This window comes from Cupressus sempervirens, chromosome 7 (assembly GCF_028749045.1).
Source record: "Cupressus sempervirens isolate cs-2001-9-10 chromosome 7, ASM2874904v1, whole genome shotgun sequence".
NCBI lineage: Eukaryota > Viridiplantae > Streptophyta > Pinopsida > Cupressales > Cupressaceae > Cupressus > Cupressus sempervirens.
Genome location: NC_143124.1, coordinates 232,515,343 through 232,803,700, shown reverse-complemented (window position 1 = coordinate 232,803,700; position 288,358 = coordinate 232,515,343). Strand labels below are relative to the sequence as shown.

Sequence of the window (288,358 nt, the reverse complement as noted above, 5' to 3'; positions counted from 1 at the left end):
GCAACATATTAGAATCATTTATATGAGTCAAAAGGGGCCATTGGATAACCTATGACCCCTTTCAACATATTCTACGATGACATTTATCTCTAGGGGTCCTAGGACCACTAGGGACATATTATAATCATTTATGTGGGTTGAAAGGGTCTAAAGGATGACCTATGACCCCTTTTGACACATTCCATGATGACATATGTCTCTAGGGGTCCTAGAATCCCTAGCGACATATTAGAATTGTTTATATGGGTTAAAAGGGGCCATAGGATAACCTATGTCTCCTTTCAACACACTCTATGATGACATATATTTTTAGGGGTCCTAGGACCCCTAGGAACATCTTAGAGTCACTTATATGGGTGAAAAGGTGCCATAGGATGACCTATGACCCCTTTTAACATATTTTATTACAACATATGGCTCTAGGGGTGTTAGGACCCCTAGAGACATATTATAATTGTTTATATTGGTCAAAAGGGGTCATAGGAGGACTTATGACCCCTTTTGACACATTTTATTAAAACATGTGTCTCTAGGGACCCTAGGATCCATAGGGACATTACAATCATTTATATGGGTCATAAGGGGCCATAGGATGACCTATGACCCTTTTCAACACATTCCATGACAACATATGTGTCTAGGCATCCTAGGACCCCTAGGGACATATTACAATTGTTTATATTGGTCAAAATGGGCCATAAGATGACCTATGACCCCTTTCGACACATTCCATGATGACATATGTCTCTAGGGTTCCTACAACCCATTGGGACATATTAGAATAATTTATATGGGTCAAAAGGGGCCATAGAATGACCTATGACCCATTTTGACACATTTTGTGATGACATATGTCTCCAGGGGTCCTAGGACCCCTAGGAACATATTATAATCATTTATATGGGTCAAAAGGTTTCATAGGATGACCTATGACCTCATTCAATACATTTTATTACAATTTATGTCTCTAGGGGTCCTAGGACCCCTAGCTGAGACATTATAATTTTTTATATGGGTCAAAAGGGGTCATAGGATGATGTATGACCCCTTTCAAAAAACATTATTACAACATATGTTTGTAGGGGCCATAGTTGTTGTTTTAGAATGATTTTGACATTTAAGTGTCAACATAGTTAACCAACTCCACCATATATGTCAACTACACTATGTATGTTGAGTAAGTGATAGTAGCTATTGAGTCAGAATCTTAATAGGTGCCAAGTGACTTCAAGTGCCAAGCAAGTAATGGATGTTGAGTAATTTAGGAATACTCGTGCTGAGCAACACAAAGCGTAACAAGTGCCAAGAAAACAAAAGATGTAATATGTGCTGAGCAATATAGGAACATTGATGTGCTGAGCATCAAAAACATAATATGTGCTAAGTAACATAGAATCAGCATAATAGTTTTTTCTTTCACAAACTAAGATATAAACCATTTTTTGAGCTGACTTAGAGAGATTTCAAAGGAGAAAAAGCATAAAGGTGAATGATTTACATTCCCTTTCTGATCTGCATGCAACCAATCAAAAAAATGGGGAAGGCATGCAACCAATGAGAAAAATGCAAGGTATGAGTGGGAATTTGAGATTCAATATGGATCCTAGATCCATACCTAACCCTAAGTCTTCACATTATTCATAAGGAAGTTAAGTGCACCATTGCATATGTGAATGAGAATAGTGTATGAGGAGATTATAAAAAGAAATTAGTAAGGATAGGGAAAGACTTAGAGAAAAAAAGCAATAATTTTGTATTTAGTTGATTAGAGTAGCACAAGGGGCAAGGAACACATACAAAGATTTAATCAAGCAAGGATTAGAATATGAAGAGTAGGTCTAGTACCTGAACCTACCAATTGAAGGTTGCACTCTATTAGGTCAAATGTTCTAATACTTTCTCACCATTATATTAGATGCTAAAATCCTATATTGGTAGGTTAGCTTAATCACTAGGTAGGAGAACCTTTGGGGAAGGTGATAAAAATCCTATGTATTAGATGGGTTTAACAATCTATTGTAAATCCTTTAGCAGGGTGACACTTCATGTAAAGTGTTTGTAAAATCCTCTAACCAACTCACTATTGACACAGTGTAAATCCTTTACTAGGGTAGGCCTTTCATAGGGAAAACTATCAGAAGTGGTTGAACATATTTCTATAGTAATGTTTGTGGGTGTCATCCCCACCCCAGTTTTTACCTTCTCATTTCTGGAGGGTTTGTAGGTTACAAAATCTCTTGTGTTATGTGTTGATGCATGCTTTCATTTCATGTTAGCTTATATTGTTACATGGATCTACATTACTTTCAATTATGTGTTAATGAGGGTTTAAAAGGATGGAAACTAGCTACTTCTTATTCAACCCCCCCTCCCCTTCAGAAGTACTCTTCTCATTTGAATATTCCAACAATTGGTATCAAAGCACTAGTTCTCACAAGGATAGGCCTAATAGCTTGGAGGAAAAGGTCAAAAGGTGGAAGTCTTCAAACTTTGCAAAATCATTGACAATCAAGTGATTGATGTGAATCGAGCTCTACACAAAGTAGAGGAGGCTAGGGAGGAACTGAGAAAATCCTTGAAAAGAAGAAAGGAGATAGCCATGGCTAAAAATGACATACACTACAAGGAGATTGATACCACACAAGTATTTTTCAATGTAGATTCCAAGGAATTTGATGTAGCAATAGCAAAATTGATGGAGAAAAATAGAGCACAAATTGAAGAAATTAGATTACTCAAGCTTGAACAAGAATCACAAGCCATAATACTTTGTGAAGTGACTAAACAAAAGAAAAGAGCAATTAAAGACAAGGCCATGATAGAAGATGACAAGAGAAATATTACCAATAGGCTGGAAGAGAAGAGAATTGAGTTTGAAAAGATCTCAAACTTGCAACTAGACTCCTTAAGCCAAATGATGAATGCTCATCATAAGCTAAACATGAAGGATATTGAGATCTCCACCTTGAAGATATAGAATGAAAAATTGCAAAATGAAGTGAAGAGAGAAAAGGAGATAGCAGAAAGCTACAACAAACCCAATGAGGCTATCAAGTACTTTGAACAATTACTGAAATCACCAAGGGCTAGTAATGATACTTCAAGACTTGGTTACACCAGTACTGAACAAGGAGAATCATCCAAGGCTGCAACAAAAAGGATCAACAAAGGTAAGAACATCAAACCCACTTGTGATTTCTATAATAAAAAGGGGCACATTGCTAATGTTTGTAGGAATAAAAAAACCAATCATCAATACAAATCCAAAAACAAAGGTTATTGTCACAAGTGTAACATGAAAGGATAATCAACACAAGACTATAGAACCAAGACCATGAGGACACCAAGATTTGAAGGTTACTGCTACAATTAAAAAAAGTATGGACATAGAGATTTTGATAGCAGATCAAAGCCTATGTGGACACTTAATCAGTCTGTAAGGAGAAACAATATTGTACACCACTACAATTTGGATTACAATATCAAGTAAAGTTGTCACTATTGTTAGGAATATGGGCATGTTCCTCAAAACTACATAAGAACACACTTCAAGGGAAACTATAGTAGGTGGTTAAGCCAAATCACATGTTTTAGTTGCTTGAACATAGGACATGTCAGCAGGAATTGCCCAACAAAGGCCAAGGTAACCAAGCTAGAAGTCAACAAGGGTAAAGAAAAAGTTAAGTGGAACACATCAGGGTAGAAATGAAAAAGATATGGCAAAGAAGAGATGGATCAGGTTCATCCAATGGAGAGATCACTTCATCCAAGAGGTCAAGTGATCACACTTCATCTAATTAAAAACAAGACAAGTACATGGGGCCGATATTCATAAAGATGTATCATACATCAGCCCAAAAGAGCAAAGAAGTGTTGTCAAGAAGAAATATGCATGAGAAAAGATGTGAAGTTAAAAATTAAAATTTTGTAAAAGATATCAAGCTTCAATGGATGCTGATTTTTCAATAGTTATTGAGCTAATAGTTGAAGCCGAGCAAAGCAGAAGTCTAGTGGAGGCCGAGTAAAAGAATTACAAAGGGAGCCGAGTTATATTGAAACTTTAAAGTGTCAAGTGTATAGCTATAAGCACTATGCAATAAATGATAGGTTTTGAACCTAATAAAGTTAAAAATCACTCATTTTCAATCCATTCAAACACAGAGAAAAAATGATAAGAGCAAAAAGGTGACCAAATAGCAATTTCGTAGCGATTTGCACCGATCTCTTTGATTTAAAGGTATTTCATCAAGTGCCAAGCTATGCAGTATTTGAAAGTTTATTTAAATATTAAACCCTAGTTTAGTCGATGGCATCTAGGTCAAAGAACAAAAGGGGAAAGGATGATCATGAGATTTAACTTGTTAGAAATGAGGTTAAATAGCCCAAATTTAGGTCCATACTTGAGGTTGCCTATAAAAATGACCCAGCTAGTGCTTTGTCAATTATTTTGAACAAAGTAGTAATGGTCCAAGACATCAGGAAATGCTATAATTGTAAGACTGGAGCCATAGGTGACCTAGAAATTTTTAATGCCTTTGATAAGCTATATGACAAAGGTATATTGAAGGACAAGTTTCAAATTGTTGAAAAGAAGGGTTTAACTAAAGCCCTAGTTTTCCCCATTGTATTTAAGACTGAATGGATCCATATAGTATTGAGCCAAATTCATGATGGATCATTTTGGTTAGAAATAGGGCCAGTGAAGATCACAAAGAAAATTGTTCGTATGGTCATTGGATTCCAAAACCTAGATCGGCCCAAGACCCTGAGAAGTGACAATTTAAAGAAGGCCATAGAGAAAAACATTGGTGCCAAATGGAACAATAGGGGAATGACTATTGATGCCATCACTGATCCCCTACTTTATTTTGCTGTCAGAATCATATCTCATAAATTTTATCAATCAAGTAGATTGAATAGCATGCCATGCATAGCGATAGATGTTCCATACAAACTTGTAAAGAAGGACCACAGTTATGATCTAGCAGAGCTCATGCTACAACAAATTAATGAAAATTTGGGAGCCATCGAAAATCAAAAGGAGCTCAATCCAAATTGGGATCAGTGTTGGTCTACATATATTTCTATGTCATGAAGGAATTTTCATCAGTTGGAAAGGTAAGATGGGATCTAAACAAGATAATTGTTACACGAGTCAATGAGTTTATTGAGCAATGGGAGATCATTTTGATGCTCAGATGACAAGATACTTTGAGGGCTTTAAGAAGTCCATGAAACAAAGGATGAGGATACTAGTATACTTGGTTGAAATGATATTTTTTTCTTGGTTGACATAGATTACACCTACATCTAAGCAGTGATACCTATAGTAAGATGGCTTAGGCCACTTGAATATGAGCTTGATGTAGACCAAGCTTTAGTTGCAATCACTACTCTACTTGTAGAAGAAATTGATAAGGATGCTCCTCATTTTGGTACTTATGATATTGTCGAATCTAGGGTGGTAACTAATTTGAAGATAGCCTCTGTAGTAAAGAAGAAGGAGAAAATGATATGAAAAATCAAGAAAACATTTGGAGCTGATATAGAAGTAGAAGGTACTACAACAAAGGAAGAAGAACTAGAAGGAGGAAATGAGGAAGAAGGTGAGCAAGGGCAGGAGCCATTGGAACTAACATAGGGCCTAGGAGAGGACAAAGAAGAAGGTGCTAAGGAAGAAGAAGCTAAGGAAGCACCCACTAAATCCAAAGCCACCGAAAGGAAAGCCAAAACTCAACCTACATCCCAGCCCAAGGCAAAGAAGGGGACAAATCCCATTGAGGTCAAAGAAAAGAAGCCTAATACAAGGGCTACCATTAGGGTTGCAACTCAAAAGGAGAAAGATGAAGCCAAAGAAAAGAAGAAAGCCAAAATGTAGATTGGTGAAGAACCAAGGAAGAGACAGAGATATGTTGCCTAGCCTAACTCAGATGAAGAAAGAATAGAGTTAGATGACAATAGCCAGTTTAGAGTGGTAAGTCATCCCTCCAAGTCTACCATTGATAAGTTATCTGTAAATATTAGAAAAGAAAACTTGAATGGTTTAAAGACTATAGAATTTATTAAGCTCAATAAATAAGAGAAAAATAAAATAGAGGAATCAGTTTATCCAATGATAGCTGAATACAAACATACACCTCTAGAGTTATATAGTGCAATGCCCAAGGAGCTATACAAGATAGTTGTAGATAAGGGGCATTTTTGTTTACAAATAGAAAAGGAGATAAGAGAGTCAAACTTAGCTACACTACTACCATACCTAATTAAAGGTCAAATAGCAAAGGACAATAAAAGGCATAATAGAAAAATTTCTCATAAAAATAGAGCATTTTGCATTCTCCAAAATAAGATAGAGGATGTTGTAAATGAATCCACAAAATTGTGGAATTCAATATACAAGTGAATTGATGATGTATTTGATGAGGAACAGAAGGCTAAATCTAGCTCAAAGAGAAAAGAAATAAAAGAGACAAGAGAGAAAGTGGAGGAGAAGAAAGATAAAGAAGAGAAGAAAGATGAAGAAAAGAAGAAAGGTGAGGAAGGAAGAGTAGAAAAGGAAGCAAATAAGGAGGAAGAAGAAGAAAATACAGCTAAAGGAGAGGAAAAGGTATTAGATGAATAGGAAGAAAAAAGTGTACAAGATGCACAAATGCCACCTTGTAGCCTTCCTAATGCCACCATCACACCTATAGAGACCATAAAAATAAAGGATGTTATTGATGCTTCATGTCAAAACATCAATCCTTTAACTGTACAGGATCTCTCAAAGATCCTTCACCAATCTACTCTATAGGGATAGTTGTGTTCAAGCCCTATATTGGTGAGTGTAGATAAATTACAAAGAGCAGTAGCAGCACCTCATAGAGAAAATGTGAAGCCAAAGAAACAACCTTTTACATACACTGCTACTAAAATCCTACTACTTCCACCACCATCTCCACCAAAAATAGTAAGTGATTCACTTCAAATGTTGAGTGCAGCAATAAGGGAAGACATAAGAAAACAAGAATAGTCAAAAGGTTCACCCTCAACAATTGTCAATAATAAAGAGAAATCAGAAGAAAAGGAGGAAACAAGAGATGAGGAGCAAGCTACAATATAGACATTGGTTGAATTACCAAAAAATTGTACTCCCACTTAGACTCTTCAAATGCCAAGCACTAAAATGATATCAATGCAAGTTCAAAGACCAGCCTTGAGCTCTAGAAAGGTAGCTAGGATACTTCACTATGGAGATCCTAAAATTGACGAAGAGATCACCATTCCTTCCTATGAATCCAACACTCTCACCATAGAAAAGATAAATGAAATACAATGTGCACTGGATAGGAGAAAGAGACAAGAAGTATTGAGAAGAGAATACAAGTATAGGCAAGAATTGAATGAGAAAAAGGACATCTTCATGGATGCCTGTAGCTTGCAGTCACTAGATGAAGGAAAGCTAATAATTGAGCAACTATCAGATATAGTTGATTAGGTGACTAATGAAGACCATGATACAAATGTAAAATTAATGGAATGGTCAGAAAGAAAGTTTTAAGAAAAAGCTAATGAAAAGATATCAAGTAGCATTGCACTTGAACAAGTAGAGTTGGCCAAGACAATAGATAAGGCCAAAATTGTTCTTGAAAACATTCTTTCATTGTATAGGAAGTTGTGTGACTTTTCATATTTCACAAAAGAATCTAATCAATGAATAATGAGCTTGGAAAGAAATTTGAAAATCTCTAGCATGCAATTACCTAGAGATCCAACTCAGAGTGAGAAGCATTTTGCAGAGATGCTTCACACACAAAGGGAACTAGCTGTATTACTAGCAAAGGAGACAAACACAAAGGAAAAATTGATGAAAATATAGTCCTCCATAACCCCACACTTAGAGGTCCTCCACAAGGAGTAAGCATACGCAAAAATAGTCCTAAAGAAAAATCCAAATCTTTCTACCCTTGATGGAGTTGTACACCTTGCTACAGAGAGTACCATGCATCACAAGTCATGGAACATTGCTTTGGACAATTGGGTTGTAGCTCTAAAAACAATAATGGAGGTAAACAATATATTTTTGGCTAAGTATGGTATTACTCCTCAAAACCCTTTGATATCAATGTCAAAAAAGTGGGATGTATATAAAAAGGGGAGATATATGAAGAATACCAAATTTTGATAGTTTTGATTACATTCCTTTATTTAGATATGAAGATATATGGAGAAAACCAAATTTTGATAGTTTTGATTACATTCTTTCATTTTTGAAAAATAAAGTGGAAATTTTGTAACTAGCCAGAAAGGGGGAGACAAATCATAAGACAAAAGTGAGGGGGAGATGCAAAATTTTGATACAGATTAGATACAGTATATAGGAAATAAGAACATGACAAAGGATAAAGAGAATCAGGCCATCAGCATAGAATTTCACTAAAGAAAAATGGACTAGGCATAATAAACTCATGAGGAGTCATGTGATCAGTTCATTAATGCATAGTTAAGTGTTTTTTACACTCATGTCAAAGGGGTAGATTGTTGGTTTTAGAATGATCTTGATATTTGAGTGTCAACACACTTAACCAACTCCACCATATATGCCAAGTGCACTATGTATGCTAAGTAAGTGATAGTAGCTACCGAGTCAAAATATTAATAGGTGTCAAGTGACTTTAGGTGCTAAGAAATTAATAGATGCTGAGTGATTCAAGAATAATCATGTGCTGAGAAAACTAGAGATGTAATATGTGCCAAGAAATATAGGAACATTCATGTGCTGAGCATTAGCAATTTAATATATGTCAAGTAACACAAAATTAGAATAATAGTTTGTGCTCTCACAAACTAAGATATAAACCACTTTTGGAGCTAACTTAGAGATATTTCAAAGGAGAAAAAGGATAAGAGTGAATCATTTGCATTCCCTATGCAATCTACATGCAGCCAATCAAAAAAATGGAGAAGGCATGCAACCAACAAGAAAAATAAGAAGGTATGAGCAAGAATTTGAGATTCAATATGGATTGTAGATCCATATATAACCCTAACTCTTTGGATTCTTCATAAGGAGGTCAAATGCACCATTGCATATGTGAATGAGAATAGTGTATGTGGAGATTATATAGAAATTTTAGTAAGGAGAAGGAAAGACACAGAGGAACAGAGCAGCAATTTCATATTTAGTTGATTAGAGTAGCACAAGGGATAAGGAACACATATAGAGATCAAATCAAGAAAGGATCAAAACAGGAAGAGAAAATCTAGTACTTGAACCCTGCACTTGAAGGTTGCACTATATTAGGTCAAATGTTCTAATGATTTCTCACCATTGTCTTAGATGTCAAAATCCTATGTTGATAAGTTAGATTAATAGCTAGGTAGGAGAACCTTTGGAGAAGGTGATAAAAATCCTATGTATTAGGTGGATTTAACAACCTATTGTAAATCCTTTAATAGGGTTACACTTCATGTAAAGTTTTTATAAAATCCTCTAACCAGGTCACTATTGACATAGTGTGAAGCCTTTAATAGGGCAAGCCTTTCGTAGGGAAGACCATTAGAAGTGGTTGAACATATTGTTGCAGTATTTTTTGTGGGTGTCATCCCCACCCTAGTTTTACCTTCTTATTCTTGGAGGGTTTCTGGGTTACGAAATCTCTTGTGTTATGTGTTGATGCATGCTTTCATTTCATGTTAGCTTATATGTTTACATGCATGCACATTACTTTAAATTATGTGTTAATAAGGGTTTAAAAGGATGGAAACTAGCTACTTTTGATTCACACCCCCCTCCCCCCCCACCCCTAGAAATACTCCTCTCATTTGAATATTCCAACACCTAGGACACCTAGAGATATATTATAATTGTTTATATGGGTCGAAAGGGGTCATAGAATGACCTATGACCCCTTTCAACACATTCCATGATGACATATGTCTCTAGGGGTTCTGGGACCCCTAAGTACATATTATAATCATTTATATGGGTTGAAAGGGGCCATAGGATGACCTATGACCCCTCTCCATGCATTTCATCACCTCTTATGTCCATAGGGTCCTGGGACCCTTGGAGATGCATTTGGTTTTTTCCAATGTGTTGAGAGGGGTCATAGGTTAACCTATGACCCCTCTCAATGCATTTCATGATAATGTATATCCCTAGGACCCCTAGGACCCTTAGAGACCCATTGGGAATGCATCAAAAGGGGTCACTAGGGGCCCTAGGAGCATATGTTATCATGAAATGTGTCAAAAGTGGTCATAGGTTAACCTATGACCCCTTTTGATGCATTTTATGACAATATTATATGTTATTAATAATATAATATTATGTATTTTAATACAATAATAATATATTATTAGATTATATAACAATAATAATCATATATGTTACTAGATTATAGATTCAATATTAATATTTAGATAATATTGCTATATATATTTAAAAATAATAATATTTATCATATATATTACTGTATTATATTTAGTTATAATTATTATTATTATATTTATAACTATACTATATTTAATAATAATAATCATACATATTACTATAATATAATAATAATTATAATCATATATATTAATAATAATAGTTAATAATAATAATATCAATGTCCACACTTCCACCAAATAAATTTCCCTCTAAAACACTCTAAAGTTTCCCTCTTAAATTTATTTCCTCTCAAATTTCCCTCCCTCCAAATTTGACATTGGAAAATCTCTCCTCTCAAATTTCTCTCCAAATTTCAATTGAAAATTTTTAGACTTGATCAGATACCTGATTTGAATTTGGGTATCCAATTAGCCTTGTTATTTACCAAGCCTATTCAATCAACACAAAAAAATGTATTTGAGAATGGTTTCACTGACACTCAGACTTCAAGTAGCCATCTAACAATGTTATTTTCATCAAAATTGAATGAAACAAAAAAGGTTTTTTTATAACACTCTCAAGATTCAATGGATATAATTGCTATCAAATTCTAAGTTGGATAAGTATTTATTACTTAATTTTCAATGAAGATGATTGTAAAGTGTTGATTGACATACTGATTGAAAAATAGCTATAATTTTCAAATGATATAATATTTTTTAAATCCAAAAGTTGTGTCACATTCTATGCTTGACCTAGTATAAGAAAAATAAAATAAAAAATTAAATTTGGTAAAGTTTTCTATTAGTTAAGGTCGCTAGACATGGGATTTTTTTTTCTTGAAAAAGTCTTAGTAGAAAATCCATATTTAATTGTTTATTTGGAATAAAAATACTCAAAAATATGTATCACATCTGGGCATGAGTCTACTTTTTATATCTATAATTATATTAAAAAATATTATCATTTGATTTTGATTAAGGTGGTCAGACATACACCTACTTTTTATTTTAGCCCTGAAATTTTTGTAGTACTGCATTAAAATCCAAACTTTTGACCAACCAATTATTATTTTTTCCAGATAAGGCCTAGTAGTTTAGAAACTACATTCAATTGACTACAGATTATTTTCTTACAAATTTTTGATATAAAGTTCATAACCACTTTAAAATTATGTGTCAAGTTGATATAACCCTGATTTGCTCATTTTTCACTACCACTTAAGGCCATAGTTTGGTTGACCTTGATCTTGCACATACCTTTTGATAGAAATGATTATTTTACTCATGACAAAATGTTTTTCCCATTAATTTCAAAGGGGCATTTTTTAATCTCTAAGCCTATGTTTTTTATTAGTGTCCAAACACTTTGTTATTTACTAGGTAAGATTACAAGGTCATCATTGCAATCAAGTTATCTAGTAAAGACCAAGCATATGCTTCTTATACTAAGTAGGATAGTGATTGCCAAGCATTCAATAGCAATCGAGAATATGAACAAGCTAAGCAATATCTCTTGAGACCAAGCATGGTGACAAGTTACTAAGTTCCAATCAAACAAGATTATGGAAGCACAACATGAAGAAGTTTACATGACCAAGTGTCAGAGAATTCAAGTACCGAGTAGTTCAATTTTGACATGTATATTTATAATGGCACAAACACATATGTCAATGGTTTTGGCCAACTTTTCTATGATATTTATTATTTGAAGAGACAGCTAAGGAGTTGATTATGCTTCATTAGAAAGGTAATGATCCCAAGGTGTGAAATTCAACCAATCATAAAATGGGATTGAAATGGAAAAAGATGATTAATTGTAAGTCATCAATCAAGATGTAGAGCCTTCACATGACATCTATCTAAGGATGATTCTAAATGTAGAATTGTAAGTGTGTGTGTGTGTGTGTGTATGAAAAAGAATGAGGAGAAAAAGATAATTATCCTTATGCTTATGTGAAGGAGTAGAGATGAAGTTCAATGATAGACCCAACAAGGAACAATAATAGCAGTGAAGGACCGAGAAAATTTATTAGATCAAAATATCAAATTAGAGACACGATAAAGAAGAGACCCAAGATTATCTTGTAGAGAAAACAAAAGGCCAAGTATTGAATTAGATAATGTTAATTGAGATAGTGTAAATCTCTTAATAGATTGGTCTTAACAAATAATTGCAAACCTCCTAATAGAGTCCTTACTTCATTGTGAGTGTAAAATCCTTTAACAAGATGAGACCTAATAATCGCTAAATATTTTAATAGGGAAGAACCCTCACTGAGTAGATCGTATTATATGATCAAACATTGTAACCCTAACATGCTAACTTTATTGTTACAACAATGAAGATTTGTGGGTTTCATCCCCATCCTTATTTTACCTTCATCTTGAAGTATTTCTAGGTAATCAAATCATTGTGTTATGTGTTAAAATCTTCATGAATGTGATGTATTTCATTCATGTTTTAACATTTTAGTTTTAATGGTAGATATGTGATATGAATTTGGTGCAAATTTATGTTATTGGTTTTGAAAATAATAGTTTAAGATCTTGATTCACACCCCCCCAACCCCTCTTAGTATCTTGTTTCCCATGTAATTATTCTAACAATTCAATACCAACTTCCAAGAATCCTTAATGACTCTTCTCATAATAGATACTCCCATACAAGAAGCATCAACTTTTAGTTTAGATAAACAATAGAGCTATGTACCACTAGACTAATGCATTCTCTTAATTATTTACTCTAAAGTAGATAGGGGCATATCTCCAATAATACCTTGAAAATATTGAAATGTATCTTTAGGAAAAGGTTTTTTTAAAGATATGTGTAATCTTCTCATTTGTACTCACATAATCTAATATGATCTCTTTCTCTGCAACCTTTTTCTCTCAAAACATGATACTTAATATATAAATGATTTTTCTTACAAGGTAACACATTATTCCTAGATATAATTATTATACTTGAGTTATCACAATGTATGAAAATAGGTCCTGAAAATTCCATCCCAATATCCTTCAGTATTTATTTCAGCCATATGATTTGATTACAATTTTTTTCCAGCTACTACATACTCGACTTTTGTTGTACTTTGTGAAATACAGTCATGCTTCTTTCTTAGCCAAGAAACCATTTCTTCTCCAAGAAAAAATGCTCTACCATTTTTTTGCATCCATACTGACTACCCAATCTACACTAGTATAAGCACATAGAGAAAAATCATTTGATCTATCATACCATATTCCAAAATCAAATGTACCCTTCAAATATCTTAATATTATCTTTACTGCTACATAATATGATTCCTTAGGACCATCTTGAAATCTTTCTACTATTCCAACATTTTCTATATTTAGTCTGGTGTGAGTATTAAATTATGAACCTCCAATCATAGATCAATACTTCTTTTTCTCAATGATAGGTGTCTCATTTTTTCTACATAACTTGTGACTATCTATCATAGGTCTACTAATAGGCTACAAATTTTCAAGACAAATATTTTTAGAAAGTATTTCAAATAATTATCTTGTAATAATAAAATACCATCACTATTTTTTAGAATCTTTAGAGCCAAGAAAAATTTCATCTCACCAATCATACTCATCTCAAATTAATTCTTCATTTCATCAACAAGTTTGTTGCTTTCTTCATCATTACCTTCAAAAATTATGTCATTCAAAAATATTACAACAATGAACAATCCATTCTCAATTTCTTTCAAATATAAATTTCTATATGTTGTACCTTTAGAAAATCCTAACTTTTTCAAATATTTGGCCAACCTTGCATACCAAGTTCTAGGCACTTTCTTTAGACTGTATCATACGCTCTTTAATTTTCTTACCATGTATTTTTATTCTATCAAAGGAAATCCTTTAGGATGATCAATTTAGACTTCTTCTTCAAGTTCTCCATTCAAAAATACCAACTTCACATCTATCTAATATACTTTAAACTTCTTAGTTGTTGCATAAGTGAAGAACATTCTTACTTCTTTAATTCACACAATATACGGAAATATTTCTTCAAAATCTATGCCTTCTTACTATGAATATCACTTACATACCAATCTTAATTTATTCCTCACAACCTCACCTTTTTCAGTCATCTTATTTTTTAATACCCATTTAGTTCCTATAAGATTCATTTATAAAGGTCTAGTAACCAATTCCATTGTCTCATTCTTAAAAATCTAATCTAGTTATTCCTTCATTTCTTGAACTGGAAAAGAATAAAGACATGTAATCTAATCTAGGTTCAAATCTTTGTTCAACAAATTGAACATCATTCTACAAATCAGAGTTATAATCTAGCATTATATATTTAACTCCAAAAATTTTATCCACTTTCACATTTGTGCATTTAGTAATAGTCTTAGTTATTTGATTAAAACATCTATAAGCTTTTATTTTCAATGGATAACCAAGGAACATACCTTCATCACTTCTTGTATAAAATTTACCAATATCAGCAACTCTCTTTATGTAACATTTACTTCAAAAAACTTTGAAATATCTTACTAAAGGTGCATGTCCAAATCATAATTCATGTGGAGTCTTGTTCATACTTTTTTGGATCTACACTCTATTCATGGTGTATACTATTCTGTTGACTGGTTCTCTTCAAAATGTCATGGATAAATCATTATCAAACATCATGATTCTTGATGCTTCTATTATAGACCTAGATTTCTTCTTTAATAAATTCCATTTTGCTTTGAAATCTCTTGAAGTAAACTCTCCACGTCTAGATATGTATTAAAATCTCTTGAAGTAAACTCTCCATGTCTATCCAATTTGAAACATTTTATCTTTACTTGAGATTCATTCTCAACTCTATTCTTGAACAAGTTAAAATATTGAAATGCCTCACAATTTTTGTTAAGAAATCCTACCCTTCATTCTAGTGAAATCATCAAAAAAATCATATAGTATCTTTAACCATAGAGTCCTCTTCTTCTAGTAGGACCACTCAAATCTATATGAACAATCTCTAATTTTTATGTAGTAGTGAACTTCATGCTAGGAAAAGAAACTTTCTTTTGCTTAGCCATAACACATCCTTTACAAATAACATTAATAAATTTTTTAGTTTTAGGTAGAGCTCTAACAAAAAATTTACTACTAGCCTTCACAACATTATCAAATTTTATATGACTGAATATTCTATACCATAACCAAATGTTATCCCCTTTTTCAACCAAACAAGTCATCTTTGTAGAGTTCAATTGAAAAACATTACTTTTGGATCCTGTACTAGTGTTGATAAACTTACCATCTATGTCCTTTATATTTTTTGTCTTTTTTATGTATTGTAACTAATAAACCTTATCAACTAGTTGTCCAAAACTTAATTGGTTATGCTTTAATCCACCAACAAAATAAAAATTATCACTATTAGTGTTTCCATCAAGAGTAATGGATGACATTCCCTTCAAATGACAAGCTACATTGTTACCAAATCAGAAAATACCTCCATCATGATTACTAAACTTAACAAAATTATTCATATCTCTGGTCATATGATGCAAATATCAACTATCTATAATCAAATCTAATTTTTTCTCAACTTGCAAAACTAGGGCTTTATCTTCTCTAACTTTTTTTTTCTAAGATTCTATTATTTTATAGCTAAAACTACTAATTCATCATCACTTCCACTATGAACTCTTTCTTGAGGCTCATCACCTTCATTTGCAAAAAAACAATCTCTAGACCATCTAGACTTGAAATTCTTCTCATAATTTTTTCTCTTTGGGACACTTAGAAGCATAATGGCCAAATTTAGTGCAAGTCCAACTTTTAAAAATTCTCTTACCATCTGGTTCTCTTCTTACAAGCAGGGAGATTCCTTCTTCAATTCTTTTATCCTCCTTAGATCTAGATATGCTACTATTATCATAGTCTCCACTAGTTCTTGCAATTCTTTATAAGGATAAACTAATGTTTTATGTGCTAAAAGTAATTTTCATTGTGGGAGACTATCTAGATTTCTTTAAGCTCACTTTTGCTACTTCCTCTTTTTTAAGTAGTCTCTATGGTAAACTTCTTAGCACAAGGTATCGCTTGGTCAATCATTTGCACTATCTGTCTAAATGGTAGTGCCAAAGTTTTATAGATCATACATATAATCTCATCTTCTTCTCTAGATCCTTGACAAGACTTAATTCATGCAAAATTTTATGATATTCTACCAATATTTCTTCTTGCAAATTCATCTTCCGTCATTTTAGCATCTTGGAAAAAACATATCCAATTTTGTAATTTAATTCTTTTAACATGCCTATCACCTTCAAAAGTAGATTCTAAGGTTTTCCAAATTTCATGAGATGTCTATAAGGAATTTAGCGGGCTATATTTTTTTTCATGAAGAGCTAAAAATAATGCTTCTATGGAAAGCATATTATACATAAATAGATCTTTTTTAGGTTCACTGCAATCCTCAATTTTAATTTCTTCTACACTCTTCTTTTCATTCCTTAAAATCAACCAATATCCTAGACCCATACATTAAAAATGGGTCTTCATCTTCTCTTTGTATTTGTCATAGTTAACTCTATCATACTTAGGACTTTCTTTTCTAAAGTGGCTTGCCATTGATCTACTAAAGTTGTTAAGCTTTTTCTTTAAGGATCTGATACGTTGATACGAGTTGTTAGGAAGTAAAGTCCACCAAGATAATTGAGAAGGGGGCAAGGGTGAATCATTTATATAACTATGAAAAAAATATTAGCCTTATTAATCCTTAATCATGAGAATAAAATAATCAACAACGATAAGAAGATACACACACAAAATAATACCAAATATGTTAACTAGGTAAACACTTGATCAAAGGGAAAATTATGCTAGGGATGGTACCTACAAAATGATGTACTAATATAAAAGTTCCCTATAAGAGGATGCAATCTCTTAGGAGCCAATAAAATACATTCAATACATATCAGTCCATGTTATGAGACTTTGAATCCCTTTTTAGGGATTCCAAACCTGAGAGGAGTTGTAGAAGGAAGATGGAGTCACTATCCCAATAGATTTAGGGGAAAGATCACCAAACCCACTCTCCAACTATTCTCTATATTTTCCCTTCTAGAATAGTAGAAATTAAGTAACCCTAACTCCTTTTCTATACTCTTGACCAAACCAAACTTCTTTTGATCTTGAAACATTATCACCAACTTCACATCCAATAATCACTTGGATTGCTTTCTCACATTTACCAAATATAAATATCATGTCACACCTACTCTCATATCACATTTCTCCACAAGAAAAAAAAAAAATCTTCCTTTACATGATATCCTTAAAATAATTCCTTCATTCAACCTTCAAGCTTTCCCAATTAATTATAATAGGACCTAATTAAGATATTACAAAATATTAATTATTTTCATAATTGCAAGTTACTGTCATCTCATAGGGCCTTTACAACTTCTCACATATGCATCCTCTAACCTTACATAGTTTCTGACATGATCATTAGATTTTCTTTTATCATTTTGCATAATGATGCTCGCCACGATTCTATCCATGTTAAGAGATAAAAATTAATCATCATAAACTACTTATTAGGTACTCTACTTAGTTATTGTCTTGTATAAATCTTGAATAACTTTTGACTATCTTTGATTGTCTATAAGTGTGCTTGTCCATTTCATCAAGACATAATGAAGAATAGATCCTTTTTACTACACTTGATTTGATAATCAATGGACAGTCTATATGACCCCTCTGTTTGTCTTCTACTTTGCCAATCTTAATGGAAATAATATTATTCTAACCCCAATGAAAAACACAATCATGAATGGAACACATCAATCACATACTCTCTCTGATCCTTATGATACTCCCTCAACAAAATACCATCAACATTCATGCTAATAAGATGTTGATCTAAGATGGTCACATCTTCGAATAAAGACTAAAGTGCTCCTCTACTTTTTGTTACGCCTAATCATAATACACGTATAATACACAAAGCTCATGTCAACACTCATAATCACACAATAATGCAAAGAAAATATAGACATATTTGTTACTCTTATTGGGTTGCCATGATAAGGTACTCATAGGATATGATACGCATCTGCAAGTGTGATATTGGTCTCTCTAGTGGACAGATGGAAGGTGTTATACTTACTATGCCACCTCTCTACTAGTGTGGTAAGAAAGCCACGATTTGCCTATATATGGGGCAAACACAACAACCACCAAAAACCCATGGTCCTGAGTGTCATCCTTTGATCCTCATCAAGATGATGGAATAACCTCAATCCCACTACCTCAGGGGACCTAATAGACAAAATTAGAAACACCAACTAAAAAGAAGAGCTTATATGTTAGTACATATTATAAATGAAAACTAAAACATCACTAAGAAAATCCATACATTTCTATCCATGTGTGAAAAGTGATATTCAAACTAAGTAACAACAAAAATCTACCTCACAAATACAAAGTTGGTTGACTAAGTATCATACGATACCTTTTCCAATTGATTTATCATGTTATCTATTTGTAGAACACTTTTCATGATATCATACGACTATTGGGTTGGTCTCATACAATACCTAGTTCAATACTTGTGCCATACCTTTCAAAAAAAGAAATATTGTACAATACTTTATAAATTATCATATGAAATTTTAGGGAAAACATATGAAACATTAAAATGACTAAAATTCTCAAAAAAATGACCTCAAAAACTCAAAAACTCAAAAACTTATTGAGTTTCCATACTTTGGAGGCTAGTAATGCAACCAGATGCACTTGAAATAGTGTGATGTGATCAGAACACCTCCCCATGCCATCATCTCTCTCTCTCTCAAAAGACAAAAAGATCTCAAAATCACAAGACAAATGAATTGAAAATGACCTCTTGAGCCCCTTTTATACCTTTTTTCCTCCTTTTAACCCAATTTTTGAACTCCTTGAAATTGAATGAAAATTTCACCCTCGGCTAATTTCCATGTCCTAGATCCATTTTCAAGATCGAAATCAAAATCTAAGTTCCTCTTGATGGTCAAAATTGTATTTTAAAATTATTTTGTATTTTATGCAGTTGACTAACCCTTTTAGGTTCAATTTTCAAATCTCACTTGGGCTTCATCATTTCTTAATCATTTCTACTCTCTTCCACACTTCCTACTCATTTCATCACATTCCTTTTCATTTCATTTCATCTTTCTAGGTACAAGCAAGAAGTTGGGTCTCGATTTTGTAGAAGTCTGTGGATTAAGATAAAACTCTTTTAGAAATGGGTACTCATTTCTAAAATGTCTACACCCATACTAGGGTCACGTGCCTGATCCTAAATTTAAACATTGGGCAGCTACTTTTTTAAAAATTGGGTGGCCATTTTTGAAAACAAAAATAGTAATTTTTTTAGAAATGGGTGCCCATTTTTTAAAAGTAAAAAACATGTACCCCTTTTTCAAAAATTGGATACCCATTTTTTACTTTTAAAAAATGGGTACTCATTTCTAAAATATTTAAGTTTTCAAAAAATTTTGGGGATTTTAGATGCATTTTAAATGTTGATTTTAATTTTTAAAAATAGACACCCATTTTTTGAATTCAAAATAACATGTGCCCATTTCTTACAACATGGGGCAAGCTTTTTTTCTTGCCTCAAATTTTTATTCAAGATAGGCATGGTTAGACCAAGCCCATGCCTTGACCTCTCAAGATTTGGCCAAGGCATTGAACTGACAATTTCATGCCTTGCCATAATTTTTAGAGGGTCTTCCTGATCAGATTTTTTTATGAAACAAAAATCCATTAGAGCTCTCACTATCCTGATTTCAAAAATATAAATTTTAGTGTAATGCCCCGCCAAGGGATCCAAATAATTACACTAAGTTTACCTAACAATTTTTTTTTTAAACATGAAAGATAAACCATTCACAACACTTGCAGAAGCAATAGAAATAATTCGAATAAAAGTACACATAACATAACATAACAGATTACATTCTTTAAAGATCCCTTAACATTGTATCACATCTAATCATAACTTATTCATCTAACATCACATCTTTATGAAATTACAATGATACATCCAATGTACTTAAACAATATTACAAGTGTCCTTTTTGTAACTACATTTCATATTGCTCAATCATCCACCATACATATCACAGGGTATGAAAAAGCTTAAAGAAATAAAGCATCCACATAGATAAAGTACATCATCATCCAATATTAATCCATGATGCAATTAAAGTAAATGAAACCACATATCATACATGATACATCATCATCATAAAGATAAAAATATCCATTATAAGAGATAGCCATATATCACAAACATAAATAACTAAGTACACGATTCCTCCCAACCGTAAATAGAATCATTAGACCATCGTGGATCCTAGCCATCCCTCCGTGCATAACATTCCAAAGCATCGAAGAGATCATCAGTATTAACATAGTAGGAATGTCACTCCTAAAACATCCTACTAACATGCAAAGTAAAGCATAGGATACCATCATCTAACATATGCAAATCATCAATATAGGAAACATACCAGCAAATACATCCATCATAAGATATATCATCTATCATAATGCTCCAAGAACATAATGAAGATAAATACCAACCAAGAATGCTCCAGCCATGGTGTCTCCGATAGATCTCAAATGATAAGAGTGAAAAACAAACTACCACCCGATCGTGTGGAACCTAAGTGGTCCACTCCCACCATGTTGAGGAGATAATCTCAAGTCCCAAACAGGCTATCAATCCACAAATCATAAATCTCTATAAGTCTAGGAATTTTAAAAGTATACTAACTCAAAGGTTTCCATCACACACAAAATCGACATCTAATTCTCAAAGGCACACAATGACATGTAGAAAACCTACTATGCAAGTGGGAAAGTGTCATCGCAATGATCACGTACAATTTACCCTAGTAGTTAGCTAAACTCCATGGGTCCATACTGATCTCATGCAGCGACTAGTATCCTCTCATACTGATGAGGCATACTACGAAATGCAAGGTCGCAACCATGCATTCTCACTACTCCCATCCTAGCCTGTACAAGCACTCAAGGCATGGGCGAGAACCAAAAAAATTATCTTTTTAAGTTCATTTAATCCCCATTTAGTGTGTAAATGTTATCATTTATTAACCAAACTTACAATGAGTTACCCTAGCAGCCACTTAGGGCCCCGACCCCCATTGCAAGCCACTTCTCGACACTACAAGTAGATTACCTACCCTAAGCTCATGGAATCATAAATTTCAAAATCACAAAAGATAATCCATAATAAAATCATCAAATATGCATAAAAGCATCAAATATCCATAATAAAAATCATCAAATCTCCAAGATAAGAATCATCAAATCTCCATGAGCATCCGAAAAGCATCCATAGAAAATCATGACCACAATAGTTCTCTATACGCAACTGAAGGCATCATTGATAATCATAAGTATCCATTGGTTCTCAATAACCAAAATATATCTCAAAATAAATCACAATATCCATTGGTTCTCAATAAGCAACCAAGAATATCTCAAAATCATACTGATCGAAGACTCCAAAATGGTTGAGTCAAACATGTCACAACATGACATCATCAAGAAATAAATCCACATTTCAGTCCCATCATGGCGACTAGAAAATAATCCAAGGATGACTGATCAATGACTCAAAAATGATTAGCTCAAGTGTCTCATACACATACATCTCAGCTTCACACATGAAGACTAATGAACAAATACAAACATTTCATAGAGCATACGATCACATTACCATGGTTGGGCTTAAAAGATCGAGACCAAATAAGATCAACATGCCATCACATCTCATAACTCTTGAGCCTCTAGTAACAACCTAAGACTGGTCAACACTAGTCAACCCAAAACCCAAAACAAGAAGCATATAGAATACACGATGCAAACACATGTTTTGGTTTACTAAATTCACATAGTTGAATAATGTATAGGGGTTTCCAGTTTTCTGTTTGTAAGTTTACTTTCAAGTGTCTTAAGTTTCATCATTTGACCTACAAGTCAACCCATTTGTTCCCCGATAGCATTATCCTTCTATTGTTAAGAATTACATTCTAAGAATAACTTAAAGATAAATATTTACTAAACTGATCATCATTGACCTTTAATTAAATTGTCCTCTATAATTAACCATGATCCATATTCTAATTGATTAACCTTTCAACTTTTCTAAGATTATTATTCGTTATATTATAAGAAAGCCAATTATCAATTTTTGAATAAGAATATTATAACTTTATTTATCTCAATCCATTAACATAGGTACACCATCCATGACCTATTAAATCTTATTAGTTTTCAATTAGAAACTTAATTAAGTATTACTAAAATTTGAGTCTTTTAATTTAATCGTCATCATCGTTGACAATCATATAATATCTAAAATCATAATTCAAGTCATAAGAATAATACCTATCAACTTGATATCAATATTTCTACAATCTTATTAAAAGAATTAAATCTCCATTACATAACTTAAATATTAATTAAATCTAATTAACTTTAGTTAATTGATTTAATTAATAATTTCTCAACCAAACCATCAACCCAATGAATATTAATTGACTAATAACTAAAAGTCAGCCATACACAAATATTCATGTTCATAGTTCAATAATAATAACTTGCTAATATTCAATGACAAGCTATATTGGAAATCTTATTAATAGATCATATTCATCATTCTTTATGAATACTAATGTTTCCTTAATTTATATTAATGATAGTCATCTCAAGATAAATCTCAATCACATAATTATATTGACAACTCAATGAATATTGATTAAAAATCAATCATACTAAAAACTAATATCTTTTTACAAAACTTTAATCATTAAATAATCTCCACTAGATTAACTCTAATCAAATTTGTTGATATCTAGTTAAACCATTATTTATTAATAGTTTGCTAGTCCTTACAAACATTAATAAATAATAAACCCCTTCCATAAACTCATTAGTTAATATATAGCTAACTCTTAACTTCATTAAAGTATTCAAACGTATTAAGCAATAACATAATAATTCAGTCTTAATCTAATATCATTCAAAGTTTCTAAATTTAAATCAACATAATATAAATTATCATCTTATAATTATTTAATCAATATTAAAATCAACCATTAGACTTCATTTTCTAATTGTTCTAATAATATTTTGTCTATATAAATGTTGTTTGAAAAATATCCAAACCAATAAGACTCACAGTAGATTTTAACATGAATAATCTCCAAATTCTTAACATTATCATCTTCATTAAACAACTCTAAAATTGTTTAATATATATTAAATAATATTCAATATACATTATAAAAAGTCTACTATATAAACTATATTAAAATCTCTTTTCTTTTAATTTTCTCTCATTTAACAATCCATTTACTTAAATTGACTAATAATTAATTACGCATCTTCTACTATTAACTAATCTTAATTAAATTTGATTTAATTAGATTAGATAATAAACCATATAAAACTAATACATATTAATAAGATTTTAATAAGGGAAGATTGCAATAATATCTTTAATTCATTCCATGTTTTGATATATTATTTTTGTGAAGTTTAAGCATAAAGAACTCTTGGTTATGGAAAATGGAGAAATATTTGTCCTTGAATAAAACAGTCCTAGTATGACGGCCATATCTCCCTAACAAACCATTGGATCGGGCTGAAATTTAAATATGTTGGAGAGGGCCAAGTTGTGCCACTTCTGACTAGAGCGATCGAATAAATTTGATTACTCAACTTAGATACTTGTCCTAATTTTTCAATTAGAACAAATGGCTTAAAGGGTTGGGATTTGGACTTGAGAATTTATCTCCCCTCTCTTATCATTGAGTTAATGTGATAGGGTATGCTCATCTTGGCAATTCAGAGAAGTCGATACCCAGTACCTACAACCTATATAAAAATTATGCATGTACAAGCACAATATATACTAAACTAAACAAGCAATTGTAGGAAGTGGTGCATCATGTAGATCCCGACTAGCAGGTGACTACGACTCCCTTCCTTAACCACATCAAACACACCATACAAAAGAAAACATGCACACCATACAAATACAACTATGGGGTAAGTATCCATAAGAAAACACATATGATAATAAATCATCTTACTAATCATCATTAATAACTGCAAATACTGAAAATAATCATCATACATACATGAAATGTAGAGTCTAAGTAATCTCATCACATATCAACTAAATCTATAGCACAATATCTGAGAATCTCATAATAATGTTACTAATCATCAACATGAAACTAGCTCTAAAAGAGTTCAGCAATGATAACAAAATGTGAACCAGGGGCAGGCACTACATTTACAGTGTTATAGTTTTATTTAATAGTTTTCCATTATTTTTTAATCAAATGTGGTACCTAAATGTAAAATAGTAAGGTCCACTAAAACTTTAATAACTTTTTCATTTTATGATTTCTCTCATATTATTTTATATGTCATCGATCTCCATAGGATTCTTTTGAAGTTAAAAAATAAATATTGAGAAAATGTAAAATTTTGATCAAATTATGGTGTTTGTACATGAAAGGTTTTAAAAGTTACCTTTACAAAAAATTTAAAATTAGGAATAAAAAAATTATTCAATGAAAAATTAAGGAAAAGATTATCATCAATTTTTGACTTGTTAGGTAACTTTCTCTAAAAGGATTTACAAAATTTTATTTATTTGCATAAAATTATGGTTTTGGATACACAAGTATGGTATGGTCCTAAAACATGCATTTTGAAAAAGTGGTTTTAAGGATCCATACCAAAAAAACATTCTATCATATGGGTACACAAATAAATTACATATTCAAAAGGTAGATATCAAAATACTACAATTTTTATTTCTGAAGTTTCTTTTATATTCAATCTCTAAATGCATCAAATTTGACATCAATTGATAAAAAAATTCAAAAATAGGTAAGAAACTTCCACTCTTTTTTCCCTAAAGTGAGACCCAACTTCTTGCACTTACCCTTCTCCTTGATTTGACCACATTCTAATGTTTTATCTTCCTCAATCATATTCAATGAAACTTGGGCATTCTATTACTTCTTAGTGGTAAATCTTGGGTCTTAATCACTTATTTTTCATCATGAACCTTGTTTTATCTCAATTTGATCATATTCTACTCATTTTTTCATCCCCTCTACCTCATTTCTATTTGAATCCTGAGGGGGCAGGAATATTCCATCATCATTAGAAATTGTTGTTTACCATGGCTATCTAATTCTCAAGAGCATATGCTTGACCTTTCCATTTTCTCTAGATCTATCTACTTTGACTTAATGTGTTAGTACTCTTCTTGATTTTTGATATCATGTACCTCTCCTAATGTTCAATATTGTCACTACTAGGCTATGCATTTAGGATTTGATCTTGGGAATTAGATCTCTTTATCTGCTATTTCCTACTTGGCTTCTTCATTCTTTGACATAATGTGTTCCTACATTGATCACATATTAGTCAAAGAGTGGAAAATGTAATCACCCAAAAATAGTCACCTATAGTATTAGCCCCCTTCTTAGCATTTTAAAAAAATTATTAAATCATTTACCTAGATCAAATGTTTAAAAAAGTAATTTATTTGATTTTAACTTGTAGTTTGATTGCTTTATCCTAAGTTTATATTTAATTAAAAGGAACATTTCCCCCTTTTAATTACATAAAAGACCCATTTGACCTCTTACCCTAAGTTGCACACATAAATTATTTTCCCCAATTTAAAAAACAAAAATAGAAGACATTTTGTTTCACATAGAGAGGCAAAAGTCAACTCTTTAGATTATTGGTGGAAATGATCTTGTACATAGATAGTGTAAAAGTCAACTACCTACCCTTGATTACATCTCCTTGTCTCATGATCTCCACCATCCATAGTTTTTTAAAACGAAGATCTCTCTCATCATCTAGCATCCATCTTCTTTGTATTAGTGTTATGTTGCAAGTTTTTCAATATGTACTATTTGAGCTTGTGTAGAATTTTGTGGTTTGACATCCATTCTTGTATAGAATTCAAGCTTATTCGTGTTTGGAATTAGCATAGCTTCCTTTATAAATTAGAAAAAAAAAATTAGTTTAATGATAAGAATTGTAATACTTTCATATTGTTAGCTTAGTTTGTATTTTCTTTGCATTTCCATAGTTTAGTTGTATTTGCATAACATCCTATGGTAGTTCTTGGACACTATAATCCTTTCTTTTATCTTTGAATCTCCCATTTCATGGTGTACTTACAAGGTGCTGAATTTCTTAGGCTTAGCTAAGAGCACTTCTATTTTTTTTTTTTGAAGGTGAAAGTGGGAGACCCACCATAATTATATTAATATAACTAGTTTAATGAATCATTTGTGTAAGAGCTAGAAAGAAATTCCAGAGTCATAACCAAATACATGCTTAAAAGTAGTGATAATTACATTTGGTTTTATGCATGAAGACAACATAGCCATATTTAATGGATGCAAAATAAACAATCCCCCTAAAGGGGAAGATACAAAGTAGTTTAACATTTCAAACCAAAAACTCATTCACTACCATGAACCAAAATTTAATGGTCATCAATTGGAGATGAAGGACGAGGCAAAAAATTCCAAGACTATTCCCAGCTTATAAGAAGCTCTAAGGTAGATATAGCATCACACCCATCCACTAAAGGTTGAGCAGCTAGAGGAATAGTAGAAGAATGCACTAGAGATAAGACACATTTAGCTCAAGCATTATGCTTGAGGAGCCCAGAAGTCTCTTCAAAGTAGGGAACATAGATGGAGGTTGAACCAAAGCAAGTGGAAAGAGGAGTAGTTGAAGAACAATATGTGCTATTCACTAAATTTTATTTGTGATGTCTTTACCAATAACTGGCGTTACCATCTATAGGTTGTTACTAAGAATATGATAACTCCTCTACTCCATTGCCCATTTAAAGCTATCATATGCCATGAAGTGCTTATGATTAACCATGATATCATCGTAAGAGAACAAGTGATTTGCTTGACCACAAACCATAATTGTAAAGGGAAACCATGAGATGAGCATATGAAATGAACTAGTTGTAGATGACTTTATTGGCAATGAGCAACATGAGGTCAGCTGATTGAAGAAGAATGACTAAGTTAGATAGGAAGATTGAGATGAGTTGCAAAGGGAAGACCAGAAATTGTGTCCTTGGTAGAAGCACTTGCTCACAATTACCCATTGAATATCCCTATAGAGGAGCATGGAGTTACAAATGAACACTTGCTCAATTTGAGAACCATCAATTCTAGGTAGTAGTTCTACATGTAGAATACCAAATGTATCATGGCAAGGAATCAGATACATGACAAGGCAAGAACATGTTAGTTTGGCCACATATACTTTTAATGAAAATTATGTAAATAATAATAGGCCAATGATGTTTGAATTGATATGTGTGTAAATGCTAATGGAAAATGGTTGTACAGAGATGCTAGCAAGCATACTCCTCTGATAGCACATTTACTAGTGCATCATCCCACAACACAAGCATACTAATGCAACACTAAAATCATATGTACAACCAATGTGGTGTCCTAAAGGCTTGAGATAACAAATTCAAATGCCAAGGAAAATATTGGAAGCAGTCACATCTTCACAAATGGTCACAAATCAATAATTAGTGGTTCTCCTTGCTGAGGATGCCATTAATTCTAGCATCATATTTGAACATGTCATCCAGGTTGAAGGACATAATATTTTTTCCATCACACCCTTTATTAGCTAGGTGATCAACCAATCCATTTCTTTTTTGTAGCATGTGTGAAATGTAGACAATTTGGAATGAATCTAGTAATTTTCTAAATCTATTAAAATATAATTAAGTCTCCAATTATGTGATACCCAGCTAATACATGCTTTGGTGATTACCAATGAGTCACCTTCAATGTGAAATTGCTAGAAATTTCCAATTTTAGCCAAAACCAAACTTTCAGAGAGTGCTTAGGCTTCTTCTATATTATTTGTTCCAAGGGGAGAGAGAAAATTTTTAAAGCTTATAAGGATCCCAAATGATCATGAATACAAATACCTTGCACTTAAAATTAGTTGGTTTCTTCTTGAAAAGCCATCAAAGTTAATTTTAATTAACTCTTTAGCTAGTGGCATCCATTTAACTGATGTCTAATTGTTTACCTTAGCATCTATTGGATGATGACACAAACCAAAAGGTACATGTATACTTTTCCATTTAAGCAAAATAAAGGAATCCCAAGGTGCCATGCAAAGGTTGAACTTGAGCTTATTGTGCCTAGCATTTACTACTTCTGAGGTTGATCTTTCTAATCCTATTGTGATTTCTTGGATTGGTGAAGAAATACTATTAAAGATTCTTTTGTTTCTCTCCCACCATATTTCCCATACAACAAGTATAGGAATACACTTCCAAATAGTAGAGAACAATGATGAAGGATATAGATCTAGCCAAGATTCAAATAGATCCCATAATTTGCATGGAGGTAGTGTAGTAATAGAGTTTATTGATGACAAAAAGCCAACAATCTTGTGCAAATTGGAAATTAAGAAATAAATGATCTAAATCTTCCTATTGCTTATCACAAAATAAGCAATTAAAGGGTTGAGATATGTTGAGTTTATGAAGTTGATCACTAATCAGTTCCCTGTTCTTCAATGCTATCTAGGAAAAACATCTAGCTTTAGGAAGAGTAAGGTGATTCCAACAAAATGAGGAAGCACATGAAGGAGTCATGATAGAGTCACTCTGTTGGATAAGCTTATATCCTTCTTTGATGGAGAAATTCCCTTCTTTCCTAGGAGCCCAAATCAATTTATCCTCCAATATTGAAAAGTAGACCATTTTTTCTAAGAAAATGCTTTCTAACAACTGAGCTCCTTGGGGGGATAATAATAGATTGTAAGGATCTTTCCATATCACTATTCTTGAAAATATAGATATAGCTGATACATAGTCACAAAGCTAAAGGCCCCATACATTTTTTGAAGTAGTAATGATGCCATCTATATAATTTGTCTAGATAATATCATGAAATTCCAAATGACTAAACCTTTTGTGTGGTCTAAAACTGTGAGAATTCTAGCTTGATTGGGCTCATCCAAATACACTTTTTGCATAATTTTGCACCAAGTGTTATGCAATTTGGTATACATCTGCTAGATTATTCCCCCCACAAGAAATTTTGGTTTCATTTTTTAAGGTCATGTATCTTAGCTCCACCTAGCTGCTTAATCTATGACATATTTTTGAGCGATATCAAAGGGATTTCCTTCACATCATTCATGTTTCCTAACCAAAGAAACTCTCTAATCAAAATTTATATGATCTAAATTATCGATGTAGGTACTTTTAGAACTAATAGATAATAGTGTGGAATTTCTAAAAGAACTATTTTGATTAATAAAATTCTTCTTGAAAGAGATAACCATTGAGCTTTACATGTCACTACTCTAGCTTTAATCATTTTAATAATGGGTGTCTAAGAACTAGCTTTGTTTGCCCCCATGAAAAAAGGAATACCAAGGTAAATAGATGGTAGGAAGCCAATTAAAAAACCAAGTAGTTCACACTCATTTTCACTCCTATTGTAGGTAAAGAGAGCACTTCTATTGTTATTTGAACTCCTTTGCACTCCATGACTAGGGAGCTCTAGGTTGCCATTCGGTACTCTCAATCTATGAGATCTCTCAAATAGAATTACTTAGAGAAGTGCACATTCTCATGTGTATGGGAAAAAATTAATCTCTGATTATGAGTAATCTTCACATAACAACTCTCTCTCTCTCTCTCTCTCTCTCTCTCTCTCTGTCTCTCTAAAGATCAAACTAATAACAATACAATTTTCTTAACATGGTCACACAAGAGGTCTATCAAATAATAATAAAATAAACAAATGATATAAATATAGCTAGTGTGGATCTAGGGATCCCAAAATAAGTTCCTTATTTCCTATAAAATGAATATAAATGTTTTTCACTTGTCAACTCATCATTTATATGTACCTATTAACCATTTCAATAGTGTGAGTACACGATTCCCTACACAAGATCCTTATTTGTATAAGAAAACAATCTATGTATATTATAATAAGTACATTTTATTAATATATTTTATGGAATGCTATGATGGTCCTATTCCACTAATTTATTTATTGTTATATCTTGAAAGATTTTTTTTTTTTTTTTCTTGTTATTTTTTCTTAATTCTATTGTATTTATATCTAGTTATTGTTATGTTGGCATCTCTCGAAGCTATTCATGATTATTTTTCTTATATGTAAATGGTTGGATCTCCCCATCACTTTCATCATAAGAATTGGAAATATTAGTTTTCCTTTCTCCATATAAGTCTCCTCTTTCCTTTTCAAATTATACATTTCTATTATTAGTTGATAACAAAGGATATGCCTCCCAATTTTAAACAATTTAATTTAGCATAAAATTATCTTTCCAAAAACCAATACTATAATTAGGAGATCAAAGAATTATTATATATTTTGTAAATTTCAAGAAATAAAAAATAAGAATTAAATTCACTCAATTGGACATAAATAAGAGTATAATTTGTGAGAATCTAGATTCATAGAAGATTTGGATATGGTTTTGTGAGTTTTAACAATACAATTACTCATATTGTAAGGTAACTAGTAATATGCACTCAATATTTTCCATAAGAATTATGTAAAAATAAACAAATCTCACAGAAATAAATGATACATGTATCTACCCTTTATATAGCAATTGTATAAACAATAATAATGAACTTATGTACTATAACCAACATATAATATACTTATTTTAGATGAAAAAATCTAAACATAGTAGATCTATTCATCCAATTAGAATCTAAACTTGATGAATGAAAAAAATTTAACACAACAATATGTATCCTCTTATTAATCCAATAAATCATATATACATTAAAGTAAAAAATAAAAAATAAATTATCAAAATTATTATTATTGATAAATATAAACAATTTATCCTGATTTAAATAGAAAATATCATATACTATAATTGAACTTTATAATTGTTGACCTATTGTTATAATGTATTAGATGACTAAAACTAATACTCACTATCTCCCCCAATAAAACATAATTGTTGGCTTTATTTTCAACAACCTGTCAAAATAATAATAATAACAACAATATATTATTTATCCCAACTATCTATAACTACATACTATAGTTTTCAAGTTTCTTTTAATCAATAGTCCATGCTTTGGAAATTGTACAAATGGAAAAATTGTTCATTAATCTATAGTTCGTGATAATTTCTCTATTAAGTTAAATTTTAAATTTTAAAATTTCTTTTTCTCATTGGCTAGCCTTATTTTTCCCAGTGGTATTTTTAATTTCTTGGAAAATTTAAGTGAAAATTAGAATAGGTCATTTAAAGTTGGGTAAGTGCCACTTTTCAAATTGTTCAATAAACAAGTGGCAATTTTCATATAGCAATTTCTTCCATATGATGACATCTCACCATATAACATGTCTCCTCCTGCATGTAAATAGTAACATGTGACATCACGTGACCATAAATTAAATTATGAACTAAAAACTTGTTGTCTTCTTCTACTATTTTCATACACTAAATATGACCCATTTCACTCTATTGGTGAGATTTACTCTAGGTCCATTTATTCTCTATGTTAATTCCAATATAAATTCTTTAGACAATTCTAGCCAGCTAGTAGGGTGAATAAGATCATCTAGGAAGGTTTTCATGAAGATAGTCTAGAGTGTGTGAGCTCCTTAATCCAGCTCCTAAGAGGATTAAGATCTATTCCAGCCATAACTTTATAATTTAAAATGGAAATATGTGTTCTATTATGATTTTTTCCTACCTTTTAGAGTTGTAATTGTGTTATGGTATGTAGTTCTAAATATCTAAAGCTGCATTGCAAAAAATAAAGAATTTTGAACCTTCAATTTAACTGAGTTTAAAATCTGGTGGGGATATATTATGGGATACATATTTAGCCTCTCTTAGTTTTCATTCCTATATACCCAACATGTTAATAGATGCACTAAAGTTTTTTCATTTCAAATTTAAATTTTCTAGAATTAACGCTACTACAACAATAAGAGAGGTAAATGGTAGCATGTGAGGCTCTAGGAATTTGTGGTCTTTGTATTTTTGTTTTCATAAACATCCAGATAATCCATGGTGCTCTTTCTACTTTTTAGTTCATCTATGTTACACATTAATTTGTGATTGTGGAAAGAAATACTAATATGGGTAGTCAAATAATGTGTCTTTGCTTTGAAAAAATCAAGTCAATAAATCAAATGGAAAGTTCATTTTTCACTTCCTTCTTTTTCCTTTTTTTGCTTTGACCGATGTGCCTTAATGTTGCAGTGAATAGGGTTAACATTATTTTTCCATCCCTTTCTCATTTTTATCTTCTTGAGCTTTCAATTGTAATTCTACTATTAAATCAAACAATCTGAATATTGATTTAAAAAAAAATCTATGCACAATTTAACCTAGAAATAACTGTATTGGTTACTATAAATTGTAAGACCTAATATTACTATTGGTTAATTTCTTGTGTTACTTTATGGGTGATAAAATCCTATAAGTTTCTCCTTGAGTGTATTACTTGTTAAATTGTAGCTTCTATTGGATTGAACTATCTTACAATTAATCCTTTCTATGGTTATTGTTAATCATTAATTATACATAATCTAATAGATCTAAATATATATATTATATGCTATATATATTATATATAATATATTGTATGCTATATATTATATATAATATATTTCTATATAATATAGATATGTTATAATTAATAATATTTTAATTAATGATTAATTAACATATATAACCATAGAGACATGTCTCTTCACAAAACATGCCTCTTGAAGATATATTTATATATCTTGGAAATCTACAATTGAAACACATAGAATTACAACAATGTTATTACATTTGTAGAGATCCTAAATTTAACATGGTATCAGAGCTAGACTGCAAGTGTAAGAAAGAACAATAAATAGATAGAGGGGCACATATTGAATCGGACGATTGTATTAAGAGATAGCATGATTGCTTGCCTCAAATACAAATCATTTTGAGTACAAACTAAATAATGAGGGATGTCAAGCAGTAACTCTTCATATTGAGCAGTAACATGGAAAATAGTATAAATAGTCAACGAGCCTTAAACTAGGAATAAATGAAGATGTAGAGGACAAGTGATCCAAGGTAGAAATTTTACAATCAATTAATTGGTGAGAAATGAAGAATCAATATCAGAATACATATGGACAACCATCATAGTACCACTATACTCCATTTCTCGTAGACCCAGATGACTATACTTCTATGAGGGATACATTCAGGTTCATATCGAGAGAAGATTGCCTTGGTCCTCAAAAACACATCAAGTGGGTTTACATAAGATTAGTAATAATCTTAGCTAGTGTAATGTTTTGAATAATATTCTGGGTCATATAACAAGCAATGTAAACACAAAGAGCGATATAAAAAATCATTGGTCGGAGACTAAGAAGACAAATATGCTAAGCCGGTATTATTTTTTGTGGATGTTATAATGATAGGTGATTTTCTTGAGCCGTATAGGCTGCATATGTAATATTTCCTCTGTCAAAGATTTTTTACAAACACTAGTCAGTCTACCAAAACTAGAGCATTCAACCTGAGCATTAAGTCAAATCATACACGTGGAAATAAGATAGAGTGATATTTTCTAGATTCATTATTTCACAGAAAATGGTCCTTCGGCATAATGAGCTATATAATGAGAAAATAAAACAATGATAACTTCCTACAAAAATTGAATATAGGATTAGCCAACATGGAAAAAACATTTTCGGTTAATAAAATAACATACGTGGAAGTGTGTGGGTTCTTCGTTACATCACAGAGTGTAGGCATCATCTATGAACCATGCTAGACATGAAAACCCTTTGTAAACAAATAGGGAGATGTGATAGGAAATAGAACGTGTCAGTCAAATCATTCATAGTGCTAATGTGTACGCTATGACTGGTGGTCATTCATCCCCATGTCTAATCAAGGGGGTTTCTATATGCCTATACATACCTAATGGAAGAATGTGAACTAATATGCCCAATCAGGTTGAAGACATTGATATTAGTGCTCAATGTTTTTGACTCCTATTTTAGGAATATATTAAGATATAAAAACATTTTTCAAATTACTATATGATATGGAAAAAGATATACAAGAGTCAATTGGGTTTTGGGTGTTGATTCCATTAAGGAAATAGAGGTAAAGGTGGAATCACATGATCATAGCGGGTCATGTGTATTGAATAAGGTATGAAATGCTTCTCTTTATTTTATTTTATTTTATAATATCATGTCTAGGGTGTTGTTTGTATATATATATATATATATTTATTTATTTATTTATATTTATATTTATATTTATATTTATAGAAAGAGGAAATTTAAAAATAACATATGATTTATGAAAGACAATTAACGTATTATATAAAAGATAAAATAGTTCTTTATGAGAAGAAATTGGTTTTAACATTATTGTGTCAATATGTGACACTGACTCTATGGAGATTAATGGAACCTTTATCATTTTGGTATTTGGCCAACATGATTGGGAATAACGGAATCTCCATGTGCCAGAATAATTTGATGATGTTTAATGTATTAGAAATTCATTCATTGAAATTATCCTAAATTTAACATGGTAAATTTAATATTATGAAGAATTATTTTTGAGTATTAGATTAATCTCTCTCTTTTTATACTATAAGAGTCATTTTGCCTTGATCTTTTCCTTCGAGAATGTTCTTACAGGAAAAGAAAGATAGATATCACATTAAGAGGGAGTTTGACATTTCATTTGAGGCTATTGTAAAGCAAGGAGAAATTGTGAAGGGGAGTAGTGTGATAGAACTTAGTAAATGAGCTTCATTAAGTTCTGAAAGAATTGGTCATCACACATGCTACAAAACATGGTGAAGGGTCTTCTTCTGAAACACCCACATATGGAGAAATATAATTAGTTCCATTTACGTCATCATGGATGGAGAAAGGTAAAATCAAGTATCGTTATACTTGTTTGGTATATATCATCATATCTAATTTAATTTAATTTAGAAACATAGCATTATCGTATTCCTTTATGAATATATATGATGAAGAATTATATATATGTAATTACTTAAAGGGACATATAATTGTTATTAGAATAATAACATTAATTTTGATTATTATCATTATGATCATTCATTTTAATTTGTATAGTATGGTGAGATAATATAAACCTAAATATGTGATCTCTAGTAATGGATATATATGTCTTTTGATTTCATATTTATTTTGATAAGGAAATATGTATATATGGAAATAAAGAAAATGTATGAAAGTGAATCAAGTATTGTCTCTAAGATATTATTCCTTAATTACAAAAGAAAATTAGTTTCAATTAAATTATTATATACTAAGAAATATCTTTCTTACCTATATCTCTATACATATAAGCTATGTCCCTTGATTTTTTTTTTCCTTCGAGAATGTTATTTCAGAAAAAAAAAAAAGGGAGGTTGATATTTTAGGCAACCTTGAAAGAGAGGGAGCAGATAGATGATATGATTTAGTAAATATTTGGTGATCTCGATCATATTGATTCAGAGGGAGTAAATCATGTTGTGATAGAATCTTCAATGATCAATAGATTGTAATAGTCAAGAGGATTGTAATTTCATACAAGTATGTGATTTAATGGGTCTACCCTTGTGGATAGGTTTGTGTTCACTTATACTACTAAGCTTAAGGTTTGGAGCATCTATGGATGAAAAGATCAAGTTGTAAATTAGAAAGAAGTATTCAAATTTGATGTGATGTGAAAGTTCCAAAGACCCTAATGATCAAGTTGGATAAAGTGAGAATCTTGAAACAAATATCCCTGATGATTGAGATTGTGAATATCCTTCTTTATTAAGAGAGAGTTTTACACTTCTTCTAAAGGAAATGTTGGAGCTTGGAAGATTTATAATCAGAGGGAGTCGAGAAATACATGGATGCGACTTCGTGATTTTAATGGGCCACACCTTGTGAAGATCACTAGAAAATGAAAAGATCCTTAAATAACTTGCATAATCTTACTCTAGGTACCGAGTACGTAAAATTTCTTGATGATATAAAGTTGGAATTTCACATTTTGGGGGGTAAACTTAATAAAAAATGTTCAAATTCCCATTTGAAACCATCTTTAGAGAGGAGATTTAATGATTTGACATTTATGGATTGTCACAGAAAGATAAGTAATTCTTACTCTTGAGTATTACAATTATCTACTTACTATAGTCACTTTCTCAATTATAAACTTATATGTACTATAAGAGTTAAATTGCATTAATCTTTTCCTTTATATCTAAAGATGTTCTTGCAGAAAAAGGAAGTTGGAACATTTGTCAACAAGATTATTGTGTAGGCTCTGGAAGTGAACATCCTTTATGATTAAGATTATGAAGCAGAAATTTCACATTGCTTCAGATCAAGAGGGAGCAAATAAGAACATGATTCTATCAAATTTTTATTTAGAGGGAGTAGATCATATCACTTCAGAGGTAAACTTGACATGACTAATGATTATTGTTTCTTATGCACTTGTTGACTAACATCATATGGTTGATGATTATATGCATACAGTGATAAATCTACTTTTGTAGAAAATGCTCCATGTCATGTGACCTTGTGATACTAGTGCATTTGTCACAAGCATGAGTTATATTACTATAGATGAGCAAAGTGCTGATATTTTTACCAAGCCTCTTGCAAAGTTGAAATTGTGTACTTCAGAGGTAAAATTGATATGACTTTGTTGTAAATGTATTTATTAAAATATATATTCATGAATATAAAATTATTTTTTCTTGAAAGCTTGTATTGTGAAAAGTGATGACTTGTCTTGTGATAGGTGATGACCTTTCGTGTGTCTTGCTCCTATTATAAAGTGATGACTTTATTTTAGTTGATCTGTTTTCAAAAAATGGTTGAATTTGGTGTTATCTTTCAGGCTGGATTTTGCCGGACACATTGATAACCTTCATGGGTCTTTTTGGGTGATAGTCGGACACCATGAAAACCCATTGTTTTGAAAGTTTGGGTTATCTTTGTTCTTTGGGCCAGATTTTGCCGGAAACATTGATAACCTTCATGGGTCTTTTGGGCAATAGCCAGACACCATGAAAATCCATTATGTTTTTCTTTCTCTCTCTTAGTTTAAAACATAATGATTATTACACCTTATTGTGTAAGTTAAACTTATTTCAATTTCCCTTTTTCTTTAGAGGGAGTATTGAGGATTCTAGCCTCTTAGTGCGTTGAAGTAAATTCCATATGTTAATTTTACATATGTGTGTTGATGAATTCATATTGTTATGCCATTTTAGGGATATCATAGTGAGATGATATCTCCTTATACTCAAGAACATAGTATGGTATATATCAATCTTCCCAAATGAAGAGGGAGTGTTGAGATAGCTTTGATTGTAGCTATGTCATAGCTATGGCAGAAAATAATTGATATACATATCATTGTTAGAATTAGATATTGTTGGCATGTTTGTTCTGACACATTTTTTGAAGCAATGCCTACTATCAAAATATCTCACCTTTGATATAGACTTGTTATTGAGACTTATATTATCAAAGGATAATGTATCTAGTATGATATATATATTAAGGTCTTTAATATGACATTCTAAGATTATTGTGATAATGTATTCTATTACAATCCTCCTAAGCTAAGAGGGAGTGTTAAATTGTAGCTTTTGTTGGATTGAACTATCTTAGAGTTAATCATTTCTATGGTTATTGTTAATCATTAATTATACATACTCTAATAGATCTAAATATATATATATTATATGCTATATATATTATATATAATATATTGTATGCTATATATTATATATTATATATTTCTATATAATATAGATATGTTATAATTAATAATATTTTAATTAATGATTAATTAACATATATAACCATAGAGACATGTCTCTTCACAACACATGCCTCTTGAAGATATATTTATATATCTTGGAAATCTGCAATTGAAACACATAGAATTACAACAATGTTATTACATTTGCAGAGATCCTAAATTTAACATTACTATCCATTTTATGTACTATTCATTTAATTTAGGCATGTAGGTTTTCTAAATTATATTCACCATTTACTAGGAGCTTGGTTTTGGAATTTTTTTTTTTAAACCAGAAAGAATGTAATGTTGCTTACTAGATATACTTAAACATTTTGAACATTCACTCCAGTACCTCACACTTACTCAATAAAAACTTGCAATTCAAATATTAAATGTAGAATATGAACCATATCAATATGACACAATCATTGGCAATGATGTGCTGCAATGTTTGATATTGCAAGATATATATATATATATATATGCAATCAATAGTATATTTCTTTTAACAAGGTGTATAACTTTCTTTGACAAGGAAATATGGATATGTAGAGATATTATATTTGCTTATATGCTTGCAGTTGTAGTACTATTTGTGATCTCTATCTCTATATACTTGTGTAAATAAAATATTATTGATTACCTTTAGAAGATAAGTAAATTTTTATTCATCTTTGCCTGAGAGGAAGATGATTCATTGATGATCCTTGCACAAGTAAATACGAACTTCACTCGTGATATTATCGTCACACACAACCAATAATGAAATGTTGTAGGTGATTAGAATTGGCTTGGTTGTATTACTATTTAGTCCTTTCAATATATTGGCTTTATCATTGATTTAGATTCCTTAATCCTCTAATTGTACATTTCCTTGATGACATGGTTATACTTCTAATAAAGAAAGCTAGGAATTCCTCAAGCCAATGTTACATTTATATTTACAGATTGTTCTGCATTCTTTTGTGACTAATATACTCTATTTCCAAATTTATAGTTGAACTCTTAACATATATGTGATTATGATTATATGTATTGAAGTAATATTTAAGTGTTGAATACTTCTATATCAATCAAGATAACTCTTATCACCTACTATTGCCAATCTATATCTGGTCATTGAATGCGATGTCTTTAATGGCTATTAGCTTGTCATAGATTGTTTGTTTGGTCTTCTATGTTTTTTATGTATTTCCCTGGATAGTGATGAAATCTATCTTTATTATATTATGATTAAGTAATAGTAGAGGTGTGTGTGGAAGCCTCTCTATATTTTTCACCACCAATTATATGTTGTTGTGTTAGATACAATCAAATCTTCACTTGTTGAATGTTCATACTACTCATTTCTCCTCCTCATTTCTAACTTTCCAACTCCTTATTTTCCAATATATCATTCTATGTTTGTTTCTTGCTACAAATCTTGTTACTAACTTGGGTATGTATGAATTTATCTTCAGATAGACCAATGACCTCCTTTGTAATTTTTGTTGAGATCTTATTGAAAAGATCATACTGAAAAAAGGATATTGTTGAAGTAGAAGATATGTTTCAATCATTTTTTTTGTCACTGATGTCAAACCTACTATTTTTTGATAAGAAAATTGCTTATAAGATTAAAGTACTATTAATTAGTTTATAGATGAAGAGGATTTAATCAATAAGATGTAACAATAGCACCTAGAGGAAAGGTTGAGTTATGTTTATGTAATGAAGTAAAAAGATTAATTAAGTAGTGAAGTAATGTATTGATAATCTACTTGAACTTACAAAGGCTAGCTACACTTAGAAATTTTAAAAGAGAAAATTGTACTAAGACTATTTGCAAAGCTTTACAAAAGACAATAGTAGGTGTCGAGCAAAGTTAGTTCAAGCCAAGCAAAAAATTAATAGGAGCTAAGTAAAAGAAAAATCTAGTGTGTGTGAAGTAACACAATTGGTGTGGAACAAATACAATAGGTGTCAAGCATCGATAAAATGTAGCTGATGCCAAGTGAACCTACAATTGATGTCAAGCAATGTAGTATGTGTCAAACATTAGAATATTAATAATGTTGTGCTACTATATTATTAGAAAAGTCCAAATCTGAGATGACAAGTTTATTTTCTTGAAGTCTACAAACTAGGTGGAAGATAAGGATGATGACATGGTGGTACAGAATTTGAGGTGAACCATTTTTAGAAAAAATCAAAAGGATTCTAGGAGAATTTTCTAGAAGAAACAAGATATGGGTAGATACATTGTATCCTATCGAATCCATCAAAAACCATAATATGTGAAATGGAGAAGAAAGTGGAAAATTACTCTAATTTCCTTTTTAAGGAGTGTTTGATCATGAAGCAAAGTGTGTGTAGAAGAGGAATATATTGAGAAGGTTAGAAAAGAACCAAGGAAGAACATAGATAGAGAGTCAAGGACTCTACTTTGTCAAGTGATCACAAAAGTGATTACTTCAGCATACCAAGAAAGAAGGCTTAAGGAGATATATGCTTGAGGGGTGAACAAGTTGTCAGAGCTGAAAAGAATGAAAGCCAAGCAAGATTGAGGGCTGAATTGTGATCTAAAATTTGCAAGAGAATTTGTAAGTTGTATTAGATCAAAGCTCTATTGTTACTCTCTAACAATTATATTAGTTAGGGTAAAATCCTTTGGACTAAGGTTGACTTAACAGTCATTAGAAAATCCTTTAATAAGGTGGCATTCCAATTGAATGACCAAAAGTGCTTTAACCAAGCTTACTTCTAACACGGTGATTGGAATCCCTTAACATGGTCACATTTAACAATGTGTGTTATAACCTTTTACAGGGTTGGCCTTTTATAGGGCATCACTTTAGAAGAGTGAAAAGGAGTAGCATCTTACTGGTGGTGTTTTCCAAATTGGGTTTCCATGTTAGATCATTATATCAAGTGTATGGATGAATTTTCATGTTTCATTTTTTTTGGCTCCATGCTAATTTAGCAGTAACCTACAAGTTTTAGTGACAAGATTGGATACATACATAGATATGGATTTCTAATGGGTTCACTAAATGAAAAGTTTTATTGCTTCATTTGGACCTTGAATAATTGATTCACTCCCCCTCTCAATTATTCTGAAGAATTCTAACAATTAGTATCAGAGCCATCTGGTGACAGAACTAGTTTGAAGGTACTAGAAGCACAATGATCAAGATGTTCAAGAGAGAAGTACCCAAGCTTAAGAGAGGCAACTTCTTTGCATGAAAAAGTCTAATTCGGCTACATCTTAGAGGAATAGGAGATCATGCACAATCCTTCATTTTAGTAGAACATGTTGATCCTACTAGAGTTCCTATTATTGAAGATATGAAGAAGAAGAAAGAATACAATCATGCAATGTTGGATATTGCCTCTACCCTCAGCTATACAAATTTAATGACGTTGAAGGATCCAACACTTGAAAAAAAAGTGGGATGCATTGCACACCACCTATGGAGAAGATAAAAATGTTCAAAGAGCCAAATCAGAGAGCCTTAGAGGTAAATTTGATTACACGAGAATGGAAGAAGGTGAGAAAATTTCTCAATATGTTGCTAGAATAAAAGAAGTAGGTAGCAAAATAAAATGGTGCTACTAATCATATAGATGATGGTAGTGTCTAAAGAAAACTCTTAAGGACATTACTGCATGTTTATGCTATTAGATTTTTAGCAATCCAAGAATTGAGATGAATTCCAGGAAACAATCTAACTCTTGATGGTCAAGTATATAGACTAATTGTATTTGAGCTATCTAACTTTGACAATTACAAGCTAGAGAGTCTTGAATCTACCTTCAAGGCTAAGTTGCTATTGCAAGATTCTAATTAGAAGAAGTAGAAGAAGAAAAGAAATATAAAGCATGTGTCTAGTGATAGTGATACTAATAAAGAAGATGTTGATCAACTAGAAGCACTACTAGCAAGAAGATTCCACAAAGGAAAAGGAAAGTTCAAAGGTAAGATATCCATCATTTTTTTTAAGTGTAATGAGACTGGCCATATTGCTGCTAGGTTGTCCATAAAATAAATACTATAGAGGAAATGACAAATACAAAGGTAGAAGAAATGAAGACAACAAAGATTATGAAGACAAAGGCAAGAAGTTCTACATTGTTGAATAAGATGATTCTAATGAACATGATGATGAAGTATTTTATGTTGCAATGAAGGATGAGTTTGATGAAGATGAAGCAACTACACTTGTGACATGTGTAAACAAAAATGATAGATGGATCATTGATAGTGGATGCCCACATCACATGATAGGAGATAAAAGTAAGTTCATTACCTTAAACCATTATGATGGAAATAGTCTTAGATTTGGTAATGATGCTCCATGTCTAATAAAAGAAAAAGGTTCCATTAAACTCACAGAAAAGATCTCATGTGACAATGCTTAATATGTTGAAGGATTGAATACTAATCTATTGAGTGTGTCACAACTAAGAAATGTGGGATGAAAAGTTGAATTTGGAAACAAGACTACAAAGATATATGACACAAATGCAAAATTGATAGGAAAAGGAGATCAAACTAGAAGAAAATCTATTTTACCTTGATATAGAGGATGGTACTTGTCTTATTGTGAAATTTGATGATGTGTGGTTATGGCATAAAAGGTTATGTCATGATAACTTTGATAACTTGATTAGTTTAGTAACATGAAGAAAGATAGAGATTTCCCCAAGCTAAAAAAGTATGATAATGTAAATATAAAATGATGTCAACTAAGTAAAATGACTAACTTAAGTTTCAAAAGTAAAACTTATACCTCTAGAGATACTAGAGATTGTTCATACTGACTTGTGTGGACCTATAGCAGTACAAAAGTAGAAGGTAGACAAGTACATAATGTTATGTGTGGGTATGTGCAGGATCATGGTGTGCCAAAAAGTGGCAATCTAAAAAATCTATAGTTTTGAAATATCTCAAACCATTACAAAATCTATTCCAACTCTTTTTTAACCCATCCTGATACTAAATGAAAACAATTAATATCTTTATAAGGCCTAGTATATCTTTTGATACCAAAACTATATGGTCAACTTTGAAAACATCCTAAAAATGTGCTTTTGGCCTATTTTTATGTTATTTTTACTTCAAACATGTAGCTAATGACTTTTTTTTCACCAAAATTTGATGAAATGAAAAGGGTTTCTTAAGAATGTCCTTATATTTTCATTAATGTAAGGTTTTCCAAATTATGAGTTTAGTAAGTAATTATTACTTATTTTCTCATCGAGTTACTTATAAAGTGTTGACCAACACACTACTTGAAAAATAACTATAACTTTCGAATGGTACAATATTTTTTAAATCCAAAAGATGCATCACATTCTATGTTTCTTCTACTATAAGTAAAAAAAATAAAAAAATGAATTTTGTAGAGTTTTGAATTAGTTAAGGTGGTCAGACATGAGAGATTTTCTATTCCGAAAATACTAAAGTCAAAAATTAATTATTTATTATTTATTTAGAATAAAAATACCCAAAAATATGTGTCACATCTAGGCATGAGTCTACTACTTATATCTAGAATATTATTAAAAATAATTATCATTTTATTTTGATTAAGGTGGTCAGACATATGTCTACTTCTTATTTTTGTAATATTGGATTTAAATTCAAAATTTTGACCAATCAATTTTTATTTTTTTGAGATAAATCCTAGTAGTTTAGAAACTAGATTCAATTTGCTAGAGATTCTTTTGTCTCAACTTTTTGATATAAAGTTAATAAAAAGTAGAAAATTGTATGTCAAGTTGACATAACCCTTATTTTCTAATTTTTCATTGCCACTTAAGAGCATAGTTTGGTTGACCATGATCCTGCACATACTTGTGTAGATGATTATTCTAGAGTAATGATAGTCATGTTTCTAAAGTAGAAGTCTAATCCCTTTCAAATGTTTAAGTGGTTCTTGGAAAGAGTTGAAAAAGAAACAGGTAAAAGTCTGAAATGTTTGAGATTAGATAGAGGAGGACAATTCAAATAAAAAAGGTTTGAGATGTTCTATAATGATAAAGAAATCAGAAGATAGACTTCTACACCTAGGACACCTCCATAGAATAGAATTTTTGTAAGAAGAGATAGGTCAATAATGGACTATTCCAAGACGCTCATGATAGAGAAGAATGTTGCTATAAAATACTGGAGAGAAGTTGTAAGTACAGTTGTCTATACCTTGAACTGGGTGCAAATCAAGAAAGGTTCTAATTCAACATCTTTTGAATTATGGTATGTTTACTCAACCAATGTAAAATAATTTAAGACATTTAGGAGAAAATGTTACATTATTAAAGATGTAAGGAATCATAAGTTTGATGCAAAAAGTGATGAGGGTATATTCCTTGGCTACTCCACAAGAAGTAAAGACTTTAAGTTTTTAAATACTAACACTAACAAAATTGGGGAAAGTGCAAATGCAAACTTTGATGAATACATAGAAATCCATGATGTTGAACCCATAAAAAGTCTAGAAGAATAAAAATCATTTATATACTTCTTTGATAGAATGCCTGCTGAAGAAGAAGATACCAATCAAGTGGGAAACCAACAACAAGTTCTAGTGACTACTGAGTAATAGCTAGTGAATGTCGAATTGAATTCAAAAACTGAGCTACAGTCAAATGCCAAGTTATAAAATGAAGAAATTGCATATTCTAATTCTAAAGTTAGTGTACATGAAAGAGATGATGAGATACCTAACAAAAACATACATAGTGACTTTGAAGCTTAAAGACAAAATGAAGAAACAAGAGCTGAGCCAAGACTATCCAAATATGTTAGAAGGCATCATCCTACTGATAAAATCATTGGAAATAAAGATACTAGACCAATGACAAGGAATAGACTGAGGAATGAATCATGCTTTCTAAATAAGAAAGAACCCAAAATAGTAAAAGATGCACTAGAAGATGATGATTGGTGCAAAGCAATGGAAGAAGAGATTGAGTAGATAGAGAAAAAAAAAACCTAGATTTTAATTCCAATACTAGATGACAAAAATGTGATTGGTACAAAGTGGATATTTAGGAATAAGTTAGATGAAAATGGTGAAATCACAAGGAACAAAGAAAGACTAGTTTACAAAGAATATGCACAAGAGGAAGGAATAGACTATGAGGAGACATTTGAAGAAGTCTACATAGAATAGTTAGAAGGATTTGTTGATGACAACAACAAGGATATGGTATGTAAACTGTACAAAGATCTTTATGGTTTGAAACAAGCACCAAGAACATGGTATGAAAGACTTCATAAGTATCTTGTAAACATTGGATTTAAAAGAACTGATGATAATGGCAATCTATACATAGGATAGAGAAAGAGACAGGGTGGAAGAGGAATTGGTTATAGAAATAACTTTCAGCAGCCTAGATCGAGAACCTTAGAAGAATTAGAAGTAGATTGCTGAGGAGATGTACAAAGTCTATGAAGTAGCTCAGATAATGTAGGAGCTCAAGTGAAAGATAGAAGAGTAATCATGGTTTATTTTTTCCTGTCTTTTGTTGTTAGTGTACTTTTGTTTTTTGTCAAGTTGGCTTTTTCTTGTTTTGGTTTTTGAATGTAATTTGAACTGGCCTTTTCATTGCCCTTTGTGTTTGGTTGGGCTTTCATGCTTATTATTAGCCTTTTGACTTGTCTATTTTTGGTTGGGCTTTAACTACTTATTATCAGCCTTGGTTTTTGTTACAACTATTGGGTTTCAAGGTCCCTATAAAACTTGTTTTTCTTATCAAAAACAATCTATACATAGGATAGAAAAAGGTAAAGATATTTTTTTATCAAAATCTTTGTTGAAGATATAATATTTGGAGGACAAGATGCTTTATGTAGGGATTTTACTAATAAGATGGAACTTGAATTTGAAATGTCAATGTTTGGTGAGATTAAATTCTTTGTGGGACTTCAAATATATCAACTAAAGTATGGCATATTTGTCACCCAATCAAAGTACATAAAGGAAATATTAAGAACATTTGGACTAGAAGATTCAAAACCAAGAAGCACATCCATGATAACAAGACACAAACTATCAAAGAATGCTAATTCTACTAAAGTGAATCAAACACTATACATGTCAATGATTGGTAAACTACAATATATTATACATAGTAGTCTTGATATTGCATTATCTATTGGGATAGTTGCAATGTTCTCTACAAATCCTAGAGAAATCATTTAATGGCAGTGAAAAGAATAATGAGATACTTGAAAGGAACAAAAGAGCTTGGCCTATACTATAGAAAGAATGCAAATTTTCATTTAATAGCCTACATTGATGCTAACTGGGGAGGAAATATAGATGATAGAAAGAACACCAGTGGAGGAGCACTTTTCTTAGGCAAGAGACTAGTTACATGGACTAGTAAGAAATAAAGTCATACCTCAGAATCCATAGATGAAGTTGAATATGTTGTTGCTACTATAAACTACACAAACATTGTATAGATCAAGCATCTACTTAAAGGAATGCAGGAAGAAATAATAGAATGTGTGATACTTTATTGTGATAACACTAGTGCTATAAATATATCAAAGAATATAGTGATGTGTGCCAAGAAAAAGCACATTGCAATCAAGTATCATTACTCAAGAGAACTAGTTGAAGATAAAGAGGTAAATATGGAGTATGTTAATTCAAAGGAACAAATTGCAGGCATCTTCAAAAAACCATTACCTAAGGATGCATATGAATATCTCAGAGGTAAGCTAAGGGTGATTCCCCTAACAAAGGTTGTATAAGTAACATGAGGACTGTCCTACATCAAATGGGTTGATTGCCAAATGTCACAAATTGATACAGATGATCTTACTTTAGGTACTACCTAAAGCAAAAAAAAATGTTGAAATTTCAAATTAGTCACAAGCAAGGTGACAGAGGGAGAAACTTGAGATATTGCAAATTTTATATTTGCAATTTAAGATGTAAAGATAATATGTCTTTAATATTTTAGTCAAAGAGGGAGAAATAGTAGAAACTGATTAAAAGCTAAGAGGGAGAAATAACATAGCAGAAACATAGCAGAAACTATTTAGGGTGATAGATTCAAAAATGTGTATCATAGAGGAAGATAATTACTGATGTTTCTAATTAGAGGTAAAAATATGAGGGAGACATCCTAATCTACCTTGTAAGAGGGAGCTATAAGAAAAGAAATTCAAAGGGAGTCATAAGAAAGAGTTTTGTAACCTAACTAGAAGTTGTAAGTCGTTGATAGAAGAAAGATTTTTCTTTTTGGCATAGTCTTACTATTTTGACCTAGTCATTTTGGTCAAACCAAATGTTTTACCATTTAGGTGACTTGATTGATTGGTTTGGTTTGCCATCAATGCTAAAGAGGGAGATTGTTCAGATCTGATTGAAAGGATCACTGCTAAAAAGGGGAGATTGTTGAAGCAGAACATATGTTTCAATCATTATTTTCTCACTAATGTCAAACTTGTTATTTGTTGGTAAGGAAATTGCTTATAAGATCTAAGTACTATCACTCAATTGATCGATGAAGAGGATTTAATCAATAAGATGTAACAATAGCACCTAGATGAAAGATTAAGTTATGGTTATGTAATGAAGTACAAGGATCAGTTAAGAAAATGGTGAAATAATGTATTGATAATCTACTTCAAGTTACAAAGGCTGGCTACACTTGGAAATTATAGAAGAACAAATTGTACTAAGATTATTTGCAAATTTTGACCAAATTTGATAGTAGGTGTTGAGCAAAGTTAGTTCAAGCCAAGAATAAAATTAATGGGAGCTAAGTAGAAGAAAAATCTAGTGTGTGCCAAGTAACACGGTTGGTGCCAAGAAAATACAATAGGTCTTGAGCATTAGTAAAACATAGTTAATGCTGAGTGAACTTACAATTGATGTCAAGCAATGCAATATGTGTTGATCATCAAAAGATTAATAATGTTGAGCTACTACATTATTAGAAAATTCAAAGATTTGCCAAATCTAAGTCAACAATTTTTTTTCCTTGAAGTGTGTGAACTAGGTGGAAGATAAGGTTAATGAGTTAGTGGTACAAAATTTGAGGTAAACCATTTTTTGTTGAATTCAAAATGATTCCAGGAGAATTTTTGAGAAGAGACAAGATATGAAGCAGATACATTGTATCCTACCTAATCCATCGAAAACCCTAAAATGGATGATAGAGAACAAAGCAAAAAATTATTCTAATTTTCTATTTAACGAATTTTTGGTCATAAAGCAAAGTGTATGTAGAAATGGAAGATATTGAGAAGGTCAGAGAAGATCAAGGAAGAATAGAGATAGAGAATCAAGGACTTTGCTTCATCAAGTGACCACATAAGTGACTACATTGGCATACCAAGCAAGAAGGCTTAAGGAGATATATTCTTGAAGGGTGAACAAGTTGTCAGAGCTGAAAAGAATGAAAGCTAATCAAGATTCAGGACTGAATTATGATCTTAAAAAATGCAAGAGAACTTATAAGTTGTATCAAATCAATGCTCTAGTGTTACTCTCTAACAATTGTATTAGTTAGGGTAAAATCCTTTGGACTAATGTTGACTTAACAGTCATTAGAAAATACTTTAATAGGGTGGCATTCCAAGTGAATGACCTAAAGTCCTTTAAACAAGCTCACTTCTAACAAGGTGATTGAAATCCCTTAATTGGATTATATTTAACAATGTATGTTGTAATCTTTAATAGGGTTGGCCTTTCACAAGGCATCACTTTAGAAGAGTGAAAAAAGAGTAGCATGTTAGTGGTGGCTTTTCCCAAATTGGGTTTCCACATTAAATCACTATGTCAAGTGTATGAATGAATTTTGATGTTTCATATTTTTATTGTTGCATGTTGATTTAATAGTAACCTACAAGTTTTAGTGACAAGCTTGGATGCATACCTAGATACAGATGTTTAATGGGTTCACTATGTGAAAAGTATTATTGGTACATCTGGACCTTGAATAACTAATTCACCCCCCCCCCCCCCCCCCCCCCCTCTTAGTTATTCTAATGAATTCTAACAATTTCCATAATGCTCCCCATTTTATATGCCATGAGGAAAAGATTGCATGTCTTTGCTAGTACTATAACATTGAATTATCATGCCCACACTCATGTTAGTATCAGTGCATATACCAATTAGTTTCTATCCAACATATAACACCAACATCATTTTGTACAATCTATCACTCTCTCTTTCTTTGATAGAGCCACTATCCACATTTTTACCATGGAGGAATACTTGGCACTTTACTAAAATCCTTATAGGTTTTAGCGGCATTCACTCTTATGGTTATAATGACTCCATTTCTAGTGTTGTGGATATTCCAAATTTAGAATATTATTTCTTTCATTTAATAGTTCTATATTGCTATTTAATTTAATAATACTTATTTACATTTATTAATAGATTATCTAATTGTATTATTAGTCAATTATACAGTTATTATTATTGTATATTTAATAGCTTAATATTATGAGATATTTAGTAGACTTCTTGAGAATAAGGGTTATTACAAAGAACTTGAGCCTAAATATGCTCATTAACATTATGGTGGCAGATGGTGTTTTACCATAAAGATACTAGGTCCTTTGTAGTCTTAAATAGGAATTTGTGTAGCCTCTTAGGGGCTAAGTTTTTATAATTTTCCTATAAATTGTTATTATTGTTAGTAAATTCAATTTGCTAGTTATGATTTGTACTACTCATTAGAGCTATATTTGTAATATTTCTACAATATTTAATACATAACAATAAATAATGGTACAAATATTTTCTTATCTATTGCACTTTCTTTATTTGTTACAAATATATTACAAAATCATTTTAGATTACACCAAAAACTTTTAGTGAAGCATGAAGAAATGCCAAGAACAATGTGGTGATTTTGTAAAAAATAAGATGTCAAGTCTATATATTTAATGATACTATTTGTAATGTAAAGAAATAATAGTCCTCCTTGTTTTTTTACTTGCAAAAAGCTAACAAAGAATCATCCCCTTTTGGTATCAACTACCTTTTGTTTACGGTAACTTATTTCATGACTTTCATTTTAATTATCACTAATCCTTTTATTTTATCTCTAACAACTTCTCATTTTTTTCTTCCATTGAATTTTTCTTTTTGTTAAGACTATAAAATGATGTTTTCTTTTATCCTAATTTTGTTTTCGGCCTCATTAAAAGTATTTTTTCTTAATTTGGAACAAAATCTAACACAACCAACTACACTATGCTCCGTAGAATTCATTCCAAATATACATAGATCTAATCATGTGTTACTAATTATTTCTTAAATGTTCTCATCAGCTTCAACATGATGAATTTAGAATTTGTAGTTATGCTTTGCAATTAAACATTATATACTACATTTATAAGGACCTTCTACCAAAATGATCAAAGAATGGTATGTTCATCTATTCCTAGTATATGGTTGTGTATTTTTTTTTCATTTTAATTTTTGCAAGAAGAGATGCACTTCATTTTCTCAATTTCTCTTATACGAGAAAGATCATAGTATTATGTCACACTTACCTACAACTAATTTTACATTGACATTCTCTTCAACTCTATTCTAGAAGAGTAATATTTTAATTATGTTAGTCATGCATGTTTAATTTTGCAACTTCTCTTAAATATAATGTTAAAGATTACTTACACAATGGAAAAAGGGTACAATTTCACTGCAATGTAATGTTGTTAGACTAATAAGCTTATATGTACAAAACTTTTATTTTTCTCTTGTTTAATGGTATTTAAAATTTATAAAATATTTAATTTAATGAAGGTCTTCACAAATCATATCTAATGTTGTCAAAATAATAAGCTTATATGTATGAAACTTTTATTTTTCTCTTGTTTTATGGTATTTAAAATTTATAAAATATTTAATTTAATGAAGGTCTTCACAAATCATATCTAATGTTGTCAAACTAATAAGCTTATATGTATGAAACTTTTATTTTTTTCTTGTTTTTATGATATTTAAATTTATAAAATATTTAATTTAATGAAGGTCTTCACAAATCATAATTAACGATAAGCAGAAATGAATGTTGAATTTTACTAACAAAACAGTTAAATTCATTGATATGGACATCATAAATTATAGACTTAAAATGTTATTGTTCTATGTGAATTCTAATTAATACAGAGAATGCAACTCATTTTAAAATAAATGCTAGTTGAATAGGTTTTCTGGTCTTTGGCTTAATGAAGGTCTCCACAAATCATATCTAATGCTGTCAAACTAATAAGCTTATATGTATGAAACTTTTATTTTTCTCTTGTTTTTATGATATTTAAATTTATAAAATATTTAATTTAATGAAAGTCTTCACAAATCATAATTAACGATAAGCAGATATGAATGTTGAATTTTACTAACAGAACAGTTAAATTCATTGATATGGACATCATAAATTATAGACTTAAAAAGTTATCGTTCTATGTGAATTCTAATTAATAAAGAGAATACAACGCATTTTAAAATAAATGCTAGTTCAATAGGTTTTCTCGTCTTTGGCCATCCAAATATAGATAGAATGGCACGGCTTATTTCTGTCTGTGGAGATGAGGAATATTTTAACAGACAATTGTCAAACCATTGGTTGCACCCTAATTTTCAGACCATTCCATGGCAGGTTTTATTCGGGACTCAAAGCATCCTTGGCAAATTTGAAAAAAGCGACATTTTTTACACCGATAGATAGATCTTCGCCAATAGCAAATGGAGCAAAACGGAGTATCTGGTATTTCCTGTTCAAGGTGCGAGTATGGATGTGCCGTCAGGCATAGTGTATCTTTGAACTTTGACCCTACTTCATTTAAACCCTTTTCCGTTTTATGAATCACATCTATGGATAGCTCTTGATTATCCTCAATTTTTATCTCTCCGTGTTGATCCATGTACAGAATCTGAAGATCAGGTGGCACTGCATGTTTCACTTTGTCTTCGACTTTTTGTGAGAACACTTCCAGATCTACCATCTCCTCTTCTAGAAGTATCCTTGAACTTAAATTTTGAGAAATATTGGTATATAGCAAGTCCACGAGCTCTTTACCTCTTCCAGAGAAAACTTCTACATTTTCATTAATTACCATCATCCACACTGTACCATTCCTTGTGGCTAGGCAATCAAGAGACAGAAGAGCTAGGAGTAGCCTATCGCAAGATCTGAGACACGCTCGCAGATAGACCAGATAATGGACGTGGTTCCAGAACTGTTTCACCTCCTCAAATATCGGCGGTAAAGGAAAATCAGCGACCTTTACATACAGCCCGTCTTTTTCCTCTTTGCTATTGCCGACGTAGATGATCTCTATGCCTTTCGCTACTTTTGAGATCGAAGTTAACTTTTTGTTGAACTCTGGAATCATGTCGTGATCCCCGCCATACAACCAGATCATTTTCGAAGTCGATGACTTGGAAAATTTCTGCAAAAAGGAAAAGCATAAATTCATATTCTCATCTGAACGTGTCATAAACGATACATAGAACTTCCATGGATATTAAAAACTTACAGGGAAATTCTTAAGGAGAATGCTGGGATCCACATTTCTGCCGATCTCAAGATCAATTCTTGAGTACGAAGAATCAATTAGAAAGCAAAATGCTTTCAACCCAAACGCATCCAGACTGGGAATCATATTTGGGAGAAATTTACGATAGCCCTCAAGCAAACTCACAAGCATAGGTGTTTGATTGAATCCTATTTTCTCTCTTAAAAATTCATTCAGAAATAAGAGCTCTTCAGAAAATGGGTTTGGAATGACCTTCCAGGGCATCATGTTTAGCAGCACCTGATATGTTTGCCGCGTATCTTTACCAGGATTTACCACGGGAACCCAAACCCATGTTAATTCAAAGGAATCACTACGATTATTTTTCTCCTTCTCAATTGCCTTGTAGATTTCCTGAAGGACACATGTTTGCCTTGGGGTAATCTCCAGTGTGGAAATAAGCAGGAAAACATTTTCTCCTCGCAGTTCATCACATCTCACCTGAAATTTTCAGCCATAATGCATAAACAGGTGCAATATAAATATGAAACTGACTAACTCAAAGTAAAAATTTGAGAGTTTTTGAGTACCTTCTTTTCTTCTGGCACTTCCCCTGAAGATTCATATTTTTCAATGTTCCTGCACAGAATCTTCAAAAACAATTCATTTAATTTTCTCGTATTGAAACTTTCCACTGCTTGAATTTCTCTTGTAAGATTGCTCTTGTCTTCAACAGTGGAAATCCGTCCGAACAGCTGCCCTGAAATAACTTTCCAATTACTGAAATGGTTCTCACCGTTGTCTTCTTTTACAACTTCTGTTTGAATTATGCAAGTGCTGAAAGCCCAAAAGTCTCCTTCTGCTTTTATGGATAGTAATATATCAAACATGGTGAGAGCCAGGGAATTTTCTGGGGTGTACGCCGAAACCGTTTGAGCCAGCCTGGCAGGGATTGAATTGAAAGACGTGCCAACATAAATAGTTATCTTACCAGATAATTTATTTATGATCCCATCAACGTTCTTCTCCACCTTTTCCCAGTCCCACCGTGAAATATTACAATCAAAAATGAATGCCAGGCTAGCATTCTTGTGGTTTGTTGAGAGAGTGAATGGCATTCCGTATCGGTCAATAAGACCCATTTCTCCTTTGAGCAACATCGACGCTGCTCTGTTTGAAATGCTTTCCTCACGGTTCCTTTCTTCATAACACTTTGACGATACATCCTCCAAAATTTTACACATTCGGTCCTTGAGATTCATCTGTAAGGGGAGAATTAACAGGTTTTTTAATGAAACCTCTACTAAACTCTGTCTTATTGTTAAACCTAGTGTTAATCAATGTGATTATGAGTATAATAATTTTATAGCCAAAAATGTCACTTGGATATTCATTCTATATTGTATACGTGTGTGTGTGTGTATAGAAGAGAAAACATGAAAGGAGATACATCTATGATAACCAGGGTAATTCGTAATATTACATAGATTGGCGTACCTTAGGATTTTTGGCATCTCCTTCTTTGTCATTTTCATACTGTGACTGTGGAGCATTAGTTGATGGGGCAGCTATGTTTTCGCCTAGAACATTACTTTGACGACTTGATTGAGTGGCTTCCTGACTTTGTTGGGCATTTATTTCAGAGGTTTCTGTAGATACTGATGCAGAGTACGCAACATTTGAGATTTCTCCAGGACCAGATGCAAAATGAGCGGTGTTCGAAGTTTCTGCAGCACCACTCTGTTGATGACGAAGTAAATGAACTGCAATGTTAGTATCTTCAAATATGTAGGTTTGTTCGACGCCTCCAATCCTTTGACCAGTTTTTATTCTTAGTGCACATCTCTATATTTAAGACATTCATACAAGAAAATAATTATTGGTAACAGTTGGCTCGTTGATTCTCTATTTTCGTTTGCCATCCTCTAACTATAAACGCGATTTAGTAAAATAATGATTATTAAATACAATCTTACAATTTGCTATTTCGTTTTATTTTCTAGTAAATTCTAGAGTGTGATTTATTTAAAAATAATACTTCACCAGTTTCTCAAAAATTATATAAAGGAGGTTCTCTCTTAATATATTTCAACTTCTTTTATACCTTTGAGCATCTTGGTATTTATTAGGTCTCTTATGTTTCCATCTAGTCTTTGTGGAGGAGGAAATAGTTAAATAGGAACTTAGAATGAGACAAGTATCAAAGTAGCCTAAAATACATTTTATGTTTTATGTTTTGTGCATGTTTATTGGAGATATTAAAATAAAAAAGATTTTCTTAAATTTTATTTATTTCATTTTGTAATAATTTGGACCAAACTCTTATACCATGTAAAAATTTACCTCAAGCTCTATGCAAGATTTGCTGAGGAAATGGAAGAATATTTATAGATTTATAATCTCAATAAATGGAGGGAGAGAGGGAGGGAGTGAGAGAGAGAGTGGGAGAGATATTTACTAGATTCAATAATGATCAAGACCACATAGCATCTAATAAATACATAACTAGGAGACAATCAATTGATAGGTTATTACCCACACTAGGTAGACACAAAATATAGACAATGCTCCATTCTACAATATTGGAGTATGTTCAAATATGTCCAACAATAAGAGGGTGATAACATAATAAGAGGACTTAAGGTGGATATCACACATAAAGTAGAATGGGATAATAATTATTACCACCTAATGTGGGACTCTCCTACACCATGTGCTAAAATAAGATGTGAGCTCGTAGGTGTCCACAATGCAAACTACTATGTAATGTATTATCCTAGGAGATGGAGGAGGAGGAGGAAGAGGAGTTGTGGTTGTTGAGCCATATGCAATCAAAGAAAAAAAATTGTTTCCAAGCTTGAGGTAAGGAAGAGTGTAAAGAAGAGTGTTACAGATTTGACACCCATTGCACCAAGTATGATAATGAAAAGGACCATGGAAACTAGGGCTATAATTACCGCACCTTACAAGAAGGGAGTTATGAAGATAACAAAGCTAGCTCAAGTCAACAGCTCTACAAAGATGAAGGAAATCTTTGAGGAAGTTGAGAAGAGTAAACCAAATAAGTAACCAAGGAGAAGGGTTTTCCTCGAAAGGGATGAGAAAGAAGAGGAAGAAAAGTGGACCGCGTCAAATGGCTTGAGTCAATTTTAGGATAGCTTGACAAAAGAAGCCACAAAATCTATATGAGTTATGTGAGAACATAATAAATAGTGTAGGGGTATCTAGATTTTATTATATTAAGTATGATACATCAAGAAATGCAAGTAAAAGTAAAATAGAAGAAGTAATTTTAGGTATGATGGTGAATTTGAAGTATATATCCATAGAATTAGGTAAGGTGATTATAAAGGAGATATATAATAAAATTGAAGCAAACTGGAAATGGTCACTAGTGACTACTAAAAGGAAAAGAAAAGAAGCCTCATTAGATCAAACTACATCTAAACTAACAAAGCAAAACAATATTCTTAGCAATTAGAAACCATACAAGTAAACTTTTACCCAGAAGAAGAGAATACCTATTACTGAAGCATGGAGTGGAATAAGTAGTTAAAGAGAGCGAGATGACATGGAAAAAATCTGTCTTGATGTATGATGATGAAGTAAGAAACTATGAGGAAGAGAAGGAGGCAACTGAAGTAGAACTAAATAAAAAGGAGGACATCTATGATGATGTAGAGAAACTAGCTGATATAATTCATAGGATGGCTCAAGAGAGTGAGATGAAAACTTAAAAATCACCATAGAGGATGAAGCTATAGAAGATCAACATTAAGAAGGGAGTGATCCACAGGAAGAGCCAGATATTACTACACTGGCTGACCTAGCATAGAAGGAGCAAGCTCCTACAAAAGTCATAAAAAGAGGTCTTGATGAGCACCAACACTATACTAGTACAAGTGAAAGAATATCCTACAATTGATCCAAAAATAACTCCTCAATTGGTTAAACAATCACCTTCTATTATTAGTTTGAATTCTATTGATAGTAAAGTACATGGAAATCTAAGTATTTTCAAGAAATAGATCATGTTGACTAGTGAAGGTGTAAAAAATACAAGGATTTTTTGAATAGATCAGTGGTAACAATAAGGTTAGTAAATGTAGCAATGTAGAAGGAGGGAGCTTACATGATAAAGTAGACAAGTCTACTATAGATATAATAACAAATGCATTCAGAGCTAAGATTGAGGGAACAAAGGAGGCTGTGTAATTGAGTAAGGTAAATGAACTTGAGTAGAAAATAATAATTACTAGCAAGAGACAAACTATAATGAGATAAGGACAAAAGGTACAAGGAGTCTTCGAGAGGAGTGTAGACATTACCACTAAAAGTCTATAACTACCTGTGCCAAGCACTAGTACACTAGATTCAAAAGGGAGGAAATTGAAGAAACGAAATTTGGAACCTCATGGAATCACACAAGGTAAACTAGTTACACTTGATTAAGTGATTGTGATTCCAAATTAGAACACAAACAACTTAACATATGATCAAATAAAGACACTTCAAGAGTTACTAGCTAGGAAAATAACTCAACAATTGATGAGAAGAGAACAACAACATAAATATGTTCTTTATGAAATTAAGGATATATTCCTTGACATAGTTATTGTGGATAATTTGAGTGAGAAAGATTTAATCATTAAACAATTCATTCAAATACAAGAGAGGTAGACTGATATAGACATTGACAAATGAAAAATGTATGCAATTCTTTAAGAGGAAATATGAGAAAAAGGTCACAGAGAATATTGTAGGAGAGATTTCTATTATACAAGTAGAACTTTCCAAATTTGTAAATTTTTTGGAGAAATTCATCCAAAATGTACATATATTATTTAGGAAGTTATGTGATATATCTATCTTAAAAAATTAAACAAAAGCTCAAATGGAAAAGAATGAAGTCGTTTTGAGGTATAATGCAGATTCACTAAACATGGATACAATTTTTAGTTCAATACATTTTCACAAGTTGAGACTTTTATAATGGGAAAAAATGAGTTGCTAATAGAAGGAAGAGGAATAAGATAAAGTCTCATTTAGTTCAAGCTATGTTGAGACCTCACTTAGAAGTTACAAAAATTTATTTACAACATGCAAAAGAGTTAATAAAGAGAGATACTAATTTGTCCATAGAAGATAGTATGGTAGATCTCATGACTAAATTGGAAATTTAAATTCAAGCAATAGATTCTTTAAGGGCTGCTTGGGATAGCACATTAAGAATAATTTCATAGATTCATAAACTTTTTTGAATAATTATCATTTAAGCCCTACTCATATCCCACAACAATCATAATAAAAATAAGGGGAAACTAATATTGTATGATTGATCTCAAGAGGAACTAAAGATAGAAAAAGAGCATCTATATAAATGTTGAGCCAAGTCAAGGTATGGAATACATCTTAAGGGGGAGTTTTTGTAGATTTTGGCATTTTGAAAATTTGAAGTTCTGTTAAGCATGAAATGTTGATCATTATAAATTTTTTTCCACAAATTCCAAAGGCGGATATTGTTGACCCTATAGGAAATCATAATATATTCTATTACTGCAAAACACCTAGTCATTTTGTAGGCCGTGTTGGTTGATAAGGATTGTGACCGAGACAATATATATGTCTAGCCAATATGATGTAAAGTGTACATATTCAGTTCATACAGAGTGCTAGCTAGTGTCGAGTACATGTAAGAGTCATTGAATGGTTTACTGAATGCCAAGTGAATCAAGATAAAATGAATGCCAAGCAAGATAGATATACCTTCAATATAAGTCCAGTAGAATTAAGGCTAAGGGAGAACATGAAGAAAAAAATGCACTGAGCATCAAAAGAGGGTAAGTGCTAACTAAAATAGTTGTTGTATATGAGTTTTTAATGACCCAACAAATTATGTAAAAAAAAAAAAATTTCAAGAAGGAATTGTATTTTATTGATTGAAGAGCTAATCAAGGGTTTGATTACGTGTGTTGATGAAGATCATTAATCCCTATAAAAGTCAATTCATGAATTAGAAATTAGAAGGACAAGGAAGAAAAAGGGATGAATATAGATCATTGATTTATGATATAGAAGCTTTAACAAAAAATATATATGGAGGGTTTTAGACCTAATTCATGAGTATGTAATTGAGAGGAGCTTGGATGCAAAGTTTTGAGGTGAACTAGATGTAAAATACAAAGATGACTGAGAAAGTGTAGTGAGGATTCATTGAAGATCAATCATAGAGTTGTGATAGCAAGTTGATGGAGGATATGTGTTATCATCTTTAAAGTTCATATCAAAGGATCAGGCACTGATACATTCTAACATGTGTTTTAGGTTTAAATCTCTTAATAGTGTGGTTTTAATAGACCTTTGTAAATCTGCTAATAGAGTACTCTCTCAGTTGTGATGGGAAATCCTTTTATCAATGTAGACCAAATAATCTTGTAAGCCTTTAATGAGGGAGATCCCTCATAAGGTAGATCATCATAAGTGATCAAACATAGTAGCCTTAATAGAGACACTTTATTGCTGCAGTAGTGAAGATTTTGATACTATAATCCTAGTCAAAGTTTAACCTTGACCTTGGAAAATTTGTGTGTTACCAAATCTTTCAGTCAAGTTTTTCACGTGTCTGTCAGTTTAGTTCATGCAACAAGATTTTATATCCCATGTTACATTGAAGTACATGATTGCATTGTTATAAGGTTAAGGTTTAAAGAGGGCTTTATATGATGCTAATATCAAATATGGTTTATATTTAATGTGATAGATTTTGTAGATCCTAGTTCACTGCCCCACCCTCCCTCTAAGTATCTTACTTTCCCTATATTTTTTCCAATAAGGCTAACAATCACTAATAGGAAAATTTTGAGAAAATATTGTTGAGAGTTCTCTAGCTAATATTATCTAGATTTCTATCTCATATCCCTTCTAGCGAGATTGCAATTTCTCTAAAAGAAATCAACATTAGTCATTTTTTGAACCATGAGGGAGAAAAGAGATGGGGAGAACAAGGAGGAAGATAAATAAAGGAGGGATGAAGCATAGGATGGTCATTGAAAAGGAAAAGCTATCTAAGGAATTGGGGGAGTACTACAAGGAGAACTAGGGAAAAGGGAGAGTGAGGGTTAAGTGTGGTGGAGGGGGGGGAGAGGAAAGGGGAGAAATGTGTATAAAGGGATCTAGCTGGGGAATATGGAATAACCAAAATGGAGGCAGTTAGGCAGAAGCTTTGGCATAGGCACAAGAGAGGGTACATGCTTGAGGGAAAACATGGAGGTCACAAAAATAAGGGAGAGGGAGGCTAAGACAAATGAGAGGTCAAGACCAACTTCTAGGGAGGCAATAGGAGTAGGAGAAATAGTAGTTGAAACCAAAGCACCTTTCCCACCCAAAACAACAACAAGGGGATAAGGTTTGGCACTTTTTGGACACTCCAGAAAAAGTACCCCAATGAAGAGAAATTCTAAGAGTAAACTATATAGTTCTCATATTCTAAAGGTTGAGCCATAGACCCTAGGATTTAGTCACCACCAAAATAGGAAGAATTATGCTTGGGATAATAAACACAAAATCTAGCATAAACAAAGCAATTACAATTGTGAGTGATGCCATCAACTCCAAGAAACTCACCAAAGTAGTTGGCTATTCTTTCCAGAATGTCTTCATCGCAAAATTCAAGAGACAACACAAGTACTAAGACCCAAGTGGAAACAACTCTTGAATGCTAAGAAATAGGATCAAATCTTAGTATCCATCTCCATAACAAAAGCAAAATATTTCCAAATAGCCAAGGACCAAAGGTTGGGATTTTCAAGAAATCCTCCTTAAGAGAAAATGAGAAACAAAAATTAGACCTTAAACATGGCCAAGACCACAACTAAACATTTAAGGGAACTAGTGGAGAGAATCTACCTATGAACCAAATCAATGTCTGGCTTCTTGGCCCCAAATCTAGTAGCCAAAGAAGAGCAGACCATCTTAGGTAGATGTTTTTCTAGTGAACTATTCTTGATTTGCATACACGTACCCTCTTAAGATTTTATTACTAAAATAATAGTTTTCTCCCCCTTAGTGGTGTCTCCCAATCAACCTTTCCAGTTCAACTTGGGAAAAGAAGGGCCAACCTTGGGTGGGCTAGGCACCTTTTGAATAGGTAAATGGGGAACCACAAAATTCCCCCATCCTACAAACATGGGGAAAAAGAGGGTAGAAAATCAATTAGCTAATGAAAAATACAAATCACCTGAATAATCTCCCTTGACATCCTTCTAGATGTGATCCTTTGTTGTCTCCTTTCTTCCAACACCAAGCTCTTGTGATCCGATCCATGCCAATGGTTTAAAGCCTCAATTTTTTCTCTTGACCTTTGCAAAGCACAACTCAAAGTTCTTTTTGGATACCTCATATAGTGCTTATGTTGGTCTATGATATAATATATAACTTATATAATTAGTTTTAATAAATTGACAGTTTTCTTTTATGTTCATTTTGAGTTTATTTGCATAAGCATATGATGGAAAATCATGAACGAACCTTTCTATTTGTGTGCATTAATGGTGATATATTCTTATTAAATAGAATCATCCACTTGTCAAGTTGATTCCTTTGAAATGGTATTTGGTTCTAATCTCATTTGATCTTAATAGACAAATGAATTTGAGGATTCATTTCCTTATTTTTTTGCAATGCATACAAGAGTTCATTGCACATCGCTTGAGATGTTATAGGAAAGATTGCTCAATAAAGAGTTATGTATTCTAATTAAACACTTGCAATACTAATAGCATCTCTTACATTATATGAGTTCATTTATTGAAACTTTTTTCAAATAAAAAACTTTGAAAAAGTTAAGACCTTTTGTAATGTTATTTCCTTATTAAATTTCTTGTCAATAATCAATGTATAAATTAATTAATTTTAAACTAGCCAATGAATGATATCTAAAACTTAGCACCTATTCCAATTTTCAAAATTAATTCGCGTGCTTTAAAAAATACATAGGCATATTATATATATAATTCTTTTACATTCTATAATTATCTCTGGGTTCTGCGACAGATTATGAAAAGTAGTGTTCAAGTCTTCTCAATGCAATCAGAGTCCTCCGAAGTCATTTTCGATCAATGTTAATTTTAGTTCATTAAAAAAGCACATTCAAAAGCAATACACTAAATCCTCTCCTTTTAGCTCATTGATTAATAAAAAATATATTTAAAACGGCAACGTACCTTGTCACTCGGTTGATTTTGTTTATTCAGTACAATAATATCGCAGCATATCTTCCGGTACAGCATCTTTAAACTGCTCCATTGATGCTTAAGATGCTGGCTTTCACTAATGTCCACAAGTATCAAGTTCTGTAGTTTTATGACGATCGACATCCACTTGCCTTCCAAATTAGAGCAGTTCGAGAGGTTCAGGTATTTTAAAGCTTTAAGCCATTTGAATTCATTGCACAAGGCCGTCAACCTTGTACAGCACATCAAATTTAAAACTTCAAGGCATGAAAGAGCACTGAATGTTTTTGGAAGCTCAACCAGATTTTCACATTTAGACAAATTCAGTTTTCTCAGGCGCCTCAACTGACCAATTTCCGCGGGAAGCTTCTCTAACTTGTTACAGTCTGCTAGTGATAGGCCTTCAATCTGGTTATTCTCACAGAATGCGTCTGGTACTTCTGCCAAACTTGAACATCCACAAAGCTTCAAGGCTACGCATTCTGAGCTTAGTAGGCTTTCTGGAAAAGTATCGGACAGTTTTACCAGCTTGCTGCATCCTTCCATGTTGAGAACTTTCAACGATGAAAGCTGGTGAAAATTAGTTGGAAGCGATTCCAATATCTCGCAAAATGAAATATCAACTTCTTCAAGGGAAGCCAACTGTTGAAACATAGGAGGAAGCTTTTGCAAAGCATGGCAATGTGAAAATGCAACCTTCTTCAAACAACCCAACCAGATAAAACTTGCCGGTAGTTCCTTTAGTGCTACACAATAAGTCAAGATCAACTCTTCTAAACATTGGAGCTCACCAAATGTTTCCGGAAGTCGGATTAATGAGCAGCAATAACGTAGATCCAGCTTTCTCAAACAACGAAGGTTAGTAAATGAATCAGTCAAGTCTTGAAGGTTATTGCTGTCGCGCAGATCCAACTTTTGCAGAAAATACATCTGACACAAACTTTGTGGGAATTCAATTTCATTCCATATATTTATTGACAACTCTCTTAGATTTTTCAAAGGGTCTGGGAGATGGCGTCTTGACATGCCCGGGACAAAAAAAGATTCTAACTTCAATATTCTAATATCCAATCTCGACTTTCTCCCTCGCATTGTTAAATCCTTGAGCTCTTCTTCAATTGAATAATTCAACTCCTGTGCAGTTAAATCACAACGTTTGAGGCACTTATCTCAACTAAAATTTATCTCTTTTAATCGTATTAATAGTAGCAACAGCGGTACATTATCCCTAAATATTGAATCTCTTGAAACATAAGTGCAAGGATAATGATATAAAACAAAAGTTTTTAACCTTTTTTTTTGTTGCTAAAAGCATCATATAACCTCGACGACTTCAATAAGTCTCAAGGACATTGTTGTTCTGAAATACCGCTTGATTTTACATACCTGTTGATTATCCACTAGTTTCTGAAACCCATCCTGTGATGTTTCTGTTAGAGCACCAGCTGCATTTGAGGATTCTGCAGAACCAGATGTATCCGGTGCAATATCTGACACTTGTGTTGTACTATTAGATGCATCGGATATGTACGGGGCAACATTCTTATCCACATGCTGCTGCATTCGGAATAACGAAATCTATTATAGTTACACCTCTTAAAAGAATATAGAGTCAATAAAAACGAGAGAAACAATCAAACTATAAAACCATAAAAGTATCATCGATTCTCCAACTAGAAGAGTTTGACCTATGAAAGGATAAGGCATAAGCAATGCCAAGTAGGAGGGCACAGAAATATCAAGAAATTCACGAGATTTGTAATAATTGTAAAATTGTGTATGTAAAATTGTTCAATATGTTTACATCAATAAATTTATAGTAGAACTTTTTATCGAAGATTTAACCAATCCACCAACACCAATTCAAAAATAGTTTTATCATTATTAGATTTGTTTTTTAAGCTTGTAATGAAGAGGGAGATAACAAGTGATTGGTTTTTGAAGATATCAAATTTCTACTCAGGTAGAAAATGGTAGGTTTTAATTAAATGTTACTATATTAACGAAGCCCTTGTTGAAGCCAAGTGCATGCTGGAGGACTAGACTAAATGGAAGAGGGATGAGGTCCTATTGAAAGAGACTTTGGCGAGAAGTTGCATAGCTAGGAGATGATGGAGGAATAGAATTTAGAGCTTTGAGTCCTTGTGCCTTCAGAGGAAGAAAAGAATGAGATTTCATTTCCCTTGCATCCATGAAAGAGTCCTAGGTTCAACTAGGAGACCAAATTAAGGACTTGTAGGCTACATAATAGAGAAAAGGCCAAGACAAAGTGGAAAAGGCTATTGGAGGGGTGAATGGTGAGATGGAAAAAAGTAAAAAGAAAAGGAAATGGCAGGAGGAAAGTCATGGTAGAAGAGAAGGTCTAAAGCTAGTTACCGAGCATGTAATGGGCACCCCTGGATGTCCAAAAAACTAAACCAAATTGCTGAAAGGAATTATGTCAAACAGTTTGCATTCAACTTCTTATTTCTCCGTTTAATGTTTTAAACCCCTTATATCTCCAAAAATCAAACGTTTATTTGTTTGTTGTGTTTCATGCATGGAATTGGTATCATACAACATAAGAAAGAAAGAAACTACAATGATATGCAAAGTGGAAATGAACTACTGCTAATAAAATGTTATTTTTAGAATTCATAAAACCAAATACATGGCAGATTTATCAACTCACTAATTACTTCAACAGTATTGACATAATACTCTAGCCCATGCTTTCGAACTTGCTGCTACAATACTTTGTCCTTCAATCAGTCCACTACCTTCATAATACCATTCCCTCAAAGCGGCATAAGCGTCGGATAAGTAGTGAAGAAGATATGAGAAAAATACCAAATCTGCTTGTAGCCGAAAATGCAACTAAACTGCCTGATAATGAAGCCAATAACAAAGAATTCCAAAGGCCAAACCCCAAGGGAATGACGTCTAGAATGTTACAAGACAGGATAGACATCCTCAAATGCCAAGAATGGAGCTGCAACTCACACACCAATTTCTTCTCATATTCAACCTGCCTAATGAAGCCACAAATGCTTCCTTTTATTCTATTTCCAAGGATCCGCTCAACTCATATGGACAATGTGGGCTAAAAGATGTGTAATATATAAAACATATATTAAAATACCCCTTATGTCTCCCTTGGGTACACATCACCATAAAATAAATATTAAAGTAACACTTTAATATTTTACAATTAAATTAGACGTTACTTTAATAAAACTTTAGGTATTAAAATGTATTAGCAATCGGACTCTGAATAATGCGAGTGATAGCTCATCGGAAAGCTCTCACCGAGGAGTATCGAATCCAATCACCAAAATTGACCTGCACTGTGTCCTGTTGACTTACTAAAAATAGTAAGTATGCCTGAAACTGAGTAAATCAACTTCGTTTTGGCCCAAACTGGAAATGACTAGGCCAAAACATTCCAGGATCCCATTAAATCCTTTGTTAGCCCTCGGGACCATGTAGAACAAGGCTAACACACACACGCTTGGTCAACTGCTAAAATTGGGACATTACAGTCCACCCCCCTTGAAATTGCTTGTCCTCAAGCAATCTCAATCCAGCCTGCTGAATAACCTGCTCACTCTCCCATGTAGAATCTTCCTCCGGCAAGTCTTTCCATTTGACCAAATACTCCTTCACTATCCTGTTTCTAAGCTTCCTCTATCTGGTGTCCAGAATAGCCTCGGGTACTAACACAAGCTTCCCCTCCTCATCCAAAGGGGGTAAATCTGCAGAAGACACTACACTCTGACCGATGGCTTTCTTAAGCCTAGACACATGAAACACATTGTGCACTCGATTACCCTCTGGATGCTCAAGCTCATAGGCGACTTTTCCCACTTTGCGAATCACCCTGTAGGGACCATAAAATCTAGGTTTCAACTTTTCAGCTCCGCTCTTCTTGAGCAATGACTGTCTATATGGTTGTAGCCTCAAGTAAACCATATCCCCTACCTCGAAGCTACGCTCTATTGCTAATCAGCATACAATTTCTGTTGATTCTGGGCCTGTTGTCTATTCTCTTTGAGCACTTTCAGGATGTCTTGACTATCCTGCAATAAGTTCTTGGCTTTGGGCACTCTACTGTCCCCCAAAACTAAATCCATGAAGCTAGGTGCTTCATAACCATAGAGTGCCATAAAAGGAGTCATCTTGATGGACATATGATAAGTGGTGTTATAATACTACTCTCCCATATGCAACCATCCGATCCAAGCCTTTTGTTGTGTAGTTACATAGTTCCTCAAATATCCTTCTGCCCATTTATTCACAATCTCTGTTTGCCCATCTGTTTGCAGATGATAACTAGTGCTAGGTGTAAGATCTGTACCACACAACCTAAACAACTCTTGCCAAAAAACACTCATAAACTTACTATCCCGGTCACTGACAATGAATCTGGGCAACCCATGTAACCTGAATATCTCTCTAAAGAAAAGATCTGCCACCTATGCTGCTGTGTAAGTGGATGGAATAGCAAAGAAGTGAGAAAACTTTGTCAAGTGGTCCACCACCACATAGATGCAATCCCTTCCCTATACTCGTGGTAAACCAATGATGAAGTCCATCGAAATACTTTCCCATTTCCTATCAGGAATGGGCAAGGGCTGTAATAAACCTGCAGGAAATGTGTGCTCTCCCTTATTCTTTTGACAAACCACACACTCCCTGACATACCTCTGAACATCATCCTTGAGCCCTTTCCATGAGAACCGCTCTCGGATCTGCTTATAGGTCTTGAAGACCCTCGAATGTCTAGCTGTGGGTGCATCATGAAATGCCTTCAGTATCGCCTCTCTTAAATGTGATGATGGAATCAAATAAACCCTGTCCTAAACTCTGATCAATCCATCTATCACCTCATAGCAATCATCCTGTATGGTACCTGAAATCAATCCAAAAGCCCAAGCATCTCCGACATACTCTGCTATAATCCGATCTCTCCAATCTCCTGAAATCTCTACCAAAGCACATAAGTGAGGTCTCCAAGATAAGGCATCAGCCACCACATTTTTCTTACCTTTGACAAACTCTATGTCAAAGTCATAAGCCTGCAATTTAGTCACCCATTTTTGTTTCTGGTCATTAAGATCACGCTGGCTCATGAAGTATTTAATACTGTTGTGATCAGTCTTGATCACAAAATGTCCACCTACCAAATATGATTGAAATTTGGCCAATGCATGCATTATGGCCAACATCTCTCGGTCATAGATAGAATAACTTTTCTCAACTCCTTGGAGTTTCCTACTCTTGAATGCAATGGTATGCTTCTCCTGCATCAATACTGCTCCAATCCCATCACCTGATGCATCACAATGAAGCTCAAAAGGCTTCATGAAATCTGGTTGAGCTAGAACTGGACATGAAGACATTACCTGCTTGAAATGCTCAAAACATCTCTGTGCTGCCCCTGTCCACACAAAGGCTCCTTTCCGGGTAAGATCTGTCAAGGGTGTAGCAATCTGTGAGAATCCCTTAACAAACCTCCTATAAAAACCACATAAACCAAAGAATCCCTTAAGTTGTGTAAGGTTTGTGGGAGTAGACCACTCTACAATAGCTTTAATCTTTTCGAGATCAACCCGAACGCCATCTGCACTAATGATATGCTCAAGCTAAAGGAGCTGAGTCATGCCAAACTTACATTTAGATTCCTTGGCATACAATGACTCTCTCTCCAGAATAGATAACACCTCCTCTAGATGATGTAAGTGCTCCTCCCAGGTCTTACTAAAGACCAAGATGTCATCAAAGAAGATCAAGACAAATCTCCTCAACTACTTCCTGAATACCTTGTTCATACAACTTTAAAATGTAGTAGGTGCATTGGTTAGACCAAATGGCATAACCATGAACTCAAAGTGGCCATAGTGACATCGGAAAGCTATTTTCTCAATGTCCTTTGCTCTCATCCCGATCTGATGGTATCTAGATCGCAAATCAATTTTGGTGAAGAAGCATGCCCCATGCAACTCATCAATCAGCTCATCATTCCTAGGAATGAGATACCTATTTTTAATTGTTTTCTTATTCAGTGCCCTGTAATCGATGCACATGCACATCGTCCCATCCTTCTTCTTTACCAATACTACTGCTGAAGCAAAGGGGCTCTTACTAGGCTTGATATGCCCCATCTCCAACAAATCCTTAATCGCCTTCTCTATCTCATCCTTGTGTTTCTTAGGATGACGATAGGGAGTAATCATAACTGGTTTGGCTCCCTCCTCAAGCTCAATAACATGTTCCATTCCTCTGTCAGGAGGAACCCCATGAGGAATATCGCTAAATACTTTAGTGTGTCTACCAAGTATCTTCTAGATATTTGGTGGATGAATATTTTCTTGTGGCTCTGGTGAAGTTGGCATAATGTAGCATTCTGCCACCCACTCTATGTCATCATGACGAAAAAGTCTTTGCATTCTCCTCAAGGACACTACTCTGCAACCTCCATCTAAAAGTCCTCTAAGTACCACAGTTCTGCCCTCATGCTGGAATCTCATCTCCAATTTTGCTAGATTGAGTGTGAACTCAACTAGTGAAGCCATCCATGTCATGCCGAGGATGACATCATAATCTCCCATGTCCACAACATAGAACTCATCCTCCAACTCGTAGCCATCTCCAAACCTGATGCGAAGATTAAATATCTTTCGAGTGCATAGTAACTTATCACCATTAGCCACCATGACTCTAAACCCATCATGCTCCTTTGTCTGTAACCCTCTCTTGGCTACCAACTGTGCATCTATGAAGTTATGTGTAGCCCTAGTATCGATAAGAGATATCACTTTCTGCCCCTGGATAGTACCCCTGACCTTAAATGTGATTGCCTTTTGGGCCCCTGTCAAGTGTGCCAACGATCTATCATCCTTAGGAATGTTGCTCTCCTCTATAGTGTTACCCTCATCTGAATCAGAGTGCTAATCGTCGCCTTCTGATTCTGACTCTTCTGCTGAAAAATACTCCATTTGATTTTCCTTAGCCTTGAGAGAACATTTATGAGATAAGTCCCAAGGCTCTCTACAATGGAAGCACAGCTTCTTCTTTCGAAGTTCATTCAAGGTTTCATTGTCTAGTCCTTTTGATCCTTCTTTGGGTTTGCTATACTCTTTCTAAAATGGTTTTTTGTCTTTGTCCTTGCGGTAGGAAGAATCTGTTGAATGGTTTTGACCTTTGTATACCGAAGGGGCTAAATCTCGTGCCTTTTTAGTTGCTTCAGCTAAGGTGAGTGGATCATGTCCCTTCACCCAACCTCGTAATGGATCAGCAAGACCATCACAAAATAACACCACCAATCTCCTAGGAGAGATATCAGTAACAAGTACAGACAAGCATTGAAACTCGGCAATGTAAGCATCCACAGAACCTAACTGTTTTAACTGTGCTAGCTCCTTGAAATGTAACTCGGGATCCTTAGTGTCAAATCTCCCAATCAATGTTTCGGTGAATTCCTCATAGGATGTAATCTGATTATGCCCCAAAGTCACCATGCCATGATGCCACCATTCATGTGCAACGCCATCCAAGTGCATAGCCGCATACTTGATAGCCTCCTCCTCAGGCATAGGATTTAGCTGCAAGTACGTATCTACCTTCTGCACCCAAGCTCGTGCAGTCGTCTTCCCTGATGCATCATAATAAGGTAAAGAAAGTTTTCCAACTTTCTTCCTCAGCTCAAAGTTTTGATTCCTCCCTCCTGCTTTAGGCATGTGTCTCATCCTCAAGTCCATATAATCTCTAAGAGAAATATCCGCCTGAAACTCTAGTCCACTAGCCTCCCAGTCCCTCCTAAACTGATCCTGTAACTCGATAATTTGCGGTTCGTTTACTGGTTGAACCGGATCTCTGGGTGGGAAAGTGGGTAGAAGAGGTATCAAGATCGCAGTTTGCACTGGGTGTGCAACGTGTCTAAAGTTATCAGCCTCATTCCCATTGTTTCCGTGTCCATTATTACCATTAATGTTATTCTCAGGACCATTGTTGTTGCCTTGGCCTCCACAGTTGTTGTTTCCCCCGTTGTTATTGTTTCCCTCGTTGTTATTGTTTCTGTTGTTAGCATCACCTGGATTAATATTGACACCCATCTGTCTAGCCATGAGCTGCAACGCCATGTCCATTCGCCTATTCTGCTCTTGTTGCATATGCTGCCCCTACTCTAATGTATCCAGTAACTATCTGAATAGTACCTTCCCCTGATCTGGACCAGCATTTTTGCCTCTGCCTAATCCTGTATTCCTGTCATCTCGATCACCCATATTATTGTCCTGATCAAAAAATATCTCCTCTGTGTCTGTATGGTTGGATTCAATGTCCACCTGTACGGATGTACTAGACTGTTTGCTTTGCAAGTCTAAAATCCTATTTTGTCTTGCTCTGGTATCGCGAAAATTATAAGACCCCTGTCGCATGCTCAAACATAAATGCTTAGCTTGTGTTTTTTACTTACTTTTTCCCTCTATCCGGCTGTTCCAAATTCCCTATAAGACCTCCACAGGATGGCAGGACTTATAGCTTTGATACCACTATAATGGGCACCCCTGGATGTCCCAAAAACTAAACCAAATTGCTGAAAGGAATTATGTCAAACAGTTTGCATTCAACTTCTTATTTCTCCGTTTAATGTTTTAAACCCCTTATAACTCTGGAAATCAAACGTTTATTTTTTTACTGTGTTTCATGCATGGAATTGGTATCATACAACATAAGCAAGAAAGAAAATACAATGATATGCAAAGTGGAAATGAACTACTACTAATAAAATGTTATTTTCAGAATTCATAAAACCAAATACATGGCAGATTTATCAACTCACTAATTACTTTAGCAGTATTGACATAATACTCCAGCCCATGCTTTCGAACTTACTACTACAATACTTTGTCCTTCAATCAGTCCACTACCTTCATAATACCATTCCCTCAAAGCGGCATAAGCGTCGGACAAGTAGTGAAGAAGATATGAGCAAAATACAAAATCTGCCTATAGTCGAAAATGCAACTAAACTGCCTGATAATGAAGCCAATAACAAAGAATTCCAAAGGCCAAACCCCAAGGGAATGACATCTAGAATGTTACAAGAGAGGATAGACATCCTCAAATGCCAAGAATGAAGCTGCAACTCACACACCAATTTTCTCTCATATTCAACCTGCCTAATGAAGCCACAAATGCTTCCTTTTATTCTATTTCCAAGGGTCCGCTCAACTCATATGGAAAATGTGGGATAAAAGATGTGTAATATATAAAACATATATTAAAATACCCCTTATGTCTCCCTTGGGTACACATCACCATAAAATAAATATTAAAGTAACACTTTAATATTTTACAATTAAATTAGACGTTACTTTAATAAAACTTTAGGCATTAAAATGTATTAGCAATCAGACTCCGAATAATGCGAGTGATAGCTCATCGAAAAGCTCTCATCGAGGAGTATCGAATCCAATCACCAAAATTGACCTGCACTATGTCTTGTCGACTTACTAAAAATAGTAAGTATGCCTGAAACTGAGTAAATCAACTTCATTTTGGCCCAAACTGGAAATGACTAGGCCAAAACATTCCAGGATCCCATTAAACCCTTCGTTAGCCCTCGGGACCATGTAGAACAAGGCTAACACACACACACTTGGTCAACTGCTAAAATGGGGACATTACAGAGCAAGAGGCAATCCTTGATGATGCAACTACATCTAGACCTTGTAATAAGCCCTCATTCCTGGATAAGCTCAAGGAGTTGAGCAAGTAGCAATTTGGTGTTGTGATGTCTATGCTCATGGTTCATGGTTCATTTTGGTTCTATTTCTGGTTGAGTGGCTCTTGTTCATTTTTGGTTCTATTCCTGCTAGATTTTTTCATTGGTTTGGTTTCTAGTCTTAGTAGCCTAGATTTTTTTTGTTTGGTAGGCTCTCACTTTTTTGACCCTTGTCTCTTTGTCTATTGGAATTGATATTTATTTTTGTTTAAGGGTTGAGGCCCTCTCATGTTTTATCTAATCAAAACTATATTAAGGGATTACTCATTTACTCTGATGTTTTTTTTAGTTGATAATTCTTTGTAAAATTGTTTCTTGTTATTGTGGAAGTATGTTGATTGGTATCAAATGAATAAACATAAGAGAGATAAGTAGATTAAATTCAGAACAATTCCATATTGTAGGTGACTTGTTATTTAAGGATCATTTCTATTCTAGAAACCTCAAACCTTACTTACTATATAGAATAGATGAAACTTAGTAAGAAAACTTTAATCTCTAAGCATATTCAAATTAATTTTAATTAAATTCTAACATGATTAAAAATATTTTGTCTTTCTTTAGAGTGACGTAAAGGGAAATATTATTTCTAATTTTTGTGGTAGATTTATTATAAAAAATTTAAAGGTTTTTTTTTTTTCTCTGAACATTAGGTGCAAGCTTTTCATATTATTAAATTTGATGATGTAATATTTCTACAACATAAGTATTTTCATTTTTTTTTTAAAATTCATATAAATAAAAATATATATCATTTCTAATTGTATATAATATTGCTTTTCTATGACATATGGTTTGTGTCCTAAAGGCTTGAGAAATTTTTTTTGGCTTTAACCCTGTGGTGCTTGAGAATTGATTTGTTCATTATTCTACACTTTATGGTAGGCTTTCCTTTTTTTCTTGTTCTTTGATCAGTAACCAATAGCTATTATGTTTCAAAATACTATACAAATTCAAACCTCCAAGGTCAATGGCACAACTTAGGCACAAATCCTATGAGAAAAAAGTCCCAATAGGATATTGACCTTGGTAAAAATCTCAACAATAGTGTTTCAACTATTTTTCAAAATGTGTTAGCACAAATTTTGAAATCTGGTAAACTAATAAGTAGTTTCTTTTAATTTTTGAGTAAAGGAGGCATGGATTTGTGCCTATATGGAGTCGAAAACATCATGATTCCCGAGATGAAAAATATCTTATCCATTCATATAGTTTTGATACTATCTTTGGAGATAATTGTATCAATGTTGTTCATCCTATTCATCTTTTAGGTGGGTTTATGTGTCTCCAGAATATTTTGACTGATAAGTTAAGATCATATGTAGCTACATATGTGAACTAACTTAATGAGTTAGCAAGTTTTACTCTTCAATACGTGAGAATTTATGAGTATAAAAGAAAATTGGGTGTTCTAATTTGCAATTTTATAGTGAAAGTGATGATGAATATTTTTCTTACATGTTTCATTTAGAGTATGAATTTTATATTTATTATTCTTGTAATCAAATAAAATTTATTTTGATAATGATTTTCCATTTCAAATATCTAATTCCCCATATTGGTCTCTAATTTCATTTTTCATATTGGTGGACTTATTCTGTCAATACATGTATCATGCAAAGTAGACAAATTTTGAGCTCCTATCTTATAGGATTCTCCAGTCAAAATTCCTATTTGAATTCAAATAAAATTTTAAATATTTTATACATGTTGTATTTTTAATTCATTTTTACATGTTTGGGTTTTCATCCTATCCAAAGATGTTAATTTTCAGCACTACAACACTTGACCAAACACACAAGCATCACTAGAAACACTATCTCACCAGTATACAAAATGTAACATTATGAGATCTTTGAAATTGTTTACATAGGCCTTTCTAAACTAGAAAATATAAAATACATCATAAATAATGGCATTTAATGGTAGCTATAGTCACTCAACATCTTGTTGTCATAAAATACTAAAAATAGGTAAATAATTGATAATATTAAAGATCATCTAACCTTCTAATAAAACAAAGTCGATATGACATGTTGTTACTGGATTGGTCTTTCATGTCCTAAAAGAACTTGCATTGCAACTATGTTGTAACCTCATGTGTTGAAGAGAATACATTGTGCAAGTTTTCGAGGGGTGGGGTTGTTTTACCGAAAGGTTTTTCCCCATTGGTATATCTTTGTATTTATGTGTTTTTCTTTTTCTATCTATTTTATGTATTCATCATTGACTAAAATATTATTGTTTACATAATATCGAAATGAAATTGTAAGGATTTAATAGTAATTTGCACAATACTTTCCTTAAGGGATTAGTGTAGGAAGTTGTTTCTGCACCTCATTTTTCATACATGAACAAGGCCAAGGAAGTGGTAAAGGAGAATAATCAATAATTGAACACAAAGGATGTTTTAGAGGAGAGTAAATATTTAGATATACTAGAGAATTTTCTCCAAGATTATATATAATAATGAAGTGGGATATACATCCCTAATTGTCCTTTGAATGTACAACAAAATAAGAATCTAGAGAGAAGTGTGGAAATGGTTTGAGAGGAAAAGAAAGAAGAATAAGATAAAGGATGTCTATAAGATGGTCCAATACCTAATGGAGAGTTGTTAATGTTCACAAAATGATAGAGGTTGCAACCATGAATACCAAAGGTATCCCAATTTTGTTGATGCAAAAGCATCGTATGGTAGTTAGAAATCTTGCATGGTGAAGTGATTGGGCCTTGGAGCCAGAGAAATTGGTTGTTAAAGTATTGGCGTTCAGTCATTATTGCACAATTCTTGGGTGTAGTGTTGGTTGAGCATCTTGGTCACTGAATGAGATTGGTTTATGAAGGATTTTTCAACATCTAAACTATTTCTCATGTTATGCTATGGTGCTTGGCAGTCACTTCAATGCTCTTCATGTGTTGGTTGTTCAACACATATGGAACTCAATAATACTTATGGAAGCTCGGCGATGCTTGTGCATTTTGTTGATGATTGACAATGTGGCTTGCAGGATAGATTTCTTGTGGATTTGGATCAGTTGACTTGGTGCATATAATGTATGTTGCATAAGATCATGATATGGAGAAATCATGGGATTTTATATGGACCTATTGGGGTCCTGGGTATTTGTCTTAGGTGTATTGAATGGAGGTTGTAAGACTTCTAAGGCATTTGGTATTGAATATCTATTATTGGATAACTTATGGCTAAGCATGTATTTAATGTGAGGGTTTACTTAATTTGTGACTTGCTAGGCTAACTTATGGCTTATTTGGGTATAAATAGAGGGGTCTTGTGGAGTCTTGAGTCATTTTAATTCAAGTACCTAAGTGTAGGTTTTGAAAATAAGAAGGTGGCTTGGTGTCTTGTCAACATAAGTTTAGAGTTTTCTTGGATTTTCTACTAGATTTTGGTTCTGGTATAGCTAGAGTCTATAATAGTATCTAGAGGGATCTGGTAGAACTATTACTTTCTTATATATTTGGCCATAATTGGGAATGTCTTACAACTTGACATATTGCATGTAATTAGTTTTTTTATGAATAAAAAACCAACTTAGTATCAGATCTTGAGTATTGTATTGTGTTTCAACTATGTAGTAATTTGTTGGGGGCTAGGATATACCTTTGGTAGATTCTCCTACCTTGCAATGTGTTAGATGGTATGAGATCTTAAGTTTCCTAAGCATGTAGATAGATTACTAGAGTTGGGGAAGTTTTCACCAAGACACAAAGTGATGATTATCAAAATGAAGGTTGGATTTGGTAGATCTTGGAGATTTTTTGCATACGATTTGCAAAAATATTTGAAGATGCCTATGAGAAGATTGGTCGCTAGGGTGATTGAAGACCTATATGAGGCCATGGATGCCAAGATACCATAGAATCTCAAATAGATTTTAGATCTAAGATGGAATTGATGAAGAATGAGATCATGAGGGCTATATCTACTCTACCTCTAAATGTGGGTACTGAAGAAGGTTATGAGGAAATCATTGTTCAAGACTTTGAGGTTACTTGATCAAGTAGTGACGATAGAACTAATCATGTGGAGAGATCTATATAAGACAAAGTTGTTCAACTAGATAAATCTAACACTCAGTTGATGTTAAAGCATAAGATGAATGTTTCTAATTCATCAGGCACTTTGAATCCTAAAAACCTACTTTGAGTTAGAGGATATTGGAGATCCTCTCAGAGTGAGGTTGGCATAGACAAGTCTGAAAGAGAATGCTACTTTATGGTGTAAAGAATCACAAAGCGATAGAGAAGAGGAAGATGAAATGAAGATCAGTTCTTGGAGAGTGATAGTGAAAACATTGAAGCCCAAGTACATACCTACTAATTATAAAATTAACTCGCTTAGCTTGGTGCCAAGGGTGTGTGAGTTGAAGACTTGGAGGATATGTATGTTAAGAACTAGTTTGGGATTTATTTGTTTAATTCCAAACAATTTTCTTTGAGCTACTAAGAATACAATTTTTCATCTAGATTGTCTGATGCAAGAGCATCCTAAAATAGATAGAAATTTTTCATAGTAAAGTGGTAGGAACTTGGAGTTGGAGAACTTGGTCGTAGAAGGACTAGTGCTTGGTCATTATTGGGTAGTGATTACTAAAAAAATTGAAAAGAAAGTAAGATAGATGGGTCATCACAAAGAATATAATTATTTTACCTTCAGAAAAGGCCTTGAATGTATGGCTATAGAATTTAATATGAATAACTCCCTGAAAAAGGGAACCATTTTTTATTACATATTATTTCTAAATGTCCTATAAATAGTGTGGGAACTTTTTGGGGGTATGGAAGTGCTACCAGACTGGATTTTGAGGATACCCTAGTTTTTTTGGTCATTTAGTTAGGATTTGTTAAATAACCTATTTAATGCAGGTGTTTATTTAAATTAATTTAGAAATCTTAGTTTGGAAACAACTTGAGACATAACAGAAATATAGAGGTCTTGGTTGTGAAATTTGAAGGTACTTTCTTTTTAATTTGGATTGATTGGGCCTTGAACAACACTAAATTACTCTATTTAATACAATTGGTCAAAAGGAATTATATGTGATTTTTAAATCTATTATTAAAATTCTAAAAGGGTACACACACACACAGACACACACAGACACACACACACACACACACACACACAGAGGTATATATATACATGTATATATGTGTATATATATATATATGTATATATGTACATGTATATAAATATATACATGTATATATATGTATATATATGTATATATACATGTACATATATACATATATACACATACATACATACATACATGTATATATATATATATGTATGTATGTATGGATGTGTACATATGTATATATGTATGTATATGTATATATATGTATATATACATATATATACATATACATATACATGTGTGTGTGTGAACGCACACGTGCGCCTGTGCGCACATGTGCATGTGCATGTGTGTGTTTCCAAGTGTTTAGGGATAATTTTATGAACAATGTAGAAAATATGGTGTGAAGGACTATAAGGGAAATAACCTAGATTGTGACAACTTTGACTCTTGTTTGTTGTCAATTTAATTGTGGGTACTTGTAAATGCTTAAAAATAGTGTAACGATTTATAATAAAAACTAGGTCTTTGAATAGCCTTGGGATGTTGAGAATAGATTTGATCACTTTTATGTGAAGAAGCCTATTTGGAAAGTTTGTAACATTTGCATGTTGTTTTCCATTGATAAAATATTTTTGCATATTGATTGGGGAAATAAAAATAGCTCTTAATTTCTTTTATTCAAGATAAATCTTGAAGAATGGAAACTCAGAATTGATTAAAATTAGAAATCTTCCCCATTCTATTTGGAACTTGGTTCCACAATTTCTTGAGGCTTTTGGAATAGTCATTAAAATTGATTGATACAATACCCTTATCCCCAATGCTGATATCAAGGTCGTCATTTCAGTCCTCCATGGTGTTGATGCTCCTGATAATATGTTCCTTGATGATGGCTCTTCTCCCACTTTTTGCTCCATAATTTATGTGAGAGGGCTTAATGCCTATTATTTATGTAGAAGGGAAGGGCATAGGGGAAATAATTGCCAACTTCTCACTCGTAGGAAACACCCTTATCCTTCCCTTGTTCCTCCCCACCTCCTCCAAAACTCAAGTATATCATCTCCTCAACCCAAAAAGATTCCATGCAAATATTTGTTGACCCCTAGGTTTCTCTTTGGTCAAAAGACCCTGACAGGATCAAAGCCTCCCTAGATATGTTGAAGGAACAATTTATTAAGATCCCAACTATTCATAAAATACCATATATGCAAGCCTCTCTAGATGTTCTTGCCACCCTGCTAGATGTTCATTCTTTAGACTTTGGTCTTGACACCAATCCTTCTACCACAAATGTTCTCCCTTTAAATGCTCAAAAACTGGCTTGAGATCTCTGAAAGAGAAGGTTAAATTAGTTGGCAAAGGTTCATCCTCATAATTATTGAAGCCCTCCCCTAGTCCAAGATGGATGAGTAAAGAGGAGACCTCTCCTCCATCATCTATCCCTAGGGGTGAAGCTGACGTAGAGAACTTAGAAAGTATAGATTCAACTTTCCCTTTGCCTCCTAGGGTAGACTATTTGAATAATGAGGAAAGGTTCTATGACTACTCTCTCATTTCCATCCTTGCTACTTCTTATTCACCAATTAATAATATTATATATGGGGATCGTCTCACTCTTGTTAGTGGTGAATCCAATGTCACTCGAACTCCCTTAAAGGATGATTTCCAAGAGAGGGAGGTGCAACCTATTATTCATGTCTAAGAGTTGGAGTGGGAGAGGGCTCTAGAAATAATAGTAGTGTAGAGGAGGAAACCTTTTAGTGCTGCAAAATGAAAAGATAAAAGGAGACATAAGAAAATAATTCCCCTTGTAATTGATGAAAATAGAGAATATTTTAGGAGGAAAAGGGGAAGGTCTCCTTAGATGAGTGCTAATAAAAAACCCTTCAAGATGGTCAGAACCAAAATGCCAGATTGCTTCACAGAATTTCAAACACCTATGAATATAGATAAATAATCATTTTCATGGACATGTTAAAACTAGCTTCGTGGAATGTCAGTGGTCTGGCAACCTCAGATCAAAGTTTTATTGTTAAGAGATTCCTAAAGTGGACAAAAAAATATTGATATGATTTTGATTGAAGGGATCAAAGCAGTTGGATTTGCACTTGAAATAGATCTCAAATGCATATGGAAGGATGTTGTTTCTATCTCAACTAATCACGCTAAAGGGAAGGGAGGGGCTGGCACTCTGGTAGGCCCTAAATGTAGGAAGAAAATCAATTACTGTAGGAATTCTTCCTATAATAGAGCCTCATGGGTGAGTTTTAAGAGTGATAACTTTGAATTTAGCATCTGCTCATTTTATGCCCCTAATGACCACTATGAGTAGATTAGGTTATGGAAATGGTTAACCTCTCTATTGAATATCCCATGGATATTAGTAGGAGACTTTAATATGGTGGAGAGGCCTAAAGAAATGTCTAAAGGCCTTTTAAGTTTGATTGGAAAGGTAATGGACAATACTTTTGGGTTATAATGATAAAGAAAATCAATCTCATTGACCCCCTTTCTGATTTGAGACATGATTCCTTGGGCATTTGGTTTACGTATTCCAACTACTAGAGAAGAGACAAGAGGATATACTCTAGACTTGGTAGAGTTTATTTTGACAAGAAATTTTTTAGTTGCACCAAGCCCTAAAGTAAGAACCCTGTCTATGTCCTCCCTTACTCTCTATGATCAACACCCTATTTTAGTTTAATTTTTCAAATTTGGAGCCCCATAGTCTTGTTTCAAAATCCCATACTCATTTTATCTTAATGCCTCATTACTTGAAGACCAAGCTATGCTAGTTGCCACCTAAATCATACAATGGTACAATTCAAGCATTTGTAGGCATGCAAACCCCATATCAAATGGAATCAAATTGTTAACACCTAGTACAAACTATTTTAAACCATGTGGAAAAAATGTCAAGGATGGTAGAGGTTTGGAACTCTCTTTGATCAACTCACTACAAGAGGATGAATCCTCTCTTCAAAGCCATCCTTCCAACCCTTAAATTCTTGATGACGTTACTAAAACTAAGCATGACCTTAGGATACTCTAGACTAAGAAGATTTAGGGAGGTAGAGTTTGTTCCAGGGTTAATTAGTTAAAGATGGGGGATAAAGAGTGAAATTTTTTCTTCAAATATTGAAATTTAAGGAAGAAAAAGACAAAATTGAGTGTGTATGTGAGAATGGTTCTACGTTCACATATCTAAAGAAAATCCTTTGTGCCTTCACCAAATTTTATAAAACATTGTTCTCATTGGAAAATATTGGTGATAATATGGCTAGAGCTAGGAGTAAGATCCAATCTATTAACCCCAAAAAATTGGCTAAGCCAGACTACTCTCAACTAGAAGCACCAATCCCCCTTGTGGAGATCAAAGATGTCTTTTGTACCCTGGACAAAGAGAAAGCACTAGGACCAGATGAGCTTCCTGTGGAGTTCTTTAAGACCAACATAGATTGGATTAATCACACCCTTCAAGAATTATATTTTTTCTCTCTAGAAGATGGCTCTTTGGGTCAAGACATCAATGTAGGGCTCATCGAATTAATTCATAAGGGAGGTTATAAAAGTCTTAACCAAAAAGTGGATACCAATTATTGTTATGAATGTATCTTAAAAAATCCCTACAAAGATCTTGGCTTCTAGGTTAATGCACATCCTCCCTTAAATTATTAATTAGATTTAGACAAGATTTTTCAAAGGAAGATATATTTTATAGAATCTCCTCACTTGCTAGGAAACCATGGACTGGGGCAGATGTTTAGAACAATGTATTGATATGCCACTGATTGACTATGAGAAGGCATATGATAGAATTGAGAGGAACTTCATTTTCTTAATGCTAAGGGCTCTTGGGTTTCCAAATACTTTTATTCACATGGTAGGTACACTCCTAAAGGATGTTAATACTATAGTTGAGGTGAATGGAATTAGAGAAAAACATTTTGCACTCTCAAGATCTATTAGGTCAGGTTGTCCCCTGGCTTTAGCATTATTTTTGATAGCTGTAGAATTCTTGCATTACATTGTTAGAGATAGTTCTCTATCCTTGAAAGTATCAAGTCTCTTTTTACCAAATGGGAATGAAATTTCTAATATTCAATTTGCAGATGACACTACCATTTTGTTTAACCTAGAAAAGAAAAATATGGAGCATCTGATGGATAAATTAGATCTCTTTTTGTTGCTTTAGGGAGAAAAATCCCCATCTCTTGGGATGGGACACCAAACCTCCTCTTTGGTGTAGCAATTTTGGTATCAATTGGGGTGGATCAAATCTTGTTGTTAAGTATCTTGGCATTCCCTTTACCATCTATCAAAACATTAATGATATAAGGATTTGGGTAATAGAGAAAATTAGTGGTAAACTTAGCAAATGGAACACTATGTACTTATCAATAATACAGAGAATCTAGGTCTATTAGAAAATACTTTCTTCATTCTCAATATACTTCTCCTCTGCATGGTTCTTTAATGTTAACCAATGAAACAAATCATTCTAGACTTCCTTTTGTTTGATGGGAAGGGTACATATAAGTATCAATTGGGGTGGACAAGATCTTGTTGTTAAGTATATTGGCATTCCCTTTACCATCTATCCAAACATGAATGATATAATTATTTGGGTCAGAGAGAAAATCAGTGGTAAACTCAGCAAATGGAAAACTATGTACTTATCAATAGTACAGAGAATCTAGGTCTATTAGAAAATCCTTTCTTCATTCTCAATATACTTCTCCTCTGCATGGCTCTTTAATGTTAACCAATGAAAAAAATCATTCTAGACTTCCTTTTGTTTGATGGGAAGGGTACATGTAAAACCCATGCTGTAAGATGGGAGTGGTTTACCAAAAGCAAAGAAGTAGGTGGGTTGGGTTTGAAAGATTTGAGAACCCAAGGCATTGCCCTTACAATTAAATGGATTACAAAAGATACAAAAGGGGATAAACCTTGGAAAATAGCCATCAGACATAACTTAAGCATAGGAGACCTATGTGGAGCTAAAAGCTGGAATAATTGGAATATTGTAGATTTCCTGGCCTTGTCATGTAAAATAGTGGTGGAAGGCTGTAATGTATTTAAATCTCTATGGAAGACTTGGGAAAATGTGAGACCCTTGATTGGTACTATTTAGAGATTATAGACTAGTAATATCTAGTGTGGCTCCAGTTCTATTCGATGGAACTTAAAAAGTAATTCTAAGCCTCAAGCACTGGTGGAAGGATGCTCAATGAAGGAATGGGCTAAGGTTGGTATTAAGATTTCCAATGATATTCTTAGTAATGGGAGTCTAGTGGATTGGCATATGTTAAAAGATGGATCCTCATTACAAGATTCTGATAAGAGAACATTTGGAATGATTAGGAATGCTATTGAATCATCTAGGCCTCGATTTGAATGATGCTCTATTGATTCTTGTTCCATATAGTTGAGGTGGCCTAACTCCTCCCTCTTTTACCTTGTTAAATCTAATTAGATATACTCCAACCTCTCATCTAGCTATGTAATCCTTGACAATCTCAATACCTACTCGAATCTTTCCCTCCCCCATACCAACTAGTAGAAGCTCCTTACCCAGCTTTGAACTAGACCTATTGAACCAAAGCTCATCTATTTTCTTCGTAGATTTCTCCTACATAAGTTGCCCTTCAAAAAACTTGGAGGAGACCCCAAATGTTTTCTCTTCCACTATCAGTTAAAATCTATGCTCCATGTGTTCTTTCATTGCCCATTTTTTTCTAGGATATTTCGTAGTTATTTGGGCTTTCTTTGGGCTATAATATTTTTATTGAAAATATTATATTTGGAAAAATATGTCCTAACAACAAAGAAATTAGTTTGTTCTAGTCTATTTGGAAGTTAAGGAATAATAATGTTTTTTAGGGTAAATATTGAATCCTTACTAAGTATCTAAGCATATTTGTAGCTATTGATATTGTTGTGCAAGTTACTGCTATATTAAGAGCTAAAGGGGTGACAATTTAGGAATTTTATGCAAGAAGGGAAAGGATTGTTGTCTGAGAAAGATCTGCGCTATGGACTTCACTCAATGAAGAAAAACATGGATGCAACTCATCAAATGATTTTAATGTTCCCCTCTCATGGCTCATCAAAAAGATTAGAGAGGAAGGCACTTGGCAAACTGGAAAAACATCTAAAAAGGAAGATCCCTCCCATGTCCTTTATGCCTTCCCCTCTGCATTTTACCACTTTAGACTCTAGTGGGGTAGAGGATATGGATTAACTTATATGTTGATCCATGACTTTGTATTTACTGTGTACTAGCATTATTGTATAAGTTCTCTTCATCTCAGCTGGGTGGCTATGGTTTGCTTTGTTCTTGTGAAGTTCCAATAGGGTTGTTGGCTTCTTTTGTAATGTCTTCATTTACTATGATGATATGGTCCTTGTAAAACTCTTTTAAGGCTTGATATTCAATAGAAATAATATATCAAATGATATTTGTTTAATCAAAAACTCTATTCATTATCTATCATAACTTTTTCATGGCATATATATTATTATTTTAATTTTTATTTAGTATAAGTCTGTATGATATATTTGATTTGTTTATTATAAGATTATTATTTTATTATTGATATTTATGTATAATTATATTTTCCTAATCTGTATTTCACATCTAATTTGTAATTATATTATTATCTTTTTATTTAATTATATATATTAATATTATATTTGTTATTATATATTTGTTTATTAAATTCCGCCTTTTAGATAGTAGACATCATAGAAAACAACCAAAGGAGTAAGTAGCACTAACAATGAGAATATTCTTATGTGTTTTCTAAGTAAACTTAAGAAACATGTGTTTTTAGATCCTACTAGAATGACTTACAAGGTGATAAAATTTAAAACACCAACAAAGATCTTAATGTTTGTCCATTTTAAGATGATCCTACTAAAGATTGTCTCTTTCCATTTGATGACATTGACAATATTCTGTTTCATGATGATACCTTAAAAGAGTTTAAATACGATCCCATAATTAAATGTTATGACAATCTTGTCTCAAACTATTATTCTGAGATTCAAATCACAAATTAATCATTTTTCTTACTCTTATTTATTAAAAATATTGTATTTTCTATTTAATTTTACAAGTACTTGTATCTGAAACTTTAATATTTAATTTATAATATGACCTTGGATTTATCCACACCATATGTTTAATTTTAACTATATCATATCTTATTTTTAGGTCCTCCTAAGACCTTCCAAATAGTTTAACTCTTCTATGTTAAACTACACTATGTTGCAACTTAACAATCATATACGAGGCCTTCTTCTTGACTAAATTTGAAGTCTAATATATTCAAAGCCTCTTCACAATAAAAATGTAGATCTCAAGTCCACTCGAAACCAAGTCTAATATTTTTTGACTTGGTATAGGAGTTGGCATTTTTCTTGTTAGAAATACATTCAACAGACAATAAAATGAAATACAATATACTAACTATACAACAATTTACAAGGACAATAGATTATGAGCTTCTTGTTTGAGAGATCTCAGATTATGTTCTACTGAAATGTAACAAATAATAATAATGAATCTTGACTTCAACCCGTTATCCATAAAAAAGAGGAAAAAAAACAAAGGTTTCATCTCATTGCCATAAAAACAGCAAAGATAAAGACATATATAATTTGCTTGCTAAAATGTTACATTTGCACGGTAAAAGGTACTAGACTGCACACCAATAAAAAATGTGGCAATATGTAATTTTATGGAACGCATTACAACACATTTGCAGATTGTTCCCGGTTCTCCAACAGATTAACTGTCTAAGATATTTTATCAATGGTATACAGAGCTAGTAATGTTTAAACGAAGTTTAACATGTCATAAAATACATAAACAAAATATTAAAGATATATATTATTAATGAGACAAAAGCATAGGTTAGGACGACTTGCCTTACGGAGAATGTATTCATTCCCACAGCGCAAGTAATTCAGATTGCAAAGTTGGTTTAGGTGGAAGGGAAGTGCACAACCATCCACATGTACGAATCTTAGTTTTGGGAACAACTCCGCATCTCTCACCTGCTCAACTGTGACACCATCCAAAAACATAACTCGAAGAGAGCCGCTCATGTGCTCTAGAGTTGTCGCAGGAATTGGAACTGCCGTTTGATCCTTTGCACTCAACCGAAGTCGTTTTATTTCCTTTACTGTCCCCTGACATAGCAAACCCCCAAAACAATATTAGTACTAATAATTTAACCGTGACAAGGGCAAGAAATAACCAAGGTAACAATCTCTACCTTACTTTCCGCTTCCTCGGGGTTATCTCCTTCCGTTGACTTGCTGAATTCGACAAGCGTATTTGTTACCGTTATCTGATTGAATGTATTCTTTTTCACCCACATATTTGCTTCTAGTACTTGAAGCTCATCCTCCCCGACGATAACTGAAACTTCATTCCAATCCCATTTCACAAAAAAATTACAAATATCAAGAAATGCATCCTGAGCAGGAAGTGGAAGATTCTGAAATGCTTTTTTAAAGGCGAAACTAAAAGCTATTTTCAGCTCTTTGGCGATGTCTTCCTCAACTAGTGTTGTCTCGACGTGGAACCTAATATACTCGTCAAGGAGTGAACTTACGTCCTCATTCGGTGACCTCACAAGCAACCTGAGCTTTTTAGGGTGCCTTAATTTCGAACTGAAGAGCCTTCTGAGGTCCTGCGTACTTAGAAGGTTGTCAATGTATATGAAGATGGCCTGCTTTTCTATAGCCTTTCGAAGCAAATCTGCCTGATTTTCTATGTATATTTCATTTTCTTTTAAGCCTCTTAAAAGCTGAGCCCGTAGCTTATCTATATCAGGACGAAATTCTTCACTCTCCGGGACTTCAATTTTCGCGTATTTGAAACCATGCTGAAAGAGACTCCGTTTCAAATGGCGATATATGGCATCGCCCACATTCCTGCTGCATTGACCACCCAGGTTAACAGCTGCCGACCGCTCAGGTCCTTGTAGATGCAGGTCATCTTCCACTTTTAGAATTGTTTTCATATCTGCAAATTCATCATCTACTAAAGCTGTTTTCTTGCTTGCAGGAACAAATTCCTCTGCCTGAACTGCTTATGCAGCATTTGCAGGACAACATGCACTTCCATTATTATGCTATCAAAACAGAGAGATATAACATTTATGATTATAATATTGCTGTCATTGCTACTTTGAAGAATGCTGTGTACCTTTTTCTGCCATTTCGCGCCGTTCCTCGGAACGTAAAATGCATACACGCATTTGGGTCACCAGGTCTTTGCACGCCTCCAATACTAGGTTAGCTTGCTTTCCAATTTCGCTTTTGTATGTTGACAGATTCAGCGCAACCCTGTGTAACGGACGTGAAAATTTAAGCGGAAACGAAAGCTCGCAGTTTTATTAAAGAAAGAAAGCCCTGATTATAATTTTTTTTTCAGTACCGTTAATTCTTATCATAGGACGCATTTATATTGTGCTTCACATGAGCAGCTTTTCGTACGAATCAACTTAAACATGAAATGGTAACATATGATTTCGTTTGTTTATAATCGGTCTGATTCTCGTACTTCTATTGTTTATTATTTATTATCGCTGAGGCTATTCTGATTCTGTGATGATTGTTTTCAAGAAATAATAACTTCATGTGTACGCAGCCATTTGATTGGTTAACTTAGATAAATTTTAGACAGAACAACGTTGGGAATCGATATTAGAAAATCACTATTTCCATTACTGGGAGTCGTATTGAATCAGTTTTATGGTCTAGTATTACTAATTATATGTGCTTTCAATTAAAATGCTATGATATCTCATACGATCAAAACCTGACAGACGCATGACGTTGAATTGAATAATATAGAAATTTCCAAGTAATACCACCAGAGACCATGACTCTTAACTTGACCATGCGCTTGGGCTTTGATTTACCTATCGACCTGTTCTTTAACTGTTCTGTCACAACTCCAAAATGCTTTAGCTTAGACCAAAGGAATCACATACTTTCATGTATGTTGCTCTTGTTCAATGCCATGGATTGTCTGGTGCTCTCTCTCTTCCTAAGTGTTAGATGCAAATTTTCTAATGTTTCCACTCACTTTTTCTAAGTGAAAGCTTCTCAAGTAAAAGCCCTTTGATAGCATATAAAATGGCTGAAAGACTATATATATTTCTTCCTTGCTCACTGGCTGTTACTCAACTATGCCCACTTGGGTGGATAGATTAGGGTCACATGTAAGGTTGTGGATGGACTCTGACTAAACTGAGAAAGAGTGCTCCTTTTTCTCTTCAGGTACCAGGCCAGCAGTGCATAGTAGTATTTAGTCTTTGTTGGATTAGTGGTTGTTGCAGCTGTAATCTTTGTATTCAATGCTGTAGAAGATGAGTGGTTGTGTTAAATCTCTGTATTTAACATTGCTAGATTAGTGTTGTTGTAGTTGTAATCTCTGTATTCCTTGTTATTCAGGATACACTTTTGCTGATTTATAATACAAAACAAGATTTTGTATACAATGTTTTTACTATATTAGGGACATCACTGAATCTTAATATATGTTGGAACTTTATATTTATTGATAAACTAAAGTAGTACATCCATTATCCTATTAATTGTGTTGAGTATCAATTCTAAAATTGATTATCTTTATTGCAATCTTTGAAATATTGTAGCTATGTTGTTCCTAGGAGATTCTATTTATTGTTAAAAAAGAAAGCAAGGTGAAATTGGATAAAATTGGAAAACAATATTTTAGTATTGTGTTGAACTGATTGAGTGATGTCCTCAGTGTTAATGTTTAACTCCTTTATGAGATGGTACTATGTGACAAAAAGGGAAGGTTAGACATGGATTCAAGACGGTTTGATTCTCTCTACCTGCTAGTACTAAAGGATGGATACTTTATGTGTAGTTTATCTTTTCAGTTAATTCTTACATCCCATATGGTTGACATCTATTTCAGAGTGGATTTTTTGGAAAGTTAGAACTTTTCCTATAAATGAAACTTAAATGATCTCTCATTGAAAGGATACATTGATATATCAATGAACTTGCAACAAAATGTGAATTCTCTTTTTACAAGATGTCTATGGCTATATTGAAGTATAATCATTGTGTTTCAATAATGTATAGTGGATCGAATTCTTGTATCCTTTTTTCCCCTAAGATATAACATTATCTATCATTTATTAAGAAGAGAGTGGTAGCACATTAAAAGAATTGTTAATGTTTAAATTATCATGCTATGTAACCATTAAAAAATGTCATTGTAGGATGCCTTGGATAGTTAATAGTAGTAGAAAAGGTATATTGCATTGTTGTATTTTAGTGTTACATAAGTTTGGGAAGAGAATATGCTCTCAAGATGTGGAAATGAATGGAAAACAATGGTGTTGTACTTTGATATGCACCCTATATATCTATTTTTTATGTGGATAATCCAAGATATGATTACATTCTTGGAATATTGCTCAATGGAGAGTGAGTTTCAATGTAGTAGAGAGAAGATATATATTACATGTGTTATACACAATTTAATTACCACTCTTGGTTTTACCAACTTAGACTTCCTTGTTGTCAGATTGGATATCATTCAAGCCAGGAAATATTTTAGGGAAGCTCGATAACTTCATGGTAGGGTGGTAAAGCACTCCTACAATATTCTTTCCCTTGTATTCTTAGATAGGTTTTTGAGCTACTATCAAAAGGGTCAAAAAATGGGTACATCTTGGCATTCTAGTAACAAAATTATGGTTTCTTTTATATTTGAGGATATATGTATACATATCATTTTTGTTAAAGTTAATGATAGTTAATCAAGTAATGTTGATTGGTCAATATTCAAATCACCTTGACTCTCATTGAATTTTTTGCATTTTATGGAGATTGCTGATGTGGCATTGGTTTTACAGGGGCAATCCTTATATAAACTTTTCCTAGTATCTTTGTAGAAATATTGTAGCATAATTGTGTAAGGTTGTGAAACAAAAGCTCTTGGATTTCATGGGTGGCTACATTGTTAATGTTTTAGCAATTGGTTAGCATGGTGATTTGATTATAGAAATTAAGAGGAAATTTACAACTACTATGAATGAATTATTTCTTGTTATGGATCAAACTCAAACTTGTGCTAAACATATTACTCATGTTTGTTGGTATTGTCTCAAGAACTTGAGAGGTCAATGTGAAAATATTGAGATTGAGGTCAAAGAGATTGAAAATTTATATGATATATATATAGTGCTAATGATGGCATGTAGCAAAGAGTAGAGATAGAGCTCCAGGATGAGTTGGTGTCTTAGTAAAGGTAGAGAGAAGACTAAATCATGACCTTTCAAAGTTTTTAGAATATTTTTGAAGTTAAAATGGATCATATTTCAGCATAATTACTAATTAGACATGATCATTTGACAAGTTAATGGAATATAACAAGTTGTGCACTTGCATTGAGGCAGTTGTTGCCAAATGAAAGAATGAACTTCCAATGTCAAGACAAGTACAAAAATATATTTATGGTTAAAAATATTGGTTTACTATACAAATATTTTTTTGTCTTTTTGGCCCTTTTCTATTATGAAAAAGGGGAATTTGAGTTTTTGGTTTACAAAAATAGCAATCAATTGAGGGGGAGTGTTGTTACTCTTATTTGGCAAGACAAGATTCTCTTTAATTTTTTCTTTTCATTTCTATTTCTTGAGTTTTTCTATCAATGTCAAAGTGACAAATTGATAGATTTGGAATGATGATGCTAGAATTTATCTTAAACAATGTCGAAATATCCATACCAACACTTTGGTTGTATCAATTGGTTGTTGACATGAATTAGAGGTTTTGATATACCATGTAGACTAGTAGTATTGATAGTATGGTAAACATTTTTGTTTATATGAAGGAATGATTATATATGTCATACTTCTTGGTCCATTTGGATCCATTTACTCAAATCTAATCATGGTTCACTTATTTGCACATTTACGATGCATTATTGTTGGTTGTGGTTATGAAGTATGCTTTCAGATATAATGAACATTTGATATTGTACAAATCATCATATCATTTTTGGTTAATTAGCAACAAAACATGGTGGTTTATGGGTTCATCACTTAGGTTATACCTGTCATGCTTGTCCCCACACTTTTTCCAGCAAAATGTTTGGTTGCTCTTTGCTTTGGCCCTTGTTCCTATAAGGGACTATTGACATTAAGGTCAATTTGTCTATGAGTGACTTAACACTTAGTCAACATGCTTCTCATTCATCCAGCAATGCTAACGAAGTGTCTTAGTTGCTATTGAATTAAACAAACAGTTTGTAGTTCATGTCGAGCTACACAACATTCACCGAGCATCAGAGAGAGTTTCTAGTATTGCCCAAGCTTAGTAGTGTCTACAGAGCTATCTAATAGAAGTGATGAAGACTCTAGTGTTAACTGAGCTCTATAGTGTTAACCAAACTGTACAATGTGTACCAAGTTCACATCACTAACTCAACAAATCTAGTGTTGATAAATCCATGCAGTGTTAATTAAGTGATTCAACAGCTACTAAGTTTCTCAAAGTTCATCGAGTCACACAGTATTGACCAAGTTTGAGCTGCTTGAGAGCGATCAGTATGGACTGAGCTTCAACTTCAACCGAGTGCCAAAGTTTGTCAAGCATTGATAGTGTTTTCTAAAGATCAAAGCATCATCAAGGTTTTCTTGAGAACCTGAGTTACAATAGTCGGGCTAACTTTGTGAATTATGATGAATTTGGTATTATATCTAACTCTAGAAGGTAATGAATTGGATTGGTATATATGTAATGCATTATATCATATCCAAAGAAGTATGAGCGAAAGAATAAGAAGTGGATGAGTGTGAATTGAAGAAGGCTACAAGAAGCATAAGGGACAATATTGACTTATCTATCAGAGCCAAGTGATTATTTTAATACAAGGGATCTCATTCAAAAAATCAGAGTCGAAGACCAGAGACCAACCACTGATTCATCCTAACAAGTGCATCAGTAAAATCCTTTAATGGGGTAGACTTAATAGTCTTTTCCTAAATCTCCTAACATAGTGCATACATTAGTGTATGTTTGTAAATCCTTTACCAAGGTGGACCTAATAGTTCTTATTGCTCCTAATAGGGTAGATCACTACAAGTGGTCAATTGTAAGCCTTAATAGGTTAACTTTAAACTTTAGTAAGTTCAATCTTGTAGGTTTTACTTTCTAATTGGAAGGTTTTCAAAGGTCACCAGATCTTGTGTCAAAGTGTTCTAAATGTTTAATTACTTTCATTCCTTTGTGCATGCAATTAGATTAGAATAATATATGAAGGGTTAATTGGTGAAATAAGATAAAGTTTTATTGGTTCCTAGTTCACCCCTCCCCTCTTAGTATCCTAGCCTACCTTATTTTTCCAACAATTTTTATTAGAGATTTTGATTCTCACAAAAGAAGTTTAACAGTTTTAGATAAGATCAGAAGCAACAAAGGTATATAGGCTACATAAGGCTATTAAGAATGAAAAGTTGAATCTGGAATTGGCCATTGGACAACTCAAGAGAGAAAATGAGTAACTCTCCCAATCATTGAATAAAAGGAAAGATCTTGTACTACAAATGGATGACAATCTCTACATTGAAATAAAAATTGAATACTTATGTCCAAAAAGAAATTCAAATGAAGCTGATGCAGCAATCAAAGACCTATTGGAGAAGAAATCCAATCTTCAAAAAGAATTCAAAAAGTTGAAAAGAGAATAATAAATACAATTAGTTGTAATGTGTAAGGCCATGGAATAGAAGGGAAAAGCCAAAGAAGAGATAGAAGAAAAAGATAATGAAATAAAATACTACCCCTTCAATGAGAAAAAATTATTAATCAACTCAATAATGCAAATCAAGAGCTTATCAATCTAAGGATAGAGAATGAAAGACTACAAAATGATCTTCGCATTGAAAAGGAAACTAATGAAACAATGATAAAATCTCAGGAAACCATAAATCAATTAAATGATCAAAATTAGTATAGACACAAAGACAAGGATGGGGTTAGGATATATAGAAGAAGGAAAATCATCTCAGTAAGGAGCTCAAAAGAAAAAAGGTCCTACTTATAATCATTGTGGTAAGTTAGATCATACGTAAAGAAAATGTTGGAGAAATGGTAAAGCCAAATTTAGTGGAAAGTGTTATAGTTGCAAAAAACATGGACATAAAGCAAGTGAATGCACAAAGAAACCTAAGTTTGAAGGAAATTGTAACAAATGCAAGAAACAAGGACACAAATCTTCAAAGTGAAAAAACAAGAAGTGGAACCCAACAAAATAAATTGTGAAATCAATATTTGGATGCAATGACAACACATGGTGTAGATGTCAATACTATGGTGAGTTTGGATAAATTGGAGAAAATTGTGTGAAACATTAAATGAGGAAAAGAGATACCACAAAAGAATGTTTTATTTGTACAAAAAATTAGACATCTTGCAAAGAACTATATGAACAAAGGAAGAATTGAAGATGGAAAGAAAGTTAAAGTTGACAATATCAAAAAACAAATGAGGCAGCAATGGGTAATGAAATATCTAGAGAATGCAAACCAAAGTCATGAAATTGTCGACACACAAGTCACTAAGTTGGGTGATGTAACCATTTCATCTTAGTTCCCTATGGAGACCATTGGAACTATGATTTAGAAAAAGTCATCTACCATTGGTTCAAGATTGAAAGTAGAAAGATCCATATCAGCATTGAAGATGCACAAGGATCATTGAGTGATAAGAGAAGTTCAAGACCTTACCGAGCATGGTCAGGTTACATATCATTTCATAATGTAGATGTTGAATTGGTGACTCCACTGAGTACCAAGGTCAGATTGAATGGTGGTAATGTTATTGATTTTTGAAGTTCTTTGAGTTGGTAGTTCCTACTAAATCAAGAGACCTCACTGAGTTGAAGGTGTCTTCCAAGCATTAAAGACCAAATTGAGTGGAGGATAGTTTGCTATTAAGTGAGTATACATATGAAGCATTACTGGTGATTGAAGAGAGGAAATTTGTTAAAAGGAAGAAATCAAATGCATTATCTCACTGCAAATTTGTAGAGCACAAAGTGAAGAGAGAATTCAGAGTTTCCAAGTGATTTGAGAAATTTTTGTTGAAGATTTTTCTATTTTTGAAACCCTACCAAGCAATGGCATCTTCGAGCAGAAAAGTGAAGAAAGGATTAAAAATGTTGGTTCAAGGAGTGGATTGCAAGGCTCCTACATTCAAGCCGAGTCCAAAAATTATGGAAGCATTAGACCCCACTAGAGCACAATCATAATTTCCACCGAAGGTACTTCTTGTCCACAATATTCATTTGTTCTATCATTGTTCTATCTAAGAACTTTGAACATTGGAAATTAATGAAGTCTTCAATAAGTTATGTGTGGATTAAATTCTCAAACCTAAGCATAATCATTTGGAAATAAAGGGCTTAACACATATTCTACATATGTGAAGGAATTTTAAGTCAGGTGGATCAGATTTATTCTGAGTCAAGTACATAGTGGATAGATATGGTTAGATCACCCTATCTTCATAAAAAAGAACGTGATACACAAAATCATAGGATTTTCCATGTTCAATAAAGCTAAGACCACTAAAAACCTAGGTTGAGCAGAAATGGAAAAGTGTACTCTTGCTAAGTGAGATGAATGAGGCATGAAGCTAAGTGGTGTGACAAACATGGAAATTAGGTTTGGAATCCATGTTATTTCTCACAAGATATATACCTCAAGTTTGGTGAACAACGTGTCATCTGAAGCTATTGATCTAGCATACAAGATGGTGAAGAATAACTTGTCTTTTGACCTTGCCAAGATGTTGCTAATACAATTCAACAAGAATACAGAAAGCATCAGAGTGTCAAAGAGAAACTCGTTTAAGTTCAATTCACTTTTGTCATTTCTATTTTTACTTGTTTGAAATTTTTTCCCTTCTAATAGATCTATAGTATGGATAAAGGATGTTCCAGTATTATACCAAATTAAGGAATACATAGCAAAAATGGGTGAAAATTTTAGCAGCATTACACATAATTACTTTGGGTCATTCAAAGAAAAGATGGAAAGTAGATTTAGGATACCTAGGAAGCTTGTCGAAGGCTATGAGAAAGATATTTTTTCAATGGTTGACTATGAAAAATTTTATATTCAAGAAGTTAGACCTAGAGTGGCATGGGTTAAGCCTCTAGAATATGAGGTTAACATTGATGACACTAAGATATTATTAAAGATTTACTGAATGAGCTTGTGTATCTTAAACCCACTTATTTTATAACATATGATGAGGCTAAGGCGAGAATTGAGCTTGAGATAAAGCTATCTAAAGCAATAAGAAGAGGAAGGAAGAGGATAGAGAAAATAATAAAGAATACAAAGTCATCAAGCTCTCCTCTAATGCTTACCAAGGGTAAAGGAGATGATGTAGAAAATGAAGATGAAGAGGATGAAGCAGAGGAAACTAAATCTCAAAAAGAGGATCATCCTAAGAGGAAGGGGAATGTTAATATAAACAAGCCTACTAAGTCCTCCCCTGTAGTTTTAGAAGAAGATAAGCCAAGTCTAGAAAGAAGTTGAAGTTGGGTGAAGATGAAGTAGAACATATAATCTTTAAAAGGTTTGCACCTACACTTCAATAAAAATTAAAGAATATGGAAGGAGTAAGCATGACATATTTTAAGTCTCTTAAGTATGAGACTAGAAGTGGTGAAGAGAAAAACCAGATTGAGGGTACACTTATGGAAAAATTGGGCAAGTGAAAATACTCACCTTATGAGCTTTCACAACAAATTTCTGATAAACATTTTAAATTAGTTAATCCTAGATGGGATAGTGCAATGAATACTTCTAAGGACATCTGTGAATAAAATTTGAGATGTCATATGCGGAGTCTTAGTGGAAAGGAGGTGAAGGAATCCTTGAAGTAGAATGAGAAGAAACTCAGTCTCAAATTCAACACATGTTTGATACTTCTTAAAGATATTAAATCTTTGGTGTAGTATACTACTACCACATGGAAGACCATCTACAGGTTGCACAAACCTCGTGACTTTGTGGTGCATGTTGGTGAAAAGGATGGTGAAGATGAGGATGCATAAGAAGACGTAGAAATAAAGGATCATGAGATTGATTATGTTGATCTTTATGATGAGGAAAGATAGGAAGCCACTTAGGAAAGACTTCTAGAATTATAGAGGATTGAAGAAACTAATGTAGAGAAGATTGCAACATTATTTTTGACTTCATTTCCTCATTCTTTGAGCAAAGCCTTAATACAACGAGGCTTAGAGAAGGCTTCTACCAAGTTGTTTGTGGTTACCACTCAAGTCTTTGAGGTCATAAAGAGCATATTTGTTGATGCTCTGAGTATTAAGGTTGATAGAAAACAACCTATTTTGGATCAGTAAGCTGAAATTGTCCACAAGTATAATGAAGATTTGAATGGATAACTAAAATTATTGCAAAGAGCTGAAAGAAAAATTGAGAAAAAAGTGTTGGAGCAAGTTGCACTTAAGATTGCAATAGATCAAGTAGAACTATCTAACATTCTTGCTAAACTTGAAACATCTATAAATAATGTTGTTTCATTGCTTTTCAAACTAAGCGACACATCTATCTTCACAAAGGAGATCAAGGATAAATTGTCCAACAAAGATGATGATATGAAGGCAAGTGCACACTGGCTGTCACTTAATCCAAGTTATACTTCTACACATTTCATAAAGATCAAATATCTAAAAAATCTTCATGTATAATTATTGATGGAAGAAGCCATAATTAGGGACACATTTGTAGAAATGTAGGGCATTATTCTTTGAAACATGGATGTAGTGCAAATTCACATTGCACATGCAAAGAATCTCATCCATGATAATAACTTCTCCATAGTTACCCACATGATGCAACTATTAACATAAGTATAGATAGCCTTCAATGCAAGTAAGACATTGCAAGAGAATTTGGACAAGACTATGGTACTAATTCTGAAAGTTCACTTTGATTTCTTCTCACATTTTGGTATTAACTTGTAAATATTATACACCTTTGAAATTTCTATCAAAAAGAGGGAAAATGCTACTAAAAAAGGAGGAGAAGTGAATATATATGTATAGAGAATATTAGCTATATATAATGTTAGTCATAGAGGAGGAGAAGATCACTATACTCTAGATGTATGTATAGAGGAGAGATATATGTTTGGGGCAGTAGTATAGTAATATGAAGATACATGTATAGATAATAAAAAAATGAGTATTTTACCAAGCTACAACAACAAGAAGTCAAAACTAAGTTAAAGACATAGTATGCTGATAAATAATTTATTTTTTACTTGTAATTTTGAGTATTGAAATTTTTGGTTTGATAAATGTTTTTGTCACTAATGCCAAAGGGGGAGATTGTTGACATTTAGGTCAATTTTTCTATCAGTGACTCAAAACTTAGTCAAATGGTTATAGTTGCTACCAAGCTTATCATCAATCCAATAGTGTTAATCAAGTTTCTCAGTTGCTACTAAGTTAAACTAACAGTTTCTAGTTCATGTTGAGCTACACAATATTTGCTGAGCATTAGAGATAGTTTGTAGTATAGCTCGAGTGTAGTAGCGTCTACTAAGCTATCTAGTAGAAGTGGTGAAGACTCTAGTGTTAACCGAGATCTATAGTGTTAACCAAAATATATAATGTCTATTGAGTTCTTAGTGTTAACTTAGTGAATCTAGTGTTAACTGAGTCATGCAGTGTCAACCAAATGATTCAATAGCTACCAAGTTTCTCAGAGTTTATTCAGTCACATAGTGATGATCATCTTTGAGGTACTTGAAAATTATTAGTTTGGATTGGGATTCGACTTCAACCAAGTGCTAGATTTTTTTAAGTGTTGATAGTGTTTTCCAAGTATTAGAACATCACCAAGTTTGTCTTCAGATCTATAGTTACAATAGTTGGGCCAACTTTGTGAATTATGATGAATTTGGTATTGTAGCTGACTCTAGAAGGTAATGAATTGGATTGGTATATATGTAATGCATTGTATCATATCCAAAGACTTATGAGAAAAAGAATAAGGAGTGTTTGAGTGTGAATTGGAGAAGGATACAAGAAGTTTAAGGGACAACAAAGATTTATCTATCACATCGAGGTGATCTTTTTAATTCAAGGAATCTCATTCAACAAATTAGAGTTGTAGATTAAAGATCAAGGATTGATTCATCCTAACAGGTGCATTAGTAAAATCCTTTGATAGGGTAGACTTATCAATCTTTTTCTATATCTCCTAATAGACTACATACTTCAATGTATGCTTGTAAATTCTTTAATAGAGTCAACCTAACACTCCTTATTGCTTTTAATAGGGCAGATTTCTAGAATTAGTCAATTACAATCCTTAATAGGTTAACATTATATTGTAGTACTAAGGCTTGGGGGTACCATCCCCACCTCATTTTACTTTCTTATTGGAAGGTTTATGGTTATTATATCTTGTGTCAAAGTGTTATGATTATTTTATTGCTTTCATTTTTTCGTGCATGCAAATAGATCAAAATAATATATGAATGATTAATAGGTGAAATAAGATAAAGTTTTATTAGTTCCTAATTCACCACTCTCCTCTCATTAACCTAGCCTACCTTATATTTCCACTAGGGACAAGGTTTCCTTTAATTTGTTCCCTTTCTGGTTAGGACTACAAAGTCTGTTATCACTTGCTGGGCCCTTTTGTTTTCCTCTGTTTGTTTCATTTCTTCCAACTGTGCTTCAAGTTCCTAGATTCTAGAGTCTCCATTGCTTTAGTGCCAAGTCACTTCAAATTTTAAGCATTTTGGGAGTAAATATCTTTCATTTATCAGGGAATTGGAGATAATTCTCCTTATGAAGCTTAGAATTTGGAATATTTATTACCATCAAAAGTTGTATTAGTAATTATTTTTCTATAGAGTTTTATATAAATATTTTACCATCTCATTTTAAACTTACAAATTGGAAAATTTCCCAATACAATAATTTAGATCAAATTATGTTCTTGAAGCTTATTACTATGAATTATCCTACAAATTGTGGTCATGCATTCTCTATAAGAATTATGAATCTCATTTTTTTGTTGGGTTCTTTCCAAGGATTTCTTTGATCAACAAATTACCAACACAAATCTAGGTTCGAATGGTTCTAGTTTTTTTTAGTCATTTTAATGATAGTTGTTTGGTTGGATTCCTTCATTTTCTTTTCTTTTTCCTTTTTTCTTTTGGGTTGGTCCACCTTCTATTTTATTATTTTATTTTCACCTTTTTTGGTTTCTTCTTGTTCTTTGATATGCTTTCTCACATAGTTTTTGAGAAATGTTTTCATATAGATTTTTTTGGATTAGATGCTAGTTTAGGCACCCTTCTTGATAAAAAGGGAAGATATTCAAATTTCATAAAGTTCTAGCTTGTTTTGAGATCTCTCCTTTTTCTAGAGAGAGCTTAATTTGTCTCCTTAGTTTTTACAACATAGTTGGCTATGCATTTTGTTGATTTATACACAAGGTTTAGCCCTCAAGTTATTTTGGTTGTGCATTCCATGTTTGATCCTACATAAAGGTTATTAATTATAATTTAGGTTGGTTTCAATACTACATTCTAGTGTTGATTTGAGATTTTTTCCTAACCACCACAAATTGGATTAGTTTCAAGTTACATTGTTTATGGTAGCAAGAAAGCTACTGAGTTTTCTTTTGCTAATTTTGTGTACCTCACAATTTTTTAAAACATTATCTAATCAAATGGCTAGATAAACAATTTGATATTAATCAACATAGGTTTTAGAAACCAAAGAATGAGTTAGTATTTATGAAACTATATCAAACTAAATTCTGGTAGTTAGAGTCACTAAAACTTTAGTAACTCACATGTACATCTCTTTCAGGTGACTAGTTTAAAAACTTCTAGATTATTACCATTGGAATAAAAGTAGAGATTCTTAATTGGCGAAGTATCAATATTTACCTTGAGTTACATTTTAGCATGTGATTATTTGGTTTGTCTCTAGACACTAGGAGGTCCTCATCTTTTCTTCTTATGAAGGTAAGGAGTTTCAATTAAAATGAATAAATTTATTATTTTATTTGTTAAATGATATTTTTAACATAATATTTTGGAATTTTGGTTTTCTATATCCTATAAAGGTTGTAAATTTGTTAGAATGTATTGCTAACCCTAGACTCTAAAGGCCATAATTCTTTTTAAAATGCTTAGTAATGTTTTAACTGTATCTCCTACACATATCCAAAAGTTGGAAGCTTTTTTCCTTCTAGGGAAAAGGCTATGACTAAATGAAAGCTAGAGAAACTACCACTAGTTGTCATGTACCACAAGAACCTATTTCTTTGGGGCACAAAAATTGAGTTGAAATTGAAGAATTTGATGCAAACTAAATTGGAAAATGATAAAATACTTTGGGAAATAAGGTAAGATATCACATCCCATTAGGACAAAATAGATGAAATCACTTTATGCTTCTCATCATTTGGACCCATCAAGGTGCATTAATTGATGAACTACTTTTGATGGCTACATATGATGATATACTATATGCAAAGTATTATAATCAGATTGTTTTGATGGTGGTGTTACTAACATGTAATCTTTTTCCTATTCCAAAGTCAATTGTTGACTGACAAAATCATTGATTGGCTATTGAAGATGATTTTGGAACATTTTTATTATTTTTAGGAAATTTTGAATAGATACAAATCAATATTGAGAATATCTAGCACAATAGGTAAACAAGGAAAGACAAAAGGTGTAAATATATATACTATCAATGAATAGAAGCAAATAGCTAGACTATGCATTATAGGTAAAGTAAATAGACAAAGTGCTATTGATAAACTATAAAGAGACAAGTTTTATCAATATATGACAAAATTGATATAATGGCTAAATAATAAATAGAACTAATAGGTAAAGAGAGTAATATTTTGATAAGTTATAAGATCATTCATAAAGGAGAAAGATACATTGAATCTATACAAAAGTCAAAATTATTGGAAATGGAAAGGAGTAACTTAGAGTGGAGGGGTGAAGAAATTACTACAAAAATAAATCCATGTCCCTTTTAAGATGTCAACACAACATAAAACCAAATCCTATTGTAAATCAGCTAACATTAAATATTCTTTGAAAAATTAGTTAAAACTGAATATAGATCTTAATATATTAATGTGATTATCATTTATTAAGTCAGTTCCAAAAACATAAAGGAAATATCATGAACACAAGAGACACCAAGATCTAATGTTGAAACCCAATTTTGGAAAACCACCAATTACAACTAGTTACTAATTTTCACTCTTCTGAAGTAAGCCATCTTAGGAGCCAACCCTTTTAAAGTTTACAAAACACATTGTTAGGTGTGACCCTATTAGAGAATTTAATTTAGCCTATTAGGAATATCCTTGTTAAAGGTCTTCAGAAACTTCAATCTAGAAATTCCACCTTGATAGAGGATTTTCTAAACAATTGTTAGGCTAACTCTATTAGAAGAATTCATTCACTACTAAATTTGTTAGATAGTAACAATGACTTGACTTGATTGGTACTATAATTGACTTTTTTGATTTAGATCTTAGTTCTAGCTTAATTACTTGATATTCCCTGATTATAATTTTTTTTACAGCTTGGTCTAGTCAAATGCTCTTCCATTTATATATATATCCTTCAAATTTGCTTTGTTATTTCATCTTCTTCAATTCCATATTTCAATTCTCGACTTGAACTTTCATATATATGATTCAGCTTGTCAAGTTGGCTTGAATGCTATTTTAATCAAATAATTTTCATCCCTTAAATTGGCTTGTATTAACCAATAAATTTATCAAAATTAATATGCTAAAATCAGCTAATATAAAATTGAGTACTCAATCGACATAGAGGATCCCTACATTAACCAAACTAACTTGGTTAGAAAAAGAGCTCTAATGTTAATTGACCTAACTCAGTCAATACCAACTTCACTTCATTAATCGACTAAGCTCAATCAATACACAAAACTATCTTCTACTAAAAATAATTTTTCAATTGTATATTGTCTTTGATATTATACAAAATGTCAAGTCTTTATTTGTGAGTGTGTACTAAGGTCACTCAGTTGATGAAGATAGTTTCCAATGTTTGCACAATATTCCAGAGATAATCAAATTCAAAGTTAGTGTCTGCTAAGTTCACTTAGGCACCAAGGAACTTTGTAGGATGACAATGTCAGGTGAGTTCACTCAAGCACCACAGAGAAGTTGGTAAGGAAGTAGTGTTAACTGAGCTCACTTGGTTACCAAAGGAAATTTAGTTCAGGATGAAATATTAATCGAGTTCACTTAGTTACCAAAAGATGTTTAAAGAAAGTCTTTTTAGAGTTGGTGTTCACCGAGCTGGGTTAGCTAAGGAAGAATTTTCTTGAGTCAATCCATTTGTCAATCCTAAGGAGATGAACTATTTTATCCCATTTTGTAATGGTCATCTTAGAATGCTATATGTACTAAAATGCAATATTAATAAAAGGTCAAAGAATTTTTGGTGTGAAATACTTGAGGTTGTAGAGACACATTGATGGTATTTTTTATCAATCATTTTCTATTCCATTTATTTTTATATTAGTTTTATGTTTCTCTTTTGGTATGAATTGAGTCAAGGAATGAACAAAGTTTTATTCCCCTATTTTAAAATGGCAAGCCAAAGATAATAGTATTGTTATTTGAAGTTCAAGACAGATTTTTTTTTGCACTTTTCTTTCAAATTATTCTTTTCCATTTGTAGAACTAGAATCTCACTAATATCTATTTATTTATAAATAGCATTCATTGCTGAATTGTTAAACTTTATAGGTTTATAAGATTTGCAAATCCACAAATTTGACTAATCCTAAGACTGATATCTTCACCGAAGTTAGTTCCTGTTTAGGCCTAACTTCATTCACCTTTCCAATTCTAAGGTTAAGAACATACCCCAATTAGAGTTAGGGAAAAACATAATTCATTGAAAATTATAATTACAAAAGCGGGCTATACCTAAGAATTCATGGGGAAGTTAGTCACTTACTAACAACTTCCCAATTATTGTAATCTATTGTTGTTCACAAATATTGGGCATCCGAACAGTAAAAGAAAAGAAAAATCTATTTACCAAAACATAACATTATTATGATTGATATTGCCTTGAATCTCAACTACTTTGAATTTGATGAAGTCAAAGCCTGTGGTACATCTTATGAGATGTGGATCAAGCTAAAAGCCATCTATGGAGGAGATGAAAATGCAATAAGAGCTAAGGAAGAAAGTCTTTGAGGTAAATTTGATCAAATGAAGATGAGTGAAGATGAAAATATTTCAAAATATAGTGAAGAGATCAAAGCCAATGTATGTGAAATTAGAGCCTTAGGAGGAAAGATAGATGATTAGATAGTGGTAAGCAAGGTTCTCATAACACTTCTTCCTATCTATGCAATGTGAGTTTTATCAATTCAAAATATGATATACAATTCCAAGAATGATAAACATTTGATGCACTAGTGGAAAGGTTGTATACATTTGAGTTAGATAACTATGATAACTATGTTTCTAACTCTAGCTACTTTGAGTCTATATTTCAAGCTAAGCTATCACTCAAGAAGAAAGATGAAAAATATAAAAGGAAATCTGATAGTGAAGAGGAAGATGGTTATTATGAAGATCTTGAAGTCATTGAAGTGTTACTTGCAAGAAGACTTCCCAAGAGAAAAGGGAAGTATAGAAGAAAAATTCCCTTGATCTTCTTTTCTTGTGAGGAAGTTTGTCACATTGCTGCAAGGTGTCCAAATAGAGAAGGTAGAGAAGGAAAGAAGCATGACAACTACAAGGAAAAGAAGGAATTCAAAAGCTACAAGGATTACAATGACAAAGGAAAGAAATCTTTTCACATTGCTAAAGTTTCCGATAGTAGTGAAGAAGATGAAATGGTCAACATTTTTTTTTATAAAGGTCAGTTAGATGATCAGAATGATAAGATGGCACTTATTTCACATATTAATAAGAATGATACATGGATTATTGATAATGGTTTTTTTCACCATATGACTCGTGAGAAATCTAAAGTTAAGAACTTGGTACACTATGATAGTGGAAGTGTCAAAGGGAAAGGTTGTATTGCACTGACCAATGATCTCAAATGTGATAATTCTTATTGGGTTCAAGGAATGAAGCATAATATACTTAGTGTGGCTCAATTGAATAACATCTGATTCTAACCAAAATTCATAAATGGAAAGGCCAATTTGTTGGATGGGAAATAAAATATGGTTGGGACTAGCAAGAAAACTAAAGGTAATCTATTCTACCTATATCTAAATGAAAGTTCATATTTTATTACTCAAGTAGAAGAAAGTGGGTTACGGCATAAGAGGTTATGTCATGTGAATTTTAATAACCTTGTCAACATAAGAAAAAATAGAAGAGTGAGAGGCATTTCAAGCCTCAAGAAACTTGACATGGGCATGTGTAAGAATTGTCAAATTTGTAAGATAGGAGAGACAAGTTTTAAAAGAAAACAACTATCATTCTAAAGAAGTGCTCGAGCATGTCCATGCAAACCTTTATGGACCTATTGGAAAAAAAAAAGCTACTGTGGAGATAAGTAATTTATTTTATTTGTTGATGATTATTGTAGAATGATGAAAGTAATGTATGTGAAGGATAAATTAGAATCTTTTCAAAATTTCAAATGGCATCTGGCTAGAGTGGAGAAAGGAACAAGAAGGAAACTGAAACATTTAAGATTATACAGAGAAGAAGAATTCATTTCTAATGAATTCAATAAATTTTGCAATGAAAGAGGAATTTAAAGATAGGTATCTACACCTAGTACACATCAGTAGAATAGTATTGTTATAAAAAGGAATAGATTAATCATGGATTATGTAGGGACCCTAATGATAAAGAAGAACATTTCTATAAAATGCTAGAAGGAAGCAACCAACATTGTAGTTCATACCTTGAACCGAGTTCAATTGATGAATGATTCAAATAAAACACCTTTTGAATTATGTTATAGCTATAAACCTAATCTATGTAACTTCAAAGTATTTTGCAGTAAATGTTATATTTTGAAGGAGCCAAGAAAATGAAAATTTGATGTGATAAGTGATGAAGGTATATTCTTGGAATAGTCCAATTAGAGTAAAGCATACAAATGTTTGAATATATCTTCTCACAAATTTATAGAAAGTGCACATGTGAAGATTGATGAGCTTGTGGAAAAGAGTGAAGAAAAATGTAGTAAGGAACTTGAAGACTACAAAATCTTTGTTTATTAAGAGCCTGATATCATACCTAAAGTTCAAGAAAGTGGAAATGAATAGTCTTCACCACTCCAGTCTCTAAAATACCTAATTCAATTTGAGTTGTAGCCAGTGCAACCCAAGTCATCACAAGGACCCAAGTTTTAGCTAATAGAAACCACGTCATAGTCTAATTGACTGATCACAGTGAATGGGACATAAGCATGATTCAAAAGATCATGGTGAATCTAGTGATTTCATAAAGAAGGAGCCTAACCTTGCTGGATATGTCTAAAGGAATAATCCACCTAAGAAAATCATTGGAGATCAGTCCATTGGTACAATGACAAGGAAAAAATAAAAGGTACATATTTTCTTATTGAATTTGAACCTAGATCTATAAGAGATGCATTAGAAAATGAAAGCTGGATTGAAGCAATGAATGAAGATATTGATCATATTGAAAGGAACAAAACTTGGACTTTTTTTTATAGACCCAAGGATAAGAATGTAATGGGCACAAAGTGGGTATTCAAAAATAAGTTAAGTTAAAATGGAGAAGTTTCAAGAAACAAGGCAAGTCTAGTTTGCAAGGGTTATGCTGAAGAGGAAGGTATTTACTATGGAGAAATATTTTCTCCTATTTCTATACTAGAAGGTGTTAGAATAATCCTTGCATATGCAACACATAAAGGATTCAAAGTATATTAGATGGATGTGAAATCAACATCCTTGAATGGAGTCTTAGAAGAGAAAGAGTACATTAAGAAAATAGAGGGTTTCATTGATTCTAGAAAAAGGGACATGGTTTCTAGACTACAAAAAGTGTTGTATGGTCTCCAAAAATCCCTTAGAGGATGGTATGAAAGGTTACATAGTTATCTCATAAAGATTGGTTTTCAAAGAACTCATGATAACAATAGCCTATACATCAAAGAAGGACCATATAAGAAGATTGTATTGGCATAAATCTTTGTGGATGATACATTATTTACTGGAAATGATAATTTGTGTAAATATTTTTTTGTGAAAATGAGTAAGGAATTTTAAATGCCATTGTTTGGAGAGATCAAATTCTTTGTTTTCTTGTAAATTCAATAGATGAAGGATGTTATCTATATTACTCAATTAAAATATGTAAAGGAAATACATAAGAAATTTGGATTGAAGGATTGTAGACCACTTGGACCACCTATGTCTACTAGAGATAATTTTTCCAAAGATTATGATTCCAAGGAGGTAGATCAGACTACATACAGATCAATGATTGGAAAACTTTAGTATCTAGTGCATACAAGACTTGATATAGCATTAGTAGTTGGTATGGTGGTTAGATTATCTACTAATCATAAACAAAATCATATGATGGAATCAAAAATAATCATGAGGTATCTAAAGGGTAAAGAAGATTATGGTTTGTGGTATAAGAAAGGAAGAAACTTTGAATTGAAAACATTCACTGATGTAGACTGGGAAGGAAATATTGATGATAGAAAAAACACTAGTGGTGGATCTTTCTTTCTTGGAAAGATGCTAGTATCTTGGAAAAGAAAGAAGAAAAAATGTATTTCTCACTCAACAATAGAAGCAAAATATATTGGTGCAACAATCAATTGTTCAAATACTATTTGGTTTAGACAACTATGAACAAGTATGAAGGAAGAAATCGAGGATATGGTTGTTTTCTTATGTGATAACAACAATAAAAATTAGCATTTCCAAGAATCATGTGATGCATACCAAAACCAAGCCTCCCCTCTCAGTTACTTATTTTGCATTTCCAAAACCTTTGATGCCCAAGTGTGCTTGACTATCATAGACTACTTGGTAAACGCTTGACATTTTGCATAACATCAAAGACAACATACAATTAAATAAGTATTTTCAACAATCTCCCTCTTTGGCATTGATGGAATACCAACATGTCATAACATAAAGAAATTTAAGAGAAAAATAGAAGTAAGGATAATGTCCTTAGTTTCATTCAGATTCTTGTCCATGAGAACTCCCTCTATTAGTGAGAAATCCTTCTAACATCAACTCTCCCTCATGAATGATTTTCTTTGACTAAAATCTCTCACTCTGACTTACTAGTCTCTTCTTATGCAAAATGAACTTTCTGATGCAAAATTTATCTGATGTGACTAAAAACTCTCCAAAGACAATAATTGATGTATTTTCCATGTACTTGATCTACTTATTCGTATATAATCTATTCCAACAATATTGCATCAACTAGAGTTATCTTCAAAATGAGTGGTTGATGCATCACTAAACATTGTCTAGTGAGCTTCAAATAGCAGAATAAACCTTAGCTTGCCTCTTAGATACAAAAATTAGTCCTTAGGTAATGTCTTGGTGAATAAGTGTGCAATTTATTCTTTCATATTCACATATTCCAATCTAACATTTTTGTCTTGCACTAGTTCTCACAAAAATGATACTTTATTGCAATGTTCGTTCTCTTGGTATACATCAACGGATTCTTGGATATGTTAATTGCATTGGTGTTATCACTAAATATAACTATTGGTTCCTTGATCTCTTCCTTTATACATGAACATAGTTGTTTGAACAAAATTATGTTGGAACAATTGATTGCTACTGCAACATGTTCTACTTTTGCTATAGAATAAGAGATGCAATTTTGTTTCTTTCTTGTCCAAGACACTAGCCTCTTTCCAATAAAGAATTTTCCACCATTAGTTCTTTTCATGTCATCAATACATCCTTCCAAATAATCATCAGTGAAGGATTTCAATTCAAAGTTTCCTCCTTTCTTATACAACAAACCATAATCTTTAGTACCATTTAGATACCTCATAATTATTTTTATTGTCATCATATCATTTTTCTTTGGATTAGAAAAAAATATTTCCACCATACCAACAGCTAATGAAATATCAGGTCTTGTGTATACTACATACTAAATTTTTCCAATCATTAATCTATAGGTAGTCTAGCCTACCTCTTTGGAATCATCATTGTTGGAAATATTATGTCTAGTTGACATAGGTGTTCCAACTAGTCTAGAATCCTCCATTCCAAATTTCTTCAATATCTCCTCTATCTACAACTCTACTTCTTTTGACTAAGATTTGGTTAAAATTGTTTCTAACCCAGGTTGCACTAACTACAATTTGGATTACATTGGCTGCAACTCAATCTCCTCTATTTGAGACTTGGCTCCTTAAGACTGTGGCTTGGGTTCCTATGTCTGAGCTAGAGAACATGTGTTTTCTATGAAGTCTAGATAAAAAAATTATGTTTTTTTTTTATTGCTAGTCCCAACTAGATTTCCCTTGCCATCCAGTAGCTTGACCTTTCCATTCATGAATTTTACCTTGAATCCAATGTTTTTCAACTATGCCACACTAAGTAGATTGAGTTTAAGTCTATCAACCTAGTAACAATTGTCACATTTAAGTTCCTCAGTCAATGTAATGTAACCTTTTCCTTTTACATAATAAGGTTCATCATTTTTAAATTTGACACTCCCACAATCTTAGTGTTCCAAATGCTCAAATTTTGATTGTGGTGAGAAGAACACTCTCAATAATTCATGTGTCATTCTTGCTAATATGAGAAATGAGGACCATCTTATCATTTTCATCATTTGATTCATATTTAATAGCAATGTCAACCATTTCATCTTCATCACTACAATCAGAGTCTTTAGCCATGTAATAAGATTTCTTACCTTCATCCCTGCAATCTTTGTAGTTTTTCAAATCATTCTTTCCTTTGTACTTTTCATGCTTCTTTTCTTCTTTTCCTTCTTTGTTTGGACACCTTTTAGCAATTTAACCAACATCTTCACAAGAAAAAAAGATTAGAGGTGTTTTTCTTTTAAGATATCTTCTTGCAATAAGGGCTTCAATGACTTCAAGGTCATCATTAGAATTTTCTTCATCTTCACTATCATACATTTTTCTTTTAGATTTGCTACCTTTCTTTTTGAGTGATAGTTTAATTTGAAATGAAAAATCAATGCCACTAGAGTTAGGAACATGGTTATCAAAGTTATCAAACTCAAAGGTTTTCAACCTCCCCACTAGCTCATCCAAACTTATATCATTTCTGTGATCACATGTCATTTCTTGAATTTCTTAAATTCTAATTTCATAAATAGGAAGAATAGTTTTGAGTACCATGCTGACCACTATCACATCATCTATTTTCTCTCCTAAGGCTCCAATTGCACTCACACTTTCTTTGATTCTTTCATTTTATTGTGCAATGTTTCATCTTCTCTCATCTTCATATGATCAAAGTGAACTCTTAGACTTTTTATCTTAGCTCTCCTCACATTCTCATCTCCTCCTTAGAAATTTTTCAAATTGATCCACATTTCATGAGTAGCAGGACAATCTTTGACTTCATCAAATTAAGAATAATTGAGAGTAGAGGCAATGTCAATCATCATTATATTGTGATTATTCTTTTCCACATTTTGGTCTATAGACAAAGGTCCAATAGGTGTCACATACTGGTTCTCTAGGTATTTTGGGAACATGTCTCCAGTGGTTCCCAAATTCAGCTTCATGAGTTCTTGCCATGCTTGGAGGTTATCTTTGTTCAACTTGGGAATTTCCCTTCTATAAGACAACTTGATATTTAGTTTAGGTCTTTGAGACCTTATCTACAAGAACCAATAGTTTTGATACCAATTGTTAGAAATGGAAAGGAGTAACTTAGAGGGGAGAGGTGAATCAGTTACTACAAAAAGAAATCCAAGTCCCTTCTAAGATGTCAACACAATATAAAACAAAATCCTACTATAACTCAGTTAATACTAAATATTCTATTGTAACATGGTTAACATTAAAGATAGATGTTAAGATATTAATGTGATTAGTCTTTATTAACTTAGTTGTAGAAATATAAATGAAATAATATGATTACAAGAGACACCAAGATTTAATGTGGAAAGCCAATTTGGGAAAATCACCAATTGCAACTAGTTACTATTTTTCACTCTTCTGAAGTGAGCCCTGTTAGGAGCCAACCCTGTTAAAGGTTACAAAAAACACAATTAGGTGTGACCCTGTTACATGATTTAATTCAACCTATTAGGAGTGGCCTTGTTAGAGGTCTTTAGAGACTTCAATCTAGAAATACCACGTTGTTAGAGGATTTTCTAAATAGCTATTAGGAAAACTCTAGTAGGAGATTTGATTCACCACTACAATTATTACAGAGTAACAATGACTTGACCTGATTTCTTATGCAACTAAATTTGATGATTTAGATCTTAGTTCCAACTTGATTACTTGATCTTCCATGATCATAACGTTCTTTGCAGCTCAGTCCACTTGGATGGTCTACCCTTTACAAATATCCTTCAAAATTGCTTTCTTAATTCATCTTCTTTAATTCCACATTTCAGTCGTCAACTTAACCTTTCATATATATGATTCACCTTGTCAATTTATCTTGAATAATATTCTAATCAAACAATTTTAATCCCTTAAGTTAGTATTAACCAATAATTGTTTTAAACTTAATATGCTAACAGTTGGCTAATATAGAATTGAGTACCCAGTCAACATAGAGAATCCCTTCACTAACCAACCCATCTCACTTAGAACATGAGTTCTAATGTTAACTAACCCAACTTGGTCAATATTGACTTCACTTCATTAACTGACTGAGCTCGGTCAATATAGGAAACTATGTTTGATGCCTGAGTGAGCTCGGCTATCACTGACTGCTCGGTAAAGGCTTGATGTTTTCTGTAATATCAAAGACAACATAAATTTGAATAATTTTTTTCAACAAGAACATGTTACCTAGATCGAGGAATCAAAGAAAACTATTTATAGATATTTGTGAAGAGATTTAAGTGATGAATTTGAGAAAATTTTAGTGAATGAAAAAAATATTAGTCATCTCAGGAATTAAAGCATAATTGTGGTTAAATAGACATAGTAAAACTTATTATAGAAAGTTCAAAATCTAGGAAGATTTAAGAGAAAGTAAAATGAAGCACTAATTAAGGTAGGAAATAATGAAATGTGGATTAAAATAAATACAAATGAAGAATATTTATTGTAGGTTGGTTCTAGAAATAAATACTAGATGAACTAAGTAGTAAATCGATGACTGGTCATAGAGATAACAAAGATCAATCATAAAAGGGTTAGTGGAAATAAGAAGATCTTGGAGGATGTGAAAATATTTTGGAGAAATAAATTACATGTCATATCCTTGATTTTTTATATTTAATATTTAGCAAAAAAATTTCATAATTTTCTAACAAAGTAGTTCTTAAAAGGATAAAAGATTCTTTACTATGCTATTTTTAAATTCTCTAATAAGGTAAGCTATGTAGTACTCCAGGATAAAATCATTCAATAGGGAAATCTATTGTAGGAATATATATACTGTTCAAAGGGTACAAGTCACTCAAAAGATGACAAAATTATTGCCCCTAATATAAAATTCTTATTATTGTAGTGATGAGTTATGGGTATCATTCCTAGAGTAGTTTTCCCCGCTAACCAAGGGTTTTCTACAAGATCAATTTTTTGTGTTATGAGTTATTTGTACTTATGGTAAATTTTATGTTTGTTACTTTACTATTTAAAATTATAGAAATAGGAAAATTATATTTTATAAAAGCAGGTTAATGACTCATGACTATCAATTGCACAGTTTGAAGATTAAAAATTTGAATTGATAAAGAAGTATGTACTATTCATTCACTTCAACCCACCCAATACCTGAATCATTCCATAAAATGGTATTAGAGAATTTTTTATCTAGAGAGAAAGTTTAATATCTTAAATATTGATCTAGGATAATGGAAAGTTAAAGTTATCAAAAGTAGTTGGAAGAAGCACTAGAGGATGCTAATAAATAGATAAGAGATTTGACAAATAAATCAAACACATTATTTTCTAAAAAGAAAGAATTGTATGAATGAATAAAGATAATATTGGAAACATCAAACAACTGTCTAAACAAAGTATTAACTATAAGGAAGCTAGTGATTTTATTGTTGATGTGTTAAACATGAAAAATGCACTACTTGAAGAGGTAACAAAAAAGAAAAGAGAACAAGAAGTCAATCAATGAAAAAAGTACTTCAGAATATGTGAACTATTTAAAATGAAAAATGAATCCTTCAATATGATAAAAGGAATTCCAAAGAGACTTGTAGGTTCAAGGATTCAATCATATAGAGATGACAATAAGAGATTCACACACTGAAAAGACAAGTAAGAGAGATATGTGATGAAAAATGTTCATGAAAGAGAAGAACAAAGTACTAAAATAAAAGAATTAAAAAAAAAATCATAACTTTAAATTTGGGAAGTAAATCACTGAGACACTTACAAGATTTTTGAAAATCATTCAAACGAGTGATGAGTAGTTAAAAAGTCAAAGAAAACCTTATATACAACAAGAATTGGGTATATCGATAATAAATAATTTAATGGTTGAAAATAATCAAAATTTGTAGTAAAAAAATAATTTAGAACTGTGAGGAACTTATCATCATGCAAGGTAAGAATCTTAGAAATCACACTTATTATAACTATGGAAAGTATGGTCATACAACAAATGTTTGGAGAAGAGGACAAGAAAACATTCCAAGAGCTACATCACTTAATGGTTATTATTTCGATTTCAATAAGTATGATCACAATTCTTACAAGTACAGATCTAGGCAAACTAGTAGTATTTATGAGATTTTTAATGATTTGATAGATAGTTTTGCACATGAAATCATTATCAACATAAGGTTAAATAATGTAAAACTAAAGCACCACCCATGACCAAGTCTTACAAACTTGTAAATTAAGTGACAAAAGAAAGTAAAAATACCATCATGTGCTTTACATTTTGAAAAAGGACATCTAGCATTAGGTTGAAAAATGGGAAATACTAAAAGAAATTTTGAACCTTGGAGAGCAATAGGTTTTCTATGCTACATTTGTCACATGTATGGACATGCAACATATAATTGTAGGTATTGGTTCTCTACCAATCTTAATTACAAATAAAAATAAATTATTGACCAAGAACAAGTTAGAGAAGAAAATAATGTCTAGATAAAGAAGGATGAGAATATCACTATAATAGGTAGCCCATTTTCATTTGAAACATAGGATTCATTTTCTAAGTAAGAAAAAAATTAAATTCTTGGGAACATTGAACATCATTGATGTATGCATGTAAGTTCCTTAGATTTCCTGAGTTCAAACATCAATTAGCACAAGGAGATGCATTGATGATAATAGGACCATGTAACATGAAAATTAAGAAAAAGCATTCCCATTTAGAGTGATAAATTAAAAGAGGCATGCATTCATACTATTAGTTAAAATTATAAATTAGCAACCAATAAATATGGTTACTATTGTTAGAGTAATTTAAAGTATTTTCTTATTCATTAAATCATATTGATTTTTTAAAAAGTTTTGAAGATGTTTGGTGGCCTTTTTTGGCTATTAAAGTTACAAGTTATATTTTGCACTCTAGGAGACATATCTTGAGACATTCTATTTTCCAAATTCTTCTCTAGGAACATCCCATCCAAATTTTTACTTTTTTGCATTATGGTGGATATCCTAGTTGTTTTAGGTCTAGAGATTGATTTTATTGTTTCAAATGATTTTTCATGAGTTGCACTATCCTTTGTGTCAACCTTATGTCTCTTTTGATCTCTGTTGACATCCTTTTGTAGTATTTTTGCAAACACACTGATATAAACTAGCACTCTATTACATTTTAGGATCTTTCACATCTTTATTTTTTGTTGTACCCGCAATACATTATAAAGTTCCTTGGGGAATTTTATTTTGGCCATATTTTTCATATTCCTTTGTCAAGTGAGTGTTACTTCCACAACATTAGCCTCATGATGTGTCAATGACATGTGCCATTATAGGTATTTGTAGTTCTTTTTCACTATCAATGTTCCTGGTTTGTCTTTATGTAAGAGATATTGCATTCAATTTCAGTGTTCACATCTTACCTCTTAGCACTATAGTGGGGTTCTATTGGTTCTATTATTTTCTTGGTTTGATGGAGTGAGTTATGTATTCATTATTTGATCCTATGTAAGTTAGGTGATTGTAGTGGCTAGATACCTATGCATTTTGGCGAGATGGATCATTTAACATATAGACATTCTTTCATTCCTATTTTTTGGAGGCCATGAAGATACCTTCCATCTTAGATTGATCAGCTCTTTAGACTTAGTCTTGTCTACTTGGTCATATTCTATACAGTGGAGGTTCTTCAGATTAATAATTTGGTAGTATATGTAGATTTATGCTTCAATAGTGTCCTTCATGACCATCCTTTTGTTCCTATATTCTCGAACATTGTTTCCATCTCTTTTTAAAGTAGGGTTTTTCCCATGTGTTTTTCTCTATTTCTCCTCTTTTTAAAGATTTGGTTGTGCTTGGGTACCTCGTCAAGCATTTTTTCAGGACTCAAATCAACTTTCAATAGTTGTTTCTCTATTCTTAGCTACTCCCTAAAGTTTATCTTAAGGGGGGTGGTGGAGTAATAAAGTATTTTCTTATTAATTAAATCATATTTATTTAAGTTATATATTATCTCTTTTTTACTTAAGATAACCTTTAGACATATCATAATTAATTCTTTTATTAATTATTATCATGCAAGCTAGGTTTTACTTGTTAGGTTTTTAATCTCCTCTTATAAGGATTGATGTCTTTGTAATTTATTCATTCACTTTTGATAATAGAAATATCTTTTATTTCTCATTAGGAATGTCTCATCTATGGATCTATGAATTCTAGCATCTATAGCTTTTACTTCTCTCTTTCTATGATAGGTGTTTGCATGTGAGTGATTCTTGTGAGCATAGTGTTGATCTTTCATCACCTCCAACAACTATTATAATGAACATTGTATTGGAGTTACAACTATTGAGGTCCTGATTAGAACAATAGGTATATTGTTTAGAAATAAGAAATACTGAGAGGGGGTGGGGGGTGAATTGGTATTTTACTAAATCTATCCAAAAATAAGATATTATTAAGAATATTATAACATTCATATGAAAGAAAACTAGGTATGATGAACACCCCAGTAGGGATGATACCCATAAAATAATCCACTAACCAAAAGTATCTTATAAAAAATATTGACCCTATTAAGACTTGATTAAATTCATATACTGTATTGGTCCTTATTATAGGTCTATACCTTGTTAGAAGCCTCAAACCTATTAGGAGTTGATATATACAAATAAAAAATGTATGCAAGATGAAATGACTACCCAAACATGCAATATACAATATAGTTCCTTCAATACAATAAACATTAGCTTCAATATCTGATATTGCATTTTTTTCTCATTACAAAACATTATATCACTTCACATTCTTTTGATCATACATCAAAATTCACATATCAATAATAGAAAAAAAATTATACTCAAGATTCCACATAACAATCTTTCATTTATACCTTGCTAATTACAAATTACTTCCTAGTCGGCCTTCACACCTTTATGCAATTATGAAAGTACAAAATTAACTTCCTTTGACTTAGGGTTAATATCTAGGATGTCATCCCTATTTCATTAAGTAAATATTTCATAAAAATAATAATTCCTTAACCCAAAATACCCATTTCTCTATCTTTCTCTATTTTGCATGTATATTGCAATGACCTATAATCTGTCTATAACTTTACCTATACTATTTGTATTGACCTATAGATTTCAATATGTCATCCTGTCTATATTAGTTATCCATACCTAAATTTCTATATGTCAATATTTCCTCTGTAAATCAAATTGATCAAAACTCTATCTCATCTACCAAATAAGTTAAATTATTTTTAAATAATTCTCTAAGTACAACTGTCATAACTAAATCTCCATGATCTTTCCTCTTCACACATATGATATTTTGACGTAAATAATAACATAAAATATCCTAATCTAACCAAATTTCCAACAATATCCCCCTCTAACATTAATGGAAACATATGCAAAAATTGGCTAAGCCCCCAAAAAATAGAATCTTCAAATGTTGATCATTACCAAACTTTACAAACCTACAAAATTGTGGATCATTACATTTTTTCCCATCCTTCCTTATATCTCTTAATTATATGATAAGTAACCCACCCTTATCTTAATTGTACATGTTCAAGGAAGAGATAAGTAAGGGGGAGTTATAATACAATTAGGAGATATATGGAACGATGTTTAGAAATGTAGTGATCCACATATCTATATCCATATCTATATCTATATATAATGAAACTATGTTCTTAAGTGGTAATAAAAAGTCAGCAAATTAGGGTTATGTCAACTTGACGTACAATTTTCTACTTGTTATGAACTTTAAATCAAAATTTTGTGAGAAAATAATCTCTAGGATATTGAATTTAGTTTCTAAACTACTAGGCCTTATCTAAAAAAAAAAATAAAAATTGATTGCTCAAAATTTTGAATTTTAGTGTAATAGTACAAAATTTTTAGGACAACAATAAGAAGTAGACGTATGTATGATTGCATTAATCAAAATCAATTGATAATATGTTTTAACAATATTATAGATATAAGAAAAAGAATCATGCTTGAATGTGGCACATATTTTTGGGTATTTTTATTCTAAATAAATAAATTATTATTAATTTTCTACCTTAGTATTTTTGGAATAAGAAAACTCTCGTGTCTGTCCAACTTAACTAATTCAAAACTCTACAAAATTTATTTTTCCTTTGTTTTCCTTATAGTAGATGAAACATAGAATGTGATGCATCATTTTTATTTCAAAAATGTTGTACCATTTGAAAGTTATTGTTGTTTTTCAAGTAGTGTGTTACTTAACTATTTGTACATAGCTCTACTAGAAAATAAGTAATAGTAACTTACTGAACTCGTAATTTGATAGATTGTACATTTATCGAAAGGTAAGAACATTCTTAAGAAATGCTTTTCATTTCATCAAATTTCGGTAGGAAAAAAGTTTTTAGCTACATGTTTGCAGTAAAAAATACACAAGAGCAAGACAAATACACATTTTCGTGACATTTTTAAAGTTGACCATATAGGATTGGTATCGAAAAATATAATAGGGTTGATAAAGGTATTATTTGTTTTCATTTACTATCAATATGTGTGGGAAAAAGTTGGAATATATTTTGAAATTCTTTCACGCATTTTATAACTACATATTTTTCAGATTGCCACTTTTTGGCACACCATGATCCCGCACATACTATATATACATATATATACATATGTGTATATATGTATGTATTTATGTATGTATGTATGTATGTATGCATGCATGTATGTATGTATGTATATATGTATCTATATGTATATATATGTGTATATATATGCATATCTATCTATCTATCTATTTATATATATATGCAAATATGTATCTACATATGTGAAAAATTCCATTTTTAATGATCATTTCTTATATCTCTGAATTATGTTATAACCCCCCCTTACTTATCCCTTCCTTATACCTATATATATATATATTCAATTTTCCCTATCACTCTACCTTTGACATCAACAAAAAATGTGCAAAAACTTATATATAAGTCAAAATTTTGTTGTGTAACCTTGAAGGTTTCTACTCACTAGTAATTCTTGAGGTGAAATCATCAAAATTATCTCTCAATGGTGAAATCCATGTTCCATTTGTCTTTTACTACATCTGCAACACTCAAAATTAAACATAGAACATACAATGTTATCTGTACTACTCCTACGTCTGTATATGCAAACTTTTTATAAGATGTCTTTACTATTAGGAATTTTTTGAACGATCTCCATAGAAGATCAATCTTTAATGAAAGGTGTTCCCTTAGCAATGAAAATCTCTTCAAATTGATCTCTTCTTGTAGCTTTGAAATCTCAATGTCATCATTCACTCTGCTAATCTTGTTCTCAAATCGATAATCTTGGCTAAGGGTTCTTGCACTTTATTCTTTAGTATGTCAAGTTCTCTGAGTTTTCTAATCATCTGTAATATCTTTTATTAGTGTGCACACTACAACATGGTTCCCATATATCATCTTCCCTTCTATTAGATAGTGTCTCAATTCCTTGATCTTTTTTTCAAGGTTCTTCTAATCATTTATGATATTTTCATGGATTTTTTTCAATATATCTGCATCATGTAGAGTCTATGCCCTAACTACTACTATATAAGAAAAATTTGTAAATTCTTCATCAAAATGTTGAACAAAAACTTTTTCTCTATCATGTGGGTCAGATTCAATTATTCTCAGTTATATGGTATTCTATAATCTATCCAATTCTTCCATTAGTGTATTTTACAAACTCTTCACTTTCTTATTTTTCTCAATTATCTTTCTAAGTGATGAGATCAATTCAGTTTCATCATCATTATTTGATCTATGAAGAGTTTTTAATTCAAGGGGTATCCTAGAAGAACTAGATACACTTGTCTTTTCATCTTCCTCCATCTTCTTCTTCTCTTCTTCCTCTTTTCTCTTCTTCTCCTCTTCCTCATTTCTCTTTGCTTCTTCTCTCTTTTTATCTTCTTCTTATTTCCTTTTCTTTTCTTCCTCTTTCTTTAATTCTTCTTACTCTATATTCTTATTTTCTTCTTCTTCCTTTCTTTTTCTCTTTTCTTCTTCCAACTTCTTTCTCTCTACTTCTAACTTTCTTTTGTCTTCTATCTTTTCTTTTTCTATCTTCTTCTTTTCTTCTTCTCTCTTCTTCCTTTATTCTAGTATCATCCTCTTCTCTTCTTCTTTCATTTTTTCTTCCTCCTCTTCCTTGCTCTTTTTCTCTACGTCATCTCCAAAGGTGGTGTAGCTGACCAAATAGCCAACCAAAAGTTTTACATAATCTTAAAAAGGGTCTTCTTCTTATGTATCAAGAGTAACCTTTCTACTTTCTAGTTGCATGGTATTAGTACCAATAGTTATCTATGGTGTTGTCTCAGTTATTTTAGTATCCTTTTCAACCTTTTCTATAGATATTATTACAAACATAGTTACTCCATATGTTTCTGGTAATGTCATTACTACTATTGCAATCTGAGTTAATGATGTCTTCTGTTAGAAATATGAATTACTTAGAGGGGTGAGGGTGAATCAGTAATATATAAACTATATTCACCAAATGGATATTATTTATTACTTTAAACCATACATAACAAAGTAAACAAGTAATGTTGAACAATAACAATAACCATGCACAAAGATAACTCATAACACCATATTTTGTTAACTAGGGAAACCATGGCCAAGGGAAAACCCTAGTGGGGATGATATTCACAAGATAATATGCTTATATTTATGTTCCTTGTTAGAGAATGGACCCTATTAGGTGACTTTGAATCCTTCTTTGGAGATTCCAACAATGTTAGGAGTTGTAGTACAAAAGATGCAAGATGGGCCCACTTCCCAAACATGGACTTCCAATTACAAGAAGAGATCACTACCCAAACAAGTAATTAGACTTCTAGTGTATATAGGTACTATAGCCTCTTTCTTGACTGATCTATGATCTTTAGCTCGATCTTGGATCACAAAATAGTTTTACAAAACTTTGCATACATCGCTTTCACAAAAAGTTTGCATATCACAATACATCACCTACTTGCACAACTACCACAGTTGAATTCACAAGATGTCCTTTGCATAAATACCATGCCTTTTCATAAATTTCCACTAGGTTATCTAAGATCATTATAGACCTTTATAACTTAGAACAAACATCTAGGAGTTATCCCTAATTGGTCAAGTAATTATTTCGTAAACAAAATAATTCATTTCCTTTAATTCCACTATCCTATTTCACTAGTAAAACATGAATATCTCTTTTCAAAACAATTTTTACTAATATCTAAGTTTATGATGTAAACTATCTCCATCTAACTTCTTTACTCATAATATGATGTCACTGACAAGTTACATACAAAACAATACACTAATGTAAACCAAAGTCATACTTAGACAATTTTCTGAGTGGCAAAAGCTAAGTATCTCTATTTTTAAGGTTTCCTACAAGAATGTACATCATGTGTTGCCATAAATGAAAAAAATTACATATCTTCATTAGCCAATTGTCAACAATCTCCCCCTTTGGCATTGATGGAAACAAAATAGGGTAAATTGGCTAAGTATCAAAAACTTGTCGCAAACAATATAGTAACATTACATTTATCATCTATTACAACTTGTCCATCTTACATATGCTCCCCCTTACTAATGATTTCATACTGTACAATATTATCTTCTTGTCTTTACCTGATCTATAATTTTCTTATGCATCTTCTCCCCCTTTGACATCAATGTCAAAGGTAGGCGAAAAACAATCGTCAAAAAATTGCTATCAAAAACTCTGTTCCTCTGCCTTAAACTAATAGTATTCTTATGAAATCGTCAAAAACTGCCTTAAGATTGATTAAATTTTTTATCCATGTATCCTTGGTTGTTTCAATAGAGGTGAGAATTGCACATAGGACATATGATGCAATTCAATTACATTTAGATCATAGTATAAGAATTTTGAGTAGGTGTCCTTGGCTTTGACACACTCCTCCAACTGTCCCTCAATAATAGATATTTTTAGAGAAATAGACTCTCTCAAATCTGATACTCTCGTCAAAAATTTTTCCTTTTGAAGTTCCATTTTCCTAATTATGTCACTATGAATATTGGCCACTCGTCCCTAAAAATCATCAATTTTACTAGAAGGTTGTTGCATCTAGATTGCTAGAGCCTCTAGCTCACTCAACTTGCCTTGAATGTAACTATCAAGATCCTTGGTCAAATTATGAGATAGGGTATGCTTGATGTACAATACCTTTCCATTCTATTGACATTTCTAAATTTCCTTAATACAAGTATCATTGCTTAGAAAACCGTTCTTGATATTTTGACAAATAGTGCTAAATAAATTATCATCATGTAAAACTTGTGCCTTTGACTCTACAACATTTAGCAAATTTGTAAATTCCTCATCAAAATATTTTAGCACTGCTTGTGCCCTTTATTCAGGATTTGACTCTATATGCTAGATTGCCAAAGTACTATGTAATCTATTAGCAACCTTTATTAAGGTTCTTTGTAGGCTCTTCACCTGCATTTTCTTTTCAATAGTTTTTGATACAGATGAGATGAAATAAATTAGATCATTATCATCACTTGTCAACTAGCAAGAAAAATCAAAGTAAATGAACTAGAAGGTTTAGATTCATCTTCCATTTTCTTCATTTCTTCTACCTCTTTTACTCTTCTATCTTCTTTCTCTTTCTCTTCTTTTTCTTTTCTTTCTTTTTCTTTCTTTTCTTCCTCCTCTAGTCTCTTCTTCCTATCATCCTCTAATTTCCTCTTTTCTTCTTCAAGTAATTTCTACTTGGCTTCATTTTTTTCCACTCTTCTTCCTCTAATAGCCTCTTCTCCTCTTCATTTTTTTTTCAATTGATCTTGTCTATCCTCACTATGAGATTCAAGATATTTAGAACTCTCAAAAGGGTTAGCATCATCAATGTTAATAGTAACATTGATTTGATCAATTTGCATTGTGTCACCACTTGTTGACACTTCTTATGTTCTAGTTACTAGTGAAGGTGTTGCCTTAGATTCTATCATCATCTAACTAATGGCTATAACTCTTTCACTTCTTATTTTTTCCTTTTCACCCACCATAAAAAGAAATGGTCTCACCTTGTTTCTCAAGTAAGGTGCTAGATTTTTCAACAATATCTTCACTTCTTCTTCATCATCATTTTTGCAAATTTTCCTTATCATAGATTTCAAAAGTTCTATGTCTTGTTCTGAAGCTATTGCCTTCTTCTCAATGAGTTTGTCATAGATATTTTTATTTATAGTGCCTTCAATATCACTAAGTTTTAAATGGTTAGCTATTATATATTTCATAGTAGAGATATCAATCTGATCTTTCTCATTATTATTATACAAGTCATCGAATTTGTTCATTTGAAAAAAATTATCTTCATAAAAAATGGCTAAATTTATCTTCTCTATCTTTGACTTCTAAGGTTGCTAAGATTTTCCTACTAACTATTTAGAAGCAGCTAGTTTCTCTTCCTATTTAGCTTCTTCTTCTTCACTAAATTCAACAATTGTTAACAATCTCTTTTGTCTCTTTCCTAGTCTAGTGGCTTATTGCTTGACCATTTTTATCTTGGTGGTCTTTTTGATTTCCTCTTTAGCTCACTTGGCTATACATCTAACACAACTACATAAGGAATGCTTTGTTTTGAAGATGTCTTTGCAATAGACACTGATAAAGGTTTCACATATGATATTACATTTTTCATGGTCTTTCTAACTACCTATGACTCACTTTTTGTCATACCAACCTCTATCAAAGCTTTCTTCATTATGGTCTCTATTTCCTTGAGAGATGCATTCTCTAAGGATGCTTGATGGGTTGATTGGGTAATTTCTTCATAAGTCTAAAATCTATACTCATCTTGGTCCTTCTCAAATTTTAACTCTCTCTCTCTCTCTCTCTCTCTCTCTATATATATATATATATATATATAGATATATAGATATATATATATATATATATATATATATCACTAATACATTTGGTACCAAATCTCAATGGCAGTGTCGTTGCAATTTTTCTGTCACAACCTTGTTGTCATCGCAATTGCGACGACAACAAGGTTGTGATGAAAAAATTGCAATGGCACTGCTGTTGCAATTTGGTACCAAATGTATTAGTTTATATATATATATATATAAAATTTCTGCATCATCACTTATCTCATAACCTAAGGGATCAACAAATATTTCTTGAGGTTCTTCTACTTGAATATAAGTAAAACTTTTCTGAACAATAACACATATATCTTCGCTAAACCTTTCTATAATTGTATGTGCAATTCTAAATCTTGGTCTCATCTCATTCTGAAATGTTTTCATTATCAAATTCCCACTATCCAAGATTTTTTTTATTGGATGTCTTCTACATACATTTTTAATCTTTTTCATTCTACATATATCACTACTCTTAATCTCTATGACTGAAAAATATGAAAGAATATTTGATTGATCAGTGGCTGAAATCTAAATACACCATTCTTTGTCCTTTTGGTTTTCTCCAATTTTCAAGAAGTTTTATTCTTAGAATTTCACTAAGGTTAACTTGTTCCTTCTCAACAACATATCTTATAGGCTACATAAATGAATCCAGCTGATAATTCATCAATTTTAGAGCTTGCACATACAGAGTAGGCAATGATTTTGCTTAGGAATCTTACATCATCTTGTTCAATCATGCTGATCACCATGGCCTTCCCATTATAAGCTACCTTTGCATAGCTTTCAACTTTCTCTCTCAACATGTGATACTTGATAGAAATGTGCTTGGTACTCGAATGCAACACTAGATTCTAAGACATATTTATTGTTCTTCTATTGTCACAATGTAAGACAATAGTTTCACTAATTTATATCCTTATATCCTTCAGCATCTATTTCATCCAAATAAATTGATTATAATTATTTGCTACTACAACATATTTTTCTTCTATTGTACTTTGTGAGGTACAATACTACTTCTTACTTAGCCAAGAAACCAATCTTCCTCCAAGAAAGAATGCTCCACCACAGGTGCTCTTTTTATCATCCATACTGCCTACCCAATCAGCATTAGCATAAGCACTTAGAGTAAAATCATTAGATTTTTCATGTACCACAATCTAAACTTTGGTGTTTCTTTTCAGGTATCTAAATATCATTTTTACCACTACATAATGTTCTTCTCTAAGATCAACTTGGAATCTTGCAACAATTCCAACTACATTTGCTATATTTGGCCTTGTGGGAGTCAGATATTGCAATTCTCCAATCATAGATCTTTACTTCTTCTATTTAATAGTAGGTATCTCATCCTTTGTAGATAACTTAGTCTAGTTATCATAACTGTTCCAATAGGTTTGCATGTTCTCAAATCAAACCTTTGATATTATGAGAATGGAAGAAGGTGAAAATATTGCTCAATATATCGCAAGGATAAAATAAGTTGTTAATGCAATAAGAGGAGCTACTAGTAAAATAGATGATGATATTATAAGAAGAATTTTTTTATAATACTACTACCTATATATGCTATTAGATTTTCTATAATTCAAGAACTAATATGTATACTAGGAATAATCTATCACTTGAAGGTCTGGTAGGTAAGCTCACTTATTTTGAGCTATCTAACTATGATAATTAAAATACAAAGAATATTGAATCTACTTTATAAGCTAAGGCGTCATTGAAGGAACTCAATAAGGAAAAGAAGAAGAAAAAGATAAAGTGTGTGTCCAACAACAGTGATATAGATGAGTAGGATTAGAACAACTTCAAGCACTACTAGCAAGAAGATTCCATAGAGGTAAAGGCAAATTCAAAGGTAAGTTATGTATCATTTTTTTAAAGTTCAATGAGGTTGGTCATGCTGCTAGATATCTAGAAAATAATAACTACAGAGGTGGTGAGAAGTACAAAATTAGAATAGATTAAGACAATAAGGACTAAAAAGAAAAAGGCTAAAAGTCATGCTACATTGTTGAAGGCGAAATAAAAGATGAATCAGATGAACATGATGATGAAGTGGTGTATGTTGTAATAAAGAATGAATCTAATGAAGATGAGGCAACTACACTTAGGACTTGTGTGAACAAGAATGATAGATAGATCATTGATAGTGGGTGTTCACATCGCATCACTAGAGATAAAAGTAAGTTCATTACCTTGAATTGTTATCATGGAAATAGTGTAAGATTTGGTATGATGCACCATTTTTAATAAAAGAAAAAGGTTCTATCAAATTCACATATAAGATTTTATGCAACAATGCCTACTATGTTGAAGGACTTAACTATAGTCTCTTCAGTGAGTCACAACTGAATAATTTAGGAGGTAAGGTTGACTTTGAAAACAAGATTGCTAAGATATATGACACAAATGGAAAACTAATTGGAAAGGGTGATCATGAAATGTCCCCTTTCTAATTTTATATGATATTTAAAGCCTCTGATTGGATTTTAATATCAAACAACCAATATTTAAAAGATCAACCAATTTCTCAACAAAACCCAAATCGAGTATGCCCGTAATAGTGCCAAAAACTTCATAGCTTCACATATTATTAATAAATATGAATGTATATTTTTTTATAGAATTTTTTCAAGTATAATGGACCAAAAAATGGCATCTCTAGATCTATATAGAGTTCACACAATAGTTCCCAAATGGAGGACAAAAACAATGCCCATCAGACTCTTGAAAACAACACAAAATAGCTCAGAAACACCACAATACACTAATAATTTATCATGGAAGTATAATCACCACCCAATACATGAATCTAGCTCTATTTAACATTTAAATGTATAAACTATAGTAGCAAATCAAACTGATACAAAATACTCAACCGGAAACACCAAGCTCTTATAAGAAACACACCCGACAACTCACAAATTTGCATTGTTTAGCCCAAAGATAAACTTTACATGAGCTTGCACATGGAATGGCCTCAAAAACCCATCCTTAGCCTTCCTAGAAACCTACAAACTCCCATCCTTAGGTCTTCTTCTCCACAGGTTTGGTAGCCTCTGAAGAGCAACAAAGCAATGAGCAAAAATCAAGTTCTAGAATGAGCCCAATTAAATGCCTCCAAACCATTTTAAAAGAGGGCATAACCCTAATTCATGACCAAGAGGGGTCAATAATAAAAATTTTAATAGTAATTTTAATTTATTAATTTATTTATTTTTCCAGAGATTAACCCCCTTTCTCGAGGCTTCACTTTTTGAGCCTGCCAACTTTAGCAAAAGTTATTATTTTTTAATTATTTGAAAAGGGGACATGACAAGTCCTCCCTCCCAAATATTGCTTGTCCACAGGAAATGAAGGTTGGGATGCTCAAGAATATGTGCTCCTTCCCAAGTTGCATCCTCCAATGGTAATCCTTTCCATTTGAACAAATTGTCTATGATGCTTCTATTTCTCAATCTTTTCTCTCTTGTACCCATAACCTCTTTTGGTATCAAAACTAATTTTCCTTCATCATCAAGAGGTGGTAATTCTATAGATACTATGGTTTTCTAGCCTAGAACCTTCTTGAAGCAAGAGACATCGAAAACATTATGTATTTTTCTATTTGGTGGGAGCTCCAATTCACAAGCTACCTCTCTTACCTTCTTGATGACCTTATAAGGCCCATAGAACCTTGGTTTGAGCTTCTCTATCCCACTCCTCTTCAAGGTTCTTTTCTTATATGGTTACAACCTATCAAAGACCAAATCTTCCACCTCAAAAGATATTTTAGTCCTTTTCCTATCAGCATACAACTTTTGTTGGTTCTGTGCATGTTGTAGATTATCTTTGAGGGACCTTATTATTTCTTGGCTTTGCTTGAAAAAATCACTTGCTTCAGGTACTCTACTATCTAAAAGTACTAGATCAAAAAAGGAAAGGGCATCATAACCATAAAGATCATGGAAAAGAGGCATACCAATTAACATGTGATGAGATGTATTGTAACAATACTCCTCTAGGTGCAACGATTTCACCCAAGCATGTTGTTGATTTGAAACACAGTTCCTCAAATATCCCTCGATCCATTTATTAACTATCTCTATTTTTCCATCTATTTGAGGGTGATAGCTAGTACTTGGAGTGAGTTTAGTTTCTATAAAATGAAAGATCTCCTTCCAAAAAGAGCTAAGGAATCTACTATCCTAGTCACTGACGATTGTCCTAGGCAAGCCATGTAACCTAAAAATTTCGTTGAAGAACAATTCAACCACTTGTGATGCCTTGATATCAAATGTGATGGGAAATAAATGTACATATTTAGTTAGTCTATCTACCACCACATATATGCAATCCTTATCTTGAACCTTGGGTAGCCCAGTGATGAAGTCCATGGAAATACTTTCCCATTTTTGTTCATGAATAGAAAATGGCTGCAACAACCCTACATGAAAAATTTGCTCACTCTTGCTTTGTTGGCATACCATACATTCTTTAATGTGTTTAAGGACATCCTCCTTCATACCCTTCCATGCAAATTACTCTCAAATTTTTCTATATGTCTTGAAGTATCCTTGATGACTAGCCAAAGGTGTGTCATGAAAGGCCCTAAATATCCTCTCCTTAATTTTTGATCCTTGTACTAAGAAGATCCTATTCTTGTAAAAAAACAATTCATCAACAACCTTGTATCTATTATCATCCATTAACTCATCCAAAATCTTGGTGGCAAAGGAATCCTTAAAATACTCTAAAATTATGGAGACTTTCCAATCAGTAGAAATAGATGTTATGGAACACAAAGTGGAATTTCTTGAGAGAGCATCAGTAACCACATTATTCTTTGCTTTCATGTATTCAATATCAAAATCATAAGCTTGCAATTTTCTCACCTATTTTTATTGATGATCATTCAAATCCCTTTGGTTCAAGAAGAACATGAGGCTATTATGGTCTATCTTTACAATGAATCTCCCTCATACCAAATATTGTCTAAACTTATGAAGTCCATGTATTATTCCAACATTTCCTTATCATAGATGGAGTAACCTTTATCTGATTGATTTAATTTTCTATTCTCAAATGCTATTGGATGTCTCCTTTGAGTTAGGATAGTCCCTTTACCTTCTTTAGAAGCATCACATTCAACAACAAAAGGTAAACAGAAATCTGGAATTGCAAGCACAGGGCATGAACTCATTACCCCCTTAAGCTTATAAATTGTTTTTTGTGCCTCTTCTTTCCAAACAAAAGCTCCTTTCTTTGTCAAATAATTCAAGGGGGTAGCAAGCTGAGAAAATCACTTTGCAAACATCCTATAGTAGCTACACAACCTAAAGAAACCTCTCAACTATGTAAGATTAGTGGGTGGAGGCCAATCCAAAATTGGCTGGATTTTTTGTTGATCAACATGTACACCTTAGAAATTATAATATGTCCCAAATATAGGATCTCTATCAAACCAAACTCACATTTAGATAGATTTTCATAGAAGAATTGCTGCTCCAAGATTCCCAAAATAGTGTCTATATGCTTTAGATGCTCTTCCCATGTTTTACTATAAATCAAGATATCATCAAAAAATACCAAAACAATTTTTTGAATATACTAGCTGAATACCTTATTCATACAAGATTAAAATGTTTCGCATGCATTAGTAAGGATAAATGACATAACAAGAAATTCAAAGTGCCCATAGTGACATCTGAAAGTGGTCTTTTCCACATCTTCGGGCTCCTAATGCAAATTTGATGGTACCCTAATCTTAAGTCAATTTTTGAAAAATATACATCACCATTTAACTCATCAGTGAGTTCATCTATGCATGGTATGGGATACCTATTTTTTATGGTCTTCTTGTTTAGAGCCCTATAGTCTATACACATTCTCATTGTACCATCCTTTTTCTTGACAAGTACAATAGATGATGCAAATGGACTAGAGCTAGGCCTTATGAATCCCATGTCCAAGAGTTCCTTAATATTTTTTTTTCTATTTCTTCCTTATAACCTCTTGGATGGTGGTATAGAGTTTTTATAACTGGTTTGGCATCCTGTTCTAGCTCTATAACATGCTCAAAACCTCTATCTGATGGTAATCTTGGAGGCAAATCATTGACAACTATACTATGCTTATCAAAAATATTTGGAATTTGAAAATGGAAATGACCTTGATTCTTTGGAGAGTTTGTTGGATGGATTATGACTCCTATTACCCATGCTACCTACCCTCTTTTCATGAAAAATTGCTCATCAATAAAATTGTGAGTTGCCCCACTTTCAAGAAGAACTGTCAACCATTGCCCTGCTAGTACCCCTCAAATTTGAAAGGGATGGTATCTTGGGACTCCTAATAATGTTGCTAAAGTGCCATCCTTGCTGATTACTTTTTCTTTCTCTTCTTCTTCCTCCTCCAATGTCATGAAATTCCTCATGCTCATCTGAATCATATTTTGAAGCAACTTCTATATGGTGCATTTGACCTTTCCCCAAACATCTGTGTCCTAGAACCCATGGTTCTCTACAAGTGAAACAAAGCTTTTCCTTCATAATTCACTCCTAATCTCTTCATCTATGTTCTTTTTTGCTACATTTATCACATTCTTTGGTGGTAGTGCTGGAAAATCCTTTTTCTAAAAATTCTCCTTATGTTGTCAAATATTGGGGGGTTTTTTATTTGTGTCTAGTTTCATAGACACACAAGTTTCAAGTTGCAAGCTTCTTTTGATAGCTTCCTATAAAGGTTGAGGGTGAGAAAGCCTTAACCAAACCCTTAATAGAATCTTCCAATCCATCAAGGAAAAGATAAACAATCCTCTTTTCACTTATATTGGGTACCATAACATCCACTTTTTGAAATTTTTCTATATACTTATTAACTGATTTAGTTTGCTTCAAATTTGATAATTTTTTAAAATACTCTTCATCATCCTTTAGGTCAAATCTATCTATCACTCTTTGACTGAAATCATCAAATGTAGTTATTTGATCCTGACCTTGAGTAGTCATTCCATGATACCACCAATCATGGGCTGCATCTTCCAAGTGTAGACTTGCAAATTTAATGACATCACTCTCCTTTATGGGGTTAAGTGTGAAGAAAGTCTATAATTTTTGTAGCCATGCTCTAGCTGAAATTTTATTTGTTCCATCAAAAGTAGGTGCTGTAAACTTGCTTATTTTACTTTTGAGCTCTCTTCCAGTCATGTCATGCTCCCTCTTATACTCTTTCTTTGGCATCAAAGTGTTCATCATATCCAAATTTTCTCTAAAAGGAACCAAACTATGAAAGTCATCATCTAAGCCATTGTAAGCAGCTCTTAATGTAATCAAGTTACCTGTAACCTCTTCCATAGGACTAAATGCTAGATTTGGTACTTGTAGCTCATCTACAAGAAATAAAATAATTTTTGTTTATTTAGAGGGTTTGGGTTTCAAATTTCTTGACTCCTTTGAAGTGCTCCCTTTCTCATTAGTAGATACAACTCCTTGTAGTTTTTCTATCAATATCTGCAAAGCCTGTCTAGTTTTTGCCAAACTATCCACTATTTGCTTCTGAGTATTCTAGATGCCTTGGAAGAATTTCTTTGCCATCTCATTTGAGTTAGTCATACCTATTCCTTCCTTTTAGTTTTTACTTTTATTTTTAACTAGAGGTTTCATAAAAAAAAATTTATTCTTTCCTCGCTACAAATACCTCTTTTCTCTTTCACTTGGTTGCATACAAACTTCTACAAACCTTTAGGCTAGCAAGATCATAGCTCTGATACCACTAGAATTTACTCTTTCTAATTTTATATGATATTTAAACCCTCTGATTAGATCTTAAAATCAAACAACCAATATTTCAAAGATTAGCCAATTTCTCAACAAAACCCAAATCGGATATGTCTGTAATAGTGCCAAAAACTTCATAGCTTCACACATTATTAATAAATATGAATGTAGAATTTTTAGCAAAAAAATTTCAGCATAATGTACCACAAATGAAATTTCTATATTTGTATAGAGTTCACACAACTCCCAAATAGAGGACAAAAACAATGCCCATTGGACTCCCGAAGATAACACAAAACAGCCTGGAAACACCACAATCCACTAATAATTTCTCATGGAATTATAACCATGACCCAATAAATGTATCTAGCTCTATTTTAACATATAAATGTCTAAAATATAGTAGAAAACAAAATTGATATAAAATACTCAACTGGAAACACAAAGCTCTTATAAGAAACACACATAACAACTCACAAATTTGTACTGTTTAGCCCAAAGGAAAACTCTTCATGAGATTGTACATGGAATGGACTCAAACTCCCATCCTTAGCATTATTAGAAACCTACAAACTCTTTTCCTTGGGTCTCTTTCACTACAAGTTTGGCAGCCTCCAAAGAACAACAAAACAATGAGCAAAAATCAAGTTCTGGAATGATCCTGAAATGCCTCCAAACCTCTTTAAAAGAGGGCATAATCCTAACTCATGACCAAGAGGGGTAAATAATAAATATCTTAAAGTAATTTTTATTTATTAATCCATTTGTTTTTCCAAAGATTAAACCCCTTTCCCAAGGCTTAATTATTTGAAAAGGGGACATGATAGATCATACTAGAAGTAATCTATTCTATCTTGACATAGAGGATGCTATTTTCCTAGTAAAAAATTTGATGATGTATGGATATGGCACAAGAGGTTATGTCATGTTAATTTTGATAACTTGATTAGTATCAGTAACATGAGAAAAGTTAGAGATTTTCCTAAATTGAAGAAGCCTATTAATATAATGTGCAAAATGTCAACTAGGAAAAATGACAAAGTCAAGTTTCAAGAGTAAAACACATACCTCTAAAGAAATACTAGAGATTGTTCATACTAACTTGTACAGACCAATTGAAGTGCAAAGATACAAAGGAGATAAGTATATCATGCTATCTATTGATGATTATTCTAGAGTAATGACAGTTATGTTTTTGAAATAGAAATCTGATGCTTTTCAAATGTTGAAGTGGTACTTAGAAAGAGTTGAGAAGGAAATAGGTAAAAGCCTAAAATTTTTGAGATCTAATAGAGGAGTAGAATTTACATCAAATGAGTTTGAGATGTTCTATAATGAAAAAGGAATCAAAAGAAAAAAATCTACCCTTAGAACCCCTCCACATGATGGAATTGCTAAAAGAAGGAATAGATCTATAATGGACTATGCTAGAACATTCATGATGGAGAAAATTGTTGATTTAAACTACTAGCGATAAGTTGTAATTATAGTTGTCTATACCTTGAACCGTGTACAAGTCAAGAAAGGTACTCATTCAACACCTTTTGAATTATAGTATGGATACTTACCCAATGTAAAATATTTTAATGTATTTGGAAGCAACTATTATATTCTTAAAGACTTCAAGAATGGTATATTATGTGTACAAAGTGAAGAAGGTATATTTATTGGTTATTCTACAAGAAGTAAAGTTTATAAGTGTTTAAATAATAACAATGCAAATGTAAAATTTGATGAGTATATAGAAGTATATGAGGCTGAACCTATGAAAGAACTAGAACAATACAAATAATTTGTAAAATTTTATGAAGGAATGCCTACTAAAGAAGATGCTACAAACCAACATCAATTTTTAGTGACTTTCGAGTCACATACTATGAATGCCAAGTTATATTCAAGAATTGACCTACACTCAGATGCTAAGCTACAAAATAAATTTGAAGCACATTATGATTCTAAAATTAGTGTACATGAAAGAGATGCTAAACTACCTGACAGAGATGTACATAGTGCCTCTGAAGTTAAAAGACCAAGTGAAGAAACTAGAGTTGAACTAAGATTGTCCAAATATGCCAAGAGACATCATCCTACTATACAAATTATTGGAGATAAAGATGCTAGAAAAATGACAAGAAATAGCTTGAGAAATGATACATGTTTAGTGAGCATGAAAGAACCTAAATTAGTGAGAGATTCCTTGGAAGATGTAGACTTGAGTAAAGCCACGAAGAAGAGATTGAAAAAATTGAGAAAAATAAAACATAGACTCTAGTTCCAAGACCGGAAGACAAATATGTGATTTTCATAAAGTGGGTATTAAGAAATAAGCTAGATGACAATGATGAAGTCACAAGGAACAAAAAAAGGTTAGTCTATAAAGGATATGCATAGGAATAAATAATTGACTATGGAGAAACTTTTTCTCTTGTTGCTAGATTGCAAGGAGTAAGAACTTTGCTTGCTTATTCTACATAAAAAGGTTTCAAATTTTATCAAATGGATGTTAAATCCACCTTTTTGAATGGTGTATTAGAGGAATAAGTCTACATGGAATAGCCAGAAGGATTTGTTGATGTTAACAATAAGAACATGGTATGGGAGACTTCATAGTTATCTTGTAAAGATTGGATTTGAAAGGACAGATGATAACAATAATCTATACATGAAGAAAGAGAAAGGAAAAGGTAGTTTGTTATCTAAAAATTTTGTTGATGATATCATATTTGGAGGTCAAGATGCTTTTTATAAGGCTTTTGCAAATGAAGTAAAGAATGAATTTGAAATGTCTATGTTTGGAGAGATCAAATTCTTTGTGGGTTTGCAAGTATATCAGGTGAAATATGGTAGATACATCACTCAGTCAAAATATGTCAAGGAGATACTAAAAACTTTGGGATTAAAGGATTCCAAACTAGTAATTACACCTATGGTGACATGACATGAATTATCAAAGAATGATGATCCAGTTGAGGTGAATCAAACACTATATAGGTCTATGGTTGACAAATTACAATATGTAGTACACAACAGACCTGACATTGTGTTATCTATAGTGACAATTGCAAGATTCTCTGCTAGTCCCAAGGGCAATCATTTGATGGATGTGAAGAGAATAATGAGATATCTGAAAGGAATAGAGGAATATGGTTTGTAGTATAAAAAAATGAGAAATTTGAATTAAGAGTCTATATTGATGCTAATTAGGATGGAAACATTGATGATAAAAAGAGCATCAGTGGAAAAGCATTTTTCTTAGGCAAGCGGTTGGTTACAAGGACTAGCAATAAACAAAATTGCACTTCACAATCTATTGCTGAAGTTGAATATGTTGTTGCTACTATAAATTGTACAAACATTGTATGGATCAAAGATCTACTTAGAGGTATGAAGGAAGAGATCATAGAACTTGTGATACTTTATTGTGAGAATACAAGTGTTATAAACATATCAAATAATCATGTGATGCACACAAAGACTAAGTACATTGCATTCAAGTATCATTATTTGAGGGAATTAGTTCAAGACAAAGAGGCAAAGATGGAATATGTTAACAAAAAAGAACAAATTGTTGATATCTTCATAGAAGCTCTACCTAGGCATGCTCATGAGTATCTAAGAGGTAAACTAGGGGTGATACCCCTATCAAAGGCTACCTAAGAAACAAAAGGAGTTCCCTACATCAAATAAAGATGATTTTTATATGTTACGAATTGATGCAGTGCATCTTACTTTAGGATCTACCTAAACTAATCAAAGAGCTAAAACTAAAAATCATTCACAAGTAATGTGATAGAGGGAGAAACTGAAGAAGTGCATATCCACATATTAAGATGATAGGTCTTTGGCATTGTTCTCAAAGAGGGAGAAATACAAGAATACATAAAACTAATCCTAGAGGGAAAGATTTACTGAATAAAGTGAAAAATAAGAAAGTGTGTTGGTGTAAATAAGTATTTACTATTTACACTTACTTAAGTTTACTTAGGTTAATGCACATATTTTATTATTTATTAATTAGTCACCTAGGAGTATGTGCACTCCTATGAGTTGTCATGATGAAATCGTAGGGATCTGAACCTCTTTTAAGCACATGTTGTCTATAACACAGGAGATAATACACCAATTAAGCACATGGTTCCACAATCTTCTAATAGTTATTCACTCATCTAGAATGTTGGATAAGGCTTATGCTTAGTTTTTTGTTTCTAGAGATATTAGGTGCTTCCTTAGAGGCCTTTATATATAGGCACTCCTAGTGTGTATGTATATCCATTACATGCTTGTATAAGTTTGAGATAATATATTCTCATATTGATCATACTCTTTGTTTACTAAGTGCTAGTGGTTATGCTCCTTGATCTTGGGTGAATCTTGCATAAGGAAAATTTGTACATGGTATCAGAGCTCAAGGAGATTATCATCACTAGCTATTCGAGACCATAGTTACTTTAGCACCATAGCCTGAATCCAAAGTATCACTGTCATCAAGAGTGTCTAGAGCTAGATCTAACCTTTCCATTACATTTTGAATGCTTCTTTGGTGAAGATTGACTATAAATTTTCCTATGTTTGGCTAAAGTTGATTGTGAGGCAAATTTCTTTTCCAAACTGGCACCCAAAGGCACTAATTTGCAAACTGGGTATGGTCATTTTTGGATCTATTTAATTGAATTTTAGATTTTATTTGATTTTTTCTCTACAATTTATTAGGTATTTTTAGAAGTACTTTTGAAATTTAGTTGCCTAGTCAACAATTTTTTTTTTGCAAAATTAGGCTATCAGATCTCGGCCTTGCAAATTTTGGAGGATATTGTCTTTTTTACAAGAATATTATCAACGAGAAAATCTATATTATTTCACCCTCAATATTTTGTGTCATACTACATAATATAGTGGAACACCTTGGAAAACTGGCTTCTAAATCTCACAGTTACCTAACTATTCAAGCCTCCACCATATCCCAATGACCTTCTTTGGTAACCCTACCATGGCCCTTTTTGGTGACTCAACCTATCCAATCCTACATTTTGCAACTTCAATTGCTTTGTATGGGCACATCTGGACTCAAAATTAGGTTTAATTACTTTTGAAAGTGCATTATTTTTTTTCTACTTTCCAAATATGCAATAAAAATATAGGGTTGTGTGGAAAAAAGTGTCACTTTTAGAAATAGGGCCTTTCATTACTTTATATTGCTTCAGAATTGTAGCACATTGTAAAGTTCCAAATTTTTAATCTTTTGAGAAGTTGTAACATGCAAAATTAGAAGCCTATGAAGGCCAAAATTGGCAAGTGGCCCATTGTAATCACACTACTTATAATGTGCTAAAAGCATCTCCTTTGGGGGGTTTCTTGATTTAGTGAAAAGGAATCGTGTTCCTGGTGTTGTATTCTCTCATTTCTATAATTTTTTTCCATTTTCTACATCATGGGGAATTTTAAGTTTCCTAAATTAACTCCACATAATTATGCTACTTGGTCAAGAAGTGTACTACATCCAAGAAAGCTTGGGATACCCTCAAGAACCTATATGATAAAGTGTTTGATGAGGATGTTTTCAAAATTGAAGATGAGCTTATCTTCTTAGATCCTAAATCATTTGATTCTATACAGGATTTCATCATCAAAGTGTATGAAGTAAGGATGAAGCTTATAGATTGTGGGAACCCTATCAAAGATTATAATTTGATATTTAATATTCATACTAAGATTCCATTAGAGTATTCCACATTTGTCTCTTCTTATAACACCTCAAAGATGACCTTAGGGTCTACCTACAAGAAAATCTCCTTTGATGAATATGCTAAACTATTGGATGAAGAAGAAAAGAAGTTGATATCAATGAATATTTTCACTTCACCAAAGTCTAAAGCATTAATGGCTAACAATGATGGTTCTTCAAATTCAACTAGTCAGTCTTCAAACAATGTAAAGGGTAAGAATTGAAGTGGAAGAAGAACAAATCAAAAGATGTAGAAAAGGCAACACAACAATCCAATCAACAATGCAAGTCTTCCTAAAATTTCAACAAGAAGGGGGTCAATAATAAGGATAAGAAAAAGTATGCCTATTGTAAGAAATTGGGTCATGAAGAACATGAGTGTTATCTTAAAAATATTGATGAGTTGACCAACATTATAAAGAAACATAATGTTCCATTGCCTAATGCTTATAAGGATAAAGGGTCTTATTTAGATTTTAAGGGCAAAGGGAAACCACTCATGGCTAATTCAAATTCTTCTAAGGAATGGATACTTGATTTAGGTGCCTCATATCACATGACTTCTTTAAAGGAGGATTTTTCTTCATTGAACCAATCAAAGGTACCTCACATCTTCATGGGAAATAATACCAAAATGGAAATTGAAGGAAAGGGAAACATGGAAATGGAAAATGGAGAGTTCCAAAATGTTCTCTATGTTCCAAACATAAGTTCTAATCTCCTTTCAATCTACCAAATAACTCACCTCAGAGATGGACATAGAGTTGAGTTCCTTCTAGACTCAGTATAGGTGCACAATCTAAAAGAAAACTCATTGGTTGTGGTGGAGAAAGTAAATGATGACAATAGGTTGTACTCTTTCTCCCATTTTATGCCCAAGACTCCTTCAAAGGCCTTGTTATCTCAATCCAATTCAAACATCAACTTATGTCATGATTGGTATGGCCATCTTGCCTTCCACTGCCTTTATTAACTCAACACATCTAGAATGGTCAAAGGTCTACCCCAAATCAACTTTTCCCATGATGAATGTTCAACAGATTTAGTGGATATCCATCTAGAAGGGAAGCTACAAGGGAAATATTCAAGAGCACAAGTTGTTCAATGGATGGTTCACATAGTATTAGTAGGACATTTTCCAAAGACTTCAATCAACTAGGGCCCCTATATACTTACTTTCATTGATGACTTTTCAATGTTCACTTGGGTCTATTTTCTTCATTGTAAGGATGAAGTGTTGGACAAGTTTCTAGCCTTCAAGACTCATGTAGAATAGAAATCCTAGAAATCCATCAAATTTCTCCAAATATATAATAGAACCAAATATCTAAATAGAAGAATTATAGACTTTTACACACTCGAGGGCATTGATCTTTAGACTTCATCAGTATTGAGTCTACATAAGACAAATGTTGTAGCTTTGAGGATCTACACTCTTAAGTCTATGGTGAGTTGCATGATAAAGACCAATTCTCTCAATCCATCATTACAAGTCAAAGAAATCTCCAGTGCCACTCACATTCTAAATAGATCTCCTCATCTAGCCTTAGATGGCAATACTCATTTTGAGGCATGGTGTAGTAGGAAGCCAAATGTGAAACACTTTAGATTCTTTGGTTATCCCACATGGGGAAATAGATATTTCAATGGATGTATGGCACAATTTCCTTGGCCTTGTACTTTCATTGTTTATGAAGATAGTGTGAAGGCATATAGACTTCTATATCTAGAGACAAATTAGATATTTGTGGAGAAGGATGCACACTTTGAGAAAAGTTCACCCAACTTATCCTCTAATCCTCTTCACACATATATCATGTGGAAACTGATAATGACTCTAGTGATAATGCCTCAATAGATTCAAACATGTGGGGTTTTGTCAATAGTTGCAGCGAATGGTCACTCTATTAGTCTCCTCCACACACTTATATTGCCACAATGATAGGTCCAACACAATAGGGTACTTCTGGTCTTCTAGGTCTAGCTTCAGATTTGGGGGATAGTACTGGTAATCTTCCTCTTCTTGATGCAAGAACTCCTTCTTCAATTGCCATGAGGGCTCCATCTGACTCTCTTGATCATTCTCTACATGATCAATAATCACAGGTTGATGTGAGTGTCGGTACTTATGATCAGCAATTGCAGAAGGGTTCTTAATCAGTTGCAGAGATAATTATTTCTTTGAGACAAGTTCTTCAACTAGTTAAGCAGGTTTCAAAGACATTAGAGATTATTTCCATGCATAGCAGAAACATCTCATCTATAGCTTTGGTATTATTTCTTCCTAAGGGGAGGAACATCATTCTATAGTCTTGGATCAGCTTCTTCATCAGAGAAGTCACTATTGGACACTCTTCTTTTGTGGGGGTGGGGAAGAGCCTATCCTATCTCTCTTCCTCTTCTTATCATTCTCTCTTGTATATACTAGATGTATGTCATAATGGGGGGGGTCTTTATTACTCCATCCATCCATGCATCCTCTTTCATCTCTCTTTTTGGGGGAGGGTTTTTTCCCACGTGGTTTTCCCTCTTTCTCTACTTTATGAGAGATTGCATTTGCATTTGCAATATATGCATGGGTACCTAACATGGCCTAGTAGCTGGGACCCATCTTGCATTCATCCTAGTATTTATAAGCTTAAGGGTATCCCCTAAGTTGCACTTAAGTAGGGTTGTTGGTGTAAATAAGTATTTACTATTTACACTTACTTAAGTTTACTTAGGTTAATGCATATATTTTATTATTTATTTATTAGCCACCTAGGAGTATGTGCACTCTTGTGAGTTGTCATGATGACATCATAGGGGTCCACACCACTTTTAAGCACATGTTTTCCACAAAGGAGATAGTGCATTGATTAAGCACATGGTTCTACAACCTTCTAGTACTTATCCACTCATTTAGAATGTTGGATAAGGCTTGTGCTTAGTTGTCAATCCTTATCTTATCTCCTAGTTGTTTCTAGAGATATTCTATGTGCTTCTTGAGAGGCCTTTATATATAGGCACTCCTAGTGTGTATGTATATACATTACATGCTTGTATAATCTTGAGATAATATATTCTCATATTGATCATACTCTTTGGTCTACTAAGTGCTAGTGGTTGTGCTCCTTGATCTTGGGTGAATCTTGCTTCAGACAAATTCTTACAAAGAGGAAGATAGTTACTTATTAGAAGAAATACCAAGAGATTGGAGATTGAATAAAGAGGGAGAAATCCAAAATTGTGACATCTACCTAGTAAGAGGAAGATAATTGTAGAAGGGAGATATGAGATGTAATTCAAAGGGAGTTATAAGGATGACTCAAAAGAGTCTTGTAACCTATTCAGAAGATGAAAGTTGTTGATAGAGGGAGATATTTCAATATATGGGATTATTTTCTTTTTGGTATTTTGTTGGTCTTACTATTTTTACTTAGTCTATTGATCAGTTTGGTTTGCCATCAATTCAAGAGAGGGAGATTGTTGAAGGATATTGATTGAAGAACATATTGTTTAAATCATTATTTTGTCACTGATATCAAACCTACTATTTTCTAGTAAGAAAACTTCTTTTATGATTTAAGTACTATCACTTATTTTATTAATGGAGAAGATTTGATCAAAAGATGTAACAATAGAAACTAGATGAAAGATTGAGTTAGGTTATGTAAAGGAGTACAAGAATTAGCTAAGACAACGATAAAATGATGTATTTATAATCTACTTAAGGTTAGAAAAGATAGTTACACTAAGCAAGTTTAGAAGAACAAGTTTAAAAAAGTTTGTTTGTAGAGATCAAATAAGTGGATAGTAGGTGCTAACAAAAGTCAGTGCAAGCTGAGCAAAAAATATATTGGACCCAAGTAAATTTTACACTAGTGTATGTGGAGAAAAATAGTAGATGTTGAGTAAAGTTTAGTTGATGTTGAGCACCAATAAAATTTAGTTCATGCTGATTAATTCCGTAGTGGATGTCAAGCAATGTAGTGTGTGTCAAGCATTAGAAGCAACTTAATGCCCAATGGTTGCATTACTTGAAATATCATGAATTTGATGGATCTGAGATGACAAATTTTTTTTCTTATATTGTGTGAACTAGGCGGAAGATAAGATTGATGAGCTAGTGGCATGGAATTCATGGTAAACTATTTTGAGGAGAATTAAAAAAGGATTGAAGGAAAATTTTCTAAAAGTGATATGGAACAAGGGGTAGATTCATTAAAACCTACCTAATCTTTCATAACCCTAATTTGGATGATGGAGAATAAATGATAAAAGATCTTAGTTTCCTATTTATCGAGATGGCTAGTTAGAAGAAAGGGTTGTCATGTGTGAGAACCTAAGGAAGATAAGAATTCAATGGCATTGCTTCATCAAGTGATGTGAGAGAAGAGTTTGCATTGGCATGTTAAGAAAGAAGGCTTAAGGGCATGAATGATTGAAGAGTGAACAAGCTATTAGATCTAAAATGTGTTAAGGCCAAGTAGAAAGGAGGACTTAAATAGAGATCTATAATCTGCAAATGAAGTTGTATGTTATTATTAGATCAAGCTTACTATTACTCTCTAATAATTGTATCAATCTAGGGTAAATCCTTTGGATTAAGGTTGACCTAACAATCATTTTTAAATTCTTTACCTGAGTGACATTCCGAGTGAATGGTCTAAAGTCCTCTAACAAGGCTCACTACTAATAGGGTGGGGGCATCAAAGAGTGAAAAAGAGTAGCATGTGCTATTGGTGGTTTTTTGGAAATTGGGTTTCCACCTAAATCATTGTGTCCAATGTGTTTCTAAATCTATTATGTTTCATGTTTACATTTCTACAAATTTATTTGACAGTAACCTACAAGTTTTAAGTGATTGCATAATCTTATGGATGCATGCATGATGATAAATTTTTTATGGGGTCACTAAGCTGTGAAAAGTTTTATCTATACATCTAAACCTTGGATAACTAATTCACCCCTACTACAAGTCCTTTGGTACTTGTTTCTTCGTACCCTCAAATATTTTTCTTTGGAAAATAATTTGTATCACAATATCATTCTCTTGTTTTAAATTATCCATGTTATTATAAAGATCATAAAATTTGTTCAACTATACAAAATTGGTGTTATTAATAATTGCAACATTCAAAGTTTCAACCTTTAGTTTCCAATGTCATTTACCAGATAGTTTCTTTACCTCGTCCTTTGCCTTCTCTACTTGTTTGACCTTCATTTCTTCTACTTCTTATTCATCTTATTCAAATTTTTTGTAGAGTTTTCTTCCTTTTTCCTAGTCCATGAAATATTTTCTTAGTATTTCTATTTGAAGGGGACTCTACTTGTTATTCCTTAACCTTGGTTAATCTTCTTGACCTCCTAGTACTAAGTGGGGTAATTTTTTGAGCTTTTCTTATACTAGCTTTCTCTACATCTTTACCCTTCTATAGTAGATGTACAACTATAGGTTGTACTTGGGATACTAGTCCATAGGGTGCATTGCTTGATGGTCCTTCTATAGTAAAAACTTCTGATGCTCCAACATCCAATACTAGTGGTTTTTCTATTAATACCTTAGTTTGACCACTTCCTTAAATATTAATAGAAATTATCATTTCTTCTCTATATTCTTGTCTTGTTATTCTAGATTCTTTAGAAATTACATGAATCATTTTCCCCATTTTCTTGTTAATTTTTTTATTGTGAAGTTTACCATGAAGATCCTTTATCTTTTCTTTATAGGTGCCTCATCTTGAACACTCTTTATAACTCTTTGACTCCAAGATTATCTTAGCATAACCTTCAATTATTTCTTAAGTCATTTCACATCACATTGGGTCAATAACTTTGACTCTCATCTCAATTGCTTCCATACAAGTATTATCAGTTCCTACCATAAATAAAAATCTTCCTTGTACTTTGCAAACAAACATGGTGGGAATCTAAATCTATGTTTCATGTTTAATTGAAGAAAAAACATCATCTTTGTAATATCATCTATAATTTTTTCCTATGATTACTTCATGTAATAATATGTTATCATAATCAGAGTACATTTATATCTTTCCCATTCATGGTTATAAATACATGAAAAACTTTTGATTACTTGGAAAAATAAATTTGTCAACAATGATTCAAATCTAAACACTATATTCTTTGTTTTCTTCAATCTGTTAATGATATCCAATAGTCGTTGCCTTACAATCTCACACATATTAACCTTTTATTTTTTCAAAGTCATCAATTATGTTTCATGGATGATTCAAGTAGACCCTGAATTCCATCTAAAGTTATAACTCATATTGTAGGAAATGTTTATTCTGATAAGCCTTGTATCTATCTTGGTTCTCAAGTCCAATCTCATGTTTCTACCATCAAAGTTTTTAAAAAATTTTATTTCAACAAATTTCTTTACATTCTTCTCATTAATCATATTACAAAATTCATTAATAAAACTAATAAGTGTGTGAATCAACCTGTTATTAATCATAACTAGACTATCAGCAAATCAAAACATGTTTTAGTGAATTTTTCTCCACTCATGGTTATCAAATTATATGTATAACATATTCTTACATATTTTTAGACACTAAAATTTTCAAACCCTTATTTCAAAGATAAATCACTATTGCAAACTAGGTCTTAGTACTTGTGAACATCTTTAACATGATTACTCTCAAATTTGCAATGTATATATACTCTAATATCCTTGATGTATAAAACATTGTCTGGAACTTGAGCAAAGGATCTAGGGGATCATATTCCTAAGATACATATGGGTTCTTCTTAAACTTGTATGTAGGCCTCTCACTCATATCACAAACTCTAGGATTTTCCATATTTCAAACCAATACTTCAAAAAAGAACTACACACATGATAAATACATTCTTTACATACAATTAGGGCTTGCTTCTATTTACACTTGAAAAATCTTTCAAATTCATCTTAAATTTTTGCAACCACTTCTACATTTTTTTTGCTCGATCTCTTATATAATGTACTTAATTCATTTAGGATGAATCAATTATAATTACTAACTTTAGTCTTCTTCTAGATACTTTATTTTAGTGTTCCTCTAACTCTCCATGTGATCTAGATGGATCTTTAGCTTTGAAAAGTACCTCTTTGAATTCATCTACTTGTTCTTTTATGTTTTCTTTTAGACTATCATTATTGTTATCATTCCTCCTGGCATTCCTATTCATATTCCTTCTGAAATTTTGATTACCTATGTTGTTCCTTATATCCAAGTATACAAAACCTCTCTATAGGACCAAACTTATTACACAACTAGCATATTGGTGCATTATTTAAAAATTTGGGTCTAGGTTGGTTTATGGGTGCTTTATAATTTCTTACAATATGTCCAAAGTTATTGCACTTGTAACTTACAATGTTGCTCATTCAATTGTTTCCTTCTTTAGATATTCTTCCTATAGGGTTAGTTCCTCTAAATATTCTATTATTTCTATTACTATTATCAAACTTAGGTTTCTTATAATTAACCACTCTATGGCCAAATCCATGAAAATTATAACAATAAAATTTAGTAATAGGTTTAAATGACTTACCTATTTAGTCCCTTTTGATATGACCAATTTTATTACATGCATAACATCTACCTTTGAATTCACATCTCACTTCTTTAGATGATCCATCTTTTTCATGTTGCTTAGCTTCATAAACTTGTTTAGATTTATTGACATTCTCAACCTCTTAAGGTGCATTATTAGATTGATTTGACTCTGCCTTACTTAGATCTTCTTTATATTGTATAGGCTAATGAATTTTAGGATTAGATTCCTTTATAGCTTCAAATTTTGAGTGGACTTTTATCCAATGAGATATCCAAGACTATTCTTATTATAACATCTCTAAAAAGATATTTGTTCATCAATCTTCTCACTGCTAGAATATAACTTCTCAAGTTGTTGCTTGGTTTGGGTTAACTATCCTTTTATAATAATATTGTACTTATAGAGTTATGTATACTACAAAATAGTTGTTTCAAGCTTAGATGTAACTTTAGTAAGGTTATATCTTAGATCTACATTCTTTGATTTCAAATTATACTCAATTATTCCATCATCCTTCTTTAGGCTCAATTTCAGACCCGTAATTTTCGGTTCATACAACTCATTTTATTTCTTCAATCCAAGAACTTTATTACTATTGTTTTGACATTTATGATCTTTCATGGATTTTAGATGATCTATCTTGTCTTTCATTTTTCCAATGTAATCTTTTTCATCCTATTCTTGAACATATTGCCTTTTCCTACTAAACAATGATCTACTCTATGCCCAAAGATTGGAAAATTCAATAATATTCACAACAATTAGGTAAACATGATGTTATTTTTTTTCCCTTTGAATTTTATAGTTACACCTCCCTTTACAAAAGATTTACCAATAAGTTCAAAAAGATCAAAGTTAATTGAATGTACACTTTTGCTAGAAATTGCATAAGGAACACTCATGTACTCTTGGGTACTAATGTAATAATTTATGTATGCTTTGATAGATAAATAAATGGAAAGCTCATAGTCCTTTCATCAACAAGATTTAACTAAAAACCTAAATACCACAATAGTTCAGATTAATATTGTAAGGAAACAAATGAAAATGAACCACGATGAAATGGCAGTAGATGTTAGATATAACTAATCATCATAGCTCACAAAGTAACCACGATTGAATTTTCCTCTAACACCGAGTTTTGAAGTATAGAAAAAAGGTGATATATATATATATATATATGTATGTATGTATGTATGTATATACACGTATACACACACACACACACATTTATGTATATGTATATGTGTGTGTACACACACACACACACACACACACACACACACACACACACATATCAAAAGACTTTCTTTAGCACAAAGTCATTTAAGAGAGCACTTATATATATTTTTATCTATCTATCACTCTTTCCATCTAATTAACTTAGAATAGTACTAATTTTATCAGAGGATCTTTAGGCTATTTTAAATTTAACCCTAACTAGTTAAATGCTCCAACATTATAGTTCATTAAAAATCCAAAAAGGCTTCCATTAAAGCCCAACCTTTTAGTTAAAAATAATTATGGGAACAAGAAAAAGTTTTTGAAACAATTTTTAAAAAAAATGGAAGGTAACTACTTTAACTAAATTTCATAACCAATTTTCTCTACATTGGCCATGGTCTTCTTTACCAATTTCCAACTCCTTAAGGCATTTCTGAATTCCTACATTGCATGGGAGTGCGAATTCTTCAAGCTCAGTAGATTGGATCTGCAAGCATTCTTCTACAATTTGAGCTCTTTATTTCCTTGGCTTTTCCATGACATGAGATTCTTATTCAAATATAACATCAATTCGATGTTTGCCAATGTAGTCAAGTTGTCGAGAGTAGGTTTAGAATTATCCTTGATCCTTGTCACAAAATCATTGAAATTCCTAGTTAAGATCTTGGAGTCAATGTTGCCATCTTTGAACTGTGGGATTCTCATAGAATTAACAACATCCATATCCTTTAGGATCTCTTTATGTATTCCAACAATTTTGGTTTCCACTAGTCACATTTCTTCAATGGCTCCTTTATAAATTGACTCTTTCCAACCCATATTGCTCTTTAGGATGAACAACATGCATGAGTCTACATTTTTCATGGGGTTTTCATTCAGGAATTTCAATACTCTACATTTTTCAACCTCATGAACTTTAACACAATGGCTTTCCATTCACTCTAATTAGCTTCCCATACTAGTACAAGAGTTTGAACGAATTTAGTACCTTCCTTTATTATGGATGCCACCCATTCCTATGCCGTGTCTGAGAGAAATTTACCTCTTTGCATTTGTTTAACCAACTATTAGCTATCTAAGGAATTGGGCTCAAAAGACAATGGGGTCTAAACTAGTGGAAGAGAACCTAAATTCATCAATGAGTCTATATAGACAACCATAGTGATCACCAATGCTTTTATCTCTTTCTTTTCTTTTCTATCCTTCTCTAGTTCAATGAGCATGTGGTCTACAGAGAATTTAAAAAAAAACAATTACCATTGTCTATTGTGATGGCCTCTAACTCCACAGTAGCAACCTTCAAACACTCAAGGGTATGTGCAAGATCATGTTCAACCAAACTATGCCCTTAAGTGGTAATAAAAATATAGAAAATCAACGTTATATCAAATTGACATGCAATTTTCTACTTGTTATTAAATTTATATCAAAAAGTTGACAGAAAATAATATCTAGAATATTTAATCTAGTTTCTAAACTACTAGGAATTATCTCAAACAAAATAAAATTGATTGGTCAAAATTTTGAATTTTAATGCAATATTACAAAAAAATTACAACAAAAATAAGAAGTAGATGCATGTCTGACCACCTAAATCAAAATCAAATGATAATATTTTTTAATAATATTCTAGATATAAGTAATAGACTCGTGCCTAGATGTGAGACATATTTTTGGGTATTTTTATTCTAAATAAAAAATTAATAATTAATTTTTGAATTTGGTATTTTTGGAATAAAAACTCTTGTGTCTGACTATCTTAACAAATTCAAAACTCGATAAAATTCATTTATTTATTTATTTTTCCCTTATAGTAGAAGAAACATAGAATGTGATGCATCTTTTGGATTTAAAAAATGTTGTACCATTTGAAAGTTATAGCTATTTTTCAAGTAGTGTCTCAATTAGCACTTTATATGTAACTCTATTAGAAAATAAGTAATAATTACTTACTAAACTCATAATTTGACAAACCTTACATTTATGAAAAGATAAGAACATTCTTAAGAAACCCTTTTCATTTCATCAAATTTTGGTGAAAAAAAGGTCTTCAACTACATGTTTGAGGTAAAAATCACATAAAAACAGGCCAAAAACACATTTTAAGGATGTTTTTAAAGTTGACCATATAGGTTTGGTATCAAAAAATATAGTAGAGCTTATAAAGATATTAATTATTTTCATTTAGTATCAGGGTTAATGAGAAAAAAGTTGGAATAGATCTTGAAATGGTTTGAGATATTTCAGAGCTATCAATTTTTTAGACCACCACTTTTTGGCACACCATTATCCTACACATATCCTAAACATTAATTTCTTTAGATTTATTCTTCATTTTGTATGTATCCACTTCTGTCGCTACCTTCCCTATCACTAGATCCTTGATCAGATGTGCATCACTCTTTAACTTTTTACTCTTAGAACTACGAGTTGCATATTTGGCGACAATATCCTTAACAAGTGTAGACACGGGCTGTAGGTTCTACTTCTTGCTGACTGAATTAGATAATCTTGACATCATAGTAGGATTAGCAGTCATTCCTTGACTTTCCCTAGGAGGAGTTATGAGTTTGGGTTGATATGATTTAGGAGCTTGAATTAGTTGCACATCACCATCTAGATTATCTAAAAAGGTGAGGTCTTCTCCTAGACGTTATCCTTGAACCATCATTTTCTCTTTTTGAATCTCCTGCTGCCTGAGTGCCTCAAATTTAGTCTTGGACCTAGTTCTAGGGGGGTGTGGTTTGTGTAGGATATGGTGATCTTTTTTTCTTATTGAGATATGATGTGCTACTTGCAACATGAAATGAAATCATAATATTATAGATGAATGTTTCAAAGAAAGAAACAAATTTTGGGGATTTTCTTGTTTAATTGTCATTGGAAGTCTTCATGTTTCTTCTCCTTAACCAATTATTTGTGTGAGTAAGGATAGATCAAGCCCTCAAGTTTATGTCATCCTCTTCTCCTTGGTTCCAATTTACATCTAATTATTTCAATTCACTTGCTTCCTCCCATACTGATTCGACAATATCTGAACCATCCTCAACTACTCCTTATAATTGGAATTTCAATTTGAGAGAACTAATTTGTGGAAGTGTTAACCTCAACTGATCTATTTTTAACACTTCTTCCTCATCATTTAAATCTTTCCATAAACCTTCTAAATGTGGAACTATACATGATTGACCATTCCAACCAAGAATTTTGGCTGTGAATCTTTTGTTGTCTAAATTTCTCTTCCCTTGATAGAATTCAAAATTGAAACTAAGAAAATTGCTTCTAATAATTGAAGCATTAATCATGCTGCTATAGGCTAATTGATCGAGCTTAATAGGAAAAATAGATCCCCAATTTTGTTGAGGTAGGTTGTCTTTAATCACTGAAAACAACTATCTACAAACTTCGTTTATGACAAAATAGTCTAGGGCATACCAAGGTAGTCTCACTAGTTCTTCTTTAAATCACCCTAACCTTAAGAATGTGAATTTAGGAAATTGAACAAAATAACACCCATATTTTTGAATTAACCCTTGGGCTTCTAGGGACAAACTTGGCATTGGTGCCTTTTATCGACTTAAGTGTACACTCTCTATTAGCACATCATGGACTTTCCCAAAATCTTCCAACACCCTATCCCTTTGGAGCAGACTGCAGCACTAGTAGATAATTACATCTTCATTCCAAGTTTCATGTGGACCATAAGTAATATTACTAATATAGGAAATGTAATAGGTCAGATAGGAATACATGTAAAAATATTTTCTAGATACCTTAGCATGTTTAAGTTTACTTCTCAATGAACTTGCTATTAATTCCGCCCAATCTAATAGTTGTTCTCCTTTCAGAATGATTTCTATGTAATGATACATCCAATCTTCAAAGAGGAAAACATCTTGAAGAACCTTTAACGTAGTTCAATAAGACCATGAGATCGTGAACATGAGGCTGCATATGATCCTTGATGACTATTTTGAGAAACCTTGAGCCACCTCTATACTTTGTCTCTGTCCACTTCCTAGCCATCATGCTAGAGTATTTTTTTGGGCTCTACTAATACTCAACTAAAGGTTGGGTAGGGCTAAAAGTGGTAAAGGTACATTCGGGCAGACATGAAATTGAAGAAATGGTTTTCCTTGAATGTATAACATTAATTCCTTATCTTTTTCAAAATTCTTTTGGTACTTAGATCATAGTGGTCAATGCACAATTGAAGTAACTCAGGGCTCTAAAGGGCACAAGGGAAAGTCATAGCTTCAATTAAGCCATGAACTAAAATTTCTAGACAACCATTAATTTCATTAGCTTCCTCAAGAAAATATTCTTACAACTTCACTACCTTGACACCTTCCAAATTAGTATTAGAAATGACAGGCCTTTTACACTCGAAATTGGAAATGTTTCCAAATAAATGTAAAAGAGACTTCATTTGAAGCAAGGAAATAAAAGCCCAAAATTGTTTTATTCTTCAAAATACATATAGAAGAAAGAACAAAGGGTTTCTCGTATTCTCACATGTTGTTTTTTGAGAAAAGATAGACCTTTTTCCTTCATTTATAGCCACTTCTCTTTTAATTCACCTTTTTGCATGATAAATAATTAAATGGGAAACTTTTTCTTTTAAAGGAAAGGAGAACATATTGAAAAAACTACAACATCATAATGAGGCATTCATGGGAAATTTGTTCTAGCCCAATTCACATGCCTGACTCTTATGACAAGACATCTTTATTAAATAATCATCCCTTGCAGATTTCTTTGCAATGATCACATATTTATGACAAATAATCTAACTCTAGGGTGAAAGATTATTGTTGATCCAATAAATAAGATTGACAAATGAGTGTCAACACACTTAACCATTTTCACCATACATGCCAAGTACACAATGGGAGCTGAGCCAAAATTTCTTTATGTGTTGAATCATAGATAGTGTCGAGCAAACTATAATTGATGCCAACCAGAACACATTTCAGTATGTTTCGAGCTATATAGAATTCAACATGTGCCAAGTAGAACAAAAAAAAATGTGTGCCAAGCATTGTGAAGTTAATAGGAGCCGAGTGATTTAGGAATTCTATAGGAGCCGAGTAACATAGGAAATATAGTGGATGCAGAGCAATCCAAAATAGATCATGCCAAGCATCAGTATCACTTTATGAGCCAAGAAATGTAGGATTAGCATAAGAGTTTGTGCCAATACAAAACAAGATGTAAAATGATTATGCAGGACTCATGACGGGATAAGGAGATAAGATCGAATCCTTTCATTTACCTATGCGATCCTCATGCAGCTAATCAAAAAATTGGAATTGCATGCAACCAATGGGTGAATTTCTAGGGTTTGAGTTAGAATATTTTATCCAAGGATGCATAAAAATCCACTAATATTTATAAGGGAGTCATGATGCCATCCAAAAAGAGTTGAAGAGAAGAAGGAATTGCAGAGCCTTTTATTAAGGTCATTGCAGAGCTCTAGTGTTAAAAGGATTAAGTGGAAAGGAAAACAGTTAGACATTCAGTTGATCAGAACAAAGCAAGGGATACGAATGAATATCAGATCTTAGGAGATCAAGATCAGGGAAAGTAGATCAAGCAGCTATATACAGCAATCAAGGATTGTAAGCTATCAGGTTTATTATACCTAATACTCTTAGCCATTGTATTAGAAAGGAAACCCTATGTTGATAGGTTAGCTTAACAACTATCTTGTAGATCCTTTTAAAAGGTCATTAAATCCTTTAGCAGGGTAACACTTCATGTAAAGTGTTTATAAATCCTTTAACTAGGTCACTATTGACACAGCGTAAAGCCTTTAATAGGGAAAACCATCAGAAGTGGTTGAAATTAATTGTTGTAGTAATTTCATGGGTATCGTCCCCACCCCAATTTTACCTTCCTATTCCTGGAGGATTTCTAGGTCACCAAAATCTTAAGTGTTATGTGGTGATGCATGATTGTTTCACATGATTGTTTAATGTTTATATGCATGCATGTCAATTTTAGTTATATGTTATTAAGGGTATAAAAAGTGGATTAAGGGCCAGTACTTTTGATTCACCACCAACCCCCCCCCCCCCCCCCCTCGCCCCCACTCTTAGAAGATCTCTTCCCATTAAGACATTCCAACAATTATGCCTTCTTGAATCATGATAGAAACCAATCTTGCATTTTAAATAAAATTAATTCTAACATGACTTCCTATGATTGTTTCTGACACCTCAATTAATTTTTGGGGAATCGGTCACCCTTGGAGAATCATTAGCACTTGCGGTAAAAAATATTTAGTAAAGGAACTACTTTGAACTTATTCAAAATGAGGTTCAAACAAACATCTTCATAATTCTTAGTAGGTCCCACCTATAGAAAAAAGGTTAGTATCAAATCCTTTGATTGAACTACTTTGAACTACTTCGAACAGAGGTTCAAAGAGTTTCAAAGGGGTTCAAGATACAAGAGCCATGAAAAACAACATAAGGTACATCTCCATTTGTAAAGCTTGGTGATATTTGGGAGATATTAGATCAAGAAGAGTTGGTTCAATGAGTGACTTTGGGCTTCAAAGGGAATTAGAGAAAATTTAAACAATGACGATTCAAAATAAGGGACAACTATGAACACCATTACAATTGGGACTATAATACAAGGCAAATTTGTCACTATTTTCAAGAGTATGGACATATACCCCAGAAGTGCATAAGAACACATTTCAAGGGGAACTATAAAAGATGGTTGAACCAAACTACTTGCTTCAGTTGCTTAAAAACTAGACATGTTAGCAAGAATCATCCAACAAAGGCCAAGGCACCCAAGAATGAAGTAAATAAGGGCAAAGGAAAGATTGATGTGGAACACATCAGAACAGACATGAAGAAGACATGGCAGAGAAAGGATGGATCAAGTACATCTAATGAAAGGGTCACTTCCCCCATGAGGTCAAGTGATCATTTCTCATCCAACTAATCACAAGATAAGCCTATAAGGGCTGATACATATAATGAAGCATTACACATCAACGCTAAACCATGAAGAAGTACTACAAAGTATAAATTTGCATGAGATAGGATGTTAAGACTAAACTTGAATGATGATGTCGATCTGTCTTTGGATGTCGAGTTAAGAAGTCAAGAGGTGGTCGAGTTATTAATAAAGTAAGTAGATGTTGAGTAAGTATAGCTGCTGAGTGGATGGCAAGTTGAAAAACTTTTGGTAGCTGAGTGATAGGTGTAGGTACAAAAATGCATTAAATGCAAGGTTTTTTTATCGCTTAAAGCTGAAAATTGATTCTTTTTTGAGCCATTCAAATGAAGAATGATTACTAGGAGCATGATTGAGTGATTTTCAAGCTTTTAATAATTGTTTTGTAGCGATTCAGCATCTACCCAAGTGATCTAAGCATTTATCAAGGTATTTCCTTCAGGTGCCAAGTTTTATAGCTTGTGAAGTTTTCTTTAATTGTTAAACCCTAGTTTAGTTATAAATGGCATCTAGTTCAAAGATGACCCAAGGAAAAATGAGCCATGAGATTCAACTTGTCAGCAATAAGGTTAAGCAACCTGAGTTTAGACCTATACCAGAAGTTGCATATAAAAGCGATCCCACTGGTGCCCTATCCGCCATCCCTAAAAAAGTTGTTATGGTGCAGGATGTGCAAAAGTGTTATAACTATAAAATAGGAGCCATATGAGACTTGGAAATCTTTAATGCCTTTGATAAACTTTGTGATAATGGTATCTTGAAAGATGAGTTTTCTATCATAGAGAAGAAGGGTTTAACCAAAGCCCTAGTTTTTCCAATCGTATTCAAAACTGAGTGGATAGGCATAATACTTAGCAAAATTTGTGATGGAGCATTCTGGTTAGAACAAGGACTAGTCAAGATTACCAAGAAAATGCTTCATAGGGTTATAAGATTTCCAACCCTAGATCGGCCCAAGACATTGAGAAGTGAAAAGAAGGAAACAATAGAGAAGAAAACAGGAACAAAGTGGAACAATAGAGGCATGACCATAGACACCATAATTGATCCCCTTCTATACTTTGTTGTAAGGATCATATCACATACGTTTTATCAATCCAGCAGGTTGAATACTGTACCCTGCATGGTAGTGGATGTGGCATATAAGCTTGTAAAGAATGACCACACCTATGAGCTTGTAGAGCTCATGTTGCAATAGATCAATGAAAATCTTGGAGCTATTAGAAAGTCCAAGGGAGCACAGTGTAAATTTGGTTTGGTATTGGTTTGTATGTTCTTTTATGCGATGAAGGAATTCCCTTCATTTGGCAAAGTCAACTAGATTCAGAATAAAACTATTTTTGATCAACTAAATGATTTCATTGCACAAATGAGAGATAGCTTTGATGATGAAATGACTATCTATTTTGATGATTTCAAAACGGCAATGAAGAAAAGAATGAGAATACCAGTTTCACTAGTGGAAAAGCATGAAAATGACATATGCTTTATGATTGAATTTGATTATACTTAAATTCAAGCAATCCTTCCAAGAGGAAGATGGCTTAGATCATTGGGTTATGAGCTTGATGTTGACTAAGCTTCTGCAGCCATCACATCATTACTTGTTGAGGAAATGGACAAATCTGCAAAGGCATTTGGAACATTTGACACTATCAAATAAAGAGTTATTATAGAACTCAAAATAGCCACAGTAGTCAAGAAGAAGGAAAAGCTAGTGAGGAAGATAAAGAAGAGATTTGGTGTTAAAGAAACAAGTACAATAGGTGAAGCAGAGAAGATTAGTGAAGGAGAAAAAGAAGATGATGAAGAGAAAGATGAGGATGAACCAGAACAAGGGCCATTTGAATTGTCACAAGGCCAAGGCAAAGACAAAGATGAGAGTACCAAGGAAGAAGAAACCAAGGAAGCACCCATCAAAGGCAGAGTCATCAAAAGGAAGGCAAAGACACCTCCTGCTTCTCAGCCTTCACCAAAGAAAGCTATCATGCAAAAACCCAAGAAGCCAACAACCAGAGCTACAACAAGGGCCTCTACACAAAAGGCCAAAGAGGAAGTAGCAAAGAAAAAGAAGTTAGTCAAGAAGGCATAGGAAGAGCCAAGGAAAAGGAAAAGATATGTGGCTCAACTTGATACTGATGAAGAAGATTAGACTGAAAAGGTAAGTCATCCTCCTAAGTCTTCAGTTGATATATTATGTGAGAAGATTAGTAATGGGGACTTAAGTGAAATAAAAGGGATTGATTTCAATAAGTTTAGTAGAGAGGAACAAACTAGCATTGAAGAATTAGTCTATGCATTAATGGCACAGTTCAAATATACACCTCTTGAACTAGATGGACAATTGCCAAAGGAATTGTCTAAAATTGTAGAAGACAAATGGTATTTCTGTCTAATGATGGAGAAAGAGATGAGGGAATCAATCCTAGAAAACATACTACCTAATTTGAAAAAGGAATAGGTAACCAAGTAGTCAAATGGAATAATAAAAGGTTTACACCTAAATATAGGGCATTATCCATCTTAAAAAACAAAATTGAAGAAGTTGTACAAAGAAATACAAGAGCATGGAAGCATTTATATAAGAAGACTGAAGATGTCCTTGAAAAGGAGTACAAAGAAGATGTTGCTACTAAACTTGAGGAGAGAAGGAAGAGGAGTGAAGAGAAGACAGAAGAAGAGAAAAAGGTTGAAGAAGAGGAAGAAAAGAAAGAAAGAGAGGAGGAAGGAAAAGATGAAGACAAAGGTACTGATGAGTAGAAAAGTGTGCAAGCCACACAACTTTCACATCCTAGTCCTCCTCACTCTACTACCACACCTACAAAAATCATAAAGATTAAGGATGTTTTTGACACCTCATGTCAAAACATCAATCCATTAACTGCAAAGGATCTTACTAAGATCCTTGACCAAACAACTCTACAAGCACAATTATGTACAAGTCCCATATTGGTCAGTGTGGATGATCTCCAAAAGTCAGTAGACAAACTCAAAGAAGCCAAGGTGTCACCATAAGAACCACCTCAAATCATTCAAACTAATGGGCTTACATTTCTACCACCTCCATCACCACCAAGAATAGCCATTCAAGCTCATCAAGAGCCGAGTGCAACAACAGAGGAAGTCATAGGTATAACAGTATAGACAACAAGTACACCTCTAGCAACAGTGACAAGAAGAGGATACAGAAGAAACACAAGATAAGGAGGAGTCTGCAATACAAACTTTGGTTGAATTGCCAAAAATAGGAACTCCTACCAAACCTATTCAGAAGCTGAGAACTGAAATGATGACCTTACATGTTAGTATGCCAAGCTCAAGTTTTACTAGGGTAGCCAGGACCATTCATTATGGCACTCCTATGCTTGATGACAAAATTAAAATACCCTATTATGATTCAAGCACTCTAAAAGATGAAAAGATGAATGAAATACAGAGTTAATTGGATAAGAGAAGGAGGCAAGAGGTAATGAGGAAAGACTACAAATACAAGCAAGTAATGAATGAGATCAAAGATATATTCTTGGATGCATTCAGCCTACAACCTCTAGATGCAAATAGGATAATTCTTGAGCAACTATCTGATATAGTTGACCAAGTGAATAATGAAGACCATGATACTAATGTAAAACTAATGGAATGGTTAGAAAAGAAGTTTGTAGGCAATGTCAACTAGAAGATAGCTAATAACATAATTTTGGGACAGTTTGACCTAGCTAAGAAATTGGATAATGTAAAGATTGTATTGGGGAACATATTTTCCCTTTATAGAAAATTGTATGATTTTTCCAGGTTCACACAAGAAATAAATCAAAAAATTTTGAACCTTGAGAGTAAATTAAAGCTCTCTAGAATGCAACTACCCTTAGATCCTACAAATAATGAAAAGTAATTTTCTCAAACACTTCACACTCAGAGGGAATTAGCTGCATTATCAGCAGAAGAGGCCACTATTAAAGAAAAGCTAATGCAAATACAAGCCTCTATCACTCCTCACTTGGAAGTATTACACAAGGAGAAAATGTATGCACAAATAGTCCTGAAGAAGGATCCAAATATTTCTACACATGAAGGACTTGTTGATCTAGTAGCAGATCTTGCAATCCACCAAAAGTCATTGGATATTGCCTTGAATAACTGGGATGTAGCTCTCAAAATACTCCTTGACGTAAATAAGACATTTTTGGCCAAGCATGGCATTACCATTTAGGACCCTTTGACATTAGTGTCAAAAAGGGGGAGATAATATTCTAAGGGGGAGATAATATTGGAGAGATATATTAAGGAGAACATTAGGCACAATGGCACAAGACATCAGAATTCATGACATATCAGGCATAACCAACTTATGGGAGTCATAAGGTATATTGTTATTTTTTAATTTTTTTTTGGAAACTTTGAAAAGTGAAGAATGTATACATAAGGTTTAGATTATGAATGATCAGTTAAGTATTTTTGACACTCATGTCAAAGGGGGAGATTGTTGATCCAATAAATAAGATTGAAAAATGAGTGTCAACACAACTAACCATTTTCACCATACATGCCGAGTACACAATGGGAGCCAAGCCAAAATAATAAAATGTGTTGAGTCACAGATAGTGCCGAGTAGAACACATTTTAGTATATGCTGAGCTATACAGAATTCAACATGTACTAAGTAGAATAGAAGATAGTGTGTGCCGAGCATTGTGAAGTTAATAGGAGCTGAGTGATTTAGGAATTAGTAAGAGCTGAGTAATGCAAGAATTCTATAGGAGTGCTAAGTAACACAGGAAACACAATGGATGCTGAGAAATCTAGAATAGATGGTGCCAAGCATCAGTATTACTTTATGAGCCGAGCAATGTAGGATTAGCATAAGAATTTGTGCCAATACAAACCAAGATGTAAAATGATTATGCATGACTCATGACAGGATAAGGAGATAAGATCGAATCCTTTCATTTACCTATGTGATCCTCATGTAGCCAATCAAAAAATTGGAATTGCATGCAGCCAATGGGTGAATTTCTAGGGTTTGAGCAGGAACATTTTATCCAAGGATGCATAGTGATCCACTAATCTTTATAAGGGAGTCCTAATGCCATTCAAAAAGAGTTGAAGAGAAGAAGGAATTGTAGAGCCTTTTATTAAGTTCATTGCAGAGCTTTGGTGTTAAAAAGATTAAGTGGAAAGGATAGTAGCTAGACATTTAGTTGATCAAAACAAAGCAACGGATATGAATGAATATCAGATCTTAGGAGATCAAGATTAGGGAAAGTAGATCAAGCACCTGTATTCAACAATCAAGGATTGTAAGCTATCAGGTTTATTATACCTAATACTCTTGGCCATTGTATTAGAAAGGAAACCATATGTTGATAGGTTAGCTTAATAGCTATCTTGTAGATCCTTTTAAAAGGTCATTAAATCCTTTAATAGGGTAACACTTCATGTAAAGTGTTTGTAAATCATTTAACCAGGTCACTATTGACATAGTGTAAAGCCTTTAATAGGGAAAACCATCAGAAGTGGTTGAAATCAATTGCTGCAATAATTTTGTGGGTATCATCCCCACCCCAATTTTACCTTCTTATTCTTGGAGGGTTTCTGGGTCACCAAAATCTTAAGTGTTATGTGATGATGCATGATTATTTCACATGTTTTTTTAATGTTTATATGCATGCATGTCAATTTAAATTATATGTTATTAAGGGTATAAAAAGTGGATTAAGGGCTAGTACTTTTGATTCACCCCCCCCGGCCCCCTCTTAGAAGATCTCTTCCCATTAAGACATTCCAACAATTATGCCTTCTTGAATCATGATGGAAACCAATCTTGCATTTTAAATAAAATTAATTCTAACATGACCTCTTATGATTGTTTCTGACACCTCAATTAATTTTTGGGGAATCGGTCGCCCTTGGAGAATCATTAGCACTTGCAGTAAAAAATCTTTAGTAAAGGAACTACTTTGAACTTATTCAAAATGAGGTTCAAACAAACATCTTCATAATTCTTAGTAGGTCCCACCTATAGAAAAAAGGTTACTATCAAATCCTTTGATTGAACTACTTTGAACTACTTCGAACAGAGGTTCAAAGAGGTTCAAAGGGGTTCAAGATACAAGAGCCATGACAAACAACATAAGGTACGTCTCCATTTGTAAAGCTTGGTGATATTTGGGAGATATTAGATCAAGAAGAGTTGGTTCAATGAGTGACTTTGGGCTTCAAAGGGAATTAGAGAAAATTTAAACAATGACGATTCAAAATAAGGCTAAATCCTCATAGCTTTCTTTCAAAACATCTATTTCTTTAGTAAGAGTATTAGTTTTCTCAAGGGATCCATCAAAATTATTTTGTAATTAATCCACATCCATAGTAGTCTTTCTCTAAATATTACTTTTCTTTTCTTAGAAACTATGGTCTCATACTAAATGTTAGAAATAGGAAACACTAAGGAGGAGGAAGGGAGGAAAATGGGGTTGAATTAATAATTTAAAAAATTTATCCAAAAACATGATATTATTAACAATCTTATAAATTACACATGAAATAAAACTAACTATGCAAAATAGTAAACATAAACATGCAATAAGAGAACTCATAACACCATATTTGTTTGACTAGGGAAACCCTAGCCAAGGCAAAAACCTAGTGGGAACGACACCCATAAAATAATCCACTAATCAAAAGTATCTTCTAGAAGATATTGACCATGTTAAGAGTCTATTAAATTCATTTAATGTCTTAGTCATTGTTGGAGGACTAGACCTTGTTAGAATTCTCAACCCTATTAGGAGTTGATATATACAAATACAAAATGTATACAAGATGAGCGCATTACCCAAACATGCAATAGACATTCTAGTTCCTTCAATAGAAAAAAATAAAAATAAAATCTTTACACTGTTGTTGATAACCTCAATATCTAATATTGCCTCGGCTTCTCACTAAGAAAATTTATCACATTTTGTATTCCTTTGACCATACATCAAAATTTTCATATAAATAATACCATACAAATTTCACATAACTCCACATATAAAAATCTTTCTTTTATACCTTGCTAATTATAAATTAGTATCCAGTTGGCCTATATACCTTTTTATAGTTACCCAAATACAAAAATAAATTTCATTGACTTAGGTCTAATCACTAGGATGTCATCCCTATTTAGTTAAGTAATTATTTCATATGTAAAATAATTCCTTAACCCGAAATACCCATTTCTTTGTCTTGCTTTGTTATACCTATATACTGTAATGATTGGTAATTTGTCCATAACTTTATCGATATGGTGTACATTGACCTACAGACCTAAACATGTCATTCATATTATTTATGGTATCAATATCTAAGTTTACATATGGCCATGTTTCTTCTATAAATTGCACTGATCAAAACTCTATTTTTTCTACCAAATAAGTCAAGTGATACCTTCAAAATTTTCAAAGTATAAATATCATAACTCAATCTTCATGATTTTTCCTTTTTATATAGATGATATGTTGTTATAAATGAAAACATCAAATATCCTAACAAATTTTCATTGCAAAGAATATCAAGTCATTGATATCAAATCTATTGGTAAGACCAAGTGCCAAACCTACTAGAGACACATTCACTAACAATGTAGAGTGCCACATTCTATTGATTGATAAAGAGGATTTGAAAAGATGAGATCATGCGATGACCTAGTAAAAGGTTAAGTTGAGACGTGTATATGCCATGGCATTACAATGGGAAATTTATAGGTTAGTACATTAAAAAATATTGTGTTTTTTTATTTATTAAGAAGAAAGATATATTAAAGAGAAAAGGAGATTGATATTGTAGGATGTAATGTAAGCTTGACCGAGTCTCAGTGTTGCATGGTCAATGAAGGAGTTGAAGAAAAAGATTAAATAACTTAAGTATTTTCAAGAAAAATAATTGATTTGAACTATGATGTCTGAGTGAGACAATTATGTGATGACTGAGTGATCTAGTGAAGATTGAGAAGGATAACACAATGATGACTAGGTGTTAGAAAAATAATAGTTTGTGAAATAATCAAGACCTGTGGCCAACATAGTTGAAATCTTGCAATAAGGAAAAGGTCTTAACAATAAGGATTGTCGAGTTTTATTCTTTAATACATGAAAATGATTTTCTGAGCGATCAAACACTAATATTTGATTAGATGTTTATAGAAGTCATGAGAAGAGAAGAAAAAAAAGGTGGATACATTCATTAAATGTTTTGGATCTGATCATAAACTATAAGATCTATGATTGTGATTAAGTGGAAAAAGATCAAAGCTACCTATTTACGGAGGTATTTAGTATGTTTTGCAAGGTTAGTGGTCTGAAAATTTGCAAATATGAGTGATGAACAAACTTTCAAGGAAAAGTGAAAGTTTTTTTAGGTGAAGGATTATTGAAGAGCTTCCAAGACTATCTAAGATAGTGAGAATGGTGAACTTTGGTCCATGAACCCAATTCCAAACCAAAAAAATTAAGAATTTGTAAAGTGAGTTCTTTGTTAAATCAGATTGAAACTTTTTTGTTACTTTCTAACCATTGTGGTAGTAGTAAAAATCCTTTTGATAAGGTTTACCTAATAGTCATTTTAAAATCCTCTAATCAAGGTGACATTCTAATGGAATTTTCTAAAGTCCTCTAACAAGGCCAATCCTAATAGGTGATTAAATCTTTTAACAAGGTCACAACTAAGAGTGTGTTTTGCACCTTGTATAGTGTTGGCTCCTAACAAAGCTCACTTTAGAAGAGTGTAAAGTGGTTGTATATTATTGGTGGTTTTTACCAAATTGGTTTTCTACATTAAATTTTGGTGTAAAACATTGTGCGGATGTTTGTTTTGTTTTTATGCTACTTACTACTTGTGGGTATGTCTAGGGTCATGGTGGTTAAAACTATGGCCTCAAGTGACAATCAAAAATTAGGACATCACTCTTAGTGAACTTGAAGTTAAATATTGAACTAGTTATGAACCTTATATCAAATATTTGTAAGAATATAAGCTATAGTAAATTGAAATTAGTTTCTAAAATACTATCACTTTTTATAAAATAATAATTTAACTAGTCAATATTTCAATGGAAAAGTTTTAAAAAATTAGGATGAAATAAGAAGTAGGTGTATGTCTAACCACCTTAATCACAATCAAATGATAATATATTATTTTTAGAATCTATATATAAGAAGTAGAAGCATAGTTAGACGTGATGCATACTTTTTTGTATTTTTATTCCAAGGAAATAAATAATTTTGAATTTTTTTATACAATAGTTTTTGGAATTAAAAAAATCTTGTATCCGACCACCTTAATTCTATAAAAAATTAAAATTTGTTTTAGTTTTCCTCATATTAAGAAAATCATAGAATGTGACACATCTCTCAGATTTTGATAAGGTTATACCATTTTAAAGTTATCATTTTTCAATCAGTACACAATGAAACACTTTATAAGTAATTATGTTTGAAAATAAGTAATAATTACTTATCGAACTCATATTCAGATTTTATATCAATGGAAAGATGACATCTTCCTTAAGAAACTAGTTTAATTATATCAACTTTAGATGACAAGAGATTTTTTTCATATTGCCACTCTTTGGCCTATCATGACCATGCACATACCCTTCTAAACCTTATGTGTATTGTTGACTCTTATAGGTTTTAGGAAATTGAAACATATAGAACATAGAGATAAAATGGAATGAATAAGTTGGATTATAGTGAAAAAAGCTAATCTATAAATTAATAGGATAAGATTTTTAAATTTTAAAGTGCTTGAATTGTACATATGTACCTAGGGATAGCCGATTCATCCGCCTTCTCACCTATTCCAAATATTCTAACAATTGGTATCACAGCTCTTGGTGCTTGTGTGAATGTTTGAAGGACATAAAGCTAAATATAAGATGTACAGGGGAAAGATACCCAAATCAAGGAAGGAGAAATTTTTAGAATGAAAAAAGATGATGAAATTACATCTATTAGGTATTGGAAATTCTAAAATTTACTAGCTTAAAAATGAGTAGATTGAATTTCCCATACATATGATTGTTGAGAAGATGAAAGAGAAAAATGAGTATAACTAAATGATGATTGAGCTTGTATCTTCCCTAAGATATTCTAAATTTGACAAACCAAAGGTTTCTGCAATACAAAGCATGTATGGGACAAGATGGCATTAATCTATGGATGAGACACAAATGTGATGAGAGACAAGGAAAATAGTCTAAAAGGAATGTTTGATCATGAGAATGCATGAAGATGAGAATATAGCATGATATGTTGCCTGAATTAGAAAAGTAATGAATGTTGTGATAAGTGTTGAAGGTTAAATTTCCAAGAAAATAATGATAACAAATTTACTAAGAACTTTATTCCTATTTATGCTATTAGTTTCTATAATAAGAGCTAAGATGTACACCTGGCAATGATATCACATTTGATAGTCTAGTTGGTAGACTCACAACTATTGTGTTGCCTAATTTTGATATTTTCTCCCTTACTAATGTTAAAAGTTATTTCAAGAGAAATAAAATCTTGATGGTTCTAAAAAGGAGAAGAAAAAAAACATGCGAATATTGATAGTGACTCAAATGAAGAACTTGATGAAGTTGAGGCATTACATGCTAAGAGACTACCTAGTGGAAGAGGTCAATATAAAAGTAAGCATCCTATTATCAGTTTCACTTGTAATAAAGTTGATCATGTCATTATAAGATATCCTGATAGAGAGGATAAGGATGAGAGGAAGGACAATATGTATAAAGATAGGAGAGATAATAGAGATGAAATAGGAAAGAAAGACTGCAAATGCAAGGGTAAGAAATCTTATTACATTGTTGAAGAAGATGAAGGTTTATTTTGTAAGATTTACATAGTCATTATTGGAATCTTTGAACTTGAAGTCAAACATAATAAATTATGAGGATTCCACATCTAAGAAGGCAAGGTAGTGTGGTTAGTACAACCAAGCTTATTGTAGTTTTACGCTTTGCAATTATGCACAAAGAAAACATGGCATAATTAAATACCAATATATTTTATGGTAAGGAATTTTTTTTTGCTGAAAGAATTACTTAAATAATTAGGGATGACATCCTAGATAGTTACCCTAAGTGAGGAAATCATAATTTTCTATTCTTGAACACATGAGAAGGCATGGAAGCCGACATGATAGAGAAGATGGTATAGTGGATATATTCTTAGATGAAAAGTTGAGTAATATTTTGAAAAATGTATTTGGACTACAAAATTGATGATAAAGAATATTAGCAGAGATATATGTGAAGATAGTATAGTGATCCATAAATATCAAATCATATATTGATATATTAAAAATAGTGAAAAGGTTTGTGTATCTATACTTTTGTATACTAAATATCATTATATATTTCATATTTGAATAGTGGGATCATCTTTCATACATTTTGTAATTTTAATAACAACTCATAACAATGTTAAGGCTTTTAACAAGGCCTATACCTCTAACAAGGACTAAGACACTATACAAATGTAATAGACTCCCAATAGGTCAATATCTTTCACAAGATACTTTTGATTTGTGGATCATTTTTTGGATACCATCCCCACCAGGGTTTTCCCTAGTTAACAAAACATAGTGTCATGTATTATATTTTTTTATAGTTTTCTTTTCTATTTATCTTATTCATTTTATTCATTATTGAAAGTTGTAAGATTTTTAATGATATCCATGGGTGCACAAAACTGGCAACATCTATACAGCCACGAAAATGCACTTCCATACGAAGGAGAGGACTTAGCTAATTTTTAAAAAAGTTAGAAAAAGAAATGTAAAAGAAGTGCATTTTCGTGGCTGTATAGCCACGGGCCACAAAACTTTGTGAAATACTAATTCACCCCCTCCCAATGTTCTCTATTTCTAAAAAATAGAAGACTAGAGGGAGAATTTAAGTACTTAGAAACAAAAGATCTAAAAAATTCTTTAAATCTACCCAAAATATTTGATATAAAATTGATTAGATATGTGATGAGAAAATTTCATGACAGATACATCTAACTACAAGGTGACAAACCATTTGAAAATAAAGATTGGATGACTAATGGTATACATATTTTTTGATACACAAAATTAATTTTCTAGTATCAATAAAGTACTTTAGAAATTAGATTTTTTATCAATCTATCCAATTAATGAATACATAAATAAGTTCATAGAGAACTTCAATTTTTCCAATGTAGGTATAGTTTAAAGGATTCCTAGAGAAAATACATAGTAGATAAATAATTCCTGAATATATTATATAAAAGTACATGGAAACTATATGGTTCTTAGTTGACCAAAATATCTACAAGGTCAAAGTAGTATGACTAGGAACATCATGGATACCACCTATAGGATATGATACACATAAAAATTAGCTACTTGAAAATACTTAGCATTTTTATGTCTGCCTAAGGATAAAGAAGCACAAAGAGTTGAAACCTATGAGGATGTATATGAGAATATTATATAGGAAGCTAAGGAACCTACAATTGAGGAAATTATAATACAACTAATGCAAGATATAAAAGCTAAGCATGTAAAAAGATAAGAGTGTAGTCTAGTGAGATGAAAGAAATGTACAATAATCTCTATAACTCATGCAAAGATAAATGAAAAGAATAATATACAATAACATACTGGTAAACAAGTTGAGATTGACAAAATTAATTAGAAAAAACATGTAACTAGAAGAGAGCTTAAACACCAAAGGTTACCAAAAAAGAAGAAGCAAACAACAACCAAAAGTCAAAGAAGAGAAATAACTAGCACAAAGAGAAATTTTGGGCCCACAAATAGAGGAGAAAGATGATATGACATGGGCAAAGGTCTTCATGAGTTTGGAATGTGAAAATGATAAAGTTAAGAAGCTATGAAAATTTTGTGAGATTGAAGATAAAATATTTGAGACTTATGAATTTATGCCAAGTGTATGGTCAGGACTCTCAAAATATGAAGTTCCAATCATACGTTCATATGCTTGGGAGTTTCATAAAATGAGATTTGTGAAATTACAAAAAGTGTAAGTTTGGGAGGTCAAAATCCTAATGTTTTGAACTTATCCTCAAGTAGATGTGGGCCTTGCTTGGTGAAGTTGGTTGGCCAATGAGGATGTGCCATGTGGCAGGAGGGATCAGGTGAGATATTAAAATGAAAACAAAAATTTAATATTCTCTAAACTAAGTTCTCATTCAGAGTTCAAAATTTCAAATAAATTTGATTATACTATATAGTTAAAACTATATAAATTCTTAAAATTTTCAATTTTTAAAAGCTGTGTTCATGGCTAAGGGCCTAAATTTTCAAACGAGAACCAGGGGCTCCATTTTTTCCAAAATATAAAACTTATAATATACCATTAGAAAAGGGAGAAGATGAATTTTCCAAATCTCTAGTCAAAATATGTGTAGGCCACAAATGGTAAAAGATATAGGTAGATTTGTGACAATATGGGCATTATCAGTAGAACAAGTGTTTTTTTTTTATAATGGAGTTTTAGAATCGATTAGAAAGAAAATGAAAAAGCTTTTTGGCTATAGATTTGGTGAAAAATATTACTAGAGGTGGTGTTTTTCCTTTGCACACATATCATGGATGTTTTGGCTCTTGTTTTTAGTAACAGATTCAAAATCTTTTGTACTTAGTTCTTTCTCCATCATTTGAGTGGTTTCAAGAATTTTTCAAATATAATTATGGAGATTTGATTTTCAGTTGAACGAAGAGATGAAACAGAGGCTTTGCAGTAGCATGGGATGAAGATTGAAGTGGGCATGTGCCACTTCCATATTCTTCTTCTTTCTATTCATCTTTCTTTTTTTCTCTCTTTGTAAGGATTGGTTCCAATTTATTGGAAGGTCCTTCATTACTATGATACCAGCTAGGTTGTTGATGGTTGGTTGTTTTCTAGACTATTTGGGAAAGCTCTAACTATGATCCCACCATTCATGCCCAACATTTCTCTCTTGTATGAACAATATTAATGGAGTTAATATAGACTTATCAAGTCTATTGAGTTGATTTTCTTAGTTATTTCATACATCCTTTATGTAATATTTTAAAAGTAATAAATAAAATGAGCAATGGGTTTATCTTTAATCTGAATGTTGTCTCTTGTTTGTGTTGTTTGTAATATTCTGTGGTTTGTGAACAAAGAGCACACAACTAGTTGCAACCTATTTTGGATTGTATGTGTTGATATGTTTTGCTTGTGATTCAAGGAGTCATGTAAATACTTGGTTTATCATCATAGGGTTGCAGATTTCATTAATGAATAGGCTAAGTATGAGATTCAAAAATGATGCAGATGCTTAATTTACAAACTGAATGGATAGATCCAAAGTCTTGATATATGAGATGTATAAATGATTTCCAAGGATGTGTATTAGTAATTTGTGGAATTGTGCAATAGGTAAAGCATTGATCAGATTTAAGATCTAAATGTTTTGTTGTTCATATACTAGTTATGTTGAAATCAAAAAATTAATCAAAGTCTTTTCACTTTAATGTTGAAGACCTGAAAGGATTTTTCCTCACTTAGCTTATCAAGTTCATAGGTCATGTTATTGGCTATTTCATGTCTATGTTGTTTGCATAAGCATATAAGATTTAGAGGTTTTCATATGCTAAGTCTAGATTTAGATTTATGGTTTTGAGAATTGCTGACATAATAGAATCTATGGGTTTGACTTGCCTAAGTCTTGTAGAGCCTAAAGAAGGAGTATAGCCTTATTGTTGGCCCCGATGTTTACATGGGTATTTTGAGCATGGGAATTAAATCACCCTAGATGTATTTGTTCCTATCATGGGGTTATTGAAATGATGTTAATTTAGGAGCCAACACACCTCAACCTATTACCAAATCTTAATTTTCAAAAGTCACTATTTGTGAGAGAAACAAATATATGCATTTGTTTACTCTACAAGGGATACACTTTACATGATACACATAGATAACGAAAATTGTGAAGAATAATACTTGAGTGTTCCATCCAAGATTTAGGGATATTTTTAAGGAGATACATGATTTTGTAAGTAGAATAAATCTATCACATTCAAAGGACTTAGGAAGTTGCATTAGACAATTCAACATACTATGATAGTATAGACCATATGGAAGACAATAGAATACTAGAAGCTAACCTTTAATATTTCAATGTTCTTTTCACAAAACAATGAGATCTCCAAGTATTTCATGTGATACCATCTAAAATACTTTTAAATCTTCTCTATGGAAAAATATATTTTGATTTAGAAACACCATCCTGATTATGATGGAAAAGTATAGGTTATTTTAGTGTTTCTAGTCTTTTGAGTTCCTTATCCTAGTTGAGAAAGGAATGAAATCTTATAGGGATAAAAATTTGAGAATATAGGGCTTTCTCCATTGGGAAGATCAATGTGATTCTTATTTCTCTTAGGTGTAAACCCAAAAGGACCAAAACCAAGTTGGGGATTGGCTAAATCTAGGTACTAAATACTGAGCTATACATAATCAAATATAATTGTCATTAAGTTAACATTTTCAAATTAACACTATAATACTAGAAAATAGTAACAAATTACCTCATATAAATGGGGTTGCAATAAGAGTTGGTTTAACCATCGAGGAAACTCCATAGTGAAGCACACTCAAGCTGGAGTAGTAATGAGATTGTTGACCTCCTAGGAAGTCTTGATGCTTCACCACTATGAGCTTCACCTAGATCCAATGTGTGATAAGTGTTCCATTTATTCTCATGAGAGATGTATTTATGTTGAATCACTTCTCATTACATTTGGTTCAATGAGTCTGACTCAATAACTACACAGTTAAATCTTGATAGCAATATCACAATTTGACTTGTTGATATTATCACCTACTTATCAATCTCAATATTGTCAAATCCAACATCATATTCATCTCATACAATGTTGGTAGGAATTCCTTTCGGAGTAGAAATTACATGACCACTTATACTTCCCATTTCTATCGAAGCCTTCACCACACCAATAAATGTGGGAGTAAATTTATATCTTAGCTTGTAATGTTCTACCTAGAGATCCTTGGAGTAGGGATAAATAAAAGCCAATAATTTCTTTTAAAGCATGGAATTAAACAACATCAACATGAAACCGATCATAAGATCACAATGAAAGACTTAACCAACCAATCTAGGCTTACAATGAATCTCGAAGCGACACTAAAATAAAAAATGACAAACCTACTGAGGTCACAAAATGTATTTGAATTCGAGAGACCTAGAATTTGAAAGGTCAAACACTAGAGTTTGAGAGCTCCATAGAGGGTAGCCAAGTCATCTCACAAAAACTTTTGGTCAAGTAAAAAAGTTCTTGATGGTCACTTGAGAATGTTTTCTCACAAACCCATGCAATACTCTACAATATAGCTATGTAATATTTCTCACTATAGCAAGGTGATAGTTTAATACAACCATGCAATACTTCTCAAGTATTATATGAAATTTATAACCACTGTCATGTAATACTTTTACAGGTCACATGATAGAGTTGGCTATAGTCATCTAGTACTCTTTTGCTATCATATGATAGAACTCAAAACTATTTTGTGTTACTTTCTAATATTGTATGACATTTCTGCTTAAGGCATGTGACACTTTATCAATATTGCCCAATGCTAAAGCATTGTTGCCCAAGAATGAAAGGAAAAATTTTGATGAAAATCCAAAGGGAAAGAAAAGAGTTAGAACCTCCACACTAGGGAGTACCAGATCCACAAACTCTAGGCATGGACACTCGAAAGTAAGAAACACTAGACAAAAACACAACTATCTATCTAATCCATAACAACATATGAAAAAAATGCAAAAAGCAACATTGCAATTTTCATAAACAACTAAATTTGTGTGCAACTTCTCACAACCATAATAGAATCATGAGATCTCAAAGGCCCTAGCCATCCCTCATGTGTAACATCCAAAACTACCAACTAGATAGTTGGAGTTGTCTTATAAGGGCATCACTACTACATTGCAATAACATCATAAGAACAGTAATATCTAACATGCTAATCCAACAATGCATAGATACTCCAACTAATAGTGAATCATGTCATCTAACTATATTCCAAAATATCATAGGAAAGGAATGAATCAATGAAACTAATATTCTCTAAACATGATATATAGGCATTCCAATTAGAGCATAAATCACAAGGAAACATACTTTGGAAACTAGAATAAACCAAGTGAAACATCAAGCATTAGTCTCAACTAGAAATAGATAGTCTCTATACATCAATTTTGAGTAGTGGTATAGGTAGCTACTGTAAGGAAACACAGGTGTAGAAACAACTTCCTACACTAATTGCTTAAGGAAAGTATTGTGCAAATTCCTATTAAATCCTTACAATTTCAAATTTGATATTATATAAACAATAATATTGTAGTTAACCATGGATACAGAAAAAAAATAGATAAAGAAAAAAAAAAACACAAATATATCTTGGTGGGGAAAAACCTTTCGATAAAACAACCCCACCCCTCCAAAACCTACACAATGTATTATGTTAAACAAAAATGGTTACAAAAAATTTGCAATGCAAGTTCTTTCAGGAGAAAAACTACATAGAAGACCAATCTAGTAGCAACATACCACACCAACAATACACTTTCACACACTCCAATCTATAACCCTAAAAATTCTTATATCATGTGCTTTTCCTTTTGGGGAAAGTTCCAAAGAGCAACTGTATTAGGGTTTTACCATTCTCTAGAAAAATGGGAACCCAATTTTTTTTGAAATGATGCCCCAAACCCCTCATGTGAGTTGGAGACTCAAGTGTACAATACTCAATGATCAATTGACACATGTCTTCACATCTTCACCCATCATCGAATCTTCTAGAGATATCTCTTATGTGTCATAGGAATCTATCATATCCATTTCAACCATGATCTCCTTACACACAATTCAAGATTCCAAAAAATACAAATGGAGTGACACATCAACATGTCAACTAGACATGTACACTCACACATAATGACATTATTTAAAAATCAAATAATAAGAATAGGAATTATCGAAGGTTGAGACACCTTATTCCTAACAAGTACACCTTCCAAGCACATGGAACATGTAGGTACACTCCCATCATGTTGCTGTAGATAGTGATCCAACCAAAAACACACATAAAGTAAACGTCCATTGCAAACACTCATGCCAAACAAATAAAGAGGATTGCAACCATGATCATGAGATAATGCAAGTATAATAGGTCCTGCTTAGACACTCTATGGGTAAACTATGTAGCAACTCAATGGAGGGTGTATTTTTATGCATCAAGGAGCCCAAGCTAAGTATTGTGTAGAATCAATTGCTAGGAGAGGTTCTTGTACTATGTCCTTGGATCCACTCAAGGTGCTCACATTTCAAGTGTCCTTGGATCAACACTGGGTGCTCACTATTTTTATCATCTTATATTTATTACCTAGTAATTTATTAGTTGTCACTTATTTAAAAATTTCTTCATGCCAACCTAGAAAATAGTCATAGAGATTGTGAGAGAAGCCCCTCCATGGTGCTACCCTATATATCCATCCCCATCACATGATGAGTGCCTATAGCCAATGCATATTCCCAACCCAACCCCAATGAACATAACTCCATCGATAAAGACTATGAGATCTAGCCTTGGAAGCACCTAAAAAATGCATGCTTACATGCTCATGTGTGGGTGCACCAACAACATGAAGATCATAAAATAAGGGCTATATGAGAATACAAGAAAACCAACACTCATCCAAATAAAAGCTTAGGAGTATGAGTGTGACACACATACAAATGCAACAAAAAATAATAATAGTGATTGAATTGTCATCCTACTAATAATCAAAATCCATGACCAACACTATGCCAAGAAAACCTAAGAAAATTGGGTGGCACATAAATTGAGGCAAAAACCTCATAAATCTAACACTCTCAAAAATTAACAAAAATAAAATCCTTTCAACCGAAGGATGAATGTGCCATAAAAAATCAATAAAAATAAGAGGTGAACAACAAATGCAAAAATAAAAAGCATAATGGTATGAAACCCCAAATCCCCATCCAAAAAATTAGGAAAATCATCATATTGGACCAAGCGGGTAAAGCTAGCAATTAGAAATGGAGGGCAACACTAGTTCTCAACCTCCTAACATATAACTACCAAAATTGGAAGAAAAAATAGAGCTGAAATAGGAAAATAGGTGAGCCTTACCTGACGACTAAAAGGGGGAAAACAAGATTTTGTACAATAAAATAAATATCTCATAGAAGCTACCAAAAATTATGAAATCCAAGGTTTCCCTGAGTTGGTTCCAATGAGACCAATCTTGTGACAATTCCATGCGCATAACTCCTACAACAAATAGAAATGTAACTCTACGAAAGAGGAATTGGAAATTGCTCTCAAATTTATTATCTTAGAAAGTGAGAAGTGAGGAATAAAATTTATTTTTGGTTACTTATTAAAATTTTGAGTGAATAATGGATTAGGGTAAATAACCAAGTCATCTAGTTAAACCCTAATTTGACCCAAATAAAATTAGGCTCTTCAAATTAGTTGGAATTCAACTACAATAAAGTTGTCAAAATTAAATTAAATTTTTAATAAAGCTTGGAAAATATCTTAAACCAAAATAAAAAAATTCCTTAATAAATTTCATGATAAATGTGAAACTCTAAATGCATAGGCACATTCACGAGTCTAATCACACAATGTAAATGATTGCAAATTTGTTAAATCATTGGAGGGTTTAATTTAAACAATTTAAATAGAACACCTCAACCATATAGGAATGGCATTGATTCAATATGAACAACTAAACCACTAACTTCATGTGCCACTACCAGGATGTAAATCATGCACACTAAACAACATGATTAAGTGCAATTGCATTTAATAACATAGCCAAAGCAATAAATGCGTAAAATGACATAATTTAACCATTTATTTATTTATATTAAAATAATCCATTTACATCACCCACTTTCACATAAAGCATCACAAAGAAAGAATGAAGTAAATAACGATAAAATCAAATCCAACATATAAATGTATTATGAGGATATATCCAAATACCATATAACTAGATGTCATCATAATACATACTATCATCTTAGGAAGGCATCATTATGCATATATGATCAATTGAACAATATAGAAATCTAACATCTATGATATTGGGAATCAAAGTATAGCACCTGAACATTAGGTCATCTCAAATATAAAAATAACACGAGAAACAAGCATCTCTTCGATCAAAATATAACGAGGTACACATTGCAAACATGAGAGGCACTACATAGCTAAGTTGAATGCTTGAAAAATAAAAGACTATGATGTATTAAGTTATAGAGATAGGAGATGACTAAAATGTTCCATAAATGAAATCTAACTCACAGTATTAGTGATCATGTATAACCCCAAGTTTAGTTATATTCTTTTATTTTCAATTATGAAACCTAACTAGTACCCATAAATGACTAGAAAATAATTCAAAATAAAAAATTCTTAAAATATAAATGTCAAGCTGAAATGTCCCTTTCTCTGATTTTATATGAAATTTCAAGCCTCTAATCAGATCTTTAAGATCAAACAACAAATCTTTCAAAGATCCACTAATTTCTCAATAAACCCTAAATTGGGTATGCCGGAAATAGTGCCAAAAACTTCATAGCTTCACATATTATTAGTAAATCTGAAAGTGGAAATTTTTATAGAAATTTCAGCAGCATAACAGCCTACAAAATAAAATTTTCAGATCTATATAACATTTATACAACAACTCCCAAACGGAGGATAGAAACAATGCTCATCAGGCTCTCGAAAACAACATAGAATAGCCCGAAAACACCACAAAAACACTAATAATCTATCACAAAAGGATAATAATGACCAAATAAATATATTCAGCTCTCTTTTAAGATATAAAAGTCTGAAATACAGTAGCAAACCAAATTGATATGAAATACTCAACCGGAAACACCAAACTCTTACAACAAACACACTCGAAAAACCACAAATCTGCACTGTTTAGCACAAAGGCAAACTCTGCATGAGCATGCACATGGAATGGCTTCAAACTCCCATACTTAGAATTTCTAGAAACCTACAAACTCTCATTCTTGGGTCTCCTTCTCCACAGGTTTGGCAGCCTCTGAAGAATAACAAAGAAATGAGCCAAAATCAAGTTCTGGAATCAGCCCAAAATGCCTCCAAACCCCTTAAAAGAGGGCATAACCCCAACTCACGTCCAAGAGGGATTAATAAAACATGTTTTAATAATAATTTTCATTTATTAGTCCATTAGCTTCCAAATATTATCCCCTTTTTCCGAAACTTCACCTTTTTGGGCCTGCCTGCCTTAGGAAAGATTATTATTTTTAATTATTTGAAAAGGGGACATGACAAGTCCTCCCCTTCCAAATATTGATTTTCCTCAAGAAATGGCTAAAAAATAGACCAATCAATCCACCTGGATCCCAAATGTAGTCATGAACTATACTATTGTCAATTAACACAAGATCCTGCAATATCCTCTGCAATATAACCAAGAGGAATCCATAATCAAACTGACAATTACTGCTCAACCAAACTCCAAAGTCACAACTTCCACAGTCAAAAACCCATGAGAAACAAACTCTTAGAACATCAAAACTCAAGTAAAGTGGACAAATCAAATTGCCAACATAGTAAATATCATCAACGCATCCTAGTGGCCTATACGGAATGTACAATCCAACTCTACAACAATGGTGAATGCTCCCAAATGAAACTATACCAAGTATGGAGAATCCACACACTGTACAACTCCTGCAATCAACACAACTCTGTAGATCATTAGTCACTATCTCATAACCATAACTCTCATGCACCCTTGATGGTGAAAAGCCATCATAAGATAAATAGCATGAAATGGAACCCAAACCAAGTTTGTCTACCATCAATTCCTCAACACAAGGATCAAATGCTAACTGATGTACATACCCTGCAATATAATGTTGATAAGAAAACCAACCTCAGTCAACAACTCACCATGAACAAGTGATACAACCCAGTGTGACTGATCACCAGCTAAGTCAAGAGATGTCATAGCCAAAGGAGTACAATCAATAACAACACCCGCTGAAGCATCACTCCAAAACTCCTGCTCTAAGTCATGTATTATCAAGTTGTCAACTGCAGGACCTATTGCCATGTTGTGCCCATCATAACTCTCTTCTCGAGGCATCAAGCTATCCCATAACTGATGATAAGCACGAGGAACCAAAGTACATCTCTGTATCATCATCTCATCAACATGGTCATAAAAGGTGAATTGATGAGCATACCTCACAATGTAATATCGATAGAATGCGCCAATCTCAGTCAGTGGCTCAGACTACAATCTAGATGTAACTAACTGCAATTGATCACTAACCAAGTTGGAACTGACTACTACCTCTAAAGACATTGCCAAGGGAGTAGTATTACTAGCAGGAACCATGCCAACTATCGGCTCACCAACATCACACATGGTCTTTGATACATCATCTCTAGTCTTCGTGCCATTAGTACTAGAGGTCACCACCATGTCAGGCATACCACAACAATTTGTTGCAGCACCCAACTCAACTGAACCTGACTCTAGTGGGGACAAACCCGATATGTCAATGTTAGTATCAAGGATGGATGCATCCCCATCTCCACTGTCTTTGACAATCTCGACCATGGACATCCTTGGATCACTAGACACCATAGCTTGTGACTGTATAGAATCTAGTAAAGACTATAGTTTCTCTAACTCCATGGTCACCTTAGCCAAATAAAATTGTGACTCCTTGAAAGCCAATTCACAATGTAATATCGATAGAATGCGCCAATCTTAGTCAGTGGCTCAGACTACAATCTAGATGTAACTAACTGCAATTGATCACTAACCAAGTTGGAACTGACTACTACCTCTAAAGACATTGCCAAGGGAGTAGTATTACTAGCAGGAACCATGCCAACTATCGGCTCACCAACATCACACATGGTCTTTGATACATCATCTCTAGTCTTTGTGCCATTAGTACTAGAGGTCACCACCATGTCAGGCATACCACAACAATTTGTTGCAGCACCCAACTCAACTGAACCTGACTCTAGTGGGGACAAACCCGATATGTCAATGTTAGTATCAAGGATGGATGCATCCCCATCTCCACTGTCTTTGACAATCTCGACCATGGACATCCTTGGATCACTAGACACCATAGCTTGTGACTGTATAGAATCTAGTAAAGACTATAGTTTCTCTAACTCCATGGTCACCTTAGCCAAATGAAATTGTGACTCCTTGAAAGCCAATTGTGTACTCTCAAGAATCTCAGAAGTCACCTCAAGCTGCTCAGTAAGCTCACTCACCTCATCTTCCTTGGCCAAAAATGCATCCTATGTTGTACTGCCCCACTCCATAAGATAATCTCTATCGACCACCAACTCCATATAATCCTATCTCAGAATCTGGATAGCCTCCCATAAAGAGTGGAACTCTATAAAGGAAAGATAACTGCCTCCCTGCTCATCACTAGAAGGAGAACTCCATCCATAAATGGCTAACAACTAACGAGTAGCATCAAAATGCTAGCAAGCGATAGCAATGTCTCATTCACTAACTCTCAACTTATTAGACACATGATGGCACTAGCTAGACTGTCTCCTACAAACCTCCTCTGATGCACTGTCTAAAGGAGTATCCTCAAAGTTACTAGTCTCTAGAGTATTACCATCCATATCCTGTGAATCAACTCCAAAGCTCATATCAACATATGGAGTATCAAAAATTGTAGCACTAATGTCTAACTCCTCTGTACCAAAAGAAACTGCCAAGGAAACTAAGTCTTCAAAACTACCCACTGCATCCTCTTGGATGTCATCAATGCCAATATGATCCTGGGACTCATCTATACACACTGCCAAATTGGAAAGATCATCAACACATTCCAGCAAGTATGGTTGACTAGATATATGAACAAAGCCCAACACCAATGTATAAAAACTAATACCAGCATCGGACAAGCTTTTGGCACAAGAAAAGACAACACTGTGCAATCAGCTAATCAAATCCATGATAGCACCCAAACAGACACTGCTACCAAAAAGTGTTAAAGATCTCCAGTCAACTGAATCCCAAATGCCAATATAAAAATCTCGAGTCCATATTTGTAAACTAGAATCAGCTGGTAACTCAAGAAAACTCCTCACCTAAGTAATATGGCCAATACCAACTAACTCCACATACCTGTCATGATGAGATAATAAAGTCACAATACTGTCTTTGTTCACTTTCAACTGGCTGGACAAATCATGTGAAGTACTACCAGCCTCAACCTCATGTGTCGAAGCATCTAACTGTGCCTGGTACTCTTTCTCAACAAAGTCATGAATGCTCAATGTTTTCTCATCTCTATCAAGTATCTCACCATCATGCAATACAACATCCTCATAATCATCATATGAACTCACTACGCTGTAGTCACTACCTGTTGTAACTATACCATCCTGAATACCTGTGACATCACCCTTTGACGACCTGTATACAATTGTCTCAATTTGAGTATCAAGTTGACCATTACTATCAATCTGCATAATATCCTTTCTCACTACCTCCTGTGGCAGAGTCGAATCTAAGACCTCAGCCTGGCTATAAGCTAGTTTCTCAAACTCCTCATGCAAGTTCTTGGTAATTGTGTCATCTACCCTGTAAAATTTTTTTCCAAATAGAAATCCAATCAACTTATCCACCTTAGCTAGGTCAGACAACATGTCATTCATTATACAGTGGTGCTCAACCAACTGTTCAGACATGTCATGGCTTATTTTCCTAACTTTATCTTGAATGTCTAAATAACCATCCTTTCTACTGTTCTAACTCTGGATATCAATTGTCCAAGATCATGTCCTCTGAGACTCTATACTATACCTGGCCATTTTGGATAAAGTAGAGTGTAACCCCAATAGGTTATAACTTCTTCAAACACCAAGAACTAACATGCAATTGATTAGAAGTAGCATCCAACCATAGATTTTGACATGCAGCTGATTAGAAGCAACATGCAACCACCAAATTTACCAAGAACTAACATGAAAATGATTAGAAGTAGCATGCAACCATAGATTTTGACATGCAGCTGATTAGAAGCAACATGCAACCACAAAATTAACCAATAACTAACATGCAAATGATTAGAAGTAGCATGCAACCATAAATTTTGACATGCAAGATTTGGGTAGTTGTCAAAACTGACATGCAAACTTCTACAAACCCTCAAGCTCGCAAGATCATAGCTCTAATACCACTGAAATGTCCCTTACTCTAATTTTATATAAAATTTCAAGCCTCTAATCAGATCTTTAAGATCAAACAACCAATCTTTCAAAGATCCACCAATTTCTCAATAAACCCCAAATCGGGTATGCCGTAAATAGTGCCAAAAACTTCACAGCTTCACATATTATTAGTAAATATGAAAGTGGAAATTTTTATATAAATTTCAGCAGCATAACAGCCTAAAAAATTACATTTTTAGATCTGTATAACATTTACACAACAGCTCCCAAACGGAGGATAAAAACAATGCTCATCGGGCTCCCGAAAACAACATAGAATAGCCTGAAAACACCACAAAAACACTAATAATCTATCAGAAAAGTATAATAAAAAACAAATAAATATATTCAGCTATGTTTTAACATCTAAAAATCTGAAATATAGCAGCAACCCAAACTGATATGAAATACTCAACCAGAAACACCAAACTCTTACAAAAAACCACAAATCTGCACTGTTCAGCACAAAGGAAAACTCTGCATGAGCATGCACATAGAATGGCTTCAAACTCCCATCCTTAACATTCTTGGAAACCTGAAAAATCCCATTCTTGGGTCTCCTTCTCCATAGGTTTGGTAGCCTTTGAAGAATAACAAAGAAATGAGCAAAAATCAAGTTCTGGAATCAGCCCAAAATGCCTCCAAACCCCTTAAAAGAGGGCATAACCCCAAATCATGTCTAAGAGGGGTTAATAAAACATATTTTAATAATAATTTTCATTTATTAGTCCTTTAGCTTCCAAATATTATCCCCTTTTTCTGAAACTTCACCTTTTTGGGCCTGCCTGCCTTAGCAAAGATTATTATTTTTAATTATTTGAAAAGCGGACATGACACAAGCAAAGAAAAAAAAAATTTGTGATCCTATTCTTAAATGTACATCTTCCATGGCTAAGTAATAAAAAAGAAACATCTTGTATATTGTTGAAAACCAAAAACTATGTAACAGTGACTCTAGATTCTAGTAATCTAGACTCTAGTTTTGAAGTTTCTAAAATCCATTGATTTGAATTTGATATTACAATTTGAAATCATTTCAAGGAGTGAAGGTACACCCAAAATTCTTCAAAAATGAAATTTATTGATAGAGCTTGCAATTGTATTTCTTTATCATGGTATATAACTAGAAATAATATATATTGAAAGTCTATTTAAACCAATGTAAAGATTATTTTCTCTTAGGGTGCGGTCTCATGAGGGGGGTTGCAAGATCTATTTTTATGCAGTGGGTGGTCCTATAAAGTCCAATTTTTTTTCTATAGGATTAATTGAAATCTTCTCCTCAAAAGTAACAACCTCTATTTTGTACTGTGTAAATTTAAGCAGGCATAAAAGATGGGGGTGGGGGAATAGAAATCGCCCCACTTTTTATGTGCTACTTCTCAATCATTAAAAAATTTCCAATTTTATCGATATTTTTTTAATATATTTATTTATTTAGTAAGTGAATTGAATATGTTAAATTAAAATAAAAACATGAGACCACCCACTTCTAGAAACTATAATCCTAAAACATCTTTAAAGCATCAACTAAACTTTTTTAGAAAGCCTCTCCACAGAACTACACCTTTAACCAACTACTCTACATATATTGTGTTTTCTTATTTAGAATTTTTTTCAAAGAATATTTAAAATTTACAGTACAAGGTTTTGTATAGAGAAAATTACAATTTTTAATGATGGAGACCAATGGTTGTGAACCTAAGCTCTCTTTCTTGACCCACTAGAATGAGCTATGTATTTATGCTTTAAACAAGCTAAGTCTTACTCATATATTTAATGAGCAATCTTTGTATACTTTCCTTACTATCATAGGTTCATACAATTGATCCTTTTATACCTTCATCAATATTTTAACAATTGATTAAAATAAAATTATTTTTGGCTAGAGAGCATAGAGAACGTCATAACCAACAAGAAAAGAGAACAAGGGTCACAAATGGGAGCATCAATTAGATAAGAGTTGAATATCTTGCACCATGAATTCAAACTATGGTGTAACCATGCTTACCTGGATCAATGACATTTCTACTTGGTGAATCAAGTAGAGAAAAGATTGTAAGATTCTTGATTCACACATTGGTGTAAATGAAGATAAAAGATATAAACTTACATCACTCGATAGTAATCCTCTATTATACATAGCTAAAATAATATAGATTCTTCTATATGAATAAATTTCTAAGATCATTCAAAATCCAAAACATCATCTTGTATAACTTGCAATGTGTTTGGTGGATGGTCCAAAATGGTGAATTGAGGAATGTCAAATTTACAACAATAATATCCATCGAATGTACCATCTCAACAAGGTATGGATAGGTATGATTTAGATTATTACTATGAAACCATTAGGGTTAATAGCTCCTAAGCATCAATAGTTCCATTGTCACCTAAAAGGCTATGGAGGGAAAAATATTAGTGTCATTTGAGAGATGTCATGTCATACAAACTCTTTTGGTTCAAAGCCTTCTAAACCTATTTTCTTTTAAAATCAAACACATACTCCAAATATACAAGGAAAAGTATAAGGTGTATATAATATGGAAATCAAGACTGATAATAAGGTCCCACAATTAATTTGGCTAGGTAGCACCTAAGTTAGCTAGTTGTCGATGACTACAAAGGAAGTATCATATTAAGCAAAAAAAGGTAGCCGATATAGTATCAAAGAAATTTCTTGCAATATTAAATCTATCTATTGCACTAGCATAAAAAATATAAGTAGCACCAAAAGGATTAGTGTGAAAAATAAATCATAGACTTTAATAATTTTTCTCAGCAAGAACCAATGCCGAGTAGTAGACTTGATCAGCACAAGAGGGTGCTAAGTGACAGGAGGATGATGCCAAGTAAGCTTGGCACATGAAGGAGCTAAATGAACTAATACTTAAGGAAATGTGACATAGTGTATTTCAAGTGAGCTTGGTAGTAAAGATGCTAAGTGAGCTCGGTCACCTTTGCAAGGTGATGCTTGGCTAAAGAGTATGTCAAGTGAGCTCAGCAGTAACAACAAAGATAGAACCCAATCAAAGACTAGACTAAGTGGGAAGTATAATAAACTACCATTAAAACACAAAGAGATGGAGGATGAATATTTCAAATATGAAATTCTCAAATGCAAAATATTATGCAATGATGAATAGAATAAGGGAACAACATAGTTTAGTATGCTTTCTTACTTTCTATTCAAATAAGATAAAATTATTACAAAATCTGGGAGCATTCAACTTCAACAAGAAAACCATAAAATCTTCAAACTAATATAATCTTAACCTTCAAACTTACAACTCTAATGGTTGCATACAATAATGCCTAAAGAAATCACTGATGTATAGGTCAAATAAAAAAAAACTTACAGAATGACAAAAGAACCCAACATGTGCAATGACGAATACAAATTTTTTTTTTTTGTCTTTTGAACTCTGACTTGATCTACTAATCAACTTCCTTCTCTACTCTGCTCTACAATTGATCCAAATCATTCTACATTCTCAAATGAATCAGATTCATTCCTTTTGTCTCTTAGAAAAAATATTTTCCCTCTCATTTTGAATTTGAACTCATCTACCCGCATTCAATGTTTTTGACTATTGTGTAGGCTACTAGGGTGGTAGGTGGGTGTTTGATTCCAAGGGCAACCAACTTACTGTAGTAAATATTTTAACACTCACCCTTTGTCCCAAGCCCAACCAACCAAGAATCACTTCTAATCTAAATCAACTACACCAAGACACTTTCTTAGGTGTACAAAAGTTCCAATGCATAAAATCTTAGTAAAAATGTCCACCAATTGTTGCTCAGACTTGCAAAATGCCATTTTTTATATCTCCATTCTCCACCAACTCTGTGATGAAGTGATATATGGTTTCTATATGCTTGCTTCTCCCATGGAAGACTAGATTTTTAGAAAATGCAATTGACGAGATGTTGTCACAATAAATTGTGGTTCTATCCTCTTGCCTTTCATTTAAATCTTTTAAAATTCTCCTTAACCAAATAGCTTGACATGCTTCTACATTTGTTTCTATGTATTTAGCCTCTACTATAGATTGAGAAACAATAGGTTGCTTCTTGGGTGCTCATGAAATTGCACCTGATCCCATATGAAACATGTATCTAGAAGTGTTCTTCCTATCATCTAAACTTCTAGCCCAATCACTACTTGTATAACCCACCAACTTGAAATCATTTTCTCTAGTATATCAAATTTCAAATCCCTTGGTACCATTCATGTACCTTAGGATCCTCTTTCCCACTTTTCAGTGAGAATCCTTTGGTGTTTCCATAAATTTAGAAATCAAATTTACTGCATGCATCATGTCTAGCTGAGTTGTAGTCAAATACATCAAACTTAAAACCATACTCTTATGTAGTGTTGGATTCACACTTTTGCTACAATATTCCTAGCTCAACTTTAGACCTACTATTGTTGGTGTTGGGGCTACTTTTTTGTTCTGCATTTTGAATCTCTCCAAGATCTTCTTTTTATATTCCTCATGAGAGATGAAGATGTCATCATTCATTTTTTTTACTTGTATGCCTAGAAAGTCCTTCAAAAAACCTAGGTCTGACATTTCAAACTCATTTTACATGGCCTCTTTGAACTCAACAATTAGAAAATTATCATTTCTAGTGAAGACTAAGTCATTAATATACAAGACAACAATCAACACATTACCATTTTTTGCCTTGATGTAAAGTATCGGCTCACTGTTGCTTTTTCTAAAGCCATTGCTCATCAAGTATAAGTCAATCCTATTGTGCCATGCCCTTGGAGCTTGCTTGAGGACACAAAAAGCTCTCTTCAATCTATACACCTTGGGTTCTTCACCCGAAACTTCATAACTAGGTGGGTTATCCACATAAAATTCTTCCTTCAATACACCATTCAAGAAGGCGGACTTCACATCCATTTGATATACCTTCTATTTGTGTTGGGCTACAATTCTATGATAGCATGCATGGTTTCCATTCTACCAACTAGGGCATATCTCTCATCATAATCTCTGCCATACTACTGCTTGTACCCCTTGATCACTAAATGTGCCTAATGCCTATCTATTTTTTCTTCAGCATTGCACTTGGTCTTATATACCCATGTCATTCCAATTACTTGTTTCTTGGGAGGAAAAGTAGTTAGTTAACTCCCATGTCTCATTTCATTCAATAGCATCTATCTCATCCATGGCATTACACCATTTTTCCTCATTCACAACTTCCTTGAAATAAATTGGATCACTATGAGAAAATAATGCAAAATTTACACTCTCATCATAATATGCCTCATACCTTTCATCTTGGTATATCTCCCTTAAAATTTTAGTCTTTCTTGGCAATAGGGAGGTGAGAGTGGGATCTGAATTTTAAGTATTTCTACTACTACTATTTTGCATACTAGCTTAGGGTTGTCTTGATGTGCTTAGAGCTATTACTCAACATGTTAAGGGATGCTTGCCTTTCTACCTTTGTCTACACTTCATGTTTTATGCCCCATATTCTTGTTTTTCACCAATTCCATCTTCTTCCTCTTCAGTAGTAGGCACTTTACTTTAAGTGCTTCAGGATTCATCTACTGAGCCATCCCATGATATATTTTCAAGAAACTTCACATCTCTTGAAATGATGATCTTCTTGTCAATTGGATCATACAGCCTATAAGCCTTTGATTTTTAGTTATACCCTATGAAGATGCACTTCACACCTTTGTCATCCATCTTTTCCCTTTGGGCTTTAGGTACATGTGCACATGCTACACATCTGAAAACCCTTAAATGTTCAATTGTCCATCTTTTCCTTGACCATGGCTCAAGAGGAATCTTTTCATGAATTGACTTTGTAGGAAACCTATTGATCAAATATACTAATGTTGCTATAGATTCTTCCCAATATTTAGTTGAGATTCATTTTTCTTTCATCATGCTTCTTGTCATTTCAACAATGGTCTTGGGTATGTGTAGGATCATGGTGTGCCAAAAATTGATGATTTGAAAAAATTGTAGTTTTGAAATATTTCTAACCATTTCAAAATCTATTCCAACTTTTTTCTGACCCACCCTGATACTAAATGAAAATAATTAATATCTTTTGATACCAAACCTATATGGTCAACCTTAAAACATCTTTTAAATGTGCTTTTGGCCTATTTTTATGTGATTTTTACTTCAAACATGTAGCTGGTGACTTTTTTTTCACTGATGAAATGAAAAGGGTTTTTTAAGAATGTTCTTATCTTTCCATAAATGTAAGGTTTGTCAAATCATGAGTTTAGTAAGTAATTATTACTTATTTTCTAATGGAAATATGTATAAAGTGTTGACTAACACACTACCTGAAAAAAAACTATAACTTTCAAATGGTACAACATTTTTTAAATCCAAAAGATGCATCACATTCTATGTTTCTTCTACTATAAGGAATAAAAAAATGAAAAATTGAATTTCATAGAGTTTTGAATTAGTTAAGGTGCTCAGATAGGAGATTTTTTTAATTCCTTAAATACTAAAGTCAAAAATTAATTAATAATTAATTATTTAGAATAAAAATACCCAAAAATATGTCTCACGACCAACATGAGTCTACTACTTATATCTACAATATAATTAAAAACTATTATCATTTGATTTTGATTAAGGTGGTCAAACATATGTCTACTTCTTATTTTTGTTCTGAAATTTTTGTAATCTTGCATTAAAATTCAAAAATTTGACCAATCAATTTTTATTTTTTTGAGATAAGTCCTAGTAGTTTAGAAACTAGATTCAATTTGCTAGAGATTCTTTTCTCTCAACTGTTTGATATAAAGTTAATAACAAGTAGAAAATTGCACGTCAAGTTGACATAACCCCAATTTCTATTTTTTTATTACCACTTAACAGCATAGTTTGGTTGACCATGATCGTGGACATACCCTCTTGTTGTTTCTCTCAGCCACTGCATTTTGCTATGGAGTATGACTAGCTATAATCTCTTTTCTTATGTCATTTTTACTGTAAAAATTTACAAAGATATTTGAGATATACTCCCCTACTCTATCTAATCGATAGACCTTTACCTCGTGTCCACATTCTTTTTCAACCAGGGCTTTAAATTCAACAAATTTATAAAATGCTTTAGATTTGTTCTTCAAAAAATACACCCATGTCCTATGACTGAATTCATCTATGAATGTCATAAAATAAGAATAGAAGTAGTTTACATAGGGCTCACCAAATTAGAATGTACCAATTCTAAAGGTTCTCTAGCCCTTCTAGAATTTCCAAAATTAAAGGGAAGCCTATGTTGCTTACACAAAATGCAAGCCTTCAATTTTTCATAAGAATCTACTATGCATGGAAAACCATCTGCCATTCTTTTCTTGGACAGAAAATTTAAAGCAGTAAGGCCAAGATGTTCGTACTTGAGATGCCAAAGCTGGGAGGGCTCTTTAATCATGTTCCTAAGAGCTAATTTTTAATATACTACTATACATGCATGCTTCAGAGGTGTAGCACTAACTTGAGAAGAGAAACGTGTCTCTATCCTCAATGGGAACATTTGTTTCTTTATCATTTGGACTGTTGCAAATAATCTATTACTACCATCCTTCTCATGAATGATACACTTGTCATTTCCCATTAGCACTTTCTATTCATTTTGAATGAGTTTTCAAACACTCATCAAATTGTGCTTCATATGGGGGAAAATTACACATTCTGTATGTCCTTCTTCTCACCTTGCTTGGTGCGAACCATGATAGATCCTTTGCTCACTATGGGAATGGTTCCATTATTCCCTATCTTAATTATAGACTTAAAAGTCTTATCAATGGAAGAGAATTTACCACTCATGTGGTTGCTACAACCATTGTCTAGATACCATACATCAAGGCATCCTTCTTCACCAATGTTACACATGATGAAGGCCATCAGATTGTTTGCATTTCCCATGTTCATATTAGCCACATTAGTATTCTGCTTTGACTGCTCACCCCATTTCTTCTAGAATTCACTTGCATACTACCCATACTTATGATAGTAGTAGCATTTAACATTGCTTTTGTTGGAGTTTCAATTCTTCTTACATTCTCTAGATTTGTTTTGAGAGGATTTTTCTCCCTCTCAGTTGCTTGCTCGTCTTGAGATTTCTACACTAGCATTCCTTTGATCATTTCTTCCACAATCTCTACTTCTTAAGCCTTTACTAGAGTCATTTCTACCTCTCCTCCTACCTCTTGAATTTTCTTGAGCCTTGAAAGATTTCTCTTCAGAAGTTATTACTGATATATTTATCCAATACTCATGGGTTTGAAGAGTTCCCATCAACTCATCCATGGTCAATGTGGTGAGGTAGTTTTCTTCCTCTATGGTAATCACAATGTTGTCTATATTTCTAAGATAAACTCCTCAATATCTTTTCCACAATCCTTTGCTCATCATAGACTTATCCATTTGATTTGAGCTGGTTTATCAAAGTAGAGATTTGTGAGATGAACTCTGGAATAGGTTCATTTTCCATCATCTAAAGGTTCACAAACTCTTTTCTGATCATTTGCAGCTTCACTACTCTAACCTTATCAGTCCCCTTGAAGTTTTTCACAAGAATATCCCATGCTTCCTTTGCATAATCTGCTACTATAATCTTGGGAAAAATAATCTCTGTCATTTTTGCCTCTATCAGACTTAATGTCTTTGCATCTTTTCTACTTGACTCTTTCAACTAAGTCTTTTGATTATTTTTGAGGGTAGCATACTAAGCTAGGTTTGTCATATCATGAACCCATTAACTAGAAAATCTCACAAATCATCTGTAACCATTATGATTTTAATCTTCTTTGCCCATGTATCATTTTTTTTTCCTATTAAAGGACGTGGCTACTACCATATCTTTCCTACATCTCCTACTATGTCCAATATCCCAGAAAAAAAAAATTCCCTAACTCATTGTGGACGTGGGACCTCAAAGCTATAATACCGTGTGAAAAATAAATTATAGACTCATATTTTTTCTCTGCAAGAACCAATGCTGAGTGGTAGAATTTCTCAACACAAGAGTGTGTTGAGTGATAGGAGGATGGTGTTGAGTAAGCTTAGCACATGAAGGAGCCAAGTGACTTGGTACTTAAGGAAACTCAACATAGTGCATGATGAGTGAGCTCAACAGTGAAGATATCAAGTGAGCTCAATAAAAGAGTATGTTGAGTGATCTTGGTAGTAACAATAGAGATAAAGCTTAGTCAAAGACTAGATAGAGTAGGCAGTACAATAGACTACTATTAAAACACAAAGAGCTAGAGAATGAATATCTAAACTATGAACTTCTCAAATGCAAAATACTATGTAATTATGAATAAAAGAAGGGAACAACATAGTTTAGTATGCTTTCTTTCTTTCTTGCTTTCTATTTAAATAAGATAAAGCTATTACAAAATCTAGGAGCATTTGTCTTAAACCAAAAAACCCTAAAATCTTCAAATTGATAAAATATTAACCTTCAAACTTATAGCTCTACTGACTGCATACAATAATGCCTAGAGAAATCATTACTTCATAGTTAAAATCAATAATGAACATACATAATGATAAAATGACCCAATACATACAATTGTAAACACGAAAACTTCCTTCTATCTTCTAAACTCTGACTTGATCTACTAATCGATTTCCTCATTTTCTTTACTCTACAACTGATCCAAATCTTGCTGCATTCTCAAATGAATTAGATTCATTCCTTTTGTCTTGTGGAAAAAAAATTTTCCCTCTCATTTTGAATTTGAACTTACCTACCTACATTCAATGTTCCTAACTATTGTGCAGGCCATTAGGATGGTAGGTGGGTGTTTGGCTCTAGGGGCAACTGATCTATGACAATAAATATTTCAACAGCTTACTCCAGTAGTATTGATAATGTAGGGAAATCTATAGGAACCCTTAAAGGCTAAGGAATATTCAGCTCAAGTTAGAAAGGAAGGAGCAACACCAGTAACTAAGGAAGAATTTCCATAGTTCAATAATATTAAGGGAGGCACACCCTATAAATTGAAAGTGGGGTCAAGATTCATATCTTAATATCATTACCTGCATTTGAATTTGATGGAATCTAGAGTATCATATTTAAGAATGATTGAATGCTAAAAAACAAAAAAAAGGCTTTGGAATGGAAAGATGTAGGACTAAAAGTTTCTTTCATAGTGACCTATTCATTTCATTTCATTATACTACCATGAAAGTGATGCATTAAATTTTAGAGAAGGAAATCTTTTGGTAGATAACTTTCTAGACCATAGCTTGTTTAACAAAGTGAGATTAAACTCATCTGGCATTTCAACATAACCCTTTGCCAGAACAAGGGATTTTCGATTGACTAACTCTCCAGGTCACTTTAGATTGAACCTGTCTAATATTGGACAATAAGTTTACTTCTTTCTCATTGTTGGAAAGACAAGTTTTATAGCTAGAATGCAAGAGAGAGTGAGTAGAGTTGTAACAAAATTGATAGGCATTTCCTTCCAAGTTAATTTCTTTCACTATATTTTCCCTAATATTATCTCCATGGAGGATAATGCATCCCATTATTGGCACTGAAGTACTATGGATCGACATTTTTTTTTGAAATCTACTTGATTATGTAATCAACATAAAGCTTAAAGGCTCTGTAGAGAGGATCTAGTTGGAACTATGGAAAACAATACATAAAAAATCAATATCTCCTAGCTAAATCTTTAAAAAATGACAAAACTTGAAGGGAACAATAAAATTGTAGCTGATGGAGACACTCTCAAATGAATTGATGAACTAAACTAATATTGAAGTTATTAGGCAACATTATGTTGGGGAAAAATGAAGCATCTCTCTCAAAATGAAAATAGTATTCTACAAAAATAGTTGGATAAATTGATAGTATGATTTTGTACTATCTTCAAAATGGAATTTTGAGGAAATGACTTCATCTTGAGAATAAAAATAAAAATGGAAAGCATGAGCATCCTAAGAAATATTTGCATACCATTTAGGATCATGAGACAACAATTCTGAAATATCATTAGCATTCAACAAGACTTTGTCACAATTATGCTCTCCTTGGCTATGACCATAATATGGATGATCTAAAATAAGTTTACAATGGTAACCCAATTAGTATAACAATCTAAAACATCAAAATCATTGCTACAACATATTTCCTCTTCTTTGTACAATACCCTAGCACTAGATACTTTGTCATTCTCCTTTTCATCAAAAGAATAATTATATGTATTGTTGCAAGAGCTGTCTTCACTCTCACGAATATTGCCATATTATTCATTCTTAGTTATGCATTTTGATCTGGTTGACTCAAATCATCTTATTCACTAGTTCTAGAATCCATATCTTCACATTTGGAATAAAAATTATCGTTATCTATAATTAATTATATTCACTCTAACTTTCAACACATTCACTATCATCATTAGAAAATTTAACATGAACTATATTGTTATACAAATCACTTTCCATATTTTTGATGTATTCTTCAATTTGCAAAATCTATTGTAATCTCAAATGTGTTGGCTAGTCAACTGAATCAAGCATAGAAGTATGTAAGAAAACAATAGGCCATGAAGAATCCTTAGGTCTTAAATAAAAATGAAGTTACATGATTCCTAACTTAAACTTCATATAAACTTGAATATTAGTTTGACCTTGTATACTTCCTATTGCATTTCTTTTTAAAGTAATAAGTTGACTACATAATTCCCTTTTTAACATGGCAACCTCTTCAATCACACTTTCATGACTTGGTAAACTAACTTTAGATCTAAGATCTAATTCCATCTTGAAATAAAAACTCTTCCTCTTTCTCCTAGTGCTAGAAGTCGCTAAATAGAGGTAACCATTTTTATTGCTTTGACTTTCATGAAAAGAGAGAACATAAAATCAAAATACTATATGTGTTGATGTTGGATCTCAATCCATTGATTTTGGCACAACATTAAACCTTAACTTCTTCATACCATTCATAAAAGCTATGTAGAGTCACCACCTCCTTGATGAGGACAAAAAAATCACTACCTTAAAATTTTCTTTATCACTCAAATTCCTTACAAAAATAGATGTATACAACACTTAAAATTATAAATCAAGAACTTATAAATTCTTTCCCAAGAACTACTATCAAAATCTTTAGATCTTACCATACATGCTAAAAGCCCTTTAAATATTCAATATAAAATCAATTTAGGAAGTGTTGCAGAGATTTGGATTCACCACTCACACTTGTGAGAAAGATTTAAAACATAATTTTTCACTTGACAAATTTGAACTAGACATTTAGTTTATAGCAAAAAAATACAAATTGTCAAACGAGTCTTGGATATTTAGATAATCAGAAAAGAGAACTAACATTTTTATCATTCTTGACTCTGAACTTTTACAACAACACTTTGAAACATTATCCAATTGAATTGATTGATGATGAATTCACTAGTAATGATGCAATTTATATTTAACTTTAAAGTATTGTTATCCTAAACAAGGTAGCCAATGAGAGACATGAATCTTCAGCAAAGAAATGGAAAACACCTCACAACCTTGTTCTTGTATTGAATCTTTTTTAGATTCTAAAATTTTTTCTATCATATATGACTAAAAATGCAAAGATTATACCAAAGATTCTAGTATTTTAACAGTGAATTACTTCACATACTCCCTAAAAGTATTAGCATTTTTTTGGATCCTAAATTAACAAATTTTCAATAAACCAATGAAAGGAACAAATACATCTAGGGGCATCTAATTCTCATGTTCAACATACACATTCAGACATTGGGACTAATTATAAGGTTATACTCCTTCTTCAGGTTCTGTAAGACCTAGACGGGTGAACCCATAGATTCTATTATGTGAGTAGTTCCCAAAACCATAAATTTGAATTTATATTTAGTAGATGAAAATCCCTAAATCTTCTATTCTTATGCAAAAAAATAAAAAATGAAATAACTAATAACATGGCCTATGAACTTGATAAGATAAGTGAGGGAAAATCCTTTAAGCTCTTCACAATAAAAGGGAAGAGACTTTGATTAATATGTTGATTTCAGCACAACCAATATATGAACAACAAAACATTTAGATCATATAATTGAGTAGTGCCTTATCTATTGGGTAGTTTTACAAATTACTAACACACATCCTCGTAAATCATTAATACATCTCATATAGAAAGACTTCAGATCTATCCATTCACCTTGTGAATCAGATATTTGCATCATTTCTGAATCTCATACTCAACCTATACCTTTATAAAATCTACAATCCTATAATGATAACCCAAGTATTTACATGACTTCTTGAATCAAAAGAAAAATATATCAATAGAGATAACCTAAAATAGGCTACAATTTGTTTTGTGCTCTTTGTTCACAAACCACAAAAAAATTAGAAACAACACAAACATGAGACACCATTTAGATTGAAGACAAACTCATTGCTCATTTTATTTATTCCTTTGAACAAAATACATAAAGGATGTATGAAATAACTAAGGAAAACAATTCAATAGACCAGAACTGTATGTATTAACTCCATTAATGTTGTTCATACAAGAGAGAAATTTTGGGCATGAATGGTGAGATTATAGCTAGAGCTCTACTCAATAGTCTAGAAAACAACCAACCAGCAACAAGCTAGCTAGTAACACAGCAATGGAAGACCTTCCAATAACTGGAAACAACCCTTATAATGAGAGAAAAAGACAAAGATATGAAGAAAGAAGAAGAATTCAGATCTAATTTGGAAGTGAAACATGTCCACTTGAATCTTCATCCCATGCTACTAAAAAATCTCTGTCTTCTCCCTTTCTTCAAATGAAAATAAAATCTCTATCATTTTCTTTGAAAAATCCTTGAAACAACTTAAATGATGGACAAATAACTATCTACAAAACATATTGAATCTGATGCTAAAGAAAAGAGCCAAAACATTTGCCAAATATGTGTTCAATCAAAATAACACCTCTAGGAAAACTTTCTCCCAAATCTAGAGCCAAGGAACTTCTCTAGTTTCTTTCCAATTGATTCTGAAACTCTGTCATGAAAAAAACTTGTTCTATTGATAATGCCCCTATTTTCACAAATCTACCTATTTCTTTTATCATTGATAACCATCACATATTTTGACTGAAGATTTAGAAAATTTAGAAAATTCATCTTCTCCCCTTTCCAACAGTATAATACACTTCATATTTCATATAAAAATAGAGCCACTGGTGCTTCTTTGAAAATTCAAGCCCTTGGCCATGAACAAGGCTTTTAAAATTTGAAAAAATTAAAATTTATATAGTTTTAACTATACAATATAATCAAATTTATTTCAAATTTCCAACTCTAAATGAGTGCTTAGTTTAGGGAATATTTAATTCTAAATTTTCTTTTCTGAAACATTGTGATTTTGGCTGCCCGAACTTATAATTTTTTTAAGTTCACAACTCTCGTTTTATGAAACTCTTGAGCATATGAACATATCCTCTAAACTTCATATTTTGAGACCCTCAACCATATGCTTGGCATAACTTTGTAAATGTCAAATATTCTATCCTTGATCTCATGAACTGTTGGTAGCTTCCTAATTTTATCATTTTCACATTCTAAACTCATGAAGACCTCTACCCATGCCACCTCATTTCCCTTCTCTATTTGTGCACCCAAAATTCCTCTGGTATGGTTGCTAGTTGGTCGGGCCCATCATTTGAGGTTCACATTGTCTATAATTGTGAAATTCTTAAGACACTAACATATGAAGTATTTTCTTATTAAAATAGTGAAAAAGGTCATCCTACACTAAATGTGAGCTAAAAGAGACCTTGGTAAAATGTGACACTACCCCTTATGCTACACATGCTCCAATTAGAGTTTAATAACCAGTGGTTTCCCAGATCTGGATCATCATTTTGACTGATAGTTCTCCACACACATTAGATTCTTAATAGATCTGGAGAAAAGTTTCCTTCCTTTAGTGCCTCACCTTTGGACTTCAAGATACAAGTTTCTAATTCATAGAGGCCTATTATGCATGAGTTGAGAACTTGCAAACCATCTCTTTCTCCCTAATTGTCACATAGTTCTCCACACACATTAGATTCTTAATAGATCTGGAGAAAAGTTTCCTTCCTTTAGTGCCTCACCTTTGGACTTCAAGATACAAGTTTCTGATTCTAGAGGTCTATTATGCATGAGTTGCGAACTCGCAAACCATCTCTTGCCTTGGGATCTTTTTCTTTTCTTTCTTATGCAGTGATTAGTCAAATTTTGACTTGGTCAAAGATGGTTTAATATAATTTTAGATAATGAAAGTTAACATTTTAGACTTACCAAAATGAAATGAGTTATTTTAATATGGAAATACATGAGATATTACATTATGATGATGATGTCATTTGACATATTCTAAAATTTTGTGCATTAATATATCATTAAGTTAATGTTTTACTTCTTAATGATGATGTAATTAAGTTCTGATACATTGATTATGATGGATACTGACTTATCTTTGGTTCTAAGTGACTGAAAGAAGTAGGGATTGTCACAACAAGAGTGTAGTTCAGGTAGAGAGGGCTAGCCTCTAAGAAACGGATGCATTGGATGACCGTGCCACCACACACACACACATATCCCATAGGATTTCACGTGTTTGTTTTGTTTTCATTAGATTATTAAAGTTATATTGAAAGTTTGAAATGAAATTATTCATTTGATTTGTTTAGAAAAAGATGTTTAGATAGATTGTTAATATATTACAAATCATTAATGAAGGTGTTTTCTATGTTTTATTATGAAATATGAATAAAATTCTATTTTGGTTTGTGAACACAAATTAGAAGAAAAATTTGAATTAACTCAATAACAATGATGCTTGATATTTGATTTTTATACACATCAATAAAAATTCTATAATGATTTAACAAGAACTTAGAAGTATTAAATATAAAAATTACATATATATACCTATTCACAAAACATTGTTTCATTCTTTTAAGTTAACAACAACAACTATCAAAACTAGGTCAGTTATGGGAAGAGAGCTCAATTATCTTGTATCAGGGGATGTTTTAAAAATAGGGTTTTTGGAAAAATTAAGATACATTGTAGATTAGAGAGGAGATATTGATGACCAAGGTTTAGAGAAAAGGAGAGCATCATTGTGCAGATGCTTTGTTGAATAGTAGGGCATCACCAAGTAGCGACATCACTGAATAGAGTCACCATTGAGATAGGTTGGACTTCTATTTTGATTTTTCTATTTAATACACAAACTGCACAATTCGTGCTTGTTTTAGAGAGTTCTTAATACAGAAAAGAAATCAGTGTTGTATCAAGCATGCTCAATATTATCTTCCTATAAATTTGTGCTGTAATTTTGTATGTCTTCTCAAATTATTTTAAACCCTTGTCTTTAAGTTTTACAATAAATTGCATTGAAATATATAGACTGTGGCTTGTTGACAGAATGTTGCTTTATTCTTCATAGCTATTAAATTGTTATAGTGCATTTAAACCATAGAAGCATGTGCTATTGTATCCATATGCATTGATTTAAAAACATAGAATTAGAGGAAAAAAAAACCTTGAGGAAGAAACTTACTCATGACCCATAGGTCATAGATCGCTTATGTATATCAACATTTGAACTCACAAATTTTTTTGCTAGTTCGAAACGAGTCATAGACTTTGGTGGGGCTGTTATGGCTACATTGGAGTGTTCCTCTTTTCTTATTTCTCATATTTTTGTTTCAATTAAGGTTCAAAATACTTCTAGATAGATAGAATTTTCTCATTGTGTCATCACCTAAACCGGGGTAAGAATGGGCAACATTTGTATTACAAAATGTGATGGCTGAGTCTTAATAAGGAAACCAAAACCATAGCTCTTTTCTTATCATTTTATTTACATAACTCAAACCCAAGGACTAGTCCAATTTTGAAATCCATCTCTACCTTATATATACTGAGCACTCCTAAAAGAAGATATGATTGGATGTGATTAACCATACTCTTTTTTTTTTTTGTAAAAGTTCTTCTTTCCCTATTGTTATCAAACTATAGGATAGATATCTGGCCTGATGAATAAACAAGTGGTTCTTGAGTTAGATGAAATACTAAGCATGTTGTGATAGTTTTGAATAAGTTTCCAAACCTCCATAATATATTATTATCAGTCTTTGAGTTGAATCAGTGACATTTAGCATTCACAAGGTTAAATCCACTAAAGTTTATTTCTCTCATTTTTTATCACAACCAAGTATTTAATCAAACCATTACTAGCTATTGGAGGTTTTATTTTGTTCTACTTGCAAATAAGCATTAGGTGTATGATTGTACCTTAGTAATAGGACCATTCATATATATGTTAAATTTAGTTGCAATGTATTTGTATCAGCATTTAAGTGTATGATTGTAATGTATGAGTAGTATGAACCTATATGTGTTGAAATTAATGTATAAGTATTGAATCCACATTTAAGTATGTTAAAAAACATAGGGAAGAACAATTATATATCTATTAAATTAGTTTCAAAAGTATTCAAAAAGCTTTGATATGATGATTGTACCCTATGAAAGGAATAATCATAAGTGTTCCCTTTAATACAATCAGACCCAGTTTGAACATCTTGTTGTAAAGTAGCCTGGAAATGTGTATCTTCCTTGATGGATGGGTGTAATGTATCAATTATGGGAAACATAGATGGATGCTTCACATTTAGTTTCTTCTATTTGGCATTTTTGTAGAATGGATACATGTTCTTGTTTCTTCTACCATTAAATTTGGATTTATAAAGTTCTTTGCCAAGCCATTTGATTTCCCAGATAATGCATATGTGTGTATGTGGCTATACTTATTTGGTTTTACTACATATGTGTAGATGTGTAGTTTTCTATTTGTTCCCTGCTACATTCGATGATTGAGCTACTAGGAACATGGTTGCATGTAGTCTGTTTCATGGCCACACCAAATCCATCCAATCCATCTTTTTCTAGGAAGCTAGGCTTCTCGTGGCAGGGTTAGGAAATTCTTCATGTTAGGAACGATCCTGTGGGAGTATTCAATCTATGTTTGGAAAGGTTAAAGTGCCTGGGCAACACTCCCATCTTAGTTAGTAGATGGATGACTTCCTATGGCTTTGGAGACAAGTCTCACTAAAGAACACAATAGGAAACATTAAGTTAATCTTATTGTATTGTTCCATCTTTGAGATGAACAGAAATATGTAAATTGTATATGAAAAAACATTTAATTCCATTATTGATGTAATTGATAACTTTCTACAATTGTTGTATGTTGGAAAAGCAACTTGCTTCTTATGGTATTAGTTAAAGATAAAAAATGAGATATGTTAAGTGATTAATTATCACCATTATGGATGTAATTCTGAATATCATTTTAAACATGTTAAAGATGTGGTATTGGAGATCAACATCTTGATGATATGTTTATGTATGCTATTAAACTAGTTGTTAATTGTTAGTAGTTTAATCAGTTTGACTTTTTGATAATATTTTGACTGGTTCTCTTCTTCTATTTCCACAATTGATGATGTGGAAAAAATTTAATTGGACATGGTTCTTATATATGGGATTAGAGAATGGTTTAAACATCTAGGCCCTTTGGCTACTATGCTAATTTGCACCTATGTTTGTTAGGTGTTTGAATTATCACCATGGCCACAAGATCTAAACAAAAAAGTGGGTCTAGTAGTAGTGCATGGGATGAGGAACCTAATGAGAGGTTAAATTAGATAATGGCATTGTTGACCCAACAGAAGTATTTGTTACAACAGCAAGGTCAAAGGATGGATAACCTAGAGTAAGGGGCTCAAGGTAGATACATTGAAGAAGAGGCAAGGAATCATGATGATGATCAGTTGGTTGAGTCTCTTAGGAGATCTAAGATGTAAGAAGGAAGAGGAATTGAGAAAGAAACATGATGATGATCAGTTGGTTGAGTCTCTTAGGAGATCTAAGATGGACCAAAAGGAAGAAGTTGACCGTTAGAGTGCTCTCCTTAATTCTAATAGGATTTAGATAGTAGCTAACTTGAGCAAATATCTCAAGTAGGTGACTCCACCCATATTTCATGTTAGAGCTTCTAGGGAAGATGCAAACACATGGATTACCAATATGGAGAAGTAATTTCTAGTTATAAACTATACAGGGAAATCTAGAGCATTTTGGGCCACCTATTATCTAATGGGTGAGACAACTACATGGTATGAAAATGTCATCACCGAAAAGAAGCTCCAACATGGGGAGGTAAGTGGGGAAGAATTATTGCAACTTTTTTTGCAAATGATGGTTACCTCAGTTATACTATGACAAGAAAATAATAGATTTCTAGAAACTAGTTTAGGGGAATATTAATATTACACAATATCATGAACGGTTTTATCATTTTGTGAAGTATGTTCCTCAATATCAGCATGATGAGCTATTTAAAACTCGAAAGTTTGTAATTGGCTTGTGACTAGAGATCTATACTGAGGTCAAGATGCAGGAGCCTGAGACCATGGACTTTGCACTGCATAAGGCCCTTAAGTAGGAACAAAAGTTGAAGGATGCTTCTTCATATAAATCCTCCAACCAAAATTATAAAAGGAACTTCCACGATAATAGGTCATATCAAGATAATAAGGGTTATTAGGATGATACTCCACAGGGAAATGGAAAGAAGCAACAAATAAGAAACATGAAGGATAAAGGACAAGAGAATTTTGAAAAGAATAAGGAAAAATTGAATAGCAAGAAAAACCAAAATCCTAGAAATGGAAGTGGAAGGAATGGAAACAACTGAGGTGATCAAAATAGAAATGAGCATAGAAGAGCACCTAAAGTATGTTGTTATCTATATGGAAATAACCATTTTTCTGTGAAGTACCCACAACAAAATGACACAAGGAATTTTCCTCTGCAACATCTTATTCATGTTCCAGTTGATCATAGACAGGTAGATTATCAGGTTACTCCAATATAGATGACTGGTACACTTTTTGGTCACCCTTTTTTTATCCTTATAGATACTGGTATTATTGAATATTTTGTAGGTCCTAAGATAGTAGACAAGATACCTATTAGGGATGGTTTATGCCTAAACCTTGGACTATAGAGTATGGTAATAGGGCTGAACACAGGGTAGAGCAATGCTTATTTTGTATGTAGTGCATTTGGGCTTATACAATGTCATTCTAGGCATCAACTAGTTAAGTGAGTATAAATATTTGGTAGACTGTCAAAATAAGGTGATTAAATGCCTCAATGACACTAAATGGTGTCAAATGCCATTTTGAGTTGAGCCAAATTCCAGCAATACAATTGAAGAAAGCCAAGAGAAAAGGATGTAAGATATTCATTGCCCATGTTAGGAGTCTAGAATAGACCCTACCTTGATTATAAGATCATCCTATATTACAAGAATTCAGAGATGTGTTTCCATATGACTTCCCCAAACTACCCTCTAAGAAGGAGTTCAATTTCTCCATAGATCTTCTGCCTGGAGTAGAACATCAATCAAAGGTTTCCTACCACATGACTTCTACAAAATTGTATGAGTTGAATGCTCAGTTATAAGAACTCTTGGATAAAGGTTTCATTCACCCTAGTGAATCACCATGGGGAGCTCCTATAATCTTCATCAAGAAGAAGGATGCTACCTTAAGATTGTGCATTGATTACTGCATGTTGAATAAGGTGACCATAGAGAATCGACACCCTCTCCTAAGGATTAATAAAAAATTTGATCAAATGAAGAGAGAAACCATATTCTCTAAAATTGATTTAAGATTCAAAAACCACCAACATTGGATTCCGGAGGAAGACATATCTAAGACAACATTCAGAACATGATATGGCCATTATGAGTTTGTAGTCTTACCATTTGGATTGATAAACATAACTACCACTTTCGTGAACCTGATGAATAGTGTTTTTAAAGATTTTCTTGATAAATTCATGGACATATTCACAGATGATATACTAATATACTCCAATAATTCAGAAGAGTAGGAAGAACATTTGTGCATAGTGTTGTAGTGCCTAAGAGACAGGAAACTATATTTAAAACTCTCTATGTGCTCCTTTTATCAAACAGAGATCCACTACTTGGGACACATTTTATCCATAAAAGGCATAGAAGTGAACCCCACAATGATCAAAGCCATCCATGAATGGACAACTCCATAGAATGTAAGTGAAGTTAGGAGCTTCATGGGTCTTTCTGGGTATTACAAGAAATTTGTTGAGGGATTTTTCTGCATAGAAACATTGATTACTTCCCTTCAGTGCAAAGGTAAAATATTTGTGTGGATAGAAGTGTGTGAGAAAGCCTTCTAGTGACTTAAGAAAAGGCTTAGTACAACTCCTATATTGATTATACTAGACCCAAATAGAAATTTTTTTGTCACCATAGATGCTTGTAGAGATGGGCTTGGAGTGTATTGATGTAGGATAGTAAGGTTGTCGCCTATGAGTCCAGGAAACTCAAATCACATGAAGTAAATTGTGCTCCTCACGATATAGAGCTTGATGCAATAGTATGTGCCTTGCAAATGTGGCAACATTACTTATTGGGGAAGCCATTTGAGCTCAAGACTGATCATATGGGGTTGAGGTACATTTTTACCCAACATAATTTGAATGCACGATAGAGATAGTGGCTTGAATTCCTTAGTTAATATGATTTTGGCATAGAGTATCTAAAAAGTAAATAGAATAGGGTAGCTGATGCACTTAGTCGCAAGAGACATATTGCTGCTATCTCTTCATCTCAAACTCATATGAGAAAATATATTCTCCAGTATCTTCTTGGAAATGCCCATTATGAATGGGTGAAGTCAGTATTGGGTACTGATGCTTCTGACTCATGGTTTGATGATTATTCTTTTGATGAGGATGGTCTACTTAAATTTCAAAACAAGATTTATGTTCCCAAATGTGAAGGGCTGCAAAAAAGTTGTACTTGAGGAGATGCATTGCAATCCATTTTCAGGGTGTTGAGGGGTAAACAAAATGATGGTTGATTTGATGTTTTATACTTCTGGCTAGGACTCAAATGGGATGTGACCAAATATGTGGCCTAGTCTTTGGAATGTCAATGTGTCAAGGTTGAGCATACCCATCCAGTAGGACTTCTATACCCCCATGAGATTCTATAGTATAAATGGAAAGTTATCATCATGGATTTTGTACAAGGATTACCCATAACTCAATGCAGGCATGATGTCATCCTGGTCATAGTTGACAAGTTAACCAAAGTTTCCCATTTCATTCCTAGAAGTCTGTAGGACGGATCTCTTGTATTAGCAAGAAAGTTTGTTCAAGATATTTTTCAACTACATGGTATTCTAGAGACCATTAATTTTTATAGGGATACCTGAATGACATCAAGGTTCTAGACATCCTTGAACTCTGCTTTGCATACATGCTTGAATTTTAGTACAACATACCACCTTGAGACTGATGAATAGACAGAGAAGGTGAATTAGGTGCTAGAAAATTTGTTACACATGTAGTGCATGGACCAGCAGTACAAGTGGGAAGAGTATCTCCCATAAGTAGAGTTTTCTTATAATGTGTCACCTAAATGACTTCAAGGTTTTGGACATCCTTAAACTCCACTTTGGGTACATGCTTAGATTTTAGTACAACATACCTCCTTGAGACTGATGGACAAACAAAGAGGGTGAATTAGGTGCTAGAAGATTTGTTACACATGTACCGCATGGATTAGTAGTACAAATGAGAAGAGTATCTTCCATTAGTATATTTTTATTGTAATAACTCCTACCATTCTTCTTTGGGTATGGCTCCATTTGAGGCTCTTTATAGATGTAATTTTTGGATTCCCATCATCTAGGATAGGGTTGAGGATGGGATTATTGTTGATCCTGGGATGCTAAGAGAGATGGAAGAGTAGGTGACCTTAATCCATGGTTAGTTGAAGGAGGCAACATATCAATAGAAGAGTTATGTGGATAAGAAACACACTTTCCACCATTTCCAAACTGGGGATAAAGTGTTTATGAGGGATAGAATGCAAGAGAGTTAAATCTCATTTGGCAAGAGTTTAAAGCTTGATCCAAGATTTGTTGGCCCGTTTGAGGTCTTAGAAGTTATCAACCTAGTTTCTTGTCAGCTTTCTCTACTGCTTGCTTTGGCCCAAATTCATAATGCCTTCCATGTGTCTTTGTTTAAACCCTATCCTCTTGAGATATCTCATGTTCTTGACTGGCGTGCTTTATAGGTATAGGATCTAGGGGTGATGGTAGTTTTGCCCACCTGAATCATTGAGTAGCATAGCCTTAGGGTACAGGACAGGGATGTTCTCTAGGATAAGGTCCAATGGGACCAATTCAGCATGGATAGTGCTACTTGGGAAGATGTGGAGGATTTACAGAAATCTTTTGCCCATTCTATTTTATAGTTATTTTATTTTAGTTGGATAACAGTTTTGGTATGCGTATATTATATTTTGTTGTGAAAGCCATCAGGATGATGCCTTTTCCTAGTGGAGAAGGCTGTTACATATTTCCCTAGGATCTTCTTCTTTCTTTCTTATGTGGCAATTAGTCAGATGTTGACTTTCTCAAAGATAGTTTCATTGTAATTTATGATAATGAAAGTTAACATTTTAGACTTACCAAAATGAAATGAGATTTTTTTTATATGGAGATACATGAGATGTTATGTTATGATGATGATGTCATTTGATGTATTATTATATTTCATGCTTTAATATGTGATTAAGTTAATGTTTTCCTTATTAATGATGATGTAATTAAGTTGTGATACATTGACTATGATGGTTACTGACACATTTTTTGTTGCAAGTGTCTAAGTGGATGTAGGAATCATCATGATGAGAGTGTGCTTGAGGTAGAGAGGTCTAGCCTCTTGGAAGCAGATGCATCGGATGATCGTGTTGCCACACACACACGTTGTAAGGAAACTTGGCAACAAAGAATATAACCATTTCCACATAACCCATAATAGATCTGAAATAAACACAGAATTAAAATCCACATGCAAGAGAATAGACAACATACACAAAAAATTGTGACACAAGATATACCCTGGAAAACCCTCATTAAGGGAAAAACCTAGCCTCCAGAAGCATCCATCACCATGTATTATTCATCAAAAAAATACCATTGCAGTACAACCATGGAAGCTTTCATGGCCATAGCCACAACCAAGAAAACTATGTGAACAAGCATGAATCCACACATCCCATGCCATGCTTCCAACCTTCACAAATGCTCCCTTGGCTAACTTGTCAAGCCTTGTCCTACTTGATTCTTTCCTTTCTCACTCTTACTCTACAACAACTACCCTTGTGGCTGCTTATATAGTAGCAAGTTCCACAAAACCACCAAGTGGTATTACATACCATGTGCTAAAACCATGTGCTACCTAGCCCATTGACCCCACATTTAATATTGGGCATTTAATTCTTTTCCCCAATATTAAATAATTACAGAAAATATTATCACAATGTTACAATACAACTCATCAAGAATATTTCATGGGAATCTTTACATGTTGCACGTCCATCTAAGCACAACATTACATAATAAAATAAAATAAAATTTAAACAACATTATGCAATGTGTGCAACACCCATTATCTCAACAATCTCCCACTTGTTGTATACATTGCATAGGGTCAATCCATAGCCACATAAATTAACAAAGGAACAATCCCTCCCAGCACATCCAACATCATGGATCAAACTATACTAAGTGCTCCATCCTGGTACTTGTTGCATTAGAAGATCATAAAATCTTGTACTAACTAAAATTCCAAGCACAAATAACCTGATCCAAAGGTAATCACATGTACCTATAGTTGCCAAAATATCCATATCTGAAATAGCACCCACAACAACTGCCAAACCCATCCAATAACAAGTGAATCTCATATTGCTGACATATCCAATCTATAACCTGCAATCACAAGCCTCAAGAGCAATACCTACCACATATATACCAAGAAGCTCCCACTGCAAAAGATAATGTCAAATCTATAACCAATTCACTCATAACATCTCAAAGAAGTGAATCCATGTAGTATCAAGGACATCCACAATACATAAACTGATATTCTGCAAGAACAACTCTCATAACAAGTCTCCAATAGTCTCCCAAATTCTCCAAAACCAACAGAGGAAAGAGATAAAGGAATAACCATGTCATCTCTCACATGACATACATAAGCACAAACTAGTAATCACAATCTCTAACTAATCTCAAATCCAATGTAAGCGAAACTGAACATTTAGGAAGATAACCAAGATCGGAGAAACCATACAAATCATAACTTGTATCATGTCCTTCTACACACACCTCTAGATGTAAACTATGCAAGTATGATCTCCTCCATAAAACCCCAACAAGAAGCCTCAACAACACCCAAACCGTACCATATAACTAATCATGGATGTAAGCTTCTCACAAGAAGATCAAACTCAATAAACCCATTCCTAAACCAAGGAATATGCCCAATATAAAATCATCTTCCAAACTCAACCAACATAATAACATATGCACATGGAGATAACCAATACTAAACCATCTCTCAAACGAACCCTCTAGAACTAACTCATGTACCATAGCTCAAGATCCATATCCATGAAAGAAAAGCATAAATATAATGCACTTGAGCAAAAAAAAACAATGGGCTATACTGCTCAAGTAGAAAACCACTGAGTAGACCAAGAGTAGGGAATGCAAATGCTCATCAAGATACCCAAGTCTCCAACCAAGACTCATCTAAGAACAATCTCCTCTCAAGTCCATATCAGGTGACTACTCCTCGGACTTCCTACTAAAACGATCAACTGTTCCAACAAATACTTCTCTAATCCAAGAGAAATCAGCATCACTACTGTCTCTAAGTATCCATGAGCACCTGTAACTAATCAATCCATGCCAACTCCAAATGCAACATAGCAATATCATGAAGTATCCAGCTTATGATTAGTGTACTCAATACCAAGAAACTAAACTAAGATCAATGTCAAAGTTCCAACCATGGCCTCAGGAACATAAACATGACAACATAATCTAACCATCTCAACCAAAGAAATAACATGCTCTACATGAACATACTATAACATGTGACTACTCTAAATGTGTATCAAGAGTATACCATGACATAATAATGAAACCATCCTCACACCAAGGATAACATGCCAAATAAAAGCATAAACCACACCTTTGCCAAGAACCCTGTGAGTCCTCAAGATGCAACCACCTCCACACACCATGAAGAAAACCATCTCCATATAATATAAAGAACCATCTTCATAGGCCATGAAGATAACCAATAACTCCATGAGTCCTCAAGATCCAACCATCTTCGCAAACCATGAAGATAACAAGTGCACCATGCAAATGTTAAAGATGCTTCTGTAGCAATAGGATCTAAGATAAACCTCCAACATCTGCAAACACTGAATAAATATATCAATGCCAAAAAATTCCCACTCAATCATGCTACCAAGTCACCTATGGCATCATAAAACTCATCTCCTACATGACGATTCAAACCAAACTAGGAACTATTCTTGCACTATCACCTCATCGTTGTCACAAGCTCCCACTAAACCATGTATCCAAGTTATCCATAACATTATGATGAAAAAATCCATCCTCTAACCATGAGAATCAACCAAGGCATCAAACCATCAAAGAACTCAAAGTGCACATCATGAGCTCCTCAAAAGAAACCAAATAACCACGATCTTCAACTAAGAAGATATACCACCATAACTCAATAAAAAATCCAAGCTAATGAACATTAAGAATGTACCTGTATAACCAATCATGTCATTCCAAAATTCATAGCACCATGATCACATTCATGAACCAAGCATTTGTCTCTCAATATGTCCAACCTATCAGTATAAAATAGTCAACCACAATCCTCCACCATGAATATACCTGGTAACAACATCTCATCTCTTCTACATGAAGAAAATAGAAAATCAAGTCCAAGCCACCAATCTAAATATGCATCAATAATGAAAGATCAGTGGGCAAGGACAACCCATAACCAAGTCATAAATGCAACCTATAAGTATAGACCATTTACAATACTGCACAACTTGTAGATCCAACAAGTCATCATACATATCCAAACCAAACTAATAACCATATCATCATGAGAGCAATCTGAAATATGAACTGAGTATACAATGACATCAAATCTTAAATCTCCAATGCCATAAACTCACAATGTTACCATAGTCAAAATATATCTATAAACTATTCAGATCAATATATCACCAAATAAATCTAGCCAAACCTACACCAAATTTGAACCAATTTTTAGAGCTCTCCAAGAGCTTTCTATTGACTACTCGAAGTCCAAAATCTGACTCCATATGCCCAAGTTATGCTCTAATTCATGCTCAAAATAAACAACATCTAATTTTAAGGCTCTTAAAACTTGACAAAATGTCAAAATCATAGAACCAAACCTATGCCATGTTGTAGTGCCCTGAATTAACTTTCCAACACCTATAAGAACTCTGAAATTCGATATTCTAAGAGAAAGTTATGGCTATTCTACTAAGCCAGTCTTTTTACCATTTTCACAACGATTTTTCATTTTTTAAATTTTTTCTGTGACGGAAATTCTGACGGGATTAAATTTGACCACCATCATGGGCTAAAACCAAAAAAATCTTTCATTTCCTTTGAACATGGCCAAACTAGAGCATATTATATATCAAAATTTATGAAAATGTCGACCCTGATCCAATGGTGAGGTCTATTTTTACCCAGAAGGTCATTTCTACATGCTACCCCCCAAAACCCTCATTTTAAATGAAACATCTGAAAAAGCCTTTTGTCCAACAATTTCACATGCCCAAATATTTTAACATCTCATCATAATAGCAAATCGAAAACCCTTAGAGCTGCAATAAATCATTCATATATCTTGCCTTTTTCTTTTATCCTCTCATGCATTCCCATGGATTCAATCTAGGGTTACAATAATAAAACCATAGTTCTGATACCACTTGTAAGGAAACTTGGCAACAAAGAATATAACCATTTCCACATAATCGATAATAGATCTAAAATAAACATGGAATTAAAATCCACATGCAAGAGAATAGACAACATACCCAAAAAATTGTGACACAAGATATACCCTAGGAAACCCTCATTGATGGAAAAACCCAGCCTCCAAAAGCATCCATCACCATGTATTATTCAGCAAAAAAATACCATTGCAGTACAACCATGGAAGCTTTTATGGCCATAGCCACAACCGAGCAAACTATGTGAACAAACATGAATCCACACATCTCATGCCATGCTTCCAACCTTCACAAATGCTCCTTGGGCTAACCTGTCAAGCCTTGTCCCGCTCGATTCTTGCCTTTCTCACTCTTACTCTACAACAACTACCCTTGTGACTGCTTATATAGTAGCAAGTCCCACAAAACCACCAAGTGGTATTACATAAACCATGTGCTACCTAACCCATTGACCCCACATTTAATATTGGGCATTTAATTCTTTTTTCCAATATTAAATAATCACATAAAATATTATCACAATGTTACAATACAATTCATCAAGAATATTCCATGGGCATCTTTACATGTTGCACGTCCATCTAGGCACAACATTACATAATAAAATAAAATAAAATTTAAACAACCATATGCAATGTGTGCAACACCCATTATCTCAACACACGTTACATAGGATTTCATGTGTTTGTTATGTTTTTGTTACATTATTAAACTTAACCTAAAAGTTTGAAATGAAATTGTTCATTTGATTTGTTTAGTGATAGATGTTTAGATAGATTGTTAATATATTACAAATCATTAATGGAAGTGTTTTTTACATTTTATTATGAAATATGAATAAAATTTTATTTTGGTATGCGAATAGAAATTAAGGAAGAAAAATTTGAATTAACTCAATAAAAATGATGCTTGATATTTGATTTTTATACACATCAATAAAAGTTCTATAATGATTTAATAGGAACTTAGAAGTATTAAATATAAAAATTATATATATTTCTGTGTTCACAAAACATTGCTTCATTCTTTTAATTTAAAAAAACACCTATCAAAACTAGGTAAGTTACAGGAAGGGATGCTAGTTATTTTGTATTGAGGGATGTTTTAAAAATAGGGTTTTTGGAAAAACTGACATACACGGAAAATTAGAGAGTAGTTATTGATGGCTAGGGTTTGGAGGGCATCATTGTGTAGAAGCTTTGTTGAACAGGAGGGCATCATCGAGCAATGACATTACTGAATAGAGTCACCATTGAGACAAGTTCCTTCTATTTTGGTTGTTCTACTTAATGCGCAAACTATACAATTCGTGCTTGTTTTAGAGGGTTTGTAAAAAAGAAAAAAAATCATTGTTGTTTCGAAGCATACTTAATAGTATCTTCCTATAATTTTGTGTTGTAATATTGTGTGTCTTCTCAAACTCTTTTAAACCCTTGTCTTTAAGTTTTCCAATAATTTGTATTGAAATATATAGAAGGTGGCTTGTTGATAGAATGTTGCTTCATTCTTAATAGCTATTATACTGTTATAATGCATTTAAATTGTAGAAGCATGTGCTATTGTATCTGTATGCATTTATTAAAATTCACAGAATTGGAGGAAACAAAACCCTTGAAGAAGAAACCTTACTCATGACCCGTAGGTCATAGACCACTAATGTATATCAACATCTGAACTAACAGATTTTTGTCTTAGTTAAAAATGAGTCATAGACTTTGGTGTGGTTATTATGTTTACATTGAAATCTTCTGCTTTACTTATTTCTCATATTTTTCTTTCAATTGGGGTTCAAAATACTTCCAAATAGGTAGAATTTTCTCATAGTGTCATCACCCAAACTGGTGTAAGAATGGAAAATGTTTGTATTATAAAATGTGATGGTTGAGTCTTGATAAGGAAACCAAAACTATAACTCTTTTCTTATCATTTTCTTTACATAACTCAAACCTAGAGACTAGATCAATTGTGAAATCCATCTCTACCATATATATACTGAGCACTCCTAAAAGAAGATATGATTGGATGTGATTAAGCATACTTATTTGTTTTTGTAAGATCTCTTCTTTCCCTATTATTATCAAATTGTAGGATAGAATTCCAGCCCGATGAATAAACAACTGATTCTTGAATTAGATGAAATACTAAGGGTGTTGTTATAGTTTCAAATAAGTTTCCAAACATCCATAGCGTAATGCTATCAATCTTTGAGTTGAATTAGTGATATTTAGCATTCATAAGGTTAAATTTATAGAGGTTCTTTTCTCTCATTTGTTATCACAACCGAGTGTTTAATAGAATCATTAGTGGCTGTTGGAGGTTTTGTTTTGTTCTAGTTGCAAGTCAACATTATGTGTACGATTGTACCTTAGTAATAGAATCATTCATATATATGTTAAATTTAGTTGCAAAGCATTCATATCAGCATTTAGGTGTATGATTGTATTGTAGGAGTAGTATGATCCTATCTGTGTTGAAATTAATGCATAAGTACTGAATCTATATTTAAGTGCTTTACTGCACCATAGGGGGAAAAAATCATATATCTATTAAATCAGTTTCAAAAGTATTCGAACAACCTTGACATGATGATTGTACCCTATGAACAGAATAATCATAAGTGTTCTATTTGATACAGTTAGACTTAGTTTGAACATCTTGTTGTAAAGTAGCATGGAAATGTGCATTTTGCTTCATGGTTGGGTGTAATGTAGCAAGTTAGGGAAAGATAGATTGATACTTCACAATTAGTTTCTTCTATCTGGCAATTCTGTAGAATGGATATATGATGTTCTTATTTCTTCTACTATTAAATCTGTCTTATAAAGTGCTTGCCCAAGCTATTTGATTTCTCAGATAATGCATATGTGTGTATGTGGCTATGCTTATTTGGTTTTACTACATATGTGTAGATGTGTAGTTTTATTTTGTTCCTTGCTACATTCTATGATTAGGCTACTAGGCACATGGTTGCATGCAGTGTGTTTCATAGCCACACATGATCCATCTCATTCATCTTGTTCTGGGAAGCTAGGATTCTTGTGCAAGGGTTAGAGAAGTCTTCATGTTAGGAAGAACCCCGAGGGAGTATTCACTCTGTGGTGGTCGAGGTTAAAGCGCTTGGGACACACTCCTATCTTAGTTAGTGATGGACAATGTCCTATGGCTTTGGAGACAGGTTATGCTAAAGAATACAACACGAAGAGTTAACTTAATATTATTGTATTGTTCCATCTTTGAGATGAAGGGACCTATGTAAATTGTACATGACAACAGTGTAAATTCCATTATTGATCTAATTGATAACTTTCTACAATTGTTGTATGTTGGATCAGCAATTTGGTTTATATGGTATTAGTTACCGACAAAACATGAGATATGTTAAGCGATTAGTTATCACCATTACGGATGCAATTCTAGACATCATTTTAAACATGTTAAAGATGTGACATTGTAAATCAACATCTCGATGATATGTTTATGTATGTTATTAAACTAGTTGCTAATGGTTAGTAGTTTAATCAGTTTCACTTTTCCACAATGTTTTGATTGGTTCTCTTCCGCTATTTCCGCAATTGAAGATGTGGCAAAATTTAAATAGGACATGTTTCTTACATTAATAAAAACCAAAAGCATCAGCTTTGCGTGTATACTTGACACTAACCTTCATCGATGGGTCTAACCTTCTCCTCTTATATATTCTTTGACTCCTTTAATTCATTGGATGCTGTCAAAGATTCCCTCCATACCAAAATCCTAAAGCTCCTCTAGATGTATGGATGAGATGGCAAAGAGGCGGAATAAGGTAAAAGGAGAAGAGGAGCGGTTTGCACTTCTTCTTTGAACTTTATCCCGATTAGAAGAAACGTAGAGGGTACAATGCCACACTATGCTTGTATAATGCTGGCTTTGGAGACATTGTGGAGGGTGTGAAGAGTGGTAATCTCAAAATGCCTGGTGATTTAGGTTTGGCCAAAGGCGTGGTGATGTATCTAAATACTTACACATGCCACACTTCCCATCAGATGTACCCCTTCAGCAGTTTGGCCAATGAACAGATCCAGTCTACTCTTTCCAATCTACCATATTTTGCAACTTTTCCTGCAACATATTTTCCACTTTGCTTGGCACTAATGGTGTCTATTTTCAAATGGTAGTGTGAGTCATCCAGACTCATTCTGACTCTGAGTTGATCTTTTTATACTATTTCCTCACTCGATTTGTAAATATAAATCAACGTCTCTATAGGATTGCGTCACTTTGTATTTGTCATCAAATTATAATTCCATACATTATATAAAAGTGTTAAAGCGACTTTTTTTTCTTCTCTGCAATTAGGCCTTTGTAGCTTTCATGTGGTTCAAAACATGCTCAAAACATTACTTGCCTCTTTTAAAACTTCAACTCCTTTAATATATCAAAACCCCAACACACCCCATAAATCTGACAGAATCAGTCAGCGCTAAAAATAGGTTTAGCAAAAAAAAAATCATGTTTTGAAGATAAAAAATCATGTTTTGAAGATATTCAATTGCAAATTAAGTTTACTGTCATTATTTGAAACTTCAGCAAAAATGTAGATTTGAACAATGATCAAAATAATGCTTCACAAAATGGCTCAGAATGGCAATTTATCATCATGGGACACATGTATATGCTGAAATGAAAAGTGTTAGAAACATAAAACACTTCATAGGCTTGAAAGTGATAGTCGGGTACACACTACAAAAAGCGCTTATAGGGGCTCAATTTGACTCAAAATTTAGAATGGTTCTCAAAATCAACACTTCAATTTTGAGTCCCAAAAAAGGAAATGTGTTAGAGATCAAGCAATGAAAATTGATAGCAGAAATATTCTCTTCTTTAGTTGAATATAACCAGTACAAGGTAATCTCATTTATTTATTGTGTTCAGTGATCCATTTATCATCAAATTGTTCGAGAGTTGAAAGAAAAAAAAATTGATTGTGAAAACATTTGAATCATTTGCATGCTTTAAGTTTTGAAGTCATAAAAGTTCTATGGTCAATTGAATTATATTTATAATAAGAATTTTTCAATGTGTAAATTAACTCATTTAATTTTTTGTTGTTTTTTTTTTATTGCTTTTTATGTGAACTTTATTTAAAATCAATAGTTCAGATCATATTTCATTATTTATCATTCAAATTTTGAAAAACTATATTAAATTGTTTAATATAATCAAAATCATTGAAGTTCTTTTCCACCAACTGAAATGTAGTTATATGAAACTTGGAGGTCGAGACAAATACATCTCAAACACCTTCTTGAAGGCCCAAGTTTGAAGTCTAATATGTAGATGCTTTTATTCTTGGCAAATGAAGAGAAGATAAACAATGTAAGCTATAAGAATCAAAGATTTGAGAACAACAAGACACAAAACATGAACATGATTTTTTGTGGTTTACTAATATGACTACATCCTCACTAATATGACTACATCCATGAGAAGCAAAGAAAAGGAGTTGGTTTGGTACCATATTTACTTGGCCAAGGAGACTATAAGTTGCTACATCCGCACGAAGCAAGGAAAAAAATCTGTATCCATCGAACTCAACCCAGCTTGTAAAAGCTTGTCTTGGTATTTTCTAGTAGCAAATGCCCCAACTTGCCCTAGCCCACTTCTTCACTGCTCCTTAACTAAAACCTGTCCTACTCACTTTGGCTAAAACTAAGGTACAATGCAGCCTTCGGTTTTTTTAAACTCAAAGTTAATGACTTCCATATAGTTTGAAAAGTCATCCGGAAGTAGCTTAATGCATAATTGTTCAATAATTTGCTTTGTGCGTTTGAATCTGGTTTCTTCATTCGTCAGTTACATCTAATTATCATAATTCAGAATCCTCGGCATCAAAGAACTTTTAGTCGGCACATTTCAAGTCAAAATCACAAGCAAAAAAAAAAAAAAAGTGAGCATCAAAATCAACATCACATCACTTCATATTTGTCTTTTGGCGGTCAATAATGGTCCAAACTTATATTTACTGACTAAAATATGTTATGATGGTCACAATTCAATGATTTTTGAAAAGGATATTATTAATAGATAATCAGTTGCAAAGCTCACATAAATCACAATCAATTAATCAGTTGGATTTATTTTTTTGACGCCGTATCGGATCAGGATTGCGTGTTAAAATGAGATTTATAGAACATGAGAGTGATCTTGAACTGTAAAATTTATCCGAAAACATTGTTCACTTCATGTGCAAATTGTTACTATGGTACGGCAAATATGAAAAATAGATATATTTTACAAAGCTTCGAAAATTATTCTACATCATAATTCTAAAATACAAATTGTAAAATCTATTGCACATAATTGTCAAAACGAAGTTTTGATCACTTAATCATCTACTCGCAACTTTTATAATATTGAATTTCGATCACATTCATTTAATCAGCACGCATGTTTTTAAGTTAAAAAATATGAGTACACTAATTCCTTTTTTTCTTTGTTCATCTAAACACCACCAAAGTGTTGCATATATATGAGATACTCTTGAAAGGGGTTTCAAATAATAATTAATTTCAAGTCAATATGAAAGTACTTACCTGTCATGTCCCGTGAATGTAACCGTGAAGAAACAGCTACGCAATACATCAAGAACTGTAGACAACAGAGAATCAGAATCCGCGTTTTTTATTTTGTGCAGATTATGAAGAATAGGGAAGTCCTTCAGCTGATGAAAGGCTTTTGCCAAATCATAGATCCCCCTTAGAAGATCGGAGCATTCCTTACAGCAATATGAAACAAACTTAAATTTCTCAAGAATTGTTGCTACGATTAAGATGGCCTTCACTGCGGGATCGTCCTTGATTTCATCGTACTCAGCGATGAGTGAATAAGGCAACTGAATAAAAAACGAGATATTAGTAAAGAATTTTGAAGCCTGAATCCAGGAAACTATATCGACATTTCACAGAATTTCAAGTTCAAATCTAGAGATACTTGACATTAAAAATTTACCTTTCTGGGAATCCTGCACATATATATTGGTAGCTGATTATGGTGGCTGACATTTGCCTGAGTTGGACAGTCGGGATCTGCCACGGATTGAGCAGGGGCAGCCGCTGAGACGAATTGTGAAGTATCGCTTGCTTGTGTCGTAAATTTCAACTGAGCGGCATGTACAACTGTTTAGCCTCTACGATAAACACGGTTAAGAAATATAAAGCATCAAATTAAACCGGCGACTTGGATGAAAAATCCTACCAGTTCCTCAAAACCCTTGTCCATGCGCGTAATCAGAAGACTAAGATACTCGTCTTTCTTTTCATGGTTACTTCGAATTAGTTTGACGAGATCAGATGTCTTGACGATGAATTCTTTTTCCATTGAAGGCAGGAGAGGACGATATGGACTCGACCCAATTCAGTGAAGGAAATAGATATGTGTATGAATTGATCTTGTTAAGAGTTGGAGATTTTTATAACTCACGAGGACGAGGAAAGTGTCGCCAAGCAGAGAGGAATATTGTACGCAATGTCGTATAGTAAGAATGCTTGTTGAATTGTCAAGCTGGATAAAACTATTGTCAGGAGTACACTTATACCCTTCAAATCAGGAATCTCAAATCCGAAATCATGAGCTAACCCACCAAAACAAGTTTAAGCAAAGAATTGTTTTTCCCACTCTCTTAGATTCCCGTGTAACTAGGCGAGCCACCGACATTCCAAAACCAATAATGAAGCACGAACAAATGTAAGAATGTCGTACACGCTGACGTGTTCTCGATTTCAAATATCTGTCAATATCTCGGAATGTTTCCCTCTTTTACTTTACTTAGATGCCATTCCCGTCTTCTTTTTTTATTCTGACATGTCTTAGTTTTAAAGGCTCTTATTTTCCATTAGACAGAGAAACGGTTCCCAATAGACTGGAACTACTTTTACTTTATTTGATGCTATTCCCCTCTTGTTTATTCTGACATGTCTTGGTTTTAAAGGTTCTTATTTTTCACAATCAATTAGACATAGAAACGGTTTCCAATAGACTAGAATTACTTTTACTCTCTTTGATGCTATTGCCCTCTTCTTTATTCTGACATGTCTTGGTTTTAAAGGTTCTTATTTTCCACAATCAATTAGACATAGAAACGGTTCCCAATGGACTGCAACTACTTTTAATAATTTCAAGTTGTGGTTAGAGTTTAAAATATTTTATTTATTGCAATTATCAAATTTTATGGGTCCACTTAATTATTACACTAGCTCTTGCATCTTTGAAGAGTACAAAAATTAAGGTGTCTATGTATATTCATCATACTATATAACATTTGGTATATTTAGATATTTAATTTATTCATGAAAAGGTGGTCATTATCAAATTTTATGGTTCCAATTAATTATTACACTAGCACTTGCATCTCTCAAGAGTGCAAGAGTTAAAAGGTGATAATCTACGTATATTTCATCATACTATATAGACATTTGGTATATTTAGATATTTAATTTATTCATGAAAAGATAGTAATGTCCAATGCCTGTGTATGAATGTAAGAGCCAAATTACTTGAATACGTTCCTTATAATCAAAATTCTATAGTAAAAGTCAATCTTGTTTCTTGTTGATTTTATAATTTTAAAAAGGAAATTAGTTAACATTCAATATAAAATATTAAAATCTATTGTTAAGATTTCATTTTTAATTTTTATACCAGTACAAAAATCTTTATTTTTAAATTGAACTTTCTAAATAATAGTAAATATCATTAAAGGTGTAGTATGAAAAATATGATACTTATTTGAAAACTTGGATCTTTTTAATACAAAACCTTCTACTATATATTAAAACCTTCTACTATTTATTTCAATTTAATAATAATAATTTTTGATATTATTATTATTATCATTATTATTTGGAAAAAAAAACTTGATTTAAGATGTTTTAACTCAATTATTCAAAATATTAATGTTGGAAAACTTTATTTTGGATATAATAATTATTTACATTTACAGTTACAGATTGATTTTAATTATTGTAAAAATAGGACAAATATAACCATTTTCAAATGTTACATCAATGGACATCCATTTAAATAGATTATTTACAGAAGTAAGGTGTGATATTGTTAGACTACAACAAAAGTTAGAGCTCTTTCAATGGGTTTAGCTATTCCAATTGAACAACTATTTTTGTCATGTACTTCTACAATTTTTTGTCTCACTCCAAATCCAATGAATGATGTCCTTCACATCTTGAATGACTTCCACTACATAATCAACTCCCTCACATTTCTAAGCTCTACCAACCTTGAAACCCATATATTGAATTAAATTAAAAAGAATTTGAGAAATTTATCTAAAAATCATACTTATTTATAAAAATTAAAATTAAAAATTCTAGGAACTTAGGACAATATTAAAGTCTAGTGCCATTTCTCCTACAATGTTGGTATGGTTGTCATAAAAGAACAACTATAGTAAGGGCACAATAAGAACCATTGTAAGAGATACTCCAATGTTTAACCATTGTGTTGATATTTCATTTGGCATGATGCTTAACAAAGGGTATCATTTCAAGCTTTTCTCTTGAAAAGGTAATCTGGAATCAACTCCAATGTTCTGGATGATCTTGTGACCTATTGGAATCCGCTCAATTGAAGATGAATGTGCTTGTTCATAGGGAGGCCTTTGTTGGTTCTAACCAATTTCAAATAAGATGTCCAATCTGCTTGTTGTTTTCAAAACCAACCACAAATGAGATGTGTTTTTGGTATTTTCTATTTTTAAATGAATGCATTCTAACAATGCAACTATATGAATGCCCAAATTAACCAGGGGTTAGTAAAGAAAATAACAGAGCTAAAGTAATCAGAGATGGAAGAAAATAGAATGAAAAGAAAATTCGTAACAAACATAAATCATGGTAGCAACACATCTGCAAGTTAAATTGTTGAAAAGATCTAGTAGGGAACTAACAAAAATAGAAGCGACGCTTCCTGAAATCTATTGATGCAATAGTTGATGGGAATTTAGTAAAACTAAAAGATGTTTCACTTCTTACTGAATCACAAGGCCACAAAAAGCATGCTCATGCAAGACAAGAAGCTATGTAGGAACAATAGGGTCATCTCCTCTCCAACTTGATACATTAGCAAAATTCCTCAACACATGAACAAAACTAGAACTAAAATATTGCATTATCAAATCAACACAATAAAACTATTAGCTCCTTTATTAAATTGTAAGAATTTGGTATAGCTCTGATACAATGTAAGTATTTGGCTTAAGGCAAAATTCACCAGAGATCAAGGAGCACAAGCACAAGTACACAATAGACCAAAGAATATTATCAATATAATAATGCTTACTATTTAGAAGAATATAGAAGCATGTACATACACACTAGGAGAGCCTATATATAAAGGCCTCTATGATGCATCTAGAATGTGTTTAGAATGTACTAGGAGATAAGCATGACAACTAAGCACATATCTTCCACAATAAGAAGATAGGCATGATGAGGTGTCTAGAATGTTGTAGACACCATGTGCTCAAATAATGTGCTAACTCCTAAGTGTAGAAAACATGTGCATAATTAGAGTGCAAACTCCTATGTTGTCAACATGACAACTCGCAAAGGTATGCATTCTCCTTGGTGAGTAATTAATAAATAATAAAATATATGCATTAACCTAAGTAAACTTAAGTAATTGTAAATAGTAAATACTTATTTAAACCAACACCCCCCCTTAAGTGAAACTTAGGAAAATGCCCTAAAGTTTACATGATCTAGGATGAAATGCAATATGGGTCCCGATTACTAGGCCATGTTAGGTACCCATGTACATAATGCATATGAAAATATCTCATAAAGTGAAGAAAGAGGGAAAACCTTATGGGAAAAACCCTCCCCCAAAAGGAGAGATGAAAAATACACACAATGTATGGATGGATGGAGCAATCAAGACCACCCCATTATGACATACATCAAGTATATACAATAGAGAAATGGGAGAAGGAAAAAACCCCTTAAGAGGACAAAGTCCTTCCCATAAAAGAGAAGAAGGAGACAAGGTAGTCCCGCCCCTTAAAGGTAGTGGGCTAATCAGTGAGAAAAGCTCCAATGTAGAAGTTGATCCATGACCACGGAATGATGTTCCTCCCCTTTGGAAGAAAAAAATGCAAGGGGACAAAGGAGATGTGTCCCCTATATGGAGAAGGAATCTATATGATGAATGGTTTCTATGAAACCTATTCAAGTGTCCCTATGTTCATGATGATGATGGATTCATCCAAAACTGCTGAGAAGAAGTGCAAATTGAACAAGGAGTGATGTAGAACCTATTTCAAGGAACCAACAACTTCCTCAAATGACAAAGAGACCTCCTAAAGATAATGTACATAAGTATCCACAATCACATCTACTTGTAAAGATTGATCATGTAGAGAATGGACATGAGGTTTAGAGTGAGCCCTCGCACCAACTATAGAAGGATCATCCTTCGCAAAAGAGAAGTGTTAGATCATCAAATAAGTCCTCTAAATCTGTTGTGTGTGACTCAACGAACAAGCCTAAAATGTCAGTCAAGAAGTCACCACCAGAGGCTAGAATTGGAAGACATAGTATACCCTTTTGTACTAAAGTACATGAATATGTCATTGTGGCAATGGATGAAGTATTCACCTTAAAGAGAAGATGAATATCATCAATAGTGTCTCCCACATCTTCAATGTGAGACTCCATGGATACGCTTGCAAGGGCAGGAAGGAAGTCGTCGCATGAAGGTGAAGTAGGAAGACATGTAATTTCCTATTGTACTAAGTTTGAAGCATTTATGTCTAGAACAAGACTAATAGAATCAACAATAGCTAGAGGTGTGATCTCATCTGAAGGTGCAAGAACCATAACTAAGGCGATAGGATGTAGAATGTCCTCTGGAAATGGAAGAATATTTGGATCTCCATATGCTTCCCAAAGAGCCATCGAAACATCATGAGGAAAACTTGACATGATAAGAGGAGCAAAGGATTCCTTACTCGTACTATTATACATAACGTGAAGAAGAAGATGAAGATATTTTTCCCAATTTGGATTAGGTGGCGGTATCTTCATGTAGAGATAAGGAATCACTTCTTGATGTTCTCTTAGATGAACAATGATTAAGGCACTCCATTTCTGATAGTTCTTTGGTGTCAACTTTGGTCTTATACCAGACTCACATATGTGACAAGCCTCCATGAGATCAATGAATGTATGCACCCCCCAAAATATAGAAATAATCAATCAACCCCACCTAATGTATGATTTGACACTTAGTGCAATAGCCACATGCCGATTTAGGGCCTATTTTTGAAAGTAGTATTTTTATCCATAGAACCTATAATCTAATTGTAGATCTGGAAAGTAGATAAAAAAATATACACTTTGAAAAAAAATTGAACCTAATTTGGAGTCTAGATGAGCTCGTACCAAGCATTTGAAGTGGCAAAAAATTGGGATTTAAGATTTACAGAAAAAATTAGGAATAGAGATCTTAAACCACCTACACCAATGTGTAGATCACAAAATTCTACCCCAATAAAAAGGAAATTTCTCGCAAAAAGGAGTCCATATGAGGAAGATATCATTGTTTGAAAATCATTGCTATTATTATGTTTCCTAAATCGTGGCCATGCCTCCAAAAATGAAATGGCTCTAGATTTTGCCTCAGATGTCTGATTTGGATGAAACAAAATCCGATTTGTGGTTTTTTTGACTTTTTGAATATGATGCAAATATTTGATTTGCATCAACAAGTTTCAATCTTTATTTGCAAAATATCTCTCCATAGGCCTTATGGCCAATTTTTTAAGAAAAAATAATGCAAATCATAAAGATATTGCAAAGAGGAAAATAAAAATAATGTAGATTTGAAAATTAAATGTACAGATCTAAAATAATCATACCAATTCTACAAATTGGGCCTTTAGGTTGCTGGTCTGCAAAAAAAAAAATTCCTTCATTTTGACTATTGCCCAACATAGGTAAACTTATAGCCAATTCACCAAATCGTACACCAAACACAGTGATGAGGTCCACTTTGGCTCTAGATGCTCCCAATTTCTGCAAATTCTTTGGATTCAAGTTGAGGTGCTGAAGAAACAATGGTCTTGAATGACTAGTGATGAGAATTTTTCCAAGCTATAATACCATGTAAGAATTTGGCTTAATGCAAGACTCACCCAAGATCAAGGAGCACAAGCACACGCATACAGTAGATGAAAGAGTATGATCAATATGATAATGCTTAGTATTTAGAAGCATATAGAAGTATGTACATACACACTAGGAGAGCCTATATATAAAGACCTCTAAGATGCATCTAGAATGTGTCTAGAATGCACTAGGAGATAAGCATGACAACTAAGAACATATCTTCCACAATAAGAAGATAAGCATGATGAGGTGTCTAGAATGTTGTAGACACCATGTGCTCAAATAATGTGCTAACTCCTAAGTGTAGACAACATGTGCCTAATTAGAGTGCAAACTCCTATGTTGTCAATATTACAACTCACAAGAGTATACATACTCCTAGGTGAGTAATAAATAAATAATAAAATATATACATTAACCTAAGTAAACTTAAGTAAGTGTAAATAGTAAATACTTATTTACACCAACAATTATCATAACAAGAATCTGCAAAAATAACACAGTCTAGCAAAAATAACTACACTCTGAATGAGAGCACTAATAGCATATATTATTGCATCAAAAAAATGGCCTGGAGTACATGTTACATTCTTGAATTGATCATAAATCATTTTCCCAACTTGTGTTGAGAGTGATAGATCTCTTAATGCATATATATTCTTAAGACTAATAAAACTAATCTAATTATCTACAAACTGACTCTTTAAATGGTCCTAGTAGGATGCCACCCTTGTTTATATCAATTAATGGGTACATGAGCCTTTGCATGTCTCAAAACAAAGAAAGAAGTAGTAGATAAGGAGGAAGCTTTTAAGAATATCTAAGCATTCCTGGAAGCTCTAAAAATGGAAGTTCAACCTTCTCTAACCATTTGTAGGAGTTAAACTACTATCAAAATAAACTTTTGGTGCATGCAAAGCTCTAAATCTTGAACTGGAAGTTAGCTATGAGTGTACCTCTGGAATAGCACACGTTGCGCACCTTGTTGGCTTGCTCAAAATATCCAAAACTTTCTTAAGTGACAAAACTAGATTTCTAGCTTTTGGGTTTTCTTCTCCTTTATACTAGAGCAAGTCTAGATGTTTCCTCTTGAGTTTCCCTATAATCTTTGCCACTTGGGAATGTTATGGTAAATGCAATGCTTTATACTTGTCTTTAATGGTCTATCCGTAGTTATTAATCTCTATACAAATATTTGTAAAATCATCAAGTTTAGTGTCTAACTCCAATAGTACCTCTTTCATCCTAAATGCTTGTATGATATCTTCTTCTAATGAGGCATATTCAATTATTTGTCAGAACTATTGAACCACTAATTTTACTGGGATGAACTTAGTTCTCTACTCATCCTCAAAAATATCAAGGGAAGCATCGTTGTAATACTTCCTAGCTTTAGAATGATGTCCTTGTGTTTGGTCTTCCAACTTCTAAATATCTTCGTGAAAACCAATCTTCTAACTTATCAATTTCATCTATTGTATAAACCTCCATAAGTGTACAATTCCTTTGACCCTTTATTGTTTGAAATGCTTGAAGGTGTTTTCCCTAGTTATGTACCTCATCCATCAACCCAAGATCCCAGTCCATTATGGATGCTAGTTTATTCACATTTATCCTGAACATGGTGTAACAAGTCCAAATTAGCATGTATAATTTGTACACCTTTATCCTTGAAATTGTCACACCATTTCTGACATGCACCAAAAAATGAATCTAATTGTACACTTTTCTTATCTCTCCTTTCCAATGTCACAATGAGAGTGATTTCTAGATTATCAAGGTCAATGGGACCAAAAACTTCATACAAATAGCCTCTCAAGGGCTTATTTTGTTTCGTCAATGTCACCAATTCTAACTCATACTGATCTGAATCATTTTGTCAATTTAGAGGACAATACCAAAGGAAGAAATAATGGTATTGTAAATACATAATAAACAATATCAAGAATTCAATTTACTGATAAGAGTAAAAAGAATTGAAATACAATTGTGGACAATCTCGTAAGTGAGATGTATGCCTAAAAATCAATCAAATTTCTACAAAATCATGGATGATTTATTTTTTCGAGCTCATAAAAGTTGGGGTATCCCATGAATGAGATGTATGCCCATGAACTCTATAGGAGTTGGGAAATCTCATGGTTAAGATGTCTCTCAGAAAATGAGATGCATATCCATATCATTCTATTGTTCAATTCATCTTGAACCTCTTTATACATCTCTATGGAAGTTGAAAATTCATTGGATTAACGTTCCTATTAAAACCTAAATGCACAACCAAAAATTTAAAGGTCATTGAAGTTGATTAAGTATTAATTAAAATCTTATTTATATTAAAATATCAAATCATTTATGATCATTCCTCCTTTGTTATGAGGCAATGGGCCCCATTTCCTCATCATCTTCTGAATGAAGTAGAGATTCTTCTATTTAGATTGGAAGTTCTCCTAAGTATGTCAAATCAAAATATTGAAAGACCATAACAACTTGTCATCTCTTAGTAGTGCATGGTAACCTGAATGTTCCTTCTCCAACAATTGACACTCATACTAAAATAGTAGTTCATTTTGTACTTTTTCTTGAACATTTTGTTCACTAGTAGAATGCAAATAATGGGCAACTCTCTCTTTTTCTTGCTTCAAACATTACTCAGTCTTGAGCATATAATATGAACAAGAATCCTTTAGAATCCATGAGCCAACCTTTCAAGAATCGTAGGATGGGGCATCTTCCAACATGGGTACTTCGAAATCCTTTTCATAGAAATATGTGCTACCCATCCCAATCTCTACAAACATACCAAGAAAATAGACCAGATCACAGAAGCATGTTAAACCAATTTCATTTAGTGCTAGTAGTGAGAGTCTTGCAATGAAGTAGTAGTCCAAGTAATAAAAAAAATGTGAGAGCTACGAAACCATTACTTTGTGATTTTCCCATCGCTTCACCAATTCTATCAACATAAACTCATCATGCTTCTCCCTTAGGCTTGGTAGAATCATTGTAGTTATATAACCTTCAAAAGATTCCCTATATCTATCATATAGCTATTTCAAATAATCCTAACGAGGCTTCTGCATAAACATGTTATCTATAGTCATATAAGGAATCATATTATCCTTAGAACTAAATTTCTACCTAGGAACCCCTTCCAAGATGTCGATAAGCTTCTTGATTCGATTCTACATGAAATTCAATTGTTTAAGATCTATGGTCTTCCTTTCAGCCATGGTCATTTTTTTGGAAGCTCAACTCCAACGATAGATGATACTAACTGGTCTTAGTATCATGCACTCCCTTTGATTGCAACTTAAGTCATGACCTTGTCTCCTCCCTATTTAAATGCAAATCTCAATTTTTTTCATGAGACTAGCACTCTTCTAAAGGTGGCCTGATTTACATCATGATGCTTTTGCAATTGAAAGTGATAGTGATATTTTCATAAACCTATTACAACCAGAGACAAAGAACATGTGATTGAGTTATTTTTGCTCTATTGCTTCTACTTCCATCGTATCTTGTGACAAAAAAAATCTAATAATTACCTCAATGTTTGGAAGATGAAGTGTTATTGAAGGGACTGGTTGAGAAGAACTAACAATCCATCATTCAAGCTTATTGTAATTCAAAAGGTTGGTTATCAAGTTTGCATCAAGCTAAGACCTAATGTTGATTTTCGAGAAAATAGACCACTATAAGAACACCTTCATATTGGGATAAATCTGATTGAAGGTACATCTCAAATGAAATCAAACTTGGCTCTGATACCACTTATCTAAATTGTTTTTTTTCAATTCAGAGGAAAATACAAAAGGAAGAAGTAATGGTATTATAAATACATAATAAATAATATCAAGAATTTAGTTTACTCATAATAGAAAATAAGATTTCATACGATTGTGAAGAATCTTGTAAGTGAGATGTATGCCTACAAATCAATCTAATTTGGACAAACTCTTACAAAAATTGTGTCCAAGCTCATAAAATTTGGGCCATCACAAAAATGAGATGTATGACCATGAACTCTATAGGAGTTGGTCAATCCTGTGGTCACGATGTCACCCCATGAAATCTATATATACAATATGATACAAATTGAAAATCTCAGCAAACAAGATGTATTTCCATATCATTCTATTGTTCAATTCATGTTGAGCCTCTTTATACATCTTCATGGGAGTTGAAAAGTCATTTGACCTACATTCCTGTTAGAAACTGAATTGACAACCAAAAATTGAAAGGTCATTGAAGTTGATTAAGTATTAATTAAAAGATCATTTATTTAAATTTTGAATCATTTCTAAAGTGATCAAAAATTTAGCAATGTTTATTGTGGGCTTTCCTAAGAGGACTTCCTTGATCAAGTAATCACTAGGAGTCAAATCCTTGATGTCAACATGTGGAGGAGGGATGGAAACATGTGCAAACAAGTCCTAATCTTGTTTCTTCATTATGAAGGACAATCTTCGTGTATCATCCATAGGTGGCTCAGGCTTCTTGATGGCTTCTACTAGCTCATCTATACTCTCCTCTTCATTTAAGTTAAGCTACCTCTTTTTTCTAACCATAAATGTTAAAAGTAATAGTCCACCAAGATAACTGAGAGTGTGGGGGGGGTGTGCGCTGAATCAGTTATCCAACAATTAAAACATTTATCTTCCTTAAATAAACTTAACAATTCAACACAAATAAATAGTAAGTAAACATAGATGCACATAGGTAATTACACCACATATGTTGAGTAGGGAAACCCTTGATCAAAGGAAAAACCCCAGTGGGAATGATGCCCACAATATGATGTACTAATAAAAATATTCCTTGTTAGAGGATAGACCCTATTAGGATTCTATTATAGAATTTAGGATATATGTGTCCCTATTAGGAGACTTTGAATCCATATTAGGAGTTGTGCCAACCTTGTTAGGAGTTGTGGTATAATGTGTGCAAGATGAGCCCACTGCCAAAACATGCAATTTCAACTACAAGAAGAGCTCACTACTCAAACACATAATCTACTATTATGTTCTTCTTTCCTTTGTTCTATCAACCAGGCCAATCACTATCAAACCTCATAGACTAGGTCATGAACCTCAAATCCAAATATCAAACCTCAGATCACTTAGCAAAACCTTAGCAATGAAGTTTCCTTCACTTCCACACTACTTTTATCAACATCATTCTTCTCTTTATTGCTTCTTGTCATGAATTCAAATCCACTCTAATAATAAAGGAAACTTTCCTTCCTTGATACCAAGTCCCTAAAAAAATTCCCTAAGTCAATTGTTAAATCTTCTCAATTAATTATTATAGGACCAATTTAAGAACATGTTACACTTAGTGTTAACATTATTTTTCTACCTTACAATTTGAATATCTTTTTGTACATGCAATATTAGGACAAGTGATCTTAGACACATCATCACAATACTCTCGATTTTTAGAATAACAACTCTGCTAAGAGATATAACAAGTTTACCAAAACATGCCTCTGTAAACTCTATCTTAGAACATACATTACCAAAATTTACATAACTTCTTCTAGAGTTATCAGTTTTTCTTGTAACATTAGTTGCATATATCCAATACTCATAAGTATCTCCCATAACCTAGGATAGTTAGAGTACTCAACTGGTTGTCCATACCAACTTGATCTTTATGTTGTTCTTCTATCAAATACATAGAAAACTACTATGTTGACATCAATGAAAAACTTAGTCATGAATGTAACATATCTACAATACCCCCCCATAGGAATATCATCAAAATTCATGCAATCAAAAATCTCATAAAAATCTCCCCCTTTGGGATTGGCGGCAACATAGATGAAAAACATCTAGTTCCAAGAATACCAACAAAATATTATTCATCTTTCTTTATCAATCATTCTCCCCATCTATTTTCTTCTCTCAAACAAGTTGTACTTGTTCTTTCTTTCTTATCCCTTGTGATGTTCTTCCTCATGATCTTCTCATAATATAGTACTTCTTCCCAATATGTTTTCATGCTAAGCTTTTGCCCCATTGACATCAATGTGAAATGTTTTAGCAACCAACTTCACTGCATCAAACTCTGAAACAACCAATTCTTGTTTATCTCAAGTATCCAAAGACACTGTTCAAAAGAACATCCAATCAAAGGTCCTAGATGACTCTATCCATTAAAGATACTCCCCCATACAAGATGCATCAGCATTCAGTCGAGACAACAATGGTTCTCTATTACACTGGACTGGTGCACTCTTTCATCTTCTACTCTGATGTAGGAAGGGGCATGACCCCAGGCATACCTCATAAATACTCAAAAGTATCTTTGGGAAGAGGCTTGGTGAAAATATTTGCAATCTGTTCTTTAGTGCTCACATACTCCTATCTGATTTCCTTTTTTGCAACTTTCTCTCTCAACATGTGATACTTAATATAAATATGCCTATTCTTCAAATGAAATACTATATTCCTATATATATTTACCATGCTTGTGTTGTCACAATGTATTAAAATAGGTTCACTAATTTCTATCCTTATATCCTTCAACATCTATTTCATCCAAACAACTTGATTGCAATTGTTTGCTACGGCAACATATTATGCATCTTCTATACTTTGTGGTGTGCAATCTTTCTTCTTGCTTAGCCAAGAAACCAATCTTCCTCCAAAAAAGAAGGCTCCACCACTAGTGCTTTTCCTGTCATCCATACTACCTACCCAATCAGCATCAATATAAGCACTTAGAGTAAAATCATTAGACCTGTCATACCAAACTACAAACTCAAATATTTCTTTCAGATATCTAAATATCCTTTTGACTTCTACAAAATATGCTTCTCTAGGATCATCTTGGAATCTTACAACAATTCAAACTACATTTTCTATATACAACCTTATGTGAGTTAGATATTGCAATCCTACAATCATAGATCTTTACTTCTTCTACTTAATAGTAGGTGTCTCATCCATTATAGATAGCTTGTGTCCAATTACCATAGCTGTTCCAGTGGGTTCGCATGTTTCCAAACCAAACATTTTTAGTAAATCCTTCATGTACTAAGTTTGAGAAATAAAGGATCCTTTTTTATTCTGTACAATCTACAATTATAGAAAATATTTCATTTCTCCTATCATACTCATCTCAATTTCTTTCTTCATCTCTTCTAAAAAATTCATACTTTCTTCATCATTTCCTTCAAATATGATATCATCAACAAATATTACAAAAATCATGAAACCATCATTAGTTTCTTTCCAATATAGATTACTACCTACCATAGCTTTGCTATATCCAAGCTTTGTTAAATGTTTGTCCATCCTTGCATGCCAGGTTTTGGGTGCTTGTTTCAAGCCATATAATACTTTCCTTAGTTTGCATACTATGTCCTTATTATTTTTCAAAGGGAAACCTTTAGGATGCTAAATTTACACTTGTTCATCAAGTTCTCAATTCAAAAATGTTTACTTGACATCCATCTAATACACTTTAAATTTCTTTTGTGCTACATATGCTAGAGTGGAGTTTTCATTGCACCAAAAGATTGATCTATCAATGAATGATACAATCACTCAACTTATAGTAAATAGGAGGTGGTTAAGCCCTTTTCATGAATCTTGAGGGGGGTGTGAATAAATTTCCAACAATCTCCCCCTCAACATTACCTAAAGGTGTGAGGATTTGAACCTATGACCAAGCTTTGATACCACTTTTTAGAGTGGTTTTTGTTGCACCAAAACACTGATCTACCAATGCCCGATACAACCACTCAACTTATAGCACATAGGATGTAGTTAAGCCCTTGTCACAAATGCTGAGGGGAGTGCTGAATAAATTTCTAGCAGCATAGGCTAAGAATAATCTTATTTCTTCTATTCTAGCCATTGGAGGATATGTCTCATCATAGTCTATTTCTTCTTGCTGTGAGTAACCCTTACATACCAATGTTTCCTTGTTCCTTACAACTTAACTGTACTCATTCATCTTGTTCTTGAATATCCATTTAGTTCATATCACATTCTTCTCTATTGGTGTGGGAATGAATTCCTATGTCTCATTGTTTACTATCTAATCCAATTCCTCTTTCATAACTTGTTTCCAATAATCATCTTTACATGCTTTATCTATATTCTTAGGTCCAACTTGGGATATCAAGCATAGTTTTTCAATGACTCTACTTCTTGTCATCACACCTTTATCTCTACTTCTGATGATTTTCTTGGATGGATGATAGTTTATCATATTCTTTCTCGAAGTATGAGTTGATATCTCAACTCTTGGCTCTACTGAAGGTCTAGAGCTTTGTTCCTTCCTCGTCTCTACTTCATTTTGCAAGTCATTGTTAGTCTCAAGAAATACTTCATCATTCCTTGACTTAGTAACAACATCATCACCTAAATTGTAATCAACTATTCTCTCTTCTATCCTAAATTTCTCATCAGTTATTACATTTGCACTTTCCATTATAGTCTTAGTTCTCAGATTACATAATCTATAAGCCTTTATTTTCAATGAATAATGAAGAAACATAACTTCATCACTTCTAGCATCAAACTTACTTATATCATCATCTCTTTTTATATAACACTTATTGTCAAAAATTCCCAAATATTTAACTATAGGTGAGTGACCAAACCACAATTTAGAAAGGGTCTTGTTCAAGTGTCTTTCCTGGCTTGCACTCTATTCATAGTGTAGACTATTGTATTCATAGCTTCTCTCCAAAACATCTTCGATACAACAGTCTCAACTAGCATAGCTCTTGTCACTTTTGTAACTAATCTATTCATAACTTCTCTCCAAAACATCTTGGATACATCATTGTCAGCTAACATAGCTCTTGTTGATTCTGTAACTAATCTATTCCTTCTCTTTGTGGTGTCATTCTATTCAGGGGTTCTTAGAGCTGATAACTATATTTTGATTCCATTCTCTTCACAAAACATATTACACTCATTTGAAGTAAATTCTCCTCCTCTATATGATCTTAAAATTTTAATCTTTATACTAGATTCATTCTCAACTCTATTCTTGAATATTTTAAACTTATCAAATACCTGAGATTTCTCTTTATGAAATAAAAGCCACATCATTCTAGAAAAGTCATCAACAAGAATCATAGAATACCTTTCACCATAGAATCCTTTAGCCTTTATACTACTAAGATCTATATGTGCAATCTCCAACTTTTTTGTTGTAGTAAAATTCTTCCTAGGAAACAAAGATCTATTATGCTTTGCCAACACACATTCCTTTCAAATTGCATTAGTAGGCTTTATAATGTTTGGCAAATTTCTAACTATAAACATACTACTGGTCTTCACAATACTGTCAAAGTCTATATGAAAAAATCTCTTATGCTATAACCAACTGCCATCTACCTTTGAAACCAAATATGTCATTTTAGTAAGATTCAACTGAAATACATTAGCTCTAGATCTGGTTCATATTCCAATTACCTTTCCATCCTTGTCTCTTATCATGCATGTCTTCTCTTTGAACTAAAACTTATAACCTTTCTCTACTAGTTGTGCAACACTCAAAAGATTGTACTTCAAACTATCAACAAAATATATATCCTCAATGTTAATTTTACCATCAAGAGTTATAAATCCAATACCTATAATTTGAAATGATGCATTATTTCCAACTCTGACAATGTCTCCATCATGAGTTTTGAAGTCAAAAAATTTGTTCATATCACTAGTCATATAATGTGAACATCCACTATTAATTATCCAATCAGATTTCTTCTCAACCTCTGACACTAGTGCTATTTTCTCTAGACTTTCTTCTTTAATTGCTAGAATCGTTATCTTCTTTTGCATACAAACACTCCGGATATATTTTCTAGGTTTTTAGTTTCCTTTATACTTTTTCTCTCTTTTAGGACACTTAGATGCATAATGACCATATTTGTCACAAGTCCAACATTGAAGGATTTTCTTACCTCCTTTTTCTCCTCACTAGAAGGGTTACTTCTTCTTCAATCTTTCTATCTTCCTCAAATTTTCTACTCCTAGAAAAATCTGTTGAAATTATGGGTGTTGCACACATTCAATAATATTGTTATAATATATTATTTTATTTTATTAGACAGTGTTGTACCTAGATGGATGGGCAACAAGTAAATATTCCCATGGGATATACTTGATGAGTAGTATTACAATATTGTGATAATATTTCATGTAATTATATAATATTGGGGTAAAGAAATAAATTTCCAATATTAAACGTCGAGTCAATGGATTAGGTAGCAAATGGTTTTAGCACATCATTTATGTAATACCACTTGGTGGTTTTGTGGGACTTGCTACTAAATAAGTAGCCATAAGGATAGTTGTTGGTGTGAGAGGAAGAAGGCAAAAAAGGAAAGAGTTGAGTGGGGCAAGGCTTGACAAGTTAGTCAAGGGATCATTTTGTGAAATTTGGAAGCATGACATGGGATGTACAGATTCATGCGTGTTCACATGAATTTCTTGGTTGTGGCTATGGCTTTGAAGGCTTCCATGCTTGTATTGCAATTTTATTTTTACTAAATAATACATGGTGATGGATGATTTTGGAGGTTGGGTGTTTTCCCTTAGTGAGGGAATATCTTGTGTCACATTTTCTATGGGTATGTTGTCTATTCTATTGCATGTGGATATTAATTGCATACTTGTTTTAGATCTATTATGGGTTATGTAAAATTCTTATATTCTTTGTTACAAGTTTCCTTACAAGTGGTATCAGAGCTATGGTTTTATTGTTGTAATCTTAGATTGAATCCATGGGAATACATGCGAGGATAAAAATGGGGAATATATATGAGTTTTTTATTGTAGATCTGGGGGTTTTAGGTTTGTTTTTGTTATGGGATATTGGTAGATTTTTGGCATGTGAGATTTCTCGATAAAAGGGTATTTTTGGATGTTTCATTTAAATGAGTGTTTTATGTGGGGGAACTTGCATAAATGACCTCCTAGGTTAAAAAAAACCTCACTATTGGATCTCGATTGACATTTTCATAAATTTTGATATATATATATATATATATATATATATATATATGCCCTGGTTTGGCCATATTTAGAGGAAATGAAAGAGTTTTTTAGCTTCATCCCATGATGGCCATCAAATTTTATCTCATTAGAATTTTCGTCACAAAAACAAATGCCAATGGAAAAGGTAATTTTTTTGTCTTAGTAAAATGGCCATAACTTTATCTCAGTATATCAAATTCCAAACATATAGGCACTGGAAAGCTATTTTAGAGCACTATAACATGGTATAGGTTTAGTTCTATGATTTTGATATTTTTTCACGTTTTCAGAGCCCAAGAGTCAAATTTTATTTATTTTGAGCACAGATTAGGGCATAACTTGGACATATTGAGTCAGATTTTGGACTTGAAGTAGTCAACGAAAAGCTCTTGGAGAGATTTACACATAGGTTCATAATTTGTATAGGTTTGGCATGATTTATTTGGTGATACATTAATCTGAATAGTTTAAAGTATATTTTGACTATGGTAGCATTGTGAGTTTATGACATTGTATGTTTGAAGATTTAAGATTTGATGTCATTGTATACTCATTTTATATTTTATATTGATCTCATGATGGTATGGTTATCATTATTTTATTTGGATATGTATGATGACTTGTTGGGTCTAGAAGTTATGTGGTGGTGTAAGGAGTCTATACTTATAGGTTGCCTTTATGGCTTGGTTATGTGTTGTCTTTATCCATTGATCTTTCATTATTGATGCATATTTAGATTGGTGACTTGTGTTTGGGTTGTCTATGCCCTAAGTCACATGACTTATTGATTTTTCTTCATGTAGAAGGGATGAGATATTGTTACTCGATATAGTCATGGTGGAGGATTGTGGTTGACTATTTTAAGCTAATAGGTTAGACACTATTGAGAGTCAAATGCTTAGTTCATGGATGTGATCATGGTTTCATGAATTTTGGCATGAAATGATTATATATATAGGTACATTCTTAATGTTCGTTGGTTTGGATTCCTAATTTGGTTATGGTGGTATATCTTATTGGTTGATGGTCATGGTTATTTGGTTTCTTTTGAGGAGCTCATGATGTGAACTTTGAGTTCTTTGATGGTTTGATACCTTGGTTGATTCTAATGGTTAGAGGAAGGCTTTCCATTAGATATCATGGATAGCTTTGATACACAGTTCAGTGGGAGCTTGTGATAGTACAAGTTAGTTCCTAGTTTGGTTTGTATCTTCTTGGTTTGGAGATCTTGGTTTCACTTGGCATTGACACTTTGGTTGTGTGAGTGTAGATATAGAGGATCATCATGTAGGAGATGGATTTATATGATGTCATAGATGACTTAGTAACATAGTTGAGTGGGAGTTTTGGCATATATATATATTTATTGAGTGTTTGCAAATGTTGGAGGTTTGTCTTAGATCCTATTGTTGTAGAAGTGTCTTTGACATTTGCATGGTGCACCTTTTATCTTCTTGGTGTGTGAAGATCATTAGAGCTTGAGGACTCATGGGGTTCTTGATTATCTTCATGGTGTGTGGGGATGGTTCTTTATGGTATGTGGAGATGCTTTTTCTTCATGGTGTGTGGAGATGGTTGCATCTTGAAGACTAATGTAGTTCTTGGTAAAGGTGTGGTTTATGCTTTCATTTGACATGTTATCCTTGGTGTTAGGATGATTTCATATTTATGTATTGATATAATCATGATATGCATTTAGAATTTTGACATGTTATGGTATGTTTACATAGAGCATGTTATCTCTTTGGTTGAGATGGCTAGATCATATTGTCATGTTTATGTTTATGTTCCTGAGGCCATGGTTGGAACTTTGACATTGATCTTGGTTTGGAGTACATTGATCATAAGTTGGATACTTCATTATATTGCTATGATGAATTTGGATTTGGCATGGATTGATCAGTTATAGGTGCTCATGGATAGTTAGAGATAGTGGTGATGTTGATTTCTTTTGGATTAGAGAAGTATTTCTTGTGATGGTTGATGGTTTTAGCAGGAAGACCAAGGGGCATTCACCTAATATGGACTCAAGATGAGATTCTTCTTAGATGAGTCTTGGTTGGAGACTTGGATATCTTGATGAGAGTTCTCAATCCCTACTCTTGGTCTACTCAGTCATTTGCTACTTAAGAAGCATAGTCCATTGTTTCTCTAAGATGCATTACATTCTTGAGCTAGGGTACATAAGTTAGCTCTAGAGGGTTCATTTGAGAGATGATATAAAATTGGTTATCTTCTTGTGCGTATGTTGTTGTTATGCTGGTTTAGTTTGGGAGATTGTTTTATATTGAGCATATTCCTTGGATTAGGAATGGTTATTGCTTGTGTTAGGAATGGGTTATGAGTTTTATCATCTCATGAAAGGCTTACATGAATTCTTAGTTATATGGTATGGTTTGGGTGTTCTTGAGGCTTCTTGTTAGGGTTTTATGGAGGAGATCATACTTACATAGTTTACATCTAGAGGTGTGTGTAGAAGGAAATAATATAGTTTATGATTAGCATGGTTTCTCTTTGGTCTTGATTATCTTCTTGGATGTTCAGTTTAACTTACATTAGATTAGAGATTGGTTAAAGATTGTGATCACTGGTTTGTGCTCATGTATGTCATGTGAGAGATGACATGGTTATTCCTTCATCTCTTTCCTCTATTGGTTGTGGAGAGGTTGGGAGACTATTTTAGACTAGTTATGAGAGTTGTTCTTGTAGGTTATTGGTTAATGTGTTATGGATTTCCTTGATACTACATGGATTCACTTCTTTGAGATGTTGTGAGTGGATTGGTTATAGATTTGACATTCTCTTTTCTAGTGGGACCTTCTTAGTATATATGTGGTAGGTATTTCTTTTGATGCTTGTGATTGTAGATTACAGATTGACTATGTTGGTAATGTGAGATTCACTTGGTATGTCTTTGGAGATATGGATAGTTGGATGGGTTTGGCACTTGTTTTGAGTGTTATTTCATCTATGGATCAGGGATAACTTTAAGAAACCCCTCTTGAGAAAAATATATAAAATGCTAGCAAATTCAGCATTAAATATGTAGGAAATTTTTCTAATCAAGGGAAATTTTTTCATTTGAGGCAAGGGAGAAAATTATATTCTATTAGCAAAATTTTCCTTTTTGTATCAAAATTCAATAATAACTATCGTGATTTTTAATTTATTTTTGGTATGCAACTAAATGCAGGTGATTTTTTTGTTGGTCATAAACATTTTCATAATATAAGAGGCAATTTAAATATTTCATATATTAATATAGTTGGCTAATATGTTGGTTTCCAAAGAAAGATTATTTAATTTTTTGGTGAATTTATAGTCACAAGTGGTCCATGGCCCACATGCCAAGTGTACACTATACAGAGTACTTGTAGTATGCTAATCCATTAAGATTCAAATAATAATGTTTTATTTTTTATAGTCAACTTCGTCATCCTCACATTTAATGTTGTCATTTTTATGGTGAAAGGAATTAATTTGAACTGTCAATGCAATATATCAATGGCTTCAGCTCTGTTTTGTGCCTAATTTGAAATGACATACCATAAAGTCTAAATCTTCCCAAAATTAGGACACATGTCCCAGAGACCAAAACATAAAATAGTTGACTAAACAAGGGTAGTTGGAGACATGCATTAGTAAAATGGTAGGTAATGTTCAACTCAAGGGAAAATATTATTTTATTTTAAGGGAAAATTTTATTTTTCCAATAAGAAAACATTAGGGAAAGGCTGGCAAAAATTTCAAAATAATTGTGTTCTAAATATTGATTACATTGGCAATTGGACGGGGATTTGGGACCAATTATGTGTAAACTAATGATCAATTAGCCTAGGATTTGGACCCAGATTATTTAATATCTCAATGACATGGTTGACCCCATACATATGTTTTATTAGCCAAATTGCAATTTCTTGAAGAGTTAGAATAGCCAATTGGGAAAGATTCACCACTAACAAAATCACTGCTATGGATATTTTGATAACTACAGATACATGTTATTACCTTTAGATCAGGTTATTAAATTGCATGTTTTTATGCCTGGCATTTTTAGTTGGTATAGGATTTTATGATCTTCCAATGCAACAGGTTGGGTGGATTTCTCTTTGGATGGCTTCTATGTATGTTTGGTGGTAGTGGCATAATAGGAGGTGGTCCATTCATGGTTGAGATTTTGGATACTTTTATTTTGTCATAGATAACAGAATGGAGCACTTGATGTACTTCAATATGAGATGTTGGATGTGCTAGGAGGGACTGTTCCCTTGCTCATATATGTTGCTACAAATTTATCCTATTTAATGTATACAACAAGTGGGAGATTGTTGAAATTATGGGTGTTGTACACATTGCATAACATTTTTGCATTTTATTAGTTTATTTGATTATATAATGTTGCACCTAGATAGACATACATGTGAAGGTTTTCACAGGATATACTTGATGAGTTGTATTGTAACATTGTGATAATATTTCATGTAATTATTGAATATTGGAGAAAAGAATTAAATTTCCAATATTAAATGTGGGGTCAATGGGTTAGGTAGCACATGGTTTTAGCATATGGTTTGTGTAATACCAGTTGGTGGTTTTGTGGGACTTGCTACTATATAAGTATCCATAAGGGTAGTTTTTGGTGTGAGAGGAAGAAGGAAAACAAGCCAAGATTTGAATGAGACAAGGCTTCATAGGTTAGCCAAGGGATGTGTGGATTCATGCTTGTTCACATGGATTGCTTGGTTGTGGCTATGGATTTGAAGGCTTCCATGGTTGTATTGCAATGGTGTTTTTGTCAAATAATACATGGTGATGGATGCTTTTGGAGGCTAGTTTTTTCACTCAATGAGGGTTTCCTAGAGTATATCTTCTGTCACATTTTTTGTGGGTATGTTGTCTATTCTCGTGCAAGTGGATTTTAATTGTATATTTATTTCAGATCTACTATGGATTATTTGGAAATAGTAATATTCTTTGTTGCAATTTTCCTTACAAAATCTCCTCTAGCACTTGTTCTCCTTCATAAAATAGTTCGAATATTCAAGGCACTAAACGTTCTTTCTATTCTAGTCAATTCTTTGGACTGCCTGAGCTCATTCTCAATTGCTTCAAGTTTTCTAAGAAATGTCTCCTTTATGAAATCTTTGGTAGAAGATATCAACAACTGTATCATCTAAACTACTAGCTTAAATGGTGGTGTTAAGCTCTTCAATATCTTCCATATAACCTCATCATCTCTTTTGGTTCCTCTTTGAGATCTAATACCCTCAATAATTTTTGATATCTTTCCAACATATGTTCCTACAAATTCATCTTCCACCATCTTAGCACTTTCAAATGCACAAATCCAACTTTGTAGCCTCAATTTCTTAGAATGGTCATCACCTTCAAAACTATTATCCAAAGCTTTCCAAATCAAACGTGAAGTAGCAATTGATTTTACCTAATTGTATTCAATTTTATGAGGTGTAGTCAATAATGCTTCGGTAGCTCTCATATCACACATAAAGATATTTCTTTCTACCTCAGTACAAATTTCTAAATCCTTTCCAGTAGTGATTGTCTTTGCTATTTTTTGTCAAAATCCAATATCCCAAACCCATACATAGTACATGTTTCTTCATCCTTTCCTTCTAGCTATCATAATTTGTTCCATCAAACTTCAGAATATCTTTCTTGAACATGCTCTCCATGGATCTCCCAAAGTTGTTAAACTTTATCTTCAAAGATTTGATTCTCTACTACCAATTTTTAGAAACAATAGTCCACCAAGATAACTTTGGGGGGTGGGGGTGGGGCGCGTGGTTCAATAAGTTATCCTACAATTAAAAAAAAATTCTTCCTTCAATAAACTTAACCATTCAACCAAAGTAAATAGTAAACATACAAAGATGCACATAGATAATTACACCAGATGTGTTGACTAGGGAAATTCTTGATCAGAAGGAGAACCCCAGTGGGAATGATGCCCACAAGATGATGTACTAATATAAATATTCCTTGTCAAAGGATGGACCCTATTAGGAGTCTATTTCAACATTTAGTACATATGAGTCCCTATTAGGAGACATTGAATCCTTATTAGGAGATTCCAACCTATTAGGAGTTGTGGTGCAATGTATGCAAGATGAGCCCACTGCCCAAAAATCCAATTTCAACTACAACAAGAGCTCACTACTCAAACATTCAATTTACTATTATGTTCTTCTTTCCTTTTTTTATCAAAAAAACCAATCTCTTTCAAGCCTCATAGACAAGGTCATGAACCTTGGATTCAAATATAAGACCTCAAATCACTTAGCAAAACTTCGGTAATGAAGTTTCCTTAACTTCTGCACTGCTTTGCTAGACTTTGGATTTCGCTATTTATTGCTACTTCTAATCAATTCAAATCCACTCTAATGGTAAAGGAAAATTTCCTTCCTTTATATCGAGTCCCTAAAAAATTTCCCTAAGTTGGCTGTTAGACATTCTAAATTAATTATTATAGGACCAGTTTAAGAAAATGTTACATTTAGAAATAACATTAATTTTTAACCTTGCAACTTGAATATCTTTCTATACATGAGATATTATGATGAGTAATATTAGACACATCATCAACAATATGTCTTACACATCATCAACCTTGATTCTTAGAATAACAACTTTGCTAAGAGATATAACAAGTTTACTAGAACATGCCTCTGTAAATTCTATCTTAGAACAAGCATCACCAAAACTTACATAATTCTTCTAGACATCATTTCTTCTTCCAATGTTAGTTGCATATACTGGATACTTAGAAGTATCTCTCATAATTTTAGATAGTTAGAGTACTCAAGTAGTCATCTATAACAACTCGATCTTTTCACTGTTCTTCTATCAGATACCAACAAAAATTGCTATGTTGACATCAATGACAAACTTAGTCATGAATGTAACATATCATCACAATAACATATCTACAATACTCCTCCATATGAATATCATCAGCATTCATGCTATAACCAATCTCGCAAGAATAACCTCCCTCTTTCGCTAGGCTGGTGTAGTGCCCATAGGAGACCTATATTTGGATGAAGAGGGGGTTTGGCTTCCCAAACCTTTTCCCTTATCACTCCTTTATAGAGTCTCCTCCTTCTAAGAGAGATCTACATTTGGAGATTTTGTATCTTTTTTAGCCATAGTTCTTGCCTCTGTATCCTAGGAAGTTTATTGAGATTCTTCATGGATCTATCCCTCCTCTAGTACTTTATCAGCTCACCTTTGTTCTACCTCTTCTCTATCTTTTTATTGTCCTACCTCTTCTAGGATAAGAGGAAAAGGAGTGGCTGAACCTTTGTCTAAGAAAGACAAATCCTAAAATGGTGGAGTTGATGTACCAAAAACCCTTGTGATCAAGGTGGTGTTTGGTTCCAATCCTTTCCCAATGGTTGACTGGTAGGTGTATCTCATATCTTATCACCCACCATTTAAGTTCTAATGAGAAAAAAATTAAAATTGGATATGTCAAAAATGTTTATTTCTTGCCCATATTGTTCATCAATCCACTACTATTTCTCATCTTGAAAAATGGTAACTTGAATAGGTTCCTTAGGAATGGATGGTGGCACCATAGTGGAGCTTCTTCTCTCTCGTCTTGAGCATCCCTAGCTAAATGAGTCCTTTGACTCAAGGGGATATTACCTTCTTCTTCTTCTTCGTCATCTACCTCAGGGATGGTTTTGTGCATTAAAGCAATCGTAATAACCTTCTTTTCTGTCTTTTACATTCTTGTTCTTCTCACAATAGGTCCAACCCTAGCTTTCTTTGGAGCTGAAGTAGAGGCCTCTTCCTCTTGAGCTGATGGTGTCACATCTTGTGCTTCCTACTCTAGTTCCTTCTTGTGTTAATGTTCCTATTCAGGCGGGGGTAATTATGCAATATCTTGAGCTTGAGTTGCTTCTTCATTTTAAGGCTCTTGAGATTTAGGCTCAGCTTGTTTAGGGGAATCTCTTTTCCTCTTGTGGTTTCCCTTATCTTTCTTGAAGTACCCAACATTCATGTTATTTTTATATACTATTTCTAGCCGAACTAGAGATTGGGTAGGGAGTTTGGCACTGTAAATTTTGCATGTTTATCCCTTACTAGGTGTGTTGTGGCTTAGAAGGTGATAGTGTAGAGAATCGGGTCAAGGTTAAAAGGTTTCCCAATCTAGTCCCTTATAAACCAAATTATGTGCCTAGCCTTATGGTTTATATGTTCATTTTTTTTGCTTTCAATCTTCACATTTATAATAGGCCTATTGTATATTTTCTCTATTATAAAAGGGATCCAAGACATATTGAGTGTCTTGTTTAATAGCCTTGACCAGGATCTTTATATTTAAGGAGCTCCCTATCAAATATAGATTCATCCTACAATAATCCCTTATTTAGATATCATAGTCATCTATTGCTTGGATCATCTAATGATCTTCAATAGTATCTTTGTGCACAAATAGTTTCCCTACCAAATGTTCAACTCTACCAATATTGTCAAAATAGGGAGAAGGGGAGTTGTAATCATTGAAGGGATATTGATCCCACTTTGAGTTGAATTTCATAATATCCTACTTCTACTTCACCTCAAATGCACCTATAGTAATAGGCTAGATGCATGTCTTCTTATGCTATTGTCTCACTTTGTCATATACATATTTGAGATATCTTGCAATTTCCAATAAGATGAGCCTAGCTGATGGATATCTTAGAAGTTTCTTATGATTCACCATTGTAACAGCTACTTTTAGGTAAGTGAATGTTTTAAATTGGATGTAATAGGCATCTATCTCTATGATATTTATTGTTTTCTCTCCTAACATCCCTTACCATAATCACCCTCTATGAAAAAGATGATTGCAAATACAAAGGCATCATTCACTATCTTCTTGCTATAATCTGAGAGCTTCTTCTTTACCAATTGAGGGTATACCATATAGGGCCAAGCATTGGGATTTTGCATGCTTCCCTTGTTATATAGTCCCAATAGTCAGTTGTCCTTGCCACCATTAAGTACACCAAATATGATGTCATGTAAAAATTATTGTCAACTTTAACTTCTACCAATTTGTCATCTAAGTTTTCACTTACTATTGTGGCCCAATCAATTGGAATTTTGATTGTTTTGATGGTCTCTTTGAAATGTACCAATCAGATATAAAGTTGCCTAGCTTTGAATAGACCCATGACCCTGTTCAAAATTATGATAGCATAACTAATGTCATCCGTCATATACCCTCTAGTCATGTCTATCTTTCCTACTTTCTGTCCCAATGGTGTTCTATCAATAAAAAAAGATGATTGTATTATCTATGTGGCCTTCATATCATTATCCCTATACAATCTTTCTTCTTGATGATAAGTTATATTCACATATTGATCTACTCTAGGAAGATGGAAAGCTTTATCAAAATTCCTCATTCTTAGGTCTAGGATAATCTCTCTTATGATACTTTTAACAACTCTTTCCTCTGATACATAGGTCTTTGCCAATGTCATAACAAGCTCCAAAGACTGTACTGATGTAGGATGTGATGTCGCATTGACCAAGCCTAATCTGATAAGTGTTAACATCATTGGGGATCTCTCTTTAGGTTTACTATAGAGTACAAGGAATGTGTTCTCATTAATGTGTCCCAAATCAGTATCTCTAATATCTGAATGTTCATCTTAAAAATGTGATTTATTTGGTGTTCCTTGGAATTTGAATATTGAAAAACTTTGGAGGCATCTTTTCTACAAGTGAATATGATGAGGAAGCCATTTTATTTTCACAACACATAAAATTATCAGTCCAAATAGGTGCCAAAACATTAGAACTAGAACACCAAAATAATAGAAAGCCCAATTGAATCCCCTTAAAAATCCCTAAAATACAATTTAGTGGACCTTGCACACCTTGACATGTGTTCTAGATGAACTTAATTGCCTTAAAGAAATTATTTTTCATATGTATGCACCTTGATGGGGTCTACACATGCACATGTGCACTACTACATACATTGAAAAGTGGATATGTGAATGAGATTTAGGGCCTTTTACTACTAAGTGTGCACATATGAGCACCTTAGTGGGGTACACATATGGGCACCCTTACCTTGTCATAGTGTTAAGCATTTAAAACAATGGTGCATCAATGTGCACCTTGACAAAGTGTGTATCTTTGCACCATTACCTTAGTGTTATGATCTTTTATATCTGAAAGGTGCACACATGCACACCTTTGATATGTGTGGAAATGTACAATTTGAATAGGTGCACATGTTTGCACCTTTACATAGGCGTCTTTTATCTTTGTTTAGGGTTGTGAATGTGATAAAAGATGCACACATGTGCATCTTAGTTAGGTGTGCATGTGTTCACCTTTGATGACTTATGTCTTTGTGTGTCTGTGTGTGTGTGTAGGTTTGACAAAGATTGGCATACTTTGAAGATGTAGAGGTGTGGTCATGAGAGCTCTAAAGGAGATCATGAGGAGAAGAGGAGATCTATCTTGGGTATTTATAGACTTAAGACAACTTGTGCGCTTTTGGAGGTGTAGACCTATGCATGTGTGCTTGTGCACATTTCCAAAGAAGAAACTGCACACTTGCACACATAGCACACTTGCGCACCTTGGATAGGTGCACATGTCTTATAGTGTAGCTTTTAGTGCAAAAATCACCCTTTATTATCAAAAATTCTAATTTTTGGAATCTAGGTCTCTTCAATTAGAGGACTAGGCAAGATCTAGACTCTAGGTAGAGTCCTAAAATTGACTCAAACCCTAGAGTAGGGGTCTAGAAGGACCAAACAATTTACTAGGGGGTAGAAATGGGGCATGTATTATGAAACTACAACAAATAGCCCCAATAAAAGAAAAGAAATGACAAAGGCATTTCTTCATTAGCAAGCATTCTTCTAACATGTGTCAAATACTAATTGAATCCTAAGCACTTCAAGTGCATTTTGAGTTTCTTTATAGTCAAAATTTTAGAATCTTGAATCTTCAAGCTTAGTTTTTTCTCAATGAATTTATTTCCTTCAACATTTCAGATGCAGTCTATCATGAGCTTCTAGCATCTTGGAGAAAATCTTTTATTCCATCAATTGCTTATCAAAGGAGATGAGACAATCCATTTTGAGGGCTCTTTACAAGTTATCACTTTTATATTTCAGGTCATGGTTAATCTTCTAAATTTTTCTTCACATATTTGGCATGTTTCTATGTGATTCTTTAATGAAGCAATTTGTATAGATACTAGATAGCCATTTGGACTGCACATCCCTAATGTCAGATTACCTTTCTCAGACCATTCGGAACCTTTGATTCTTAGCATAGCCTTTTCTTTTTTATTTTCTTTATGTATCCTAACCTCAGTTAGACTATGTGATCAAGGCATTGGCATCGTTTATTAGATTATTTCTTTAGTTGATAACCTCTAAATTCTTCTTTTAAGAACTTTATGGAAATTTTCATGCCAAATAATGATCTTAGCAATTCCTTATAAAGACCTTCTATTTGAATGAGTAGGATTATGACTATCCCTTTTCTTCCATCAAATTTGATTTGAAAATACCAAGATAGTCAATCTTTTAAATTTTCAAAGTGTTGAGAACTATCGATTTGCAATTATGATTTCAAGACTAAAAGTCCTCTATTACTACAAGTAACATTTGTTCTTTAGTTGGTACAAGAAACAAAATCAGTCAAATTCTTTTACAAAGAAATATCTCTTCCCTAAAGTCAAAACTAGAAAAAACTTGTTTATAAAACATGTCAAGGTAGAATCTTGAATGCACCTAGCCACTAGACTGACATGACTTTGAAAGAAAAGACACAACTCAAATTTAATACACAACTAAAAGAAAGCACACTTGTAGAATATAAACACACTACTGAAAGAAAACACACTAATAAAAGAAAATACACTTGCATGAAGTAAATTATATTTATTTTTTACTTTTTTAATTTTATTTGAAATGTTTTCCACTTTTAGGCATTAAAGTAGCGTTTCAAGCACTGCCCATTGACTAGAAAAGGAATGAATTCCCCTTGTAGGGAGTTCAACCTAAAAGTGTTTTCTCCTAGAATTTCTTTAATTTGATAAGGGCCAATCCACAAGCATTGACACTTAGTGTGGTTGCATGGCTTTTTTTTTTTTCCTTATCCCATATAAGAACAAGGTTAGATATTTTAAAAGACTTTATTATGGACCACTTGTCAAAAAACCTTTTGATGATGGCCTAATTTTTTTTATATGCTCTAAAGTCACTATCTATTTCTCATCTAGTTCCAAGAGATTCATTAACTTGATCTAAACTCTGTCAATATCATTAATGTACCCACTCATGAATTTGAATATAGGAATCCTGAGGTTAACTGGGAAAACTATCTCTTGTTCATATATGAGCAGATATGGGGATGTTCCAAAGCATTCTTGACCCTGACTTGGTCTATCCATAATGCATATTCGAGTTGAGTATGCTAGTTTTTAGGATTTTCCTTCAACAAACATCTTATCACCATGATCAAGTTCTTATTTGTGCATTCAATCACCCCATTTCTTTGTCGATAGTAATTTGAAGAGAACTTGATTATAACCTAATGATCTAATGCCTACTAGGTAAGGAATATTGACTCAGAAGATGATCCATTATTGCAAACTAGGAAGAACAGCATCCCAAATATAGTAACAATGTGTTCTTCCAAGAAATCTGTAACCACCCTCACCATGATATTTCTATAGGTTTTAGCTTATGTCCAACATGTGAAATAGTCTATAGTTGTGAGAACAAATGAATGACCTATTGATGATGATGGGTTTATTAGACCAATAAAATTGAGACCCTACTTTGCAAAAGGGTATACCTCAAACACTAGTTGTAATGGCATCATTGGATGTCTTTCTCTGTTAGCACTAGTCTATAAAATGTGGCAAGTATGTACATGTTCCAAAGTCTCCTTAAAGATTGTAGGCCAAAATAACCTGGTCTTAAAATCATATGAGTTGTAGCTTCTACTAATCCATGTCCAATGTGAAATGTCCCTTGTTTGATTTTTCATGATATTTTCAACCTCTAATCAGATCTTTAAAATCAAACAGCTAATATCCCAAAGATCCACCAAATTCCTCAAGAAACCCCAAATCGGGTATGTTGAAAATAGTGCTAAAAGCTTCACAACTTCACAAATTATTAATGAATCTGAAAATGGAAATTTTTACAGAACTTTCAGCAGCATAACAGCCTACAAATTGACATTTCCAGATCCGTATAGCCTTTACACAACAGCTCGAAAATGTAGGACCAAAACTATGCTCATCGGGCTCCCGAAATAGCACAAAATATGCCCGGAAACACCACAAGAACACTAATAATCTATCTTAGAAGTTTAATCACGTCCCAATATATATATTCAGCTCTATTTTAATAGCTTAAAGTCTAAAATATAGCAGCAACCAAAACTGATATGAAATACTCAACCGGAAACACCAAACTCTTACAAAAAAATACACCCGGAAACTCACAAATCTGCACTGTTTAGCACAAAGGCAAACTCTGTATGAGCATGCACATGGAATGGCTTCAAACTCCCGTCCTTAGCCTTCCTGGAAACCTGCAAACTCCCGTTCTTGGGTCTCCCTGGAAACCTGCAAACTCCCGTTCTTGGGTCTCCTTCTCCACAGGTTTGGCAGCCTCTGAAGAATAACAAAAAATGAGCAAAAATCAAGTCTGGAATCCCCCCAAAATGCCTCCAAACCTCTTTAAAAAGGGCATAACTGTAACTCACGTCCAAGAGAGGTTAATGAAACATATTTTAATAATAATTATCATTTATTAGTCCAACGGTTTCCAAAGATTAACTCCCTTTTTCCGAAACTTCACTTTCTTGGGCCTGCCTGTCTTAGCAAAGATTATTATTTTTTAATTATTTGAAAAGGGGACATGACACAATGCCATACTTGTTGTGAAATTTATCCAAAACCTCTTTTACTTCTTCCCATCCCAAACACTTTAGGTCGATTCCTTCATATTTCCTTTTATAAAATTTTCTATTTTGTAGCATGTAAGATTCACAGTTCATCTTAAGACCTTTGTGTTGGGAACTATTCATCCAATTGGGGGTTTCATTTGTAAAAGATAGTAAGAAATATACTAATATCAAATGTCTATTATTATACTTTAATCAATATCAACTTGATATACTATATATAATCTTCTTTTCTTGATCTTTTATGTTGATTTCTTCATCAAACCTAAATTTATTCTCATTTTTTATCTTACTATCAACTATCATTTTTGACAATCCTTGTCATCTTGTGAACTTCATTGTTTGAATCTCTAAATCAAACTGTTGTAGTATCACCATTATTTTCCTCTTTTTTTGCCCAATTCATTTTTCATTAGTAATGTCTTAACAATAGGATCATGCACAATCACATACACCTTACTCCTTAATATATAATGGCATAATTTCATGGCTGCCTCTATCAAAGAGAAAGACTATTTTTTGAGACTAGAATAACTCAACTCAACATTCTTCATAGGATTAATCATGAAAGCAATGGGTCTTTCATCCTCTTTATCTTTCTTTTCTGTACGAATCCCAAAACATGAATGTTGTGAAGAAAAAGAGTATATTTTAAATGGCTTGAGTTGTTTACCAAAGAAAGACTTGAGTTCTTTACATCTGTGTGGAGGGAAAAACTTTAGAATGGATTCAATTCTAATAGGATCAATGGAAATTCTAGTTTCAGAGATAATGTGACCTAAGAGCTTTCCTTTAATAACCCCAAATGAACACTTCTTGGGATTAAGTGATGTGCCATATTTTTGACATCTATGGAATACCTGTCTTAAATCAACAATATGAGTTCTTTGATCCTTTGATCCTCTGAAAATACACTTAAATAATCAATGTAGATGACTATACATTAGTTTATTAGTCCTTTGAAATATTCATTCATGGCTTGTAGAATTGTAGCCCCTGCATTGGTTGACCCAAAGGGCATTCTTCTATAGGCAAAAGTGCCCCCTTCTATCATTAAAGCAATCTTTATCCTCTCTTCTTCCTCAACCTGTTGCCCCACTTTTACACCTTGTCCCAATTTTACAAAGTGGAGTAGATCATAGTCTTGTGTGGTCTGGTCAAGTCAATAGGTCTTTTCCCTCTTAGGTGAGGAGCTTCTTCATCGGGTTTTCACCTGTAGCCTTCCTCCGTATCACATATGAGCCGGGTGGGTTGTTCCTTGACTATTATAAGTCGGAGGGGTAGTTTAGATCCTTACTCGATGAAGATTCTCGGATTGTACTGCATCATGTGACTTGCCTTCAATATAGCCCACTTTGAGTTAAGAAAATCAAGTCGGCGGGAAATTGGGTTCTAGCTTCTCCTCGGCGGATTTCGCACCCTGAAGGCCTTTTTCCGCAGATCTCAGTATATACAGTAAAGGAATTCAACTGGAGCGAAATAGTTCATGTTTCTAAGAAATCTTTCGTATGTTGTCGCGATCCTACCACCGGAATCAATTATAACTTAATGGAATGATCAAAAGGTAGATGTGCGGAAAATGAAGAAAGGGCTTCTCCTCAGCTGGTTTTGAAATCCTAAGTGAGATTTCTGCAAAAGCACTATTAGAAGGGAAAGTTGACATATGGGTCCCACCTTCTGGCGAAGCTACTTGGCGATTTTCCGAAAAGGAGCTTTCCGAAGAGATAATATAAGACGGTGGGCCCTACCTTTTGGCGAAGCCGCTTGGAGATTTTTCGAAAAGGGTTGAAACGAAGTGACTTAAATAAAGAGAAGGCAGTGGCGGAAAAATAGAAATCGACTTCTCCATTGCGGGTTTTCTACCCTCAGAGGCGATTTTCGCATCAGATGAGAAGACGCAACTGTAAGCATGGTAAGTATTCAGATTGATTGCAGATGGTTTTCAGAGGGGAATTGAGAGCAGATCATCCAAATTCACCAGTTATTTCAGAGAGAATTGATATATGCGGATTTTGCCCGAAGGAGTACTCCATTTTCATTTTTCCGCGGGTTGCTAAACGAGAGGTAATGCTGTAATTAATGAAAGTTACCGTTGAAATCAACGGGAATAGTGAAAATACAAGGTTAAATCCGTTAGAAATTCTTACCTTCACTAACCCAACGGATTCAATCATAAATTCGCTCGTGTGGCGCGATTTATGAAATTAAACGGGCAAATCTGAAGTTTTCTATAAAGGGGAATGTAACAGATTTTCAAACTCCCGCTTTACTGTCAAATTGTTAAAATTGCTTAGTATATGCAATAATTCCCGAGTTTTCTGAGTTTGTTTTCTGTTGCATCACTATTATTCATCCGCATATCCATTATTATCCTTCAAGCAATATGGCAGCGAGATTTGCAGGTTTCGATAGCATGGGTGGCATCAAGTCCGCATGGTCGACCATAACGGACACTTCACTCCGTTTCTACGACATGCAGGACTTTCAGAGGAGATTGAAAACGGAACCTATCCACCCTATCATGGAGAGACTCAGAGGAAGCGGATTGGTGGAAGCAGCTGGCTTCCCAGTAGCAGTTCAAGCCCCGGAGTTGATTCTCGAATGCATCAACAACTACAACCCGGACGCCAAGCAAATCCTCTTGCCTGATCAATCAGTTTTGATTTCAATCGACAGGCAAGCAGTGGTGAACTGTCTGAGAATTCCAGAGAGAGAAGAATTCTCTGACCTAACCATGGGTGGAGCTATGTCGGAGTTCTTGAAGAAGATGATCTGGAGGAAAGAAATAATGAGCTCTTGGTTTCAGAAGCCAAGAGGAGCCAAGAGTAAGGTCCCTAAAACCCTCTTCGGTACTGACCTCAAACCAGAGATTGTGGACATCCTGGTCCTGTTGCATCGGCTCAAAGGTGAGATAGAAGCTTTTAATTTTATGGAGCAATGTTTCTTTCTAGTGCAAGTTATATGCTCAGATACTCAGTATATAGATTGGGCGCATGAGGTGAGTGAGCATCTTGCTAGAGCTCTCGCCGCAGCTAAGTTTTATAATTCTTTCTATATGTCGTCCTTTTTGATATACATGTTGGCTTCTCTTCAGTTATGGCCAGGACTTCCCAGAATTGAGGAATTTCCTGAAGATGTTAAAAGTTATGAGTTTTATCCATGCTTACAGTTGCAAAACAGTTATGCAGATTATGTCAGAGTGAATGACGCCTTTACTATGAGAATTTGCAGGGAACTTCAAGGATGTCTGGAGCGGAGATTCAGTCCTGAAGCGATGGCGGCAATCAGTCAATTTGGCTGTTATTTCATCCAGTTCTTATCCTTTTCTTATTTGCGTCTTGCAGCATTTGATGGTTTCCCAATGAAGCTGCCCAGATACCCAGACGACATGATCGTGCTCGTAGAGATCGTGAGACAAGCCGTCTAGGTGAACGTGCTGAGTGCCAGTATGCGGAAGAAAGGGTATGAATTCCCCATAAGAGTCAGAGCTTATAGCTGCGAGGCCAGACCGGATGCAAAGAACATCCTCAAGGCGTTTGAAAGCAAATACAAGCTGGAAGAGTATGAGGTAGTCAGGCCCATGTTCGATCCCAATGGTTATGCCCGAGATGTGCTCCAAATTGGGAGCGTGATCAAACATGTGACTACCATGGAAGACTACTGGGCGGACTGTAAAGACGAGCTGGAGACCCGTGATCGGGCATTTGCAAGATTCACTGTGGAGCAGGTAAAAATGTATGGCGTCAATCTAGACGTGGAAGGAATCAAAGATGATTGCCAAAATATGTATAGTCATACATATTTGACCAAGTTGCGGAACACGCCTGTCAGTTCTGAACCATACTTCAATGTCGAGGAAGATTTCGATGTTATGATGGCAAAAATCATCAAGCGGACTGGAAAATGGGTAGAATGGACAGCTAAGAAAGGTCGGAGCAGAAGTAAAGCCACTCAAGCTTCACCAGCCACAGCTACCCCTGCTTCATCATAGAGCGCTACTCCCAGTACCACAACTTCAGCTGCACAAGGACCAGCTCAGTCCGTCGGAGGAGGAGATCAACCCCCAGAGAAGAACATTCCGATAGTACCAACATGCCAAGGCGGATCGTTGCCAGTCATCGGAACTCAGGCTGCAGCAGAGGAAAAGGAGGCCGAAGAGCCAAAGGATGGATCCACTTCTCCAATCCCTTTTTCTCTTTCCACTCCACCCCCATCTCCTCAGCTCGCCCCAAGTTCACCATCTCATCATAGCCCTACTCCAGCCATAAGTTCCCCATCCTTGAAGCCTACTGGCTCCTCTATTCAAATTGTAAAGATCAAGGATGATCAAAGTAGTAGCACTAAACCTGAAGAAGAAAAGGAGATCCCTAGTTCCTCTCGACTTCTCTCTCGAGACCAGAGGAACCCATTCTCTGCGACTACTGCTGCAGTGACTCAAGTAAAGAGGAAGATGTTCACCATTGAGTCTCTGGGAACGGCCTCTAAGATAATTATCACAGAGTCTTGGCTTGAAGACACCCTGGAGAAGAAGAGGAAGAGGAAAGATGACAGCACTCCTGCGAAAGATATAGTGTCTCAAGCAGTTCATTCGGGATCGATGATGGTGAAGGCCAAGAAGCAGAGAACCCTATCCATACTAGGGCATGATACAGAAACAGGGCACCTAACCATGGAGGTGGTGAAACCAAACAGAGTGGGAAAAATTGAAGATTTGACTCCAGCAGACTTCACTCTGCATTCCATCGATCTCGGAGAAGCCAGGCATGACACTAAAGTGGGCCTATGGAAATCAAGTAACGAAGTAATAGAGGAGCAGCTGGAGAACCTCAAGGTATCAAAGATTAAGATGAAAGCTGAGATCGAAGAACTAAGAAAATTCATCCGACAGTTAGTTGTCCCATTGGCAACTATTACCGGTTTACCCGCTACAGAGGATCCTTCGGCAGAAGAAGTGCAGGCAGAAAGATAGGTACTTCGGTCAGATCGGGAAAGAGTGGATCGAAAGGCTTAATACTGATGGAATCGCCCTCATTGGTCAAATCAGCAATGTGCTCATCCGATTAGAAGCAGAAAAGGGCAATATTACTGCCAATAGTAATATTCTGGCGGGAGAAGAGGCGAAATGCACAGAATCCATTTCTCTTCTGAATATGATCATCCAGATGAAAGCCAAGGATGCAATTGAAGCAAAGATTCTGAAGAAAGGAGATGAACCATTGAATGAATGGATCAGAAGCATGCAATTCAAGCGGGAAATGATCCAGGAAGCCGAGAAAGGGCTTAGAGAAACAGGGGATAAAGTAAAGAAGGCCCAAGAGAAAGCTTTTGAGCTCATGCGAGGATTGCACACTGAATCACAAACCAGTGGGCAAGGGAAGTCCTTCATCGACATTGATATGATGAAAAACAACTTCTCCATGCATTTGAGCAATCTGTCTGGGATAGCTTCAAGCAGCCAAAACAGAGTGTCAGAACTACAAACACTTAGCGGATGCGTGCACATGGTAGCTGAGGAAGCAGTGAATCAGCAGAATCAAGCCAAAGAATTTACTCAAGAACATGCAAGGTGGCTATTGAGATTAACAAATGTACACGTACCAAGCTATGATGAATTAACCCCAATCATAGCGGTTGCTAAAGCATATAAGGCGAAAACTGAAAAGGGGAAGAAGCCCAAATGATTCAAAATTCCCCCTTTTGTTTTCTATTCCATTAATCTTAGGATTTTGTAAATGTGTAGATATGATAAGTTGGCATCTCGCCATTTGTCATCTTGAGAAGATGAGCCGATTTAAATTCCATTGTAACGGTCATCTCTCTCACCCTATATGTAAGATTTTGAATGATTAATAAAGGGTCGGAAAATTTTTGGTGTGAATCCGGTTGCAGAGACAATTGAATTTGTTGTGTTGCATTCGCGGTCCATATCTTGCATTTCATTTTGTTGTGTTGCGGGAGCCATAAGATTGTGGGTGCCATATACATAACATCCTAACATTTAGATTCCTGCCTGAGTTTCACTTGTCTGGGTGAGACTTGGTTTCCTCTCCTGCTCTCGGGTTAAGAGCATACCCCGCATTAGTTTTAGGAATCAAACATAATTCATCGAATATCATTCATAATAGGGAGCTGTACCTACAAATTTAGAGATAAGCCAGTTAACAAGAAAACGGCTTTTCAACTGTTGCAAACAGATTTTGTTTATTGTTCGGGCATCAAGAGTCATATTGACAGAAGAAATTAAAAAGAACGAATCTGTTTACCAACAAATTTTTGGCGACTCTGCTGGGGAGACGAACAGTCGCTTGATCAAGAAAGCATATGTCATGAGGAAAGATGGTACTGCCTCATGAAAACATTATACCCGTTCTCCAACCAAATCTTGGTTTTCAAGACGACCAAGAAGATATAATTTCTTCACTCAACACCTTTGTTTGGAGAAATAGAAGGAACTCGGAGCACTATAGGAACGCAAACCAGGTTTTAGAGGAAGAAGAAAGAAGAGCTGAAGCCTTAGAAAGAGCCATCCAAAGAAGAAATATCAGACGAGTGGAAAGGTAATCGCAGTAAGAAGCTGTGACCTAGCACCCTGGAAAGTTTTAAGTTCCTCCGAAGTACCAAGGAACGAGGTGGGAAAGATCCTATTTTTGACAAACTTGAAGAACTCGGATTTCCTATCTTAGAAGTTCCAAAGCGAAGAAGTGAAAATCAGGGTCGAAGTAGACCATCTTCACCCGTTAAAGATCAAGGCGCTAACACTTCACACTCTGCCTGTCAGGTGTTAGCATTACACGGGGTAACACCTCCATCAACTATAGGCTTTCCTCCCTATAATTCAAGGATAATCATGGCCGCTCCATGGGCCGCGGCGACAAGACCCTTAGCTCTAAATGCTTATCATCCACTTCCGTCTGGGTCCAGGAAGAATTTCCCTAAATTCTCAGGTAATGGGAAGGTTACTACGGACGAACATATTAAAGCCTTTTTCGCGGCTACCCATATCCTAGGAGTTGGACATGAGGATGTAGCTGTGAGACTGTTCGTAGAAACCCTTACTGATAGTGCAGCTGATTGGTTTTATCATTTGGATGACAGTTCAATCACAGATTGGGCCTCATTAAGGATTGCATTCGAAGATAGGTTTAAGACCGCAGAGGATGAACATGCCCTGTTGACCCAGCTCACGTCTATAAAGAAGCAACCAATTACGAGCATGAGAGATTTCATTGCAAGCTTTAACAAGACTGTCAGCAGGATCCCGGCCGCCGCCAGACCTACCGCAGGTAATTTGCAAAGCCCACTGACTTAGCTGATGCACAAAAGAAGGCCGTTGAGTGCGAAGATGATTTAATCTCTGCCGGAAAATGGAAGCGAGAACTTCATGCTAAGGGTAGTTCAAGCAGTTCTTCATCATCCGAAGAGATGATTCAGAAACTATCCAATGAGATAGTGTCTTTAAAGAAACACTTGCCAGCGTTCAACAATCCTTATCAGCGCAATTACCAGAACATGCCCGGGAGGAACAACGAAGGTAAAGTCCCATAACTCATGGGACCACCGCCTAAATTGCAAATCGAGGCGGCACCAAGGAAGGGAAATATGTGTGTCTTCCATCTAACCACAGATCACGACAGCGAAAATTGTCCAGAAACAGCTCGCATGATGCAATTGTTGTCTACCAATGAGTTGAACAATGCAACTAATGTTTTGGAAACCGATTCTTATCAAAATGGCGACTCTGAAAATTTATTCTTAGAATATGAACCGGATTCCAAGACCAAAGGAGAATGTTATGCGACTATTGACGGAACTTCTTACACCGTTCTTACTCGAGGACAAAAGCAAAAGGCTCCCTCCTCTAGCTCTGCTCAGAGAAATGATCCTGGCCCGTCAACAAGTAATACACCAGCGGATATTGATGTTTCTACTTCGCATATGGGTAAGGGTAAATCATCCTTTGATTTTATTCAGTTTTGTGAAGATTCGAAAATTCAAATTTCTGCCATTGATTATTTAAAGACACACCCTGTTGAGCTGAGAAAGCTGGTAGACCGGTGTAAAGATAATGCGACTGGTGCTAATTGTAACATAGTAGTGGAAGAAGAGAAAGAAACCTTGACACCTGACATTCCTGATCGGAGAGATTCAATAGTCCTAGCAACCTCCCCGGGACAAAAACCTAAGCCTTTTTATATTTCATTGTACATTAACGGGTGTAAGCTTAGTAACTGCATTATAGACTCAGGTGCCTCAGATAATGTCATGCCTTATTCTGTGGCTAAAGCCTTAGGCCTCAACCTTACTAAGGTATACGGGAAATGCTATTCAATGGACTCCAAACAGGTCCCTTTGCTTGGGCAAATTAAGGATGCATAAGTGGCTCTAGCCTCATACCCAGAAAAGAAACTCCTGTTAACGATTCTAGTAGCTGATATCCCTGCGAGTTATGGACTCCTTTTGAGCAGAAGTTTCTGTCGTGACTTGGGAGGGGAAATTAAGCTGGACTGGTCTCAAGCTATAATACCCATCGGTAGTAAGAAAGTCAAATTGGAGCCAGAAGAAAAGGCCAAGTTCACGGTCTTAAAGTCAGACGATCCCAAAGCCCAAATCTTATATCAGGAATTGGAATTTGGGAATTATATGTTGTTTACGGAAGAGGATGCAGGTAAACAAACAGATGAGAATTTGGACAAAGAGGTTCCTGAAGAACACCAAGAGGTTTCTGGCATCTGGACCCTTGAATTTGACGGAAGTTGCGCTTCCTCTGGTTCTGGAGCCGGCGTAGTATTGATATCTCCAGAGGGAGTGGCCGAACCCTTAGCTTTCAAACTAGAGTTTGGCAATACAAATAATACAGTAGAATATGAGGCCTTGATATTAGGGATAGTCGTGGCGAAAGAGAGGGGAATAGAAATCCTAAGAGCTCAAGGTGATGCAGAGTTGATAGTAAAGCAAGTTAAAGGGCAATATTCAATGAAAAACCATAAACTAAAAAATTATAGAAATAAGGTGTGGGATGAAATAGAAGGTTTGAAAGCTTTCTCTATCATAGCTATACCAAGGGAAATGAATACTAAAGCTGATTCACTTGCTATTTCTGCATCCTTACTGTTACCTCATCCAGATTTTAAAGATAAAAAATACCAGATCAAAATTGTATACCGGTCTGCTGTTCCAGATAACACAGAATCCTGGCAAGTGTTTAATGATGATAAAAGCTTGCAGTTATTTCTTGAAAATGACGAATCCAGTTTCAAATCTGAATCCGATGGAAACAGTGAACAAGGCAAAGTTCAATTGAAAGATAACATCATTCCTCCATGCTTTATAGCTCTGGAAAAGTTGTTCAATAGACATGATGCTTACGTTAAACAAAAAAGGATGGAGAAGGAACCTACGACGGGCGAGTTCGAAGGGATAAACATCGGAAGTGCCCATAATCCAAAGATGGTGAATATTGGCAAATGTTGTACCCCGGAAGAAAAGGAAGCCGCGAAGAGTTTGTTTGAAGAATATAGAGACGTTTTTGCTTGGAGCTATGAAGACCTAAAAAGTTATAGAGGAGGAGAAGTGAAACACCATATTCCTCTCAAACCAGATGCAGTGCCTTTCCGGCAAAAACAAAGAAATTATAATCCGAAGGTAGCGGACGCCATTTTCAGGGAAGTGGATAAAATGTTAAAGGCAAGAATCATTTACCCTATTCATCACTCCACCTGGATTGCTAATATAGTGCCCGTCAGAAAGAAGAATGGAGAGATAAGGATTTGTGTGGATTTTCGAAACTTAAATCAGGCATCTCTCAAGGATAACTTCGCTCTCCCGAACATGGATCATTTGTTACAGACAGTTGCTGGATTAGAGATGATGTCTATGCTCGATGGCTTTTCAGGGTATAACCAGGTTGAAGTAGAGAAGAAAGATCAACATAAAATGGCTTTCACCACTCCTTGGGGTACTTTCGCCTATCACAGGATGCCTTTTGGGTTGATCAATGCCGGAGCTACTTTCCAAAGATGTATGAGCAAAACTTTTGCAGATATGAAGGATAGGATTATAGTCATATACCTGGACGATCTTACTGTATTCTCAAAGAAAAGAAAAGATCATATGGAAGATCTGAAAAAGGTGCTGCAAAGATGTAGAGAACATGGTATCTCCTTAAATCCAAAAAAGTCAATTTTCTGTGTGACCAAAGGAAAGCTGCTTGGACATATAGTGTCCCAGGAAGGCATAAAAATTGATCCTGACAGAGTAGAAGCCATCCAGAGATTGAGTCTTCCAGCGAACAAAACAGGGGTCAAGTCTTTCTTCGGTCAGGTGAATTTCCTCAGAAGGTTTGTCCCGGACTTCGCAGAAACCACCAAACACATAGTAGATATGATGAAGGGAAGTCCGAGCTTCAAATGGAATGAAGCAGGCAAGCGAGCCTTTCAGGATATAAAGACTGCAATTGCTAATGCTCCCGTGCTGTGCCATCCCAATTATAAAAGGGACTTTATTATTTATTGCTACGCATCAGAACATACCTTGTCAGCCATCCTTGATGAAGGAATACAAGCCCCCATCACTTTCATGAGCGTACCTTTGAAGAATCATGAATTGAAGTATTCACAGATTGAAAAACACGCCTTTGCAGTGGTAAGAGCTCTTAAGAATTTTTCGTTTTTATATATTACACTCGCATTCTGTAGTTCATGTACCAGATGCAGCTGTGAAGAGCGTGTTGACGCAGCAAGATATAGATTGTAATACTAGAGGAGCCTGGGTAGCAAAAATACAAGAATATGATATAGAGATTAAACCCACCAAGTTAATAAGAGGGAATGCTTTATGCAGAGCAATTGCAGAAAATAAGATCGCTGAAGAAAGCAAGGAACTAAGCGAGAAAAATTTAGTGCTCGCTGTAGGTCTGTATGATTCGTGGTTTGAAAACATCTCGTATCTCCTAACATACGGAGAATGTCCAGAAGGACTAAACTCAAGGCAAAGGAGAGACCTTAGGTTGAAAGCTGCTAAATATGTATTGTGGGATGACAAACTGTTCAAAAAGGCCATTGATGGTACATTTTTGAGATGCATAGATAAACCACAGCAAGAGAAGCTATTAAAGACTTTCCATGACGAGGCCTGCGAAGGACATTTCTCTTCTTCAGTTACGGATTTTAAAATACTGAGGCAATGTTATTACTGGCCCGGGATGTTTAAGGATGCATACGCGTGGGTGGCGAGATGCGAAAAATGTAAGTTGTTTACTGGGCGTCCTCAATTAGCTGCATTACCACTGAGACCAGTTATAATTGAAGGTCCATTTCAACAGTGGGGTCTTGATTTCATTGGTCCAATTGCCCCTGTATCTAGCGCTGGCCACCAATACATAATCACCGCTACGGACTACTTCACCAAATGGGTAGAAGCTAAAGCCACGAAGAAAACTACTACGAAGGTGGTCTGTGAATTCATAAAAGAAAACATTCTAGTCAGGTTTGGCGTTCCTATCAAACTGGTGATGGATAATGCATCCTATTTTTCATCATTAGATATCACTAGTTTTTGTTTTGAGTATGGAATCACAGTCAGCCATTCCTCTGACTATTTCCCTCAAGGAAATGGTCAAGCTGAATCTAGCAATAAGAACTTAATTAGCATTGTTAAGAAGCTAGTCTCAGATAATCAGAAAAATTGGCACAAGAAGATTCATGAAGCACTCTGGGCAGATAGGGTAACACCTAAAAGGGCGATTGGCATATCCCCATTCGAGCTAGTTTATGGAACTGAAGCTAATCTGCCTTTACCCCTGGAATTGGCTACAAGTAAAATCAGAACAGTAATCGAAGATGATATCTATAGAGATGGCCTGGAAAAGAGAATCTTGTATTTGAGCAAATTGGAGGAAGAAAGAACAGAGATTGTTGATCACATCACACAGCATCAGATGCGAGTAAAAGAAATTTTTGATAAAAGGGCAAGGCCTCGAAAATTTATGATAGGAGACATGGTATTGCTTTGGGACAAAAGAAGAGCTCCAAAAGGAATGCATAAAAAGTTTGACACATTGTGGAAAGGCCCCTTCAAGATCCAACAGGCGTTTGAGAATAATTCTTTCAAACTGGCATATGAAGATGGCGAAGTACTACCCCTGACCTATAATGGTCAGGACCTCAAGCTCTATCAAGTTATTAATTGAAAACAAGTAATCCCTGTGTTGTACTATAGTAGGTTAGTATTTCCCAGTTCTGCTTAGTTAGCTTTTCCTTTGTTGTTTTTCCTTTCCTTGTTGTTTGTCTTGTTTCATTTTTGTTGTGTTGCCACCTTTTATTCCATCCTTGTGCGAAACCAGAGATCCTAGGTCCCTTGCTTGGATATACTCTACCCAAGTCCCCAGTCAGAGCCAGCTGTTGCCCCACTTTTACACCTTGTCCCAATTTTACAAAGTGGAGTAGATCATAGTCTTGTGTGGTCTGGTCAAGTCAATAGGTCTTTGCCCTCTTAGGTGAGGAGCTTCTTCATCGGGTTTTCACCTGTAGCCTTCCTCTGTATCACATATGAGCCGGGTGGGTTGTTCCTTGACTATTATAAGTCGGAGGGGTAGTTTAGATCCTTACTCGATGAAGATTCTCGGATTGTACTACATCATGTGACTTGCCTTCAATATAGCCCACTTTGAGTTAAGAAAATCAAGTCGGCGGGAAATTGGGTTCTAGCTTCTCCTCGGCGGATTTCGCACCCCGAAGGCCTTTTTCCGCAGATCTCAGTATATACAGTAAAGGAATTCAACTGGAGCAAAATAGTTCATGTTTCTAAGAAATCTTTCGTATGTTGTCGCGATCCTACCACCGGAATCAATTATAACTTAATGGAATGATCAAAAGGTAGATGTGCGGAAAATGAAGAACGGGCTTCTCCTCGGCGGGTTTCGAAATCCTAAGTGAGATTTCCGCAAAAGCACTATTAGAAGGGAAAGTTGACATATGGGTCCCACCTTCTGGCGAAGCTACTTGGTGATTTTCCGAAAAGGAGCTTTCCGAAGAGATAATATAAGACGGTGGGCCCTACCTTTTGGCGAAGCCGCTTGGATATTTTCCGAAAAGGGTTGAAACGAAGTGACTTAAATAAAGAGAAGGCAGTGGCGGAAAAATAGAAATCGACTTCTCCATTGCGGGTTTTCTACCCTCAGAGGCGATTTTCCGCATCAGATGAGAAGACGCAACTGTAAGCATGGTAAGTATTTAGATTGATTGCAGATGGTTTTCAGAGGGGAATTGAGAGTAGATCATCCAAATTCACCAGTTATTTCAGAGAGAATTGACGTATGCGGATTTTGCCCGAAGGAGTACTCCGTTTTCATTTTTCTGCGGGTTGCTAAACGAGAGGTAAGGCTGTAATTAATGAAAGTTACCGTTGAAATCAACGGGAATAGTGAAAAGACAAGGTTAAATCCGTTAGAAATTCTTACCTTCACTAACCCAACGGATTCAATCATAAATTCGCTCGTGTGGCGCGATTTATGAAATTAAACAGGCAAATCTGAAGTTTTCTATAAAGGGGAATGTAACAAATTTTCAAACTCCCGCTTTACTGTCGAATTGTTAAAATTTCTTAGTATATGCAATAATTCCCGAGTTTGCTGAGTTTGTTTTCTGTTGCATCACTATTATTCATCCGCATATCCATTATTATCCTTCAAGCAATATGGCAGCGAGATTTGTAGGTTTCGATAGCATGGGTGGCATCAAGTCCGCATGGTCAACCATAACGGACACTTCACTCTGTTTCTACGACATGCAGGACTTTCAGAGGAGATTGAAAACGGAACCTATCCACCCTATCACGGAGAGACTCAGAGGAAGCGGATTGGTGGAAGCAGCTGGCTTCCCAGTAGTAGTTCAAGCCCCGGAGTTGATTCTCGAATGCATCAACAACTACAACCCGGACACCAAGCAAATCCTCTTGCCTGATCAATCAGTTTTGATTTCAATCGACAGGCAAGCAGTGGTGAACTGTCTGAGAATTTCGGAGAGAGAAGAATTCTCTGACCTAACCATGGGTGGAGCTATGTCGGAGTTCTCCTTGAAGAAGATGATCTGGAGGAAAGAAATAATGAGCTCTTGGTTTCAGAAGCCAAGAGGAGCCAAGAGTAAGGTCCCTAAAACCCTCTTCGGTACTGACCTCAAACCAAAGATTGTGGACATCCTGGTCCTGTTGCATCGGCTCAAAGGTGAGGTAGAAGCTTTTAATTTTATGGAGCAATGTTTCTTTCTAGTGCAAGTTATATGCTCAGATACTCAGTATATAGATTGGGCGCATGAGGTCAGTGAGCATCTTGCTAGAGCTCTCGCCGTAGCTAAGTTTTATAATTCTTTCTATATGTCGTCCTTTTTGATATACATGTTGGCTTCTCTTCAGTTATGGCCAGGACTTCCCAGAATTGAGGAATTTCCTGAAGATGTTAAAAGTTATGAGTTTTATCCATGCTTACAGTTGCAAAACAGTTATGCAGATTATGTCAGAGTGAATGACGCCTTTACTATGAGAATTTGCAGGGAACTTCAAGGATGTCTGGAGCGGAGATTCAGTCCTGAAGCGATGGCGGCAATCAGTCAATTTGGCTGTTATTTCATCCAGTTCTTATCCTTTTCTTATTTGCGTCTTGCAGCATTTGATGGTTTCCCAATGAAGCTGCCCAGATACCCAGACGACATGATCGTGCTCGTAGAGATCGTGAGACAAGCCGTCCAGGTGAACGTGCTGAGCGCCAGTATGCGGAAGAAAGGGTATGAATTCCCCATAAGAGTCGGAGCTTATAGCTGCGAGGCCAGACCGGATGCAAAGAACATCCTCAAGGCGTTTGAAAGCAAATACAAGCTGGAAGAGTATGAGGTAGTCAGGCCCATGTTCGATCCCAATGGTTATGCCCGAGATGTGCTCCAAATTGGGAGCGTGATCAAACATGTGACTACCATGGAAGACTACTGGGCGGACTGTAAAGATGAGCTGGAGAGCCGTGATCGGGCATTTGCAAGATTCACTGTGGAGCAGGTAAAAATGTATGGCGTCAATCTAGACGTGGAAGGAATCAAAGATGATGGCCAAAATATGTATAGTCATACATATTTGACCAAGTTGCAGAACACGCCTGTCAGTTCTGAACCATACTTCAATGTCGAGGAAGATTTCGATGTTATGATGGCGAAAATCATCAAGCGGACTGGAAAATGGGTAGAATGGACAGCTAAGAAAGGTCGGAGCAGAAGTAAAGCCACTCAAGCTTCACCAGCCACAGCTACCCCTGCTTCATCACAGAGCGCTACTCCCAGTACCACAACTTCAGCTGCACAAGGACCAGCTCAGTCTGCCGGAGGAGGAGATCAACCCCCAGAGAAGAACATTTCGATAGTACCAACATGCCAAGGCGGATCGTTGCCAGTCATCGGAACTCAGGCTGCAGCAGAGGAAAAGGAGGCCGAAGAGCCAAAGGATGGATCCACTTCTCCAATCCCTTTTTCTCTTTCCACTCCACCCCCATCTCCTCAGCTCGCCCCAAGTTCACCATCTCATCATAGCCCTACTCCAGCCATAAGTGCCCCGTCCTTGAAGCCTACTGGCTCCTCTATTCAAATTGTAAAGATCAAGGATGATCAAAGTAGTAGCACTGAACCTGAAGAAGAAAAGGAGATCCCTAGTTCCTCTCGACTTCTCTCTCGAGACTAGAGGAACCCATTCTCTGCGACTACTGCTGCAGTGACTCAAGTAAAGAGGAAGATGTTCACCATTGAGTCTCTGGGAACGGCCTCTAAGATAATTATCACAGAGTCTTGGCTTGAAGACACCCTAGAGAAGAAGAGGAAGAGGAAAGATGACAGCACTCCTGCGAAAGATATAGTGTCTCAAGCAGTTCATTCGGGATCGATGATGGTGAAGGCCAAGAAGCAGAGAACCCTATCCATACTAGGGCATGATACAGAAACAGGGCACCTAACCATGGAGGTGGCGAAACCAAACAGAGTGGGAAAAATTGAAGATTTGACTCTAGCAGACTTCACTCTGCATTCCATCGATCTCGGAGAAGCCAGGCATGACACTAAAGTGGGCCTATGGAAATCAAGTAATGAAGTAATAGAGGAGCAGCTGGAGAACCTCAAGGTATCAAAGATTAAGATGAAAGCTGAGATCGAAGAACTAAGAAAATTCATTCGACAGTTAGTTGTCCCATTGGCAACTATTATCGGTTTACCCGCTACAGAGGATCCTTCGGCAGAAGAAGTGCAGGCAGAAAGATAGGCACTTCGGTCAGATCGGGAAAGAGTGGATCGAAAGGCTTAATACTGATGGAATCGCCCTCATTGGTCAAATCAGCAATGTGCTCATCCGATTAGAAGCAGAAAAGGGCAATATTACTGCCAATAGTAATATTCTGGCGGGAGAAGAGGCGAAATGCACAGAATCCATTTCTCTTCTGAATATGATCATCCAGATGAAAGCCAAGGATGCAATTGAAGCAAAGATTCTGAAGAAAGGAGATGAACCATTGAATGAATGGATCAGAAGCATGCAATTCAAGCGGGAAATGATCCAGGAAGCCAAGAAAGGGCTTAGAGAAACAGGGGATAAAGTAAAGAAGGCCCAAGAGAAAGCTTTTGAGCTCATGCGAGGATTGCACACTGAATCACAAACCAGTGGGCAAGGGAAGTCCTTCATCAACATTGATATGATGAAAAACAACTTCTCCACGCATTTGAGCAATCTGTCTGGGATAGCTTCAAGTAGCCAAAACAGAGTGTCAGAACTACAAACACTTAGCGGATGCGTGCACGTGGTAGCTGAGGAAGCAGTGAATCAGCAGAATCAAGCCAAAGAATTTACTCAAGAACATGCAAGGTGGCTATTGAGATTCACAAATGTACACGTACCAAGCTATGATGAATTAACCCCAATCATAGCGGCTGCTAAAGCATATAAGGCGAAAACTGAAAAGGGGAAGAAGCCCAAATGATTCAAAATTCCCCCTTTTGTTTTCTATTCCATTAATCTTAGGATTTTGTAAATGTGTAGATATGATAAGTTGGCATCTCGCCATTTGTCATCTTCAGAATATGAGCCGATTTAAATTCCATTGTAACGGTCATCTCTCTCACCCTATATGTAAGATTTTGAATGATTAATAAAGGGTCAAAAATTTTTTGGTGTGAATCCGGTTGCAGAGACAATTGAATTTGTGCCATTTCTTTACTGTCCTTTTCTTTTCATTTGTGTATGAGATACTTCTTCGATATTGGATGGAAATGGTTTAGTGAATAGAGTTTCATTTCGTTGTTTCTATTTAATTGAACTAGTGAACCGATCAGAGTATTGGAGCTAGTAGTGGGAAATATCTCGGTTAGTGTTTTGTTCTCCATATGCATTCCCTTATATTTCAGTCATCTGCATTAGATCTTATATTACATTGTTGCGTGTCGGAAATCATGAGATCGTGAAGATCCAAACGTAGTAGCACTAACTAATCATCTCATATTGCATTCGCGGTCCATATCTTGCATTTCATTCTGTTGTGTTGCGGGAGCCATAAGATTGTGGGTGCCATATACATAACATCCTAACATTTAGATTCCTGCCTGAGTTTGACTTGTCTGGGTGAGACTTGGTTTCCTCTCCTGCTCTCGGTTTAAGAGCATACCCCGCATTAGTTTTAGGAATCAAACATAATTCATCGAATATCATTCATAATAGGGAGCTGTACCTACAAATTTAGAGATAAGCCAGTTAACAAGAAAACGGCTTTTCAACTGTTGCAAACAGATTTTGTTTATTGTTCGGGCATCAAGAGTCATATTGACAGAAGAAATTAAAAAGAACGAATCTGTTTACCAACACAACCATCAGGTCTAGTTGTATCTAGAACATTCATCTAAGAAAGACATCATTTTTTATCTATTGACAATTTGTAATACATTACTAAGTGAAGGAAAATGTTAGTTATCCTTTTGAGTTGATAGGTTCAAATTGTGAAAATCCATGCAAAGGCAGATCTCTCTAGTCTTCTTTCTCAATGCAACTAGGTTAGCCACCCATGTAGAATGTTGAATGGGGAATATAATCTTAGCATTGAGTAATATCTTGAATTCCTTCATTATCAATGGTTTGATAATGAGTTTAATAGGTCTTTTTCTTTGAGAGAAAGGTTTGACATCTAGTCTCAATGGAATGTCTTGTGTGATGATATCAGGATCATATGTTTTGAGTTCTTCATAACTCCTAAGAATGACATCTTTGTACTCCCTAAGTAGTTGGAGCATATCTTCCCTTTCCTAAGTGTTGTATTCCTTTCCAACCCTTACCATTATAGGATCTTGGTCTATACGCATATTATATGAATCACGTTCCTTGATCCTTTTTCTTTGACTATTCTCTTGCTAAGTGTTGACTCATCATGATAAAAAATGTGCTCCAACTTGACCATCCCCTTAGGGATAGTGTTGGTTTTCAAATTAAGAATCCCATCTTCATCTTCAAGTTCTTCCTCCTCACATTTTTCATCTGAAGTGTCATCAATCTCTTGTCCCTTAAAATATCCATTCCACATGATAAACTCAAATATATGTTGGTCATCCTAGAATTCTATTGAAAATATTTTCAATTTTGTTCTCTAGATGGGTTGTAATGTACTAGCTAAGATTGCCATGGCATCCGCTACCATGTTTCACCTTATAAGGATGGACTTTATGTTCAGAGCTTCGAATTCATCCATTAGATCCCATACTCTCTTTCAATAAGAGACTAATCTCCTATCATTGCGAGAATAAATTGATTTCACTTATCTAGACACCAATTGGCAGTCTCCTTTGGTTATGATAGCTTTAATCCCTTCTCTAATGCAAAGAGAAGTCCATGAATGAAGGCCTCATACTTTACAACATTGCAAGTACATCTAAACTATAATTGATATGCTGCATAAAATGACCTACCTATTGGGTTGATTAATTCAATACCTACATCAGCTCCAAGTTTGCATTTACAACAATCAAATTAGACTGCCTGGATTGGTTGTTCTTTGGGCTTCCTAGACTTATGTTTGTTCATCTATAGCTCTTGTTTTACTTAAAGGAATATTTCTTGGGAACCATTGTAATCTCTCTTGTGGTGGGCTTGATGATTTGTCATTTTTTATCTTTTATATGAAGAATTTATTTTTCTCTTATTGATTTGGAATTTCCCTAGTCAATTCTATAATTTTTTCAACTTTAGGCTTATGATGAATGACAATTGAAGTCCAACCATGGCCTTTTATGAAACATACCCTTCTTTGGATCTTAATCATTCCTAGAAAATGAGAAGACAAACCTCCACCCATATGAACAAGTATCATCATATGATGTATTGAAATCTTCTACCTCTTCTCCATCCTAATGCATGACTTTAGATTGGTATAAAGAATTTGGATTTTCTATAGGTTCCTCTTTTTGAATGTGGCTACTCTTTATTTTTGTTATCTGAGTTAATAGTTGAGCTCAACTACTTCTTGGCAATATGAACATTCAAACTTTGAATGATTAACTTTATGCAATCTACAAAATCTGAGGAGTAGCACACTTGGGTCTTCTTCTTCACCTAAACATTGTAAGTTGGCCACCATGCTATCTAGGAACTATGTTATGATCTCTTCTTTTAGGATCGGAGTCATGGATCTTCAATTTTGATCATCTGATGTTTTAGTTGAAGTTGTATCAAAATTCATCACTTTGTAAGAGCCTAAATCATACTATAAAAATTCCACCTCATTTGGTGCATTGTATTATGTAATCACCATTTTTAATTTTGGCTTTGCATCAATCTTGATTTGATTATTTCACCCTTTCTTGGGTATCTAGAATTAGTTGAAAACCATCTTCTTAAGTAGTTTGTCAACTCTATACCTAGTAGCAATCTGTATCTTTTAATAGTTTTGACCACATGTATATCTATGATATCTTGAATTTGGGGGTCAACTATCAATTATATCCAAACATCTTTCAATGCACTGATGACATTTACCTCTATTTTGTTGAGTTGTATTAGGGTAAAAGTAAAAAGCCACATCACCTTTCAAGCTGACTTATTAGAACAAATAAATTTGAGTATTTCCATTAAACTCAATTGTGTTCAAATATATGATCTAGATAAATTCATTCCAGCTAAGTTATATATAGTGTCACACTTTTCCAATTTGAAATGTCTATTAAATGCATGTCATTTACTAGTTTCCATCCAATTATTAAAGAAATAAAATTATTTTAGAAAAGTGGAATATCAATAACTCTTACCATTTTTTATGATTTTTTAAAATAGCATATAGACACCATTTTATAGAGCTCAAAGTCAAGAATATTCTAATATAGAATTTATAGTGTTTTAATTAGATATAGTATATTATAATTAAAATATTCTACAAGGACATATTATAAGTCTTGGAAAGATGATGATTTTGAGAAAGAAAAAAATATTAAATCAAACAAAAAATAAAAAATGATATGTTGTTCTAGAGGAGAGAGTTCTCTTCTAGAATGTATAATTCTTCTTTTTGTTATAATAGATTTGTTTTGAAATATGTGGTGGGAGATGAAAATTATCAATTTTAGTTGAGTTGAAATTTGAATCATTATAAAAGAAAAAATATATGTCTAAAGAGAATTTCTATTTTTGATTATTCTACCTATATATGTTATCTATAACATAGTTTGAGATCAAATGGAAATAATTTCATTTCCATATAGTTTTATCGTGGGAACTAGACCCATGATTTTCAATGTTTTTTAGTAGCTAAAAAATTATCATTAAAAATAAGGAAAATATATCAATTCTTATTCAAAATAATTATTAAAAATCATAATCCTAAACTTTATCCATTTCTACACATTTCATTAGTTTACTTCATTTTCAAATTCAAAATAATAATACTAGCTTTATGCCATTGAAGGTGATTAGTTATACTTTTGTTAGCATTTTCTTTTACAAAAGAGTGACAAAGGTTTATTCTTGTACCCATCACTATTTGATTAGATGGTTTAGGACTGACTCCCAACCTTTCTGCTATCAAAAGTGGCATAACATTACAAGAATTTCCTAAATCAATTAGTCAATTGTGTAGATTCTTCCCATATATTTTGATGCTAAGAAAAAAGGGAGGCACCTTAACCTTGTCTTTAAACATAGTTGGCATGGCCTTTGAAGCATTGACCTATTGTGATACTGCCTTTTGAGGAACAATTTTTGCATTATGGGATGCCTTCATATGATCAAGAGTTTTCATTAGTGCTCCCCATTGATTAGGAAAAATTTGTAGCATGTTGAACATGGACATGTTAGCCTTTGTTTGTTTCAAATCTTCTACTGCACTATACTTCTCAGTAGACCATGCATGATTCTTCAAGATTATAGGACAATTTTCTTGATTTTGATTCGATGTTCCTCCATATGGGAGTTTGATAGGTACTGTATTGTTACTTTCTCTCAAATTTGGAGGAGTTGGTTGTAATGTGGGAGGAAGATCATTTGTCAGGGGTTCCTTTTGACTTCACAAATTTTAGGTATTTCAATTATCATTCTGGAAGGAAAACAGTTCTCAAGGGAGAGTGTCTAGGTCTTGATTGAATAGAAAAGAAATTTCTTTGTTAGCTTGTTGTTCCATTCCCATGTTCATTGAAGAGTCATAAGATTCCAGCAGCATGACATTAAATTGTATAGGAGACTCATTCCTATTTCCTTGTGAGTTTTCATTCACTTACTGATTTGGGTATGTGTAGGATCATGGTGTGCCAAAAAGTGGCGATGTGAAAAAATAAGAATTTGAGGACACCTAAATGCACTTCAAAATCCGCTCTAACTTTTTTTCACCTATCAAAGAACCAAACCTGGAAGGTAAGGCCGAGCCTTATCGGATATCCAATATGATATTAGATATCTAATTTGACATTGCATATCTGATAATATTGGATATCTAATTTTAAATCGAATATCCGACATGTGATCGGATATTTGATAATTAGAGTAATAATATTATACCACTATTATTATTAGTTAATATTATTATAATAATAATTATTATTATCATATAATAGTATGATATATTATTTAATATTATTATTATTATTATTTAATATGATATATTATTTAATATTAATATTTACTACATGTTATTATTATTATTTAATATAATATTATTATACTATAATATAATAATATTATTATTATTATATTATAATCGTATAATATTATACTATAATAATAATATTATAATGTATTATATTATAATAATATAATATAATATTTAATATATTATAATATATAGTAATGTAATATAATATATATAAGATATAATATAATAATAAAAAGTAATATCTTATAATATAATATATGATAAAAAAGTATAATATATTATAAATTATAATAATATAATATAATAATATTATTATTATATAATATATATAAAATATAATAAAAATATATATAAAATGTAACATAATGTAATATATATTATATGTTATATAATATATTATATATATTATACTCATTATATGTTATTGGACCATATCGGATATCTGATATAGTATCGAATATTTGATGTTATATCGGATATCCGATACCTGTGCATTGGATTAAATAAAATCACAGACCCGCGGGCCCTCATTTTACGCGAATTTGGGGCCAGTATTACCACTGTGGATTAGATATTAGATACGAGATCGGATATCAGATATTTAGGTATGTTTTTTTTTTTTCCAACTCATTTTTAACCTAACTTTAATAGATTTTAGGATGATTTTGTTTGTTTTAGTTGAATCTAGGGTTTTTTTGACAAAAATGGTTAAAATTTAGATTTTTTTTAAATATATATTATGTTTTGCAATTCAATAGGAATGGCTGATCAAAATGATGACACTAAGGCAGGGAATAATATTCCTCGTAACCCACCACCAAATGATCCAGTATCCCCACAAAACCATCCACCAAATGATCCTCTACCTCCTTAAAACCCTCCTTGAATCAAGGATTTGAAAAATGAAAATCTCACCAAGTTGAGAGGTTTGCATAGAACATATAATAATGTACCTACACTGGCTCCTATGTTATCCACGTTAAACACCATAGTGGATAACATTGAAACCCTTACGAACCAACAAAATGCTGCTCTTCATTGGCGTGATGAAATTCACCAGATGTTTGATGATGGTTTGGATTATGATGAGGTTGCAGCCCTCAACATAACCAAAGATGATTTGGCTAGCCTTTTTGCTAACCCAAAAATGGGTATACCAGTTGACCCAAAAAAAAACAAACTATTGATTAAATGGTGCACAAATGACGCCATACGTGCAAATTTTTGGGATTGTTGGTGGATGGTCTTTGGTATCCCTCCACATGGAAATTTAGACATACCATTTTATTTCCTTAGAAAATTATATGTAGAATTTGTGTTGAAACTTAAAGGGAACTATTGTAGGATGAAGCCCAACATGGGCTTAGGACTAGGAGCTCCTCAGGATAGACCCTCCTGATATCTTCCCCCCTCCTCAAGTGCAACATCCAGATATTATGGCAGAAGCTAGCTCTCAGACCATCAGAGCCATTCATAGGCTGAGTAGCCTAATGATATCTCAGGCTAGGTCAGTCATGCCTCCTCGTGTTGATGATGTTGGTGCCAGTTCATCATTGGCTAGCTCATCACACGTTTGTGTGCCTCACACTTGCATTACATGCAAGAATATTTTCTTGGGTCCCATAGGTGATCTTCCTGAGTATCATTTTGTATTAGACGAGGATACACCAGATGCACGTGCAGAGGCTACAGACCCTGATGTGAGAGAGGAGGGGAATGCAAAGGCATGGACTCCTTCAGTGTCGGTATGTGTATACATTTTTTTGTTATGACATATGCGATTTAAAGTTAATTTTTATAATAGAGTAAATTTAATTTTTAAGCCATACTGACTTTTACATGTATGTGATCTTCATTGATGTTTAGTTAATGATTGAGGAGGAGCTCAGACAAATAGACGATGCTACACTCTCGGCCATTTCATTTGGCCTTGAGACATCTACGGTACATTATGTTGTGTTTGCAATTTTTTTTTCTATTTGATATTGTAGTATATATGGTTGTTAATCTTTCTTTTATCTTGTAGATACCACCTACCCTAGGGGGACAAAGTGCAGGGGTGAGCCAGGATGCACTGACAAAGGAAAGGTAATTAGATGTTTTCTAATTGATTAAATATCGATGCATTCTTGTAAATTTTTTGTGGTAATCTTATTTAATTACATTCTTTATTGTATATAGAGTGTGGCTACTGGTGATGAGCCTGTACAGATTCGATGTCCTAGATCATCAGGGATTTCCATTTGCATAGAGAGCCCCATTGTATGTATAAGTATCATTTATTTTTTATTTTTCTTATTGATGCAGAGGAAAGTATGATTGTTTTTCTGTACAATTTCTGTGATTTTTTCAGTAACCAATAATGATTCATGTCTTGCATATGTTCATTACAACCTAAATAGGCTTATATGCACCTGTCCAACTGACCAAGTTGGACACAAAGGTTTATTTAATCAAACAAATGCAAAATTACTACTTTCCCTCCAAAACTAATATGACCGTTTGAATTTGAAATTCAAATTTCAAACTATAGTTTTTATGCATTCCCTAACTTTCTAAACTATTCCATTGACTCAAAATTGGTCATATGGATTTATTAAATGCAACTAAGTATGAAACTATCCTAAGACTACCCCATATGGATCGTTTGGCCATTTTACATCATGTTGCCCTTAGCTCCTTACTAGGACTTTTATGACTTTTGTCTTTCAACATACATTGTTTATTACATAATTCCATTATTGGTTTTAATATATCCCAATTAACAATCAATGATGTCTTTGATCCTCTATATTCATTTGGTACCAAGGCTCTCTTAGATGAATTAATAGGTGCCCCTGCACCAAACACCCCACCTTCGAAGAAACTCTTGTCCCAAGAGTTAAGAGGTACTATCTTCTTTCCTCCCATCCTTCTAGAGGGATGTTTGCAACTTTTCACCTACAATGTATTACCCTACACACCTGCATACAAATCATTAGAAACAAAAAGCATTGGATCCTTGTTACCAGTCATGGTAACCTTACTGCCGGCTAATTGTGAACAGTCATGTTTTATCCTTGACAAAGGCTGAATAACTTGTTGTTTGAGGTCATGTTGACCCTGTCTCTTATCCTCCATGGATATGTTCACTTCTTTGTTCACTTCGTCACCAAAGGACACCATACTATTCCTATCATCACTCCTTTTGGTGTCACTGTCTACTTGTAAGTAGAATTCTAAGTTTGTTTTTGAACAATCTCATCCTTCATAACCAAAAGAGATGGCTTCAGTGGAAAATCTATCATATCATGTTTACTCTCCCTCTACTCTTGCAAGTCCACAAACTCTTTCTTTCCAAAACAAATAACTCTTTCCTCATCATGACCAATGAAAGGATTTAGCTTAAACTTCACACCATCTTTGTGTACTATATAAACATTTGATGAGCCAAAATGAATAGTGTTCCTTGAGGCTTGCCAAGGCCTTCCAAGGATTACATGGCAGCATGTCATTAGAATGACATCACATATAACTTAATCTTTATATTCTCCTATAGAGAAATCCACTATTGCTTGCTCCCTTACAACAATATTGTGTGCATCATTGACCCAAGATGCCCTATATGGTCTATCAATAGGATACTTCTTCAATCCTAGTTTATTTACCATTTCATAAGACACTAAATCATCAAAGGAACTAGAGTCTATTATCATCTTTCAAATCTTACCATGGCTCATGCAATTTGTCCTAAAAATGGATGGTCTGGTCTCCTTTTTCTACTGCATTTGTGGTCCTCTTCTCACCATCAAAGATTCTCCTTCAAGTTCAGGGTCTACATTATCGTACTTATTTTCTTCCTCTTCTCCTTGGGTCAAGGTGACTCTCCTCTCCTCCTTCCTAAAATCCATACCTTTCTTAGGGCACTTGTAGGATTGATTGCCTACTCCTCCACATGTAAAGCATTTACCTATGAAAACACTATTACCTCTTTCACTTCCAAATCTTCTTCCCCTGAAACTTCCTCTTGTCTCAGATGTAATCTCTTTTCCTTTATCTTTTTCTTGATTGTTTGAAGTGTCAAACTGACTTCTTACACCTCTTCCTCTCATTGTTCCACCTCCTCTCTGATTTGCTTGCCTCTCATTCTTTCTTTTCAACTTCTCCTCTACTCGGATTGCCAACTAAAAACATTCTCCAAGTGTCCTTGGTACATTCAATCCTATTTCATCTTGAATATTGCACTTGAGGCCATTAATGTATCTAGCCACCTTCTCATCTTCATCTTCCAGTCCTCCCCTAATACTCAGGGTATGGAATTGCTCAGTATAGGACATGACATCCATATCCCTCTGTTTCAAATTGTTCCTTCTTATCTTTATTTGGATTGCTAAATCAGATGGCAAGAATTGATTTCTCACCATGGTCTTCATTCTCTCCCAATCTGAAATCTTATTCAATCCCCTTTTGATGCAGATTCTGCAGCAACTACCTTCCACAAGCCAATAAATGGTTGTCACAATCCAACTTAGGATTCTAGGACTTCTCACAAGTCCTCTTACCCACTCTGGGTATACTCAACCTCCAAGCCAAACAAGGAAATCCTACTTCAAAAACCTCACCAACTGTCACCAAAAATGGAGACAATCATGGACATACTGTTCCAACCCAAAACCATCAATTTGTTTGGTTACACCAAACTCTCAACACACGTTTGCACTTCTAGGCCTACAAACCTTGCAGCCTTCCAATTAGCTTCTTTGCACTTTTCTCCCAGTATCCCTTAACAGCATAGGGACTTCTCCATAGGTCCAAACACTCTTCTTGGTACCTACAAAGAATCCGAAAGCTTTTGGGCTGATCTTGCTCCAGCACCCTCCAAACTGCTTCTTGGTACCTAGGCCTAGTTGATCAAGTTAGGCTAGGGCTTCAAGGAAGAATGGGCAAGGTGGGTTCCCAAGACCCAAAACACTTAAGGAAATCTCCAACACAGTCAATGCATCCAACTCGAGCACTCAAACTAATCAAAAGTGCCTGCAACCATGACTGCCACCAATTACCTTGCAAAAATTAGTCAAGCACATGGGCTTGCTTGACCTAGGGGCGACTTTGAAAAATAGTTGCCCTTCTTTCTAGGCCTCCAACCTCTGGCATTATGTTTCCTAGTCTCCTAAATTGCATATCCCTTAGTTCTAGAGGGTGCCATCATTGGGAATGCAAGTTAGGGATGCATTTGTGGAAGGGTCTAGGAAACAAGGCTTTTCAAACCACCTTCTACTAAAATGCAGATAACTTTTAAACCCCAACTCCTTTTTGAGTCAAACCAAAACCAAAAGTTTCCTAACTCACCCTTGCAACTATTTCATACACTTAGAAATCATAAAAGTTCTATACAGATCCGTACCAAAGTAATAGCCAAGCAATTACTAGTAAGTTTTCAGAAAATTGAAGTTTTTATTGTTTTTTCTCCAAACCACCGTACACTCTGATCTTCCCCTTTCAACTGAGATCACATATGACATATATAAAGGTCTACATGATCGTTAGAAAAACCATATAGGTGTTCCCAACCATAAAACAAACAAACAACCACTTTTTGCTAATACTATTTAGACTCTAAATACCCTATTCTAAGGCCTTTTGGTCCCATGAAGTCAGTTGGTTTATAACCACACCAAAATTCTTGTGGGCCTTACATGTGCCTTTATTAAAAAAAATAAACCAACTTGTAAAATATGGACCAAACCTTTATTCCAACTTCCTAATCTACTTGAATCCTCGCTTTCATGGAGTGGCAAGGTGTCCGACAACATAGATACTTGTTCCCCCTTGCCACATAGGTTAGGTGCCCTGCACCACCTTTCCTCTCTATCATTCTGAACACTAGTCCACCAAGTGAGTGTTGTTCCTCTTAGTCTTGTTTTTGCTACTTTTACCTTCTTATCTGCCTCTATGTCCTTAAGATCAAAGTAGTTCTCAAGGGCCTCTATCCACCCTAGCACTTCTTCACTATCCATTTTACCCTGGTATATTGGCAAATCAATATGGTTCTTCCCACCATTACCTTGTACTACCTTAATTATTCTCATAAATCTCCTTTCTGCAGGATCATCTGTTGTCTCATGCTCTTGCCTTGCATTACCAACCTCTTCTTCTTCATGGTTCTCTCCATTATTTCTTCCTCTAACCTCTTCTCCTCTAGGTTCTTGCCTTTTCTTTTCTAAGGATTCTATCCTTGCAATAAGCTTCAGCCTCTCTCTTCTCATCTATCTTTCTTCACTCACTCTAGATGCTTCAAGTTCTCTCCTCTCTCTTTTCTCTCTTACCAACTCTTCTCTCAATTCTTCAAGTTCTCTAGCCATTTGATTTTTAGGAGGCATTTTCACAACAAGTTTTCTTCCTTCCCAAGGGCCAACTCACTGATTCTCTTTCTTTCCTCACCAAGAAATATTTGGACACCACTTATGTACCTTTCAACTCTGGGACACACAAGGAGGAATTAGACACGCCAAGGCTTCAACAAAGGGACCAACACACTAAGGATGACAAAGAATCCTATGATGATAAAACCTAAAACTTATCTACTCCCAAAAGACCTTTTTGATGGTCTGATACCATTGATGTATAGGATGGAGGATCTAACCAAAAACTTGCAAATTCAAGCACAATATGGACCCAACCCCTATGTTTCAATGGTGTTCCCAAATGCACACAATGCCACCAAAGACTCCAAACCTGGATTTACATTCACCAAGTGTTTGCTCCACCTCTACACACCTTTAAAAACTTCAACCAACATGTTTCTAAGGTTTCCAAATGCACAAATCTTTAGTAGATAGAAAAGAGACCAATTTTGCCCTTTACTAGGCTATTCTCTTCTTTGGATCAACAAACCCTATTTTCTTAATTTTTCTCCCAAAATTTTCTAAACACCAAGAAAATAAACCATCTTTTCAAATACCCTTTTTTGACTTTTATAAAATATCCAAAAATTAGATATCACTCCTTTGGAAAGATTGTATGGAACAGGGCAGTTTCTCTCATAATTAGGCCTAATTAGACCACTTTTACAAAGCAAGTACCCTTAAAACTTGAAATTTGACATAATCCTTTTTCATAGTCTCTATTAATGATCTAAATCAAAGTATTTTCAATATTATAGGTCTTGGTCACACTCCTAAACACCCAAACTTCAAAACCCTCCTTTAAATGGCTTAAAAACCGAGGCCTGCTTGTTGAAACCCCAAAACTCAATTCTAGAACTTCTCCTTCAGAATTCCCCATGAATTTACATATCTAAGATTATTTTACCACTCATTCCAATATCAGAAAGCACTTACAAAACAAAGGATTCTTCAAGTTGCTCTTGAAAACCAAACACTTTCATTCAATTTTCTGAGACAATCCATACAAATCTGACCCTCCAGGCCATACAATCACAATTTATAAGTTTCAAGGGATGTTTAGTAACCCCCTCAACCCCATCCAATCAGTTTCATTTGTTAACTCTTCATAAAATTTAAATTATGGAGTTTCCCTCCAAAAAACACATAACCATTACTATTCAAATTTCTAACTATTAAACTATGCTTTTAATGGGCTTATTGAATGTTTTGACTTGTCTAATGATAGGATATGATAATGACAACCTACATGAACCTATAAAATGACTCATCTACCATATGAAATCCTAAAATCCTATCTCATGCCCAATTACAACTTTTTCCACATATGAGTCCAACATTATAACTTTGTATGCTTCCATGAGCCATAATTGGTGCAAGGATTGCCCAATTGACTTCAAGAGATGCTCCATGACCTCTATAATGTCTTGGATCTTGAATGTTCCCCTGATGCGCATGGGATGCTCCTGCATCACTTATCTTCAAAAATAAATTCAAAACTATTTTCCGTGATATTAACAACTACTATTTTGTATCTCATAGGAGACTCCTAGTGCACATGAGGTCCGACAGGACAGTTATATAGATTTGATGATGCAGACATTCACTCCTAAGGAGGAGCCTAAAATAGTAAGTTGTAGTTTGAATTCATGATTAAATATGTTATAAATTTAGCATGCTATGAATTATAATGTTATAGTTTAAATTGTAGATTCATCTAACAAAGGTATTTGAACATATACAACCCACAATCAGAGAGGTACCAGTATTGCCGAGGGTATATGAGAAGACTCCTGACCGATGTAGGAGGTCGATGAGAGAGTTATTTATTATGAAATTTTGATAGTATTAATGTCCATTACGGAAAAGATCATTATGCATTTGAGTAATTCAATGTTAGATACGTAGAATCATATAAATTTAGTAGTCTAACTTTGGGTTTTCCTTTTTTGTTTATGTAGGAGGCATCCGATCCACCTAGTGTAGTGAAGAGGTTGTATTTTGATCATCCACCAGCACCCTAGGATAGTATAGTTTTCGTAGGATGCATCATGAAACATTTTTAGATGGAAAATGCCACATTGTATATAGAAACATTGATATTAAACACATTATGATGGCATGATCAGCCACATTTTGTATATGGATCTATTTATTTTGATATATATTTGAGTACTTTTTCTATGGATACATGATCTTTGATATATATTTGTGTAAAATTTTGTCTATGGATACATGTATTTTGATATATATTTTTGTCATTTATGTGCACAATGATATACATATTAATTTAGTATCTAGTATTGTTCGATTTATCATGGATCATGTGCCATGCCCTAAATTTTACTAGTAAAAACACAACAAATTTTTATTTTTTTTGTAGCTTATGAAGTCGCATAAGAAATTACATATTGTAAAACAAGGTTATCATTGAATAGGAGTTCAAGACTCATGTGGATAGTGTCATCTGGTTGTAACATTTTAGTCACAAGTGGTTTTCAAATAGATTGGATGACAGTCTAGATCAAGTTAGCGTCACGAATCAAACAAGCAAGTTCAAGATACAACACTCATAAATTAGTAAGGTAATTCATATCTTAACAAGCCTCTGATACTAATATTCTATTAGGGTCTGTCGGTTGTATCATATGGACTAGGTCATGATTCTAGCATGTAAGGGAAGGGGATTAGAATTACTTATTATCCTCATTACCAATGTACACACATTCATTAATCATTACAATATATATTAATGTGACAATTACTATATAGTGTGAAAGTATAGCATATCTTAATCGATTAAACACACATATCTAGAGAATTTAGATTTAATACTCATCACATGAGCACCCTTAGTCAAATAACAAAATGTGCACTTATCTACCACACTATATCGGATCTAACCATTGGAAATTAGAAAAGATATGCCCCAAAGGTAGCTTTGAAGTCTGCATGATGGAGAAGGGTCCACTTGCATTGATAGTATCCATCATTCAACACATTAGTTACACAACTTATGGAATAAACAATTTGTTTTATGTGTCAAATATGTATCATGTTCTTGCATCCATATCTTACTGGTTATAGGTCCTCTCGAAGATTGGACTAATACTGAGTCATTTTCTTCCTCTTTACTCTATTTAGTCATCCTTATGCATTCTATCAACATTGCTTCCTCACCAAACTAGCACTCACTATAGTTTCCTAAACACAAAAATTACTATTTCAATACATAAATTAAACTCACTCTAACAAAAGACAATTACTAACTATCTAGCTCATCAACTACTAACTAATCTAGCTACATTGCCATGCTTTTACATTTACTATTTTAATTACTATAATTACTATACTATTACATTTACTTTTTACATTATTACATCTAATTATTCACCATAAACTCACTTTCTCACTATCAATATTATTATTATCAAAGCATGTTAAGATTCAAAGTAGTTTCATAGTACGAATTAGTAAGCACATAAAATGAGGAACTCTTAGTAAGTCTAAGGGCCAATTCAAAGTACTTAACTCAATAATAATTCATGATCTATATTTAAACACATCCTACTACACCATCATATTGAGTGTGTCAATTTAAATTTGTTAGATGAATTGTTTATGCAAGGATTAGGTGCAAGCGTATAAATAAGGTTTTTATATAACATACCTTGTCGTTCTGCCATATATGTATTCAGAATTTCATGCAACTAACATAGTAAAATGTGGTGTACATAAATCATATTATCATTAATTATATATAGGGTATATGAGCTGATGAGCTACCTCTAATGACATGCCTATTGAACCTTATTACATACTAGCTAACTAATGCTTTATTCCTACAGTACATTTTCAAATTGGTATATATATTCTATCGACTTTCATATTCTACTGATATCTTCAATTAAATCCACAACATTCATTATCTAACTAACATTCCCTCAAGCCAAATATAAAATTTACTTGACATTAAATCCAACATCTACACAGGTTTGTCATGCATTCAATTCTATCTAGTAACTCTTATCTATCAATGTACTTTATTGACTAGATAAAACTAGATTTGAGTTATTATTTTAATCCATCATCCATCCTTATCCTTGATTCTCCAATCACATCATTTCGACAACTTACTTCATATTAACCCTATTATATGTACATCCAACTATCCTAATTTACAGTCTTAACACTAATTTAATTAAACCCTCCGTACTTAACATCATGTTCAATTATATATGCATTCTCGTAAACTTATTTATTTCATTTAATTTATTTTCCTATTTTGATATTTTCCATTACCATATGGTTTAATTGTTAAATGTTTCTAAATGAGACCCTTGATATAAACATTACCCTTAAACTAAGGTCAAATACACTAAGTGTCATTATCCTCTATTCAAGACTTGAAATGATTAAATAATTATCTGATAAAAATAAAAACAAATCTAAAGGGTGAATCTCCTATCTATCTTAAATCCTCATCATTCCCTAACTCTTACAAAGGCCACATTTCTTCCTACATGTGGTCCCCACAAGGTCCCACATGGGTCATGTGCAGAATTTTAACTAATCCAAGCCTTAGGACATCTTCTTCGCATCCCTCCAATCAACAATCCTAATGTAAACAAGTCATATTAAATGTCAACTTGAAATTCTCCTAAGTACAAATTCCTTGGGATTGCTATCCCACTCCCCCTTAATTTCATGTCAACTACCTATGATTGGGAACACGTGACCACTGCTGCAAGAAATTTCAATTCGACTACCTATGCTTGGGAACACATGACCACTGCTGCAAGGAGGGGACGACTAGTGCATAAGACAAGGATGTGACATAAACCCTTTCTCCTATGCACCCAAGTATATTAATGGGGATGAAACCCTTTTTCAAGAAGGAAAGCTCAAGGATAAAAGTTTTGACATGACATGTTAGAATGAATGTTAGATTTAACAATATGCCTTGGGGAGTGCAGAATTTTTTTTGCATTATGATGGCTTAGGAAATGTTGGGCGCTACTATAGAAGGGCAGTCAAGATCAATCTTGGCTTTTATTTTATTTTTGAGTTAAATATTTAAATTTGTCATATTCTCTAACATGCACACTAATATGCCTTTATTTATTTAATTACTAATCTATTATTTGAGTGTTGGATGTGACTTAGAGGTCACAAGATTGTAATGTGTACCATTCTATCACTTAGGAAATATATTAGTCTAGGACACTCATTAGTCTCTATATGCTATTATTACTTTTATTTTTATTGGATAGCAATCTAGAATCTGGGAATATTCTTTAATATTTTATTGCTCTATATTAAGGAAGGGATTTATTTTCCTTTACCATACATTTTCTAGAGAGGAAAATGCATGCCTACAACAATGTATCTCATAGATTTTATTATGTCTTCTCTTTTAACAAACTTCATTTTTTTATATCATGAAATTAATTTGATGATTTCCTTGCTTAGAATTGCATTAAGCTTGGTAATTAAAATCAATGTTATCCATGCATGTGATATGAACATAAAATTTTCCTTCCAAATTATTGAGTGCACAACAACATTGTAAGCAATCTACTAAGTTTTAAATTTATACAATCAATGGTATCACATAACATCTATGGATTGTTATTATCAACTAGTCATTTACAATAACACAAGGAGAAAACTTTCTTTCACATTTTTAAATGATAACAATGATGTCAAAGAAAATTTGTGACTTGTACCAATGCTTTCATAAAAATATAAACTCCAAATGAAACATGCATATACAACCTTATCAATTATTTCCTCTACACGTACATTAGGTAACAATGATACAATCTCCTTCCATCACAATGGGGCAACATAAGGGACTTTTCAAAATCATAAGGAACATGGACATTGAAAGATATGGACAATGAGTAGCATGAACGTTTTCCAACATGATCATTGAGAACATGAACAAGCTGGTGAATCCTCCTTCACAAATGAGGGCACAATGTCAAGTTTTCTCATCCAACATCAATCTGCAAGATGATCATTCCAAGACATTTACATTGCTCCCTTGGACAGAAATCTGCATATGCAACACAACAAAATAACAAGGACCATGGGTGCTTTTCACCCAACCATAGGCCTCAAAGAGACCACCCCCGCGCTAGGGAACAAGGCTCAAATTGGGATACACATACAATCTTTCAATGCATAAACATTACATTTCAAACTTGAACAATTTCTCCCCAAGGCTATTTCATAATGGCTTCACAGATGGAACCATAAATATAGGGTGAAGGTGTGTTATAAAATGGAGACATGCCATACCAAACCATATCTACAATAAACAATTTTCATGCCCTCTCAGGGCTATCATAATTCAGAAAATTTCATGCCCTCTCGAGGCTATCATAAATCAACAATTTAATGCCCTCTCAGGGCCTCCACGTTTCCTCCTCCAGACCCACTACCATCAGCTGTAACTCCTCAAACTTCCTTTCTACACCATACTTTCCTTATCACCCGCAACAAGATATGAAATGTTATGGCATACAATGGAGCCCATACTCCAAGGTTCTCAATACATTTTTTGAACCCAACTTAAGCCCTTCACCCTGGACTTCTCTTCCCTTCCCACAAGGGTGAGTGTAAGTCCCATGCCCATAACAATACTCAAGCACAAAACAAGAAAACAAAACCAAGTAGAAATAAAACAAGAAATTTTCAAAAGCACATCACATTTTCACAACACAATATCAACACCCATAATACAAGGAAATAGATGAAATCCAAACCTCGTACTCACAATACTCCACATAATACAACAAGATGCACAATGGTGTCACACTAATCTACATGGAATGAACACCATTCAAGCACTCACACAAATGCTACTCCACAATGCAATACAATGCATACTCCATTGATAAACTCCACACTTGCATATTTTCTTAACCATGCTAAAAGAAAGAAATGGAAAAGAAGCAAGTTTGAGATACCAACCTTGGTCCAAGCTAGGGTAAGGATAGTTGTAGTAAAGCTCCCCTAATCTCCCTCCAAAACCTAATTGTCTCTAAAATTGGAGAGTGGGCAAACACCCCACTAGTTTGGCCAAGACCCTCTAATAAAGCCTTCCCACTAACTTATTTTTGCAAAAACACTAAGCCACTCCATCCTTAAAAACTTTTCTCCTCTAATGGTTCATTGATAGCCCTCACGATCTCTTAGTTATGACCCTCGAAGGATGGACCTCAAAATGCACTTAGAGCACCTTGGAGACTCCTCGGTACAGGGTGGATGCAAATGATGGATGGTCTTTGTGGCTAGAACAAGGGTGTGACTAGGGTTCACCCACCCATCCAGAGTTAATGGAACTGATGATTCGATGCCAGGATCAGTGGTTTCAAAGTTACAATGTGGTGTACCTATGAACTGAGGCACATTGTGAGTTTTGGCATCGAGTGAGATCGATGTACTGAATCCAAATGGAATGTGATCTCTGAAAAATGAGATAGGTTATTTTAGGCCTTAGTATCACTGTCCTGTTGCATTTGATAGTTCATCGATAGCCCTCATAAGTTCTGAGTTATTACCCTCAAAAGATCGACCTCAAAATGCACTTAGAGAATCTTGGGGAGTCCTTAGTACGGGGTGGCCACAAATGATGTATGGTCTCCGTGGCCAGAAAAAGGGTGCGAGTAGGGTTCACCCACCCATCTGGAGCTAATGGAACTAATGATTTGATGCCAAGATTAGTGGTTTCAAAGTTATGCTGTGGTGCACCTATGAACTGAGGCACACTGCGAGTTTCGGCATCGAGCGAGATCACTGTGACGAATCCAAACAGAATGTGATCTCTCAAAAATGAGATAGGTTATTTTAGGCCTCAACATCAACGTCCTGTAGCATTCAATAGTCTATTAATAGCCCTCACGAGCTCTGAGTTATGACCCTCAAAAGATCGACCTCAAAACGCACTCAAAGAACCATGGGGACTCCTCGGTACAAGGTGGCCATAGATGATAAAGGGTCTTCATGGTTGGAACAAGGGTGTCACTATGGTTCACCCACCCACTCGAAGCTAATTGCACTGACTTGTAGCCATTAGGAGTTAGATTTTGAAAAGTTGTCAAGAAAGGTTGACCCCTTTGACTTGTATCATGAAAGGTTGCTTTGTGCCTTGCTTGATTGTTTGAAGACTACTCCATGTGTAACTAACTTTCTTTGAAAAAAAATTGCTTTTGAACATCAGGCTTGCAATACTATCAATTATTGTCAAACTTTTTCACCCAAGTGAAAACGTCAAGTGCAAATATTTGTTTGCATTTTTTTCTAAGGGGAGCTTCATAAATTGACTTTGATTTTCTATGTCTCTAGTGCTTGAACATGCTTAAAATGGCTCTTTCGTCTTAGAGCTATTGGTATTTTCTAATTTCATGGTCTATGATATGCATACTAAGAATTTCTTTCACTAAATGGTTTCCTTGATCTATTGACTACGCTTAAATTTGTTCACTTTTCATCTCTCTTTCTTTACCTACATTGCTATTTGGGATTTTTTCGTAGCTCTTGACTTGAGTCACTTGTGTTGTAACCTATTTGGACAATTTGTTTGACAAGTCACTCATTCATTTCTACCTCTCTTTGACATGTGAACACTCTACCTCTCTAGTTTGGACATCAAGTTATCTTGTGTCACCCTATTAGCTTCCTCTAGTCTCCTTCATGGTTTATTATCTATCTACCACTATGGTATTCAAACCTTGTGCTACCAAACCTCAACCAAATATAGATGATCATGATATCCTCCATGCCACTAAAGAGTTTCATGATCTATATGTTCAATACAAAGAGCTAGAAGAGACAAAAAATATTTCTTACCTTCATCTCTCTAAGAACATGATAGAAATCAATTCTAAACTTGAGAAAAGGTTAGAGGAGAATATTGCATTCTTAAATTAATCTCCCTTAAGACCTTTGCATACACACAGGTCATCTTCTTCAAGGTCTACATATTCTACGCCAAGACATCAAATATCTTCATCTTCTAGATCTAAAGACCTCTTTAGAGAACAAGCAAGTGATACCTCTTTTGAGCCTATGCCAAACCTTCATTATGGACCTATCTTTGACCAAGATAGTGATGAAGACAAGGATGCATTCTATTCACTTAAGAAACCACAAAATTATCATGGAGAAATTTTTGAGAGAACTTTTACTCCATTGGAAGATTCTCATGATAACATCTTGCAAACACTTCTTGATAATGAATCCATCACATTACTAGACAACTCTAGACCTTATGAACCCAAAATTAAACCTCCATGGTGGAGAAATTATCATTATTTCCACTTCCATAGAAGAAAATTTTATAAAACTAAAGATTCCATAGTGTTGAAACATAAAATCGAAGATCTCATTTATGATGGGTTTGTTGATACCTCTAATGACTCATGTGTCAGAAGATCATGCTGATGAACCTATGTCAAGTGATGATTTTCTTGACACCTTCACTTCTTATAACACTAATGAACCTCTTAAAGTGTCAAAGCTTTTGAAAATTGCTACACCAAACAAAGAACCTAATTCTTTCCATATACACCATGTGTACCCTCAAGGGCTACAACTAAAAGAAAATCAAGCTAACCTTCACTTGTTTGCAAACCTTTTCCATGCTACTAAGACTAAATATCCTCAACATTTATGCAATACTATCATTACTATGCCCACTTTAGCTAATCCTGCATTATTGCTTTACGATTCTATCATGCACACTTCACATTTTCCCTTGTCCTTAGAAGGTGCTCCATATCAAGATGACTCTCAAAAAGAAAAATATATAAATAAAGATCAAGATCAAATACCTTTTCATCTCATCCAAAATTTCACCTTTCTATATCCTGTGTGTTACCCACCTCCTACATATGATGAGGATACCATTTCCACTACCTCCATTGAGCTTACTGAAACTTATGGGAAAAGTGATCTTTCTATGCTATATAAAGAAAGATGTCAAGATCAAAGTGTCCCCTCATGTTCTACTTCTCCATATCCACTTCAAAACTATGCTCAAGATTCAAACACTCCTATCAAAGGTCTTTGTCCTATAAAAGGTACTCATGAGTCTATTGATGACTTTGGTCATGCTACTCACTTTAAAGATGTTGAAATCCCTAGTCACTATCCCTTTACATTTCGTAATTCTATCATTGGTCCTTATCCATCTAATCTAAAGTCTTCAAACCTTCTCCTACACTTTCTAATTCTAGCTCTCCAAAGTCTCTCTTGAAAGACTTTAATATTGAACATAAATCTAAGTTGGCATTCAATATTCCAAAAGCTTCCACTCCATTTTCTTCCAAAAATCTTTCTCAAAAGCTTACAAATATTCCATTCAATCTTCTTCTAACATTGTCCTACCAGCTCATAAATCTAAACCTTGATCCATTTCCTCCTTGATTCCTCCATCATTCAAAAACCCTCCAAGGTGTGTGTAAATGTTGATCTTCCCCACTTTGTCATCCACCCTTATGCAATGTTTTCAAAGCTAAACTTACGTACTATCCATACTCATACAATCCTTCCAAGGAATGAACTCTTATCCTACTATCATCTCACTTCCTTCACCCTATCAACATCATTGAGCATACTTATCTATGGTATTGGCTTATCATAACTTATCTTTCCTTTAGGAACACTATCTAACTTGAAAATAGTTGACCTATTTCTAATTTTTTTTTTAAAAAATAGAAAAGAAGATAAAAAATGTGCCTTGGTGAAAACCATTATCTTATCCATGAGATTCCCTATTTTACTTTCTCATTCACTCATAGCCTTTATATCCAACTTCATATCATGTCATTATGCATGTGCTATCTTGCTTACTCACTTTAATTGTTTATCCTACATGCTATCTTCTTTCATGGATTTCATGGCTTATCCCAAATGTGCTTCATACAACTTTTCAATATGAAAGTCTTTCAAAACATTATACAATATTATGACTCTTTATGCTTTCAAATGCTATGATTGGTTGCAAAATGGAAGAAATCAAGTATTCTAATTGTTCGTCCATACTTTCTAGATTTTTCTTATTTGATTAATTTGATAAAAATAGTTTTAATAATCATAATGTCAGATTTATGTCAAATAAAGAAAAAACCAAATTTGTAATAAGATATCTACATGCAATTATCTTTCATATAGTTATAAATGCTCTTAAAATTGTCCTTATAGCCTTGTATCACATGCAAATATGATTTTCAAGAACTTGTTCAATATCTTCCTTTTATAATTCCTTACAAAGAACCTACCAAAATACAAAAACCATATACAAAAAAAGTACACATTTTACATCATAATACATCATAAATTTTAGAAATTCTCCCCAATACCACCCCCCTCCAACTCTTCATGATGTACCTACATTCCAATATCATAAAAAAATTAGTAACTTATTGTATTAAACAAGATAATCATCAATTCATTAAATCATTATGAAGAAAATAACATAAGAAGTATATATACCTAGTTGAGTATCCCAATAGAGTCCTCTCTCTGTTTTAGGGTGTCCAACAGGGCTTCATGATCAGCATTAGCAATAGTAAAAAGTTCTTTTACTTTTGATCTTCCTTGATGCTTCAATAACTTTACATTTGTTGCTATAATAAGATGCGAATATATGAGAATTACTTTGTGCTTCTGATAGTCCTTGAATGTAGGAATTTCGTTCCTTCTAAGCATCTCCACAACCATGTTCTAGCAACAACCACTGAACCAGTAGGATATGTGAATCCATCATCATCTTTGATCGGTTGTGCAAGTTTTTGTTTGCCTCTTACACAACGTGCTAACCAATAATCAGATTTCTCATTATTCCCCTTGGTGCAACCAATGCAAAGACATGTCATGGCTGAAGTAGATCTGATAGATGGTTATGCTCAAGTGAACTTTCCATGACATCATTTTTGATAGAGGTTATGATAGACAATGGAGTAAGATAATGTGGAGCCCATGTTTCCACCCACTCACTTGACTCACAGTGATCCCAATCACACTGAAAACGAGTATGACAAAAACAAGCTAGTTATCATGTCCAAATGGTCCATGTACTAGAATTAGAGCTTCGAAATGAATGCATTTTTGATAAGTCTCTCACTGTAGCACAATCTGATCTATCACCTATGGACCCTTCCTCAAACAACCAAAAGAACCTATGTACTACTGAATCAAGAGGCCCCCCTTGTGATAATGCAAAACTACACCAGTCAACAATACTACGAGCATCAAGAAGCTCTGTTGTTGAAATCTTTAGTTGCTCCTTAACTAGAGCTCTCTTCACACATGCCCCTACTCCATCATGTTCCCCTTTTCCATGGCCGGACTCAAAAAAACTACAAATATGAGGCACCCCTCTCTCTACTGCATCCTACACAACCAATAAAACATGTGAGCATTCTTGAATTAACCTGTACAATTATCTGACCAAATGATATGTCTATCCATAGCAATTGCATGCTCATGTAAGAAATCAAAAAAATTCTCAAAACAATGTTGCACAAACTTGTTAGAGTGAGATCTATCATCACTCATAAAAAAATGATACTCTCTAATAATCTTTTGATTATCTTCCGCACTATCAAGGGCATTTTTATATGTTATGTGAACAAAAATTGCAATCTGAATGGAGTTGTAATATTGAGATTGTGTCTCATTTTGATGTTGGAATGTGTAGTTCTCAACAAAATCAAAAACTAATATAATAGTGCCAATGGGAAAAGTCTCTTTACATGTTCTAAATTGTTGATCCAACCACTGAGACCTGTGACTATGTCTTGCATACTTGTAAAAAAGATTTGCCTTGAAATTTGAAATAAAATTAGCCACACTAATATATTTTCAAACCAATTCACATCTAGAGCTCTCACTCCCACTCTTCAATGTGTATTTCACCATTTCATATACTCTCTTTTTCAGTATTGTCTTTCCAAGATCTTGTTCTCACCCCTCATGGAAACATGTGTCAAACTTGGATAAGCCACCACATTCTAAACACTTCTCATTTAAGCAAGCATTTTTGTAAAAGGAACAACCATCAACTCTACGACATAAGAGTTGATGTAGCAAGTCTCTTGATGATTTTGGAAGCCCACTAGCCTCACAATCCTCCAACATTTCTTTACTATGCAAAGTAGAACGGATGGAGCGTAATAGTTCATGGTGCATAGAAAACTCAACATGATATTTGCAACAACATGTATTTTGAATTTTGAGTGGCACACGATAAATTGGCTTCAAAGATTCAAAAGCCCTTTGTGATATATGAAGACTTGGATGACTCTCTCTAAATTATTTGAACAACATAGTTTGAGTTACCTCTAAATGGTGTTTAGGATGTGGCGTGTGGTCTCTAATGCCAATTCTCAACTTTAAGACATCTTTAGCATTGAGTGATACTCGTGAGTTAGAATGCCAAAATTGTGTAACTTCTTCCTTCACATCGTCAGATAGCTTCTTATCAAAATTTGGAAGTCTCCTACCAAATGCTCATGTTTCATTTTGAAGAGGATCATCAATTTTCTCTCGTCGACTAAGTGCTCTTCTCAAAGTAGTACGATTTAGATTCAAATCAATACAAGTTTGTCTCATATATCTACCCTTTCTCAAATGATGACTTACCAAAGAAGTTGTAATGACCCTTCGAGTAGCTCTATTATCCTTCTCTTTGCTATTTTTCCCAATGCTATTGAGAGCACTGAAAAGATTCTTCATGATAATGGCATTTCTTTCCCACTTTTTATTGACACGAATCTTCAATTTTGAAAGCATAGGTCTCATCTTATGCATCTTTAATAAATGCATGAAAAGCTGACATTGCTTTACCACTGTCTTGTTGCCGAAAAACATTTGATATAGTCTTGAAGCCCATAACTGAATGGTTCTTTCTAATTTTTTTCCTTTCAAACTAGTAATAATTGTTTCATCAATTTCAATTATCCATTTTGGTGTTTTAGAACCTTCATGTCGATTATAATTAGGAGATATGTAAGGTTCTTGTGCATTAGGTTCCTTTTCATTGTCATCTTCGACATGGTCAATTATGCAATTTGGATTATGACTTGGTGGCATTTCTTCTTCAAAATTTTCATTCTCCAAATTTTCAATTTTAGCATTATCGGTTTCAATAGGTACATTTTCATTCCCCAACTATACATATTCATTATCTAACTCTATGATTTCACCTTTGATTAATTCATCGTCAACTTGACTGATATTTAGCATACCTTGTCTTTTTCTTCAGTGTTCCATTTTGTCTTTTTCCCTATATGCCGCAATGTCTTCATTGGATATCTTCCTTTTGTGTTTATCCATTCGACGACTACTGCTCCCCATTTAGATGACAAATTTGAATACTTAAGGTTATATTTTCAATTTTTTTTTGATTAGTTGGGCCCCAAAATGTGACTTTTTCCAGAACCCATGAAAAAAGAAGTGAAAAAGTGATGTTGTTGGGTTTGCAGGGACAGGGAATTATTGAGAATTGGTGCCAGTAAAATTAGATATCTGATTATGTAAAGTGAATTTTTGGAGGAAAAACTTGCTATAATTTCCCTCCTTTGCCATAATTATATTAATATTATGAAAATCATTGGAAGAAAATGGACTTTGATTTATTACTAAGCTAATATTATAGTAGTATTAATATAAAGTATCAATAGTATTAATATATAATAGTATTAATATATAGTAATATTAATATATAGTATTAATATAGCTATAGTATCAATATTATTACTATACCCATAATAGTATTAATATTATTACTATAGATATAATAGTGTAAATATTTAATGTTTATTTATATTATTATTATTATTATTATTATGCAACAATATAGTATTAATATATATTATTATTATAGCTAAATAGTATTATTATTACTACTATAAATATAATAATATTAATATTTAATGTTTATTTATATTATTATTATTATTATCATAAAATAGTATAAATAGTATATATACATATCCTTTCATTTTTTAACCCATATACATATGAACGATTCGAATATGTCCCTATGGGTCCTAGGACTCCTAGGGACATGTCATCGTTTAATGGGTCAAAGGGAGTCATAAGTCACCCTATGACCCCCTTTGACCAATTTGAATAATTCAAATATGTCCTTAGAGTTCTTATGACCCCTAGAGACATATGTCATCATTTAATGGGTCAAAGGGAGTCATAGGTCAACCTATGACCCCCTTTGACCCATAAGAATGATTCGAATATGTCATGTAATCGTTTAATGGGTAAAACGGGTTCATAGGTCACCCTATGACCGCCTTTGACCCATATGAACGATTCAAATATGTCCTTAGGGGTACTAAAACCCCTAGGGACATATGTCATCATTTAATGGGTCAAAGGGTGTAATAGGTCACCCTATAACGCCCTTTAACCCATATGAATGATTCAAATATGTCTCTATGGGTCCTAGGACCCCTAGGGACATATGTCATCAATTAATGGGTCAAAGGGGATCATAAGGCACCATATGACACCCTTTGACCCATATGAACAATTTGAATATGTCTCTAGGGGTCCTAGGACCCCTAAGGACATAGGTTAACGTTTAATGGGTCAAAGGGAGTCATAGGTCACCCTATGACCCCCTTTGACCCATATGGCCCATTTGAATATGTCCCTAGGGGTCTTAGGACCCTTAGAAAAATATGTTATCATTTAATGGGTCAAAGGGGTCATAGGTCACTAAATGACTCCTTTTGACTCATATGAATGATTTGAATATGTCCTTAGGGGTCCCATGACCCCTAAGGACATCTGTCATCATTTAATGGGTCAAAGGGAATCATAGGTCACCCTATGACCCCTTTTGACCTATATGAACGATTCGAATATGTCCCTAGGGGTCCTAAGACCCCTAAAGACATATGTCATCGTTTAATGGGTCAAAGGGTGTCATAAGTCACCCTATGACACCTTTTCTCCCATATGAATGATTTGAATATGTCCCTAAGGGTTATAGGACCCCCGTAGACATATGTCATTGTTTACAGGGTCAAAGGGGGTGAGAAGTCACCCTATGAACCCTTTTGACCAATATGAACAATTTGAAATATCTTTAGGGATTCTAAGACCCCTAGAGACATATCTTATTATTTAATAGGTCAAAGGGAGTCATGGGTCACCTATGAACCCCTTGAACCATATGAACGATTCGAATATGTCCCTATGGGTCCTAGGACCCCTAGAGATATATTTGAATCATTCATATGGGTCAAAGGGGTTCATAGGTCACTCATGAACCCCTTCAACCATATGAATGATTTGAATATGTCCCTAGGGGTCCTAGGACCCCTAGAGACATATTCAAATCATTCGTATGGGTCAAAGCAGGTCATAAGTGACCCTATGACCCCCTTTGACCCATATGACCTATTTGAATATGTTTTTAGGGGTATGAGGACCCCTAGCAACATATGTCATTGTTTAATGGGTCAAAAAGCATCATAGGTCACCCTATGACCCCCTTTGACCCATATTACCCATTTGAAAATGTTCTTAGGAGTTCTAAGACCGCTAGAGGCATATGTCATCGTTTAATGGATAAAAGAGAGTCATAAATCACCCTATGACCCCCTTTTACCCATATTACCCATTCGAATATGTACCTAGGGGTCCTAGGACCCGTAGGGACATATGTCATCATTTAATGGGTCAAAGCGACCTATGGCCTCCTTTGACCCATATTGCCCATTCGAATATGTCCCTAGGGCTCTTAGGACCCCTAGAGACATATGTCATTATTTAATGGGTCAAAGGGAGTCATAGGTCACCCTATGACCCCCCTTTGACCCATATGAATGATTTGAATATGTCCTTACGAGTCCCAGGACCCCTAGGGACATATGTTGTTGTTTAATGGGTCAAAGAGGGTCATAGGTCAGCCTATGACCCCCTTTAACCTATATGAACAATTCAAATATGTCCCTATGGATCCTACGACCCCTAAGGACATATTTCGTCATTTAATGGGTCAAAGGGGGTCATAAGGCACCCTATGACTCCCTTTGACCCATATGAACAATTCAAATATGTCCCCAGGGGTCCTGGGATGCTTAGGGACATATGTCATCATTTAATGGGTCAAAAGTGGTGATAGGTCACCCTATGACCCCATTTGACCCATATAGCCCATTTGAATATATCCCTAGGGGTCCTAGGACCTCTAGGGACATATGTTTCATTTAATTGGTCAAAAGGGGTCA

At 33.6% G+C, this 288,358-nt stretch overlaps 1 protein-coding gene and 1 pseudogene across 1 annotated transcript; both read right to left on the bottom strand.

Moving 5' to 3' along the window:
* Positions 1 to 51,742: 51,742 nt before the first annotated feature.
* LOC149546363 (uncharacterized) lies at positions 51,743 to 211,963 on the bottom strand. Its single transcript, XM_089793963.1, has 12 exons — positions 211,670 to 211,963; positions 211,424 to 211,573; positions 211,009 to 211,307; positions 86,153 to 86,292; positions 85,215 to 86,032; positions 84,865 to 85,128; positions 63,439 to 63,609; positions 62,044 to 63,186; positions 54,320 to 54,562; positions 53,413 to 54,084; positions 52,844 to 53,323; positions 51,743 to 52,756 (listed from the first exon to the last, which is right to left on the bottom strand). The coding sequence occupies exons 1-12, from the start codon at positions 211,790 to 211,792 to the stop codon at positions 51,938 to 51,940; spliced, it is 5,322 nt and encodes a 1,773-aa protein (XP_089650089.1). The 5' UTR covers positions 211,793 to 211,963; the 3' UTR covers positions 51,743 to 51,937.
* An 8,089-nt stretch (positions 211,964 to 220,052) lies between these two features.
* LOC149546362 (cullin-1 pseudogene) lies at positions 220,053 to 220,832 on the bottom strand (annotated as a pseudogene).
* Between the last annotated feature and the right edge of the window lie 67,526 nt (positions 220,833 to 288,358).

Coding starts and splice junctions, on each gene's coding strand:
- LOC149546363 (XM_089793963.1), bottom strand. CDS start 211,792: ATGGAAAAAGAATTCATCGTCAAGACATCTGATCTCGTCAAACTAATT. Junction 211,308..211,423: donor TGTGCAGGATTCCCAGAAAG/GTAAATTTTTAA, acceptor TTTTTTATTCAG/TTGCCTTATTCACTCATCGC. Junction 54,563..62,043: donor AAAATCAACCGAGTGACAAG/GTACGTTGCCGT, acceptor CGTCATCAACAG/AGTGGTGCTGCAGAAACTTC.